This window comes from Rattus norvegicus, chromosome 7 (genome assembly GCF_036323735.1).
Source record: "Rattus norvegicus strain BN/NHsdMcwi chromosome 7, GRCr8, whole genome shotgun sequence".
Lineage (NCBI taxonomy): Eukaryota > Metazoa > Chordata > Mammalia > Rodentia > Muridae > Rattus > Rattus norvegicus.
The window spans coordinates 63,184,756-63,473,113 of NC_086025.1; the positions used below are offsets into that span (position 1 = coordinate 63,184,756).

General features: G+C 40.4%; 2 long non-coding RNA genes across 7 annotated transcripts; one reads left to right on the plus strand and one right to left on the minus strand.

Moving 5' to 3' along the window:
• Nucleotides 1–109,352: 109,352 nt before the first annotated feature.
• On the minus strand, nucleotides 109,353–197,448 carry LOC102552637 (uncharacterized). 2 transcript variants are annotated; one of them, XR_593472.4, is made up of 7 exons: nucleotides 196,639–197,448; nucleotides 196,171–196,321; nucleotides 186,394–186,520; nucleotides 145,173–145,307; nucleotides 142,806–143,026; nucleotides 138,111–138,230; nucleotides 109,353–109,456 (listed from the first exon to the last, which is right to left on the minus strand). It is a non-coding gene; the product is annotated as an uncharacterized LOC102552637 (long non-coding RNA). The 2 variants fall into 2 exon arrangements; XR_005487023.2 differs by lacking the exons at nucleotides 109,353–109,456; nucleotides 138,111–138,230; nucleotides 142,806–143,026; nucleotides 145,173–145,307; nucleotides 186,394–186,520 and adding an exon at nucleotides 192,616–193,290 and having other exon boundaries at nucleotides 196,639–197,305.
• On the plus strand, nucleotides 197,448–233,307 carry LOC102552423 (uncharacterized). 5 transcript variants are annotated; one of them, XR_593473.4, is made up of 4 exons: nucleotides 198,785–198,937; nucleotides 200,055–200,235; nucleotides 201,381–201,450; nucleotides 232,949–233,307. It is a non-coding gene; the product is annotated as an uncharacterized LOC102552423 (long non-coding RNA). The 5 variants fall into 5 exon arrangements; XR_005487019.2 differs by lacking the exon at nucleotides 201,381–201,450 and having other exon boundaries at nucleotides 197,448–199,852; XR_001838878.3 differs by lacking the exon at nucleotides 201,381–201,450 and having other exon boundaries at nucleotides 198,779–198,937.
• Nucleotides 233,308–288,358: the final 55,051 nt, after the last annotated feature.

Below are 288,358 nucleotides of genomic sequence, written 5' to 3' on the forward strand. Positions count from 1 at the left end.
TTCTTTAGTTTAAATTAAACTAGTTTGCAAACAAATAAGGGATTGCTCTTTTAAATTCCTGGGTTTCTTCTGTTTCTGGTGTTACACTCTGACTTAATGTGTTGCGATTCTATGCTGTTAAATCCATCCCAGCTAGCAATCAAGGATCCACCATGCCTTCCACCATAGAAACATGAGAGGAGACCCTGCCAACTACTTACCTTTGGCCCCTTGGGGTAAGGGTATAATTATAGCCCTCCCAGGGTTGTGCTTCACAGGCAGAGCACACCAGACTGTAGGCACCAGAACCAAATAGATTCAGAGTCAGATGTACCTTGTTTATGCCTTCATTCAAAGACCCAGAAATAACCTGGGACCCTGAGGATAACTCAGGGAATCAGGTAGGACTGCCATCCTCTCTACCTTGTTTTGATTTGAATGTTCTAGATGGAGGTCACAGTAACAAAAAAGGAGAAAGTAAATAACCTTAATGTTCCTGCAGACACAGCCTGCTGTGAAGCAGAAAGGCCTTTCCAGGCAGTCCGAGGTTAATTCACTAGCTCTGTTAGCTGGCGAAAATGGTCTAATGTCCCCAAGCCATTTTAAAGTTAGATAGGTAATAATATTACCACTTTCTAGGAGAACGTGCCAAACACCGAGAAGGAACACAAAAGTCAAAGCCATTGCTCTCACTACGAATTAAATTTGTTAATTAACCTTGATGTTCATTTTCTTTGTCTATGACTACTTACATTTATCCCTCAGATTAAAGCACTATTTATTACTTTCGAAACTAAAGCGCTGTTTCACTGTGGCTGCACATGTAACAGAAAACAAAGATTAAACAACTCCCTGACCGCAGGGAGTTAGGTCTCAGTCAGTGTATGTGCTTTTATTAGTGATACATCCAAGAAAAGCTGCATTTACTTGTAAAAACAGTTAACTGAGGAAGTTACTCAATGTAATTTCTCACAGCTCTGAGGGTGTAGGGATGACTCCCAATTCTCATTCATATAGGATGAACTAGTTACAGAGAAGGAGATATGAGGGTGAGCTACATAATCCTAACTATGCCCTGGTCAGAGCCAATGCTTATCATGATGATTCAGGATGTGTAGCTCAATGGGACTTGAGGAGGATATTTCTGGGCTGCCATTGCTCTCTGTATAAAGATGGGTAGAAAGCCCTCCCCGGAGAAGGTCACATGGGTAGAAACTGCCTCTTCAGAGACAGTCACATGGGTAGAAACTGCCTTCTCAGTAAAAGTCATGTGCAGCACTCATTACCAAGTCAAATAACCTGTTTGAGACTCAGTTTGCACATCTCTGAGACATGGACCATTACGTACTTAGTCACACATGACATGGAGACCTTGCGCTGGAACTGTTAATTTGGATGTTAAAACAGGAGGCAACCTTGAGTTTGTCTTGCTTAACATACGTGCTATTGTTCTCAAAGTGCCTGCAAAGTGGGCATCTGAGAATTGTAATGTGGTCCTGAACTGATAAACATTCAAAATCGGAGGGGCTTGTTCTGCATGTACCATCAACTGTCCCTGCCTTCTGGTTGCAAATTCAGAGAAAGAATTAGATTTCTACTGAAGACACTGTAATTCCCTAAACAATTCAGCATCTATTTCCATAACATTTACTTTATTTTAAGACCAAAAAAAGTAATTTCAATATGATTTGAAGTCCACTGGAGGAAATGTACCAGTTATATGCAAATATTACACCAATATATGTAAAAAAGAAAAGACATGAGAGAACATAGGTTTTAGAATCTACAGGGTGTTGGAGCCAATCTCCTATAGATAATTACTATGTGGTACTAACAATTGAGATTAGAGTGTTTGTACTGTGGTAAAGAGTCCTGTGGGCTAACACTGGCACAGTAGGCTTTCTGTCATTCATACAAATTTAGGTATCTTTAAGAAACACAAAAAGGTCACTTTCCTTTCCCAAGTTAAGATTACCAGCAACACTAGTAATTACAATAAAAAGCTATGATACCAATAGCCAACATTTACAGAGGTCTTTTTATGCTTCAAGTCCTGATCCTAGCAATTTATATTATTTTACTTAAGTAGACTTGAGTTATGAGTCAAAAGGCGTGGCCTGCCACTGCCTGGGTTGATACCACATTTGGACATTTGTTGTGAGCCCAGTGTCTGTCACATTTCTTTTGGAAAGTGGACTCTCCCACTCTCCTTACACCTCAGTCATCGTGGCTCTTCAGAACCAAGCTGCCTATACTTTGTGTAATGTGTATGGACTACATCCTTACCATCCATTTGTTAGTTGGAGGCATTTATGTTGTTTCCATGTCCTAACTATAGTGAATATGACAGCACACATAGCAATGTGTCTGTGAGGCAAGATATTGAGTCCTCTAGACGAAGCAAAAGAATGTTGTATCTAGGTCATTCCCATGTGTATTTATTTTTAACTTTTTGAGGGTTCTTTACACTGATTTACAGAATAAATGGGCCAGTTTGCAAGCCACAAATAGTGAATGCAGGTCCCCATTCCCTCACAACCTCTCCAGAATTTTCCTGATTTGCTCAGTATTTTAGCAGCAGACTAGGGTAAGATGAAATCTCAAAGTTATTTTGATTTCCATTTTCCCAATTGCTAGGAATAATAAACATTTTTAAATATATTTCTCAGCCAATTTCACCTTTTTTTTTTTGAGAACTCTCTCTTCATATCCCTGGCACAATTTTTTATTGTGTTATTTGGGTTTTGAGGAGTCTTTGTCTTTTTCTTGTTGTTGTTCTTCCTCTTCCTCTTCCTCTTCCTCTTCCTCTTCCTCTTCTTCTTCTTCTCTTCCTCCTCCTCTTCATCCTCTTCCTCCTCTTCCTCCTCCTCCTTCTTATTCTTCCCTTTCCCCTTCCCCTTCTCCTCCTTCTCCTTCTCCTTTGAGTTCTTTATATATTTTGGATATTAATCTTCAGTCAAATGTATAGCTGACAAAGATCCTCTCCCATTCTGTAGATTTCGCTTCACCAGGCTGATGTTTGCTTATCTGTGGAGAAGCAATTTTAATGGTAGGAAGTCCTACTTGTCAATTATTAGTCTCAGTTTCTGGGCAAGTGGAATCTTATTCTGAAAGTCTTCTCATATGTCTACCCTCTGTGGGATACTCTTCCTCCCCCTTTTTTCTTCTAACCATGTCAGTGTTTTGGGTCTTTGATCCATTTGTTGTTTATTTTCTGTGAGAGATTAGAGGTAAGAGTCTAATTTTATTTTTCCATGTGTGTTTTTCAGTGTTCCCAGCACTGTTTTCTGAAGATGCTTTCTCCAGTGTATCCTTTGGCAGACAGCTATAAAGAAAACTGGAATGAAGTCTTCTGGTGGGTGGCCACACATACTTTGGAGGTGACCAGAACTCTCTAATTGCTCTGGAGAGGGAAAGCATGCCTGGGGCTGGAAAAACATAACCAACCATAGCTCATGAAGTTGCAGATGTTGGAGGGGAACTCACAACTTCTGCATTGCTAGTCAGCAAAATTCCTAACTACATTCTTGATATTTATCTTTATATGCCAAAGATAAGTGCAGTTCTCATACCTCATCAACAAAACTTCACTTTGCAACAGAAGTCATTACAGAAAAGCACAACTGACCTAAATGTAGAGAACAGGAGATTGTGTGGTTCCAGTCAACACACACACACACACACACACACACACACACACACACACACACACAAAACCTTCACTTAAGACTCAGGGTCATGCAGAAGAGAGAGCAGAAATTGTGTAAACAGGAACAGGAAGCCAGAGGAACAGGAAGTTAACTGTGAGATAGTGTCCCCTAGAGATATCAAAAAGGCTGCACCCATGAAGCCTCACTCCTATGGAAAGCCAAACAAGACTTGAAAAACTTGGCATTTGGCAATACCAATGGTCGTGCTGACATAGAAAAGGGGATGGGGAAAAGGTAAAGAATTTGTAAGAAAGCAAGAGGCTGCATGAGAGGGTCTCTGGGGGCAGGAAAGGGAAGGAGGGAATAATCTAATTATATCATTTGATTAAATAAAACTTCAATAAACAAATTAACAATTATAGAAAAAATAAACCTCTTTATGAAGCTTAGTCAGTACCAAAATCTCACCTATAGGTCATTCCTCTTCTTGGTTTCCCCTTTGCCCTTGTTTGTAACCTAAACACAAGGAGTCTGGAGAGAGTGTGCTTTTATTCCAGGTTTAACTGAACTTGACTCTGGGTCAAGCTCACTCTTACACTGTAGATACCGTGGACATAGTAGTTCACACTGAACTCAACCATACATGAAAGAGTGAGCCAGGGGACTTGAAAGTCCAATTTTTTCTTAGCTTTTTCCTATTGGATTAAAAAATACCATCTTAATTTCAGGTTTGTACCATTTGATCACATTTGATCAAAAATAAATTATATTTTGTTAATAAACTAACTTTGACATAAAATATACCAGCTTACTTAAATGTATTCATTTATATTTAGATATCTAATATATGATAGTCATTTAAATCATTTTGCTGCATATATATCAGAATATATATATATATACATATATATATATATATATAATTAAGCAATTAGAACACTGTCAATAAACTCATTCCAAAGAGAAAATAAGCCACGTAGCTCATAGGTAAAATCCACTTCATGAAAGTTCTTTTTTCTTAACCAAAATGAATTTTCTTCAGAAGGAAGTCAATAAACATTTAAAGATTAATAGAGTGAGTCAAATCAGGGGATTGCTGGATGAATAAATGATTGGTAGATGCATCCTGGCTTTCAGACCAAGCAGCAAAAGGAGTGAGACAAATTTTTCTCTATAGCAGCTTAATTCCCCTACTCAGGCCCACCTGGGTTTGACCTTCCCTTCCCCAAGCCCAGTGAGCACGTAGCTCTGCACACTGACAGGAGGCAGAGCGAGCTGCTGCAGAGCAGGTGACCAGGCCTTGTGGGGGGCTTTTTTGCCACAACTGTTTCTGAGCATCAGGAGATTTAAAAAGGAAGAGGAAGACAGAGAGGAGGGGAAGGAAGAAGAAGGGGAGGAAAGACAAAGAATGGGTAACCAGGAACAGCAGAAAAGTCATTCAGAAACTTTTATTTCAGCCAATTTAATTTTCAAATGAAATACCCGTCTCACCTCTGGCTTTGACTTTTATCATTCCGCTGGGAACCTGTTAGGAAGGTTGTGGTTTGCAAGGCATGACACGTGTTGTAGGGCATGCTACCACAGAGGAGAAAACATACGACAATCTGTATGACTTGAAGGTTGTGTAAACAGCTTCCTTTTTATAAATCTATAGGGAAAGTCTAATGAACTTGAAAGTCTAATGAACTGAGATGCCTAATATCCACGGGGGGTGGTGGGGGCTAAGTAAATGAATGAAAGAGGAGAGAGTGTCAAAAGGGATTGAGAAATTTGGCAAACTCAGGTCAAGTTCAAGGACTGAGTCACATGCAAGTCACCAAACTGGCATCAGGCTAAAAGTCCTGATAAATAAGTAACCAAATGCAATTGTGCGTTTAAAGAACTCCAACGTGCCCTTGCCAGTGAATGGAGGTCACGGGGCTGTTAGTCTCAGAACTGTGGACACCTGAGGGAGCAGGACATTGATAGTTCCTTTATTCAGGATCTGGAAACGGCCCTACTCTGTACCATAAAAGTGGTTGCCACTTGCTTCAGCAGTCCTAGCCTGGCTCTACTCAGAAAAGAAAATCCAGCCTAATTTGCATGTTTCATAATACATTTTTTTTACCAGCAATTTTGTCATGCCTACAACCTCCTGGTGAATTTAATCCCAAAATATTTCCATTAAATTCCACAAATTGGCTCCCGACCTAACAATGTTCAAAGCAGTTATTTCCCTTTGGAGGAATTGGGTGTTGCGACTTCTTACATGTTCTGAGGCACACAGCTCCCATATACCATAGGCAGAAATGAGCAGTTTTAAAGCTAGTAGCCCACACCCAGCTCCCTACTCGTATCTTTTCTGAGTAGATCCCAACTGTTATTTTCCGTCTTTGGATTTTTTTCTGGTCTCTTATTTGTGCAACTGCAACTTAGAAAGCCCGCCTTCCTGTGAAACTCTTAAGTCATTTTGCCAATAGTTTCTCAGCAAGGGGTGGGGCTTTATGGCTACCTCCCTGTTCTGATGCTGGACTTTTGTCTGGCTTGATGGTTCCCAGGTCTTATATATGCTGTTAGAACTTCTGTGGGGGCAACTTCCCTGTTATGTCTAGAAAACATGGTTGCCTGTAGTCGTCTACCACCTGTGTTGGCAACACTATGGTCTCTGTAGACATTGGTACTCCCCTTCTGCAATGGCTCCTGAGCCACAGAGGAGTTCATATGACACAGATGTGCCACTTAGGGCTGAGCGTTCCATGGTAACTTGTTTTCTAGGTTTCAGTTTATGCTCAACAGCTTCAAATGGAAGCTTCTGTGACAAAGGTTAAGAGATGAATCACTATATGGGCATGAGTTATTAGGGCTCAGGTTACCACTGTCTCTCATTAGCACAATTACAGTAGTAAGTTCTCCCCTCAGACCTAGGACCTGTCCTGTCACAAGTTCTTGCTCCCAATAACTATTCTATGTTTGGGTTCTATCTTGTGAACTGGGACTTGAATGCAGTCAAAGAGTGCTTGATTACTCTCATGATGTTTTTGCTACTATTATACCAATGGGTATCTGATAAGATACGTTGATTTTCACTGGGCTCCCAGCTAGATGTGATTGGTGATTACTATTTCCCTGTGGTACCGTGCAACCCTGTGAAATTCCCAGATCAATCCCAACTTGATCTCTCCATGTGCTATGACTCAAACATGGGGTGTCTTCAACAATAGTGCCTTACCATCAAGTTCTGGAGGGGAATAAAGACCAAGATCAATAGCTTGTAATTTGGGGGGAGTGGTCTATAGGACCTCACTGACTAACAATTCCAATAGAGGTAATACAATTATGGGCTAATTTCATTTGTGTGTGTGTGTGTGTGTGTGTGTGTGTGTGTCTCCCATTATATCTAGCTATGAGCCCAGTGAAAAGCAACATATATATAAAATGTATTTTATAGTATATACATTATTCTACACTCTAGATTATATTCTCTATTATATAGAAGTGGGTGTGTGTGTGTGTGTGTGTGTGTGTGTGTATGTGTGTGTGTGTGTGTGTGTGTTCCCCATCTCATAGGACTTTTCCAGAGCTCTTCGGTGTTCATGCTCTACCAGCTGTTCTCTCTCCACCTGTCCCCTCCCACCCTTGCCCCATCTTTTCCTTGCTGTTCTATGATTCACTTTATATCTTAGCATTCCATTTTCCCTCCCTTGAAAGCACCTTTCCCTGCGGCTCCTCACTAGTTTCCTGACCTCCACAGGGATTCTGAATATGACATGTTTATGTAAAGATTCAAAGCTAATTTCCACAAACGAAATACAATATGGTATATTTGTCTTTGTTGCTTGGAGTCCCCTCTCTCACAATGCTTGTTTCCATCCCAGACATTTACTTAAGAACTTTTTAATTTCATTTTTAACAGATGAAATCTACCACAGCTTTATTATCCATTCATATATTAACTGAAATCTAGGCTCTTTTCTATTCGCTGGCTGTTTTGAGTATAGGTGGACCATGTGGCAAATACATTTCTGCCATCTGAGGGATCTCCACTCTGACCTCTATACTAAGAGCACTACTTTTTCTCTCCAACCAGCAGTGAATAAGTGTTCCCCTTTCACCTATGTGCAGCCTCTATGTGTGTTGCAATTTTGAAGAAGGCTATAAATAACATCATCCCCTCACACACATAATCTAGCATAGCACAGTATACTCATAAAATTGACACAATTATGGCACTCTATAAGATCAATAATCATATAATTAATATAAAAAGGACACATGAAGTATACTTATTGACTGTCTTGGGCTTTAACCTTAATATCATTCTATAATTTTGGTAACCCAGAACTCCATTCTTTGGCTTGAATTTGTGTTTGTCTTCTTTGTTTGTTTCCTGGTTGTGTGTTCATGGGGAGGGGCATACACATTTCACTGTGTTGGTCAGAAGACAACCGTGGTTATCAGTCTTTGTCTTCTACCTTGTTTGAGAAAGGGTTACTTGCTCTTCCTTGAAGAATGTGAATACCAAGCTGTCAGAAGCCATCTAGGAAAGATTGTGGCAAAAAGTGACTTTTCCAGAGATGGCTCACCATTTTGCATGGCTGCAATGAGTGAGCTCTGAGAATGCAGGGTCCTTGGAGACTTTGTCCCAGGATTGATTCCAGCTGCTGATATTCCTTTCCTGCCATTATTACATAGCCCAATGATTCCTTGGCATCAGTCTACCCTATGGAGCAAATTTCCTGAGATGAACATGAAGATGAACATTCATGAATTGATGCTGTTAGATGAGTTCATTAGTTTATAGCATTCCTGATTTGCTATATTTTTAAGAAGAATGTTTAAAAAGACAGTTTTAGCTGTTTTGCCAGAAAGACATAATAAAGTTAGATTCAAGAATATAGTAGTGTGCCCCCTCCTCATAGGATGGTAACTAAAGACAGCATAATTAGGAGTACAATGAGCTTTCATAAATTACACTGAGAAGAAAAATAGCCTTGGACACTTGTGATCAAAATATAAAAGTTCACTCTAGGTGAGGTCCAAAGATGAGGCCACAGGTTGCACTATGATGAAACCAAGTTATATGAAACTTTTGCTTTGAACTTCCAATGATCTTATAGAGTAAAATACTACTTTGAACTTAGTATCTTTCTGTAACTCCCCCTTTGTGTAACATTTTATCTATGAGGTAATTTAATAAAGAACTTTTGTCTTAGAAGGTATAAGAAGGCCAAAGAGAAGAAATGAAGTGTGGCTTCTGGAGTTCAGCCCCATTTGTCAAGTGTATACATGGTATATGTCTGTTCATCTATATGTATATACATCCATATATGTGTGTATGCATGTATTAAGTATGCACGAACACTTGTGGAATTGTCGAGAACAGTAGTTGGAGCCAGCCAAAGCCTCTGTGTCTGCATGTGTCTATGTGTATGCTTGAACTCTCCCTTCCTCCCTCTTCTTTTCGCTCTGGCTCATGAAGAGGGAATGAACTCCAAGCCTCTTGCCTGTCCTGGCCAGCGAAGGGTCCGTGAACCAGAGAAAAAGGAGCGTCCAGTTACAAAGTCTCCTTTCTTAGAAGAATTGCCAAAAAGCAAACAGCTTTTGGCCACTCAATCACTGACAGAAGAATCGTCATGGGTAAAGCAGCTCTGGCTCTGATCACTGACTCCACAGCCCTGTGCTGCCTTTCTCTCTACTGCACACACGTGTTCTGCCTTTCTGTGACTCAGTACCCCTTCACTGCCTTCCTGGGGAAATTGGATGCAGGGATATAAGCACCAGCACAAACTAGCTGGCCCAGAGTCCTCTAGGGATTCTCCTGCTTCTGACAGCCACCTCCACGTCAGGCAGAGGTTCTCAACCTGTGGGTCACAGCCTATTGGGGTTATCAATTGAGCTTTTCACAGGGGTCATCTAAGACCGTCAGGAGACACAAATGTCTACATTATGATTCATATAAGTGAACTTCAAAAACTACCATTATGAAGTAGTAATAAAAGTAATTTTATGGTGTGGGGGTCACCACAACATGAGGAACTGTATTAAAGGGTCTCAGTATTAGGAAGGTTGTGAACAACTTCCATAAAGGGTGTGGGGATTTCAGCGGCAAGAGCTTCTACTGCATGTAGAATTTGGTGGGCATTTTTAACTTGAAGTCATTACAGATGAGGCCGTATGAAAGATTTCCTTTATGAAAACTAGAACTTTTGTACACTAAAATAGGTCAGTGGGTTCAGGAATATTTGATTGATATAAACAGGCATTTTAATCTTTGACCCAGCGTTTCTGTAGGCCCGAATTGTGACTGTATTAAAAAATGGTCACCTTCACTTAAAACAGAAACACATTTATCTCCCAATCAGAAAGAAAAATGAATTATTTATAAACTTTTATTGGTAAACATTTATATTTTAAGTCAAATGACTTTGAGAAGAGATTGCTATTGTTATCTTCTAAAATAATAGGAGTAAGCCCCCAAATTATCCTGCCATGAAAGTCAAGATGTGTTTCACCTAGTCTCCACCAGGGTAAATGAAAATATCAAGATACTACCAGAAGCACCATGTCCAATTATGTTGTTATCTAGTTCTAAAACAGTCTCATGACCACAAGTGGAAGCTTCACGACCATTAATCAATCATCCCCCCACTTATTTCCTAGCCCATGCCAACTACTAACTTGATTTCATCATTCATAATTTGATAATAAGTTATATTAATTGATCATAATAATATGGACGTTTCCTGTAGTGTCAGAATATGTAGATACTCTATATGGCTTCAATCACTTAGCCTGCTTTCTGAATCACCCACATGATAGCAGGTATCACTATTTTATCCTTTTGGTGGAATTCTTCATTGCATATGTATACTGCATTTTATTTCCTCCTAGCTCTCATTATTTCTCTTATTTTAATAGGACAACTATGCATATATAACCACATATAGGTTTTTATTTGAATATCTATTTTTAAATTACTTTTAATAAATAGCCAGAAGTGCAAGTTGGGAGGTCTCAGATAATTCTATGTTTAATTTGTTGAGATACTGCCAAATGGTTGTCAACACGTTCTTTCATATGAAACAAGTTTTAAAGATAGTTCTCAACACTTTTCTATGAGGTAAATAAAAGGAAATGCTACATCAATGACATGCCCAAGTGTTTGAAGAGTTTCTAACTTATTTCAAGGTCAGTACATGTAATTTGTTTCTCTCCTGATTGTGGAGCTCTCTACCCAGAAGACTATATCAAACCAAGAAAAGACAAAATAACATTGACAGGAAACCATCTCTGATGTATCTATTTCTTACAATCTACAGACTCTCTGTGCTGTGGTGATGTTTATTTTGTTGTCGACTGAATTAAACATTCTCGACCAACTTTCTTATTTCCTCTTATGATGAATTACTTCTAACAAATCAAACCTAACAACATGTAACTGTGCTCATATGACACAGAATCCATCAGTTTACGCTGTAATCATTTTATTCTAAGATGCAAAGCAGGAGGATGGTTGTATGTGTTTTCTCCTTTGCTTTAAAAGATTATCTAATGACTGGAGGAAGAAGAAAATATCATTGAAACTATGATGTAGATGTCAAGTGAATGCTGTCAGTTCTAGAAACTCCATGCATCAAAGTCACAGCTTGTAAAAGTGTGTGCATGTTACGCTATGCTCTATTCTATATGGAGTTCTTCTTATGACATTCTAGAAGTATCTGAGTATGACGTGTGAACAATTCTTTTATGCGTATCCATTAAATAGTAAGGTCGAACATCCTTAGCTACATTAATAAACTGCTTTAGTTTGATTCCAGGTACCAAAGAGCTCATGAAAAAAAAATCCAGTCATATTGAGGGGGATCTCAGAGATCACCCCATTCCTTGTGTATATGGATATTGGCTAGAGGATGATGGGGGAACGTGATCACACTAATACAGTAGCGGCGAGCGCTCTGGGTGTTTCTAAGAGGATCAGAGAGTGCAGAGAGTTCCTTGAAGCCATATATTAAAGAATGGTCTCAGTAACAGAAATAGAGGGGATTGTGTAGTGTTATCACTGGAAGCATATAATTAATCTTTGAACATGATTTCATGGTTTTTTCCAAGCAAGTTATAAGTAGGTACTTAAAAATACAACTGGGAACTGTGTTCCACGCTGCACCCACCTTGTCTCTTTTCATATGCATGTACATGAGAAGCACAATCATGAAATATTCATGAGTATAAATTTATATGAATGTGTGGGCATCTATCCCAATGTGATCGTTTAAAATAAAATAACAAGATATTTATAACTTAAAGGCTTTTATTTTTTATGTCAAAGTGAATAGATTGATATGTGGTCCTTCACTAGCTGAAGCTCACTTGGCATAGAATATTCATGAAATAAAGATTTAAACCCGTTAGACGGAGGTGGTGCATTAGGACAGGGCTTTGAAAAGGTAGTGGCATCTAGTCTGTAGTTTGAGTGGCTAAAGGGTTTGGTGCTGCCGCATGCTGGGAACAACTTTCTGAAAATACTGCTTGGAGTCACGGAATGCTTGATACAACTGCAAAAATATTTACACGTTATTTAAAAAAACCAAAGGCAAAGGTTGAATCAGTCATTTGATCTTCCTTAATAATGCATATTTGGTACTAGCTAGGCTGCCTATGTATGGAGTATCTGCCATTAAATTCCACCTACATCTTTTAAAAAAGGAAAATAAACACGTCTACAGAATCATATCCATTATTAGTGAAATTTAGAGAAAAGGGCTGGAGACATAGCTTACAGGTTAACAGCACTTGCTACTCTCCTTCAGGTCCCAAGTTCTACTCCCAGTATCCACAGGGCAGCTCACAAGCTCCTGTACTTAAGGCCCAAAGGACCTGATATTTGTTTCCGGTTTATTGATGTATGCATGGTTTTGCAAATATTCTCATCTCATGAGTGTGTGTCACACATAGGCATAAAAATAAACAAGAAAGTAACTACTAAACTCAGGGAGGTTAATCCTGCACTGTACACAGATCACTTTACCTGCTGTAGTCTGTTGTTAACAGGCTACCACGCACTTTCTCTTGGATTGTCTGTGATTCATTGAACATTTTTATGAAGTTGTTCATTATGGACAAGGAAAAGATCACTTGCTAAGTTGGGTTTTGGAAAAACCCAAGTGAGGGCCAGCAAAAATAAAGCTTCATTAACATTCTTCCCAACTCTCCTCCCACCAGGATCCTACGAACAGGCAAAACATACCAAACTTGAAATCTTTGCAGATACCCAACACATAAGTGAGCTTACAGATGTACCAGAAACCTTAGCAAGCAGTAGGCCTCCATCTCTCAATGACACACGGAGGTTCAATGTAGAAGAGAAGAAAGGCCTTTCATATCATTAGGATGGTGAAAACATTTGAAACACATACAGCAACCAATCATTTGAATTTCTTCGACATGGGCATTCTAAGTGCACCTTTGTTTTCTATTTAACTATATAAATTGTCATTTGGTATTGGAAATAATCGTACTGAGTGGAAACCAAAAGCAATAAAGAAAACGTTTGCAATACTTACAGTGCCATCTATTGGTTGTGGGATTTGTTATTTCAACACGAAGCCAAACTGCCCCAATTATTACTAGGTAGAAAAGGAATTACCACATTCAAGCCAGGAAAACCCACGTCCAGTTGGCTGCTGGGGTGTTTAAAGATAACACTACGTACCTGAGAGTCTTACAATTGGCTAATATGACTGAGCTGTAAGGAAACAGACACGTGAGAACGTTTTAAACTTAAACTGTAGCCCAACAAGTGTAGTGTAGGCTATATTACGTATCTACCATGTAATGTTTACTCATGCCACAAACAAAATAAAGCTGATTGTCCTTTGCATAGTGGATAATTCTCTGAAAGCTTTGCAGCCTTGACGAACGCAGTGCTGATCTTCCTTTGTCATTGAAAGCATAAGGGAAGCTGTTTTGTGTCACGAAATTGATTCAATTAATAATACTTCTCCCTTCGTGCAAAGATCAGAAATGAACAGGCAAGACAACAAAGTACATTTTTAAAAGATGTCTTTTCTAAAAGCCCCCTTTTCACACGTGCATTATAACTGCCATTGAGTTGGATAATTTGAACATTCAAATGAAAGGACATGAAATTAATTAATTCCAGGTAAAATTATTTTCTTGCTCAATTTTGCAAGTACAACTAATTGAATAATGAACAGTTCAGCCTAGAAAAAAAAGGGATGCAAGCCTTTTAAAGTTTGGCTCCCTCTGCTTCATATAATGGTTAGCTTAGTAGCCATTATCATCTATAAATGATGCTGTCAATGATGGGGAGAGAGGAGGGAGAAAGAGAGAGAGGAAGAGGGAGAGAGAGAGACAGACAGAGAGAGAGAGAGAGAGAGAGAGAGAGAGAGAGAGAGAGAGAGGAGGGGAGAAGAGAATAATATTCCAGAGGCAGAGAACGAGACAGCAATGATGGGACATACTTGGTAATTATGGTTGACTAGAAAACAATATAATTTTTGTTGTATAATGATTTATTGAAAATTTCCCCTTTCTTAATTTCAACCCACCTCATTTTTGCTTTATTTATCTGTATAGTTTTTGAACATTTTGCTTTTGTACCTTTCCTATAGGATATTTTATTTAATATTTCCATTCCCCTAGTACATTAAAGAATATATGAATTTACAAGGAGGTAGATTTTCATGATGTTTTATAGTGAGCGAGAAATATATTTTAAAAATAAAATGCAAAAGAACAGTTTGACGTTTCGTCTTCCAAAATATGAGCTCTTTTCATTTTTCTAGGCCATTTTTGTTTGTGTGCTTTTCTGTGCTGATATCCAGTTTTACCAAAGAGAAAAGGATGTCCACAGCAGCTCTGAAGGATTGCTTGCAGGATACAATTCTGTGGAGCTAAATCTGCTCAGAAATGGAGTCCCATTTTCCAATATTTCCTCTATTCAAATAGATTGTCTGCACATGTGAAAGTTATATAAAACAGTGCATTCCATTGTCAATGCTACCACTCTCCTCAGGAGGGTTGGGTGGGCAATGAAACGTTCAAAATGACTATAAAAGCACGCAGGTACTTGCCTCCTGTCGATCATTCAGAATTGCTGTACCTGCCCCTCATTCTTTGTTTCCTCCAGTGTCTCCATGTGAGATGTTTCTGATTTCACAATTTATTCGATATTCAGAGAACACGCGAAGGAAACTGCTATTTTGTGCTTAAACGTTTAAAGAAATCAACACTGAGAACTCCCAGACAAATACACAGGTTTTTTTTCATTAGATTGGAAACCGAAGAGGCTTTTGCAGTTTTAAAGTATGCTTTCTTCCTCTCCATTCACTTTACTAGCCTCAGAAAGGTCATTCTTGAGAGCACCGGGCTTAATGACTGTAGGCACGGAGCATCAGTCACGATGGACCTCAGACTCCCATACAGCAAATGACTGCATTTAAATCATCAATAATTAATAAAGCTCAAAGGGCTCATCAGTACGTGGCTACTTGAGTACAAGCTGTTATTGGAAAACCTATCCTGCCAAGAAAATATGTGTTCTAAAATCAATTTACATAGGAAAACTGAGAAAGAAGACTCTTGCACGATGGAACAAAGTAGGCCATTTCCGTAGTCAATGACATAGACCTATTCTGTGCTTCACATCCATATCCGTATGCTGGCCTATTATTACTTTCCCTGTTTCTGCTTAAAGACACTCTTATAGAAACAACCTAAGGAAGGATGGTTTATTTTAGCACACCTCTGAGAGGACAGCTCATCGTGAGCAGTGCCTAGAGCCTGAAGCAGCTGTTGACATTGAGTGTGTGGTCAGCAAGAAAAGAACGATGAATGTTGCTGTTCAATTAGCTTTCCTCTTCCACCTGTCTAGGATTCAAGCCCAAGGAAAGCTGGCCACTCCTTCCCACCTCAACCAACCTAATCAAGGCAATCCCTCACAGAATGTGCAGAGCCCAACTTACCCTAAATAATCCCTGGTTGGCATGCCTGATAGCTTACTCTAGGTGATTCCAGATCCTACCAAGAAGACAAGCCGCACCAACCAGTAAATTATGCAAGTACTACTTCCTAGAGAGAACTATGCAGGTCACATCAATTTTCATTTCCTCTCTCAGTCTAGAATCATTAAGAATTTGAACTGAAGAATAGATGGTGTACCTGACCATCTACACCCATCCCCTGTGTAAACATGGGCAACTTACGTAAATCTGTAGAGCCTTGGTTTCTTTATATATAAAATAAAAATGTAAAAATCCTGCTGAGCACAGAGGAAAGTACTATTTATTGCAATCTTGCTCGGAAAGTCTGGTGTATAATACATATTTAACAAGCTTTAGTCATTACTATTTTGTAAGCTCCAAAGTTGTGTTTTTCAACGATGTGTTTTATTCTACAGAGAAACAGTAAGGGTAAATGAACAGTCAGCCTCCAGGCTGCCTAAATTTACATGTAGTTTGATGACTCTTATTTGAAAAAAAGAAAGATTCATTTCTATAGCTGTCCCTTGCAGATGGTTGAGGTCTGTGGGACAAACTGTAGTTGGTATCAACCCTCTAACCATGCAGAGAGAACCGGATACTGGTTGAACGACAAAGGTTCTGTATCAAAAGAGTCTGAAGAGTTTGTGCTTTTCCTCTCAGGATGGTTCAGGAGACTGTTGGAGATTCCTGTACAGCATTAAGAACACCTTGGAGATTAACTCTTGGAGAATTTCATGCAAGATGTTTTGATCACATTACCTTCTCCTTTAACTCCTCTCGGATGCACCTTTCTTCATTACCCACACAATTCCGTCTTCTTTTCTATTTTTTTTTATATTTACAAAATACAGTGTGTGCGTGTTCTTCCACTAGAACATGGAGCAAGTATAGTTTGTGTTCCACTGGAACATTTAACAGAAGTAAAGCCCTTAAAGAAAATGAACTCTCCCTCTTGCAGAAGCAATTCATTGCAAATAGCTAGGAGTGAGACCTCATAGCCACTTCTCTCCTCCATATTGGGGTTTGGTCTACCTTGAGCTTGCACAGGATGTGTGCAGACTATCTCCACCATTGAATGTAGTGGGTGGGTCTGATGCTGCTTGAATTCTAATGCTAAATACTGGTTTCTCAAGATGTGGTTGTCCCAGACTGAGCAGACGCTCTTGTACTCAAGGGATGCCTTCTCCCCAATGTCACAGATAAATAAAAGGCTAGAACCTGTAATTGGGCAGGTGGAGAGAGAAAGTTGGTACTGGAGGTTCGAGAGGGGTTTGCAGGGAGAGAGAGAGAGGGAGGGAGAGAGAGGGGGGGGAGGGGGAGAGAGAGAGAGAGAGAGAGAGAGAGAGAGAGAGAGAAATTAGTCATGGACGTGGCCAGGAGTAACAGGAAGTAACATGGTACTTTTTAGTTTGAATGAGTTAGTTCAGCCCTAATCTGGGCATATGGATTGTAAATAAAATACCTGGGCCATGTGTGTGTGTGTGTTTTTTTTTTTTTTTTGGTTCTTTTTTTTCCGGAGCTGGGGACCGAACCCAGGGCCTTGCGCTTCCTAGGCAAGCGCTCTACCACTGAGCTAAATCCCCAACCCCGTGCCATGTGTTTTTTATACTGGCTTATTAGCATTATAAATTCCAACTACAATTGTGAGTCATTTGTGCAGCTTCTTTGTCATTCACCTCCTCTGGCTATTATATGTCTTTCTGTCTTCGCTGCCACAATGATATCTGAGCCTTAGGAAGAGGAAGTGTGATATAAACATCCCATTTACAGATTCCACGGTCCCTTATTCTCTGCACTTTGCCCTAAGGGAATTCTGGGTTAATCACCATCTATGGTTAAAAGAAGCAACTGGACATTCCGAAATCACCCTCCAATACATTTCATAGTCCAGTTTCTTACATCACAGATCTGAAGAATATGCTTTTTGAGAAAGTTTTAAGCCAAAATGGGGGTAGGAGAACTGAGTGGAAAGTATAAGTAGGTGATGCATGGTGGGCAAATTATTTGTGCCCCGTTGAGGGACCCCCGTGGTGTGAGAGGAATGAAGAGTCTAAGAGAAAGAGTTGGGATTAAACAAGTCATGAAGGCCAAGAAGCTTCTGAAAACAATGGGGAGCTGGGTGGAGCCTTCCGTCCACCATCTTGTTCTTCCAGGCTTACTTAGGTACATGCTATGACTAACATACTCCTCACAGCGACTGTGCGAGAGAGGTAGTTGCTATCACCATGACCATTTTCACAAAGAAAGACACTCAGGTACAAAAGCACCAGTAGCTTGAGGAGACACACATGCTTCTTTTTGCCTTACAGGAAATGAGGTAACCACCCTTCACGCTCAGGGCATATTATTCGATTGAAGAAGATGCCATCTGCTTTCAGTCTCTCCTCGGTGGTTCTAGTCTAAGCATCAAGACACCGCACGAAAACAAATTTCTGTGTTAGCATTCTGCATCATGAGTGATGGTGATCAGAGTTTATCTTGCATATTCTGAGGTAGACCATCACAAATTCAAGTGTTTCCAAATGCTGAGGAGAGGACATGGAGTATTTAAGGGGGACTGGGCTGCAAGCACTCTGCCATTTGGAATGGTACTTTAGTTGCCTTCAAAAATGTCTCCAACACCGTGGGACTGTTCCCTTTGAAAGAGTCCTCTCATAATATAAGAATCCAGCAAGAAGTGCTGTCAGGATCCAATGGACAAACTTTGACCTTAGATTTCCCAGACTCAGGCTTTGGAACCCCTAATCTAAATTTATATGTGTTTATATATCTATGTATATTTTATATTTTATATTTTATATATTAAATTAAAATTTACAAAATATAAATATGTACATATTATATATATGATATATACATTTGTAAATAATTTGGTGTGTGGTATTTTGCTACAATAGCAAAAGAAAAGTCTAGAAAAACTTTTTTGTAAAATGATGGGCTGGGGACATAGTGCTGTTGATACAGCACTCACCCAGCATGCTCAACACCTTGGCTCTCCATCACAGCATCCTGCAGACTCAATCAAGGTGAAGCATGTCCATAACCCCAGCACGTGGAAGCTGCAGACAAAGCCATCCTTGTTTACATAGCAAGCTCAAGCGCAGACTGGGGCACGTGTGTGAAACTCTGACTCACAAAGTGAAATGAGAGGGTATGACTGCTGGATATTTAAAATTCTTTTTAAAATAATAAAATTAACTTTATTCTGTTTCAACAAGGAGGTATGAAGTGGTATGCAAATGATATAAAGCTTCTCAAGAAAGCTTACTTCTTTAAGGGATTTAAAAGAATGAGCCTTTTCCTCACTTTTGGTCTGGATAATACTTTCTCCCTTCTGTGAGGACTCACTGTCTGTGACTAAGCTGAGTGTTATCCTTGCCATTAGCATTTCCTGCCAACAGAATCATAAACCAAGTAAGTTCAGAAACACCAATAAATTACCAAACTACCATGAATGAAAGTTTCTTGGCCATCCCATGTTTTCTTGATCAATGGTATTTCAGAAACATTTAGAATCAACCATGAGTCTTAGAATTTCTTTCTAGTAAATCTTACGCTTTTAAATATAAATATATACGTCTTTTGTTTATTCTTTTATTTTCTTTTTATACTTTCCCCTTCCCCAGCTCCCCTCAGTTCCTCCCAACCTTCCCTTCCCTCGGGATACACTACGTTTCTGTCTCTCATTACAGAAGAGCAGGCCTCTAAGTGGTAACAACCAAACACAGCCGAATAAAATATGAAGCAAAAACTATCGTATCAATAACCCAACAAGAGAAGAGTCCCAAGAGCAGTCATAAGTATCAAAGTCCCATTCATTGTCATATTCAGTAATCCCATAAAAATACTAAGCTAATAACTATAATAAATATGCAGAGAACCTGGTGTAGACCCATGAAAGCCCTGTGGTTGCTGGACTAGACTCTGTAAGGTCGTATGTGCCCCGTTAAGTGGATTCAGAGGACCTGTTCTCTTGGTGTCCTCTACCCCTCTGACTCTCACAGTCTGCCTTCTTCTTCCACAGGAATGCCTGAGCTCTGAGGAGAGGGATTAGAAGGAGACCTTCAATTTAGAATCTTTCCAAATAATGTCTGGCCATGCGTCTCTCCATCTGTTCCCAACTTCTTCCAGAGGAAGCCTCTCTGATGGTGGCTAGATATGTCACCAATCTATGAGTGTAGCAGATTATCATTAGGAATCATGTTACTGATCTTTCTGTTTGGGTTTGGTTTGATTTGAATTTATGCAAGTTGTGTTTGGTTTTACCCAGGTCTTTGGGCCATGGAGTCTCTGGGTCCTGATTCCTCAAGCAGTATCAGGCATGGGTTCCTTCTTGTGGAGTGGGCCTTGGTCAAATCCGACAATGGTTGGCTGTTCCCCCTAGTTCTGTGTGACCATGGCCATTTCCCCAGCACATCTTGTAGGCAGGACAGATTATAGGTCAAAGGTTTTGTGGCTGGGTTGGTGTCCAGATTTCTTTCAGTAGCTTGCAGAGTTGCCTCACTCAGGATATTTCTTTTCAAGTTCCATCCATTTTTCCATCAAATTTCAAAAATGCCATTTTTAAAAAAACAGATGAGTAATACTCCACTGTGTAAATGTATCACACTTTCTTTATCCATTCTTCTGTTGAGAGATATGTAGGCTGTTTCCAGTTTCTGGATATTTTGAATAAGGCCACAAAGAACATGGTTGAACAGGCGTCCTTAGCTTATGGTAGGATGGAATATCCTTTGTGTATAGATGCCCAAGAGTGGTACAGCTAGATCTTGAGGTAGATTGATTCTCAGTTTTCTAAGAACCAAGTATATTGATTTCCATAGTGACTGTACAAGTTTGCACTCCCACCAGTAACGGAGGAGTGCTGCCCTTGCTTCATGTACTTGCCAGCACGAGCTGTCACTTGTGATATTGATCTTAGCATGCTGACAGGTATAAAATGGAATCTCATAGTAGTTTTGACTTCCATTTCCCTGGTGGCTAAGGATGTTGAGCATTGCTACAAGTGTTTCTCGGACATTTGACTTTCCTTGGTTCAGAATTCTCTGTTTAGAGATACACCCTATTTATAATTGGATTATTTGATTTTTTTGATATCTTGTTTCTTGATTTCTTTATATGTTTTGGATATTAGACTTCTATAGGATGTCGAGTTGTTAAAAACTTTAACTTCTTGGCAGATTGCTGCTTTGTTCAAATGACGGTGTCCTCTGTCTTACAGAAGTGTTTCAGTTTCATGAGATCCTGCTTTTGAATTGGTGATCTTGGTGCCTGTGCCATCAGAGTTCTGTTCAGAAAGCCATCTCCTGTGCCAATATTTCAAGGTTGTTTCCAAATTCCTCTACTATTAGGTTCAGTGTACCTGGCTTTCTGTTGAGGTCTTTGATTCACTTGGATTGAGTTTTCTGCAAAATGATAAATCTGAATTTATTTGGATTCATCTACATGTAGACATCCAGTTGACCAGTGCCATTTGTTGAAGATTCTATCTTTTTAAAAATCCACTCTGTATTTCTGGCTTCTTTATCAAAAATCAGGTGTCCATCGGCTCTTATATTTATGTCTGGGTTTCCAAATACATTCCATTAATCAGTGTGCCTCTTAAAATAAGGGAATGGTAAGACCTCCAGCTGTTCCTTTATTATTCAAGATTATCTTAACTATCCTGGGTTCCTTTATCCATATGAAGTTGAGAATTGTCCTTTCAATGTCTGTAAAGAATTGTGCTGATGAGTTCTGATGAGGACTCCAATAAATCTGTAGATTGTTTTTGGTAGAACAGCCATTTTGTACTATCTTAATTCAACCAATCTATGAGCATAGGACATCTTTCTATCGTCTGATATCTTCTCCAATTTCTTTCTTTTAAAGATTTGAAGTTTTTATCATACAAGTCTTTCACACGCTTGGCTAGAGTTACCCCCAAGAAAATTTATATTACTTGTGACTATTGTAAAAATTATTATTTCCCTGATTTCTTTCTCAGTCCATTTCTTATTTGTATATAGGAGAACAACTGATCTTCATTTTTGTATCAATCTTGTATCTAGTCAGTTCAGCTATAGGAGTTCTCTAGTGGAATTTTTAGGGCCACTTATATATACTATCATATCATCTGTAAATAATGATTCTTTGACTCAAATCACTGCTGTGAAGAAAGTAGGTGTGGAAGATTCTGTGATTATAATTAGATGACAATTGGATGTCTTAAACTATAATTTATGCACAATAGCTTAAAATAGGTTATATCAAAATATAAGGAAATTAAAGTTCATGCATGAAGCTCTTAACTATATATTATACTGCCAATTTGAAAATACATTGCTTTTGAATGGGATGTAGAGTTTTAGGAAAATCAGTCTTGTGGCATGAGAATGAAATAAATAAACTGGAATGAAAAACTTCGCTGTAATAATATTTTTTGAATTTAGCTCTCAGTCTGCAAGAATGAAGCAACATAGTGTATTAATCTTAGAGGTGCACGTGGTAGATGCTTACCCTGATTAGGTTGTGACTAACAATAAAAAAGTAGAGCAAGACACAAAACAGGGGAGAAATAAAAAGGAGTAAGCAGAGAGTAAGGACATACGTTAAAGCTGTGTTTATAGGACCCTGGCCTTAGAGCAGATAGTATCCTGCGCCATCAGACTACCCAGATTTTACATCCTAAAGGACTACAGTTCCCTCGTGATCCCACTTCAAAGGAAGCACATGCGAAAACCCTGGTGCTAGCCTGTCTCTCAGGAAGATATTTCACAGAGGCCACGTGGATTAACATTTGCTCATGTTTTGGCTGTGGTTCATCTTTTCCAACACAGTTACAGCGCTGCCCCAGGATCACAGAGAACCTAGGAGGCTTCCTTTCGTTTGCCCTGACAACAAATAAATCCATTCAACTGTGTCAATCCGTCTCCTACTTTTTCCTCAGCAGTGGCAGGTTTAGAAATGTCAAGTGTTTCCTGTAGCATTACCTCATAAACTTCAGGCCGGGGAAGATGGTTCTGCAGGTCACATGCTTGCCGCACAAGCATGAGGACCCGAATTCAGATCCCCAGCACACATAGGAAAGCTGAGTCAGAGAAGTGTGTCTATGGCCCTAAAGGTAGGTGTGGTTGAGGTAGAAACAAACAGATCCCAGGGGCTCAATGTCTCAAATGGCAAGTTCCAGGTTCAATGAGAGACAATGTTTTTTTTTAAAAAGAGAAAGAAACCCCAGTAAATATTCATGACTATAGAGTAAGAGGCACTGAGAAGCCTGACAGAGATAAGGGTAGATGGATATAACCAGTACATATTCAACAAATGCATAATATATTCAAATAATCAAAAATATTTTTCCAAAAACTTGGACCCAGTGTTTATATTAATTACCTAAGGTATTTAAATTATAATATATACATTATATACATGTATATGTATAAAATATTATATACATTATATACATGTATATATATTATATACATATATGTATGTCATCAGTATCAAAGCAGAGCAGATCCTGAACATCTCTTCAGATATTCCTTGCGTGTGTTTATTCACTAAATCAATTCAGCATCAATGAATAATCATTTTACCATATGGTCTCCCAAATTGAAATAAAAATAATGCCTATTTCTAACAACTCATGCTTTATAACCATTTTGTAACATTTAGAAAGTTTAACTGGAAATCTTCCTCTTGGGCTGTATTCAAATGATTTATGATAATGTCCTTAGCAAAAAGACTCATCATTATTGTGATGAATCTCTCCTGGTGACAGCGTGATTGCAAAACTAAATCATTGTTCGAGAAAGAAACAAAAATCACTAACGGCATTTAGCAGATTTGGCAAGGGCGCTCATTCAAGTATTGGGGAAATTCATACCCAATCACATCCACATGACATTAAACACTGCCCGGCCTGTTGAAGACCTCAGTCTAATGAACGGAGCTTTGTTCTTCCTGATGCATGTGTTTGGATTTATCATCTGTTGAGATCAAACTGCTTGTGAAAGGTGACGTCACACTTCATGAAGCCATCCTTTCCTGTGACTTTTAAGTGAGCAATTAATGTCTTATTGGAATGCATGTTTTTCGGTATTCATGGCCTCATAATATTCTCCAGAACTCTTCACCCTTGGCCAAGAATGGATGGCATTGCCAAACTTAATGCTTCTTTCCAGTCCTAACATATTAGGTTCTAGCATGCTGGGCTTTAGAGCACCATTGCGCTTTCTTTGATGTTCAAGCCCAGTTGGAGTCTGATGGAGTACTGAATCTGCAAGTTTACCAAAGCTACTTCATTGCAAAGGAAACTGTAATGCGTTTTTTTTATCTTCATCTGTTTTCTGGTCTGTGTACATTAGTCCCTCCTCTCCCCCACAACATCGGCATGTATTTCTCATAATCCATTTCATGCAACTTACAGCTGTATACATTCACTGTCCTTATGGGGAGACAAGGTCAGTAAGGACAGGCTTTTGCTATGTTTATAACTGATAGCTCAGAATCTAGCTGCCCCCCTACATCCACACAATAACTGGGAAACAAATAGGGGACTAGAATGATTTCAAAAGCCTAAGGGCTACGACGACCAAAGAAGACAATGGATTACAATAATAGTCCTTGTGATTTCTGTTTTTTTTTTATACTCTTTAAAAATGCAGGAATTCAAACTCAAATGATTCGATCACAACTCACTGCACTGAAACACCGAGTGAACTCAGTACCCACGAGCGAGCGTGGTCCCTTAAATTCCTCACTGGGGAGGGCTTCGAGTTCAAAGAATAAGTGCCTTTAATTGCCAAAATCTTAAGACTTTCATCAGTTACATCTACATGAGGTCATGCTGCTTATCTATCATGGTTTGTATATTTGTTTCTTTTCAGAAAGAAAGACCCTAAACTACTGATAACCCAGAATAATTTGATATTTGCCTATATAACTCTTTTGGGGGGAGATGTGAACAGAGATCGAAGGTTCAAAACTGAAGTTATATCAAAGCAGCAACTCCATCTGATCCTAGCTTGATAAACCAGGGAGATTTCTGTTGTCATCAAAGCATAGGTGATTTAAGGGTAGCTATGTTACCACAAAGGTCGCCCCAGCATGGGTGCTGATCATGGAAGGCTCGTCTCTGGAGTGACCTGTCCCAGTTACCAGGAGTTCTAATGGAGTCTTCTCCTCCCCAGCAGTTGGCTGCTACTTTGCTGCTTACATAACCTCATGGAGAGGCCTTGTGAACCCTGCCATTTTCCTAAGCTTCCACATCCAGCAAGTGTCATGAGCTCCCTAAGCTTGCAATTCTGCTAGTCTTCTGCATCTAATGAGCCTTCCTCCCCTTTCAAGTAGTCTACATGTCAACCCAAAGGAACCAGCTTACACAAAACCATGGCCTACACATCCCTGGAGTGCTATTAACTGTAGCTGAGCTGTGAAGCCAACTTAATGATGGGTGGACAAAAAAAATAACATATTCAAACTTTGAAAGGCACAGATCCTGTCATCTTTACCAACAGAGGCCAACATAGAGAACATCATCATACATGGATTAAGAAGGTATCACAGAAAGGCAAACACCTCATGGCCTCACCTATATTCAGGATCTGTACAAATCAAATTCAGAGAGGGACATTATAGTGGTGGTAACCAGGGCTGTGGGTGAGGGAGGAGGGACAGATGCTAGTCGAAGAACATAACATCTCAGTTGGAAAGGATTAAGTCAGGAAACTCTATTACACATCACTGTGACAGTTAACAGCACTTGAAATTTCTTAAGAAATTAATTATTTAAGAGTTTTGATAAAGTAATACACATCCAGAATACTGGATATTTTAGTTTCCAGAGTGTAGATACTACAAATATTTCAAAATTTAATGTTTAAGCTATAAATTCATATGATTTTATTTTTTCAAGTGCATAGAAGTAACAAATAACAGAATAATAAATGAATAATAGAAATAATAAGTTGTTTTAAGATATTATCTCTAGAATAAGGCTTGCTTACACATAATGCAGCTCTCCAAGATCTAAGAATTCAGAAAACATGAGTTTGTGACTTACCACTCATGTTGATATTAGATCATTTTTTCTCCACAAACAATTCAATGTGACTAGTTTAGAAGACAAATGATTTGCAACAATGACAACTCCAATCAGTCAATTAACCAATCAATCAGTCTGCAATTACTGATAGCCTCTGAAAGCTATGAATCAAGAGTTCTGTCTCATGTTCTCAAGTCCAAGCAGATTTTAAATAGTTATGTGCTGGCGTTGCCTAGGAAACAGCTAGGCTATGTCATGAACTGAGACTATAGAAAGAAAAATGGGAAATTAGACAATGACCTGAAGTTTAATTTGGCCTCTCACAGGAGTCGAAGATTACTATCCAAAAATTATACTTAGTCCTATGTTTTAGTAATTGTCTCTTTAATTAATCCAGATCTTTAAAATCAGTATAACAATTATTATCTGGTCAATGTATATTGATCTCAGTTACTGACTAGAGTGGGGTTTATTCTGGAAGTCACTGTTTCTCCCTGATCTTGAAGCTATCTTCTCCACTGCAAAGACTGATCTCAGATCTACATATCACAGTAAAACCAGGTAGGAAATAAGCACTAAATTCTTGACAAGACGTAAAATACAATGTTTCGGAATATTGCCCGATCTACTTTTTGTATTGCTATTTTCTAACTTCAAAGTGGTTTTTAAAATATGAAGAAACTCTCCAGCTTTCAAGAAAAGAAATCAGGAACTGTGGAGATGGGTACCCTGGCAGCCCACAAACTGACCGTGGCCAAACTCACTTACTTACCCAGAGCAATGTTCATATTTCTACTTCTGAACCAATGCCAACTCAGAACGCCATCTGTCTTTTATTATGACTCCAGAAAGTTTCCTAGCCACTGTTATCTACACAGCTCTTCCTTATAGCCAATTGGAACTACCTTTCACAATGAGCAAAAGCAATTCCTGCAGCAATCTCCACAACAGTTGTCCACTTTGTCACATTTTCTAGTCTTCATAAACCTGCACAAGCAAGGCTGATAACTGCATGTTCATCATCTGAGAGGCACTTGGGTCAGGTTAGCCACTCACTCGAAACATGGTCGTGGACCAGGCGTGTGTCTTGGTTATAAAGCGCTTGCTTAGCATGAATGAGAGGCTGAGTTCAGTCTTGGTATCATAAAGAAACAAACAAATGCCCAGACTCTCACAGCATCATTAACTCTAGTGCCCGCCAGCCAAGCAAGCCTGACTGTGGTTTTATATCTTGGAAGTCAGAATTTTTTGCAGTTCAGTCTAAATATGTATACTTACAAAATAATGTCTGATTTTAGAAGCCAATAAATGAATAAAGAGTGGTGTTAAAAGCCCTTGCCCTATAGAGATCAAATATGAACATCACACAGGAGACAGAAAAAAAAAAAAACAATCCTCTTCTAAAGCCCTTAACAAGTACTAAAGAGTTAATTTTAGAATAACTGAAAAAACATTTATGAAATAGTTTCTGAGTAAATAAAGTTGTATTTGCAAAAGAAGATAGGCTACAGGGTAAATTTATATGATGTGAAAATGTCAATTTTATCTGAAATGATTTCTTCCCTCTTGCCCGAAGTTATTTCCAAATATGCAGGTCCTCTCTATTCCAGTCGGCCTTGATTACAGAGGGCCCATTATTTTGTTGTTGAGATGTCAGGTTGTTCTTTTGATGAGTATATATTTTGAAGATGCTTTGCTGACACTTTATTTCATAGACTGTCTACTTTTTCTCTGAGGAAAGGTAACAAAACTGGATCCTGGGCTGAGCTTTAAGAACTCAGGACACTCTTGTTTCCTCTGACACTTGAGCAGTGGTAAGTGATCCTCCTCCCATATAAACGTGGCTGTGTCAAGCCTGGTTGAATTTTACATTTGCCTAGCTGGAAAATGGGCAAGAAGGACATTGTGAGCAATGTCTCAGGCTTAGAGTTTCCCTTCCCACTCCCTGTGTGATCTCAGACACATTCTTTAAATTCTGTAAGCTTCAGTAGCTCTGTATGCAAAGCAGGTGCAACAGACATGCCCGTCTGAAGAAAGCCTTTTTGAGATTCCACATGGTTGTTTTTGGAGCAGATAACAACATTTTAGGTACATCTTAATTACTTCTTAGCTATAGGCATTGCTCCAGTTTGATCTCAAATGCCCTGCAAAGGCTCATTGCCAAGTCCTTCCATGGCTTGAGTCCCAGAACCCTAATAAGGGAGTGAGAATAGAGAAAGGACAAACCCAGGACACTTGGACACAGGAACTCTGGGATTGGGTAGGCTGCCATCTTAGATGGAGAATTCTAATCATGTTTATTATATACAGTTGAGTCAGGAGACAGGGTTACTAGACTCAGCTGAACAAGGAGGTAGGTTGAACTAACCTTCAGAGTAGCAGTCTCTGTAGCTAAGCCATCTTCAGACTGCAAACATTTGTTGGGAGAAAGCTCTGGCAGGATTTTCTGCACACACTATAGGTAGCAACATGTGGACCAAAAGAAGGCTTGGCAAGCCTTTGAACCACTTCCCTGTGGCTGAGGTATTTGGACTTGCCCTAGAGTTCATGTATTGAAGCTGATGGCAGTGTTGGGAGCCAGTAGAAATTTAGTAAGCAGATCATAGTGTATACTGATTGGATCATAGGGGTAAAAAGCCCAGGAAGAGGATATTGGAACCCTGGTTCCTACTGCCTTTGTTTCTCTTTCCATCCTTCCCTCTCTGTCACCCTTGCTCTCTCCTTCCTTCTCAACATTCAAGAGGCAAACTGTTGCTCAACCACCTGCCCCTTGCCCTGATGTTCTGCTTCATCATGGACCCCAAACCAGTGGGGCCAGCTGACCTGGAATGAAAACATAAGCCCTGGGTGGCAGAGGTATTTGAAAATGTTTTCTTTATAAGGAACCTATAATTAAAGGGAATTTGAAAGATATTTTTTTTCTCGGAGCTGGGGACCGAACCCAGGGCCTTGTGCTTGCTAGGCAAGCGCTCTACCACTGAGCCAAATCCCCAACCCCAAGATATTTTATTTTTAAGACGTTTTTTCCTGATTTAAGCACAGTGAAGGAAATTACGTGATTATATAAGCTTCTCTCTGTTCGACAAATTTATGAATTGTTGACATTGGCCTGGAGCATGCCATTGTGTTTGCTGAATGAAAAGGAAACAAGGGAAGAAAGGAAAAAATCTGCAAATCAGAAATGAGCAGCATTTGATTCGTGTGGAAAATGGGGACCTGGGAGTCCATTTTCTCTTCAGCATATGTGACGTACAAAAATTTGCTTCCAAGAGTCTAAGCCCATACAAAAAGGAAGGAGTCAGATAGTGGATAACAAGGAAATACTTAGTGGTTCCTTCCAGAATGAAGATGAGGCCAGGTTAGCAGTTAGAGAGAAGCTCATGGCATGACACAGACTGACCTTGACATTCTGAGCTGAAAATGCTGTGCTCACAGAACACAGTTTATCCTAAAGTCAACAACAAACATCTTTTAAATTTTCACAGAAATGACAAGATCTATGAGGGAAAAAGAAACCAGAGTGATTCTAAAATTGGAAATACAGGCAAAACTTAAAGATAAATGTACAAACACTTACCAATTAGCAATATTGTGGAATGAGTCTCTCACTTGTTTGCTCATATGGGGTCGAACACATTTGCTGTATTCACTGTCACACCATGAATGAACTGCTAAAGTTTAGAGCTGAAAAGAAATACTGGGCCCCTTCAATCGACAGACAGTGCTTGAGTCCCGTTTCACAGAGACATGTTAAATAAAGAGAACATAATTTTTAGAGACATAGTGAAGTTAGTGACTTGAAAATTCAAGGATTCTTCAAATACTAAATGACCCAGGCTTTTCCAACAAGTGACTGTTATCTATCTGAAACCCAGAATTGGAGAATTAGGGGGTTTCAGCAGCATAAGTCTTGCTGCCTCTCACTAAAAGAGTATTTAAAGTTCAACGATGTTAGGATTTCTACACTAAGCCTCTTCCTTTTCTCAAATTCATGCATTAAATTGAGAAAGAAGAAAACAACATAGTGTCTCCTTTTTCTGATCATAGGCTATATAGTCACTGGTTGCAAACATTATTTTCCAAAGCTCAACACTTAATTGTGTGCCAGAGAGAGAAAAATTGGCAAATATTCTAATAAATAACCAAGGAGATGGAAGAAAATCTTGGTGTTTGAACTCTGTCCATAAAAGCATGTGTTCAGTAGAGTTTCACTACCACAAATGTTTTAGAGGAGCAAATATAAAGCCCATAATGTCAATAAATATAGTAAGTTGCACAGTTGAGATATGGTCAAAGGTTCGCCATAAGACAGAGGAGTAAAAACTAAATCATCTTTAGAGGGCTTCTGTTGGCTAGTTTTATGCCACCTTGACACAGGCTAGAGTCATTTTGAAAGACACAACCTGAGAATGACTCCACAAGATTAGCCGGTGGGAAAGACTTTGGTACAGCGTCTTAGTTGACAGTAGAGATAGAAGTCTCAGCTCCCTGTAGGCAGTTACCATTCCTGCAAGGGGGTCCTGGGTGCTATAACAAAGCAAACTCAGTATGCATTGGAACCAGAACCTCCCTCCAGGCCTCTGTCTTAAGGTCCTCCCCCCAACTTCCCCAGAGGATGAACTGTAAAATATAAGATGAAATAAGCTTTGTCCTCCCAAAGTTGCTCTCTCTCATTGTTTTATTTAATCATAACTAAGACAGAGATAAAGAAGTCTCCCCTTAAGGCACAATGCTTACATTAAAAGTGGAATGCTATCCAATGATTCCAGGTGAATAGCTGAAAGGAAGAAGAAAACCCATGGAAGATGCAGTCGTACCAACTGGAAAGACTTCGGTATTGAGGGAGATATAACATTTATAGTCTTAATAAAACCCATTTGGAGATTTTCATAAGATAGTTGGAATTAAATCTGAACAGGGAAAGACTTAAGATTTGGGAGAATCCCAACTGTGGTGATCAGGAGTTCAGTAGATTTTACTTGTTAAGAAATGTAATCAAGCAGAGAATGACATAGTCAGACAGCAAAGAAGCTCCTGAAAGCCAGGAGAATTGTATGAAGAGTGTGGTGTCTCAGTAAGCAAAGAACACTTTGGGGGTGAGAGGGTAAGGGAACCAAATTAGGCAAGTGGAATGGGTAGCAGAAAAAGTAAAGGAACTAAGAGTAAAAGCAACAATATGTCCACTCCTTCTTTAAAACACCACAGAACTCTATGATGGGTACTAGACACCGAATGGTTCCAGGTTAACTTGACACAACCTAGAATTTACCGAGAATATAGTATTAGATGAGGGATTGCCTAGGACACATTGGTCTGTGGCAGATTTGGGAGAGATTCTTTAAACTATTAATTGGCACTGGAGGGTCCAGGCCACTAAGGATGTGAACCATTCCCTAGCCACGTAGCCCTGGCTTCCTAAGAAAGTGGTATGAGTATAGGCGTGTCACACTTGTTTGACAGTGAAGTGAGTTCTTTTGCTGTGTGGAATAGTAGGTGGGTCAGCTTACAAGTTGCTTCCTTTGATCCATATTTTGGTTTAATGAAATGAAAGATGCTGACCTGGAGTTGTAAGCCAATGAGCTCTTGGCTCCCTTAAGTTGATTTTAGTCAGAGATTATTTCAGAGCCCCAGAAACGGAACTGGAACACAAACTGTGTCGTGGTCAGTCAATTAAAGAAAGCTATAAAGGTATGTCCATAGGGAGGGCCCTTGTAATAATTGACAAAGAAAAGAACCCACTGTATATTCTACTGTACCTTATGAGATAAAGTCCTATTTCTCCAGTTCCATGAGAAGAGAGAAAGGAATAGTGGATAGCCCACCTATAAAAAGAAGAGAAAAGGACACACACACTCACACACACACACACACACACACACAGAGAGAGAGAGAGAGAGAGAGAGAGAGAGAGACAGAGACAGAGACAGAGAGAGAGAGAGAGAGAATTAAATTGCTATTTTTAAGAGTATATACTTGAAAGTGAAGGGGAAAATGACATAGTATATTAATCTCTAAATTTTTAAATAATAAAAATATATGTAGATATAAAAATAAAGAAACCCCAAAGAATAGCAGTGGAGTAATCACTGCATATAAAATTACCATAATAACAAATCAGTTCATATCAGGAGTGTTGAGTCATGTCAACATACAGTCTGACTCTAAGGGAGGAGGTCAGGAGATCAGACAATCATCTACAGCGATACGACAAGTTCAAGGTCAGTCTCAAAAAATAAATAGGAAAAGGAAAAAAAGAAAGAAAGAAAAGAAGATTCTGACATTTATAATCCAAGTCACTCTGAGGCAGAGGCAGGAGGATTGCATGTTCAAGGCCAAGTCTAGGTTATATGATCTCCTTGGGCTGTCCCAGACTACATAGTGAAACCTATATATCAGTAGAAAGAGAAGTTAAGTCAGGGGAGGTGAGAATAATCCCAAAATCTGGCCTTGGGAGCCATCAGCTTCTATACAAGTTTGCTGATTCTTTCTATAGGCAGCCCTCTATACCAGACACCCTTCTCAGCTGCTTTAAATGTGTGGACCAGCTCTCATAATGCAGTCCAGAATGGCCTGGAACTCACAATGCAGCATTTCTATGCTGCTAAGATTTGGAAACTTCCTAGGCAAAAATACCTGTACCTAGATAAGATGTAGTTTTCAAAAGTTTCTAGAGTTGATGACCACATCACAGGGCCACTTGGGAAGGGCGTGTCAACCTTGTGATTAGCTCTGACTATAGATTTTTATTTTGCTAATACTTGGTGCTTGGTATCAAAATACTGACAGGAAATAATCTATAACCATTTGCTTATAAATAAAACATTCAATCTGGAGATAAGTAGCTATTAATTAAATCACACACACACACACACACACATACACACACATACACACGTATATAAAACATTGATGTATTTTCTCTTCAAATAGATTCCATACTGTCAAATACTCTCTTTTGTCAGCTCACATGGGTTATGCAACAGAACCCTGGCTAAGGACAACCGAGGGATTGTAAAAAGGACATACACACAGATACAGTGAGGCCAAGACATGTGGGATTCTCTAAAACTACCATTGCAACCTGGACCCTCAGTGTGTTTATTATGTGTGTACAGCCCAGTGGAAGGGGTTGGCTAGTCCCTGTATAAGGTATATTATACAAAGATGAGCAATCTCTGTAATGTTTTATAAGAAAGAAAGAGGGATGGAGGGAGGGAGGGAGGGATGGAGGGAGGGAGGGAGGGAGGGAGGGAGGGAGGGAGGGAGGGAGGGAGGGAGGGATGGAGGACCAGGAATATGTTTGGTAGAGGCGCAGGTATGGTAATGTGGAAGAGGGTGCTTCTGCTGATCAGCGTCCACAGAGATGCTGAGACATCCCTTTCCCCTGAGGGATCAGCCACATGACAGATATATTATGGAATAAAGTTTATTTAGGGCATAGGGAGGAGATTTGAGAGGGTAGAGACAGAGAAAGGCAGAGAAAGAGAGAGGGTGGGAGAGAGGGGGAGGAAAGGAGGAAGGGAGGAGGAAGGGAGGGAAGGAGGAAGGAAAAGGAGAGGGAGAAGGAGGGAGGAAGGGGGGTAGGCTGGCCAGGAACACATGGAGAGAGAGAGAGGGTTGAGAAATGGGGAGAGAAAGGACAGAGAGGGAAGAGAAGGGGTAAGAAAGTGAGGAGGGGGCAAGCAGCCCCTTTTATAGTGAGTCTGGTACACCTGGCTGTTGCCAGGTAACCGTGAGGTGGAGCCTAGAAGGAATGCTAACAGACTCCTGTCTGTGAACATCCGGGAATAGCATGGTATGGATTTGGGAGACCAGCTGTGGTTCCTTGTCCCCTGCCTCCTCCTTCTCAGGGCGTCCATGCACTCCTGCTGCACAGCTGACTGGAAGGATGAAGCTGAGGGCCTTCTCTGTCTTCTTCACCTTCAATGAAGCAGCTCTCTGAGATGATCTTAGCTTGTGCACATACCTTTATTTGGGATGGACTTATATTCGTACACTTTACTCAGGGTGAGACATACGGACCTTCAGGAGTCAGGAGTTTTCAGGATAAATGAAAATCATTGGCTAGAGTTCAAAGTTCTGTGAATGCCTCGTTTTTATGGAGAGGCATTCCAGGAACCCCAGGTAGTTTCTGGACAGGCTCTTATTTGGGGGGCGAGGGGTGGAAGGGGGTTTTGGGAGGGAGGAAGTTTTTAGGTCTGCCAAGGATTACTTAACATTCTCCAGGTAGAGGGTGATGGGAGATAAGGTTCCCCAGAGAAGGTCAGAGAAGAGGAAGCCCTGCTGGTACAGGGAGTCCTCCATTTTGCAAGAAGCTTGGAGGCACTATCCAGTCATTGTAGACTGTGATCCTAAAGGGATTCCCCCCAGAAGAGAAAGCTATGGTTCCTAGCATTTGCATGCACTGGTTAATTGTTAAACACTCCTAGAAAATAACATAGGCAGGAAATAGCGTTGCCATTCCTCCTGAGTCTGAGCTTTATGAGTGATGGGCTTTGTCAATTTCTCCATGTGTCAAAGGTCTTGGGAATCCTTGGCAGGGACATTTCCATGTCACAATATACATTCATTTGGACTTCAGTTGCTCCTTCCTACACTTCCTGTGGGTTTATAAAATGAGATAGCAGATTACTTAGTTTGTCAAAGCTGAATCCTCATAAGTTGGCTTAGCAAATGTCTGATGGACTACATGTCCATCCAAAAAGAACTATGCCAGAGAAATGCTTTTATGAAGAATGATTTGGGAGAATGTGTTTAGAAATAAATCAGCCTTAACTGCCCCCTTTAAAATTTCAATCTAACTCACCATGCCTTGTAAAAAAAATTTAGAGCATAGAGGTATGAAAATCTGAACAGCCCAATGCTGGCTCACATAATAAATATTTCTTTCATTAATCCAGTAGAGTGTTGACTTGTAGCTAGTCAAGACTTGGTTACTCAAGCTAGAATAGGGGTTCTTTTCAGTGTCGAAAATTATAGACATAGATGGAAGGAAATACTGATTCTAAAGGAGTCAGAATCAATGAATGATCAATGATAGAATTATCTAGCTCTCATTTTAAAGGTTGTTAATCTCGAAAGTTCTCCATCTAAAAACAGTGAGAGCACATGAATCTCTGCCTATGTTGGTTTCCTTTGCTTGTGAATGAAGTACAGCTTCAACCCTCGAAAGCGTTTGCTTCCTTAGTTGAGAGCTCCAGTGTAAGCAACAGGAATTACTCCCTACCACAGATCTAGATCCACACCAACAAGTCTGAAGAGAACTGTCACGGAAGCCCTTCAAACATCTTCATCATGTTAAAGCAAGAGAGATTCACTGTCCTGCCAACTCCCAGGAAATTCACCCTCAGACAAATTTTTACTAGCTAATGGGAGTTTCGCTTATTTAAATAGACCTGGAAACCGAACCTTATGGCATTTGAGAAACTAGGGCTTCATACCAAAATCAGCACACTGTGCTGTCTGGGAAGTGGGGTGACAACAGCCAGGCAACCGACAAGAAGTACCAGATGAAAGGGAATAGGTAAGGATTAAGCTCAGAGTTCAGTGAAAGCCCAGAACTAGCCACAAAAACTCTCAAGGATGCCATGGGCATTACCTTCATGACAGCACTTGAGCAGCTGCATGTTACAAAGCACTTCCTGTGACTTATACCAGTCACAGTCCTCTCCTCTCCCAAAGCCCTACATCAGGAAACCAAAGAAACAGTGAAAGCATTCTGAGAAGGTATTTTGAAATTTCTGTCACTTTTTTTTTTGTATGAAGGTGACTAAAGTTTCTCCAGGTTCCCTGTAGTCTTCAGTTGTAAATGACCTTGTTTCCTGGTTTTCGATACCCATCATGCTTCCTCTGGCACTATTGACCACTCATTGTTGTGTGCTTAGCAACACTCTTGCTTTCTACTCTTGATGCCAGATGCCAGCAGCCTTTCCCATCTCCAACTGCAAACCCTGATGATTTTGCAAATGTTGTCAGATGCCCCACAGGGAGAAAAGCTGCCTGACTTGGGAACTATGCTTCCTGGGGAATAAGAAGCATGAAGCATGGGGTTAATAAAGCAAGAGAATGCAGCAGCTGTTTCTATTCTAATGAATTCATACATACATACATACATACATACATACATACATACATACGTATATATGTGTGTCTGTGTGTGTTTGTGTATGTGTTTATGTATAATGTGTATAGATAGATTCTATATACAAACAATTTGAAATCATTGTTCAACATTTTCATCTAAACAGAATGCTGTCAACTTTTTTGACTCTAAAAATGCAAGTATATTCTGAAACTCAATGTGCTCAAGAAGCGAACGACCTTGCCTGGCATATTTTGGAATAATTTTACCAATCCTTTTGTATGTTGGCATCCCTCTGCACTGTGGAGTTCATATTGACACAGGTTCTTTCCCAAAGGTCAGATTGGAGTCTCTCCTTTGGATTGGATTAATTCTTGTAGGTATGAAGGCCGGCTAATTCAAGACATCACATCGGACTGTGGTGACATTGAACAAGACTCATGCTGAATATCACGAGTTGGATACTTTTCTTCCACGTCCTGAAATCAGAACTGGTATTGGCTCAGTGTCTTCCAAGTTAATCATAAAAGGCAGATGTCCTCCAGTCGCAGTACCTTGGGAAATAGCTGGAAGTTTGTAAAAATTATGACAATTGAAGTAGAAACTCAGAGAAGGCAACTGAGCGTGAGTTTCTAAATCATAAAATTTAGATACTTGATAGAACTTCTGAAAAAAATAATAATTTAGTAGAAACATGCTAATTGGGCAGGATTCGGACAAAAAGAGGCTTTGTTAAAAATATCTTAACTGCAAGGAAAAACAGAATCTCAACCCAACCCCAATAGAAACTCAGAAATTCAGAAAGATCATCAGGACAGAGGATTCCAGACTTTGGAAGTCACCTGCATTGAAAGAAACAGAAATGTGATAAGAAATTGTTCCAATTGAAGTGGGAACATGCACAGTATTTTGAAGCTACCTTCTTTCAAACAGCTTCCGTCACAGGTAAACTCCAAGCACATGCACGACAAAATCGTCAAGTTAAGAAGTCAAGTTAACACCTCTGAACTACTTACCTTGTTCTTTTTACAATGGATCTACAGCCTTTCACCCTTGCTTTCAGTTACACTTGAGGAAAACGTCCCCATGAGGTATATATCTTCTACTTCTCCATAAATTTTATGTGCCCTTAAATGCAATGTCCTCATAGCTTTTGAGCACCTTTTAAGTTAGTTAGAGCCCTAAATTGCAAATTTTTAGCTTATTATCATCCAGGACTAAGATTGGAACATTCTGAGTGTATGAGAAAGACAGATGAGATACAACTGTAACAGATTTGGGATTGAAATATTATAAACTCCAAAGAGAAAATTATTTAGCTTTGAGTGTCAGGCGGGACAGATATTCGGCTTGCTTCCTGATCCAGGGAAGCCGGATTGAGTTTGTGGATTATTTTATTCTATTTGTCCATGTGTGGCAGTTGCCATATGTATCAGCCACTGATGTTCTCGATGTCTTATGTCTCATCCTACTTTCCCCTCAGATCCATCCTATGATATTTGCATTATTATAATCCCTTAGGACATACAGGAAAACCAGGAAGGTAAAGTCAGGATCCGAAACCCACCAATAGGAAGTCAGATTCCAAACCCCCACATTGCCTTTGTCATCCAGACCTTTATGAAAGTCTCCTGCCCTCTGAATCAGAAGGAAGCATTCAACTTACGTGGCACAAATCTTGTACCACGATCCAGGGAATGAAAAAGTCCAAAGATAGACAGAGGGAGCCAACTTTGGGAAATCTGTTTTATTTTATTGTGAGATGCAGGTCTAAATGGCCAGAACCTAAAAAGAAAAGGGAAAGAGAAAAGAAAACTCAGTTTTGAAAATTCGAGATTCTGCTGTATCGTGGTTGTAGTGTCGTCAGCTTGCCACAAATAAAACCGGCTGAGTAAGGAGCTTTTCCTGAGGAAGTGTCCTGATCTCCTAAACTGATAGTGAAGACCTGCCCCAAATGTGAGCAGTGCTTCCTAGCTTCCTATCAGCAGTCCTGATGGAAAGGGCGGGGCAAGAGGAGGCTTACCTTCCCTCCATTGGCAAGTTAATTTACCTTGTGGCCTCCTCTGCCAATTTCTTCTTTGATGTCAGAACCAAGCCAGGTTCTCAATCTGCATCAACTGCGAAGGACCAGGAGCTCTACCGGAACCCTCCAGGTCTTCTGGTACCAGACTGGACAGCTAAGGTATCTGACTACGAGGACCCAACAACCACCAGGCTGTTGGCTTCTCGTTTATGGAACACTGTTGTCAGTATTTCGACCTGTATAAGTGCTTTTTGTTTGGTTTGTTTTCTCCTTCGTCCTGTTCCTCTTAGAACACTATTAAATGCCCTAAGGCTTACTGGCCTTGGCGTGTGTTTTTCTTCCTAAGAGTAGCCTCAGGAAGGCCTGATTGGTCACCTTTACCTGAAAGTCTGGCCAGAGGGAAGCTAGGGGGTTCAAACAGTGTTTCCACTTCAGGGCCTAGATCCTCAGGGCAAGGATGTCTGCGGAGGCCCATCCCCTCTCTGTGTGCACACTCCCTGAGGAGAGCAGGGGAGCGGAGGAACTACAATGAAGTCTGCTGATGCTCACAGCCTCTGGCTACACTGTGAATATCAATGCCTTAGCACATGACCTTGGAGTCTCCTGTCTTCTACCACTACTCAAGCTAATATTTTGGCTTAAAAAAAAAAAAGACAAACACGGTTTCTAGAGTGGAACAAACATAAACCCTCCTCTACCTGTCGGATGCTAAAAATGCAGAATCCGAGAACAAAAGATGACATTGGTCCCCACCTCCTTGCCCATCAGACTCCAATAGATGCCTGAAACCACAGACAGCAACAAGCCCTGTGTCTGTGATTATTTCTTTAAAACAAAAGAAAACAAAATGAACAAACAAGCAAACAAAAAAACAATGCATACCTACTTATAAATTAGGGATGGTAATTTAACATAACTACTAATAAAACAACATTTATAAGGACATACTATACAAGTTAAGTGAATGAAATCACCCCTACAGTTGATGCTTGCAGAGTGAACGCACCCTCTTTTGATGATGTAGGAAGATGCAGAGCAGAGCACGTGAAATGGAGGCTCTCCCCATAGGCATTTCAATGCAGAGTTGCGCCCTTAAGTCAAGGACTGTGGTAGACATTTCCCAAAAACACAAACCGTAGCGCTCCCTCCCTTGGCTCATTCATGCACCCTGTGGCTTCCTCTACTTCAGCACAGGAACCACACAGGAACTGCCACGCATCATAGTCAACCCGACAGCCAGTATAGTTTCTAAGTAACTAGCAGTCAGGTAGTTTCCATGGGTGTAGTCATGAATAATTTCAAAATAATTGTTTATTTGCGGAAGATCACATTTAGTGTTGTCAGACTGTCACCTTAAATAACACAAACATTCTCCAAAGATTAACAAGTGTAGCCATGAAAAACTGAGCGGTACAGCAGAAATAACTGTTCTGTGGTGAGCATTAAGTAAAGACACGACACAAATGGTTATACCAGACTTCTGGAGACAGTCCTCTTTGTCTTCAAGGACCAATGGCAGAGTGGCACAACCTTAAGATTCGAGAGCAGCCGTTTGGCCAACATCTTTGCAATATCATTTGCCCTGTGAGGCTAAAGTGGACTTCATACCACACAGTGGGTCTATCATAATCTTTGCAAATAGTTCTTATGAGGCACCCAATGGGAACTACCTTTTTCATAAATCTTTTCATAAGCATCCCTGGCTTTTATAATGTGTTTGTTTATTCAGTGCGTTAGGACATGACCAGAGAGACTTCATATTGATTAAGATGATGCTCAGTGTTAGCTGCAGTTAAGCAGGGTGACAGAAACTTCAGAAAGCAAAGCACCAGGGGATCCTGGCTGCAGACAACCCTTGAAAACACACACCAAGCTCTTTTTGTTCCTGAATCACTTAGAGGGTGTGGCGGCTTCTTCAAAGCCTGGCTACCTAAATGTCAGTTAAATGATTCATACAAATGAGCCATTATCTTAAGAGAGTACCAGCATGTTGGTGATAAGATCTCAGGTTCAGATATAATTATGAGTTACTCAAAATAAAAAGGAACGTATCTATGAAATGACTCCTTTTTTAAGCCATTATAATATCTGTAATTGGAATAATTTTAGGTTTAATTTTAATTGCAAAGAAATTGCTAATTATAGTTAATAACATCATTTTCTTTGGCTCAAGAAAACATTATTCTAAGAATTTTATAAATTAGCCTTTAAATAGTGCATATTTTTATATTATGTATCTGTTTTATGAAAATGAGTTCTAGTGAAATATTTCTACTAAAATTAAAAGTAATAATGAATTCTCTCAACCAATTCAAAGACAGCGAAGATGAAACTGTACTATTTCACCCTTTATATTTGACTTCCCCCCTCTTAGATATATGTAAGTCTAGTGAGATTCAAAAAATGTCAACTTACTGCTTATTTCCAAGAGTAAATATTACCTCTTAATACTGCAATGAATTTTCTTACCCTCAATGGCATTTCATCACCGTACTGAGAAACAAAGACAAAGAAAGTACAGTAGAAACTGTCTCCCTTTTGTGTATACAAAGTAGCTTTTGAGAATCTCCATAAATCTGCTCTTGACTGATAAGTTATTAGCTTCATGTGCGTCTACCTAGTTGAATATTCACTAACTAGTTACATCCTGTGCATGTGTGCATGTGTGCCTGTGTGCTCTCACATATGCAGATGAAGGAAACCTCTAGTCTGGAAAATGCTAATCAGATTAAACCAATGAATTTCCTTCAATATCTACCTTTACTCTTCAAACAAAGATGGGTTTTGTCCCCATATTTTGACACCATAGTCACTGCAGTGCTTAAATAGAGGATGTCATGCATTAAACACGTGTGTATTTCTACATATTTTAATTAAAATGTTATTATATTACTTTCCCCTTCCCTTTTCTCCCTCCTACCTTTCCCAAATCTCTTCCTTCCTACTCTTTCCATACCTCCTCTCACTCTGACATTTATAGCCCCTTTTTCCTGATTAATGTTACATATATAGGCATGTATATATATGAACAGACATGAAAATATAAACAATTCTGTCAGTTTTGTGTTATTTATGTGTTTCAGGGCTGTCATTTTATATTGGACAAAAAAAGTATGGAGTAATTCACAGGAGAGGCTCGTGCCCCACACCCAGCAGGCATCAGTTGCCAAAAGTGTAACCCTAGGAGAGATTTTTCTTCTTCCTTGTTAGCTTCTCTCTTAATATTGCCACTGTTTGGGTCTTGTTTATGCAACTCTGTTTTTATGAGACTATTTCACAGCAGGCTTCCGTTTATCTGGTATTCTGGCTCTTATAAATTTCTGGTCCATTCTCCCATGCTTCCTAAACCATAGAAATAGGACTGTTTACCACCATCTTTTGTTCTCTCCTTCTGTCCAATTGTGAGTATATGTGTGTGCATGTTCATGTGTGTGTGTGTGTGTGTGTGTGTGTATGTGTGTGTGTGTGTGTAATTATGATATGAGGTGAGGTAAATATAAACTAAGAAGATTCCTTGAGGCTTTATCAAACAACCTTGGTGTCATTGATCCCTGCTCCATTCTTCTCCTCCTGTATTGATCCGACAGAGTTGAACCCTCCTCCTGTTCTTTTTCATTCCCAGATTCATACTCCCATATCCTGCTACTCCCCTCTCAAGCCACCACTCACCAGGCCCTTTTTATATTTTCCCGGTTTCTGTGTCCACATCTGCAGAAGTGAAGCTAAGAGGAGCAGAGGAGAAAGAGAACACACACTGTTTGTCTTTGGTGTCCAGGTTACTTCACTCAGTGCAAAACTTTCTAGGTCTGTCCATCCACCTGCAATTTTTATTTTATTTTTCTTTTCAAATAATTGTGTTTCACAGCATACCACAGTTTCACTACATGCTCCTTTGTTGAAGGACATTTAGGTTGTTTCCAGTTCCCAGAAGTTGTGAATAGAGCAGCAATGAGCGTAGATGGATAAGTGTGGGGAGGAGGATGTCAAATTCTTAGGGCATATGCCAAGGAATGATATAGCTGGCTCCTATGGTGGATGGAATTTTAGAGGTGTGTGTGTGTGAGAGAGAGGGGGGGGAGGGGAGGGGAAGAGGGATGGAGAGAAGGGGAGAAAGGGAGAGAGAGAAAGAGGGAGGGAAGAAGGGAGGGAGAAAGAGAGAGAGAGAGAGAGAGAGAGAGAGAGAGAGAGAGAGCAATCTGTATTCCCACTACCAGTGAATAGTGTTTCTCTTCCCGACAACCTCACCAGCATCTGTTATCTTTTGATTTGTTGATCTTACCCATTTTTACTGGGTGAAATCTTGATGTTGTTTTAATTGGCAATTTTCTAACAACCAAGTCTGATGAATACCTTTTAGTTATTCCTTAGTTATTTTCATGTCTTCTATTGAGAAATTTCTGCTTAGATCTTTCCAATCACTCTCTTTAAATGGGTTATTTCCTAGACTTCTTTTTATATTCTGGATCTTTTTTTTTTTTTTTGGTTCTTTTTTTCGGAGCTGGGGACCGAACCCAGGGCCTTGTGCTTCCTAGGCCAGAGCTCTACCACTGAGCTAAATCCCCAACCCCCTATATTCTGGATCTTAATACATTATTCAGATGTATAGCTGGTAGATTCTCTCCCATCCTCTGGGTTTTTCTTCACTTCACTGATTATTTCTTTAGCCGTTTAAAAGCTTTTTAATTTTATGAGGCTCCACTTGTTAATTGTTGGCCTTAATTCCTGGGCAAATGGAGTCCTATTCAGAAAGTCTTTTCCTACACTTATATCCTGTAGGTTACTTCTCATGTTTTCTTCTAGTCGTTTTAGTGTTTAAAGTTTCACATATATGTCTTTGATCCACTTTGTGCTAATTTTTGTGTGGGATAATAGATACAGGTGGAATTTCATTCTTCTTTATGTGGACCAGCACCACTTACTTAAGATGCTGCCTTTTCTCCAGTGTAGGATTTCTTTCTGGTCAAGTGGCTACTGCTAGGTTTGAATACTTACATTGGGGTCATCTATTTTATTCCATTGGTCTATATGCCTGTTTTTGTGCCAGTACAATATTATTTTCATAGAACTCTATAATGTATAAATATACTTGTATCTTAACTTCTAAATTAACTTTTAAGTGACTGTAATTCCTGTAGTTTATGGAAGACGTCTTCATAAACCCAACACAGAGTTGGAATGTTGAGTTCATAGGGAGATTCTTTGCATTTATGTAGCGGGCTACAGCACAATGCTGTAAATTCAACTCTTTCTGAGAGCAATCTTAGATTTGAGCCCTGGTCAAAGGAGTCAGGATAGTCACTTTTAAAAACATTACTGAGATCTATAAATTAATCTCTTTGCTGATGTGATGAAAGAGCTGACCAAGGAGACTTGAGGGAAAGGCCATTTTTCATGGCTTACTGTGCTAGGGTACACTTGACAAGTCCCACGCAGCAAACTTCTGTAATTCAAGCCACACTTTCCCTATTTGTAATCAGCCCATTGTAGGCTTGGTGTTTTTCTTTCTTTCTTTGGTCTTACTATGAAAGCACTAAGGAAGGCGAAACCTCACCCCTCAATTTCATACCCTTTGTAGTAACTGGAATCCTATATTGAATCTCTTACATACAAAAAAAAAAGGTCAATTTCACTGTAAATACCATGTCTGTCATCGAAACAAGACATTGTTTAGCTCCTGGCGTATGTAGTTACTCAACTATCAGCTTCCCCGGGGTCATTTGTAGTTTTAAATTCTAGCTGTCTTCGAGAACCATGATCCAGTAACTATAGTTCTATGTGCATAAGAAATCACCTTCTGCTGTCAAGAAGCTATGTGGCTTTCAGCAAATAATTCAGTGTCTCTGGACTCCCATTTCCCATCTACAGAAGGAGGATTCAAAGTTACTGTAGAAATTACATATGACAATGCATATACAAACTATACACACACTGTAATGACTTTTTATGATCTGCCATTTCTGTATTAGTTCCTTTAAGTCTTTTTTGTATCATAACCTCAAAAATTCTTAACCTCTTATTCAACTTTCCCTTTGAATGTTTCAAGTGTTTTAAGACCGGATTGGCTTATCCATGTTTTAAGACCGGATTGGCTTATCCATGTTTTAAGACCGGATTGGCTTATCCATGTTTTAAGACCGGATTGGCTTATCCATGTTTTAAGACCGGATTGGCTTATCCATGTTTTAAGACCGGATTGGCTTATCCATGTTTTAAGACCGGATTGGCTTATCCATGTTTTAAGACCGGATTGGCTTATCCATGTTTTAAGACCGGATTGGCTTATCCATGTTTTAAGACCGGATTGGCTTATCCATGTTTTAAGACCGGATTGGCTTATCCATGTTTTAAGACCGGATTGGCTTATCCATGTTTTAAGACCGGATTGGCTTATCCATGTTTTAAGACCGGATTGGCTTATCCATGTTTTAAGACCGGATTGGCTTATCCATTCTCTGAAGTGCTTCAGAACTTCCTGGAAGTAGACGTAATAAAATAAGGCCATCCCTCGATTTAATGTATATGCATGCATTATTTAGTTCAGTGTGTGTTTGGTTGATAAACCTTAACTCATCTCTTCAGAGGGAGAGAAGGCAGAACAGAGAAGGCAGTGCCAGAACTCAGGGTGCAGTTCACACAGGATTTATTTAGTTAATGTGCGTTTTGGAAACAGCAGTAGAATGTAATGGGCTGATTACATGAATGTGCATGTAAATGGGAGACCTCCCATCCGGGAGCCTCGCCAAGTTCTGGGTTTATGGAAATTCTTCCCACTTGGATCAGCATTTAGCGTCATGCTATGGGTTGGCCAGACCTTGGTCACTCTGATCCAGCAGGGAGAAGATGACCTGATGGGCAAAGGTCTCTGTTTCCAATCCCATTAATATGATTTGTTCTCCAGTGCGATATAATTGTGTATTTCCCACATGCAGAATAATTTAATTAAAGGGAAGAAGTAAGCCTAAAAACGTATATGAATCGAGCAGGAAATAAAACAAAAGAAGGATCTTGTTTTGCTATATTAGTATTGACATTATCTAATCTTCAAAACCCCAACTCTAAAATTTCATGAGGAAAACACAGTAAATAGCTCTTTAAAGCATCAGGTATCTTTGTGCAGCTCTTGGGAACATAAAAATGGGCTCCCATTTGGGCAATTTCCACATAGTACATATTAAGAATTATTTTTTGACAGATGCTTTTTACTGGAAAATAAGAAAACAGTGATTTCTTGGTGCCTACTCCCTTTTCTCACAGACCCATGGATAGAATTTCTCAACCTTTTAACAGCATGTTTGCCATTCGAGCAATTACCCCATGACTTTCACCCTCACATTTAGTCTGTCTAGACATCCACAGGCTTTCAGAAGTCATGCTTGCTCTGCTCAAATAATGATCTAAACAATTGCCTCATTCTTTGAAGTAAATCCAAATTTTGTGCAACAACCTGATTTATTAAACAAACTTTTAGATCCACTGCACTAAACAAATAGTTAAGAGTCTATGGGATACTACTCCGTGTAGGAGCCATTGTTCAAGGAAGTCCTGGGGTCTGGAGAGAGCACAAGCTACTTCTATTGCTCTTGATTGTCCACAGTGACTAAAGGGCAGAAACCTTTGGCGGAAGACACCACACAGGTTTGTTGTCGGACATACAGAAACTGAACTGAACAGGCTAGGTAATTCTCCCTTGCTGCCTGGCTTCCATGGTCCTGGAAGGTGCTCTGTAGGCTGTTTGGAAGGAAAAGATATAAATGGACTGACCCAGCATTGGATCCTGAGCACTCTAGTACCAATCTGCCCAACAAGATGAACCACTGGTGCAGTCGGAGCTGTTACGGGCTAAACTACTGCCTCGTTGTTAGATGCGGGCTAATCTGCTTTGTTACTAGACGTGAGGCCTGTTCCTCAACAGAGAATTCATGCTGCAACTCTAGGCCTGATCAAAAGCACATGACTGAGGAGGTCATAATCCTCAGGGTGGGGGAAACTGGCTAGTGTTATTTTCCTAAATGGCTATATCGTCAAGCTGCCTTAATGTGGTTTACATTTCTAGCCATAGATATGAGCTGCTCTGGTCAGAGAAGCTTCTTTTTCTGTTGTGTGGTAGTTACTGCAGACCCACAGTTGGTCACCGTGTACAGAATAAGAGACTACAGAGTGCCGAGCTCTAAATAGGAGAGCTGTATCACATCTCCTTCCCCGAAGAGCTGATTAATCATCCAGAGATAGGGGGCAGAAAAAAAATTAAGCGCCAGAGGTGATGTACGTCTGCCGCTAAGCAGGACTGTTGTACAAATGAGCTCACAGCTGCTATTACTATGTGCTTAAGAGTTGCACAAGATCAAATCAACTAAAACCCCAGCATGGCTGGAGACGAACGCGTGAGGCCACACCCCTAACTGATGAGCTGCTTGGGATTGGTGGGTGCTGGAGGATCACCTGCTCCAGTCTTATCCCCTACAGAGGACTTCATTTGCTTAGGAACTAGTCCGATGCTTTTTGCCCCAAAGGAAACAGGGCACACATGTTTTAAATCTTAGTCTCGGGTACTCTTGTGTAGCACTTCCGAATTTGTTTCCTACAGTGTGTAATACTGTTATAAAGACATGTTTAAAACGCCTTAGAGCACAGGAACTTTTTCCCACTTCCATGAATTTCGTTTTTTAAGGAAAACCTGTTCACTGTTTGAGGGGAGTGGAGTATGAGGGGAGTTCAGGCGAGAAGGTATCACTGTCAAAACGTGAAGAAGTGAGATGGATACACATGAGTTATCTACACAGAGGAGGAGGGTCTGGGATGCTGTAAAGGACGGGTGAGCCTCTGGAACACAGACCTCTGAGGATCTTGGAGTTTGAAGACATCTAGTAGAGACATCTTAACCTTAGTTTTTTTGTCCATATTTGAAAAGGTTTATCTTTGCAAATAACTTTTGCAAAGAAAAATACACATTCCGAATATGAAATTATTACCATTTTCAAGAAACTCTGGAAGAACGCCCATAACTACACCAGTGACAGGTAGTCATCCAGACTTAAGCAATACTGCCCTCTAGCGGAACTGAAGGCTATGTGGGTGTTCGGTGGTCTATAGCATACCGTGCTCTGTATACATAGGCTCTACCATATCTCTCTTAAATCTGCCCTAAAAGTAGTGTGAGAAGCTATACCACAACCATAGCATTGCTCTCCCTTGAGTACCTGTCTATTTATGGTACTATGTGTTGAAGAGAATTCAAACAAATGTTAAAAAAAAATCAATTGCTCCCTAGAGATCTAGGTTCTAGAGGGCCAGCTGACATTTCTGCCTTTTAAGTGCCACCTTAACCCAGGGGGCAATTGGTTTGTCACCTGAAGCCTGAAAAGTAAGGTGTTAACAAAAACAGAAATGACAGGCAATGGTCTGGAAACCCAGACAGAACTGCATAATTCTCCAGTGGGAGTCTTTTCTTAGCTATCAATTCTATAAAACCAAAGGAAAGAGAGAGATGGGTCAAGCGATGCCTTCACAAGAGCTGAGTGGTGTGGTGGGAGCTGCTATCCATGATCCTAGGTCAGAAGTCATGAAAAGCAATGCCAACAGTGACCCAGATAGCTGTTGTCTACTGGAGTACTGTAGTATTACTACATAGGACAGTACTGTCATGTTAGTACTACATGTTAGTACTACATAGGACAGTATTGTCTTGTTATTACTGCATAGGACAGTACTGTCATACTTACAGTGCACAAGACCATGACAGAAGAAAATAGACAAAACTAGAGAAAGATGGGTGTCCAAGCATCCCCACTGTAATGGCCTTTACTGTAACATCCTTAGGGACTTCTCAAGGTTGCACTTAGATATTAGACTTAATTCTCACGTTTCTTTGTTCATCTCCATAAGCCCTTGATGCGGATTCCTTCTTCCATTGCTTGAAAAGCACATGAGAAGGCTTGATATTCCTAATAGAATTTACCAAGAGAGGAACTCTCTCAGTGCTCTGTTGCTGTAAAGAGACACCACAGCCACAGCTACATTTGTAAGGCAAACATTTCACTGGGGCTGCCTTTCAGTTTCAGAGGTTGAAATTATCATCATGGTGGGAAACATGGCAGCACACAGGCCAACAGGATGATAGAGAAGGAGCTAAGAGTTCTACATCCAGAACTGCAGACAGCAGGAAGAGAGAGAAGCCACTGGAACTGCCTTGGCCATCTGAAAACCTCAAAGCCCACCTTACTGATATCCTTCCTCCACACCTACTCCACAAAGGTCCTAATCCTTCTACACAGTGGAATGACTCCTTGTGAACTTACAGGAGCCATTTTTATTCAAACCACCACAGGTACCTATGCTTAAATTGTCACTGTGTGAATATTTTAAATAACTAATTCAATGTGGTTTCGGTAGTGGATCTCTTTATATTTGATTCTGCTTCCTTGATTCAATTTTGATAATCATATCCCCCTAAAAAAATTTGCCCTTTGCTTCAAAGTTGTCTCCTGACACCGCATTTTTATATTTCCTTCTAATTCCTTTTCTTTATGTGGGATCAGTGCCAGTGCCCTCTATTTTATTTCAGACTGGCCGCTTTATTTCCTCTTTTATTTGCTTTTGTGAGAAATATTTTTTTTTAGTTACATTTTTCTACAAGTCCAGAAGCACTGCCTGTGTGTTCCATTATCAGTTTCAGACAACATGACCTATTTTATCTGGGTAAGAAAAACTCAAATATACAATATAAGATTGTCACTGAGATAACTCTGGATATTATGGTGAAAACGGGATCAACAGAGAAATGGAAATGTTTTGCTGTGCTATATAGGGTTGGGTGGCCATAGATGGCTGATTAAAACACTGAAACAATCAAAAGCAGAACAAAACCCTATAACAGTTGCCATAGCAAACAACTTTTATGGACTTGCCCTGTGGTTTGCCTGTAGACTCTTAGAAGCAGTGTTTACCTTCATCCCAAGCTGCTCATTCTTTAGTATGTAAATCATATGTAGAAATCATGCATAGAAACATGATCAAAACTTAGAAACAAAAGAAAGGCTAGAAAGGGACTAGAAGGTTTATTTTCCCAACTATCTTGTACCAAAGATAAAAACGGAGAGACTTTGGATGGCACCGAGTGAGCCTGCTTTTGTTTTATGCCCATGACTTTAATCCCTGGCCAAGTTCAATCCCTTGGATTGAATTGAATCCTTTGGATTGGATTAATTCTTGTAGGTATGAAGGCCAGCTAATTCAAAACATCACATCAGACTGTGGTGACATTGAATATCATGAGTCAGATGTTTTTCTTCCACGTCCTGAAACCAGAACTGGTATTGGCTCAGTGTCTTCCAAGCTACTCATAAAAGGCAGATGTCCTCCAGTCAAAGTAACTTGGGAAAACATTCTCCTCAGTGACCACAGAACCCTGTCACCCTCTCATCAGCCCTAACATTTTAGTTTTTTTTTTTAATTTATGTCTACTTTGGATGATCTTCCCTTGGCCCTTAGCACAGTTGATGTCTGCGTAGGGAACTCTACATTCCCCAGGATGTAGCCATGTCTCAACCCTGACCTCAACATTGATATTTTATTCATTTGGCCCAATTTTATGTTACTCTTAATGTGAGGTGATTTTATTAAGAATTTATTCCTTGAACAGCGACATCATCTTTTGGGTGATGTCAGTGACACCTTTGTATGAAGACCAAGTCCCAGCATAAAAGGAAGTAAGGACGGTTTAGGTCAGGCCTGATTGGTGAGACTTTCCACAGCAACGGATGTTTTTTATGTTCAGAGCACCTGGTGGGATTGTACACAGGTGCCTCATGAGCACATCCATGGTCGCCCATTGGAAACAATGAACTTCATGACTGGAAAGTATGGTTTTGGCTTTCAGAGACGTATGCTTATTGACTTAGCAACTAACCGAGTATTCTGCAGCTCATTCCTAGGCACCTTGACCTTTGCCGTTATTACTTTTCAATGACCGCTGTTGACTTACATTTTAAAATTTGAACACCTACCTTGTCTTCAGGGGAAAAAAGACAAGGATTCGGGAGAAGTCAGTTTCCCCTCTGCATTTTCTTCAAATCCCAGACTCAATAAATCGACTCAATGTGGCTAATTTTTGAACATGGATTGTCCTACTTGCATAATTTTCATACCGGGGCACGGGGGTAATGATTTCAGTCACCTCTCTCTCCAGCACGTGGCACGCTATGGAAGTGATGCATGGAGTGGCTGTGTCAAGACATTGGTTTTTGACCTGGGAAAAATGGTGACACATTGGAAATCTGAATTCTCAAATTTCCATGGTTCTGTATCCACAAGGCCAGGCCGACTTGGCGATAGACGGTGGGGTACAAAGATGACAGAGAATCAAGAAACTCCACGACAGTACAAACGGAAGTACCTGAGATGCACAGAGGGAAGAAAAACTAACAGTCAGAAAGGAGGGGCTCAGGGCCAACATCTAGCTGCTCTAGCTACGTGGAGCACAGGAGGTTTAAACAACAGAACAAATGAAAGGAAAAAAATCCAAATTTTATGAAAACTTGATTCCCAGATTCAGGAAGACAAACAAAATGCAGGCACGAACAAAAGTGGCGCCGTGTAGCAGAGCAGCTAAAAAAACCCAAAGAGGAAACCTGGTGCGGGCAGGAGGCGGTGGGTGTTATAAAACAAAGGAAAGTCAGACTTCTTACACAAAAGCACACAAGACAAAAAGGACACAACAAAACCTTCTTTATCCAGAAAAATATACAAAAGTTCTTTAAAATGGAAGTGGACTTTCAGCTTCTGGTTGAGGATCTAAAGTTGGTGAGAGCTTAATCTTAAATCAACTACAAGAAAAAGCCAGCTAATCTAACAAACAGTAACTTTGAAGAAGCCACTGAAAAACAAAGATCACAGGCCAGTGAATAAGCCTGAAACCTAAGGACAGACAGACACCATCTCCAATTGCTAGCTTTCCGAAGGAAATGGCTAACTACATAACCTTGGCCTTGAAGCACCCGTTAAGGACTAAGTATGGATTAGTGTTTGATTTTGCAGCTATTCAAATGATTTTCTGTAAGGATTTCATCAGATGTTCATGAAATACATCCAGAATTGGAAAATCATCTTCAGATGTTGATTTGAGGAAAGAGTGGTTGCTGTCATCATGGGAGAGGTACAAAAACCTGGACATCAACGGTTAGAAAGAAAAAACCAAACCTCATCACAGTGGTGTGTGTGTGTGTGTGTGTGTGTGTGTGTGTGTGTGTGTGTGTGTGTGTGTGGTGTATGTGTGTGTACACCACATCTAGGAGCATGAGAAAATACACATTTTTCTAGAAACATAAAGAAAAAAATCTGTCCACTTTGGCTAAAAAGACAATATATTCTTCTTGAACAACTAATACTTTATTCCCATGTAAAAGGTAAGATCATTGAAAGAAATGCCACCCCTTCATTGAGAGATGTGGAGCTTGGCTTAGCTTAGCTTAGCTTAGCTTAGCTTAGCTAAAGAGTCTAAACTGCCACAATAAACATATACTATTCTGCACCTACTCAGCACCCAGTAACAGCCAACCATGGTGTACTAGGGGGGCACAGGCCTCTACAGCACATTTCAAACTGAGGGTAGAACAGGAGCTTGGGAAAAGTAGCCTCCATGTATCCCTAACTAAGCCTAGATGCCACTGGAAGACTTCTGAGCATGTGACTCACTGGGGACAGCAGTGATGATAACCTTCAGATGAATTGAAACAATAAAATCTGAAGAACTGCACCAGAGACAAAGTAAGCACCCATCAGGCTCCATAGACAGAAAAGGAGGCGGGGGACTGTCAGACACCTTAGTTCTAAACATCAAGAAACATACAAAAGATGGAAGAAAGAACTGACCAAACGAGATGTTGTCCGGGAAACAACAACCAACAGAACCAAGCAGGGGATTTAAAATGATATGATGAGCAAGATAACAGTCCCAGTAGGAAATGCAGCATGCATGAGCCCAGGGGACTTTGACAAAGAGGAACATGGAAACGCCACATAAAATAATGATACACCTGATCACTTATAAGTCGGAGATAGGAATTTGTGGCTGAGCCAGAGCAATTAATAGAGAAGAAATGGGGCATGGCACAGAAAAATGTGTGTGTGTGTGTGTGTGTGTGTGTGTGTGTGTGTGTGAGAGAGAGAGAGAGAGAGAGAGAGAGAGACAGAGAGACAGAGAGAGACAGAGAGACAGAGAGACAGAGAGACAGAGAGACAGAGAGAAGGGGACAGGGAGAAGAAAAGATCTCTATATGGATCATTATAAAATACAACAACAAACATAAAATTAGAATCCCATGTAGCCAGCCAAGACACATCAAAGAAGAAGTATGTGAAGAGTTAATGCTGGGAATTTAAAAAATCATGGAGCTATATATCCAAGGAAAATGAAGAAGCCTGAAGATAAATAAAACAATAAATAAATTAACCATGCACAAGGCAGGAAGGGTGTGCAGGACCCACCAAATTGCAACTGAATGAAATAAGGAAGAAGAGAAGGAGGAGAGGAAAAACAAGAGGGAGAAGGAGAGGGAAAAGGAGAAGAAAACAAACAAACAAAAGGATGAAGTCCATTATCCATTGGCCAACTCCTGCTGAACATGAGGCCTGTCATGGAGCAGGTGAAACACAGAATGTCATTCTATTGGAGGAAACTGGTTTTCCTCTCCCAGCAGGTGTGAATGACAGTTTAGTTATTTCCCTTTACCCTTTTGTTTCCTTAGTTTGGGGAATTTTGTTGTTGTATTGGGTTTTTGTTAGTTTACTGAGAAAGAAAGTTGGGAGGGTAAGGAGTGGGAAAGGGTCTGGGAGGACTTGGAGAAGGGGAAGAATATTAACAAAATCATGCTTTAGGTATATTATGAAAAATTAAAATGTAATATTATAAAAAAGGAAAAACAAAAATGTAAAATGCACGTCTAAGTCATTGTGTTTAAGCTCATGTGTGTTGGTGATAGAAAAGATAGATACCGAAACCACACAGAAGAGTAAGAAGAAAACAATTGTGTCCAGACAACAAAAGTAGGACCTATGGAAGATGTCTCCTCAGACTTACTAAGCAAGGATTTGCACAATCATCTCAATAGATGTCAAATTCAGTCTTTGATAAGGTCTGAAATATCTTCATGCTCAAAGTCTGGAAGAAACTTAGGAACGGGAAGAATATAGCATAAATTAATCACACCTAGTGGTATCATTGAGAGGAAACAGGATGGTGAGACCTTTGCCTTCATAAAATGTATGCATCTCCCTGATGGAGCCCCGATATGATGGCGCTATTAGAATGTAGCAGAAAGCAGGGCATAGAACCTACCTGGAGGAGGTGGGTCATACTGGGAGTGTGTTCCCAAAAGAGACACCGCATCTCTGGGCTCCTTCTTACTCTTCTGCTTCCTGGCTGCCCTGAGATGAGCAGCTTCCCCTCAATAGGCTCCTTCTCTGTGATGTTTTCCTCAGCCACACATGGTCCAGAATCAGTAGAGCCACAGCCGTGGATTAGAGCCCCTGAAAATACAAAGTCCTTGAAGTTGTTTCTCCGCCAGTGTGTATCTGCCATAGCAACACAAGTCTAACAGAATCATAGCTGTCTGTTGGAAACAACAGTCAAAATTACTTTGCTTGCAGCCCACCTTTAAACAAAATGTGCAGCGACACGGGCGTGTGCAATATTTGAGAATTGGGAGTATATGTAGTTGAAGGGAGAATTCAAGAATCTTACTGAAGTTATCAATAGAAAATAATAATAAATAAAAAAGGAAGATAAAGCACTTGTGTGAGGAACTGTTCTAGTAGCAGATACTTGGGAAGCCTCTGTATTTTTATGGCATACATAGATCTACCACTGTCTCGTGGTTCTCCAACTACATGTTTATTGGCTATCACAATGTATCAATAGTGCTTAATTTAATAAAAAAGAATAAGTAGTATACTGCCTATGAAAACAGCCATTTGTATCTTGTGTTTTAAACATTAAAGTTTAAATTTTTAAAAAATATTTGATTGTTTAAAGTATTTTATTGGATTTCGTGTATTCCTCTGAGTCCAGCGACTATAATTAGCACAAAAATATTTTTTTATTTTATCCTTCTCTCCCACAGTGTACCCCTCCCTCAACTCCTCATAGTCCTCCACCCCTAACTCCCATTTCCCTTCCAAAAAGAGCAGGCTTTCCGGGATATCGGCTGAACACTGAGTAACACATTACTATACAACTGTGTATAAACACTCATATCAAGGCTGGTTGAAGCAACCCAGTAAGAGGAAAGAATCCCAAGAGTAGGCAAAAGGGCCAGAGATACCCCACTCACAGATTAGGAGTCCCACAAGAGCACCGAGGTACACAACCAGGACATTTATGCAGAGGACCTAGGGCAGATCCCTGTAGGCACCATAATTATGTCATCGGTCTCTGCAAACCCCTGGAGCCCAGCTTATTAGATTCTGTGGTCTTTGACCCTATTGGCTCTTACAATCCTTCCTCCCCTCTTCTGTGGGGTTCCCTGAGTTTCATCTAATGTTTGGCTGAGGGTCTTTGCATCAGCTCCTAGCACGAGAATATATAAAAGAAAAAATATTTACAGTCTGAAGATATTAGAATAAGTCTAACATTCTATTTTTCCTTTGCCCAAAGTATAGTACAAGAAAATAAGTTATTTCCCCACTGTATTTTACTTAAAGTTTGTGTCTATTTTCCCTCAGTAAGAAGTGAAGTCAAGGGGTTGGGGATTTAGCTCAGTGGTAGAGCGCTTGCCTAGCAAACGCAAGGCCCTGGGTTCAGTCCCCAGCTCCGAAAAAAAGAAAAAGGAAAAAAAAAAAGAAGAAGTGAAGTCAAAGAGTATCTAGGTAAAAGAAAATACGTTCCTATCCTGTTGCCACTTCTTGGCAAAATCATTGAAGAAATGATTTTTGGCATGATAACTGACAAAAACAATACGTTGTAGCAATAGATAATGGAGCCCTTTTCTGGTGCAGACTTTGGATGAACAGCTACAGAATCAGTGAGCTAGAAGAACAGAATTCAGTCCTTCCCAAAGGCATGGGGATGTCCAACCAACTACCTCCATGGGGGGAAAAAAGAGAACTTGGTGTAAAAAAGAAAAAGCACCCATACCTTTTTTTCCATTAATATTTTCCTTAGTAAAATATAAAATTTTAACTATTTCAAAAATACGAACTTATTGTGCCCATGATTTGATCAAGTGACTTGCCTTAAGGAAATAGAATAAGCAAGTGGCAATTATTCCATAATTACCTCAAAATAGTAAAGAGAATGTCAAGGAAATTGGGAACAGGCTGACACCAGCGCTGTCTCAGTGTTTACCACCTTTCAAGTCAACTCAACTAATTCTACAGAGCAAAATTCTTGGGTTTTGTGGTCCATGGAGGTTTGCTTTGAGATTTAAGAGGGAAGCAGGAATCCCGAAGCATGCTTCGGGATCAACCCACAACTTGATGCCAATCACTGAGAAATAAAGGATTTCTCTTACAAAAGGCCCTCGCTGAACAATGTATTTTGAGGATTGAAAAAAACACTACTACATCTGTACCGGGTAGATTTACACAAGGAAAAGTGAAATCCGAATAAGCAATACAGTCAGTTAAGTCCGGGGAAGGGTTTAAATGAGTAAAGTTCAAGAGGCCATCAAAGGCCATCTTGCTATGTGAAACTATACTGAGTGTGGTACTGAGGACCGGAAGTACTTCCACGAGCCTTGGTGTGTGCGCTGAAATGTTGTAGCTGCCCTGTACTCACAGGACCAGGGTTTCCTGGAGAGTGAAAAGTCAGCCCTTCTCTCTGCTTTCCAAGACTCCCAGGAGTTCATGTCTCCGGACCAAGTTAGATGGTGACAGGTGCCCAGTCCAATAAGCAGTAAGAGGTCCAAGTGTCATTTCTTGAGCTTTGCTTACTCTGTGCAAGGAACGTACCACATCTGATAATGACATCAACACAAGGAGGGGAAGCATTCGCTACTGCCTCTATATCTCTTCCCCATCTAAGCTTGCTCTAAAATAAATGTGTACAAATCAAATATTTTTCCTCTCGGTCTTTGATTGTAGATGATCTAAATGTTAAAACAGAGGGAACATAATCGTGTGTTTTTTAAGCTACACTCCTTTTGAAGTGACAGGTCTACTTTGTAACCTTAATGTGCTTTTAACTCAGCCATTTTCAAAGAACTGATGGAATGAAACATTTCTGTTTATTTGGGTGGTGAATGAGAACAAGATAGGCTCCCATTCTCTCCTAAAATCGGGCGTTAAGAGTGCATGCTTCCAATGAAAGGCAGCTGTGGATGGACGGCAGCTACTTAAGAACAGCGAATAATACAATCAAACTGAGGACAGGGAAAAGAGGAGCAATTCAGAAAAAATATTAGCCCTAAGGTCGCGAACAGGCTTTCTGCACAAGTCTAATGTTTCTGCCACTTGAAAGTACAGGGAGAGAATCAGGCTAGGATTTGTTTGAATAAACCTTTCTGCTTAATGATTTACCTTATTTCAGCCCGATGACCCATCAAAAGCACATAGACTGTCTGGGTTCCACTCCCACGTGACCCAGGCAAACCACACTGAAAAACCTCGCAGCAGGACTCCTTCTCCTGAGTTGTCTCCACAGTAGTAAATGTTGGGGGTTAGCACATCCGAAGGAAACACACTTCGTTCCTTTCTGTAAATTCCTGTGCAGACCACTGTAGCTTCAAGCTGTTGACAAACAGCTATGCCATTTAGCTGCCACCTCCGTGTTTCCATTAGAAAGAATATTTCTGATCCCACTTAGGCTCCCTACCCCCTGCCTTCTTCATGCTGAAGGAAATAACAGAATAAATTCTTAAGTGATCAGTAATCATTAATGAGTGAAACCTGAGAGAGAGAAAAACTCAAGAAAAGCTGAGAATCTCGCATAAGGAGTAAACCAGATCTTTCTCCGAGAAGGTGACATTTTGTGTAGCAACAAGAATGGAAGAAGAATGTAAACATAAAACCAAAGGAAAGTAAAGATATAAAAGTACAAATGAAAGGGCCTGAGGTTATCATGGGCTGGTCCACCTGTGGGAGCCGCAGAGAGCAAATGGCTGGAGGACACTATGTGTGGGGACAGAGGCAGAAAAATGGTAGCCAAAAAGATAGAAGGAAGACCGGAATTGAAATGAGGTTAGACCACTAGAGGATTCTGAGCAATGGAGTGCTGCAGACCAATTTATATTAAACAAACATATACATAACACCTCATTCTTACCAGAGGAAAACTCTGGGGCCTCAGTAGGAACAGCAAAATCATCTATCAAGGAGTATTCCCCAAACAGAGCCAACGCCTGGAGCACGGAAAAGGAAGTTCTGATGAATTCAGCCTTTGTGGACAGAGAAGTTATTAAAAGAAGGAGCGGTCAGCAGAGACGCTGAGATGAAATAGAAAAGGCACAAATGAGTGGGGGCCTGAGAGAAATGTGGATGAGGGCATCGCGCAGCAGAGCCACACAGCGGAACTGAACTGGACGGAAAGGTGAAGGCGTGCAGGCAGCTGTACCTACGGGTTCCGAGTTCACGTGAAGCTGTCAGCCCGGTAGGAGTCAGGATATAGCATCTGGGTATGCCGCTTTCTACAGTTCCTGGTTTATATCTTTACCAATAGAGTTTTAAACAATGGGTTACATTTTATTTTATATATTAAAATGGGCTACATTTTATTATATATATATATGATATTATATATAGTTTGTTTCCTTATGTATTTAGCAACATTTTTTTAAGGTTCCCTGGGATACATGGTAACCCACATACAGAAGTAAATAAGACAGGATTAAAAACATCTTTTCCTTTTGCAAAAATCTTTTCCTGTTAAAACTCCTCAAACTTTTTGTGCCTATCTCTAGGGACCTGATTAGTAGTTAATATTTTTGACTGATCTTTGAATCCCTGTAATGATAATCATATTTTTGTTACTAGGCACACGAATTCAATCATCAGTCACCTACCTAGTGACAATGAATGCAATCTGGATAGAAGAAGAAAGGAACCCTTGGTATCAGCATCATGGAAAGATGCGGGAGGGTGTGATCACCAGTCCTAATGTAATGATCCTGGAACTCTTTCTACCATCAGTGATCTCTGTTTTGTTTTTGTTTTTAATCCAGTAAGACTCATTGGTCCATACCTGTCTTTGGCTGGTTGACCTCTGTTTCTGGTCACTTCAACTGCAGCCCCCATGACTTCTTAGTTAACACAGCTCAGGTAAAGCCTGTGCATTGGTATTTACTACAACTCTGTTCATAACAGCCTGGTTTTGGAGCAGTCCCCATGTCTGACAATGGAGGGATGGATTTAAAGTGTGTATAAACCACACGAGACATTTTAAGCCAAATGAATGAAGTTATTTCAGTTGAAGAAAAGTGGGTATGACTGCAGATCACCACGATAGGCAAACTGTCAGTCTTGCGTAGACAGACGTGAGGCTTCTCTCACTGGTGGGTGGTTGGTGGTACATAGACATAATTGAAAGCATGTTTTGATGTTAAAAAAAATGTACAAGTGAATCTGCCCAGGATCAAAGGGAACCGGCAGGAGGGGAGAAGAATATGTGGCCTCTACTTAAAATACATTGTATACCTGCATGAAAATGCCCTTGTATAGCCCTGTACAGGAAGAAAGGAAGGAAAAGAGGGAGGGAAGGAAGGAGGGAGAGAGGGAGAGGGGGGAGAAAGAGAGGGACAGAAAGAAAGAGCCCAACTAAAAGGCTTATTTAAAAACTTCTAAATGCTGTACCCCATTTATAAGGCCAGGAAGTAAGAGTGCATGTAGGCTATGGACTACAGAGTATGAGAGCTTTGGCTCACCGCTTATTCCTGGAACTGAACTTGCTCGGTAACCAAGTGAGTGTGACACTTCAGTCATGAGAAAGAACATGCTGTCCTTCTGTTGAATACCTGACTACAAAACTGAGTGATTTTGCTAATAATATGTATTTTTGGGGTCATTTTGCACCTGCTTCTTAGATAAGGGAATCTGGCAATAGCATGGTGTGTAAGACTCTCCCTAGAGAGAGAAGGGAGGAGGTCAAGGCAAATACTCAACTTCTGGAAAAGACTTAGTCTCAATTGAGCTTAGCTTGAGTCTTGATATAATTTCCAAAGGGAAATGCAATAAAAGAGATTCATTCATTCATTCATTCATTCATTCAGAGAGAGAGAGAGAGAAGAGATTTACCAGACCTCAGCATGTCACACTTTTCATATATAACTTGATGTTATTATGCATTATTTATATAATAGGCACTATTTGGATTTCAGATATCTGACTAATATTTATATTTTGCTCTAATTTCACTTGCACACTGGATATGACACAGCTATGGTATTTTAAACACACCTTCTTTCTGTCCACGTCTCCTTTCCTTGTCTAGTTTTCCACCATTATTGGTGGTGAGATTAAAAACCTTGGGTTTACCTTTTGAAATGTTATCTGTACGATTGTTTAGGAGGTCAGCACACAGGGGCAGCTCTGCAATGGATTCTGAAGGAGCAATGTTCCTGGGGGAGATGTCATAAGCCCCACAGTTACAGGCTAGAATTGAGTGATGCCAAGTGACTCACAACCAGATAGACAGCTTTAGGATTTAGGACGGTTTCCCTGTCTTTAACACAGTGGAAAGCAATCTCCAGTAGAAGGGGGAAACATATATATGTTTCATCTATGAACTCCATGAGATATGGAGAATGTAAATGTTAACTCTGCCACTGTGATAACAAGAAAACTTCTGTTCCCCCGAATTGTGTATTTCTTGCACAAAAACAAGCAGATTCTCTTTCTTAATTTACACCGGTTTTAAAGTGTGTTCGCCTCCAGTAGCTCGTAAATTAATGGGCTTTTATTGTATCCTGGCATCTTCACTAACTCAATGTGTCTCTGGTTTGAGTATTTAAATTTTAGTAAGACTTTACATATTCTCGGTTACATTCAGGGTACTAGGTTTGCAATAATACCGGTTTGAGAAAAAAAAAAAGAAGAAGCTATGAAATGCTTAGCCATATGGTTCCTCCATGCACAGCATTTAACACAAAACACAAAGTAAACATCTCAAAAGTATTTTTAGCATCATCACCAAATGCTGATGCTTCATTAGAAAGGCCCAACTGTTAAGCCTCCTTGAGCTGAGAAGCACTTTCATAATGAAGGGGGAAAAGAGTTGTCACCAAAAGGGAAAACTCCAGGCCCCTCTGCAGTGAAATTATGTGTGGCTACTTGAAGCTGAGAAAGCCATTGCTTTAGGCCTCTGGATCAGGTGGAAAGGATTCCTCCAAGGGAAACAGCATAGAGATATTTAATTTTAAACCTTCTAAAAGTGACTGTGGTTGGGACATAAAGATCAATCTCTAACTTCAAGCTTTTACCGAATTACTGACTATACCAAGGCTTTCGGGCTTATCTAAACTTCTCCCCTAGGTTTAAATGGTCACTGAATGTCCTACCTCAGCAGCTGTAGTGTGTTAAATAGCTAATAGCCATACTTAGGAAATCCAGCATCAGGGATGACACGGTTTTATTTGTCAGAGCAGACACTCAACCTTCTCAACATTTAATATTTGGAGACCCAGTCATTATGCCTTCTGTGCTACCTACTTTTGTTAGGTTCATTTTTTTCATATAATACATAGACGCACAAAAATCTAAGTGTCCAGTTACAGGTACTTTAACAAATACACACATCCATGTAGCTGTGTCCACAAGCAGGACAGAGAAAATACCCATCACCCTACAAAACAAACAACAAACAAACAAACAACCCCACTTTCTAATATACACCTTCATAGGATCTTGCTCTTGTGGTCAACTCCTGAAAACCACTCATTGTTTTTCATTGTATGTTTGCTATTCCTAAACTCTCTTATGAAGAGAATTTTAAAATATATAGTCATTTGTCTTTGTTGATTTCACCTAGATGATAGTTCTTGGGACTTATATATATATATATTGTTGAATGTGTTGATTTTTTTTTAAATGACTGATAGTATCTCTCTCTGTGAATGTGTTGTCTGCACACGGCAGTTGACTGGCATGTGGATACGTTTTCAGTTTATGTCTTTACTTTGTGTTCTCAAAAGTATTCCACAATATGTCTATAAATTCTGTATGATCTTACCAATATTAAGCTTTTCTAGAAGAACTGAAGAGCTAAGTCTACAATATATGTGAAATAGAAAGGATCCAGAGGGACCAATCCAGCTTTGAACATATGAGATGAGGGTGGGCATTTCACCTGAATTTAAGTGTTGTAAAGTTTCAGTTAATAAAAGACCAGAGTAGTGATGTAAAGGAAGTCTTATAGATAAGTAGAGCTAGGCAACATCCCAAAATAAATCCACAAAAACACGCCAACCTTAATTTGACAGACGTGAAAAGGAAACTCAAATAAGAATAATTTAACCATACAACAGTAAGCTAAGTCTATTTTCATTCTTATGCAAAAACTAAAATTATTATCTATTCTGATTGTACTGCATCCAAATAAAAACCTCACCATGAATCATGGCTGTGATAGAAGGATCTAAATTCCTAAAACTTCTTAAATAGAACAGCACTTTGATATGGCAAACACTTCTTACATTACATACCAAAAGCAAAACCACTTCAGCATACCAGTAGCCCTTGCCAAATTTCAGATTTTCTTAATTTAAATTACTGTACCGAAAATTAGATTCAAGCCATCAGCTGGGAGGTGGGGTGAGATATTTATTCTATAGCGAATGTGCACATTAAACTTAGAAGCTTGATTTAAAACTCGGCAATAAGAAAATAAACAACTAAATTAACAACGGGCAAAAAATATTTAGGAAATACACAGAAAAGAAGATGTGTTGGAAAAGGAAGCTCATGAGGAGATATTCAAAAATCATTGGTTATTTGGAAACTGTACATAAAGGTTATGAAATACTACATAGCAGAGCCACTGTAGAATGGCAATGGTTCAGTGGCTGGATCACATGTTATTGTCCAACTATAAATAAATACCATTCAAGGAATCTACCCAAGAGGTGTGCAAGCAGAAATATGTGAGTGTATACAAGGTATAATCAGACAGCAAACTAGTATTCAACTATAAAAGGACAAACTATTGTCACTATTAAAACATGGCAAGACCCTAGTGAAAAGGGAAGGAAGGAGGTTCAGACAGAAGAAGCCCTGCTGTAGGAATTAGTTTGATAAGACTCTAGGGAAGTATGGCATCTGGCTGCAGACAGGAGTAGGAAGGAGCATCCAAGACTGTGAGTGAGCGCTTCAGGGCTGATAGACGTGTTTACTATCCTGGGTGTATGACTGTCCAAAGTCATTAAAATACTCTTCAAATATGTGAAGTTCAAGGCCTGTCAACTTTATTTCAATAACAATTTTAAAAAGCCTAAAATTCTTTGTTTGCATTTTTACGATTATGGTGGAGTACATTACAATAGTACTAAATTCCACAAAGATTCTGAAATTTTCTCTTGGTTCACAAGTGTTTTTTATTTACTTGTGTTTTGTTTTGAGGAACAAAGAGTATCATTAGATTAAATGCCTTCTTTCTGTAAATATTTTTAAATTTTTTTGACTGAGGTTGACAGTCTCGGTGATGATATTAAAGCACTTTAAATGCTGATGGATGTGTATAGGAATTTATGTCTGATTGGTAACTAAGGGCATTGGTACCCTCTCTGTGCTCTTGATACTGTGATCCTTGAATATATACCTTCCCTAGAACAGTTGTCGCCTTGTTCTTCTGAAATGGGGGAGGTCAAGGAGATAGAATAAGAGGCAGGGAAGACAGCTCAGCACATAAGACTGCTTTGCCAGAGGACTTGAGTTCAATTCCCAGCATCCACTTGGTGGCTCACAGCATCTATAACCTCCGTTGCGGACCATTTGACACCTGCTGACCACTACTGATGCTGCACCCATGCACAGACACACACAGTAGAACTCTCATATACATAAAATAAAAAGAAAAGAAGGAAGAAAAAGAAAGGACACACAACCCTCAGACCAGGTGGTTAGGCACCAAGATGGCTGAAAGATGATGAAATACATCAGAACCTACAGTAATACACACTCGCTCTGGCATACCCTCCCTCCTCCTCTATGGTATGTCCAACTTGTGACCATGCTGTGAACCCACTCCACTGAACAGACTTTATTCACTTGCCATCTTTAAAATAAACAATTCACTGACCTTAAACCTAATTATGGCATATGAGTAAGCCGATTATCAGTGAAAACTCTACATGTGAACTTTTCCTGCCGACTTCCATTTTATTCGGGAAGTCAGGTATTTGGAGATATTCAGCTTTACTGAGAGGTTCTGGTGGAATTGATAAGTCTCCCATATCCCCTGCAGCAGCTGCTCTCCTTTGAATAATGAGCATATGGTTTCCATCATATTTTATTGATTTGATCCCCTTCAGCAAAAAAAAATATTCCAGTGAAATGCAAACAATGTTCACAATTTCTACAGATTTCTCAAGCCCTATAACAAGAAGCCGATGGGCACACAAAGGAAAAACCTAAGGCACTACTTGGATTTCCTAATCCAAGAACAGGACAGAAGGGGGAGATGGGGAACACACAAACGCATTTTAATATCTGAATATTAACCGCATTTTAAATGTGAAGTGTGGTAGACTAATTGATGGTACAATTAGTCTCCACAATTTGCACAGGTTCAAGAATGTTGGGGTTTGTGCCAAAGATTCACGTGCGAGGAAAAATGAAAGTCACTAGAATTTTCTACCCATGTATGGCCAGGTTTGATTCAAGTACGTGGTTGGAACAATCTAAGGACCCCTGGAAGGCTGTGCTGAGGAGATGCACAGGTGCCTATAACAAAAAGATGTTATATGTAATTAAAAAATAGAAAGAGGGCACACAGCACGAATGAGCTGATCAGCTCAAGATCAAGTAAAGAGCAAGCGTGGGGAAATTAGGCCCACAGGACCAACACTAGGCAGATTTCCTAAGAAGGTGGTCTCCGGGCTGCTCGAGATTCACTGTGAAGGTTGTCTGTGAAGCAGACATCACCTGTCCAAGACCAGCTTTTAGGATGGGCTGCCTTCTGCGTTTGGGTGACTTCATAGAATGGGGTCATCTTTTGTTGGAATTTGTTGTTATATCTTTTCCCCTTGGACACATGAGCAAATGTCTAACTCCTCCTTATTAGGCACTGACAACAAAGAAGGTAAAACCCTATCTACAAAGCCCAACTCGGGGAGCCAAAGAGTTTATTGGTCTCACTTAAAGAGCACAGATGGGAAGTTACAGGAATACAGGAGACCCCAAAGCAGCTACAGCCACAGGGAGCTCTCACTCTACCTAGATGATGACTTCCCCGTAGCTACATGGATGGGGACCCCAATTAATCTAACCTTCCACACTCCTTGCACGCCACCACCTTCCAAAATGAACAAGGTACTTGCAAGTTAGGAAAGAATCACATACAGTAGACTGAAGGGTACAAGTAAAAGAGCTGGAATGACACTCCCCTCTCTTGTTTCTGGGGGGGGGGATATTGATCATCAATGGGCCTGATCTTAAAGGTTTCCTGCAAGGAGTTCTATTGTCTGATGAAAATGACTGCCATTATTGTCAAAGAAAAGTGCTCTGTAGAAGAATTCATTCAGAGGAGGCTCTCCTGTATTTTAGCCATTTGATTGTTGATTTGAAATGTAAATTCTTAGATCTAGCATCAAAGAATAAATTGAACTAGATAAGGGGCTGAGTTAAGTTCTGCATATCATTTCAATTATTGTAGATTAATGGTGCAAGCAATGGGATCAACTATGGCACTTTCATGCATACACACAATGAACTTAAATCATGTTTACCAAAGCATCCCTGTCTTCCTCCCTCCCCTGCCTTTTCTCTTCCCATATCCCCGGTTATCCCCCTTTACATTCCTATTCCTTCCGCATATGGAAGAAAATACAAGACTTCTGTTTGTCAGCCTAACCTACTTCACAGACAGGCTGGTTCTGGTTTCCAGTTGATCTCTATGTTAAGGAGCAGTCCAAAGCAGTCTCAATGAGAGTCCTTTCTTCCTCTCCCTGCCGTGCATGCCTCTGGAAAACCCAAGTTTACCAGGAGGCATGTTGTGACTGTGACAGGATAATTAACCAAACACATATCGAAATCACCATGGAAATTAATTACCTCCCTGTGCTCAGTGTCAGAAGAAGCAGGGGCTCTGGCTAAATCTGTTATTATTGTGAAGTATGACAATGAAAAAGAGAGTGTAAAAATATTTTAAAATAGGACTACAAGAGACTGCTGTTAAATGTTGGGTTCTTCAGCCACCGATTTCCGCTACTCAGGGTTACACAAGTGTCATTTTCCACAGGATTTTCTATGTTTGCAGGCTGATATTTCTAAAAAAACAAGCTGATCATGGTAGTCCCCATATGAGGAACCCATTAATATCCTTTCAATGCTGATCACCAGAAAACACCTTCAATTGCCGTTTTACTGACTAAAACCTGTGTACATCTTTGCAAAATGTCTCTGAGAACTAAAGATATCCCTGCCAACCCAACAGAGCAGCTGAAATGAAACCATGGTCAAGCCCTCTTGAGAATGATTGACAGGAGGCTCATGCAGGGTTTCTAATCCACAGTGTTGGAGTCATGGGTTCCTAACCCCTGTGTTAGGCTACAGAAAGACCAGTGTTTGCAGCACATTCACAGCTGAGCAAATCTGATCACCATGAAGTTCGAGCTTCTCCGAAGGGACATGTAAGTGGGGCTGGAGCGGAAGTGGCAATAATTACCGAGAAACATAAAAGAGTTCTGTGGGAGCTAGAACAAACCACTTAGATCTGTGAAAGAAGAGGGCTCCAGATCAGAAACTCAAGTCCACAGCACGTATGGCCTGTTAAGTGACGTCACAGGTTATCGCTTCGCCAATATTAAGAGAAACACAGCCTCTAAATATGCTAATATTTAATCAGTGCGTGTTTCTCTATAAACCAATTGTGTCTGCTCAAAAAGTATCCATGTACCCCAAAAAACCACCAAGGACCCGATTCCAGTGCAATCACGCTAGCGTCTTTATTCAAGCTCAGACTTGGGCTAACCACTATTCCTGATGCAGCAGGATGAGAGGGTGGACCGGAGCCTTCAGCAGGACAAGGTTTTAATAGGAAACGGGGCGTGTGAGGGGGTTTCCAGGCTGGCAAACAATTCATTGAATTACTACTCTGATATATATAAGCTAATGGGTGGATGCTCTGAGGTAAAATCAAGAACAATCACAAAGGGTCTGAAAGTGGGTCTGAACTATCAAACTAATCCTGATTGGCTGTGGCTAGGGATTATCTAGGGAGGAACTCTGGGGTGTGGGCCAGGTTCAAGCTGGTGGTTCTTCCTGGTACTTGGGTACAACTTGGGTTCAGCTGCAGGTCAAGTTCTCATGCTCTTTCTCTTTTAAAATGGAGACCCGCCCCAAGATAGAAGAGATAGGTTTGATCCCTCAAACCCACACTAACAATAGGGAAGACAGAACCCTGTACTATAAAATGTCACTGACTCCAAACTACACTAACTCTTCTTGCAACACAGTGCACTAGTGCCCTGGCTCACAGGGCAGTCAGCGGAGGTTGGGGACTACCTAGTAGAGAATGGAGGACAAGAGACGTGAGGAAGTACTCCAAGACAAGAATCTGATTAAGGCGACAATTTCTATTTTTTCCCAAAGCTGAATTTATACCATAGTAGGGGTAACAGAGAGGGGGGAGTGGGAAACATTTCCGCAGACCAAGGACACTGCTCTTGTGGTCAGCCCATCAGCTAACATCAACAGGATGTCAGAAAGGTCACAAGTTTGTCATATCATTAGGCAACCTGACCACCAGATGTTGGTTTCTCAGAAAGGTCACAAGTTTGTCATATCATTAGGCATCCTGACCACCAGATTAGCCTTTTGCAGCTGGCTGGGGATATTCCACGAACCCAGTCATACTTAACTCTAACTATTAACATCAATAGCGGAGGGTTTTAAGGTCATTGCTCCCAACACACTAGATGATCAATTGTTGAATGCAGTTCTTACAAGCTTGTACAATGAAGGCAAGACTACTTGTCCATTAACATGGTCTCCTGATCCAGGAAAGTGGAGGAGACTTAGGACAATCTACTTACAGTTATTTACTTAGTCATTTTTATTTTTGGATTTAATCATGATTTGCATAAATGTGATTATCATTTCTACATACCTTTAGCTCATCTTTTAAATGAATGCTAATGCACTGATGCTAACAGGGAATCGTTACCATTTTTTTTTTTTAGCCAACGGAGATCTCAGTGTACATTCATTCATTCCTTTCTTTTTATTTTCAATACATCAAAAAATTAAATGATAGTCATATGACATAAATTGATTCCATTGTTGCCTTGAAGAGAAAGAAATGTTCCCAAATAACACTTCTCTTCTTCCCCTTCTTCATTATAATAAGAAGGGGCCAGAATGGATCACTGGGACACAAATCAATAACTATAACTTAATAAATCAGAAATGTAGTCAATGCTTGCTCTATCTCTCACCTCTTTATCTCTTGTATTTGCACAGGTCACAGCTCCTCTATGGTGGATGGAAGAATTCTGTTTCTATCCTGGTATAAGGCATCTTCGGTTATCTCTCTCAATTGTTTGACATTAACCCAGCATCTGGACCATGACCCTCATGTTCTGATCTTAAACACAGTGACTCTAAGGCTTTCCTTGCTACCATGATTGCAAATAGCTGCCACTTTCATCGACTCTCCACGAGGTCAATTCTCTTCCTGCTTTTCAAATGAGGAGATTGGCAGAAGGATACATGTTCCCAGTGTCATGATCAAAGCAAGTCACTTGAAAAATTAGACTTCAAACCTAAAGCACCTTCAATATAGATTTTGCATGAAGGAAGGAAATGAACCCTTTTCCTGATCTCTAAAACCTTTTATTTTCAAATCAGAGTACTGTTAATCATTTGTCTGTCAAGAAACAGATATTGTCTCCAGATTGCCCTACAATTGTCATAAATAAACAAAAATGTAAACATTGCTAATTTAGATGAATAAAGCTAGCGTGTAGTAGAATATCATGAAATGGTATTTATATTCATTATTCAATAAATTGAAATAGGCTCCAATATTATTTCACATAGGCCCCTTTGCTTTTCTAAACACCAAAAAAATTATTCACATTAAAGAAAAGAGAGAATTAAGACAGAAATATACCATTTATGCTGTTAATACTAAGAATCTGTTACTTTTAAATTCTTTACTTAATAGGAAACAGACACAAAACTCATCACAAGGGAGGGTGGCCTCTACAATAGGTCCAAAGGGAGTGTCAGCATATGTAGTTCTAGGGAAATCAAGGTTTCTTGAAATATTTTGAGGGGTGATTGGAATCAGACCTTTCTTTCTTCCTTTTACTTCTTTGTATTATGTAAAATGGTGATTTTTTTCAACTGTGCCTTGCCCCAAGAGACAACACTTTATTAGCAGGCTTTTACTCGGAAAATGGAGGATGACTCCTGCGTGGATTTGTGAATGGCATCCACTGTCCTGGACCACCCATGCAGTACAGATTGGTAAATTAGGTATTCTCGGGATTGGCAAAGTTGCCACCTTATAAATTTATCACGGTAAATCATGACTGCACATGGGCACAATGTCTTAAAGTCATAGCAGGGAATCCAGGCCAAAGAATGTATCAGATATATCACAGTGAGCAAAGCATGGAACTCCCTTACCTAGATCCACAGAGAGGCATCCAGCACTGAGACAGATGGCAATGGTTTCCATCTACTTGCCACATGGTCCCAAGGTATGTGCACCAACCATCTAGATTCTCAAGGAACCTTCAAATGTCCTAGAGGACCTCAGCTCAGCTCATTCCCCACTGTTGATGTGATGTGATGTGTTGTGATGTGTTGTGATGTGATGTGATGTGATGTGATGTGATGTGATGTGATGTGTTGACGTTGGCCTGCTCAACTGCCACCTCCTCAGCCTCCTGTTTGTTTTTCTGGGTCTGCTGTCTGTCTGTCTTCCAATCCTTTGCTAAACTTGGTCCTGTCATTTAGCTTCTGCATCTGGATTCAACTCCACAGCTTCTCTCAACAACACAGGGACCCTGACATTCCTATTCATCCTCTAGTTGTGACTTCTCGGGGCTCTGAAAATCCTTCCATCTTTAAACATTTGTAGTTAATTTGCAAATTATACAAGCATACATGCACATTCACCCCCATAAAGGGGGTCATTTGTTTACTGCATGGTGTATAATACATTATCTAAAAATTTGTATTAATCAATATTCAAAGAGAAATACCCGTGTTCGACTTGACAAGAATTATCAAGAGAAGCAGACATATCTGACAAATGGCTACCAGTGAAAGCACCCTACCTTGTAAATTAATGTTACTCAAAACATTCTGATACTATTTAGTGGCACAGGGGTATTTGCTTATGTTTCTGAAGTAGCACACTCATGACGGGTGTGGGACACATGCGTTAGATTTTCCTGAAGTGGTTCTGGGATAATAACCAAAGATTAGTTCTCTCAGCGTTGTCCCGACAGCAATAAATGAAATGCAGTCAGGGACTCGATGGAAGAATATGTACACACGGCATGCAGAATCCAAGTCCAATTTCCGTACTATGTTACTTTTCCCTAGGGAGACATGAATGAACATCGAATGACTCAGATAAGATGCCAAAGACAAACTGAAGCAACTGTCCTACCGAAGTCCACAGGGGCAAACCTGAGATAGCCACCAGGTGGTTGCTGGGAATTGAACTCGGGACCTTTGGAAGACCACTCAGTGCACTTAACCTCTGAACCATCTCTCCAGCCCTAGGAGTTTGAACTTTTTTTTAAAGAAAAGATATATTTGTTTATTTTATATAATTGGGCTTACTTACAAGAACATGGGTGTGGGTCTATGACAGGAGCATGGTGGCACCAGTCACACCAACAGCATCCACACCAAGTCTGACCTTGATATGATGAGGACCTCAGAAGAGTTGTATTATGGACTGTCATTAATGTCCCACTTCTTGTCTGCTATTGCATTGCCTTGGTCAGTTGCCATTGGAGTGCCACAGGAAAGACTTATCCAGAAATCCTCAGTTATGGTAGTGTGCCCTCCCTTTGACCATGAGGGCCAATAGCTTCATGTGATTGCCATAAGTAGTTCTCCCCTTTTTTTCCTCTCTGTTAGTTGCCATGGCTCTCAGTTCAATGCAGTCTCTAATCCAAGGGGCTATAGGATAACTATGTCATACATAGAAATACACACACACACACACACACACACACACACACACAAACACACACACACACACACACACACAGAGTACCCCAGCACCAAAACTGACAAATCAAACAGATAAAAAGATAGATCATACATGATGCATGTTCTTTGTCATATGACTGTGTGTGTGTGTGTGTGTGTGTGTACCCCATCACGGATATTATATATAACTAGGGTAATTTTACAAGTTGTCAAGCTCATAAATATATAATAATCTAATAAGTAACAACCCTACACAGCTCAAATACAAAAACGTACTTGTGAAATCATTCCTTTCACTTTGATTCACAACTGAGTAGACCCTATTTAGCTCTGTCGGTACCTAGGCTTGCAGAAGTTTATATTAAGCAGACAGCTCAGTCCCCAGAGAATATGCCCACGCTGAGTAGTAATGAAGTTATAAAAGTAAATGGACTCCCTCTTGTTCTAAAGTTGGCTCTTGTTATTTTCTCTCAGAATCAATGGGTGAGGGCTAGAGTGTAGCTCAAGACCTGGTGTTGTGTCTTTTTTCCCCCCACTGTCAGAAGTATTTAGTAATAAAATCATAGTGTACATTTCATTAACAGCACTCTGTCTGATAGATCTATATCACTGAGTCAATGTAGGCAGAGGTATAAGGTTTCTACTCAAATCAAGAGCTCAGAGATAGGAGTCCTAAGAGTACTGAGAAGCAGAAACTGGGAGGCTCAGCTAATGCCCCCTGCTGGCAGCCTGTTGGAGACGTAACTGTCAGGATCAGAATGCTGTCGCAGAGTCTGTAGTCCATTGCTAGGTTACCAGGTTGAGCCACCTGGGCCTTGGCATTGAGTTGAGCTGGAATAGCCAGCTTGTGAACGAAAGCACACGATTTGGGTAAGACAGTCACTGAGTGGAGTGAAAGCCTGGAGTCAGTCAGAGTTCTCAGCCTGCTGGATGCCCACAGTAGGGGCAGGCGACATGTCCAGGATGCACACATCAAGACCAGAGGGTACATCTGTCGGGTTTCTGCCATTGCAGTTTTAGGGACTCTCGGTGGTAAGAGCTGGCCACTCCTCCTGTCTCATGTGTCTGATAAGCTTTCAGGTTTGTTTTCGTGGTATAATTTAATATTCCCATGTGTTCTTATTGTCTCGGTTCTGTGATCAATTTGCAAAGTGGCACCCTGTCTTGTCTGTCTGTGACTGGTGGCTGATGCCAGGTTCTCCCTAAGATGCAGTCATCCTGCTACCGCTTACCCTTAGGGTATAGTCCATTGAGGCAAAATATAGGCTGGGGGTGGGGAGAGGACCTACCATTTTACACAATATGGAGGGAATAGCGTAGGTTAGGGCTAAGCCTGAACTCAACACCTGGATTCAACTATGAACACAGCAGTTTTTAAAAATAAATTATTTAAAATACATCTATCATGAATGAAATTACTCAAAGATAAAGAGATATATCCATTGAAAAAGGAAAATGGAAGATTCAGTTTTTTATCTTTCATATCAAGTATAATTTTTATTTAACTACCTTTTATTGATAGAAAAGAAAACTGATGCCTGGCTGTGTGTGTTATTTCAGGCCCATAGGTGACATAAACAAAACAGTGGGAAGAAATTAGGAAGAAAGTATTTTGCCCATAAAAATGTTTCTACAGTGACCTTCCCCTTCTCCACGCTATCATTTGTGTGTCTTAAGTCCTGTTGCTTCTGGTAGAAAAGTGCCTGCTTAGATTCAGGATTCTTCTGAAGTTCCTCGTACCTCCCACATGCTAAACTGTCCTCAAGAATGGCTGTTCCACTCCAGTTGCCTCCTGGGGATTTGAATTACCTTAAATGGTCATTTTCTTGTCTCTTCTGCTGTGATTACAAGCACACATTGGGTCCTGTCCCTACATCTGACAGTGATAGCGTAAGGTCAAAAAAAGGGTAAATCCATCAGATGGCACTTACCTTCATAAAAAACTTTCCAGCATACCAACCACTTTGGGATATACTGTTCCTTTCCATCTATGGAAATAACAAATACTTTTAAATCATCTTGTTTGATTATAAACCTTTTTCTTTCAACATATTATTCCTACTTGTTAAAAGGCTTAATTTTTATAGTAAAGGAAAAGGAATTTCAAAGAACTCTCCTTGCTCCTCTCCCTTGTCAGAAATCACCATATAATAGCCCTCTAAGGGAATTTCCAGAAGCCAGGCACAATGGCAAAGGTTATAATTTAAGCTGCTCCAGAGTCTGGGTCAGAAGGGCCACCATGTACCAGACGTAGTTCAAAGTGAGCCTGGGAAAATCTGTGAGACCTGAGGTTCAATACTAAGCGCTCGCCCCACGCTCACATATACACATTGCTGTCTGTCTGTCTGTCTGTCTGTCTGTCTGTCTATCTATCTATCATCTATCTCCCTCTCATCTAGCTATTGGTATCTACAATCCTTTCATCTATCTATCTATCTATCTATCTATCTATCTATCTATCTCTCATCTAGCTATCTGTATCTATGTATCTATCATCATCTATCTCTTTTTTTTCCTTTGGAGCTGAGGACCAAACCCAGGGCCTTTCGCTTGCTAGGCAAGCGCTCTACCACTGAGCTAAATCACCAACCCCAGTATCATCATCTATCTCTATCTACCTATCTTATCTATCTATCCATCTTTCTATCTATCTATCTCTCATCTAGCTATCATTATCTATCATCAATCTATATCTATCTCTTATCTATCTCACCTAGCTATATCATCAATCTATATCTATCTCTTATCTATCTATCTATCTATATCTATCTATCTATCTATCTCTTATCTATCTACCTATCTATGTATCATCTATGTATCTATATCTTTCTTCGTCCTTTCTTTCTCTCTCTCTTTCTTTCTTTCTTTCTTTCTTTCTTTCTTTTTCTTTCTATCAGCACAAGCCTGTATGTCATTCCCCCTCTCCTCATGTTCCTGCAGCCACTCCTGCCGTTTCAGTTACTGTCTTCCTCAATGGATTAGTGTCCCTGCCACTGACAGTCTTCAGGTTCTACTTTGGTACTAGTAATGCATTTTTCTTGAAATGCTTTCCTTTCAATTTCTTAGACACAATGTTCTTTTAGATTTTCTCCCTAAGCGCGGGTGCACCAAGCTCTGTGATCCTATGTCTCCCTTATACCTAGGAAATGCATTTCTCAGGTCTTGGCCTAAACTCACGTCCTCTCCTCACACTGCAGTTGAATTTCCAGTTACATCTTTATTTGGGGAACTTTACTGGTTCTCTGATACGTGTTACAAATTTTACTATGCATGTGATAAAATCCGCTTGACATCTCTTCTTAAACATCTCAGTGCTTCCACAGACGTGCAGAGGCTAGACGCTTCTTTGGATGTTTTGTTGATCTGCCCGTGATCTTCATGTGTCCTTAGCTCATTTATTCTTGATCATTTTCAGGTTTTAATTCAAACACACCGCCCTCCCTTCCCCCACCTTTCTGAGCAGCTCCATTTCCTGTTGTTGGTTCTTATCATGCAATGGACAAACATTGCCTCCTCTCAGTTCCACTATTACAATGCATGCTAGCTTATGGCATAATTCCTGTATCTGCCATGAAAAAAGATACTTCAGAGACGAAGGAATCGAATCTCCCTATTTCACGTTTAATGCCTGGAAAGACGCACAGTTTATAATAGGCACCTGGTGAGCATTTGTTAAACACATTTTAATAATTACACATTGGATTCCCTGATTTTATCATATTCTATCAGGCCAGCACTTACTGTTTTCTCGTCTGATCTTGTTTCCCATCTTGGGCAAATCCATTTGTTCTCAGTCTATAGATGTCCCAGGCACTCTACATAATCTTGGCAACTTCCACCTTGTCTTTGTGTGTCTGGTCAGCCTTTCTAACCATTTCTTCTTCATATTCCCTGTGAGCTCAGCTGCAAAAAGCAGGATACATTTTTTTTAGAAACATTAATGACATATTACCACAGTGGTAAACAGCAGTAATGAAGTACAGAGGGATTGTGATAAAAAGAAATCGCAGGGTCAAACCTTGGTGTTTTCCTTTATTTAATGCTGCTGTGGAAGGGCTCCTTATAAAGAGGGTTGTTTGGCATATAAGGGTGGAGGAAAGAATGACAGGACTGACATATGAAGAGGTCCAATCCCGCTGGGTCACAATCCCGGACATGCAATAAATAAATACCCCTCGGTGAGGCAAGAAGCAACACGATAGTGATATCAAGGCCCACTCTACCGGGAGTAGCCCACAGCTGTGAGGAGCATCACATTGAAAGGTCTGCTTTAATTCTTTCATAAAGTTGCAGCCGGGGATCCACATCAAAGACCATGCTACCAGGACAAGAAGGGCATCTAATCCACAGCATTTTAGAAGGTTTGAAAGGGAGAGCCGAGAGAGAAGACAGTAGGGAGAGAATCACAGAGTCAGAGAAATAGGACAGACAGACAGACAGACACAGAGAGACAGAGACACAGAGACGGAGAGACAGAGAAAAACAGAGGAGGGATAAAGAAAGTAATACACACAGAGAGTCAGAAAAATATTCAGCTGCATTTATTATAACATAACCAAAGATTTTTAAATGATGTTATTGCATTTAGACACATGGCATGGCTTTTTGACCATTTTCGTTCTTGCTACCTCTTCAACTTTCTAATCTCCCATAGGGAAAAGTTCAGCAGGGTTCACTTGGTCAGTCATTTTCCAAATAGCCCCTCACTCTGGTCCACGTGACTGTACCTTGGCAGGCTCCAGGTCGTTCCACCAGACTTCACTAATGAATACAATTCCAGTTATTCAGAAAAGAAAAATAAGCTGTGGGTTAATATTTTGTATTAAATCAAGGCCACAGAACTTGGATGTGTGGAGAAAGTTTTCAGTCCAATCCTTGTGGTGGCAAGTATCATGATCCCTTGTTCTCTGATGCTATTATGGTTGATCATGTCCAATAATGTGCTAAGTGAGTTGCTGAGGTCAAGAGGGAGGAGTAGAGCTAAGTCTATTAGAGCAGTTCCCAGCAAATTAATGGAATGTGTTCCTTTAGGAAAAGAAAGCAGAGCTCAAAGTAACTAATGCCATAACCCAAAAACGCTAAGGTTCTCTGGAGAGCGCCAACACGTTTTCAGTGGAGTCTGCAGAAAATTGAGAGGCTCTCCTCCATGAAGGATACAGAGCACTACTTCACTAACAGGAGAAAAAGGAAACTCCTGATCCTGTTAAATAAATCGACAGATATGTTTTAATACATGTTGGTTGGTCACAGTGGTAGTTATTCAAGGTGAAAAGTACCCTTTGACAAGAGGAAAACAGATGTATTGGGGAAGGGAGTAAAGACCATGGCATGTCGCTAGTTACAGTGGGTCAAAAATTGCAGGTATAGAAAAACAAAATATGTAAGTTTAGTAATTACTTTATCATATTATTACATAATCAGAAACTAATTGACATGGGCAAATTATCAGAATTCTTGCCTATCTGTGTGTGTATTTATATGTGTATGTATGTACACACACAGACACAGACACACACACACACACACACACATTCAATAAATACCTTAATACCAATATGTGGTGCACTGTATAAACTTTACATATTTCATTTTTTTAATCAGCTCTGGTTTCTCCAAAGGCATCAGCACCTACTAAATCAACTCACTGAGACTTTTTCTTATTTTCCTTGGTTATGTTCTACATAATGTTTCAGGTTGCGTTAACTGAAACATCGCCCGTCTCCCAAACACATACAGGAGACAAAAGAAGAAATGTGAGAAGTAATTCGTGTTGCCCACTCTTTTATGTGCATCACAGGCCATGTGGATACAAAGCCTCAGGAAAGGCCCCATTCTAGAGCACATGTCCCTGCTGTCAGGAGTGAAGAACTGCAATTTAAATCCAATCAATACCTTCGGAAGAGAAACGATGAAACACCATCCTTTAAATACTCTCCAGAGGTTTGAGCTTCAAGAAAATCGTTCTACTTGAAGACCCAGCTATACTGCTCCTGGGAAAATACCCAAAATATGCTCCACTATATCACAAGGACACATGCCCCACTACGCTCATAGTGGCCTTATTTGTAATAGTCAAAAACTGGAAGCAATTCAGATGTCCCTCAACTGAAGAATGCTTACAGAGAATGTGATTCATTTACACAGTAGAATACTATTCAGCTATTAAAAACAAAGACTTCATGGACTTTGCAGGCAATGAATGGAACTAGAAAATATCATCCTGAGTGAGCTAAGCTAGACACAAATGGACATGCATGGTACGTACTCTGTTATAAGTGGATATTAGCCAAAAAGTACAGAACACCCATGGCACAACCCACAGACCCAAAGAAGATAAACAAGTAGGAAAGCCCAAGCAAGGATGCTTCAATCATACCAAGAAGAGGGAACAAAACAGTCATGGGAGCCAGAAGAAGGGACCTGGGAAGGAGAGGGGAAGGGAAAGGGAATAAGGAGGCAGGATATGATATGGGGAGAGACATGAGAGAGGCCCAGAGGGTCAGGAGACTGAATGGAAATGTGCAGCTGGAGGGGTGGGGGTTGGGAGGCCTCTTGAAAGTCCCAGAGACCTGGGATGCAGAAGGCTCCCAAGACTCAACGTGGATGACCTTAGCCAAAATACTCAACTGTGGGAATATAGAACCTGAAGAGACGACTTCCAATAGTCAGGCAGGTATTGGACACCGACACCCATGGAAAACTTTTGACCCAAAACTGTTCCTCTCTAAAAGGAATGCAGGGACAACAATGGAGCAGGGACTGAAGGAATGACCAACCAGTGACCAATCCAACTTGAGGCCTTTCCCACAGACCGGGATCAATCCCTGATACTACTAGTGGAGGGATATGGGGAGCACTCTCTTAGAGGCAAGGGGGATGGAGAGAGGAATTCTGTGAGGGGTGACCTGTAAGGGAGCAGCATTTCAGATATACTTACTTAATTAATTAATTAATTAATCAATTAATTAATTAAAAAGAAAATATAAAATTCTCATGAATGGGTATTTTCCAACTCAAAGAGTTAATCAAGAAAGTAATATACTCAGCAACTCTTACATAACATAGAGTTTCCGACTCTCTTGCCAGTTCACTTCAAAATTCATTAGCCACCCTTCACAGAAACTGCAGGCAATAAGTAAATACACAAAAGGTGACATAGGACCACTTTAATTTTTATTTTATTTTCTGCTTCAATTAATGCTGTAGTTAGAATCTCTTCGTCAGCAGCCTTTATTTGAACATAAAGGCTGATCAGCCACCTACCCATAGGTGGGGCATTTGAAAGCAAACCTGTTAATCAGACACAGTGTCTCTCTCCTCATCTTGTTTCAGTGGAAACTGTAGGGAGATTATCACGAATCGATAAATAATCACATAGTCTGTGGCAAAATGTTACCAGTTCGCAACTTTCTGTTAGAGATTTTATTTTCCAAAGTCCTAAACTTAATCAGTAAAAAGCGTTTCATTTTGGAGAGTCAGAATATTTAATAACTGAAGTGATGGATTTCTTTTGGATAGAGGAATGCAGTTAACACAGCAGCAGTGGCCTTGCTCCTTCTTTGCTTTCTTTTTTCCTCCAGAGATGTAACCTCCATACTTCTCAGCATGGTTTAAGTAGTCGTGGAAGGAAATACAGGGACAAAGAGAGGAACAGGGACTGAAGGAAAAGCCATCCAGAGACTGCCCCACCTGGGGATCTATCCCATATGCAGCCACTAAACCCAGACATTATTGTTGATGCCAAGAAGTGCTTGCTGACAGGAACCTGGTGTGGATGTCTCCTGAGAGGCTCTGCCAGAGCCTTACGGATACGGATGAGGATGCTTGTAGTCAACCATTAAACTGAGCACAGAGACCCCAGTGGAAGAGTGAGAAAAAGGACTGAGGAGTTGAAGGGGTTTGCAACCCCATAAGAAGAACAATAATACCAATCAACCAGACCCCACAGAGCTCCCAGGAACTAAACCACCAACCAAAGAGTAAACATGGAGGGACCCATGGCTCCATCTGCATATGTAGCAGAGGATGGCATTGTCTGACATCAATAGGAGGAGAAGTCCTTGGTCCTATGAAGGCTCCTTTCCCCAATGTAGGGGAATGCCAGGGTGTTGGGGTAGGAGTGGGTGGGTGGGAGTGGGAGCATCCTCATAGAAGCAGGGAGGGAGGAAAGGGGATAACATTTGAAATGTAAATGCACAAAATATTCAATAAAAATTGAAAAGTAAAGAAGTGGTAAATGGGGTTGGGGATTTAGCTCAGTGGTAGAGCACTTGCCTATCAAGCGCAAGGCCCTGGGTTCGGTCCCCAGCTCCAAAAAAAAAAAAAAAAAAGAAAAAAGAAAAAGAAAGAAAAAAAAGAAGTGGTAAATGAAGGTACAATGTTTATATCTAGAAAATCCAGGCACAGGGCAAAGAAAAGGAAGAGTGAAGTATTGTGGTGGTTCATAAAATCCTGTCAAAAAACGTCTCAGATACCTCAAGCTAAAAACCGAGTACTTCCAATATGTGCAAAATGGTGAATTCTTTTAAGTGTGACTGAAGTAGGAAACTAGAGAATTCAGTATTTTAAATAAATACCCTGGAAAGCAAAATCTTTACCTCAGAAAATTAGTAAGAATCCACGCTTTGATAAAGCAGCTCTGTACTTACGCTGGAACTTCATGCTTAACCATTTTTATGCTTAAAATCGAAATGTTTCTATGAGTATAATTCAAAGTAAGATTAGGGCATTGTAATTGGAAAGTGAACATGAAGGAAATCAGGGAAATTGGAGCGAATGAACTGTAAATGCATTATGTATTTACATACATGCATGCATATATGTAAACATTATATCAAAAATTAAATTCAGCTGTTATTATTCCATGTAGCTTGGGATTCTAATATCTGCATTCAGGCAAAACAAACAAAGGAACGAAAAAAAAGGGGGGATCCCACGGCCAACAAATTTAAAGTTGGAAAAACAAAAACAACCAGCCAATCCAACAACAACAACCCCTACCAGATTTTGTGATTAAATATTTTTGAGTAAGCGTGAGGGGGGACAGCAGTGGGAGCACTCTCCGTTCAGACAAAGGAATCACAACTTAAGTCACCTCAGCTAGGTCTTATTCGGGAATTTACTAATTCACTTAGAAGGACTGTCAGATAGAGTTAAGCTCAGGCAGCAGGAAAAGACAATAGCCTAGCGGTTAATTCAGGGCCATAATAAGTAAACAAAGCATTTGGTTTATTCCAATGTCCCTAGTCCCCAAGACCTACACCCAGTGCGTTTCTTTGACCAACCTGAAGCCACCAAATAACGCAGCCATGACTAGAAGCTCACTACCCTAAGAGCCGATCTTCAGGGCTAAGAGAACCCTCTGTGGGCACAGCCCCACCTACTGCTATACCTCAAAGGGAGAAGCCACAGGCCACTTCCGGTCTGCAATGGGTGGTCCTTGGTGTGAGGGTCGGAGAGTAGGGGTGTGTGCTCACATGTGGCAGTATTCCTAACCAAGAGATTCCCAAAACACTACAGACCACTGCTGTTACCCTTGACTGTGCCTCAAAGGTGCCCTTTTGCCGAAAGACACCATGCACTTCAAACATCGGACCCAGAGGCCCCTGAACTGGAGCCCAACTGAAAGCCTCCATCTTGACTTCTTATTAGACATGTTGCTTATGAACCACAACCACAACCAGCATGGCGTGGTAACCCCATGCCTCAGATACGCTGGTGGCTTTGTTTTCAACATGACGCTTTTATTAATTCTTCGAGAATTTTCATGTGTTTTGATTTTATTTCACCCTCGATTTTCCCTCTAGATGCTTCCAGATCCATCCCAACACCCTTTGCCCCTACGACTCTATTCTGTTTTGTTTTAATATAACCCAGATACTTCTGAATATGGAGCCATCAATTGGATCATACCAAGGTCTACAGATGTAAAGAAATCTGACTCTCCTTTCCCAGAAGTGACCAACTGTTCACAGCTCCTCAGCTAATGGTGGGAGCCCACGAACCCCTTCTCCCTCCGCCAGGCAGGGCTTTAAATGGGTTGCAGGGCTTTGAATTCAAATTTCTCCTGTTTGTGCAGCAAACACTGCCACTCGCTAAGCCATCTCCCCAGTCTTTACCTTTAAACGATGTTATTTCCTAGAAATGTTTGTATTTTAATTATAAAAATGGCTATTTTGGATGAAGTCAATATAGTTAATAACTGTACTCTCACTAGAAGGGTGATTTTTTTTTCATAGTATTTCTATGGGCTCTGCCGGAGGCTAGGTATAAAATGTTATTTCATTCTGGGTGATATAAATATTGACAGTATCATTAAAATGGCTTAGTTATGCAGACGCCAAATTATTTTGTTAATAGTTTATAACCCGTGAAAATTAAATTAAAAAATCAAATCATCTCATAAAAGGAGATTCTCTTCCCTTGGGCCTGGGTTATAGGAATGATTTACAAGCAGGACTTTTGGCCAGAAGGTGCACTATTCAGACAACAGGGGATCAGATCCACATGTCAGTCATTCATTCGAAAACCAACCAGGGCTGTGTTGGAAGAACCTATAAAATGATAATACCAACAGCTAAAAGAGACAGAGCATGTGAGGGGCCGTGGCCACAAAGTGAACTTTAATATCTAAAGCAGGAAGTCCAAATAATCATTTAATAAATGCGCTGAACATTGATGAAATAGTGAGAACTCGCACAGGCATAGATATCTGTACACCCGATTCTGTAAAGCGGGAAACATGTGCAGGTAGGAATGAGACCTAGCAAAGGAAAAGACTTCCTTCCAAGACGAACTTTAAGGGACCATAAGACCCAGTCAGATCAGGAAACGCGGAGCTGAAATTACACAAAGAATTAATTCAGTCACATTCTGTGGCTTCGAATACGTTCATGTGAGGTCATGGGAGCTTTTGGTATGAATGGGAGCTTGTGGAATGTCACATTTTCAAATGAGCAAACTAGCTTAGGGGGGTAAATACTAACTGTTTTTACGTGGTAAGAACCATGGTTCCCACCCCCTACCGTTACCCTCTAGCCCCTCCCCTCAACCACCACCCTGACCAAAGCTGAGCTGGAGCAACGGCCAGACAGGAAACAAGTGGACTTTCCTGTCCCCGTTTAAGAGCCTGCTCCAGTTTCAGCAACCTTTCTAGAGCCAATCAGAAAGCCTTTTTGCAATGTAACTGATGTTTGCCTCGGAAGCAGTTCTGGATCTGTTCTTTCATATGCAGCGTGTCCAAGACAATTTGTCAACTAGAACGTGGTATGCAGATTGTTTCATTTTATTTTTAATTAAAGATAGAGTTTATACAAAATATTCTGATTTTATTTTCCCCTCCGTTCCTCCGTCCACTCCTCCTAGATCCTCCCAAACTCCCCACTCCCGCAAATGCACACCCTCTCTTGCTCTCCTGTTAGAAGATAAACAAGTGCCTTTAAAAAGAATAGTAGTAAAACAAGATGAAACGAAACCAAACCTGAGTAGGACAAAACAAATGGACAGGAAAACAGCAAAAGAAACGTCGAAAGAACAGACACAGAAATCCCGTAAAGATGCAAAATCGGAGCCATCATATCTAATCAAAAGACCTGCCAGGGTTAGCCATCCTCAGAAGTTTTCTCCTGCAGTCAGTGGGAACAAACACAGAGCCCCACAGCGGGACAACATGCAGAAAGCAAGAGAGACCTTGAGAAGTCAGTCCTAGATGGAATCCAGGTGCTTCCACCAAACGTTTCCCCTTTGTGCTCAGGGAACTATGTGGAGGCTGGGTCGGGGCTTGGGAGGTGGGGAACATTAATATCATAAGAGCCAGAAGGATGGAGGATACCAAGGAGAGAAGACTTTCCAGACACAATAAGGCCAATGCACTCATGAATTCACAGTGACTGTGGCAGCATTCACAGGCTCTGAGCCAGATGGGGTCTCAGTGCCCGAGAGGGAAAGGGAACACAACCCTTCATCCCTAACCCTGAAGCTCTCTCCAACTGATAACTTCTCGCAAAAGAAAAATTAGTTTTCTCCAACGCAGTCTCACTGGGTATACAAGCCATACTTAAGGGCAAGCCCCATCCCCTGCAGCAGATCGCCAACACAGCACAAAGGCTGTTGGGGAACGATGTGCGGGTTTAGTTTTGTTTCCCTGTTTGACTGCTATTTTTGTTTTGTTTTGTTTTGCTTTGCTTTTAGTCTCATCATGCTTTGGCTGATCATCGCCCCCCCCCCCCCAAATTGCTCCATTTTAAAACAAAGGTGTGCCACTTTGCGAGATGATGCCTTTTAAAAACCAGGTCCTATAGATACCCTTAAGTTATGAACTGGGCATTTAGCTATACCCCCATTAAACGCTAAGGCTCTAAAGAACTGCTTATAATTCTGCAAAGCAGCTTGATTTGTGAGAGTTGAGCTTTTTTATTTTTAGCATAAGTATATGCAATAGATGTTTATGTCACCCTGGGCAGACGAAGCAAAAGTAAGGTACAGAAAAAAAAAAAGAGATGAATTGCAACTTTGTTAAAATATAAGCAGAATCAACGGGCATCAGTTGTCATTTGGTGAAAGTGTAAGGAAATACAAGACTACTGTTTTATAGGATAGTTTATCAAAAAGAAATTCTTGCTACCAACAAGAAGACACTTGAGGAACCATGTGCCCACATTCCAAGTGCGGTATTTCCGCTGTTAAGAGAGAAAAGGGAGAATTAAAGTTATATGAATGGCATCTTGCAATTGAATGGGAATTGGTTTTCATAAAAGCTTTTTGAAAAAAAACAGAAGCCAATTAAAACATAAAGACATAGTTGTACAAAGAATAGGAAAAATTATACACTAATAATTACTGTATACAAAATGGTTCCCTGCTTTGTAAAAAGTTTCTAATATGCTACTTCATCGAGTTAAAACTGAGATACAGCCACTGAGCCTGTAAGCATTTCTAGGTTAATAATTCACTATTGAATTACAAAGAAGGAGCACGGGCTGCCTTTATGTAACTTAGTGATACTCACGTTATCAATTAATGGAATGGAGATGGATTTAAAGCAGGTTTTGTGTTTTTAGTCGCAGCCTTCAAAACATCTATGAACTGTGCGTGCCTCAGAGCATTTGGCAATATTGAATGTGTGAGGCTAGGGCCAAGGATAAATCTTTGTACAGCTGGAAAGGCAACATATGCTCTACAAGAGATAAGTGCAAATACGTGCGCTCCATAGTATTTCATGTTTAATCTCGGGCGTGTAGCGTCTTAAAATTTTAAGCGTTTTGTTCAGCTTACTGCAGTAAATCCTTACGCTTTCATAATTACTTCTTCTTATGGGCATTCTTGTAGGCAGAAAAAAGAGCAGTTCTTGTTATCACATTAAATTGCGTTACGAGGACTTCTCAACTTTTATTGCTTCCTTCCTTTCCACATCAGCTTCTTTTAAGAGGTGTACTTGTTCCCTCCAAGTCTGGCACTTTGCAGGCTATCATGTAACGGTTCTGGGTCTATAAATTAGAATGCGGCATCGTCTTCAGTGACTAGGCTATTTTGTCCTGTGCGCTTTCGTGACACCACACTCAGAATCCGGTGCTGCCGATTCAATTTGTAAAAAGGAAATTTGTGTCTCTGCAAATAACTCCTAGCAGAATTCCTGGAGATATTTTAAAATTATGATTTAGATGATTATCTACATCAAATATTTAACTGTATTGCACTGGGAAACTTTATGCCTTATATGCCTTTTTGGTTTCTTACAGAGTCAAAGGGCAGCTATTCACATGACTGAAACTTGGTCATCAGTAGTAACCTGTATTTTGCCAAAATACCTAGTCAAAGGGCATCCTGTGAATCTTCTACTGTGTGAGCACTGCTGATAGTTTCAAATCTCAGTGTTTTCTTCCTGGGTATAACTAGTAAATAAACAAACATTTTATAGGAAAATATACACTTCTATTACCTTTGTGCATGCCTAGGTATATAAACAGCTTGACACAGGTGTGCTTTAAGTACAGCACACTGAAGGACAATTCTGTTGATGTTTCCAGCTACACGTGAACATCAACTTTCTTAGCATCATACAAATAAGTTTATTTCAGCTTACATTGACATCAACATCTAACCTGTACTTAACTATAATAAACTACAGCACAATATCACCTTGAGATTTATGCTCAGTAAAAAAAAAAAAAATTCACGATGCTCCCAAGGAAATGTAAAACAGAGACGAAGTTTGAGTGGTTGCCTGACATGTCTGACACCTCACCTCCTGCCTCCAGTATTTCGGCAGCCTCGTTTCCCCCATCAAAGTCCAGTGCACAGATGGCATAGAAAGCAAATTATACAATAACTTGGTTAGGTTTGTGAAAAGGAATCAAAGAAGCTTCCATGGTATAGGAAGTTTCAATTATTCTTCATGATGGAAAAAAAATACATCTTTCTGATCTTGTCTCCTAGTACTCTGGAGACTGGAGTGAGAGAGTAGCCAGGAGATCAAGGCTAACTAGGGCTGCTAGTGAATCAGAACAGCCCGGGTGACAGAGTGAGATTATCTTTCTCCCTACACTCTTAGCTTTCTTCACGCCTCTAATTCTTTATGTTTGAAACTGGTGCTTCCTCTAAGTGTGCTTGTTTCATTTGACCTTCAATAATTATATTCTTGTGATAAAAGACACATAAACTCACATAGCAATGCATCTATATATTCCTAAGTAACAGAGCATTTCGTGCTTTTTCTTACTTTCGTAAGCTGTTATTATATTTTATATACTATCATTATATATTATATTTTGCTATTATATTTTAACAGATGCACCAACTATTCTAGCTCTTTTACATTTGTTCAAAAGTTAAAAAAAAAAGAACCCTCTCACAGTGGGCAAATTGCAGAGAACACAAGTTTAGCTCAGCTCTCCCTCCTACAGCGAGGATCAGCTGTATCTAGTGGTGGCCTTCCTTCTGCTGAGTCCTGAGGAGGACATGACAAAAGACAGGGATCGTGCTGTGTCATCTCTAGTCTCTCCCTTCCAATAAAGTCTCACAGATTCAGTTATGGCCTCAGAATTACTGGCCTTATCCCAGCTTAATCATCACCTTTAAAAGACACAGTGGATTAAATTTCTACACCTTAACACTTCACAAGGGTGGGGGGATGAAATTTGAACACAGGAAGCCCCAGAGGCACCTTCACGCCATATTCAGAACACAGCACCCAAATGACTGATGTGGCTCTGGACATGAACGGCTCTGTGTACAGGGGATATTATTTTAGGTTAAAAAATTCCATGAATACTTAACCAACTCAAATTTATTCTTCTGCATTTCTTCTCTTTATATATGGCCAAGATTTTCACTGGGTTTCCTCATTACCAGTGTTGTTTGGCTTGTAAGAAGGAATCAATGGTGTTGCACACTTCAACATTGACCTCCATAGGGTTTTACCCCTTGATCCTTGAGTGCTAAGTAGTCCTGTCAAAATTCAGTATTCCCAGGTTCAAGAGGTTGACTCACAAATGGATGGCAAATTGCAGCTTACCTGTGGTTTCTCCCCTTCGTCCCTTCATCACAAACGTGAGTGAGCTGCACACACTGTTTTATACTGTGTATTACTAATGTACGCCTTTTCCCATACTCCCCCCCTACTGTCTAATAAGAGAATGCATTCCCTTCGGATTCTAGATCACCAAGTGTGTACCTAAATTGCTTAGAATAGCTTCTCTCAGTTTGCAATTGGTCATACTCTCTGTTTCAGGGTGTGTTTTAATGGAGATAAGTTTGACATTAGGGTTTCAGAAAAAAATCATACCCACCCTTTATTTAACATATTTTGAGCTTTGCGTCTTGTTACAAGTATCTACTTCCTTCTCAGATTATCATAATATTTTCTATAGTCCCCATGTACCTTCTAACATGATTGAAACTTTACATAAATGGTCTGGTTTCTATTTCAGTAGGAGGAGCATTATAGATTGCACTTAAACATATCCCACTATATTTTTGGATAATGTTGCAAACATGTTCCGCTGAACCTGGTTCAGGCTACTGTGTATGAGCCTAGTTCTTGCTCTGAGGTCTCACTGTTATAGCAATCTAGTAATTTATTTCTGAACTCAGTTCACACTCATTGAAGAACCCAGTTTTAAATTCCGATGGCCTCTTTCAAAAGTCACGAATTATCACATATTTGTTTTTGACAGTTTTTTCCAGCAAAAAAAAAAATAAAAATAAAAAATCATCTACTGCATGCCAACAAATGCTGCTTGCTACAGAAAATTTTTGATCAAGGCAACTTGCTCTTCAGAAGCTTATATTGATGTAATAATCAGGTAAATGAGAAACAGTTCTACAACTCCATGCTAGTATTATAGGTAGCATATAGGAACATAAACTAAATAAGTGTCTTTACATTGCTATGAAGAGACACAATCACCAAGGCAACTTTTATAAAAGATGGTGTTTAATTGGGGCTGGCTTACAGTTTCAGAGGTTCAGTCCATTATCATCATGGTGGGAAGCATGGTATCATATAAGCAGGCATGGTTCTGGAAAAGCCAAGAGTTCTACATCTTTATCAAAGGACAGCAGAAGGATACTGTCTTCCACAGGCAGTCAGTAAGAGGGTCTCTTCTGCACTGGGCAGGACTTGAGCACTAGGAACCCTCAAAGACACTAGGCCACACCCATTCAAACACACCTCGTAATAGTGCCACTTTCCATGGGTCAATCTTAGCCAGACAAACACAATAAGACAGCAATGTGTACTTAATGTGTGTGCTAAACAGATTCAACAAAATAATTCTTTCTTTACAAGAACTCTTGCTGTAGATGTTTGGTAGGTGTTTGATTCTCCCAATAGAGGGGAAAAAAGCAAATGGTGAGCAACTGTAGAAATAGTATTTGGGAAGGAGGTTAAATCCAAAGGCCCTGAGTTGAGAGTTGATGACCTTGAGAAGCTGAAGAGGGTTAGTTTTGTTTAGCTGGAGCAACCAAGTAGGAAAAGGAAAAGGAGATCACAGGGAGAGCCAGGGCTGAGGTTGGAGGAACTACTGAGCAGTTAAGAGCACTGGTTGCTCATTCACAGGGCTTGGGTTTCACCCACATAACCACATGCCATTCTAGTTCCAGGAGATCCAAGCCCTCATCTGGCTTCCATGGGCACTAGGTATGAAAGTAGTATACATACATACATACATACATACATACATACATACATACATCAAAACATTAATTCATTTTTAAAAATTTTAAGGTGCCATGGAACCCTATTTTTGCAGAAATTTTAAAGTCATGTAAGGAATTTCTATCATCTGAGTGTGCTAGGGATATTTTAGAACAGTTTGGATACATTGTGCTATGTATGTTACCTGTGTTGCCTGTGAATTGCTAGTGAAAAACCAAGTGCAGAAATAGCAGGAGACGTGGAAGGCATTTAAGCAATCTAGGAAAAGTTGCTTGACTTATTCTTGTATGAAAGAAATGGAAATACAGAAAGTGATTATGTAATTGGTAAGTGTTATATATTGTATAATTGAGATTATATGAGATTATATATGCACATATATAATCTCAATGTATATCACATACACACATATATATATACAACACACACAATGTATATCACACATACACACACACACATATATATATATATACATGTATGTACACACACACACACACACAGATTGTTACATGCCTGAAAATTTTCATGTGTGGACTAATCATTTCACACACACCCTCTGAGTTACACTATCTACTGGAAATTCAGTTGCACACACTTGGGAGTCAGGAGGCTAAAGTTGGAGGTATCAAGTAAGGACAGAAGGAAAATCCATTGGAGTTCTTAAGACCCCAGTGATCCCAGCCAGGGAGGATGCACGAGGCAGAAGCAGTCAGTTAAGAGAAAACTAGGTATGTAATTTTGTGGAAATCACCAGAAAATCACTTCGCGTGCTGGAGGCAGTAAATCCCTTACACCAGATGTACTTCCTTTGGCCACTAATTGCTTAGATGGAGATGAAATTTACTCATCGTTGAGCAGGATTGAGCAGGATCAAGTAAAGATGGAGACGTTACATTAGGCAGGACATCCAGGAGGCATTTTCTAGGAAAGTATTCATTTAGGAAATGACCTGTAATATAGGGCACTCGATGCACTTCTGTCATTTTGTCTGAGTTACGTCAGGATTTGGAAGAATCAATCTCGTGAGTGAAAGGATGTTTACACAGAGGCACTCAGTCAAAGAATATGGCATATTTTTGAGAATGCCCACAAAAGCCTTAGCATTTCCTGGGTGTTCCATCAAGTTGATAATGTTTCTTTCAACTTCTAGAACATGTTGCAGCATCTTAAAACAGGGCTTTCTTTTACCCAGCAGTAGGTTCTGCAATGTGGTGCCCCATGGCATCTGTGGGATATTTTCATCTCCGTTACCAAAGCAGCTCACCCGCTCTTCTCTCTTATATCCTCCTCTCCCTCCGGTCTCCTCCCCCTCTCTCAAACTTCTCTCCCCCCATCCTTCCTTCTCATCCAATGACAGGCCTCATTCTAACCTATACCTGCCTTCATGTGTATGACATCATCCTACAAAAACATAATCTAAAAGTATGTTTTGTTTCTGTCTTATAGTCTACACTCCCTCTCTGAAGATTTTTAGATACCACCATCTCATAGAGGCAGTACATTTCTTTTATTTTATTTCATGCTCATATTCTTTTCAGACTTTGTTTCTTCATTGGATGAGGACAGGTGTGTTTACAGGCTATGCAAGTGCCCAGTCATTGAGCAATGTATCTAGGCCTCTGTTCAAAATTTACCTCATAATTCAGTTTTCGTTTCTTTTTTTTTATTAGTTACTGTTGTAGGGTTTTGTTGTTGTTGTCTTTTGATTATCTTTAATCTTTCTTTTACTGTCCAGTCATTATCCCCCTCCTGGCCCACCTTCTCATAGTTTCTCATCCCATTCCTCCTCCCCTGTCTCCAAGAGGATTTTCAAATGCTATGATGTCCCCCAATTCCTCATGACATAAGGCTGCCCATACTCAGCTATTTGGTTATGTTTCCTCTTGCCCTCCAGTACATCTCAATACAAATTTAATTAGAATAATAAAATCCACAAAGCTCCCTAGATGAAAGAAATCACAGAGGTCTGTTTGAATCCGAATGTCTTTTCTTCTGCAGCATGGGATATGAGTTTATCCTGCTGACTTGTGGTCACACTTTGCAGTCTCTGTGTGGTTCTCTAAGGCTCTTCCTAGAGAAAAACAAGCGTTGTCATTCAGAAAGATAGATCGCAGTGATTCTTCCCCAGCCTTCTCTCAAGAGAGCAAAGGCCAAAGGCATGAAAATTCTGAAGGTTACACATTTTGACAATTCACTCTCTCAAGAAAAAGAACAATTTCACATTGGTAGGGAGATCACACTGACTAGCTGAGGTCTCCCTAGAAGTTTAGCAACTTCCTATTTTCTACTTGACACTACCTAGAGTTACCTGAGAAGATCTGCTTAGGTCAGCTTGGCCATATCTGTGAGAGATGCTCTTGATTGATGGTTGATTTAGGATGGCCCTGCCCACTGTGAGCAGCACATCCCCTAGGCAGTGGGGTCTGGTCTGTATGAGAAAGCTAAGCTGAGAGGACGCCCGTGAGTAAGGCAGTAAACAGCGTTTCTTCATGGTCCCTGGCTCCAATTTCCTGCCCTGCCCTCCCTCCACGATGGACTCTGAGCAGTGAGCAGAAAGTACATCTGAAATAACCCCTTCTGTCCTCTACATTGATTTTGGTCCTGGAATTTATGACAGCAACAAAAAGCACACCAGGACACTAGCTTTTATCTGAATGCAAGAAGAGAAACAGATAGGCTTCCCTAGTCCAGATTACCAAAACAGCTTCAGAGAAAAGCAGCTTCAGAATGATTTGTACAAAATTTTACAAAACAAAACAAAAAATTGAAGACACAATGCAATCCAATCAGGTTTATATATGGGTCCCAGGGAGAGGAGCTACGAGAGATGGGAGGCTTAGCTTGTTTTAATCAACAGGTTTACATCACTTTGACCGGATGTCCACTCTCTACTCCTTCTGCATGCTGATTAGTACATACCATTATAACTCATGTTAATACTTTAAAATTCTCTTACATAAACAGCTGAGGACAGAATTTTGCAGTATGTCAACTTACTGTTGTTTAGAGATTGATTTTTTGGGGGGAGGGGCAGTGCTGTTTTGTTTTGTTTTGTTTTTGAGAAGTTTTTTTGACATTTAGATATACTGTAATGTATTGACAGTTTCATGATGTTTAAAACTTGGAAATTTAGTTTAAGTACTGTCATCTGTGGAATAAAAGTCAGGACTGATTTTCTGCTGTGCTTCAAAGCCTGTAGCATGTAGCACAGATCCACAAAAACAGGAAACAGCAGCATATTCTTGGTTTGTTTCTAGCTTTCCCCCATCAATCAGTGTTAATCCTTCCCACCCCCTTTCTATTAGCGCTGATAATTCACATCCCTGTGACCCATATGATCACCTTTGACGTTTAATTCGAGATCTCCTTTCTCCCAGGCTAGCTTTGAATTTGCCTAACCAAATTATACTTTGTGTGTGGGATCCAGGGAACTGAAACCAGAACATCATGAATGTTTTGCAACATTTCTGTTTAGACATTTTAAAGGTTTTTGAGATTATAATAGAATCATAATGTCTCCCCTCCTTCACTCTCCTCCTTCCCCACTCTCCATCAAACACATGACCTCTTGTTTTTATTAGTTGTTGTTACATGTGCACATGCATATGTATTCTACATATAACCTCTTGAGTCCATATAATGTCATCTGTATGTTTATTTTCAGGGCTCACCATTTGGCACTGAATAACTGATTTGTATGTGCTCCCCCAAGGAAAATCCCCTATTCATTTACCAACTGAGCTACAACTCTGCCCATAATAACCCAAATATATTTAAATACATTTGATTTATTTATATCTTCAATCAATCTGGTGTTTGTGTGCATGTGTATGTATGTGTGTGCTCAGGTAGGTACTTGGAATAGAAATCTGTTCACTTTGGCTATACATAAAAGCCAACATACTAATTTTGATTATATACTGCCACTTAAGAAACTGATCAAGTTATTCACTGTTACGACTATGAGGTATCTGTATATTGCAGTTCACCTAATGTCTTTTAGCTGCTCTTAATGTAACAGTAAATGTGCAAAATAAACAATCCAAGTTATTGTACTAGCCAGTAAAGATAACTTAAGGATCATACTAGGTGAAAAGTAGAGTAGTTTTCAGGTAAATCAAAAATCACATTTTGTTCTCACAGTGAGAGAAGTTTAATATTGTATTTAGTTGGTCCTTGGAATCTGGGAGTGGGGAGGGAGAATGGGAGGGGGAAAGGAAGAGAGGAAGAGTGAGAGGAAGAGGGAGAAGGAGAGGGAGCACACACTAGGAACATTTGAAACCTTAAAACACACCCCTAGTGACACAACTTTTCCAACAAGACTGGACATCTTAACCCTTCCCAAACACTTCCTCCAACTTGGACCACACCCTGTGAGGCCATTTTCATCCAAACCACTGCAGGCAATACCTGAAAGAAAGCAGAAATATTAGAAACGAATGAGTCAATGAAGGAAGTATGTATAAAAATTTTATAGAAAGAAAAGCACAGAAATAAATTATAATTTAATGGATGCATAAGTAACAGAGGGCATTAAACTCACCAAATAAAACTGATGCCTGACTGGCAAAACAATCCAACAATATGATGCTATCCTCTTCTATGATGGCGAGGATTAATGGGTGTGATTAACGCGTCATCGCACCCTTTCAGAAATGATAGTTTAAGTTTGTGAAGCACAGACTACCCAGTGTGTCTTTGGTCTGTCCATTTCAAGGGTAAATGACAAAAAGTCATCAGACTGAATCACTTGCAGAGTGACTACCTACTTTCTAGATTAAGGTTATAAGGGCAGAAGAGAGAGATGTAGTTCACAGGTCAAGGGAGTTTAACTTGGAAATAGATGCTAGTAATGTTATAAAGTTCCCATAAAAGTTGAAAACAGTAATATTTTGGCAAATTGAACAACAGTGGCACTGGGGTGGGGTGGATTAACAAAGAAAGCAGCCACTACCAGCAGCTGGCGACAGTTCTGTTGGCTCTGCTGTTCTCGAGGAGTGTAAGAAGTTCTGAGTGGCAGCTGTTTACAGACAGAGGGAGGGTTTAGAGCAGGTTATATTTAGGAATACCTATGTATTACCTACACATACATGCATGTAACATTACTAAAAAAGAGGCTGTGAATTTGAAAGAACAAAGAGAGGTAAACGAAAGGATTTGGAAGGATGAAAGGAAGTGGAGAAATGATTTAATCATATTATAATTTCAAAAACAAAAAAAAATGTAAAGAAAAAGAAACAGGGCATTCTTAAGGTCTTTGTCGTTCACAAATAACTACAGATAAGGTTTAGACGACACAGGAAGCCAATACATGCAGGCAGGACTGAAGGACTGGAGAGTGGTTTAGTACTAGAAAGTGAATGATGACAGACAGCTTCAAAAGCCACAATCAGGTAAGGGGGTAAAGAACAGGAATGAGAAGACAGAAAGCACATGGAAACTCTTCCAGTGTGTGAACACTCCTGCAGCTGAGTGAACAGGATGCAGAGAGAGCAACTGGAAGAGACACATTCAAAATCAGAAGTCAGACATTCAGTCTCTCACGTCACCAAAAGGGAATATGAAGATGACCTTCAGAGGAACACTCCTCCATTGTTGGTGGGACTGCAAGCTGGTACAACCACTGTGGAATTCAGTCTGGAGGTTCCTCAGAAAATCGGACATTGCACTACCTGAGGACCCAACTATTCCACTCCTGGGCATATACCCAAAACATGCTCCAACATATAACAAGGACACATGCTCTACTATGTTCATTGCAGCCTTATTTATAATAGCCAGAAGCTGGAAAGAACCCAGATGCCCTTCAACGAAGGAATGGATACAGAAAATGTGGTACATTTACACAGTAAAATACTACTCAGCTATTAAAAACAATGACCATGAAATTCTTAGGCAAATGGATGGAACTAGAAAATATCATCCTGAGTAAGGTAACCCAATCACAGAAAAACACACATGGTATGCATTCATGATAAGTGGATATTAGCTAAAAATCTTGGAATACCCAAGATACAATTCACAGACCACATGAAACTCAAGAAGAATAATGACCAAAGTGTGGATGCTTTAGTTCTTCTTAGGAGGGGGAACAAAAATATTCACAGGAGGAAATATGGAGACAAAGTTTGGAGAAGAGATTGAAGGAAAGGCCATCCAGAGACTGTCCCACCTGCCCCACCCAGACAATATTGTGGTTACCAAGAAGTGCATGCCAGCAGGAGCCTGAGAGGTTCTGCCAGAGACTGAAAATTACAGAGGAAGATGCTCACAGCCAACCATTGAATTGAGAACAGGATCCCCAATGGAGGAGTTAAATAAAGGACTGAAGGAGCTGAAGGGATTTGCAACTACATAGGAATGACAATATCAACCAACCAGACTCCCCAGAGCTCCCAGGGACTAAACCACCATCCCCAGAGTACATAGGGATGGACCTATGGCTCCCATTGCAAATGTGCAGAGGACGGCCTTGTCGGGCATCAATAGGCGAAGAGGCCCTTGGTCCTGTGAAGGCTCAATACTCCAGTATAGGGGAATGTCAGGGCGAGGAGGTAGGAGGGAGTGGGTGGGTGGGGGACACCTTCATAGAAGCAGGGGGAGATAATGGGTTTCTGGAAGATAAACAGGGAAAGGGGATAACATTTGAAATGTAAATAAAAAATTCAATAAAAGAAAAAGATTTGGAATAAAAAAATCTCATCGTGGGTCTCTTCCATTTATCGAGTATCTTTCCACCAAGCTACTTGTTAAATGCGAGGTGCCTTGCTCCCACTTCAAAGTCTGGTTTGTTCATGGAGATAGCGTGTTTGAGTCTGCTTAACATGCTTTATTTACATTCCCCAGAGCTAAAATGAAGACGTTGTTTTAAGAAGGTGGCATTTTAAAGCAGCCTAAAGTGTGAAGATTTGAGCATTCAGCAAAGGAGTGGGTCCACTTGTCTTTTATCTAGATGGTAATTAGAACTCCCTGAAGACAGAAAATCAATGCCTTGTAAAGGAGAATAATCTAGCTGTTACTTCATCGAGTAAGCATCAAGCCACCCACTGACTTTCTCTAAGAGTATGTGTGCTCATCACCTAGTTTCAAACGATGTTCATAGCGCCGTCTAAATCGCGAATATGAAGTTATGACATTAACAAGACTGATGGGGACACATAGTCAATAGGAGCAGAGTTTGGTGACACCTTAATGTTCCACTCACTCATTACTCTGGAGAAGCAACTCTATTTAAAATAGCATCTTACTTAATACTTTACACATAATCATTGTTCTAAATAACAACTCTATTTAAGCCAAGTTAGCGAGGATCTTTTAGATGGAGGCCCTTCTTTTCACCCCATTTACCATCCCCTACAGGAACAGGATAATTTTAATGTGAGGTATTAAACATTGGTGATGGCTTGCCCCCAGCAGAGACTGATGGAAAGGACTGTTGGCGGTCGGGAATTAGAGCTGCAGGGAACATCCAGAACTACACAGGAACAATCTAGGATGAAGGAAGAGAGAACTTTAGCTGGAATGCTAGTCTTCCAGCAGCAGGCCAGTGTGTCATCTCCTACATCTTCTGTTTAAACACTGACATCAAGCCTCTCTTGACAGGAACAATGTATTTCTTAAGAACAGAACAATGGAGAAGCTATTACAACTGCACCACAGGTCCAGGTTTCTTTCTCTTTTGAGTTCATTTGCTCAACAAATATTTCCACAGACAAGTGCTAGGACCAGGGCAGCAACGGTGAGTGGAGACCCTGCTTCACGACGCTCAGCACCTGAGGTGCGAGAGAGAGGAAAGACGCAAGGATGCAGAAATGTAGCACACAGTATGAAAGTGTAGGAAGCATTGTGAAAAGAACAAATGTGTCTTCCCACAAATGAAAAAGAAATGGGAGGAGTAATTAAAATGGAAAGCAATTTTATTTCTGCCAACTCTCCACCAAACAGATAATTAATGTAGAAACAACCTTGGCACTGTATGATCATAATTCCCGCACTACGAAGGCCAGGGCAGAAAGATGAAGAATTTAAGCCCGATGTGATGCTACATACAGAGTTCTTGTTTTCAAACACTATAACCAAAATTAATTAATAGAAATGTGGACTGAGAGCAGAAGGGGGGTGGTGGTTGAGGGGATAAATGTGCATGGTTCAGGGAGAAAAAAGAGCAGATGCAAAGGAGGAAACATGGCTGCCAGTCATAGTTGACTTAGATATTGTAAATATGTCAAGAAAGCATGATAGCACCCATTGGTAATTGTCATGGCAAACTGCAAGTGATAAACATATTTGAAGAGTAAAGGCCCTTTGAACTCTTCCATGTGCATGAATGCATGAGTGTGTTGCACGTGTGTGAACATGAATATGTGTGTGTATGTGAGTGTGCATGTGTGTGAGTATGTGTGCATATGAGTGTGTATATGGGACTGTGTATATGTGTGTGAGTATATATATATATATATATGTGAATGTGGGTGAGTGTGTGTACTTGTGTGTGTATGTAAGTGTGCTGCATATATATGAACATGTGTGTGAGAGTATGTGTGTGTAAGAGTGTATTGTGTGAGTGTGTGCATGTGTATGTGTATGTTTGTGTGCATGCATTTGTGTGTATGAGTGTGTGAGTGTGCATGCACGTGTGAGAGTGTGTGTGTATAAACATGCACGTGTATTGTGTATGAGTGTGTATGTACATGTATGTGTGTCTGAGTGTGCATGTGTGTGGTTGTTTCAAGCAAGAGAATTACAATTCTCAAAGTAAGAATTTTAAGACCACCTGACATGCTAGAGTCCCATGATTGCTTGATTATTCCCCTGCTTTATTTTGTCAAACACTTTTAAAAATAAATTTCACCCGGGTAAAGCTTGTAAGTGTTGATCAAAACCCTTCGCTCGGAACTTTGGAAAGCAGGTATCTAAATTCTGAGGGTGTCCTCGATATTTAGATAACAAAGCACTATTTTTAAAATCTGTTTCATTAGTGCCACTTAATCCTTGTGAAGGGATAATACATTTTTAATTAAGGGCAGATAAATCTTTCTGCCACTCCCTCTTACTGAGAGACTGACAAATGGAAGAATAAAAATGCAGAATGTCACCTTACTGCCACATTTCCCTTTGAAAAGGAAGAATGGGCAGAAATAGCCCATTGTTTTAGTCAAGGCTTTGAGTCTTTGCATATTCAAAATTATGCCTGGAGCCTTGCCAAGCATGTTACAGAACTAAATTGTTCAGCATAATAAGGTGATTTGAGCATGGTGAGGGTGGCTGATGATGGAGGCCAGGGGAAAAAGGAAGTTGGTGATTACAGATTAGAGAGGAGGATGGGTAAGACCCTGGTGTGTAAATCTCTCTTGTTTCTCTCCAACCTTCAGTGGCTTCTTACCTACTGTGCTGTGATGTGCACGATGTTTTTATGTGTCTGTGTATTGGTAAAGAAACTCATAAATGGAGAAAGATGTTTTTAGAAGTATAAATATTGGTAGAGTTTCATAAACACATGAATCTATTAACATGCAAGAACATGGTACAGAAGACTGTGTTATAAAAAACTGGAAAGAAGAAGAAACAAAACCCTGAAAGACATGGACTGCAACCTGCATTAGCCTAGAATAGCTATGGGACACGGGTTACGTTTTCTAAGTGCCTTTTCTTTTTAAATTATTTTCAAAGCCAGAGTGGTACTGGAATTTTACTACTAAACAATGAAAATTCAAAATCTAGAATAAAGTTACTTCTCTAGCCAAAGGAAGCCCTATTAAACGGATAAACCACATCAAACCGTGGGAATACTGGGCCCCTCCCCTGTGTTGCACATCTCTAGTTTAAACATCTGAAATGCCTTATGGTTCCTGTAATCGGAGTGTGCTTCACACTGTTCTCCTCATGCTGGCCCACAAGGCTAAGGCTTAGATGGCAACTGCACTGGCTGGCTATGTTTGCGTCTTTGGCTTTCCTCATGATAAATGCATGGATCCGTGAATGAGTCCACACATTTATTCCCTCTTTGGTGTCTAGGAAAACGTAGTTACCCTTCATCCAACTTGCACAAAGCTATGTAAGTGTGCTCTGACGTTTTATTTTCTGAGAAAGGGCTTCATGTTTTAGAGACTACTCTTCTTCATCCTAAGAACAATCCTATGCTAAGGAGATGCAGTTTTTACTAGGTGAAACCAAGCAGCCAGAATTATGTGTTTATGAGAAGTGGGCACTTTTATAGTGAAGGGCACATGTGTGCATGAGCGTGTGTGCATGTATGTCTGTGTGTGCACATGTATATGTGTATGTATGCATGTGTGTGCACATATATGTGTATGCAGATGTGTGGATATGAGTGTACATGTATGTGTGCATGTGTATGTGTGCTTATGTGTGTGTATATTTGTGTGTCCCAACATGCATGTGGAGTCTCCCCAGGAAACTCACATGCATGCAAGCATACACACACACACACACACACATATACATATATATATATATATATATATATATATATATATATATAGTTCATGCTTAAGCAATGGTTTCTCATGCATATTTTAAATAAATGGAAAGAAAATGTGTTGTATCTTACATCTGGCTTCTTTCAGTTCACATGTGCTCATGGTTCATATTGTATTATGCATAATGATAGAGTGCCTTGGGTGTAAAACAGGGTTTCTATAACATTATAGATGACGTTCCTCATCTATTTTCTGTCACCACAGAAGGGAATGTCTATTGAGACTGTCAATCCTCCAAGATACTCTGTCTTCCTTGTGCAAACAAATCCAGGAAGAAGAGGCTGCAGGAGAGAACCACGGGCTACAGATGCAAAATGTCCCTCCTTCCCAAGCTCCTCATATGAGCCTACATGTGGTCACAGGCAGTTTCCCCCAAAGGACCCAACAATCTCCCTTAGGAGAGAGGCTGCCCCTCATTATGTACTCTAATAAAGTCTCATTTCTTGAAGGCAGACTCTGGTCTCTTTCTGCCTCTGTCTCTTTACACCGTCTCAGAAGTCTAACACATAATATACTTTTAGCAGCTTAATAATACTCTTCTGTATTGATATACCACGTTTGTTCACATGCCCCTCCGTCGTTTGGTGACAGTTCCAGTTGTTTATAATCAGGATTAGGAATAACTAATGCTGCTGGAAATGTGGTGCCCCATTTTGGGCATCAGGCATTACTTGGGAAACAGATCCATTTCTTAGGTTGTTAGTCTTCTTAATAAAAAGAATTTTAAAACATATTCAAAGGGGGATTGGGAGTAATTTTATTAAATTTTGAGAGAAAAAACAGCATGGTGGGCAAGTTGCACTTCTTAGTACTTGTGAAGAAGAGTAGAATAGAGAAGAAGGAGACAACCACAGTTGTTTGTGACCAACCACATGGCAGGTAAGACAGAGGAAGTAGCTTCAAATAGAAAGTGAGAAAGCTGAGGGTGGTGAAAGGTATGCCCAGGCTCTTAGAAGATATGTAAAGAATAAAATAAATAAATAAATAAAATAACCAAGCAGGCAAAGCTTCATAGAGGTAGCTCTCAAACCATGTCACTGCCTTCTTTACGTCTATAGTTGATTAACTAATTAATTAATTTTATGGAGTGTGTCTTAGTCGGGGCTGTCTAGAGTCACAGAACTATGGGTAGTCTCTATATAGTAAGGGAATTGGTTGATGACTTACAGTCTGTAGTCCAACTCCCCAACCATGGTCAGCAGCAGCTGTGAATGGAAGTCCAAGGATCTAGTGGTGGCTCAGTCCCACAAGGCAAGCAGGCAAAAAGAGAGAGATTCTTCCTTCTTCCAATGTCCTTATGTAGATCTTCAGCAGAATATATGTCCCAGATTAAAGGCGTGTACCACCATGCCTGAATCTGGGACTTGCTTTGTCCTGATGACCTTGAACTCAGAGATCTCCTTGCCTTAGACTCCTGAGATTTCATAGCCACTTTGCCTCAAGATCTCCACACTAAGATCCAGGTCAGAAACTTGTATCTCCCAGCCTCAAGATCAGGATCACAGGTGAACCTTCCAATTCTCGATTGTAGTTCATTCCAGATAGAGTCAAGCTGACAACAAGAAACAGCCACTACAGAGCATGAAAAAGACTTTATCAGATTTTAAAAGAAAAACCACATGGCAACAAGCTGTATGTCTCAGCTGCTGTCTGGAGGAGGTAGATGGAGAAGAAGCCTCATCATTTGAGTTAAAGCCAGTATGGTGGTCAATCACCCAATAGACGCACAGCCATGCGTGGGCAGGCTGCTAGAGATAAGTGTAAAAGTGCTAAGGTGATAGAGAAAGCATCTAGGCTCTGGTCAGTGTCCAAACAGAAGGACACAAGAGAAGTAACACAAATTATACCTGCTTGAACTGGAACTCAGAAAACTCGTCAGAACCAGCAGACTCTGTGGAAACTCTGGAAAGAGACTGCACAAATTGTGGGGAATCTGGGATGAAGAACTAGAACATCTTACTAAAGAAACAATTCTTCTTTCTCTCTCTTTAGTGTGACTTAAGGTGGTCCCACCTTCCTGGAGGGTGGCTGACCTGTCCAATTGGAGTGTTAGGTCACCACCCAGGTCAGAGACTCTATTCTCTTTACCTAAAGGAAAGTTTTCTCTTAATGGGCCTGTACCGAGAGGGTGGCATCCCTCCTTCTGAAAGGGTGACCCTACAGTCATTTAGGAAATGTATTGAAGTCGCACGATAGATGTAAACCATTTCCCTGTGAATATCTTGAGACTCAGTTACAAAGCTGTTGCAGAGGGAATTAATGTCTGGATCTGAGTCTCAGTTCCCACATCACACACAGCCTCCAGGGTGTTCATTTAGGAGATAAGAAAGAATGTTCTCTCCTGGCCAGAGAACAGAAGACATTATTGGAGCTGCTGTTTCCTGGGGTTCTGTCTCTAAGTCTGCCTAACTAGTTTCTATCTCCTCTTCTTACTGTTACCCACTCTGAAGAAGTCATCCTAACTGCCATTTAGGGAACTAGGGTATTGATGTGTATGGTTTTTTTTTTTTTTTGAGGTGAGTGGAGTCTTTAGGTGTGACAATTGAGATATACCTCTCCAGGGGAAGTACCTAGGGGACCCTGGAAGTGCGCTGGTGGCTCCACTTGTATAATAGCAAGAAGAATAAATGAGATCCTGGACAGAGGGCAAATGTCAAACCTTTGGCCACTGAGATGTTGTTTCTTCTACTTTTTATACTATGTAAATGGCTAAGGTGTGAATTACTGTAGATTACTTTTAATTGTGTATTTTTTCTCCCTTTCTACTAAGAATAGTCACAGAAGAAAGGATATAGCAATATGATTCAGTGAAGGTGGGATAAGATTCTGTAACAATGGCCTCACCTAACCCCATCCCTGATGGAAGAGAATATCAATCTATTCGTTGTCTGCATACCCCAATCAGCTGGAACACAGACCTGGAAGTCCTGGATGGATTGGAGGTCCAAGACCAGGCCACGTCTCTGATTATTTAGTGCAAGTTTTGATGAAGGAAGAAAGCAAAGAAGAAGACAAAATTGCATGGACACTGGATTTTGTGCGCTGGGAAACAAAGAATACACAGTCCCTAATTATCTTTCCGGTATTGGTTGGTCTACATTGATATTAGGAGTATCCAATTTTCATCACAAAAGCATGCCTTGTCTGACTGGGGTTTTAGTGCAGTGGTAGATATCTTAGCCCAAGCCATAGGTTCAATCCCTTGCCCCACATTTTTTAAAAAGTTCTCCTTGATTGGATCAGCAGGTGTTTTGTCATAATATATGAAAATGTGGTACCCACCTCATCTACACTTTAAGACTGTTACTCCATACTCACTTGTAAAAGAAAACGGATTGAAAGCTCTCCTCATGTAAATCCATGCTGCTTTACTATGCACATGATACACTCCAACTTTTGCTCCTTGAGCTTTTTGGACATTTTAAAGGGATCAGTGTAGCAATTGGGCCACTTTGAACCACACACACATTTGCTCTAGTGAATGGAGATATCCATTTAAGTAGAGGGAATACTGTCCCCCTGTGTGCAGGTGGACTAAGATCTAGGTAAACACCCATTCCAAACTTACCACTCTGTCTATTACTTATAAAGATACCCAGCAACTAGTCCTTTAAACAATTGTTCACAAGGGCGGACATGTTATTTCCAATGTATTGAGTAACCTGAATAAACACAAGAGCCCTCCACCTCTCTCCTACAGCACCAGTTAGCCATATCATCATATACTGCTGTGCACAGCACCAAATCTACCCCATAACTCCAGGTATTGTTCTCGGCTTATAAGATAGTTCATGAAACTATTAAGATTTTGTAATTACCATAAGGAAGAAGACATTAACATGCAGCAATCTATAATGTTTTCCTATTGGTCAAAATTAGACCAGCATTCAGGCCCTGACAAAAATGTGTATAGCAATGAAACAGCAGATAAAATGAAAATATTGACTAAAATATCATTAGCAATGATGGCTACTGTTGGTGTTCACTTGACAGTTGGTAAGGCGCATTTCTGGTTGGCTGTGAATGTGCTTTATAAATGGGAGACATGTGGGTCAATGACCTGAGTGTAGAAGAGTATCCCAAAGCTGGTGACACACACCACCAGGCATGGTGCCAGCCGTGAGGAAGAACACTAAAGAGTAAAGCAGTCACCTAGGCCCTCAGTTCTTCTCAGGCATGCATGACGTCATTGCTTTCCTGGACCCTGGGGAACTGATTCCTGATTCTTCTTCAACAATGATTCCGTATCTTGGTACCAGTTTTTCTGTATTATTCACATTTCAGTCTTTTGCTATGAAAAAATATCCCAAGTCACTCAACTTAAAGAAATAGAAATTTCATTTTGGGTTGTGACTTTTTTGAGATTTGAATTCACAGTTGCTTATATTTGTCGTTTTGAGCCTAGGGTGGTACAGACATCATGGAGGAGACCATATGGCTAATTCCATGATAGCTGAGAAGGAGAGACAGAGAGAATAATGGGACTGGGTTCCAGTAATCCTTTCAAAATACATCTCCAAGGACCTAACTTCTTTCCACTGGGCCCCATCTTCTATATATTTCATTGTCTCTTAATAGCCATACAGATTGACTACCAAACCTTTAGCAGATGGCCCTTCAAGGGACACTTGACCTCCCCGTTGTAGCTGGGTTTGGCGGTGTGTCTATAATCAATCCCAGATTAGGGAAATTGAAGCAGAGGCACCCCAAGATGGAGGGCATCCTGTGTGACACAGCACTGCCAGCTTGTGCTACATAGCAAGAGCCTTTCTGAAGAGAAAAACTTTTTGGGGAAAAAAAAAGGCATCTGAATCATATGAAGTGCTGATTGCCATTTTGTACAACAGAAGTTCCGTAGGAATGACAGGTCACGTGAATTGCAGCTGTGGATCGCGTTTTTCAGACGCCAGGTCAATCGCTTCGTTCCGTTTCTCCATGATGAACACATTGTTATAGATCTGCAACATTAGAACACTTCCGTCTTATCCCATTGTAGTTTTAAGTTTTTTTAAACATAAATTGAGTGTCGTGATTCTTTCGATAACAATGTGGTTTTGAGTTACGAGTTCTGAGTAAGCCCCGTATGTGGAATTCTAATTAAAGCAGTACTTACTAATCACGCTGTTTTATTGACTCTGGAAGACCAATATTTTCTTACATAGCCCGCGGTTGTAAAATATGGTCTCATTTATTTTCCAAAACTGTCATAATTACTAATTTAATAACTGAACAAAAGAAGCTTTCATATACATACTGATCTCATTTCTGTGTGTCTCGCTGCATTCTTTCAGGTGACTACATAGTCAGGGAATTGTTTATTGTAAAAACATTAGTTATAGATTTGTAAAGTACCACTAAAAGAAAGAAGGGGAAAAATACTAAGTGCTTGTTTTTCTCCATTAATTAATTTATTAACTTTACATTCCAATCACTGCCTCCCTCCCTACCCTACCCCCAGCTCCTCCTGGTCCTCTCCTCACACCATCACTCCCTCTATTACCCTTCCCTTTCTCCTCTGAGAGGATGGAGGGCTGCCCTGGGTATCCCCCGACCCTGGCACATTAAGTCTCTTCATGGCTAGGTGCATCATCCTCGCTTACTGAGGCCAGACAAGGCAGCCCTGTTAGAGGAACAGGATGCACAGACAGGCAACGGCTCTAGGGACCACCCCTGCTCCAGTTGTTGGGAGGCCCGCGTGAAGACTAAGCTGCACATCTGCTAGATACTTGCAGGGGCTGGGGCTAGGTCCAGCTTGTGTGTGCTCTTTGGTTGGTGGTTCAGTACCGGAGAGCCCCCAAGGGTCCAGGTTAGTTGATGCTGTTGGTGTTCCTGTGGAGTTTCTATCCCTTCAAGGTCTTTAATTCTTCCCCGAGGCTTCCGTAAGACTTCCGGAGCTCTGTCTAATGTTTGGCTGTGAGTGTCTGCAATCTGCTTTAGTAGTCAGCTGCTGAGTGGAGTCTCTCAGAGGACAGAAATACCAGTTCCTGTCTGCAGGCATAGCACACTATTAATAATAGTATCAGGGATTGGTGCTTGCCCACGGGATGGGTTTCAAGTTGGGCCAATTATTGCTTGGCCATTCCTTCAGTCTCCGCTCCATTTTTGTTCCTGATTTGGGATCAAAGGTTTTAGAGGTGGGTTGGTGCCCTTATCCTTATACTGGGTTTCCTGCCTGGGTACAGGAGGTGGATATTTCAGGTTCCCCTACTGCTTGGAGTCTCAGCTAGAGTTGCCCCCATAGACTCCAGGGAGCCTCCCCATCTCAGGTCTTTGCCACATTCTAGAGATGTCCCCACTCTGCCAACCCTGCCGCCTTCTGATTTCTGATGTCAGACAAGCCATCCTCTGATACATTTGATACATTCTCCTGGTCCCCTGGCCATTTCTCTTATGTCTCTCCACATCGGCTTCTGGCCCTCCCATTCCTGTCTTCCTCCCCTCTCCCAACACGTTCCTTCCCTCTATCTGCCTCCTGTGGCTATTTTACTCCTCTTTCGGAGTGAGATTCAAGCATTGTCACTTGGACCTTCCTTTTTGTTTAACTTCTTAAGGTCTGTGGAGTAGCATCGTTGTCTTGTACTTTATGGCTAATATTCACTTAGCAGTAAGTGCATACCGTGCATGTTGTTTTGCATCTGGGTAACTTCACTCAGAATGATATTTTCTAGTTCCATCCATTTGCCTGCAAAATTCACGATGTCCTTGTTCTTAGTAGCCGAATAGTATTCCATTGTGTAAATGAACCACACTTTCTATATCCATTCTTCCATCGAGGGACATCAACGTTGTTTCCAGCTCCTGGCTATTAAGAATAAAGCTGCTATGAACATAGTGGAGCACGTGTCCTTGTGGGATGGTGGAGCATCTTTTGGGTATAAGCCCAAGAACACAATAGCTGAGTTTCCAGGTAGAACTATTCCTATTTTTATGAGAAACCATCAAATTGATTTCCAGAGTGGTTGTACCAGTTTACACTCCCACAAGCAATGGAGGAGTGTTCCCCTTGCTCCACATCCTTAACAGCCTGTGCTGTCACTTGAGTTTTTTTTTTTATCTTAGCCATTCTGATGGGTATAAGATGGGATCTCAGGGTTGTTTTGATTTGAATTTCCATGTTGACCAAAAAATTGTTTTTATTTTAAAAAAACAAATAAAATATAATAGCCACATATAAAGCAGGCCATCAAATAATCTTTGGATTTAAATGACCTTCTAACAACCTGTGTTTTCTGTAGCATAATATATGAAAAAAATGACATTTACATCTCTTTATAACCCTAGAAACTTACCTTGATGTACTTGCTCTAGGGAGTTCCTGCATATCCCAATTACTAAGAGTTACGGATGCCTGCAGGATGGCCCTGACACCAACAATCAGCACCCTCCGTGTCTCCTATCACCTTTCCAGAGCATCTCTGCTGCTCTCCATCTCCCAAATTTACAAAGAATTTCTTCCTGTGTTTCCTTTCTCAGAAACTATTGATAACAGCAATTGTTCACAAAATGGTTTATTTCCTTTATAAAGTCTCTATTGAAGGTGCCCATCACATTTTGACAAGCACTGCCAGAATACATGCTAGGGACACATCAAGATCATTATACCAGCAGTGCACAGACATCGGCAGGCAGCTGTGCAGAGGACAGGCTCCTATGGAATCTACTTAGTTACCAACTATCATTTTAAAGGCCAATTCCGTCTGAAAATAAAGAAGATAAATTATTCCAGTCCATCATTGATTCTGTAATAATGTTTTTTAAGTAACATTGACAACTCAAGAAGAAAAATGTGGTAACTTTTTTTTTCATTTTAAATAATTTGGGGCTGGGGTGAAGCTCAGAGGCAGAGTTCTGGTCTACCACCCTCAAGGCCCTGTGTTTCATTCTGAGTGCTACAGAGAAGCATTTTTGACAAGTTTAAGCTCTTACTTAAACTTGAGACCAATGATGAGTGAAAGGCATATCCTATCAAATTGCATACATGATATGCAAAATTAAGTCTACATTTTAACATGCCTCGCCTATTGTGGACATATTCTTTTATGAATTGTGTTTAACTACTTACTAAAGGTAGCTCTTTTCCTTTGTGTGTGCATGCACGTGTGAGTGTCTCTGTGTGTGTGTGTGTGTGTGTGTGTGTGTGTGTGTGTGTGTGTAAAAGAACAGTTTTTTAAAAGGCCATGAATTTGAAAATGGGCCAGGAGGATATATAGGAAGGTTTTGATTGAATAAATGGAAAATTATGTAATTATATTATAATATCAAAAATTAAAAAGGAAACAAAGAGACTGTAGAGTTTCTGTGTGGGGCATCAGTATAGAGACATACCATGGAGACTGTAACAATGTCCCAAAAAATCAGAATGAGGAAGATTCCTTGGCAAACACAGGAGGTTCTGCTGTCTATATCAGAAATAAATATTTTATATTAATGAAGACAGCTGCCTTGGGCTGGGGAGATGGCTCAGCTGGTGAAGTATCTGCCATGCAAGTACGAGAGCATGAGCTTGACCCCCATAACACATGAAACACAGAGGTCGGTCAGTCTCCAGAACCCCAGTGGTGGAAGTGTGGAGTCAGGAAGACCACTGGGACTCACTCCTCAGTTACTCTTGCCTATTTGGTGAGATCAGAATTGGAAAGACCCTGTCTCAAAGAAAGTAGACAGCATTCCTTAAGTCAATCCCTGAGATTATTCTCCAGACTTCATGTACATGAACACATACATCTACTCCCACATAAGTATGCACACACACACACACACACACACACACACACACACACACACACACACACACACACACAAACATAAAGAACACATGCACACAGAAAGAAGGAAGAGAGACTATCTATTATTGATATTATTAATGATTTTATTCACTTACATCAAATGATATCCCCCTTTCTAGTTACCCCTCCACAGACCCCTATCTCATCCCTCCCTTCTCCCTCCCCTTTGCTTCTCCACCTACTCACCCAATCCTGCCTTACCACTCTAGCATCCCCCTACCCTGGGGCATTAAACCTCCACAGGACCAAGGGCCTCCCATCCCACTGATGCCAGACAATGCCATCCTCTAATACATATGTATCTGTAGCCACGGGTCCCTCCTGTGTGCTCTTTGGTTGGTGGTTTAGTTCCTGGGAGCTCTGGGTGGTCTGGTTAGTTGACATTGTTCAGACCATCATTAGTAAGTTCATGAATACAACCCATAAAATGATGTATCTAAAATCAGGAAGACTATATGATATCTACAACAGGGTTTTTTAAAGGTAGAGTTTTAATTTTACACTTGATAATTTATGTGATTTGATAGATTATTTATGCCTATCCCTCATCATTAGTCATGAAATTTTGTAAGAAAATTGTGTGTGTGTGTGTGTGTGTGTGTGTGTGTGTGTTTGAGGTGTTTACATGCACACATGTGTATTCATGAATCCATATTAGGGAGGGAAAGGGGAGATAAACACAGAAGACTGAGAGAGGGGTGTAGAATAGCAGAAAGGATGTTGGAGAGGGCCATAAAGATCACATATTAGATATCTACCTAAAAGGCAATCATACAATAAGTTAGTACATACATAGTTTAAATAAAATTTTCCCATCTAGGCTGGCAATGGTCCCCACAGAGCTGTAGATGGTCTAATAAAAACCTGGACACCAGGCATGAGAAGTTCTCTCTTGCGTCACTGGTCCAAGTTGTCCAAGAGACTCCCAAAACATTATAGGAGATTGTCATTGTCCTTGGTTGCTCCCCAGAGGTGGAAATTAAGTCTATTGCTGAAGACACCATGCACATCAGATATAGTACCCAGAAGACCTGAGCTGGATCTGACCTGTAATCTTTCCCCAAAAGACTGGCTCTTGTAGTAACAGAGAGCACTGTGCAAGCTTCTCTCCATTTATTGATTCAAATTTTCCCCATTGTAATTAGCTAAATGAGCAATATGAAAAGTCACCATCATGCCAGAGAGCCACTAAAGCAGTGTTGTGTAGTCCCGTGTCATAAAAAATATCCCTGATGCCTAGCAGAAGGCTCTGTGATTAGAGCTGCTTTCTCCAGAGGGTTTTGGGCAGAGCAACAAGAATCTTTGCTACTGCATCTCTTTGCAGGGACTGTCTGCCATGGAGTGAGCACACTATAGCAGCCCTGTGTTTAATCGCCAGGGCTCAGGAGCTTCTCTGACTACATAGGAAAGAGCAGTCTCATCACAGGATCTAGTTTAAGAAGCCTAAGAATGCCTCTCACGAGAGTCTTGCCCCAGATCGCATTACTCTAAAGCAACCAAGAGTGCTTAGATGTTCTAAATTCTGCTTTAGTCCTGTCTATTTTTTTAAGTGAGCTCTCATGGGAAAGAGAGGACTGTCTGGTGCATTTGTCAAGTCTCCTTTACCATACACAAACTATTTACTTGATATTGAAGTGAACATTTTGGCTTTAACTGTTTTTAAGTGCATGGATGTTTTCCTGCATTTTTCTGTTGTTCTATTATTATTCTACTAATATTTCTGTTATTCTTCCTCCAGCAAAGGTAAATGCCTGGTGCCCACAAAAGCCAGAGAAGGGCATCAGCTATTTTGGAAGTGGCGTTACAGTTGGTTGTGAGCAGCCATCTGGGTTCTGGGACTAAAACCCAGGTCCTTAGAGGAGCAGAAAGTGTTCAGATGATTAGGCCATCTCTACCCACCCCCCAACTTAGCATATCGCAATGCAGCAGTTTGGTTTGAGTTATGTAAAGCTTTGGTGTTGTTATTAATGTGTTGATTCACCAAGCTCAATATAAACATCCACATGTGCCCATATACACTTATATGTACAGTCAAAATGCTTGTGTGGTGCGTGTTGTTGTTGTATGCTTGTGTGCATGCGTTCACATGGCACTCAGAAACAGGGCTGCTCTTTTGCTCTTTGTGTACACCAACAGTGATGGAGACATTCTTTTCCCCCAGGAAACACTTGTAAGTTTGGACTAACCTGGCTAGATTTAGACTTCATAGAGACAGTGGTGGGCACAGTGTTCGCATTCAGCAAACAATGAGCAAAAGTGTGACCACTAGGTATGCATCATGGTCCCTTCAAAGTGAGAATAAAGGCTGAGAATTCATTTTAGTTTACAGAGGCTGTTAACAAGCTCTACAGGGAGTGACACAGGTGGGAACCCCTCACCTGGATGTGTCAAGAGAAGTTCAATTTGAACTTTAAGTCAAAACTCTTTTACCCATCGATTTTTTCTGCTTCAGAGCTGTTTTGTGTGCATTTTGATCTTCAGTAGACAGGAGATGCTAATGCTGACTGTAAGACACAGGGAAGGGTTTGCAGAAAGGAGGGAAGAAACCCACCATTTTGCTCAACTGCCGTGATGAAAATTGAAAATGATAAATCCTGTTGACAATGTAAGTTTCCAAATGCAACCTGCTTCATTTGAAACGTGTCACTGACTTCATTTAAATGCTTTTCTGCCCCAAGGTGGTAAACATTTAAAATGCCTGGGGGATTCATTCTAGGAACGTATCTTTTATCTCAAGTCACCACATCCTCTTCCTCTTTCCCCTTTGTTTTGTGGAGATGCACATGCCCACTTCTGGAACCACATTCCCCGATGCACACTGCTTTGAAAAGTGCACAAAATAGTTATTTGGGTTTCGAAGCATAAAATAAAAATGCCATTTTATTGTTATGTCTTTGGGGTATAAGACTCAAGCCACAGTTTCAGACAACTCTGCATTTATTTAGCCATTTAGCAGCATCTGCAGAAAAAAAGAATTAGGACTGGTTACCGAGAAGCCATGTTAAAAAAATAGTCTAAAGCCACCCCAAAAGCTGTAATTCAAAAAGCAATGACCATTTCTTTTCTCTTCAAATTATACATGTCCCAAATGGAATTTTCTACCATCCCTTTTCTCTTAAGATCCCTTGGAAAACAAAACATTTAGGTAGTATAATACCCCTTAAGAAAATGTGCTCTTCTTTTCTGGGCCATGGAAGCTTACAGAGGAACTAGAAAGGTGGGGGGGGGGGGGCTGTGCAAAACACATTATTTTTTTCCTACCTTCACCTAATAAAACCATATTTCTTCTAACGCTGCCACATGGTTGAGATTTCCCAAAGGGCCTCCAATGAACTCGCCATAAACCAAGTGCACAGGCCAGGCATTTCACCCCCTCCTCTTATAAGCTGATTTTGATGGTGTCTTTGTCATTCTTCAGCCTAGGAGTGTAGTTTAAGCAATGAAGCCTAAGTGTCCCCAAGGCTTTGCTGCCTCTCTGGTGATTTCTATCATATGTCTGTCCCTTATGTCTTGCCTCCTGAATGCGATGTGTGGGCACCACCCAATGACAGTGCCCCCACAGGTGCTGCTGGGGCTGATCACTTCTGTGCAGCAGCAGACCCCAGCAAACATCAACATCCTCTTCCCTGGACAGACAGATGTCTGTCCTTCCTGGGGCTTCTACACATCCTTATTCCTGTGATGTCACCACAGTAACCTCCACAACTGCTAACCATGACATTTCCAATGTCCCATGTGCTTACTGTTTCTCCTCTCCCTCCTTACCTATCTACTTTTAGCTATCTATCATCTATTTCCATTTACATATATAGCTTGCATATATACATGTGCGTATATTATTTGGGAGGAATATATATATATATATATGTATATATATATATATATATATATATATATATATATATATATTCTCCTGCTTCAGTCTCCCAGTTGCTGGGATTTACAACCACCATGCCTAGGCCTCATGCAGGCTTAAAGAGGGAATGATTTTCAGTACTCACCTGGTCTTTATATTTCAAACCTTTGTGCAGGAATCAGGATATGATTTTGAAAAGGCCAACTAAGGACCTGTGTGACTTCTACCAGGAATCTGACACCTTTAGTCTTTCTAGGGGCTTAGGGTCTTTCATACAAACCCCAAAAGCATGCCTGTGCTGAATGTATCCATGCATCCCTCAATACTAGGCTCAACACAGAGGACGGAAACTGGGAAATTTGATCAGCCATGCTCGGATGTATTCTATAGGGACACACACGTCACACAGTGGATGTTGGGAGCAAGGGTTACAATGATGAATTCTGTTTGAAAGTTAGATATTATAAAGACTGAAAAATGCTTATAAGGGTATAGTTGGAAAGTTTTACTTGCTGTAGTAGTAGCCGAAAGTTCAGGTATGATATCCCAAGCTCGGAGGACCAAAAGGAAAGTGGTGAGTTGTGTTCGTGAACAGTAAACAGAGCCGGTGCTGGAGATCCCACAGAATGTTTATTTTAAGATGGGCCATGGACAGAAGATGGAGCTGTACTGGCTAACACAATTTAAGCGAAAGCATAATTCAACGAAGGCGGTTGGTGATACATCCATATAAATCAGATTTTTTTTCCAATCCTGACTCACAGGAAAACCAACCAAGCAAACGACAAACAAATCTGAAAACCACAGGCTTTTCAGAAGTGAAATGAATAAGTATCCGGTGGTAAAATGCTGGGTCATGGGTATGTGAAAATTGCCAAATCTGCTCTGGTTGATAGAGACCTGGGGGAAATCGGGTCCTAGTAGACCTGGGCAGAGCAGACTGCTGTATTTGGTCACAGCGGTATCTTGTGTAGACAACCCTTTCCAGCTTCACCTCCAGGACGCTCTGCCTCAAAGGAAAAGGCCAGGGCCAACTCAGTCAGTCATTCAGTGAGCATGTGCAAACACAATGCAGTGCAAAGTGGCAGGATTCCTGATAACAGGACTACCTGACTGAAAAGCCCTATTCCCCATACAAGGTCAGAGCGTGGGCGGAAAGGAAAGCAGCTTCCACATCCTGCCTTTCTTCAGACCCAATTATGCATGTTAACTTTGTTGTTTTGTAGGGCATCAGATTGGGTATGGATTACAAGAAGTAATAATAATTAAAACACTTTCCTATAGAAGACCAACCTAGTCTAGAATAAATACCACAAACTTTCTTGTTATAACTTTATGTCTATGGATGTTTTATACACACACACACACACACACACACACACCTGATACCCTCAAAGGCCAGAACAGGGCATTAGGCCCCCTGGAACTGGAATTACTGACTGTTGTAAGGCACCATGTGGATGCTGGGAATTAAACCCAGATCCTCTGGAGGAGCAGCCAATGATCTTAGCTGGGGCCATTCCCCTAATACCCCACTGTGAAGTTTCTTAATTACTTCCAAAGTCCTCAGGATGCCTTCAGATATTCCACAGTCAGCATCATATTTATGGGACGGAAAATTCAGAAACTGGGATTAAGGAACTTGCTACCAAGACTGAAAGTCTAATTCCTGAGACCCACAACATGGAGGGAAGGACAGAACTGACTTCTGCAAGTTGTACATTGACCTAGACCTACACACACACACACACACACACACACACACACACACACACACGCACCAGCACTTGGGAGGCAGAGGCAGGCAGATCTGTAAGTTCACAGACACCTGGTCCAGAAGTGAGTTCCAGACAGCCAGGGCTGTTACACAGAGAAACGTTGTCTTAAAAAAACAAACAACAGGGAAGTCCCACACCCGCGGATCCCGGCCCGCAGCAGCTCTCTGCTCCCAAACCCCGTGGGAGAGAGACCTCACCGCCTGATCAGGTGGGCACTCCTGAGGCTGCAGAGCGGAGGAGACCACCAACACTGCCCACCCCTGCCCACATCCCTGGCCCAAGAGGCAACTGTATAAGGCCTCTGGGTTCCCGTAGGGGAGGGCCCAGGAGCGGCAGGACCCCTGCGCCTGAGACACCGCCGGAACCTGAAGGAAACAGACCGGATAAACAGTTCTCTGCACCCAAATCCTGTGGGAGGGAGAGCTAAACCTTCAGAGAGGCAGACACACCTGGGAAACCAGAAGAGACTGCACTCTGTGCACATCCAGACGCCAGAGGAAAACACCAAACGTCATCTGGAACCCTGTGCATGGAGGCTCCCGGAAAGAGCGGCGCAGATCTTCCCGGTTGCTGCTGCCTCGGAGAGGACTTAGGCAGCACCCCACGAGCAAACTTGAGCCTTGGAACCACAGGTAGGACCAACTTTTCCCCTGCAAGAAACCTGCCTGGTGAACTCAAGACACAGGCCCACAGGAACAGCTGAAGACCTGTAGAGAGGAAAAACTACACGCCCGAAAGCAGAACACTCTGTCCCCATAACTGACTGAAAGAGAGGAAAACAGGTCTACAGCACTCCTGACACACAGGCTTATAGGACAGTCTAGCCACGGTCAGAAATAGCAGAACAAAGTAACACTAAAGATAATCTGATGGCGAGAGGCAAGCACAGGAACCCAAGCAACAGAAACCAAGACTACTTGGCATCATCGGAGCCCAATTCTCCCACCAAAGCAAACACGGAATATCCAAACACACCAGAAAAGCAAGATCTAGTTTCAAAATCATATTTGATCATGATGCTGGAGGACTTCAAGAAAGACATAAAGAACTCCCTTAGAGAACAAGTAGAAGCCTACAGAGAGGAATCGCAAAAATCCCTGAAAGAATTCCAGGAAAACACAATCAAACAGTTGAAGGAATTAAAAATGGAAATAGAAGCAATCAAGAAAGAACACATGGAAACAACCCTGGACATAGAAAATCAAAAGAAAAGACAAGGAGCTGTAGATACAAGCTTCACCAACAGAATACAAGAGATGGAAGAGAGAATCTCGGGAGCAGAAGATTCCATAGAAATCATTGACTCAACTGTCAAAGATAATGTAAAGCAGAAAAAGCTACTGGTCCAAAACATACAGGAAATCCAGGACTCAATGAGAAGATCAAACCTAAGGATAATAGGTATAGAAGAGAGTGAAAACTCCCAGCTCAAAGGACCAGTAAATATCTTCAACAAAATCATAGAAGAAAACTTCCCTAACCTAAAAAAAGAGATACCCATAGGCATACAAGAAGCCTACAGAACTCCAAATAGATTGGACCAGAAAAGAAACACCTCCCGTCACATAATTGTCAAAACACCAAACGCACAAAATAAAGAAAGAATATTAAAAGCAGTAAGGGAAAAAGGTCAAGTAACATATAAAGGCAGACCTATCAGAATCACACCAGACTTTTCGCCAGAAACTATGAAGGCCAGAAGATCCTGGACAGATGTCATACAGACCCTAAGAGAACACAAATGCCAGCCCAGGTTACTGTATCCTGCAAAACTCTCAATTAACATAGACGGAGAAACCAAGATATTCCATGACAAAACCAAATTTACACAATATCTTTCTACAAATCCAGCACTACAAAGGATAATAAAGGGTAAAGCCCAACATAAAGAGGCAAGCTATACCCTAGAAGAAGCAAGAAACTAATCATCTTGGGAACAAAACAAAGAGAAGAAAAGCACACAAACATAACCTCACATCCAAATATGAATATAACAGGAAGCAATAATCACTATTCCTTAATATCTCTCAACATCAATGGCCTCAACTCCCCAATAAAAAGACATAGATTAACAAACTGGGTACGCAATGAGGACCCTGCATTCTGCTGCCTACAGGAAACACACCTCAGAGACAAAGACAGACACTACCTCAGAGTGAAAGGCTGGAAAACAACTTTCCAAGCAAATGGTCAGAAGAAGCAAGCTGGAGTAGCCATTCTAATATCAAATAAAATCAATTTTCAATTAAAAGTCATCAAAAAAGATAAGGAAGGACACTTCATATTCATCAAAGGAAAAATCCACCAAGATGAACTCTCAATCCTCATCTTCGGTTGGTTTATATACAAGTGTGCAATTTCTAGGCTTGAAAGTAAAATGATGCTATCTGGTGCTGGATAGAGGAGCCTTATTTTTTATTATGGCAGCTTGCTATTTTTGTAACATGGTGATTTGGTTGAACACAATAAAGTACAGTAGTAACTGAAAAAAAAACAAACAAACAACAAACAAGTAAATAAAAGACCAAAATAAAGCAGAACCATGATCTGTAAAGAAGCCTTAAATGGAATAATTCACAATGCCTCTGCTGTGAGAATATATGTATGTCTACATACATGAAACGTTCTGATGCAATCTCTGTGTTACTGATGTTTTATCCCCAGAAGTTCCTGTGTTCCAAAGCAGAGCCGTGTTCCGTATTGAATGCTGAATGTTGGTCATGGCTAACATTTTAGCTATTAGTATCTTTCTGTGACACATTAATATTGTAGCGTATACACCCCGTGCACATTTTATAATGTCGGGACCACTCATAAAGGTCAAGAACCATGATAGATTCGATTCTAGAGAGCCTCGTGTGAGCTGCACGGGTAGCAGTTTGCAGATGAGGGAAGCAGAGTTCTGACCCCGCTTTGCCTCTGGACATGTGGAATGAGTAGGCAAACCCTCAGACACCTACGGCTGCTGCAAATGTCTGAAGAGGGAGAAGTGGGGTGAAAAGGCCTCTTTTGATCTAGCTCCGGCATGGAACATAAATTTAACTTTAAATGCTAAATGTTAAGTTTCTCATCCCTAGCCACACTTCTCTCCTCTTTCTGTAGGTTTTGGAGAACTGCCTTGGTAGATGTGGCACCAAGGTGTGTCTCCATCATTCTGGTGGCATTAAGTAGACCTCACTGTCCTTCTGTGGGGATGTGTATCTCTCAAAGAAGCCAAAGTGGACTCCCTGGGGAGTTGGTAGTAAATAACTTCTTGAAATATATAGGGCACCTATTTACAGGTAAGTCAGTTTGAAAGCTGAGCTACACAGGTAAACCTTCATTTCTTTGATGAACATGGAATACTCTTATTAATTAGATCGGTGATCCCCAAATGCTACCCTCAGTTGTAGTCACCTCTGACCAAAGCCACTAAAGCTTCAGAACCATGTGAAGCACATCTCCAGACTACAAACAGGCAAGTGCTTTTCCACAGCTAACGTCCTGGGTGACCTGTGAGCGGAAGTGCATTCTGAAAGCTCAAGCTGTATCTGGCACTCAAGCTCATATGTCTCCACGTCTCCCTGACAGTCATGCTGAGAAGTACTAACACTAATTCATGTGTATGTTCTCTTCTGTAAATTTTTGACCCCCCTCAAGCAGTAAGAATCGTCCAACGTCAAGGAGAAATATGCATGACAAAAGTTTGAAATATTAATCAACATGTACTCTCTCTTTCTCCCATGAAGGTTCAGAACCTCTTTGAAGCAGTCAAAGGCATTTACATAGCCAGAAGAAGGGAGACTGTCAGGCAAAGAGAGAAAACCGCTCACCAGTTAGCTGAGCTCCTTTTGTCCTATTTTGAGAAGGTCATTAGTACACAAACTAATTCTCTTAGTGTCTGCATCTCTGAACCTAGGGTGTTGTCTCCTCTGTTCTAAGGAGGTGCTTTAAGGTCCAGCAACCCAGGAGCTGAACAAGATGGTCAGTGGTTAGCATGACAACTGCTTGGATGCTCGAACCAGTCAGAGAGGGCAATCTTTTAGAACCCTCCCAGTGGCTGGGAGCCACAACACTTCCATGACTCTCCATTCTTGTATTCTTAGCACTTCACGGTGACGTACCTTCTTGTCCTCACCCTCTGCCTCCCACAGTCCATTGCAGCCTTGGTCCAGCTATCCGTTGGAACTCTCAGTTACCCTCTACCTACTGCTAGGGTATCCTGTGACTGACAGCACGGCAGACAACTATCTGTACTTTGTGCTCCCAAATCAGCCCACTCTACCCATTGTAAGAGCCATAAGTAAGTAGTAAAAACTGAGATGAGGCTGTGTTGGGATAGAGGGTGCAGTGCAGAGAGCAGAGTGCACAGAGGGAGGGTATGGTAGAGCTTGGATGTGCAAGAATGACTGGTGCACACAAGTAGTCACAAGTGCATTGGCTACCATGAGTTGTGAGGGAGGAGGCATTGCTTCCTGAAGTGATTGAGGGAGCCTGCAGAGTAGGGGGTAGGGGTGTATAGGCAGGAGTCATTTGAAGCTTCCATGAGCTTGGGGATGTCTCTAGAACAATGGCAAGCATCTGAGCCAGCTATGATAGAGGCAAAGGCTTGTCCTAGGGAACCTCAGAGTTTTCAAATCAACCCTGGGAAACAAAAAGGCGTGACTGTTTGATTGGCACTCTGCTGGGGCCGGGAAAATAGTCATGGGTAGCAATACCCGTGTAGTCTCACCTCCCTTGAGATTCTTAAAAAAAAACAAACAAACAAAAAAAAAAAACAAAAGACAAACAAAAAACAAAAATAAACAAAAACAAACAGAAGCCCATTTATTAAAAGTTTAAATTTGGCCTTTGCCCTTTCCTGGCCTTGAGTAGACACCACCTTTGCTCTAGATCAGCCAAAGCTGGGCACCAGAAAAGGGTCTGCCAGCTGTCAATCATGCAACCAAACTGCTCATACCCAACAGCTTCAGATACTTGAATGGACAAGCATTTGGGACATTAAGGGACACATGTCACAGAAACCTGACATGGAAATTAAGCTTTCATTTTAGGAAATTGCATCTAACATTAACCCTCAGTCAAATACCACTAGGGAAGGCATATTCTCCTGGTGTGTCTTAAAACAATAGCTATTCAGTGTTTTGACATATAAATTGAGCTGTTTGGTTCAACAAGGAAAGCTCTTTAGACATAAAAGGTAAGACATGAGGCAGAACCCTGCTGTGGGCCCCCTCATCACCCTGAAGAAAGCACGTGAATGCAGAAACTTGGTACCCCTTTCTCTTACAGCTGTAGTACTAGGGGGCTTCCAGAAAGGATTGGGCTGAGGGAAGGAACCTTTCAAGATTGCACTTGAAATTCAAGGCCTACCCCCAAGACGTTCATGCATAAACCAACAAAACTCAAAGCAGGGTTTGGAAGAGTCTGTGGTGTGGGACACCACCAAGGTCTCAGATTTGTCTAATAGGACGTGAGCAAGGCAGACCAGAGCAGCATATGAAGGTTCTGGAATCAAAGCTCACATCTGACCTCAGCCCCCAAGAAGTATCAGAAGCATGGTGTTCTGAAAATAGCCTCTAGTAATTCAAATAAAAGATTTAACAAGAGCAAGATGCACAGAGCGTATGATTCAAATATGTGAGATACACTCTAAAAGTCCTCGGGATCCTAAAAAAGCCATCAAGTGAAGGAAAGCAGGATAAAAACACCCATAAAGCATAGATACTAGAATTATCTGTCAAAGCATGTAATGTAGGGATTGGAGAGATGGCTCAGGAATTAAGAACATGGGATACTCCTCTGGCGGAAACCAATTCACTTCCCAGTACCCACAGGGCGGCCCACAACCAGCTATATCTGTTCCAGGGTGATCTTAAGCCTTCTTCTGGCCTCTGTAGGAACCAGGTGCTGATGTAGGAAATACACATACATAAAGGCAAAATACCTGTACACATAAAATAACATTTAAAAAACATGTTTAAGGCAGATAACATAATAGTGTCATGGGAACCAATCACTGATTGTCCTAAAATAATCTATAGGAAAAAAATGAAAAGTATTGATCGAAGCGGCCTCCTGTCATTTGTCACCCATCTGGAACACTGATTCCAGAGGAGGAGGCTGCAGAACAATGGTGGCCTAGGAGAGAAGGCAGCAAGGACCAGGAAATGCTTCAGTGAAGGGATGTGCCATGGGAACCTCAGAGTCAACGCACTTCTAAGGAATTCAGAGCATGAAACATGGGCTTTGCCCTGTTTGTCTGATAATTGTGTGGTGTCTAAATCCTCATCAGGAATTTCATCCTGGAAAACCGTTTCCTGGACGCTTCCTGTGCAGGTTCTAGCATCCTGACACCAAAGCAAGAATCTGGTTATTGTGTGATTAACTGTGGAGCAGCATTGGTCTGGAACAGATGACGCCAACGGCTTGCGGAGCAGCACCAGCATTTGGCTCAAACGTCTTTGTCTATTCCCACAACTCTTACCCCGGGACGAGAACTGCCTTGGGAGAGTATTTCAAGCGGAGGCACGTGTAATAATTATTCAGTTAATTCCCTTGTCATCCCGAGACACACTGTTACTAAGCAATGGTAATTACAACGGCAGCCTGTGTACTGCTGTTGTAGTGATTTAAATTAATGAATATTGTATTGTCAACGTGCAGACTCGGAAATACCCGTGTTTGTTGTGCAGGCGGCTCTTCGGTGTTTCCTCAACAGAGGCGAATGAAATTTACTCCTATGCAAATTTAATTACGATTCGATGCGTGAGAAAGTGAGTGACATTTCATATGTGTTAGGAAGAGAATTGGAAATTTTAAAATGCTAATTTTTTAATAAAGCCAATTAACACACACTAGAATTAAATGCAATCTTTGACTCCATCAAGTGATCCTCCCCACTATTCTTTACTGTGTCATTAAAATTCAAATGTGAAAGAAAGAAAACACTCAGGAAATACTAATTATGAGAAGGAAATGAATTCCGAGTGCCCTGCGTGGGGTTAGTTCTGTGCGGGGATGAGGCGGAAAAGGACGCCTTTCATCCGCACTTTAGGTGCCTTCCCTGCCATCCAGGTTAAAGCCCTAGAGGCAGGGAATCTCCTGCCTCTGTCCTTTGATTCTCTGTATCATACAGCCCATTTAATCATGGCAAGGACGGAGATCTGTCAAAGAGAAAATTCCTAATATAAGACCATTTATAAAGGAAGGTCCTTATTGCTATCTAGGAAAGGAGATTTTTTTAAAAAAAAATTCTTTAAAAAGAGATACTGTTACTTACCATGTTCATTTTCAGTGACTAATTCTCTTTGTGCAAAATTTGAAGTGAGGTCTTCTGCTCCCCTCTAGGGGGAAGGGGAAATGTTTTTCTCTGTTCTTTTGAGTGAAGAGGAATATAGTTAGGAAATCTGTTAAATCTAGGATTGTGTAGAGTCTATTTCAATCAGATGCCTATAGCTCACAGAGTCTATTCCAAAGGCATAATGACACACGCTGTCTTGACACTAGTGGAAAGCTTCACTGCCTTTTACTGTTATTACATCGGTTAGGTAAAATATGAATCATATTTTTCTAAGCCATCAACACTGGAAACAAATGCTATCAACTATCGGATATTTATCACTTTCATATATATATATATATATATATATATATATATATATATATATATGTGTGTGTGTTCTCAGTTGTGAATTAACTTTTCAACTTTATTACATTAATCATTAGTGAGTTGTTTTTACCTCTTTCATATTTCTACCACTAAGTGGAAATTCAACCGGACGCCTAGGAAGGCTCACATCTGAGCACCTGTTCTGTTCATCCAGACGAAATGTAGAAAGATATGGTCTTTTCTGCTTGTATACAAAGGAACATACAGTTCTTTGATTACACAGACATCGCCTCTGGTGCTGTATCTCTATGATGACTGCAATAATGAGTGTTCCAATTTTTAAAATTACTATTATTTTTTCTTCTTTTTATTTTATACTTCAGATTTTACTCCCCTCCCAGTCCACCCTCTAACTGTTCCATATCCCATATCTATGGTTAGTTTCTTGAGTTCTTTATATATTTTGGATATTAGCCCTCTATCCAATGTTGGGTTAGTGAAAATTTTTTTCCCAATCTGTAGGTTGCTGATTTGTCTTATGGACTATGTCCTTTGCCTTACAGAAGCTTTCCAGTTTCATGAGTTCCATTTATTAAATTCTTGATCTTAGAGCATGAGCTCTGTTTAGGAAATCTCCCCCTGTGCCAATGAATTCAAGGTTCTTTCCCACTTTCTCTTCTATTAGATTTAATGTATCTGGTCTTATGTTGAGGTCCTTGATTCACTTAGACTTGAGCTTTATGCAAGGTGACAAATATGGATCTAGTTTTATTTTTCTAAATACAGACTGCTAGTTAGAGCAGCACCATTTGTTGAAGCTGCTTTTTTTTTCCATTGAATATTTTTGGGTTCTTTGTCAAAGATCAAGTGTGCATAAGTGTGTGGTTTTATTCCTGGGTCTTCAATTCTATTCCATTTATCAACCTGTCTCTGTACCAATACTATGCAGATTTTATGACTATTGTTCTGTACTAGATCTTGAGGTCAGGAATGGTGATTTCCCCCAGCCCTGTTCTTTTATTGTTAAGAATTGTTTTCGCTATTCTGAGTTTTTGCATTTCCAGATGAATTTGAGAATTGCTTTTTCCATGACTTTGAAGAATTGTGCTGGAATTTTGATGGGGATTGCAATGAATCTGTAGATTGCCTTTGGTAGAATAGCCATTTTTACTATGTTACTATATTAATTCTGCCAATCCATGAGCATGAGAGATGTCTCCATTTTCTAAGATCTTCTTCGATTTCTTTCTTGAGAGACTTGAAATTATTATCACACAGATCTTTCACTTATTTGGTTAGAGTTACCCCAAGATATTTTATATTATTTTTGGCTATTGTGATGGGAGTTGTTTCCCTAACTTCTTTCTCAGCCTGTTTATCATTTGTGTAAGTGAAGGCTACTGATTTATTTGACTTAATTTTATATCTGGCCACTTTGTTGAAGTTGTTTATCATCTGGAGAAGTTCTCTGGTAGAATTTTTGGGATTACTTATGTATACTATCATATCATGTTCAAATAGCGATACCTGTATTTCTTCTTTGCCAATTTGTATCCCCTTGATCTCTTTTTGTTGTCCTATTGTTCTAGCTAGCATTTCAAGTACTATATTGAATAGATATGGTGGGACTGGAAATCCTTGTCTTATCCCCAATTTTAATGGGATTGTTTCAAGTATCTCTCCATTTAATTTGCTATTGGCTGTTGGTTTGCAGTAAATTGCTTTTATTATGTTTAGGTATGGGCTTTGAATTCCTGATCTCTCTGATACTTTTAACATGAAGGGGTGTTGTATTTTATCAAATACTTTTTCTGCATCTAAAAGTTGATCATGTGATTTTTTTCTTTGAGTTTGTTTATATAGTGGATTATGTTAATGGATATGTTAATGTTGAACCAACCTTTCAAAGCCTACTTGGTCATGGTAAATGATAGTTTTGATGTGTTCTTGGATTCAGTTTGCAAGAATTTTATTGAGTATTTTTGCATCAATATTCATAAATGAGATTGGTCTAAAGTTCTCTTTTTTGTTTGGGCTCTTGTATGGTTTAGGTAGGAGAATAATGGTAGCTTCATAGAATGAATTAGATCATGTTCCTTCTGTTTCTATTTTATAGAATAGTTTGAGGAATATTAGTATCAGGTCTTCTTTGAAGGTCTGGTAGAATTCTGCATCAAATTCATCTGGCCCTGGGCTTTTTTTTTTTTGGTGGGAGGTTTTTAATGACTTCTATTTTCTTATAGGACATGGGCCTGTTTAGATAGTTTACTTGTTTTTGATTTAACTTGGGTATGTGACATCTGTCTAGAAAATCATCCATTTCATCTAGATATTCTAATTTTGTTGAGTATAGGCTTTTGTAGTAGGATCTGATGACTTTTTGAATGCCCTCTGTTTCTGTTGTTATGTCTATCTTTTTATTTCTGATTTGTTAATTTGGATACTGCTTCTAGGCCTTTAGTTAGTTTGGCTAGGGGTTTATCTATCTTGTTGATTCTCTCTAAGAACCAGCTTTGGGTTTTGTTGATTCTTTGTATTGTTTTCTTTGTTTCTATTTGGTTGGTTTTAGCCCTGAGTTTGACTATTTCCTGCCAGGTTCTACTCCTCTTGCATGAGTTTGCTTCTTTTTGTTCTAGAGCTCTTAGGTGTGCTGTTAAGTTGCTAGTATAGGATCTCTCCAGTTTTTTTACTAGGGCACTTAGTGCTATGAATTTTTCTCCTAGCACTGCTTTCATTGGGTCCCATATGTTTGGGTATGATGTGTCAACATTTTCATTAAATTCCAGGAAGTCTTTAATTTCTTTCTTTATTTCTTCCTTGACCAAGTTATCATTGAGTAGAGTCTTGTTCAGCTTCCATGTGTATGTGAGCTTTTTGTTGTTTTTGTTGTTATTGAAGACCAAACTTAGTCCATGGTGATCTGAGAGGATGCAAGGATTATTCCAATCTTCTTGTATCTGTCGCGGCTGTCTTATGACTAATTATATGGTAAATTTTGGAGATGGTACCATGAGGTGCTGAGAAGGTATATTCTTTTGTTTTAGGATGAAATGTTCTATAGATATCTGTTAAATCCATTTGTTTCATAACCTCTGTTAGTTTCACTGTGTCTCTGTTTAGTTTCTGTTTTCATGATCTGCCCATTGATGAGAGTGGGGTGTTGAAGTCTCCCACTATTATAAGGTGCAGTGTGTGCATTGAGCTTTAGTAAATTTTCTTTTAGGAATGTGGTTGTGCTTCCATTTGAAGCATAGATGTTCAGAGTTGAGAGTTCATCTTGGTAGTTTTTTCTTTTGATGAGTATGAAGTATCCTTTCTTATCTTTTTGATAACTTTGGTTGGAAGTCTATTTTATTACTAAGATGGCAACTCCAATTTGTTTCTTCAGACCATTTATTTGGAAGAACTTTTTCCATCCTTTTACTCTGAGATAGTGTCTGTCTTTGTTACTGAGGTGTGTTTCTTGTAAGCAGCAAAAAGTTGGATCTTGTCTTTTTTATAGGTGAGTTCAGTCCATTGATATTGAGAGATATTAAAGAGAGATGAATGTTGGTTCCTGTTATATTTGTTTTCATAGGTGGATTTATGTGCTTGTGGTTCTCTCCTTTTGGCTTTGTTGTGAGATTCTTAATATCTTATCTTTTCTTTAGTGTAGGTACCTTCCTTGTGTTGGGGATTTTTTTTCTAGGAGTCTCTGTAGGGCTGGATTGGTAGATAGATACTGTTTGAATTTGTGTCCTGGAATATTTTGATTTCTCCATCTATGTTGATTGAGAGTTTTGTTACATATAGTAGCCTGGGCTTGCATTTGTGTTCTCTTAGAGTCTGCATGACCTCTGACCAGGCTCTTCTGGCTTTCATAGTCTCTGTTGAGAAGTCTTGTGCAATTTTGATAGGTCTACCTTTGTATGTTACTTGGCCCTTTTCCCTTGCAGCTTTTAATACTCTCTTTGTTCTTTATGTTTAGTGTTTTGATTATTATATGACAAGAGGATTTTTTTCTTGTCCCATTTGTTTGGTGTTCTATAGGCTTCTTGTACCTTTATGGCAATCTCTTTCTTTTGGTTGGGGAAGTTTTCTTCGATCATATTGTTGAAGACATTTTCAGGTCCTTTGAGCTGGGAATCTTCATTCTCCTATATTCCAGTTATTCTTAGATTTGGTCTTTTCATTGTAGCCTGAATTTCTTGGATGTTTTGGGTTGGGAGTTTTTATGTTTTGAATTTTCTTTGACCGTTGTGTCAATCTCTACTATTGTATCTTCTACACATGAGATTCTCTCTTCTATCTCTTATATTCTGATGGTGATACTTACATCTATAATTCCTGGCCTATTTCCTAGGTTTTCCATTTTCTGGTTTGCCTCCATTTGTGTTTTCTTCATTGTTTCTACTTCCACTTTTAGGTCTCGGACTGCTTTATGCAATTCCTTCACTTGTTTGATTGTGTTTTCCTGTATTTCTTTAAGGGATGTATTTGTTTCCTCTTTAAGGGCTTCTACCTGTTTACCTATGTTTTCTTGTGTTTCTTTCAGTGAGTTATTTGTACCCTCACTAAAGGAATCTATTATCTATATGAGATAGGATTTTAGGTCAGCTTCCTGATTATCTGATGTATTCAGGTGCATTCAGAGCTTGCTGTGGTGGGAGAACTGGGTTTTGATGATGCCCATGTATATTGGTTTTTGTTGCTTATAGTCTTGGGCTTGCTTTTCATCATCTGGTTATCCCCAATGTTTGCTGGTCTGAGTTATTCTGTCTCTTTTGTCCCTGGGTTGCTTCAGGTCTCCTCATAAGCCTGTGGCTCTGGCTGTAGGAGAATACCTGTGGGGTCTTCAGAAGGGAGGTTTTCAGACTGTGGTATTGGTTGCTCAGTTGCCCTGTGTAGAGAGGAATTCCAGGGATGCCTTTAAGCTGCAATGTCCTGAGTACAGGGGATCTCCTGGGATGTCTCTGGCTGTGGTCTCAGATGCCCTGGGTGCAGCAGATCTCCTGGGATTCCTCAGGGTATGGTATCAAATGCTCTGCATGCAGTGGATCTTCTGGGATGCCTCAGGATATGGTGTATTCTGGGGAGCAGACTAGTTAGCAGTCTGTCCCAGCAGAAAGGACTGGGCAAAGGGGACAATGTTTCAATTTTCTATTCAATTGATTCTTTGTTCTCTTGAAATCATACTTTGTTTCATTGTTTTTAAAGACTACACTATTCCTTCCTGGGTCTCTGTAGTAGTTTTTTTTTTTTCATTTCTCATTGTTTTGATATTGTTTTCAGCTACTTTTTGAATTTCTTTAACATTTTCTATAATGTTTCTTTAGCTGAACCTTGAGTTTTTTTTTCTTTCAGATGTTTTTCTTCTCTTATGAAATTACACAATTTTAGCTGATAGAAAGAATATTAATAGTAATTAAAATTGTTCTGGGTCTCTCCAGCCACTTATGTTTGGGAAAATTTTACAAACATATTTCAAATCACTTTAATCTACTTATTTATTTCTAATATAAACACACTGCATAAACAGAGATGATTATATCTGACACCAACCCTCTAAAACTAGTTGAGATTTACTTTATGCCTTGGAATGCAAATCATTTGAAAAAATACCTCTATGTTCTTGAGAAAAGTATGCTTGCCAATTGTTTTGTAAGAGGTTCTACATTTGTTTATTATAAATTTCTAATTAATTGTATTGTTTAAATTTTATTTTCCTGCCTGGCATATCAAATGTAAGAGAAATGTAGATGAATGCATCTATCCTTACAATTCTGACCTTTTGGTTTGATGTATACTTGAGGCTCTGTTCTGATTTGCACATCTATTGACTAGTGGTTACCAGAGCTTCCTGGGAGGCAATCCCATAGTCAGGCCTCTTGTGCTCCTTCACTGACCACTGCCCCTTCTCATAGCAGCACTTCTGTTGTAATTCTGGCTTCTCCTCGGATATCTTCATCACGAGCCACACCATTCTTGCTCTCAGCTTCTCCTGCTGGTTCCGTCCCTCTCTGCCCCTCAACAACTTTACATCCCTCCTGCTTCACTCTCCAGCATCACTTGTCTGGATCTTGCAGGCTCTTGTGAACTATAACATACTCAATCACCTCTGAATTTCTAGTGGCCTTGGGGCTCACCAAGACATCCATGAGCATCCTCTGCCCTGACCAGCAGTACAGATATAGGTGGACATATGTGCATGTATAGAAACAAAAACATAATTTTGATGATCTCAACAATTTTATGTTCACTTTATTTCTAAAGATTCTTTACATTATTTAAAGTATACATTATTTTCCTTTCCTAAACTGAAAATAAATTGTTTTCGTATAATATATTTTGACAATGATTTCTTCTCCATGTTTTCCCCTCTCTCCTTCTTTAGAAAGCAAATAGGCAAAAAAGAAAGAAAGAAAGAAAGAAAGAAAGAAAGAAAGGAAGAAAGAATTTTAAAAACAAAGAGAAACACAAAAAAGAAAAAGCACAAGGTTTTCTCTCTCTCTTTCTCTCTCTCATACACACACACACATACACACACACATACACACATACACACACACACATACACACACACACACACACACACACACACACACACACACACACACACAATCCTAAACATATAAAACCAGAAACCATAATGTAGAAACAAAAGATGCCCAAGTAAAGCAATAAGAGACAAGATAAATTTTACAAAAATGCCAAAGGGTTCATTTTGTGTTGGCCAACTACTGCTGGGCAGGGGCCTGTCCTTACATGTGGCTTGTGTTCTTGGTGAGACACTAGCAGAGAAAACTGTTTTTCCTTTCCAAGCAGGTATCAAGGGGAAACAGCTTCTGGGTGAGCTAGGAGGCCAGCTCTGATTACCTTTTATGTGAAAAGCAATAGACACAAGTCTACTTTTCACATGATCCTGAGACATGTGGGAATTAACTTGCCCAGATCTTACTGCTGAGTGTCCAAGAGTTAGAGAAGATATGGTTTTGTTAGTAAAGTAGAGTTCAAGACCAGAACTGACCTGAAAAGTGTGAGTATGAACATGGATGCACTTATAATCCCAGCACTGGGAAGTGGTGATAGACAGACCTGCTAGATGGACAAATGCCCTCATTGTCCTGGTTGGTGAGTTACAGGCCATTGAGAGACTCTCATGCTCTCTCTACTTTTTCAGAGTACATTTCTCCCCACTGGTCTCTACATATACACGCATTCATATTCGAGAACACATGAGCACATATATTCCTGCACACACACAAAATAAAAATATAAAGACATTTAAGTTTTAAATATAAAGACATTTAAGTTTTAAGTACATAGACATACAACAGTCAATACTAACAGGCCATGTAGTATGATAAAATTCGTATGAATAGCTCTTGAGTAAATAGGGGTATTGTATGAAGAAGAACCACAGAAGGCAGACACAGTAAATGCCACATGAACATCATGTGAAAGTGTCTTGCACAGGAAACCAAAATCCACTGCAGTGGGCTAGCTTGTTGGTACCTGGGTAGAATTGTTTCTGTCAACATTTCATTCAACTGTCACACATGTGACAGTTAAGCTACAAAGATTACTTGTAAAATTTATATCATTCTACATAATTTCTATTGTTTTTACTATCCTTGGAAGTAATGCTATTGTGAAACTAAATGCTTAGGGACTAAAAACACACAGTTCTCTATAGAGTGAAGCAGCTGCTATAGTGACAATTTGGAAATTTTGGTTTCTTTGAAGGCACAAAGATATGCTAAGCATGTTTCTTCATTTTAATTCCAGGTGTACAGATGTGGGGCTGCTTCAGGTTTTCTGCAGCAGGTGACTATGATTTGCTTATGCTCTAGCAGAGGCATGGTTTTGCCACCTACAAATAGTTTCTGTGATTCTGTGTCATTTGGAATTCTGAGAACTTTTCAGAGGGTATGTAAATGCTAGGGCCCTGATAGTCAGGGTGAGTGGTTGTTGGTCATTCAAGAGGGTGGGTTGTGGTTTGTTAGTAGTCAATGCTCAAAGAAGAAACAAAAGGAAAGAAATTAGATTCAGATCTCTAGCTCTCTCTTTCCCTCCATCCTTCTTTCTCTCTCATCTAGTGACAGGTGTGAAACTGGGGGGACAAAGGGTCAGAAAAAAAGAAGAATCCATGAAGTAGCAAACACTGACTACAGGTTACTATGAACCAATATGGATAAAAACAGAAACTAGTATTTTTGCAACAGGACTTTTAGAACGGGGATCATCAAAAGGCAAAACCAATGGGGAAAATTACTGTACATTAGGTTCTTTTTCCCACTGAAAGAATTTTCAAAGAACCAACAAATGCTATATGGACAGTACAGGTAACTAGGGGAATTTGCAAAGATTTCACCAGTCTCTGTGAAGGGGGTGGAGGGAACCCAGTCACTTTGAATGAGAGAGAGATTTTTCAACATTCACATATACTACAAATGGATAAAAATACAAAGCAAACAAAACAACCAAATGAAAATCTTAATCAACAGCCAAGAAAAAAAAGTTCACACAGGATAAGAAAAGCATTAAAAAGTAGAAAATTTTATCTACTGTTGGTCGGAGTATAACTTATCACAACTCCACTTATAAACTTATTGTTATGATATTAAAGTGTGCATTTAATTAAACTAATAAATTAATAAATTAAAAGCATCTCATCGGATGTTCTGAGTAAACTGATACATATAAAAATCAATACAACTTAAAGATACATAGGCAAAATGCCACCTCGACCGCTCTGAGAAGTTTCTGGCCAATGCCCTCTCTCATTTGTATGAAGGTCCACTCTGCTCTTGTAGCCAGACTGACTTCTACAGCAACCCAAACAAAGAACAAAACATCAAAATCCAGGTCAATCTACACAGATCCAAGATGACTCTGAGGTGTGCAAGGGTGCTAAGTAATAAACAAAAGATGTTGTGCCAGCTTCCCCTTGACCCCTCATAAAAGATGCCGCCTTTCTTCTGTCTTGGGGAGAGGATGTTTCCAGACATGAGTTCTCCATAAGACGGCTTTGTTCTATCTGTGCAGCAGGACCTAAAATTCTGTATTGTTCATGTCAGGCAGGAGTCTCTGAGAAGTGAGTTGCAGAAGGCTTCAGCAAGGAAGCATGGCTGCCCGGCATCTTAACTGAGAACAGTACTCTAACAATACATAGGTAAGTTATATACATGCCATACATCCGTCCATCTGGGCAGGCCAGTCTCTGTTCCAGTCACCCCAAAAGTTTAGCTACTCAGATTAACTTACACCTACCACTCGCTCTTGGAAAGGCTACAAGGAACCTGGGTGACTCTCCCGCACACAGAAACTCTGTGCCCTAGCTTGGTATTCGGAGTTTAGTACCACAAAACCAGGTCCAGAAGGTAAAACTGAGTTACTGCAGAGTCACCAAATGTCTGCTGCCTCTACCAACATGGTAGTACACCGTGTGGTGCCTGAAAAATGCTGCTTTTCCAGTGCTGATGCCAGTGCTGCCTACTGTACACAGACCAGTAAATTACCCATGTATTCTCCATTGGCCCACCTTCCTGTCTATCCACATATAAACAAGTCTTGGTGAATAAATAAATATGCATACGTTCTGTTGACATTTGGGGAGATACCCCTGGTAATCAGAACAGTAAAAGTATTTCTTTTGTGACTTGCTCGTGAACACCAATTAAGTTTAATTGTAATATGCCTACAGACTCAAGAACTCATTAAACCAATCCAATAAATTAGGAAGGGCATGAGAATGTTAACACGCTATGATTGCCAGCCCGCTGCGCCCAGCTGTGTCATGGCAGGTGGCACTAGCTCTGTGTGTGTCAGATATCTATTTTGGTTGGGTTGCCTCTGCAGGTGCGCGAATGCTATTATACGCCAATATCTATTCTAGGTGGATGCCTTTGTTGTAGAAACCCTGTAAACAGCGCTTGGCTTTCTTCAACTTAAGTAGGGACGCAGTGGACTCTCAAAGCCTTTTCAGCGCCAACCGTTCATGTCTGAGTCAGGTTGCTTATTCAGGCAAACGACATCGGTACAGTCTGCAAATTTCAACCCTCACAGTGCATTACCTCATTTAAACTTCCCAAGAGCTCTGGGAAGTAAGGGTTATAATCTATTACTTATGGATATGAAATTTAATTCATTTTAGAAAGGGCACTTGGTTCCTCAGGCTGGGTCATTTGTCCAATGCCACAGGAAGGAGGAGACATTGTCAGAATTTAAAGTAGTTCCTATTAGTAACAGGCCCTTTCCCACCGTGCTTTGATCCTGGTCAGAATTCTCTGAGAAGGGTATCGCAGGGACATCTTTATTCTTCGGAATGGACTTTGTTAGGATTCCGAGGCATACAAACGGGTCATGAAAAAGATAAATAGAGCAGACAACTCCTGGCAAAATCAAAGCTGTTTTCTCTCTCTGCCTGGCCAACACACCAGAGTAGTTGCCACCAGAGTCCTGTTGAAAGCCACTCGAGAAGCCATTAGCTCTCGCTGTCCCTCCCTCACTCCAAACCGTTCTTAAAACTTGTGACTAAGCAAAGTCCTTAGCATGAAGGCAAAGCCCACGCCCCAATGACGTCACCACTGCTGCTTTAACAAATAGCTCTTTCTTACAAATACATTTCTTATAAATAGCAAATATGGAAAAGGTCAGTGTGGACTTCTGTACCTAACCAGATAGCGAAGAAATAATGTTCAACCCAAGAAAAAGTGGGAGAGCATTTCTTCTCTTCTTGCAGTAGTTAATTTGAAGTGATCCTGTAAAAAGTGCACTGCTTTTTAAAATTCCCATTTATTTTCAAACAAATGAAACATATTTGGAGTTTTTCCAAATACGAAAGGAGGAGAAAACATAAACTGAGGTTGAAAGCTCACTGGCAGGCTTGTATGGCTGGCTAGAGAGTATGATACTCTGCAGTACATGCACCGAAAATTTGGCCTCAACTTTTAATTGAAAAGTTTGTTATTAATATTTATTTCTCTTGATCCTACATTCTATCGTTTTCTACTAAGTAAAAGAAAATCACATTCTAGAGATTTAAAAAAAAATACTTTCATCATTAGATGCTGAGAAAGCATTTGACAAAATTCAACACCCCTTCATGATAAAAGTCCTGGAAAGAATAGGAATTCAAGACCCATACCTAAACATAGTAAAAGCCATATACAGCAAACCAGTTGCTAACATTAAACTAAATGGAGAGAAACTTGAAGCAATCCCACTAAAATCAGGGACTAGACAAGGCTGCCCACTCTCTCCCTACTTATTCAATATAGTTCTTGAAGTTCTAGCCAGAGCAATCAGACAACAAAAGGAGTTCAAGGGGATACAGATCGGAAAAGAAGAGGTCAAAATATCACTATTTGCAGATGACATGATAGTATATTTAAGTGATCCCAAAAGTTCCACCAGAGAACTACTAAAGCTGATAAACAACTTCAGCAAAGTGGCTGGGTATAAAATTAACTCAAATAAATCAGTTGCCTTCCTCTATACAAAAGAGAAACAAGCCGAGAAAGAAATTAGGGAAACGACACCCTTCATAATAGACCCAAATAATATAAAGTACCTCGGTGTGACTTTAACCAAGCAAATAAAAGATCTGTACAATAAGAACTTCAAGACACTGAGGAAAGAAATTGAAGAAGACCTCAGAAGATGGAAAGATCTCCCATGCTCATGGATTGGCAGGATTAATATAGTAAAAATGGCCATTTTACCAAAAGCGATCTACAGATTCAATGCAATCCCCATCAAAATACCAATCCAATTCTTCAAAGAGTTAGACAGAACAATTTGCAAATTCATCTGGAATAACAAAAAACCCAGGATAGCTAAAGCTATCCTCAACAATAAAAGGACTTCAGGGGGAATCACTATCCCTGAACTCAAGCAGTATTACAGAGCAATAGTGATAAAAACTGCATGGTATTGGTACAGAGACAGACAGATAGACCAATGGAATAGAATCGAAGACCCAGAAATGAACCCACACACCTATGGTCACTTGATTTTTGACAAAGGAGCCAAAACCATCCAATGGAAAAAAGATAGCATTTTCAGCAAATGGTGCTGGTTCAACTGGAGGGCAACATGTAGAAGAATGCAGATCGATCCATGCTTATCACCCTGTACAAAGCTTAAGTCCAAGTGGATCAAGGACCTCCACATCAAACCAGACACACTCAAACTAATAGAAGAAAAACTAGGGAAGCATCTGGAACACATGGGCACTGGAAAAAATTTCCTAAACAAAACACCAATGGCTTACGCTCTAAGATCAAGAATCGACAAATGGGATCTCATAAAACTGCAAAGCTTCTGTAAGGCAAAGGACACGGTGGTTAGGACAAAACGGCAACCAACAGATTGGGAAAAGATCTTTACCAATCCTACAACAGATAGAGGCCTTATATCCAAAATATACAAAGAACTCAAGAAGTTAGACCGCAGGGAAACAAATAACCCTATTAAAAAATGGGGTTCAGAGCTAAACAAAGAATTCACAGCTGAGGAATGCCGAATGGCTGAGAAACACCTAAAGAAATGTTCAACATCTTTAGTCATAAGGGAAATGCAAATCAAAACAACCCTGAGATTTCACCTCACACCAGTGAGAATGGCTAAGATCAAAAACTCAGGTGACAGCAGATGCTGGCGAGGATGTGGAGAAAGAGGAACACTCCTCCATTGTTGGTGGGATTGCAGACTGGTAAAACCATTCTGGAAATCAGTCTGGAGGTTCCTCAGAAAATTGGACATTGAACTGTCTGAGGATCCAGCTATACCTCTCTTGGGCATATACCCAAAAGATTCTTCAACATACAAAAGAGACACGTGCTCCACTATGTTCATCGCAGCCTTATTTATAATAGCCAGAAAATGGAAAGAACCCAGATGCCCTTCAACAGAGGAATGGATACAGAAAATGTGGTACATCTACACAATGGAATATTACTCAGCTATCAAAAACAACGAGTTTATGAAATTCGTAGGCAAATGGTTGGAACTGGAAAATATCATCCTGAGTGAGCTAACCCAATCACAGAAAGACATACATGGTATGCACTCATTGATAAGTGTCTATTAGCCCAAATGCTTGAATTACCCTAGATCCCTAGAACAAACAAAACTCAAGACGGATGATCAAAATGTGAATGCTTCACTCCTTCTTTAAATGAGGAAAAAGAATACCCTTGGCAGGGAAGGGAGAGGCAAAGATTAAAACAGAGACTGAAGGAACACCCATTCAGAGCCTGCCCCACATGTGGCCCATACATATACAGCCACCCAATTAGACAAGATGGATGAAGCAAAGAAGTGCAGACCGACAGGAGCCGGATGTAGATCGCTCCTGAGAGACACAGCCAGAATACAGCAAATACAGAGGCGAATGCCAGCAGCAAACCACTGAACTGAGAATAGGTCCCCCGTTGAAGGAATCAGAGAAAGAACTGGAAGAGCTTGAAGGGGCTCGAGACCCCAAAAGTACAACAATGTCAAGCAACCAGATCTTCCAGGGACTAAGCTACTACCTAAAGACTATACATGGACTGACCCTGGACTCTGACCCCATAGGTAGCAATGAATATCCTAGTAAGAGCATCAGTGGAAGGGGAAGCCCTGGGTCCTGCTAAGACTGAACCCCCAGTGAACTAGACTATGGGGGGAGGGCGGCAATGGGGGGAGGGTTGGGAGGGGGACACCCATAAGGAAGGGGAGGGGGGAGGGGGATGTTTGCCCAGAAACCGGGAAAGGGAATAACACTTGAAATGTATATAAGAAATACTCAAGTTAATAAAAAAAATTAACACCTGAAAAAAAAAGGGAAATGCAAATCAAAACAACCCTGAGATTTCACCTCACACCAGTGAGAATGGCTAAGATCAAAAACTCAGGTGACAGCAGATGCTGGCGAGGATGTGGAGAAAGAGGAACACTCCTCCATTGTTGGTGGGATTGCAGACTGGTAAAACCATTCTGGAAATCAGTCTGGAGGTTCCTCAGAAAATTGGACATTGAACTGTCTGAGGATCCAGCTATACCTCTCTTGGGCATATACCCAAAAGATTCTTCAACATACAAAAGAGACACGTGCTCCACTATGTTCATCGCAGCCTTATTTATAATAGCCAGAAAATGGAAAGAACCCAGATGCCCTTCAACAGAGGAATGGATACAGAAAATGTGGTACATCTACACAATGGAATATTACTCAGCTATCAAAAACAACGAGTTTATGAAATTCGTAGGCAAATGGTTGGAACTGGAAAATATCATCCTGAGTGAGCTAACCCAATCACAGAAAGACATACATGGTATGCACTCATTGATAAGTGTTTATTAGCCCAAATGCTTGAATTACCCTAGATCCCTAGAACAAACAAAACTCAAGACGGATGATCAAAATGTGAATGCTTCACTCCTTCTTTAAATGAGGAAAAAGAATACCCTTGGCAGGGAAGGGAGAGGCAAAGATTAAAACAGAGACTGAAGGAACACCCATTCAGAGCCTGCCCCACATGTGGCCCATACATATACAGCCACCCAATTAGACAAGATGGATGAAGCAAAGAAGTGCAGACCGACAGGAGCCGGATGTAGATCGCTCCTGAGAGACACAGCCAGAATACAGCAAATACAGAGGCGAATGCCAGCAGCAAACCACTGAACTGAGAATAGGTCCCCTATTGAAGGAATCAGAGAAAGAACTGGAAGAGCTTGAAGGGGCTCGAGACCCCAAAAGTACAACAATGTCAAGCAACCAGATCTTCCAGGGACTAAGCTACTACCTAAAGACTATACATGGACTGACCCTGGACTCTGACCCCATAGGTAGCAATGAATATCCTAGTAAGAGCACCAGTGGAAGGGCAAGCCCTGGGTCCTGCTAAGACTGAACCCCCAGTGAACTAGACTATGGGGGGAGGGCGGCAATGGGGGGAGGGTTGGGAGGGGAACACCCATAAGGAAGGGGAGGGGGAGGGGGATGTTTGCCTGGAAACCGGGAAAGGGAATAACACTTGAAATGTATATAAGAAATACTCAAGTTAATAAAAAAAAAATACTTTCAGCAGGAGAACGCATTTTTATAGGATACATTACTTTAATTGTTGTAACAAAGCATTGAAAGTAGGCTAACTTTACAAACAACAAATAGAAAAATGTATTTATTTTTATTTCTGGAAGTTCAAGAGTGTTGTGTCAGAATCATCTAAGTTTTGACAAGAAGCTCATGGTGAATGGTGTCCCAAAACCAGGAGCTTGTGGTGAATGGTGTCCCAACACCAGGAGCATGTGCGGGAGAAGGAAACAGGAAGTTGGGAGCAATTCAGAGACTGGACTTGCTCTCTTTATATGAAATCTTGGGATTCTTCGAATCCCAAGGGCAACTACCACAATGAACTAAAGACTTTCCATTATGCCCCGCCTTTTAAAGAGCCCACCCACATTTCAGCATCAGCATGCTAGTGATCACGACTCCTTCACATGAGACACAGGGAGACAAACTCCATCTGAACGACACGAGTAGATTGCTAGGCACATCGCTTGTTCCTCTCAACTTAGAATTGTAAAGTATGGTGCCGAGGACAGAAAGGCTGAGAAAGTTAAAGAACACCCTTGCTCTTAGCCACATACAAATATCCACTTATGAATCATCTAGATATTTTTTAAAATGTAAAAATAAGTAAAGATATTGAAGACTTGGGTCATGCAAACACTAATGACATCCTACTTCTGTGGGTGAGATATGGGCTCCCAGAATGCAGCATTAATAAACTCCTTTATTAATCCCCTGGGAGTGCCCATTGTACCCTCCACTGGGTCCCATTGGTCCCAAGCAACCAAGTGGCAGTTCCTGATTGGCTGACATTGTCTGTCACCAGTCTTTAGGCTCTCAGGCAGGCTGCAGTTTGACCCTCCTATGGAAGTCACCTCTGTGGCTGCGTGACCCTACTCACTGTTTACTGACATTTATGAGGAAGCGGCACCAGCATGTCAGTGAGACCTGCCATCCTGCTACACACTAAGCCTATCATTAACAGTGCAAAGCATCAATTCTCTGTATCAAAGTCTTTACTCCCTCGAGTACCCACTAGCGTGTGTTTGAACATCCTATAGAGTATCCAGAGGCACGGGTTCATATACTCTGACGATCTTAACAATGTGTTTATCCAAACAACTTTAGCTGCTAGATCAGAGAAAGTCAGATAGGCTGCTGGCCCGTGCACATGAAATGAAACAAGCCAGTTCCTGGGGAACATCTTTTCTCATTGTCAGAGAGACTTCCAGCAACAACTTCCTTCAGAGAGGATTATAGTAAACTGTGAAATGTGAGGGAAGGAGGGGCCATCCAAATCTATGTGGTAATCAGTCTTCGCTGATCTGGCAGATTCTATAATACCTTTAAAATATCTGGCTGAGCGCATGCCCTACTTTTCCAGACATCCTTCATGGAGATCAATATTAGCGAAAATGATGTTGAAGAGTGTATTAATCCAGATTCATCCATTGCAATGAACAGTTCCTACATTAGAGACAGGTGCTGCACTCTATCTGAGGGGAAAACAGATGCACCTGGCAAGGTAAGAATCTGGATGGCAGAGTCTCTTCTCTGACGCTTACAGTCTCACTACCCTACCGTATTGTTAGAGAGCAGCAGCAGCTCAGCCATACCTAGGAAGCCTGGTCACCTTCACAGCATTTCCTAAAATGAAGACTTTAGTGCATTGATTTATGTAGATAAACTGAAAATGTGAGCGTTCTTAAGTGTGGGTCCTATTTCCGATTCTATGTAAAATTGACTTAATTATTTATTATCTGAATCACAAACATAGGCAGTCTCTGTTGATCGACTCTATAAATCACTTCAAAAAGAACTTAGCTATTTCTCTGTATTAACCAGAGTTCGTGTGAGGGGATTTAGATTGTGCCAATTAAAGCTTCCAAAGACAACTGAGTCATAGGTGAACTTGGGGAACCAACGGGAAAACTTTATTGGTGAATCTGTATTTAGTGGAGACCTCTGATCTGTCAGACATGACACTAGGGTGCTTCCTAGCAATTGTAGAGAAAATAACCCACTCTCTTGTCCCAGTTGTGAAGCTGACAAACAATCTAAATAAGCACACAGAGCGAGTAGACTGTTAAAAGAGCAGTGTGTGGCGCAGGAGTGGGGGGGGGCACTGGAATGAGGAGTGGTCAGTAGGAAGTCCAATTTCTAGGAGATGGTTGTGGGACGGGAAGCCTCAGCATCATTATAAAGTAAGAGCGGGAGCTATGCAGAAAAAAATAAAGGACCCGGGGCTGGAGAGATGGCTTAGCGGTTAAGAGCACTGACTGCTCTTCCAGAGGTCCTGAGTTCAATTCCCAGCAACCACATGGTGGCTCACAAACATCTGTCATGAGATCTGATGCCCTCTTCTGGTGTGTCTGAAAACAGCTACAGTGTACTCATTTAAAATAAAATAAATCTTTAAAAAAAAATAAAGAACCCAAGGAAAGAGCTGGTACACAGTTCTAGCAACTCAAAGATGTGTTTCTTTGCCTACAGGTAAGGTCCGTGAACATGGTTTACCACCCGTGCAGAGAGGCATTGTGGGAAGGAATCGGAAGCCCAGTCCTGGAGACAGTTATAGGGGCAAAGGTGTGACTGAACACCTCTGTTTTATCTTGTTCTAAACAAAGAGAAATCACAGCGGAGTGAGGATAGGCAGCTTTAGTATTCTTCAGCATTTGGAAGGAGTGATGCGCCGCCGCTGCAGAGGCTGGGCAGAGGCTGGGCGGAGGCTGGGCAGAGGCAGCAGGTTGGAGTAGATAGCATTGCGAGCAGGTACTGAGACCCTCAGCCCTTCTGTTACAAAAACGGTACGGCACCAGTGAAGGTTTGAGAGTTTGGCTCTCTGGTCCCTGAAGGCCGCCATTGTTAAGGTACCAGGCTTAGGTACTGAGTAAGTGAAGACACAGAATCCTAAGCAGATGTTCCTTTCAGTGACTCTCAAATGTCTTCACTGAACACATAAAGGACATGATCCCAGAAATGCCGCGAAAGTAAGTTTTGTTAAATATCAGAATGTTTTAATTCACATGAAGAAAAAATATGGTGAAGGTAAGTCACCCTCTATATTTACGCTACTTTCTGCTAAACTCTCTAATCTAACAGTAGGTACCAAAACATTTGGAGTGAGATGCTGTCCAAAGACCATTATTTCTTAAAGGAAAAAGATGGGAGAGGCAACACTGGATAGAAGATAAGCTGTTATAAGTCCATCAGTATCAGGAAATTGGATTAACTAAGTATGTATGTATGTATGTATGTATGTATGTATGTATGTATGTATGTGTATGTATGTATATGTATGTATCCTGAAAGAGTAGAATGCAACAGGCTTTATGGTCTCACCTCGGTCAGGAGCTGAAATGGTTTGATGTACATATTCACTCCCATAGCTTCCAAGTGCAGTTACTATGGATATTTGGAGGCTTAATAATTTACATCATACTTTGGTGAAGTCCACAGTCACTATTGAAAATAAAATCATAATTTACAGAGTTCAGATCAATTGGCTATCTTATTATCAGAATTTTCTGTCATTCAAAAACAAGGAAAGGGGGGATTAAGAGCACTGGCTGTTCTTCTAGAGGACAGAGGTTCAATTCCTAGCGCCCAAATGGCTGCTCACAATACTGTAACTCCAGCTCTGGGGGATCTGACATCCCCTTCTGGCCCCTGAGGACACCTGTATGTGTGTGTGAGCATGGACACTGAAACACGAAAGTAGGGAAGATGGCTCGGTGAGCTTCTGGGTGTCCATTACCCAGTCTCAATAAGCAATTATACCTCATTATTTGTTCTATTCTGGATCATTTTTATTCTCTTGAATGTTTTAAAAGAAATCTCAGACATCATAAGACTTAATTCATAAGCATTTCCAGACAGTTTCTTCAGTTTCTCTATAACCGCATGCTTATATTGGTGAGGACTCTTCCTCTTATCCATACATGATGAAGTGTACTGGGTCAGTTGAACAGTGCATGACGGGCTTTTAGTTTTACTATAAACAGAAATAGGGAAAGCCAATGTAGAAACTTCAGTGTGCTTTGTTACAACTTCAGAAGTCACACAAAGTCATTTCTAGGGCACTGATCATAACTAACTCCGGTCAGGGTTACATTGGAATGTTACAGATAGGGTTACTCGGGAAGATGACTACTTAGAAGTAAAGATCATTGAAGGAAATATTTGTAAATATTGTTGAGATTGTAATTACATCATTTTTTCATTCCCTTGCCTCCACCCACACTCCTTTGTGCATCTCCTACTTTTGATCTGTTTAAAATTCATGGTCTCTTTTTTTCTTCAGTAGCTCATATGTGCATGTATGTGTACATACTACATGCTATATAGCTAATGTCCCAGTATACAGTGCTGCAAGCCTGCTATCTCAGCACTGCGGAGAGGAGACAGGAGGACACACACATACATCATACATATACAGAAAGCTAGCACATATACATGAGCACACATACAAAGAAGATAAAATGTTAAAATTGTTACTGATCTCTGTAATCACACATGAAATAATTAATAGAGCTTTCACATAACCGAGTGTGTTCATGGGACCCACATTTCTCGGGGACTCGTCATTGTTTGCCATTGACTACATTCTGAATTACGCAAAGCCAGCACGCTAGAGTGAGCTGAAAGGCTTCTGAAATCTCTGCTCATCTCTGGTTTTTGTTTGTTTGTTTGGTTGGTTGGTTTTTGTTTTTGTTTTTGTTTTTGTTTCTGTTTTTCATGAAAGGTGCCAGTTGTGTAAAAGTGAGGTACGCTTTCTGAAGTTTTCCTCTTCAAGATCATGTGCCCCTTGAGTCTGCCTAGTGTATTTCTCTGCATTTGCATTTTTCTCACCCTAGGGTTAGAGCTCCAAAGTTACAATTTGGATTCTGTTTCAGGTTCAGATTCTCAGCAACTGATTTCATCCACGTGTCCCATCCCTGCAGAAATTCAGTTTCTGGTTGCCTTGGATGCTAATCGGCAACAATTGGCAGGAATCGCCTCTCACTTCACCGGACTCCAAAATATGCATATTGCGATTTTTGTAAGTCTTAATTTGATACTTGAAATTGGTCAATTAACTCAAACTTCATCTTATCAATTATTTACTCTCAGATAGAGTACATTCATTAGAATCTGAGAAAATATTAAATTCATCCTTCACCAGAACTGGGACATTCTTCCTATATGAAGACTGAGTATAAGAGATGGTTTTTATTTTTGCTGTAAGATGACTCATATATTTTGACTGTCTTTGCTGTGTTTCTAAATTACTTTCTTTTTCTAATGTTATTAATTTTGTCTTTAAGAATTTTGCTCATGTGTTTAGTGTGTTTTGGTGATATCCAGCTCCATTCTTTGCCAGTTTCCCTGAAACCTTTAACATGTCATGCCTTCCCAACCCCCTGTCATGTCATGTCATGCCCTCCCAATCCCCCTAACATGTCATGTCATTCCTTCCCAACCCCCAACATGTCATGTCATGCCCTCCCAATCCCCCTAACATGTCATGCCTTCCCAACCCCCTAACATATCATGCCTTCCCAATCCCTTAATATATTACTCCCTCCCAGTTTTTTGTCCTTTTCTTTATAACCCACTGAAACCACTTATTGTTGAGTGTGTGCTCATGGGTACAGAGACATCCACTGGAACATGAGCCATCTACTAATGGCCACTCAATAAAGAAAACAAGTTTCTCCACCAGTTGTCATTTGCTAGTATCATCTCAGCATCTCGTTTATGGGTGCGCCTTTGTGAATCCTACTCCCATCACTATTGGGATATTCACTGACTTGAACTTGTGCAGAAAACCACAGCTACTGTGAGTCCACTAGTGCAGTAGCCATGTTGTATGCAGAAGACGACATTTTATCGCCTTAATCTCCATCCTCCAGATCTTAAATTCTTTCCAAACCCTTTCCATGATATTCCCTAGGCTTTTGGAATGGAAGGTTGACATAGATATCCCATTGAAGACTGAGCACTTGTAATCACTTGTTCTCAGCATTTTGTCTAGTTGTGAGTCTCAATAATAACCACCAACCATTGCCAGAAGACCAATAAAGGCAGCATTAGTCTGTTGATACAAAATAAAATATTTAAAAGGAAGTTTGACATAGCCATTTATCAAAAGAACAGTAAATTACTCCCAAATCAGGATTTCCCTAGAGACTTCTCTCTTGCCATGGCCTTTTCACCTGTTTAACAGCACAAGGCTATTGAGAAACATGTCTTAAGGCCAATCAGAATATGGTTGGTTCCTCCTACAATAGTCATGCCACTACTACATGAGTGGGCACATCTTGCTTGGCATGTCAGTACTGTAGCATGCAGGGGTCAGAGCTAGGTAAGACCATTGATGTCTTCTCTCCTCCAAGAGCATGCATGGCAGAGGCCTGTCCATGCCTTCTGGGGTTCAGAGCTGAGTTGGAACACAGAGTTAGACAGAGGCCAAAAGACTGATTAATCTAGACTTATAACTGTCACTAACTATACTGGGGGTCAGACGCTGATGGCTTTTGGAAACCTAACCCTCTCTTGCTTATTCTGTGGCTGAAAACCACTAGTTTCTTTTTCCCACTTCTCTGTGTTTTAATAAGTGCTGTATATTTTATAACTGTCTGTATTTGATTACTTTATAACTCTCTGTGCTTTAGTAAGAACTGTATATTTAACTCTTTCTTACTGTTTTGTGTTTTAGTAATTGCTAAAAACTTTATTATTATTCTGTGCTTTAATAAGTGCTAGGAACTTAACTCTTTAACTGTCTTATTATTTGTACTTAAATAAGTGTTAATTTCTGGTGAATTACCACATGCTGTTTAGTAACTGATAATTAAATAAAAGGATTTATTGGTAGAGCTACTTTCTCTGGAGAGTCAGCCAGGTGACTACTCCCTTCCCCTCTCCCCTCACTGACCAGAGAGGATGGAGTTTGTTAACTCTTTTTGAACCAGAAAGAAAAGAAAGGAACAAGATCATTTACACAGACAAAACACACACACACACACACACACACACACACACACACACACACACGCACACACAAATGGTGAAGCAGAAAATGGCTGCCCTGCCTTTCTTTTATTGCTTTCAGCCTCTTTATAGCTTTTAGATGAAAAAAAAACCCTCTATGTAAGAATTACCTCATAGATAAAATGTTATATAAAAGGGGAGTAATGAAAGGTTACTAATAAAGAGTTAAAAGTAGTGTTTCACTCTGTAAGCTCATTATAAGTTCAAAGCAACAGTTTCACATGACCTTGCTTCACATGACATAGTGGACACCAGTGTAGCTTCATCCTTGGATTGACCTAGAATGAATGTTTTTCCTTGATCACAAATTTGCCCCAAGCCTATTTCTCTTTTTAGTGTAATTGTGAAAGCTCATTGTATTCCTTATTATGCAGCCATTACTAAATGGGTACATTCTATACTTGATTTTAACTTTATCATATCTTTCTGGAAAAACAACTAAAACCATATCTTAAAACTTTTTCCTAAAATTATTTGAATCAAATTAGGAATTATATAAAGTCATTAATTCATCTAAACAGCATTAACTGTTTAGAAAGTTCATCTTCATCTTGATCTGCAGGAAATCTGATTCTAGTGTAGGTCAATGCCCAGGAATCCTTACACTAAGAAATAGTGACATAAAAGTCATATCAGCTTCAGAGGCAGTTCTGGGATGAAGTCTCTTGAGACCTTGACTCTTACAGCTCTCTCATCATAAGCCATACAAAGATGGTGGGCCACATCCAGGGAGGCCCCTGTTAGCCATAGCAAGATTTGCAGATAGGATTTGCATTTAGTAGAGAATTGGTGTCTAGAACACAAAAAGAAAAAAAGAAAGAGAGAGAGAGAGAAAGGAAGGAAGGAAGGAAGGAAGGAAAGAGGGAAGGAAGGAGGGAAGGAAGGCGGGAAGGAAGGAAAGAAGGAAGGAAGGAAGGAAGGGGGAGGGAAAAAAGAAAGAGAAAGGAAAAGAAAAGAAAACCGATTTCAGATATTTTCCTTTGGATGTTCAGATTATCCCACCTGTGGTAAATCGAAGCCTTTTAACTTTGTCCCTTGCTTTGTGAAGTAACTCCAGTAGTCCCAATCACTTGCTTCCCTTCTAGTGTAACAGTATTCCTATGTTGATGTCATGTATTAGCCAGTCCATGCACATCTCTCCAGTCTCTGGTTTACCTTGTGGATGATGCTATTAGCATCCTATAAGATGCTGCTGCTCATTGCTAGAGAGTTGACCATTCTTTCTGGGGAAGGGAAGGATATAGTGAGAGATCTAAGTATTGTCTCGAAAAACTAGATCAAGAGCTTATGTGGTTATCTAAATTTTGACTTAATATTCTAAGGATTTTACTTAATCTCTTTAAGTCTATTTTTAAACACATGTACTTGAAGATCTTGATTCTAAGTACAGTAGCTGCATATAAATTCCATTGACAAGATTATTTTGCTATATTATGTATACATAAATGTATTTTCAGGACTGTAGCTTCAAGAATTATAGCAATCGTATTATCAATACCAGTGTCAAGAAGAATCAAGTGAGTGGATCTCACTGCAGGTTGTTTTTTTATTCTCAGGGTACATATTCTAGATTACACAGTCAAACAGTTCCATACAAAATGACAAATATGAAATAGATAATCAAATTAATTAATTAAATTTTGATTTAATCCTAAATATAAATTAATTAGTTTTATAATTATACATTTAAGGGGTTCAAGTGTAAATCCAGAGAAATTCTTTTGTCACCTCATTTCCACCTAATAGATTTTATACATATATATTTGTGTGTATGTATAAATAAATGTATAAAAATTTTTAATAATATATTTTGAGGATACTCTTTCCCTTCCTCCAACAACTCCCAGTTCCTACCCCCATTATTTTTATCGTTTCTGGTTTCCATGTTTGTCTTAAATAGACTATCTTGCAGGTGAGAGAGCTCAGTAATACAGCACTTGTCTCATATGTACAAGTCCCTGGGTTCAGTGCCCAGTCCTCCAAAATGAAACCGACTATCCTCAAACAGACTCCTTGTGTTCCTTGTTACTTTTAAAAAGTAACTTAGTCACAACTAGCAATTACTATTTTCTTTAAATATCTAATATTTACCTCCCTTATGTGAGTCCACTCAGGATAGTGTCAGCTTCCTTCACTGAAGTAGCCACAGTTATCACTAGAAATCTCAGCCCTTGGTAAAGCCTCGGGGAATAAAAAGTCAGAGTTCTTATACTGCCTAAGCATTAAGAAGTAATTAGTAATTGCAATCCTTTTACCCTAGGAATGTAAAAGGAAAAATATGAAAATTGGCTCACACTTTAAAATGCAAAAGGCTTGAAGAATCTGTTTAGTCTAAGTCATGGCACCCTTGTATCTTCTGAAGCATCCTGACTTCCACCCTATCCCTGGTAAAATCCATTCTACATGGAGTAACCAAATCTGGGTCCCTAGGATTGTTTAAATTTAGTCTCTTTCTGTGTGTCAACAGACAAGCGAAGGTCAGTGCACGAATAAAATACCAACTACAGATGAAGCTTCCAGACACTAAAATGCAGCCCTAACTTTTCCATCCAGACCGCTTGAATTTCTTAAAGTCATTCTGAAAAAGATCACTAGGAGCAGAGTGGAAAAATGCATCAGCGGCTTCCCTGTAAATGTCTGAGTCAGTGCTTAAGTGACAGCAAGGAGCCTGGTGAATACTGTCTCCAAGAGGACTTGCCAGTGTATTCCGGGTAATGTCAAAGACCACAGATAAATTCGACTGCCTTTAATTAAGATCTCCCTAGGCTTAACAACAGGAGAAGCTTCCCAGCCTTTTCTGCCCACGGATAAGTAATTTGCTAAGCAGGGTAAGTGTGAAAGATAGCAGAGCCCCAGGGTATCTGTATAATCCCTGGAAGTAATTAGTGAGAGATTATAACCTAGGATTCTGCTCACAACAAAAGGCCTTGTTATCACAGTCATGACCTTGAGATATAGTTATGTGACACCACTGAAAAGTTATTTAACAAAATGCACACACACACACACACACACACACACACACACACACACACACACACACACGGAAACAGCCTTGATTTAAAATCACCGTGATAGTGCCTCTGGTGGTGATATTTAGATGCAGTGCTATTTAACACTCTTGTTTGGTTACTATGATTAATAATCAGAAAAGTTGTTTTGTAAAGTAACACTTTTATAAAAGAAAAGAACTAAAGTGTCCTTTTTGTTCTGTTTTCAATACAAAATCACATGGGCCTCAATGACCATGAGAAAAGCTACTTTGTAAAGGAAGTTGGAATTTTTAATTTACTTTGAAGTCCAGGGTAAGGAAGAGCTTTCAGTAATTTTTAGTCCAATCTTATTCCTGGAAGAAAACTCCATACTTACTTCTCTAAGTTGACCAGAATAAAGAGTTCATTTGATCTCATGATTCCAGAGGGAACCTCTATCAGGGCAGGAGCAATAACAGTAAGTAGCAGATATGGCTGCAAGAGGCTGGAGGTTGATATCTCACATCCTGAACTGTAAACATGAAGCAGAGAAAGAGAACAGTGAGGTGGGTGATGTACTCTCAAAGTCCTCCCATACTGACATATGCCTTATTATAGCAAGGCTATACCTAAATCTGTTCTATCAGAGCCACCAAAAATGGGTGAAGTGTTCAAATGCCCAAGCCTGTGGAAGACAGTTCTCATCTATACAACATCAACCAGCTTCTTATACCTTCCTTCTCAACTACCCTAGTCCCCTTCCCTAATATGTCTCCCTCCAGCATTGAGTCTTTTATGTTTTTCAACCATTAAGACCAATTCATGCTTCTCATATGTGCCTTTCTGTGAGATCATCCATTAGGACAATCAGTGGCCATTCCCCCAAAACAAAGAGAATGTTTCTTTTCTAGCAGTCACCTGTCAATAGTTCCTCATCTAGGAGTGGCGCCTTGGAACCATTCCTCCTGTGTGTTCCAGCTTTTAATTGGTTTAGCCTTGTATTGGTTTAGTCTTGTGTGGGTAACCACAGTTGCCGAGTTCATGTGTACGATAGTTATATCATGTCACTCTATGCTCGCTAAAGGAACAATTACATGGAAGATATTACAATTCTAAACATGTATAACAAACAAAATTGCATCCAATTTCATAAAAAAAATTTTACTAGACCTAAAAACCATAGATTGAGTCCAACACAGTGATAGTGAATGACTTCAATACACCACTCTCAAGCAGTCTGAGTAGATACTTAACTTCGTAGTTAGTTATTTTAGAAATATTTTTAGAATCTGAGCATTGAATAGCCTTAAGCATGTGCCTTACACAACTCATGGCCCTTGAGTTACTTTGAAGTATGAATGCTAAGAAGGTGCCGGATTTGGGGACAAGTTGTCTAGGTAAAAGCCATAAACATATAGTAACTATTCATTCTTGAGTAGATTCCTTAATAAGCTTGTACCTCAAATAGAAGTTGATAATAGTACTTACCACATATGCTTGCTGTGAGAACTGAGCGGGTGGCTAAGAAAAGCTGCTTACGGCACTGTTTTGACATTGTAGTCACTGATAAGCCTTAATATTACTATGTGTTGATGTCAATCAAGAAGTTCAACATTGCACTCATGGCTTTATTGAGTCAAGCATCCATGTTCTTTATCAAAAATAGAAGATTTTACATTCAAACACTAGACAATGCACGTCTTTCTGAAGGTAGAATGATTTATATCCTATAAAAATACCACTTAGGAATATTTCATTATTTATATTTCTCCTTATCCCCTCTTTAAGAGTGAATCTGTTGGGGGTATTTCTCTTCTCATAAATAGCTTTATAGTATTTCATTTTTATAGGTAATTTTATGTACGTCTCTAAGAAGAGGGATAATTTATTACATTTTTTTGTTCTTAAATGGCTGAATTAACTCAAAACAGAGCCATCTCAAATTAGAGTGGCTAATTCATTTTCCTCTCTCTCAAAACTCTAGCTCAATTCCACCTGCATGCACTTGGTTTTTGTTCCCTTGATAAGCTTATCCCCAACCATGCAGTGTTTCCTTGGAGCTTGATTGCAGTGTGTCAAAACCACTGGGCTCTAATCATGAGCCACTTTTCAAAGATTCAATTGCTTCCCCATAGCTGAATACCTCCATCCATCTACAGACTGTTACTGTCAGAATCCCACTGCCTCCTCCTGTGAGGAGTTCCCCAGTTCTTTCTCCTTTAGCAGCTTAATGAGCACTTTGAGTTGTGACTACTGTTTACCCTAGGAGGCCAGGGCCACAAATCCCTCCAAGTCACCATCTCCTTCCCCCAAATTAGAGAAAGGAGGAGAAAGTTTCCCCTTCTCATCCCACCATTCTTTCTCCTGGCAGATCAAACAAATTCTCTCAGCCCTTGGAAACTAGCTATTATGAATCCTGTATCTCTGCTTCCTGTACAGAGCCAAATGTAATTTTTGTGGAGGCCTGTTGTGACAGCAGATCTGTCACCCGCCAAAGTGGCTAGAATGTGGAAAGCCTCTGAGGACTGTAGAGTAGGAAGAATGCATTGAGAGTACAAAACCATTTATGCGCACACTTCCATCTCCAAGATTTCATATTTCCTAGTTAGTTTGCCTTTATTCACAGAGACTAACAGGGATATTAAGTCATATTTTCTCTGTTATAATTCACAACATTCTGGCCATCTATATAGGAACTCACTTTCTCTCTTCCTCAACACCACTTCTATAAGCTTCCCAGGGGAGGTCCAATCAGTGTTCCTAGCACACATTAATTACATTGTTGCTTTTTAGAATCTATATGTAACATCACAACTCTCCAACTAGCAGGAGCAGAGGGGCTAACTCTCATGGGGCCTGTCTTTGTACTATTTGGATTTCTGCAACATCTCCATTATACACTGTGGGAGACTGGGCAAATCTTAACCTTGTTAGCCACGGCCAATAACATGTAGAAAATGATAAAAGTGATAGAATTAGTTCCTGGAAATAACAGTGATAGAAAAACAAGAAGCACAATATCCAACAACTGATGAGCAACTCGTGTATTTAAGTCATTAACATACTGGCTGTTATGTCCCTAATATTTAACAGCCTTATTCTTTGTATTATTCCTTTCATTTTTACAGCCCAGTCATTCCCTCCCTCGTGGTCTGCCCTGTCATAGCTCCTCAACACATTCCTCCTCCTCCTCCTGTCTCCAAGAGAATGGTCCCCTTCCCCACCCCTCCACCAGAGCTCCCTCCTCCCTGAGGCCTCAAGTTGCTCAAGGGTTAGGCATGTCTTCTCCCACTGAGGCCAGACCAGGCAGTCTTCTGTTGTATATGTGTTGGGAGCCTCAGACCAGCTAATGTATGCTGCCTGTTTGGTGACTCAATGTATGAGAGATCCCAGGGGTCCAGGTTAGTTGAGACTACTGACTGGTCTTATTTTTAAAATGAAAAATGATATTCTATTTTAACCATTTAAATCTCAAAGCACTCAGCCAATAGTTTGTTACTGGTTCTTTTAGAAGGGTGTCTCAATGGTGAAGAGCACTGGTTGTTCTTACAGAGGCCCTAAATTTAAATCCCAATACCCAAAGGGTGACTCACAACTATAACTCTAGTACTATGGGATCCGATGGCCTCTTCTGGTGTACAAATGTACATGCAGACAAAACACCCATATACATAAAGTGTATAAATGAATGGCTCTTTCAATTGTTTATAAATTTAGATATTATAAAATATTATGAGGTAGATAACCTGGTACAAGTATCTGTATGCGTTCATATTTGAAACTGTGGAGGTTTGAATGAGAATGAGCCCAATATACACACGTATTTGCAAGGTTAGTCCTCAGTTGGAGAATTTTCTAGGAAGCACTAGAAGGTGTGGCCTTATTGCAGGAAGTGTAGCTCTGTTGGAGGAAATGTGTCACTGGAGATAGTTTTTGAGGTTGCAAAAACCCTACACTAGGACCAATCATATCTCTCTCTCTCTCTCTCTCTCTCTCTCTCTCTCTCTCTCTCTCTCTCTCTCTCTCTCTCTCTCTCCTGTCTCTAGATCAGGATGCAAAGCTCTCAGCTTCTGTTCCAGCATCATATTTGACTTCTTCCTGCCTTTATGATTTTAAACCAACCTTATAAAACTCCCCATGCCACTTGCCATTAAATGCTGTCTTTTGAGAGCTGTCTCATTCATGGTGTGTCTTCACAGTAGTAGAAAAGTAAATAAGACAGAAATGTTCTCAGAAGTGTCAGTAATCATAGAAAGATTGGGAAATTTCTCCTGTTCTGTGCTACCTGTTTTCACTCTGAAATTTCAATAGACAAATGTCTTGTTGGGGCTTCTATTACTGCAATAAAACACTATGATCAAAAAGCAAGTTGGGTCTGAAAGGGTCCACATCCTTGTTCATCATCAAAGGAAGTCAGGACAGGAACCCAAACTGGGCAAGAACATGTAGGCAGGAGCTGATGTCATGGAGGGGTGCCGCTCAACCTGATTTCTTATAGAACCCAGGATCACCAGCCCAGGCTTGAAACCACCCACGACGAGATGGGCTCTTCTCCATCAATAACTAATTAAGAAAATGCCCTACAGCTGGATCTTATGGAGGCATTTTTCTCAATTAAGGTTCCCTCCTTTCAGATAACTCTAGCTTGTGTCAAGTTGACATAAGACTAGCCAGCACAGCAGAGCATTTTTTATGGCCTTTCCTTCCTTCCACGCAAAGCCAAAGGGCTTGTAATGTGGCTCAAATTATGTGCCCCCTCAAGTAACACGGAAGATGCATCAAAGTATAATGTTATATAACTCAGAAATAGGGTGCTTCCTGCTGATGAAAGCACCACATATTGTAATAATAAGCTCTAGGGAAATTAAACTGGATCTAAGATGGAACTATCCTCCCTTTGGTTTCATAGTGGTGGAAGGTGCTATTTGGGTTGCTGGGGAAGAAAAGAAGTAGTAATTAATATTAAAATTCCTGGTGCAGGGTGTCTACCTGCCTTTGACCACTCATGGTTCCAAAAGAAAGACATACACAGCCTTTGTCAGAAGCTGACATAAGAGAAGCAAACAACAGTTGATTATTCCGAGATGGTCCACCTTGGATTAAAAAAAAATCTACAACAGATTTGCTCTGGTAGGCAAGGCCCAGGAAAAATTATTTCAGGAAAGATTGTTGCTATTAATATGATTTCCTGTTATTACTAAACATGTATAAGAATCACTAGATATTAGCCCATTCTTTTGAGCAGATCTCTTCAAAACAATGAAAATGTACTGTACTGTCATGATGCTATATAGACAAATAGATGATTTCTCAATCTTTAATGATGGTCCCATAAGAATTCCAAAATTTATAGTAATTGTTAAGCTCTGCCTCAAGAAGAACCAAAAACAAAAAAGAAGACCCACCAGGGCTGGCCCTGAGCAAGTCTTCATATTTTTAATTATGCCTTAGGCAGCACAACAGCTGAGCAACTGTCTACCCTCCATGCTGTTAGACTCTAACTTCTTATCCATAACCCAAGTTATTACTTACTATGTTTATCTGGGCTTCTCTTAACTCCAATTAGCTCCAATTGGTTCCCACATGGTCACATTTTTTATGATTCAGCTAACCCATAATGGCTATCCTTTCTCCCTCCTAGTAGTTTCAAGCCCAAGAAACCTAAACCCCACCCATGTCTCTTCTCCCTAGCTATTGACTGTTGGCACCTTTATTCATCAATCAAAATTAACTTGGGGTCAGAGTCCCAGAGTCTACATGCAGACTCCAGGATTTGGGGGGTGGGGGTGGGGGTTTCGCACCTAGCATTACAATAGACAGTAAAAGACAAAACCTTAACACTCTAAATCACCTGTGGACTTCATGACCTACAATACAGAGGCTGCCTGAAAAGGATGGCCTGTTTCAATAGTAGCAGAACTCATATGGTGGTAATGGTTGGCTCTCTGATTAGATTTGAGGCTGGTTTCAAGATGGGAAATCCATGCCTAGTACTATAACCCACTCAAAAGCCCACATGTGGGGAGGCCTTCAGTCCTAAGACTTTACTTTTGTTCAGGTTAATTGGTTTGGTACAAAACTGACTCATCAACATTTATTTTTTTATACCCATCAAAACTGCTATTTTCAGTCTTAATCAGAGAGGCTTCTCTCTGCAATCAATGGTGGCAAGCAAGCACAAGATCAGGCTACTCGAAGGGATGAGGACAGGTGAGATTTGAAAAGATTACTTAGACTTTAATGAGATGTCTATTCCATTCCTCATAAGAAGGAAAAGAAAGAATTAAAGAGCAATAACAGGGAGAAGTCTGGGACATGCCATCATCTAGGCAAAACATACTGTATATATAGGTTTTTTAAAAGGAAAACAAGGTCTTTGGGGACGTAGTTGAGATAAGATCATAAAGACGGACTCCAGTATGACAGATAGAAGAAGAAGAGGAAATGAATTCAGACACAGCTGAACTCTTGGGTAGAACAATGAAGAAACAGACAAGAAAGCAGCCAAGTGACCACAAAGGCAGATATTGGTTGACTGATGTACCTATAAGCCATGAGTACCAAGCATGGTTGTTAATTTGAAAAGCCAGATAAGAGTAGGAAAGATTCTGCTTGTAGATTTCAGCCAGAGTGCAGTCTTGCTGATGCCTTGTTTCAGCATCCAGAACTGTCACAGACAATACATTTTCTATTATTTAACTGCCTACCCCATAATCTATTTTTTAATGTCAGCCCTAAGAAATCAATAGAGTTTATTTCTGCATCAGTTTGGCTTAGTGGCCAGATGCTTATCCAACGACTAGTGTCTTAATAAGAAGAGGGAAACTGACTTGTGCATAGACATACAAGGGGGAAAGTCAAGCAAAGCTGAAGACAAAGGTTGGAGACAGACATTTGTATCAGTATGTTTAGGGAGGATCTAGGCAACTACAGGACACAAGAATGAAGAAAGGCAGGATTTTCTGTCTAAAGAAGACAGAGGAAGGAAAGAGAAAGGAAAAAGGAAGAAAGGAAGAGGGAATGATAACACCAGCAAGTTTACTTAGGACTTAAAACTGTCACATTTATAATAAAACTTCTTTGCAGTGATTCTCAAACTACTTAATACTCTGACCCTTTAATGTAGTGACTCATGCTGTGGTGACCCCAAACCGTAAAACTATTTTGTTGCTACTTCATAACTGTAATTTTGCTTCTCATGGATTACAATATAAATATCTGATATGAAGTATATATGATATATGACCCCTGTGAAAGCGCTGTTCAACCCCCAAAGGAGTTGTGACCTAAAGATTGAGAACTGTGACTCCATTGCTATGTGTGTTAGGGGTAAAGCACTTCACAGGAGGCTGGGGTCTCTGCCCCCTCCATTGAAAATACACAAATAAGAAATTGTCTTTGTTTTTTTCTTTTTAAATAACCTAGTTTGAAGAACTTTGTTTTTCAAGACTAACAATCTCAACTCTCCCTATGCACTACAACTTTACCATATACACTACTATAAGGATTCAATGTTTCCCCTCTTGGAGGCTGAGGAAAGATTAGCACTGATGTTTACTTTTAGACATGCCATCCTAGATTCCTAGAAGAGAAAGGGTAAAGACACATCCAAGTAAGAGGGAAAGTTGAAAAGCAATGTAGTGTGACAGATTAGCATTCTGATTATTCTAATTCCATCTGCTCCAAAATAGAATTGGTGCTCACTACTAAAAATAGCTCTACATACAGAAAGATATATGCAACGAATCTGTGTCAAGCCATAGTGTATAGTCTGTGGAAAAGAGGGAGCAGAGGATATTTGTTCCATCCTTTCCTCCTATCACCTGCCTGCTAATGTTAACATGACCTCATAAAATTTGGAATAATAATACTTGATCCCTTTGACCTGAACTTGAAAAGCTAGATTCCCACATTCTGTTAAAATTCATGGGAATCCATCCTTAGTCAAGAAAGCCAGAAACTATAATATATAGTGAGTTGCTATAGTCAAGCCTCACAATTAAATTACTAATTACCATAGAGACTAGACCTATATAGATGGGCCTGAAGTCACTGAGGCTGGACTGGGGCAAGTAACTGAAGACCATGAGAGAGGACGGCCCAGAGAGAAGTGAACAAGAACTGTCAGATTCAAAACCTTCCTGCTTTCTATTTGGCAGATCTAGTCTTCCCATTGTATACACTGCGGCTTGTAATAACGTCTCCAAAATAGAATCTGAATTTCTAAGATTTATTTGTAGACTCTTAGGACAGAGACCAACATTCTTTAACATGATCCCTATGTTTCACATTGTGTTTCCTCAAGCCCCTTTCACAGTGAACCCCCATGCAGACCATCCCTTGCAGAAGATCCCATTGCAGAGCGTCCTTGTAGAAAACCCCTTTGCAGACCATCCCTTGCAGAAGGCCCCATTGCAGACTATCTCTTGCAGAAGGCCCCTTTGCAGACCATCCCTTGCAGAAGACCAGTTATAGGCTAGCCCTTGCAAATGACCCCTCCCTCTCCACCACAACCCCAGTGCTCAGTTCTCAGTCATTGACATTCTTCATTCCACCATGCTTTGTCTGGAATGTTCTTTCCTGTGGTCTAACTTGTTTCACAAAGATAACTCCTAATGTTTCTTCAGATCCGAGATTATTTGGTGTTGCTTTAGGAAAAATAACTTCCCTCTTTAGTCTAGCTAACATAATTTTAGAGGAAGGATCAGAATCTTCTCGATTAAAATTATGTTAGTGTTGGAAGGCTTTTTTCTTTCTCTTTTAACTCACTTAGGTCATGAACCATAAACCTGTGGTTTTTTTCTGTGAATGATGCTATCTTAATGCGATATTTCATCCTGGTAATTCTCAACCTACCACTGTGCTATGACTTATTTACATGGGTAATGTGTGGAAATGGGGCATTGTAATGAATTCACCATAAACCCAGTGTAAATAAAAACTTTATGTGGCAATACAACCTCATATCTCATGCAATCCACTTGCATAATAGTCTTTAATTATAGTCAGAATACTGTAGAAATGCTAGACAGTGAGGGTATGACTCTGGCTGAAAGAATCATGCTTGGTACATGTTATTTGAAGCTATGAATTATTTAGTCCCATCTGTATGTTTTTTTTTTACACGAGTTGGTGCTTTGTTTAGGAAGTGTGCTGTTCAAATATAATTTGAGATCTATCATTTTAAAATGTTAAGTTATATTTTTCTGTTTCAAATTATAGTATAGCAGAAAATTTAAATGTGGGGCATGGTATCTAGAAGGACTTATTAAATTTTGAGCCTTGAGGTCTTGTTAAGATTAGTTAAAATTAATTCTTTCATCAATAACTCTAATCAGATGCTGAGGTACACGAACCTACCTCCCAAGCTACTGTTTTCATGAGTATTACACAAGCCTCTGCAGAAACAACACAGCTCATTTTGGGATTGGATAGAAGGCACAGGCTGCCCAAAATATAAAGAAAATATAATTAAAAAGTAACTTAGGTTTTAAAATGTTAATGACAAGGAAATAAGTGAAGAAATTTATTTTGAGGAAACTGGATTTGGAAGAAACGGTAGCCATGCTTATAAAAGCAATTAGACAAATTGTTATTTATTAAACTTATATATGCATATCTCTGTATACATTATATATTATATATTACATGTTACACATTGCAAGTTGCACATTACAGGTTATATATTATATATTATACAATATATAATATACCACATATCACTTATCATCATATATCCTATATCCTATATCATATATCACATTAATTGATTATATTTTATTTATTAATTATCATTAATTATTAAATATTAAGTGTTAAATATTATGTATTGTATATTATATATTATGTTATATATTATATGTGAATTATATATCATATATGCCATATATAAATATGTTACAGAGCTACTAAGGTTTCTAAATTAATACTCAAAATGTCAATCATCTTACAACAAATGATAGATTTGAAATATAAATCACCTTCTTATAATGGCAAATGTTAGAGCACAGGGTGAGGAGACGAGTATTAAAGAAAAAACTACATTTTCAAGTAAATTGGGGAGGAATATTGAGAAGCTGGAATTGACAGGCCTGAGTATGAGATACTTCATGTCTTTGGATTCACTTGAAAGGAAAGCATTATCAGAGTGGGAAGCAGTTCCCTACTAAATATTCCATCAAAAATGTTAAGATGTTTTATTAGAGTTTATGAAATAGTAAAGGAAGATCCTTTTCTACACTCTCACCTTGAGAGAAGACCTCAAATATTTTAACCTATTGTTCTATAAAAAAATCCAATTCCAAAATAATTTTAGGACACCTAGCAGATCTGTTAAAATAAGAAAGAAATTATAAATATGTCTTTTATCTATTGGGGTGAACTGTGGTCTAAATGTATATATTAAAACTTTCGACATACTTAAAATGTGAACTAAAGTCTTGAATGTTTATTTAGTTGGATCAGAGACAACTCAAAAGCAAAGAGGACTCCAGAACCCAGATTTCTAAAGGCAAGAAGGAAGATGAGAAAACCACCAACAACTTTTTTTATTACCTTATTTACTTAATACCCTAACAGTTTCCCCTCCTCTCTCCTCTCCTCCCAATCCTACTCCCCCTCCCCAACCACTCCCCCATTTCCCTTCAGAAAAGCAGACAGAGGCCCCCCTTGGGTGTCAACCAGCCCTGGCATATAGCAAGTTGCAGTAAGACTAGGTGCATCCTTTCCTACTGAGGCTAGAAGAGGCAACCCAGTAAGAGGAAAGTATCCAAAAGACAGGCAACTGAGTCAGAGACAGCTCCTGCTGTTAGGAGTCCCACTTGAAGACTGAGCTACAAAACTGCACCATATGTGCAAAGGGGACAGATCAGTCCCATGCAGGCTCCATGGTTGGTGGGTGGCTCACCACCGATTTTTATGAGCAAGTAAAGATTTTTTTTCCAGTTTTGAGAGCTATAAGGTACAACAAACTAGAATATCTTCTCTGAACAAAAAAAAAGAATGGGCTCAGGAAGCAGAACTGGGCCTCAATGAAGGAATGTTCTGAGATTCTAGGACAATGTTCCTTGTCCTGACAAAGTTTGAAACTAGACCATAGAATTGCAGAGAGTAGTGAAGGTCCTATACCTCATATTCTTTACATATTTTTGTTCTATGGCCTCACCACTGTGAACTGTATGTTGAAAGGTGAAGAGGAGAATTCGCTTTATTCTTGCTAGTGGGTAGGGCAAATGAAAACCACTAGGATTGGAGCGCATCTGTGCTGCTGTATTACTGGCCCTCAAGGACCCAAGTCCTGTGCAGCACTCTCTGAAGTGCATTCTGACCATGGCTATCCAACTTACGTTTCCACAGGCAGCAAGAGCAGAAATGATGCCGTAGAGAGTGGAAACTGCCTAAGAATTACAATGTACTGTCTTTGAACATTCTTACCTGCTGTGTGGAAAGGTCTAACCTAAGACAGGACATGTAGAGGAGCAATCTTCTAAGATGTAGAGAATCTAGGTAGGACTCTCAAGGAAGAAGAAACAAGATGAAATTAATCATTGAAATTACCTCTAACTGTGTGGTCTCCAGATGGCTAAAAAAAAAGTCAACAGAGTGAGCAGACTGCCTATGGAATGAGAGAAAAAGTCAATGATATTTATTTATTTATTTATTTATTTATTTATTTATTTATTTATTTGGATGTAATAAGCAAAGGTGAGGTTTATTACGGAGATCTATTATGGGGATCTCCAGGCCGACACGTAGCCCACACAGGAGACAGAGGTGTCGACCCCGAAGCTCAAAAGTCAGGGATTTATATAGGGAATGCTAGGGGGTTTGGCGCGGTTAAACACAATTGGCTAATTTCTGGCGTGGCTATAAGTGATTGGCTCATTTAAACATGGCAGTGAGATTACAGCACAGCAGGAGAGTACATATTGACTGGAGCATACAGGATTTTAGAAGCTAGGGGCATATCAGGGTTTGAAGGACATCTGGTTAAGGTGTGACTCTGAGTAAGCTGGGGGAGGTGCCCTTCTGCCAGATGGTTTGAGTCAGTCCTGATAACTCGTGCTGGTTCCTGCATTCCTTTTCTTTATCTTTATGGTCTGTTAGTCCTAGCAGCAGGGCGGGGCTGCCTGGACTTGCTTTTCACAGTGTTTAGCCCTGAGTCTGTGAATTTTGAAACTTACTCTTTTAACTTCTTATTTTTAAACCTTAAATCTGTATAATTTTCCTTTCATTCCCCTCTTCTTCTACTAAGTAATTCTAATCTTAGAATTTTGATATCAAGTCTCGTATTTGGTCTCACCAGTTGTCCTAACTGACTGGTGCTGTTGTCTCAGAACCATCAACCGCACAGCACCCACTCGATTTTTAACAAAAGCAATTAACCTGTTTGTCATACAGGGTCCAAAAACTAAAACCAAGAAAATTATTAGTAATGGCCCAGCCATATAGCAGAGAGTAGGATAGTCATCCAGGGAGACCGAGTGAACCAAGACTCAAACCAACCCTGTTGAGCGTCTCTATCTCTTTGTAGGAGTCAAACCTATTAACTAGTTTCTTTAACACACATGGACCTATAATCAGAAGCAGAAGCAAAACTAAGAATGGTCCCATAAGGGAAGATATCAGAGTAGTCATCCAAGGAGATCTACTAAACCAGCTCTCGAACCATCCCTGATGCGCTTCTCTGTCTCTCTTTTGTCTAACCTTTCTCTAAGTTTATTCATGGAGTCTTTAATTACTCCTGAATGGTCTGCATAGAAGCAACATTCTTCTTTCAGTGTAGCACACAGACTCCTTCTTTAAGGAATATCAGGTCTAATCTTCTCCTACTCTGAAGGACTACCTCTGAGAGGGAGGTTAGGTATTCTTGGAGGTCAGCTAAAAAGTCCTTCACTCTTTTTATATCTGAGTCAACGGCAGTTCTGAATTCTCTATAAGCTTTGCATTGCAGGGGAACAGCAGATGTCCTTGTGCTGCCCTTGCAGCACCTAGATAGCCTTAAGTAATTCTCAACTCTTTTTTGGCTTACTAAGTCTTTAGCATCAGGATTCCAATCTGGACACTATCTAAACCTCCACACCAAGGTCATGACTAGCTTTTAGAACTTCTAAACTTATACAGATTGTGATCCCTGAGGCACAGTCCCAAGAAGTGTTAGGAGTACTAACATATGCAATGCTACATCATTTGTAGTAGAAAGCAAGCCTATCCCCACACCTATCTTGATAGAATCCAGGGCAAACATGAAATTAAGTCTAGGGAGCTTTTTGAAGATCTGAGTTTCCCTCTAGGTCCCAGCTCTCAGCCTCAACAGCTAGTACACGGCTGGTGAGGGCTGAGAATTGATGGCTGTCAGGGTGGTCAGCAGCACCAGGTACGGTCCTTTCCAGTGAGGCTCGAGTATCTGGGTTCGGTGCCATCATATGTAGCCGAGTCTCTGACCTGGAACTGATGAGATGTCTCGGGGGTCTTAGGGTATAGGCTGCTGCTAGCTCTAAGCAGATTTCTTTCTGTATCACCTGTAGGCCTTTTAGCCTGGCATACAAATCATTATTACCTTGACATGTTGGTTCAGTAACATCATCTAATACAGTCAGAGGAGCTGAGGCCCCATACAAGATCTCAAAGGGGGTAAGGCTGAATCTGGAAGGGGTATTTCTTGCTGTGAAGAGAGCAAGAGGGAAGGAATGCCACCCAGTCTGCACCAGTCTCCATCGTCAACTTGGTCAGGGTCTCTTTTAGAGTTTTATTTATTTACTCTACCTGTCCTGAACTTTGAGGTCTATAAATACAACGTAATCGACCTCTAAATACTTGGCCACATCCTGGCTTACCTTGGCAACAAAAGTAGGGCCAATGTCTGAACAGATTACCTTGGGCACTCCAAACCTGGGGAAGATTTCTTCTAGTATCTTCTTGATGACTACCGAGGCTGTCTCTTGCTTGGTGAGGAAAGCTTCTATCTATTCCTGGAAAGGTATCTACAAGCACTAGGAGATACTTGTGACCATATTTTCTCAGTGAAGTTCACTTCGACTTCTTGCTAAACTCTCTAGGTCTCTTTGCCCTGTTTGCTTGCTAAGCATTCTCTTACTGACATACCTTATATTTTTTACTGCCTCTTTGGCTAGAATCTTAAAGTCTATTACATACACCTTAACTATTTGGACAAGCTTCTTATCTAAGTGAGTCTATTTCTGTATTTGGCAAAGTGAGTCTTTTGTTTGTTCTCTGAAGAATATAGTTTTCCCTCAAGTGTGCCATTGTCTTTTTTTTTTTTTTCGTTTAAGCCTTTTCTTCTGTTGTACATTCTAAGTGAAGCCATCCCTTAGTCCAATCCCAGTTCCCAGTGGTTGTCTCTTGCAGGTCTGTAACCAGGATAGGCTCCTGCATAGCCGTTTCCCGAGCCACTTTATCTGCTTTGTTACTGCCCCATGCCACTGAATCTCTTCCTTCCTGATGTCCTGGGCAATGAATAATACTCACAGTTGCTGGCTTCATCAGGGCATCCAAGAAATGGCAAAGACATCTGCGGCGCTGATGTGCTGGGGGGTTGGGGTTCAGCCATTCCAGATGACATTGTGTTGTCCACCACGGCAGCACCCACTTATCTCTGACTTTATGAAGAGAACTGTTCATGAAGAGACCTGTCTGTGGACAAGGTAGCCTCGACTTTCAGCAGGGGTCAATCAGCCAGTCGCAGAGGTCTTTCCTCCATCCATGGGCTTCTGCCAGTACTTGACACTCGTGCTATGGTGGTTCCAGGTCAGGATTGGGCAGCAAGGTGACCAGATTTCCCCCAACCAGTGGAGAATCTAGTCCATGGCAGCTGACCAGTGGTCCCATCCTCTGGGACATTTTACTCAAAGGCAAAACATCAGCCACTCTATCACAGTTTAAGTCCTGGGTTGGGTAATAATTGTTAGTGCCTGGCTGGCAGGAATGGTGTGTTCCAGGCAGAACAGCACTAAGCCACACATCTCCCAGCATCAGGTACTGACACATGTCATGGTTCACTGACACAGGTCTTAAGCTCCACATACACAGTCTGCAGATGTGCATACACATGGCCTCACCCAGCCATTTCAGCCCACGCAAGCCATTCTGGAGAGCAAATTTCTCATGAGCAAGGGATAGGGGCAGTCAGGGATGACCATGAACTAGTGGGTTACCCGGCCCACACCAAAGTCCACTGTTCTTCGGGCAGTCCATAAGTATTGTTTGTTGTCAGTAGCCCCTTGTACTCAAGGTATTTTGCTGGACACTAGTCCATTTGGGCGTAGGAACACAGAGTGTTTGCCCCCCCCCCCCGTATTCACAAAACAACTGGGCGGGCTTCCCTTCTATCTCTGCACATAGCCAGCACTCTAGGACCGAGAGGCTCTCCAGTGGCCCCTCTTGTTCTTTCTGGGGCAGTCCCTGACCCAGTGTCCTTTTTCTTTGCATTAGGCACACTGACCTTTAGCCAGGAATTCTCTTCTCATGCCAGGTACTGTCTTCCTAGGTTCCCTAACTACTGTGGCCAGTATATGTTCCTCTCTTGTCTTTTATCTCTCTTTAGCTCTCTAGCTTCCTCTTCTTTTTGTCTCTTTTAGTTTCCTGCTCTTTTTTACCTTCTTTTCTCTTTCTCTTTCTCTTTCTCAGTCTCTCTGTTTAACCTTACTTTCTCTGTAACTTAAACTAACTCTCAGCAACTTAGCTTAACCCTTCAAATTTCTGTAACTTTCTCTTCATATCTTTTCCTTATCTTAGCCAGATTGGTGGGGCATTTTCCAGCCCCTCGGAGGCCCACCCTTGGAGCCTGGGGGCAGACCCGGAGTACTCCCTACCTTCAGGGTTATTGAAGTCAACAGTCAGGAGTGAGGGGCTTCCATCCATGTCTACAACATTCTTTCTGGCCTCTAGTAGGATTCTGTCTTTCCTCAGTGGTAAAGAAGACCTGTAACAGTTACTAACAAGCATCTCAAGTGGGATGGTGAGAAAACAAGAAGGGAATCTAGAGAATAGAGGTCCACTAAAGAGGACAAATAGTATTTAGTCACACAGCTAAACCAGGAGGCCTTTTTTGGACCAAAAGGTCATTGTAAAAATAAGCACAAGCTTTGTCTATGAAACAGAAAGGTGAGCAGAGGGGCAGCCTATCTGTTACCGGCTATCTCTCTGGACTTAGATTTTCCCTTAAGGAGTACCTCTCTTCAGTGTCAGCTTGGTGGCTTTGCCTCTCAAGAGAACCAGCCTCCAAATGACACTAGGCTTCTAGTAACAACTAATAACAAAAGGATGGAGAGATGGTTAGAACCTGGGTGCTAGATACTAAGCAGCTGACAAAAGAATTGTAACCAGTTCACCTGGGGCTTCCTGTCTCTTACCTCTAATAAAGAGATTGTTAATACTATAGTACCAACCTTTAATAAAAAAAAAAAAACTATAGCTCTCTCCGTGTCTCTGAATACCAGGACTGCAGTAGTAGTCCTTCACCAAGCTGTCTCACTGGGTTAAAGGTCCATGGAAAAGAAAACATTAATCCTGACCTTGGCCACAGCCGAAGCCTGAATTCTAAATTTTGACTTGCAAAACAAAGTTTTTCACAGTTTGTTGTAGATTCTTTTTGAAACTATTTTAGGGGCTTCTCTGCCCCCCAACCTGGGGCATCTCTCCTTGGGGAGGAGGCTCAAGAGAGAAAGATAAAACTCCTGGCAGAAAACAATTTCTCTCAAGCAAATTATTTTCAACTTTTAACTTAAGCACCAAGAGGACCAAGTAAAACTCTTTGACGAACAAAGCAAACAGTTTCATGATTTTAAACACAGTCATCAGTCCAAGATTTTAAACACAGTCGTCAGTCCAAATTCAAAAATGAAACAAAAGCCAAAAAGACACTCGACAATACCACAGAAAACAAACCAGACAAACAAGACCAAGACAAAGCATCCTATAACCAATTTCCACAGATGCCTGGTACCTTCAGTACCTGGCCCAAACTGTAGCTTAACCTTAGCTGCTTCTGGGATGAGACAGACCATCTGATTCTACCTCCCAACAAGATTCCAGAGTGTCCTCTTGCCCTAACGTCTGTCCAATGGTCCACCAAAAAAAGGGGTTCTCACATTCTGCCCCATGGCAAAGAAAAAGAACACCAAACACAGAAACAGAATACAGACAACAGACACTAACACATCCAAGCACACTTGTCCGAGCCTATACTTACATAGGCAGCCGAACGTGACCTCCGACGGAGTGGGATTCCTCGTCCACTCCCACCTAGGTAAAAGGAGCACTCCGTCTCCTTTGTTCCAGAAAACCACAGTCAGGTCCTCCTGACTGCCCACAGTCAGGCTCTCCTGACTGCTCTCCCCCCGTGGAACGTCTTCCAGGGGCTGCAGCTTGCGGGCTCTGGGCGTCCCCCCTTCCACAGCCAGAGGATCCTTATGGATCGCAAAGGCAGCTGCACAGAGTGGGATTCCACATCCACTCTCCTCTCCTACAGAGTGGGATTCCACATCCACTTTCTTAGGAGGCAACATTGAGTGGGATTCCACATCCACTGTTTTAACACTGACCGGTACTAAGACACAGACACACATATATACACACACAGCGGAACCAAAACAGAGACAGACACAGACTGACAAATGCGGCGCCACTCACACAGAAACACTCAGACAAACATCCAACTCACCTCCAAGGGGTCTTCGGAGTCTGAGGTGGTCGCGAAGATCCCGGACGAGCCCCCAAATGAAAGATCCTAGCTCAAGTCTCAAGATGGCGCGCCCCAGGAAACACCGATCCCGGACGAGCCCCCAAATGAAAGATCCTTACTCAAGTCTTGGGAAATCGTGGACCCCAGACACAGAGAGACCATTTTGGATGTAATAAGCAAAGGTGAGGTTTATTACGGAGATCTATTATGGGGATCTCCGGGCCGACACATATTCCACACAGGAGACAGAGTTGTTGACCAATGATAGATATTTAAAAAAGCAAGTAGTAAGACTGTGTTCCTGAGGCTTCAGATAGAAATGGAGACTGTTGGAAATTGAACTAGAGGCCATTCATGTCATGCACTAGCATAGACAACATCTTTGATTGGCAATGCCACGAAACTCTTGAGGCAGAGGAGTTGAAAGGAGATGGATTAGTTAATCTACTGTAGGAAATTCCTAGGCATCATCTCAGCATTCAGCCCACCCCATAGATAGTGGTGCCTACATCAAAAGTTGAGGGAAATCCAGAATGTAAGATGTGAACAACCTGTAGCCATCACAAAGTTGGTGATAAAGAAGCTATGGTTTATACGATTGTCACTAATAAAAAGCAGTGTTGCACTAGGACAACAAAAAAATTATTGCTCAAAGGAATCTGAGAAATCCCCACACTCCATGTTAGAAAAATGCACCTGATTTAAAAGAAAACAGAAAGGGTATACATTCTATGTCCACACAGCAGCACACCAGTGTTTTCCCCTTTTCTGCCATTCAAATGCACCAAGACCACAGCATCCATGATTTAAGTACTCCCACCTATTGCTAAGCCAGTGACAGGCAACCACCTCACTCCTGGGTTTTGTTTTTGCATGTCTACAGATCATAGCAGATACAAGGTCATGGAGGCTTTCACCCAGACAATATAGAGCAGGGTCAAGTTTCCTGCATATGTCTTCTGACCAAGTGATGTATGAAGCTTTGAGAGTAGACCTGAAGTTGCAATAAACACCACAAAATGTAGAGATGTCAAGGGTAGGAGTATGAACTGCCAGCAAGGGAAGGCTACAGCCATTGAGTGAAACCAAATCCAGAGACAATCTGTGTGAGCCACAGCTAAGTGAGCCACAGAGAATGGGTGCTAAAACCCACTGAAGTTCGCATTACGCTATCACATATTCCAGATGCTAGACGCGAAACTACAAGATTTAATGATTATCCTGTAAGGGACAGTCTTGTTCGGGCACACCCTCCATTTCATGCCCCATCCCTGCTTTAAAATTAAAATACTGACTCTTTACTACTATAATTTTGGAAATATGAAATCTGGGTGGTGTTTGTGGGAGTCCATAGCTGAGAGCTGGTTTTCAGTCTCAGAGGGAACTTGGAACACAAACATTTTAGGAATGTTGGAATTGTTAAAGTTTCAGGGACTCCAGAAATGGATATACACATTTGGGTACTGGGGGCAGTGTTGAAGTTTGGTTCCCCAGGTGATAAGACATAACCATTAAGAGAAGATTGGATCACAAAGCCACTGACATAATCAAGGGTCTACTGATGGAGTCACACCTTGTTGGCACTTTGGGAAACGGGTCTTGGTTGAGAGAAGTAGGCCACAGGGAAAACAGCTTGTTCTTGAATGGTATGGTGTTTCTGGCATATTCCTAGATTTTGTTTGGTTCCCTTTCTACCACGGAGGTTGAAGTTCCTCTACCACATGTGTGTGCCACCATGATATTCTCTCTCACTGAAGACCAAAGGCAGTGGAGTCATACACAATGGAATATTATGTTTTAGGAAAAAATTATGAAATACTGTCATTTTTACCAACCCATTTTGAACAGTGCATTGGCTGATTTTGTGTGTCAACTTGACACAAGCTGGAGTTATCACAGAGAATGGAGCCTCCCTTGAGAAAATGTCTCCATGAGATCCAGTTGTAAGGCATTTTCTCAATTATTAATCAAGGAGTGAGGGCCCATTGTGGGTGGTGCCATCCCTGGGCCTGTAGTCCTGGGTTCTATAGGAAAGCAGGTTGAACAAGCCAGGGGAAGCAATCAAATAAGCAGCACCCTCCATGACCTCTGCATCAGCTCCTGCCTTCACATTCCTGCCCCGTGTGAGTTCCTATCATGACTTCCTTTGGATTAATGAACACCAATATGGAAGTGTCAGTTGAATAAACCCCATCTTCCCCAACTTGCTTCTTGATCATGATGTTTTGTGCAGGAATACAAACCCTAAGACAAACAGAAAATCATCATGTTAAGTGAAATAACCTAGTCACAGAAACTCTAGTCACATAGTTAGAGTTATATTTTGTGTATCATATTTCACTCATTTATGGAATCTAAAATTTTAATCTCAGAGTGTTGGAGAGTGAAATGATTGTTACATCAGGCTGGGAAGAGTAGGAGTAATGAAAAATGGAAAAGGGAAGAAAGGAGATGAGTTCTGACATGCAGGTAGACATTAATAAGAAATTCTGAATCACTGTTTCATGGTGAGGTGACCGAAGATCAGATCAATACATCAAAAATCTAATAAAGCAAGAGAAAGGAGTTGAATGTTTCCACCACGAGAAATTGTTAGAGACAATAGATATGTCTATCTGATTGAAAAATTATACAATACAAGTTTATATAAAATGTAACATGGTAAACCATTAGAGCATATGAATTATTTTATGTATTGTTTAAATATAAATGTTAAATATACATATATAAAATTGGTAAATGTATTAAAATAAATCCACATGAAAAGTTGAATTAATGCTATCTACTGGAGATTTTAGGAAAATCTATTTCTATATTGTAGAATGTCATTATCTACTACCAAAGTGTAAATTCTATTGAACTAAAAAAAAAAATAGTTCCTCATCACTCCTATTTGTCAAACCATATATTCAAACTCAGTTTCTAAAAGAGTGCTAAACCTCCTTAAACAGAGACATAATCAACTTCACCTAGAAATGTTATATTTTAATCTAAAGGACTCTTTTACCTTAATAGACATTATTGAGTATCTTATTTTAACACAAATCAACAACTAGTAACATTGTAACCTTGTGGGTTACTGTGTATCTGTTCAATTGTATTAAAATATTTAAAAAATTGGTGTTGATGAGTATTTTCTCAATATGATAAAGAACTTAATAGGATTTTAATTACTTGAATATTAGCATTTCCTCATCCCATTTTACCATAAACTGAGTCACTGAATAATATCTGGAAGTGTCAATCCTGAGCTACCATCCATTCTGGGACACGATGACAAGTCTATTGCTGACATGATGATGATGAGTGAAATCAGCTACCATTAGGAGCCTGCTCATCTTGAATTCCACATAAGTGAAAATATAGAAGATAAAATTTTATGTTTATGTGAAAGAAAGGATGGAAAGTAAAAAATAAATAAATAAAACAAGGAAAGTGGAGAAAAGAGACTATGCAGAGCAGGCATCAAAGAAACTGGATAGAAGGGAAAGAGAAGGAAAAACAGAGAGAAAGAAGTAGAATTTATATTAAAAATTCTGCATTGGATATAAGGAAACTAACTAGATTGATATCAATACTGACTGCACGCAGCTGAATTCCTTTCTCCAAACCTGTATCCCAAATGATCTAAATTTTTGTACTCCTGATCCTAAAATCTACCTCCTCTTAGCTTCACCAGGCTGAGCTATCTTCTCGTACCTCAGATCCTTGAGTGCTTGAAATACAATGTGTTAGATACTTTTACTGCACCTTGATGGGGGATGTACACGTTTCACCAGGTGGCCTTCCTACTCTGAGTGTCAGTTTGTTGCTATTTTTATTATTCTTTAATCCTTTATTTTCCTAGTAATTCGGATCTCACATTTACACCTGTCCAATTTCAAATCTGTGATTGATAAACTACAATCTGTCGAATATTATTAAACCTGCACCCTAATTCCTAAATGATTCACAGCTCACTCAAGTTTTACATCCTTAAGCTTTTTAGCCGTCCATTTATACTTTCTCTGTAGTTGTTAATGAAAACCCTGTGCTGGCTAGTTTAATGTCAACTTGACCTGAGCTAGAGTTGCCGGGAAAGAGGGGACCTCTATTTAAAAGTATGCCCTAACCAAATTGGCCTATTGCAAAGCCTGTGGTGCACTCTCTTGGTTGATGATAGATGTAGACAGGTCTCCCTCACTATGGACAGTGCCCCCTCCCCAGCAAGCAACTGGTAGACACAGAATGCCTTGAGAAAGCCCTGAGAAGCAAGCCAGTAAACAGCATACCTCCATGGCCTCTGCAGCAGTTTCTTCCTCTGGGTTCCTTCCCTGCTAGAGTTGTTCCCCTGACTTTCCTGGGTGATGAAGCTGTAAGATGAAATAAGCCCTTTCAGCCCTGTGGTGGTTTGAATAACTGCCTCCTTAGGCTCACGTATTTAAAGGCTTAGGTAGAGTTAGGAGGTATGGCCTTGGTGGAGTGGGTGTGGCCTTAGTGGAGTAGGTGTGGCCTTGGTGGAGGAAGTTACTGCAGTTGACTTTGAAGATTCTCTCTCCAGGTTGCCTGCAGATCCAAATGTAGAACTCTCAGCTCTTTCTCCAGCACCATGTCTGCCTATGTGCCTTCATGCTTCCCCCTGTGCAAAACTGTAAGCAAGCACCAACTAAATGCTTTCCTTTGTAACTTTCGCCACACGAATGGTGTCTCTTTATAGCAAATAGAACCCTGACTAAGAGAGAAGTTGATACTGCTGTGACAGGTCTGACCATGATCTTGTTAGCAGACTACGGTCTTTGGCACTTTGAATTTGGAAAGCAGTTGAATACATTAAGTAGAGTTCAAGGGAGCCTAGAAGACAGGGACTTTGAGAGCAATGAAAATTATGACCACCAGACTCAAGGTTTTTCAGAGCAGAAGAATGTTAGTAATTGACTTAGAGACCCTTCTTGTGTATTTGCAGCTGCCTTCTACTCTTGTCACAAAAATAAATAAATACATACATAAACAAACAAACAAATAAATAAATAAATAAATTTATTTATTTGCCTGAGGCTAAACTGAAAAGTTTTGGATTAAGAGCATTGGCAGAGGATATTTCAAGACAACCTAGTGTTGACTGTGTTGTGTGGTTATTAGTGATCACTCTATTGCAGATCTACAATAAAAAGGAACATCTGAGTTAAAAAAAATCAAAACGTACATTTTGTAGAGAAAGTGAGAACAGGTAGTGGGAAGCTAAATCTAGAGCTTAAGGAAATAAAACATTTACAGAAAAGCCCAAAATTAATGGAACAAAGAGAGTGTCAGCCTCAGGGAAAGACCCCACCCACCGAAGTTTCCAACATGTGAAAAGGACTTAAAGAAAAGCTTATACATCCTCAACTTGTGGATCATGACCTCTTTGGCAAGTCAGACGACCTCTTCACAGGGGTCAAGACTATCAGAAAACACAGATATTTATATTACAATGCATAATGGTAACAAAATTACAGTTATAAAGTAGCAGCAAAAATAATTTATGGTTGAGGGGTCACTACAACATGAGCAACTGTATTAAAGCCTCACGGTATTAGGAATGTTGGAAACCACTAGCTTAAGCCATGAAGAAAACCATTGAAAACACAAAGCTTGTGAAAATGTATTTGAGTGGGAAGAGCCAAGTTCCAGCTCCAAAAACCAGAAGAACATAGCAGCTTCAGCCACGTGGTTCTGGCTTTAGAATTAAAGATATAGGAAAAGGTTATGGAATCTCCTTGTATGGCTAAGAAAAGCCATCGAAGTCAGGCAAGGGTCAGTGGTGTCCTTGAGTGGAGATCCAGAGAAGCCTTTGTGTGAAGCTATGAAGTTGAAGCATGGGTTGCCTTGGAGACCCAAAGATGTCAGAGATACCGGAGCTGTGTGATACCTGTTAAGACAAACTGCAGAATGGGTGTGGAACCAGCCCAAGAGAAAAGATGTATGTTGCAGTCAACAAAGATGAAAAGATTTGGAGAGCTGAAGAGCCCTTTGACATCAGATGTGGAGATGTAGACATTGGAGTTTGGCCTGCTGGTGTTAGGACTTGCACTGTCCAGTATTTTTTCACAACGCTCCCTTTCCTCCCTTTTGGAATAATATATATATATATATATATTTATATATATATTATATATTATATATATATCCACTGTATGTTGGAAGTATGGGGTTCTGTCTGCTTAGATTCTACAAGAGATTACAGGTAAGAGATTTCCATGAATCTTAGATCAGACTTTTATAGGTTTTGTTGGTGGTGTTTTATCAATATTTTGATTATAATGAAGCTAACATTTAGAAAAACATATAGTTGTACATATACTTTAGTTGTAGAACTGGATTAATAAATAAGTGTCAACTAAAATGCATGTAGGCATTTACCTACTCTGTGTCTGTCTCTCTTTGTAGCTGTCTCTCTCTCTCTCTAGATATAGAACTCTCCTCCTCCAGCACCATGTCTACTGTGTTCCTCCATGCCTCTTGCCATGCTGATAATGGACTCAACCTGTGAAATTGTAAGAAAGCCCCAATTAAATATTTTCCTTTATAAGGGTTGCTGTGGTTGTGGTGTCTCTTCAAAGCTATAGAACACTGACTAAGATAATTCCTGAGTTGAATTTAGTTATGGTTTTTTTATCATACCAGTAGAAACCCTAACTAAGACAGCTGTGGATGGGGCAAGATCAAGAAGAGTATTTGAAAGTTTTCTCTGTACTTTCTAAATCCATCAATCAATAAAGTATGTTAGTTACTCATCCTATGAGTTATAAAATAAATCTTAACAGGGTTTAGTATTTAGATATCAGATTCATTTTTTATAAGTAAAATAAAATCCTTGCCAAATATTTTATTGAAATACATCCTCACTATCACTGTATAAAACTATATGACTTTCAATTTGGAACTACCAAACAGAATATAGCCCAAGTCTCATGTGGTATTGCTGGTAGATTATTTTAATATCCTTCTTAAATGCCAATAAAAATGTTTTTCACTGGTATATTTTAAAGTTATAAAAAGTGATATTAAACCTAAGCTTAGTTAATTCTTAGCATTAACTGAGCCATCTGTTTCATATACAGTATATTAGTAATTGAGGGACTCCACAGATGGTTATGTGCATACCTCTCTGTCTTCTTCTCAGAGAAGATGAGCCTTGTGGTCACAATTGGGAGGGAAAAGCTAAACTTTAATCCACATTGTACTCATAACTGTCTGAGTGGAGGCATTATGCTGTTGCTAAGTTCAGTTTCACCTGATGTGCCTGTAAAATGTAAAGAGATTAATAGATCATCATTCCCCAAAGTGCTTGTACAGTTTTAGCTCTATTGTTCCAGAGAAGCAGCAGAAAATAGAAGTCTATGGCAAAATCTCTGTATGGTGTCAATGGATGCCTTTACTTTGGTGTTGTAGGAACATTAAGATTAACATTAAAACTTTTTCTCCAGAAAAAAAGGCCTACAGTACTAATTCTCAAACTTCTTAAGGCATGGGGTACTTCCACCGTTTGTCTTGTTGGTTGATATTCCCTGCAGCACATGTTGGAAAATGTAGCAAGACACTGGTGACCATCTATCACTTTTGTTCTGTGGGGCTCCATTATTTTTCTTAAGATACAGAATTTTCATAGGACAGGAGAAATCTAAGGAAACTGAACACAAGGGTTAGCAACAGCATATTTGGACCATCTAAATTAGAACTTTGATGTCTTTAACTGTAAAGACATTCTGAGTGAACTCATGACCTATGGGGTCTTTAAAGCGTACTTCTGGGAACTCTTTTTAGTACCTTCTAGGGTGAGAACTCAGTGAGTCCATATTGTTAAAGCTGGGCTAGAAGAGGGGCTAGGTGCTAGGGACAAGAAGACACATGAGACATCATTCCTTCCCTCCAGGCCTTTGTGTGCTGGTCATAAAGCTCAGCTTTCCAGCATAGAATGTGCTATGTAGAGTTTAATCAGCTCAAACAGTACTTAAGCCTAGTACCAGCCAGAAGAGCTCTAATGAATTTTCCAGGATGGAATGAAATAGAGAGTTCAGGAAAACACTCCCAACAGAAACAAAGGGTACAGTAATGAGAAGTGAGAGCATGACAGTGAGAAGAACCATTTTAGGAAACAGAGGAAAGATGAGCATTTGGAGGATAAAGGCTAGATCCCAGCTGTCCATCACCTTTTAGCTCCCGGGTGCTCTACTCTTCTTTGTCACTATGCCCAGCACACACAGGGTTTAGTCTGTCACGTGTTTTATCTTTTATCTCACTTAGGTGGGAGCTCATGTTACTCACAGGTTGAAATCATTCTTCCATACTCTACATAACTACAACTCATAGTCAGTCCTGAAATCCAAACAATTATCATCTACCTGGGGAAGTGTTTCCAACCTTCCAGAATCTTCTATTCTCCTGTCATCCTGTCTCTTTCCTTTCTGCCACTCATTACTGTTGCATTATATAATTTGTATGGTTTCTTAATTTATTTTCACATATAGTGTATTTTAATTACATTCTCCCATTATCCTGTTATCCTCTCCCTCCCATCAAAACCCTGTTCTCCTCAACAAGTCACCCTCTTGATTCCCTCTACCTGTATATCCATCTATCTATCTATCTATCTATCTATCTATCTATCTATCTATCTATCTATAATCTATCTATCTCATTCATGTGTGTGTGCACAAAGATGTGTGTGTGTCTGTGTCTGTGAGTCTGCATTTTCTGTGGTTATTCACAACTATGAGCAGAGTTATTTTCTTGAGCAAGGGAAACTCACAAATGTCTACTGTCCTGAGGAATATGACAGCAGTAACTTGAGAGATGAGCAGCCGTCAACTGCCTGCAGTCCCTTAGTGATTCCCTCTCCCATCCATGATGGAATGTTGGGTCCATTCTTGAGTGAGTCATGAGTGTGAGTCCAATAGCCATGTAGTTTCCATAAGGCCACATTTCCAGGCACTTCTCCTATCTTCTGGCTCTAATGATTTCTCCTATCCCCTTCACACCATCTTCTCTGAACTTTGAAAGGAGTAACATACATATCCCACTTAGACCCATGTTCTCAACAGTCGGTTTTTCTCAGTTCTTTGTCCCCTTACGAGGAGATCCCACCTTCTCTGCCCATGCCCAAAAGAATCTTCTCTGACAAGGGCTGAGAGCAGTGCTCATGTGTGATGATAAACAGGACTATTTTGGGGGCAGTTAAAAATGTCACCGTCTCATGCTAGATGCATTCTCTGTGAAGTCAGACTCTGCCTCTCCCACACAACGTCTACCTCACCACCTAGCAATGTATTTTCATATAGAAATATTGTTGATCGAATGCACATGTGACAAATGTGGAGAAATGAGACATGAGAAAGTAGATATAGCATGTAAAGTTAGGGTTTCGTCTTTTACCTTTTAGTTATATCAGTTCTACTGAAGCCCCATGGGAGGAATTAAATCTTTAGAAAGAAAGGATATATTATAAAGACTGTCATGACTGCATGTTAAAAATCTATCAGAGTGAAATGAGACTAAACAGTCCAGTTACAGGATACCACAAAAATTCAAGACTAAAAGGCTGGTCACCTGAACTGGGATAAAGGACAAAAAAAAAAGTCAGTTTGTTTAAAATTAATGCCTTTTACTTATCATGGAGAACACAGAGTTTTCAAGATGTTTTCCAATCTCTTTTCTATTGCCGTATTACTATTTTGTGTTGTACGGGGACACTGCTTGACTCATACTTCTATCAAAAAATCTAATTGCATCTATATCAAGTAATATTTTTCATTATTATTTTTCTTGATACTTACATAAGTATTTTTTACAACAGTAACCTTTCTAATAAAAAAAGGAGCAGAAATTTATTAGGTTTCAACAGCTTGTAAACCAAACCAATGATTGAATGTTTTATTTAAAGGTCTAATTTTATTAATAATGATATTTTATTTCTTTCAATAATGTAGCTATCATTGAGAGAACTTCAATCTGATATTTTTATCCTTTGTTATATAAACAAAAATATATATGGGGGAGTATATGCATCTTGGGTAAAGAAATACTTGAATTTTAACTATTTATAATTAAACTTTAGGAATCACTTAAAATACGAACAATGATTTAAATTGGATATACTTTTTGTCCATAATAGAATTTATGTAAATGACTTTGGATTTTTGGGGTATAATATAGTTCTGCATGAAAGGGAATTTTCGATGTGTTTGTCCAGTTAATAAACATGATCTCTACGTCTGTACTGTGCCAGAGCAATGCAGCCCATGTCTTCATAGGCGTCATTTCTAGAAAATACCAGAGGTAGATATACAGACAACACAGATTCAGATGAAGAACCCAGGTTTACAAATTATAGAACTAAATCAAATCAGGTGTGACAGAGACAGACTGACAGCGAGTATGGTGTGCTTTTGGGAAGAAAGACTTTAGGGCTGACTGACAGAATGCCTAAGTGCAGAGAGAAGACATGGCGGGATGCAAGGCAGAGTCAGCCATCACTCATCCAGGAGAAGTCTCCAGTGGACTGAAGCCTCTCTGGTAGGGAAAGTGTTAGCAGAAGAGCTGAGGCTGGTGACACCTACTGAGTAAGAGGGGCTAGAAAAGATGAAGCAGAACACTGACAAAAACAACTGTAAATGTCTTCTGAACACGGACAAAAATACAGCTGTGATACCTTCTAAGAGAACATTTTTAACATGGGAAGGGTATACAGAGTTGGTACTTCTGCGAGATTTTTATTTGTTTTGGTTTGTTTATTTGTTTTGAGGGAATCACTCTGCACCCCAGTGTTGGCCTGCAATTTGCCATGTAGCAAAGGCTCACAATGAACTTCACCACACCAGCACACCTAGTTGGATCTGCGCGGTTTTATCAACTAGCTGTGGTCTTCAGGCTGGGTACTGCTTTGGATAAAATGGAGAGGTGATTATGCAGAGTTATCATCTTAAACCCTAATATGCTACAGACACTGGGAGAGTTACAGAGCACTGCAGACTACAAAGTAATTAGAAACCATACTATAATAATAAGCTGAAGTTAGGTAATCCCTGTGGAAGTCCTAGGCAGTGAAGGGTGGGTAATAAACACATTAAAACTTTTTGTTAAGGTAAGTATCACATAAGATAAAAGTAAAAGTAAATAAAGCACATAATTCAGGGGTATTACAGGATGCATATGATGTACAACCATCATCTTTCTAGATCCAAAGCACTTTTGTCCCCTCAAAATTCTTGGCATCTACTGACTGATTTCTCTTACATCCCTGTTGACTTAGCTCTTGGTGGCCACTGTCTTGCTTTTTGTCTCTGTGGAATATTTAATACAAAATGTACAATATTTCACTTTCACATATATTTTCAAGTTTGCTCTCAGTGGTGCTGTGTAAGGGAACCTCAGTGAGTTTTATAAATAATATTTCATTATATGTGAGCAGCATAGTTTGACTTCAATTTAGGTTCAGAAGTCTTATAGGCCTACTCTCAAAAGGTGATGGATGGACTCCAGGGGTTTGTTGATCACAGTGTATGGAAATATGCATGACTATAACTGGTTGGTATTAAAAACAAAAGGCCAGGGTGATGCCCTCAGAAATACCAGTACTTAAAGAACAGATGAGGAGTTGGGAAGATGGCTCAACATCAGAGTGGACTTGTGTCAATCCTAAGGATTGGCATTTGGATTTCAATACCCACATCTGGTAACTCACAAATGCCTGATACTCTGAATCCTTGGGATGTCATGCCCTCTTCTGCAACCAGGAAGTACCTACAAACACAAACACACAAGCCTACACACAAATACACCTCCACACAGAAATTTATACACACAAGAATAAGACAGAAATGAATATCTTTAAATAACAAATAAGGACAACCTGGATCATTACCCCCAAAGGACAGGAAAGAGAGAGGGGAAGAGAGATAGAGGAAAAACAAAAGAATGAAGTGAAATGCTGTCACATGCTAAGTAGCAAGGAAGGGAGGAACACAAAATGGTCCAGTGAAGTTACAGAAAAAATCAGCATTGTTATTCAAAATGATCTGATGTGTGGAAGATGAATAGAGACAAGGAGAAGACAGGATGTGGGCCTACAACCCTTTCAAGAGAACCAAAGTTGATGAGGACGAGAGTTAGTGTGGTCTTGTTTTAGGGAAACATTTACTATCTAAGAACATGCAAGAAGGTGTGGAGTAATGAACTGTTTTTAGGTTCTGGGAAAAATAGGTATAAAGAGATCAATGGTAATGAAGAGACAGGTGGTAAATAAATATCACAAGAAAATATAAAGACTGAAGCCCTAGGACTCAGTGGGGAGGGAATGGTAATAGACAAAATGAGGCAATCCTCTTCCTCTGGGTAGGGAGGGCAGATCAAACACTGAGCAGGTGGTATTGCAGAGGCAGATGGAAGGCATTACAAGATATACTTCTATGTAAGTGACTCAAAAACATATATTTAAAATAGAAAAATTGGTCGTAAGCCTAGCCATTACTGGTTGAGGCATATCTCCAGGCCTAAAAGAGGCTAAGTAATAAAGAGGCTCAAGCAGGGATGCATAGATCTCCCTGGAAGAGAAAATCGAATAGATATTATTGGTGGACTGGAGTTGGGTGGAGTTGGGAACAGGAGGGATCAGGTGGGGAGAGGATGGAGGGAGAGAGTACTGGGAGAGACAACTGGAATTGGAGAGCAGCTTAGGGGCAAAGTAGAATCCCAGAGCAATGGAAACTCCCAGGAATCTACAAGGGTGACCCTAGTTAAGACTCCTAGTAATGGGGGGTTCGGAGTAACTGGTCATCTTCTATAACCAGGTGGGACTTCCAGTGGAAGGTTTGGCACATCAATCCAGCCATAAAACCTTCTACCTACAATTTGTCCTGCCAGCATTATGTGCTGGGGTAATAGTGGCACAGGAATTGTGGGAGTGGCTAACCAGTGACTAACTAGTTCACTTGAAACACATGCCACAGGAAGGAGCCCTCACCTGGCACTGCCTGTAGGTCTAGGAACCAGAGGCCAGACGGCCCAGAAATCTAGGATTCAACCAAACAAGACTTTAGTGGGTGGGGGTAGAAACCGTGCAGTGAAGACTGGTACAGAGACCCTCAGACAAACATTAGAGTTCAAAGAGTCCTGCTGAAGAGAGGATGGAAGAGCTGTAAGAGCCAGAGAAGTCAAAGCACCACATAAAAACCCCAGAGAATCAACAAACCAACCATAGGGCTCACTGAGACTGAACAGACAATAAGGGAATCTGCATGGGTTTGACCTAGATTCTCTGTATATATGTTTTTGTTGTGTAGCTTGATGCTTTCAGTGGGACTCCTAACAGAAGAAGCAGGGACTGTCTCTGACTCTTTTGCCTGCTCTTGAGACCCTTTTTCTCCTACTGGATTGCCTCATATTCCAGCCTTAATATGAGTTTGTGCCTAGTCTTATTGTAACTTGTTATGCTGTTTTTTAGTTGATATCCCTGGCAGGCCAGTTTTTTTCTGAAGGGAAATGGAGGAGGAGTGGATGGGAGGGAAGAGGTGGGTGATATGGAGGAGTGGAGAGCAAAGGGGGGTGAGAGAGTGCATTCGGGATGTAATATATGAAAGAATAAATTAATAAAAAGTAAGATACAATAGAACTAGAAATACATGAAGAAATTAGACAAGCAGGAAAGGCAGAGACCAGGAATCTTCACAGGAAGTGACAAAAGATTCTTTGAAGATGGTCAGGAGTGCAGAGATGACAGCAGATGACAGAAGACACAGATGGTAGCCGGCCAACTATCCAAGGACGGTGATTTTCACCCAGTAGGTGGTGAAACCTGGATGGCAATAGTTTGTAATGGAAGTGACAGAAAGATATGTTGATCCACGGTTGTGGTCTTACTAAGTCTGTATAATCACCAAGGCAGAAAACAAACATCTGGAAGCAATGACGAAATAAGAATTAAAAGGGGGAATGTTGACAGGAGCCGGATGTAGATCGCTCCCGAGAGACACAGCCAGAATACAGCAAATACAGAGGCGAATGCCAGCAGCAAACCACTGAACTGAGAACAGGACCCCCGTTGAAGGAATCAGAGAAAGAACTCAAAGAGCTTGAAGGAGCTCGAGACCCCTTATGAACAACAATGCCAAGCAACCAGAGCTTCCAGGGACTAAGCCACTACCTAAAGACTATACATGGACTGACCCTAGACTCTGACCTCATAGGTAGCAATGAATATTCTAGTAAGATCACCAGTGTAAGTGAAAGCCCTTGGTCCTGCTAAGACTGAACCCCCAGTGAAGTAGACTGTTGGGGGAGGGCGGCAATGGGGGGAGGATGAGGAGGGGAACACCCATAAAGAAGGGGAGGGGGAGGGATTAGGGGGATGTTTGCCCGGAAACTGGGAAAGGGAATAACACTCGAAATGTAAATAAGAAACACTCAAGTTAATAAAAAAAGGGGGGGAGTTGGGGGGGGGATGTTTGACTCTGTATGAAAAAAGGAACAAAATGAATCCAGCAAAGAGCAATGATCTGAGAAGAAGTAAAGACCTTAAGGAAGTGGACCACTGAAGTGATAGATTGTTGCCAGGGACCTAGAGTCTTTAATTAGAGTCTTGTAACACATAATCACAGCACAAGGGTTGGGTGTGGACAGCTTGCTAACGTCAATGAAGTGAAGGCCAACAGCACTGAAAAAGCCCAGGACTTCAATGGAGAGATGTTGACCATGTAACTATTGATAATCAAAGAAGACAATGTAATAGGGATTAAAGGAGCCTGGTTCTAACTTTTTGTTTCAAGGATAAATGTTAACAGGCCAGAAGGCCAGAGTTACAAGGAAAACAAGAGAGTGATGTGGATTAAATAATCCTAGTGTGCCAGTGATTTCTACAGGTTTCTAAAGAAACTTGGAGAAAAGTTGACACTGAAGGCCCAGGGGAGGAAATCAGCTGATCAAGTGCTGCAAACTAAGGTTATTGAGTCTTCAGCTAGGGACTTTGAGACTCCAAAACCAAGGTGATGTAATGGGAGCCAGGTGACTGCAAGGGCAGGAGCAGCTGGGGAGATGATGCAGAATAAATGCTTAGAAAGGGACCCTGCACTCTTAATGTAAAATAGATAATTGAGACATTGATCCACACAAGGAAGTCCAAACTAGTAACAGATACCTCAAGGTAGGAGTGTAGATGCTAAATCATAGAACATACAAAGTCAATTAATGACAGCGTGAACTACTCTAAGTATGTCGTCATTGCCTTAGACAGTTACACACACACACACACACACACACACACACACACACATGCAGAGAGAGAGAGAGACAGAGAGAGACAGAGAGAGACAGAGAGAGAGAGAGAGAATATTGACTTCCCCATAGCTCAAGCTTGTGTTGTTCTGTTTGAAAGGAGGTAGGCACACATGAAATGAACAGCGTTCTGGTTCTTTTTCTACACAATGCAGAGCAGAAGTTACAGTTTGTCTGAAGGATTCTGGAAAACATGGAGGTAAAGAGCTCTTCCTCCTTCCTTATTCCTCCTTCCTCCTTCCTCCTTCCTCCTTCCTCCTTCCTTCTTCCTCCCTATCTTCTTCTTCCCTCCTCTCCCCTTTCTCCTCCATCTTGTGCCTCACAGAAGCTCAGAGGAGGACTCTCTGGACCCCAAGAATGTGATTGCTATACTCTTCCAACAGAAGCCACACCCAGACAGCAGCATTTGAAAGACCTGACACATCCAACCCGCTCAGCTGCTTCTTTAAAAATTGTATGGCAACCACAAATGAACAAGGACATGACACCGACAAAATTTCAGATGACGTCAGAGCAGGAGCTCCTGGCTTACTCATGGCTGACACCAACAGAAGCTTTGTATTTTTCCAAAGAGCACAGCTTGTCTCAGAACCACCAGCTGTCTGTTTTGATCTTTCTGATGAAGACTTAATTAGAAACATGATACTGTGGAATATTTTACTACCTGAGTCTCCTTCAAAATGGATGTGTAAGGTAAATATCTAAAATTGTGCTGACCTCCAGCAGTGACTTTTACATTTGAGAATTACTTTTTTCTTTTATTTTTAGCTTTCTTCACACTCATTCCTCTCTTCTGTGTTCACTGCTATTTTAACTTGTATTCTTGGTACCTCCTTCCCAAGTAACAGTTTGTTAATGGTTCTAAGGTCCCAGTACTTTTTTCTTCCTTTACTCTAAGACAAAATGAACTGGAGTTAACTCTATACCTGGAAGCTGACCATCAGGGAAACCCTTGGAGATTTTTTTTCCTTCCCCTAAGACACTCTCATTATTGAGCATTGAGATCTTGCAGAACTGATTGCAGGGCTGACTTGCAACCTAGTGGCTCCTTCTGCCATGAGTGGTCTTTTAAGGGCCTAAGACTATACTTTGTGCTTTCCTTCTTTCACATTTTGGTTCTTTTTGACTCTTTTTAAAATTCAGTTCAGTCTATCTCTTGCACCTTTGCTTATCTCATGACTATTCTGAAATTATTCAGAATTCTTCTGAAATCATGTCATTTATTATTTGTTCTCTCCCAAAGACTTTTATTTTGCAAAAGAAATGTTCCTCCTTTGAACTACTGTTAGTGAATGTGGCTCATGGAGACTAATGAAGGGGCAAACACGTTGATGGACAGTGGCATTTCCTGTTGTAGAGAGCAGAGGAAAAGGTGGCTCAGTAGGCTAGGTGTAATCCAATTTTGACATGAGGCACAATAGAGAGTTTCCAAGACAGCTCCTTGCAAGCTTGGAGTGCATGACTTTTATATCAATTTGGCTAAATGTCACCATGTCATCTCTCAACTCTCCTTTCTCCAGTGATGCCACCAGCTCATGTTATTCTTTTCTTGGAGGCCCCTCCCTCCTGACCCAAATCTTGATAGCATGGTTGCTAAAGTGGTGATAAGTCTGACTCTTCATAAATCATCATCAGGAAACATTGAGCCCATCAAAACAACATGTAAGCCATTAAAACACAAATCTAAGTTATTACTGTGTGTGCTGATAAATTATAGATGGTGGTCATATCTGGAATCGCTATGGGAGGTCAAAAATATGTTAAGAATTCACTCTATTCACTTAACTTATCAGACATGATAGCTTACCCTTATGACTGATATGGAGCTGAGAGTTATAGCCAATACCCAGCATCGTGGGCCAGTGCTGCTAGTGATTGCTACTGGGAAATCACTGTGCATCATAACTGGGAACATGATTTCTATGGAAAGCACATAACTTTTGCACCATTGTAAAGTCAAAATCAAAATCGCAAAGGAAGAAGCCTAAGTTCCATCATGCACAGATCCCATTGCTCCTATGGGAAAACTTTAACCATCTACTGAACAGTAGTTGCCTCTAAGTGGTATTAGCAATAGTAAGTGATACAGGATCAAAGCACAGAAATCAATTACACTTCCCTGAAGCAAAAATAAAAATGGTTTTGTAAAAAGTAGTTGTCATTTGCCTTAGCATAAAAAATATAAAATACACAATAATTTGCTCTTGCCACAGAGAGTACTGAGCACTACCATGTTCAGTGATCACATAACAAATAGCTGTAGACTGGTTGGTTTAAGCAAATAAAAACTTGCTTCAAATAGATCTAGAGGCTACAGAGATCAAGATTCTGATGAGGTAGGTTTGGTTTTGAGATCTCTTCCCATGTTCTTCACAAGGCTCTCTTCCTGCTCCAAGTCACTATTAAACTCATCCATCTTGATCGCCTGGCTGTCTTGACAATGCTGGTCTCTCCGTGTGGCATCTTGACTACCTCACAACAAGAAGGAGGTATCTATTCTTCCCTATGGCCGCACATTCCACCATCCTCTCCCTACTCACTGACGACGGCCACTCATTTATACTCCTCCAGAGCTGGTGCTAAGAGAAAAGGCAGGGATGGACCAGATGTGTCTTTCTCAAGAGGGCTGGGGCCATCAGGCCTTCCTGGCCAGCTTGTTGGAGTCTTCAGCCAGTTTCCTCCTTTGAAGTTGAGTCTTTATTATACTGTTTTCTGTTTAATGTGTGTGTGTGCATATTCACTAGAGAGGGTATTTAGGCATGTGGGTGTGTGGAAATGTGAAAACAAATCAGAAGTCTCTCTTCATCACCATGCTGAGACAGTCTCTCACTGAACCTGGAGCTGTTTACCTGGTGGGCCATCTGCCCAGCCTCAGTGATCTCTAAGTGAGAATAACTGATTCTATTGCCTGAATGAAGTGATATGTTGATCCTGACTGGATAATAAACTTTCTCTCCCTCTTTCTCTGTTAAAACACACACACATGAGAAGTGTGGATAATCGTGAGACTGCAGGGCAGATTGCCACATCTGCCCACATCCCTGTCCAAGATGAAACAATATAGTGCCTCTGGATACAGAAATATAGGAAAAGTCAACAGCAGGAACCTACTGGTTTCTGCCTGCTCCCTGAACTGAACTTAACTGATCACATAGCTTCTTGCACCCAAACACTGTGGGAGAGACACTCCTGAGAACCCAGAGGAGACAACTACTTTCTCCCACATTCCTGACCCAAGAGAAAATTGCCTAGTGACATCTGTGCCCCCTGGGCATAGGGACCTAGGAGCAGTCATGGGCAGGACCCTTCAGGTTTCTGCCTGCACAGAGAGCTGAAAGTCAGTCACCAGGAATGCCTGTACAGAGCTCTCTGTTCCCAGACCCTGCTGAAAGAAAATAGGTCTACAGGAATGCTGACACACAGGCCTATAAGAAGGTCAAGTCACTGCCAGAGACAGCAAGACAAGGTAACACCGGAGACAACCTGATGGCGAGAGGCAAGCACAGGAAACTAAGCAACAGAAACCAAGACTACTTGGCATCATCAGAGCCCAATTCTCCCACCAAAGCAAACTAGCAATACTAGATATCCAAACACACTGGAAAGGCAAGATTTAGCTTTAAAATCACATTTTATCATGATGCTGGAGGACTTTAAGAAGGACACAAATAACAACACAATACAGAACAACACAAGTAAACAAGTAGAAGCCCTTAAAGAGGAAACACAAAAATCCCTTAAAGAATTAGAGAAAAACACAACCAAACAGGTGAAGGAATTGAACAAAATCATCCAGGATTTAAAAATGGAAATAGAAAGAATAAAGAAAGCACAAAGGGAGACAACTCTGGAGAACTCTTAGGCCCTTACAACCCTTCCAAAGAATTCTCCCTCAGTCTCTGCCAGCTTAACCCCTTTTGACTTAGTAGCTGCTGTAGTGTTTCACCCAACAAACCCTCCTCCCACCAGTTTTCACCTTTACCTTGGCTTGGGTTCGTCTCACCTTCTGATTTGATTCTATGTTGTATTCTTAGCAGGGAGTGAATCACATGCTGAAGAGTTTTGGGGGATTATTTTCTACCAGGTCATTCCAGGCCTCCACAAGCACACAGTCCTTTCACTACACTTCCTCCAGGCTCTGCCTGCTGGTTTTTATTGGGTAACCTTTGGCAGAGGAGGGTAACAGAAAACTGAGGGTGTTTGCCTCAAGTCTCTCCTATTTCCAATCTTCCATTTGTTGGTCTGCATTTCTTACCCACCGTGTATTTCTCTCCAAAGATCACCTTTATGAAACTACGTCTTCATTATTCATTTGCTTCATTGTTTCAGGTGGTAAGAGATAAAAATTAGCCTTATAAATAATACAATCAGAAGGAGAAGAGCTAATTCTTATCCTCCTTTGTAGCACCTAGTAAAAAGGCTTTGTTCAAATTTATTTGACAAATAAGATAATAAATACAAGGAAAAATGTTCTAACACTTAAAAACAAAACGTGTTTCCTGAATAATATATTGTAACTACCGAGCTTGTGTACTCTGCCAAATATTTATGTGACAGCTAAGAAATTATCTACACAATGAGAGGAAAACTCAATAGTTTTTCTCACTTAGGCTTTATGGTTATTCGTGAATATGTTTGTATGTGTATTTGATGGGGCCTTGTATTATCAGAAATTTTCAATTATTGTAAATCTAAAGCTGGTATATCTTACTGAAACAATTTCTTTCTGTGTGAAACTCTGTCTGAGCAATGAGCTTAGCCATCTTGAGGTTTGCTTTGTTTCTATTTAATGTGATTATTTTGCCTTGGCAATTGTGCACATCCTACTGTAATTAGTGTCAGCGCTAAAGCATGAGTACTTCTCAATTAGTTTACCAATTATACATTAAATTACTACCCTGAATTAGCCTAGTGGAAAAGAAACATTTTAAAATCCTGAGATTGTCATTTGTTTCCTCAAAAATGAACAATAACAAGGGACCATGAGAGAGCTGAGTGCATAAAGGCAGTTTCAGCTGTGTCTGAGTTCCTGCGTTTCAGCTTCCAGGTCCCTTCATGCAAAGAGAAGGCAGGTTGTCCTTGAACCTCCATGTGTGCACCATGGCACATGCACTTCCTTCCCCCACACACATTCATAAACTCTCACACACAAGGTAAATATATTTAGTTTAAATTAAAGAGAACAAAAAAAATGGTCACCACGCACTGACGTGGATGCCTTATATGCTGGAGAACAACCAACTGCTCTTTTAGATGCATTTATAACTTAGCACACTAAATTTTTATATCCAAGTGTGGGGTGCTTTTATATACCAGATAGAATATAAAACTAAAATAACCTTTGTAAAGTACAATGCATGAGAAGATATTAAGGATGTTTACAGGTTGTACACAAACGATAGATGTTTTTCCCATGGAGAACCTCCTCTTTAACTCAGTCCCCTCTACTTAATGAAAAGGTGCATTCTGTGGTTCCCAGAATTTTATAAAATGTTATAGTAAGGGTTTCTTATTAGAGCTGGTTTGGTGATAACCTAGTGACTATTAATTGTTTTACGGTGCAGAGAGGGTTAAGATCCAGTGACTGATAATTGACAAAGATGAACGGACAGAACAGAAAGCATACTTTCTAAACCAATTATGTTAGGGCTAACTCCCTGCCCCAGGATTGCTCTAGGCATGCATTTTTACTAAGAAGCATGAAACCTGCTGAGGGATCTGGGGAGAAAATGTCTTCATTCTCAATAGAGAAATGTGAGAAAGGATAATTTATCATCCTTCTCTGATCTGATACATGCAAAGAGATCATCTGACCGTAGATCTAAACACACCACCACCAGGATGACAGAACAGAAAAGGGGAGCAAAAATATTGCGATTTTCTATGCTGTCCTTGAGTAATTAAACTGGCCAGCACTAAATTCCATCCTGATCCTTGCTGTTGGTAAAAGAATAATTTTCACCTTAAGATAATTTGTGGAAAAGTTACTAAGTGTTACAAAATACCTCTATTTGAAAATATGAGGACATATTGGATGGAAGTGGAAATTTCTAGTTTCTTTAACAACTCAGTTGTGTCATGTGACATTTTTTTCTGGAAGCTGTCTTATGAGAGGTTATGTGATGTTTTACTGAAAACAGACACTTGAGAGGGCACATGGTGTTTAGGAAGAATATAAATGGAATCCCAACCATCAAAGGATGTTCTTGCATTGCTACAACCTGCAATGCTTTGCTGGTCTTCTCTGGTCTTCACTTTGTGGAGAGAAATCCAGCAAGGAACTTTTCGGGGTGTTCAGAATAGGGAAAGGTTTGCTTTCTCAGTACCCACTCTGAAAACCAGTGGTCTAATAAAAAATACCATTGGAAGATACTTCTACAAGGACTATTAATAGACCAACTGTATGTCAATATTTTGTGAAACAAACATTAGAAATAATTCGAAGGCAATTGCCTCAATCTATCATTTATCATTGCGTGGATGGCATTTTGTCAACTAATCATGATGAAGATGCTTTAGAGAAAATGTTTAAAGAAAACACAAAGAATTCTACCATGCTGAGAGTTAGAGATGGCTCCAGAAAAAAAAATACAAAGAAGAGATTCACTTAGCTATTGCGATTATAAAATCAATCAATAAAACATCCAACAACAAAAGGTATAAATCCATTGGGACCAATCATGAACTCTTAATGATTTTCAAAATTACTGGATAATATTAACTGGCTGAGGCCTATAACTGGATTGAGTAATTTTTTCAACAAGGGGATTCCATTTTAAACAGTCCAAGATGTCTAACACCTGAAACAGAAAAAGAGTTAACTCCTGTACAACAAAGACTGCAATATCCACATGTGGAGTGGATTGAATTGATCCTAAACTTAATTGCGTTCTGGTCATTTTACCCTCAACTCATTCTCCTACTGTGATCACCATGCAAAGGGAAGATAGTATTATGGAATGTATTTCCTTAGCTCACAAACAAAGGAAAAATTAAAGTTTTCTGTAAAAAGATTTCTGAATTAATTATAAAAGGTAGATGAGGAAGGACTACCAGCAATTGTCAGGGACAGAGCCACACAAAACTGTTATACTTCTTACTCATGCTGAGAGTGTGTCATTATGAGTGATCAAAGGAGATTGGCAGGGAGCTTAGAGTAACTACTTAGGAGAAATTAATAACAAATACCTGAAAGGCAAATGTATACAGATCATAAAAACAACTAATTGGATTTACCCACCTATTGTAAAGAGAACACCAATCCCAGAGGCACCAACATTCTATACGAATACAAACAAGTTGGGGATGGCAGGTTATAAGTCAGACAAAATGAGCAAGGTGATCAAAGGTCCATATACCTCAGTTCAAAAATCAGAATTGTATGCTCTCCCTGTGGACTTATTAGATTATCTTGAAATTCTTAATATAATTATTGATTCTTTATATGCTGATGGAGTGTTTTTTTTTCATGTAGAGACTGCTGAATTTGTTCCCGATACCACAGAATTAGCTTTGTTATTTGTGTAATTGCATCAGGCCCTCAGAAGTGGAAACTATCCATTTTATATATTACTCATATTCAGCCCCATGTATTTTCCAGGTCAAGTAAAACATGGGGAAATGAGGAAATTGACCAATTACTAATAGGAAAGGTGTTAGAAGCCTCAAAATTTAAAAGCATTGCATGTTAACAGGAAAGGTTTAAAGAAAAAAATTTCTATCACTTGGCAATAAGCCAAAACAATGATTTAAAAAATATCCTATGTATTCTCTATACAACCAAACTATTGCCTGCTGGTGGTAACCCTAGGGTTACCAAAAGAAATGACATCTGGCAGGCGGATGTTTCACATTTTGCAGAACTTGGAAAACAAAGGTATATGCACCATTCACACATTAGGGTTTCAATGGGCAACTGCTTTAAGTTCTGAAAATGTTGATTGTGTAATTATACATTTATTGGAAATAATGGCAATTATGGGGATACATGCCCAAATTAAGATTGATAATGCCCCCACATATGTATCTAATACAATGAAACAATTCTTGATATAAAACATATTACTAATATACCACACAATCCCACAGGACAAGCAGTTATAGAAAGAGTCAATCATACCTCAAAACAGATACTTATTAAACAAAAAGGAACAGGGACAGTCTAAATAATTCTTTGTTAATTCTTTTTTTTTATTGTTGGTGGCAAAGGAACAACAGCAGAAGAGAGAAAATGGGTTATTGGAAAAAACTGAGAAACTAGGCCAACCAATATGCTATAAGGATGTGTTGACATTAGAATGGAAACCTGCAATTTTTAAGATGGTGATATGGTTATGCTTATGTATCTACAGGGACTGAAAAAAATAGGGTTACCAAGAAAACTTATAAAGATCATATCTTACCAGGGAAGACATCTTGTCAGCTGAGACATGAATATCTTCACAAAGAGCCCAGGTGATTCATTCTCACAGACTGTCTCAGTTACTGATCACTCCAAAATAAGCATGTAAATAAAAAGGCTAGCCCCAGTGATCAATCTCACAGAGAAGATAGACAATACAGACACTCGACAGAAAAAGATACAGCTAACTTTCCTGGGACTTGGCAAATATCCCAATTTTCAGCCAAAAGGTACCTTTGTCTCCAGACAAGTAATTTTCAGAACACAACTCCCCTGTTCCCCCAAATTATGGGATAGATGTTTTCAGTCATCTGATGTGCTGTGGTTGTCATCATCTAGAGTGGTCGACTCTTGTTGGTTACTGTCAGGGAGGAAACGATGCAAAGTTTAAATCAGGGATCGCTCTCCTCTTTCTAATAATGGGGAAAAAGAGAGAAAAGGGGGGGTGATAATAACAAAAATAATAATTCAAATTAATTAATTAAATAAAAATGGTAGTCGTAAATATTTTATGTTGGTATCAATTATATATTTTGAGAGAAATTAAAGGTTGTTTTGTTTGACTATTGTTTGACTTCATAGAAGAAGGGGGAGGGAGGGTGGGATGGGGGTTTATAGATGGGAAACCAGGAAAGGGGATAACATTCAAAATATAAATAAGAAAAAAATCCAATAAAAAAATGATGATAGTGTGGGACATACAGTATGCTGACCTTTGACCAAAATTTACATTTTTTATAAAAATAAATAAATAACACTAAGTTGGTTAAATAGAAACAACCTTGTTAATTTTCTATAATGCACAAATGAACCAAGATAAACACATTCTACCTTATATGTATATGGTGATCATTACTTCTCAATTTAAAGATAAACAATTTTTTTAAAAAGTTTAATTAAACTGTGATATAAAGTTCTAGTTTTATTGTTCTCATAATTATGGCTATTGTGTGTAGATTGTTAAGGTTAGAGAAAAAGACAACTTTCTTAAAACAGCAAGGGGGATATGAGGTGGGAATTTGTGGTTTAACAACTCAGTGGTGCCACATGATGTTTCTCTGGAAGCTGTCTTGTGAGAAGTCATGTGATATTTTCCTGAAAACATACATTTGAGAGGGCACATGATATTTAGAAAGAATGTAAGTAGAACCCCACAAACAGGGAGAGGACACTCTTGTTTTGGAATGTCACTGGGACACTACACTTCTTCACTGGGCTTCACTGGGCTTCACTTCATAGAGACAAATGCACCAAAGAACCTCTCATGGTATTCCAGATTATTCTGGCTGCTTCTGCTAAAGTCATCCTATATCAGCGATCCCGTATCTCCTGCAACCAAACGGTAATTATTTTTTTCCAAAATGGACTACTTTATTTTCCACCACAGACATGTTAGAAAAATCTGAAGGATGAAAACACCTAACTGTTGTTTAAATTCATTTAAAATCTTAGTTAATATGACACCAAGCATCTGGATCTCCAGACTTGCAGATAACTAGTAGACACTGGTGTTTTATACTGACTAACTACCCTCTCAGCTTACCTGTTTGCGCCTTTTCTGGAGAAATATTAAACCCTTTTTTTTCAGTCTTCATTCTACCCTTAAATAGAATAGCGTAAGAGAATTTGACATCCCAGTGTGCATGGATTCACTATGGTGAATGAGTGTAGTTTGGCAAGGTGGTAACCCAGCTTGAATCCTACTCCCTAAGTGAAATTTCTCTGCCTCCTTCAAAGCATTCTGAGAGGTAGACAGCTTATCCAGTCCAGCGCTCCTTCTCAGAAGTACATTTCTGCGGACAGCCTACCTCTCAGGGGTTTTCTGTGAGACAGTATGAACTGAGCCAAACCAGAATATTTGCAGGTTTTTGTTCTGCAGATCTCAATTTCATGAATCTACTAAATGTCTCTATGAGTTGTTATACCTGAGCGTCAGAACCTGTCCATTCTGTCTGGTTTTGATACGGAGATGCATTTATTTGTGCATTTTCAAAATCATAATTTTTCTTCTCTCTTACACCACAGAGAAAAGAAAAAGCCCAACTGATCATCACACTGTGTTTATACAGTATGAAGTCTAGAAAGAGAGCCTTTAGTAATGGCTAAGAATGAAGAGATGAGAAGGTCTTTACTGCCAGATTCCTTTAGGTACATTCAAATACTGAGGGTCAGACATGTGAATTGAAATCCAGTTTTAGATTTCTCCTGTTTCCCTTGATACAGAGAACTAATCTCCCAGGAAATAATGAAGGTGGAAATTTCCAGAAAATCCACATAAATTCAATTTCTACTTGGGGCCTTCTTAATCTGTATAGAATTATACCTAGAAAGTACTTTAGACCTGAACACCATGAAGAATAAAATGAATGATAAAGTAAATTTGAATCTGGCATTTTGTTTTAGTTCCTCTGTATGGAAATAGTAATGATGTGGGGTTTTTTTCATATAAGAAGTATTAAAAATATCGAGAAAGCAGAAGGTTTGTCTTTTGTTGTCTTGCTGAGATTTCTTTTTTTTTTTTTTATTAACTTGAGTATTTCTTATATACATTTCAAGTGTTATTCCCTTTCCCGGTTTCCGGGCAAACATCCCCCTCCCCCCTCCCTTTCCTTATGGGTGTTCCCCTCCCAACCCTCCCCCCATTGCCGCCCTCCCCCCATAGTCTAGTTCACTGGGGGTTCAGTCTTAGCAGGACCCAGGGCTTCCCCTTCCACTGGTGCTCTTACTAGGATATTCATTGCTACCTATGGGGTCAGAGTCCAGGGTCAGTCCATGTATAGTCTTTAGGTAGTGGCTTAGTCCCTGGAAGCTCTGGTTGCTTGACATTGTTGTACTTTTGGGGTCTCGAGCCCCTTCAAGCTCTTCCAGTTCTTTCTCTGATTCCTTCAACGGGGGCCTATTCTCAGTTCAGTGGTTTGCTGCTGGCATTCGCCTCTGTATTTGCTGTATTCTGGCTGTGTCTCTCAGGAGCTATCTACATCCGGTTCCTGTAGGCCTGCATTTCTTTGCTTCGTCCATCTTCTCTAATTGGGTGGCTGTATATGTATGGGTCATATGTGGGGCAGGCTCTGAATGGGTGTTCCTTCAGTCTCTGTTTTAATCTTTGCCTCTCCCTTCCCTGCCAAGGGTATTCTTTTTCCTCATTTAAAGAAGGAGTGAAGCATTCACATTTTGATCATCCGTCTTGAGTTTCGTTTGTTCTAGGGATCTAGGGTAATTCAAGCATTTGGGCTAATAGCCACTTATCAATGAGTGCATACCATGTATGTCTTTCTGTGAATGGGTTAGCTCACTCAGGATGATATTTTCCAGTTCCAACCATTTGCCTACGAATTTCATAAACTCGTTGTTTTTGATAGCTGAGTAATATTCCATTGTGTAGATGTACCACATTTTCTGAATCCATTCCTCTGTTGAAGGGCATCTGGGTTCTTTCCAGTTTCTGGCTATTATAAATAAGGCTGCGATGAACATAGTGGAGCACGTGTCTCTTTTGTATGTTGAGGAATCTTTTGGGTATATGCCCAAGAGAGGTATAGCTGGATCCTCAGGCAGTTCAATGTCCAATTTTCTGAGGAACCTCCAGACTGATTTCCAGAATGGTTGTACCAGTCTGCAATCCCACCAACAATGGAGGAGTGTTCCTCTTTCTCCACATCCTCGCCAGCATCTGCTGTCACCTGAGTTTTTGATCTTAGCCATTCTCACTGGTGTGAGGTGAAATCTCAGGGTTGTTTTGATTTTTGGGAAGATGTTGAACATTTCTTTAGGTGTTTCTCAGCCATTCGGCATTCCTCAGCTGTGAATTCTTTGTTTAGCTCTGAACCCCATTTTTTAATAGGGTTATTTGTTTCCCTGCGGTCTAACTTCTTGAGTTCTTTGTATATTTTGGATATAAGGCCTCTATCTGTTGTAGGATTGGTAAAGATCTTTTCCCAATCTGTTGGTTGCCGTTTTGTCCTAACCACAGTGTCCTTTGCCTTACAGAAGCTTTGCAGTTTTATGAGATCCCATTTGTCGATTCTTGATCTTAGAGCGTAAGCCATTGGTGTTTTGTTCAGGAAATTTTTCCCAGTGCCCATGTGTTCCAGATGCTTCCCTAGTTTTTCTTCTATTAGTTTGAGTGTGTCTGGTTTGATGTGGAGGTCCTTGATCCACTTGGACTTAAGCTTTGTACAGGGTGATAAGCATGGATCGATCTGCATTCTTCTACATGTTGCCCTCCAGTTGAACCAGCACCATTTGCTGAAAATGCTATCTTTTTTCCATTGGATGGTTTTGGCTCCTTTGTCAAAAATCAAGTGACCATAGGTGTGTGCGTTCATTTCTGGGTCTTCAATTCTATTCCATTGGTCTATCTGTCTGTCTCTGTACCAATACCATGCAGTTTTTATCACTATTGCTCTGTAATACTGCTTGAGTTCAGGGATAGTGATTCCCCCTGACGTCCTTTTATTGTTGAGGATAGCTTTAGCTATCCTGGGTTTTTTGTTATTCCAGATGAATTTGCAAATTGTTCTTGCTGAGATTTCTAATAGAAGATTGTTTGGGATGTGCACAGAGTACTTTAAAAGGATCGAATAGTGATTCCCTGTGGAATATTGAGCTAGCTTTTGTGTTCTGACCCTGGCCTTCCATGCTGCCTTGTCCTTGAAGCCCAATATGTCAGCTCCCCTTTCTTGCCCAAGCTGTCCTTTATCACTTCAGTCAACACAGTGTTCTTTGACAAATATCTGTTTCTGAGGTTACACAACAGAAGTGCCTTCTCTATACAGAGTTTGCCTTAAATGTTAATTGTGTTTTGAATTTTATACAATCAGAACATTCCTTGTCTATCACAGAAGTTAGAAAACTCTGGTATTTTCTGTTAGAATTTTTACTATCACACTAAATTTCCCAAATTTACTACCTTTAAAAATTGGAGAAAGTTCTAATTTCTTTCAGCAATAGCTAACATTATTTCAAGGGAGAACATTTTAAAAGTTATTTTTATTCCCCTCCTTGCTCACTTGCAGATTAATGGCTATTTGCTTATTTTTAGTATGTAGTCTTCCTTCTTTATTGAGAAAACTTCTCTTTGCAACAGATGGAGGCTGTTACAGAAAATGACAACCAATCAAAACAAAGAGTTCTAGAGCCTAGTGGATCCATCCAGTACCTAAGGCTCAGAGAACACTGTGGAAGAGAGGCTGGAAAGACTGTAAGACCCAGAAGACCAGGGAGTGTGAGTTTCCTACCAGTCTGAGGAGCTATACCTGTAATATCTCACTGACACTATTGTCCAAACCTGAGATGAACAAGAATGACACCAATGAACAGGCAAAAATTGGACAGGAAAAGCCTTAATCCTAAACAAAGAACTACAGGCAACCAAGGAATGCTGGGAGAAGATGCAGCCTTCCCTGAGAAGAGCACAAGTTGTTGCCCAGTGCCAAATAGTCCTACAAACATACATATAAGTAATATTATTGTACTGGTCAGGTTGTACTTAAGAACACACACGCACACATGCACACATCTATTTTCTTATGCACACATCTATTTTCTTATGCACACATCTATTTCCTTATGTGATGTAACAACAATTAAAAAAAATAGGTCATGAATTTGAAGGAGAGAAAGGACACATACATGGTTGTGTTTGGAAGAAGAAAGAGAAGGGATAAATGATACAATTATATTATAATCTTAAAAAGAAAAATATATTAAATGATTCTTTACATAAATAAAGCTTAAAATGAAATTAAACAACTCTGCAACCGTTAACCATTTTTGGGGGTGTGGAAAATGAGCAAATATTCTTCTGCTTTTCCAAAGTTTTGCTTTGTTATTTTTTGTGTTGTTGGTGGTGATGGTGGTGGTGGTGATGCTGGTTTGTGTGTGTGTGTGCATGCACATGTGTGGGACAGGGTCACTCCTGTAAACCAGGTTGACCTAGAATCTTTGACCATCTTTCTACCCATTTCCCAAGTGCTGGGATACAGGTGTAAAGCGGCATACATACTTCAAAGTTACTTTAATGTTCTTTAGTCTTTACGGGATGTTACCCTTACTTTCTATCCTGGAAGGACATTTGTTTTTCATTTCATAACTTGCAGCTCCTATTGATCATTGACTGAGATCATGCCTGGATCAATACGTTTGAGGATCTTTACAGATAGGTTGAAATAAAATCACCTAGGGAAATGTGTGACCGGACATAAGCTGAGGACTCTGACTTTGAGGGAAAAGAAAGGACATGCAAGATAATTTGATTTTCAATTAGTTTTAAACCAGAATTTGAAATAAATGATGATCTTATTAATAATTGCAATCACCAATCTGCAATAATTAAGAATTTCATAATGAGTTGATGGAGGAAAAGCTAAAAGTCTTCACAAAGAACAAGGAAAGTTGAATTTTATCTTATTTATACTTTATAGCAAGTAAGGAGATAGTTTTAAGGGGAAACATCAATCAGTTTAAGTACTTCAGGAAATCAGCTGAAGTTCATACTTCATATGAATGAGTGTGTGTGTGTGGATTCATTTTCATTGGGTTTGACAACATTGAGGTCACCAAGGGGTCAAGGTGGAAATCACATTGAACAAGTTGAAAAGGGACTATGATATTCTGAGAATTATATATTTAAAAAAATAAATTTGCTATGAGGGGGAAAGTTAGGATAAGGTAATTGGTCTGTGGGCATGCGGGTTGTGTAGTTCAGGATTCACAGGACTGAACCTGAGTCAGCTTAACTACAGTGTCCAACATGATGCCCATGAAAGAGACTGTGTCACCAGCACTCTCAGAATTAATACACATCATCTGTCATAAAGGTGTTCAGGTCCAGGGATACTTTTGATGAGTTTACGATTTTCTTGAAAGGCAAGTCAACATCACCAGGGGATAAATCTTTGTTCAGCAAAACTTCACAAAAAGGAGAATTAATAACCATTGTGTTGTCTTATTTCAGATAAGCAATACATGCTCAAGCTTTAAAGCAAATGCACATGGCTGTTCTTTATTCTGTCTCCACTGGCCCAGTCAGCCGAAGCACGTTGGGGAAGAAGGAAGCCTTTGTCTTTAGTTCATTCAATCTCACAGGGTGATTCTTATGTTAAAGACTGGGATGGTTTAAAATCAATTTTACTGTGTCGGAGAGAAAAAGGACAAAATATTAAGAACATATTTTGCTAATGCTTGCTTTCCTCAAAGATAAAGAACTCTAACTTAAAATGCCTTCCCCTTCTTCTTTGTAAGAAGAAAAAAAGAAAGAAAAGAAAATTTGAATGAGGCCCACATTTCTGCTGGTAAGAGCTGGTGGTCACGCTGGGTCAGATCCTTTTTGGAATTGTTAGTAAACTTTCATGTTCATGGGTGGCCTCACCTTCTTTCTTTCTTTCTACCATTCCCACTAGCTCCCTTCTACTTGTTTCCTATGAAGACAACACCTAGAAGTAAACTAATCTACCTCCTTCCAGGAAGCCCTCTGTCCTCACCCTGATTTCCTCTCGGTAGCAATTCCATCTCTGTTGTTCTTGGTGGCCTTGGATGCTGAGAATCTAACCTGTGCTCTTAGGAATGCTGTACTGGACCCTTAACTTCACCTTGCAGATACGATAAAACCAAACTGGTCTTCCCTGTGGTGAGCTGGTGGGGTCTAGCCGCCATGTACCTGGTGTGCAAATGGCAAAGTCATATAGAAAACTGTGACAGAGACAAAAGTAACTCCAGCAAAGAACCAAATTTCCGCTCTATACAAATAAATCACTACAGATTTTGTTCCTTCCATGTGATACCAAGAGCTAACATTTTCTTTGAAATAACTTTTAACCGTATCTAGTTTCATTAAATGGATAATGGTGCTACCTCTAACCCTACTGTGAAAAATATATCTTCCTCAAAAATGGCAGACACAATGTTAAATTTTATCTTACTCTTAAGGCCCTCTTGGCTGTAGAATTTTCTTTAATGCCACCGTATAGTGTGATCTATTATTACATACTACTAACTCAAAATGAACTCCTGTCGATTACATTCAGCACTATGTAGCAATTATGCCTGTTTTCAAGATCAGCACTTGGTAATTTTTCATCTATTCTAGAAGACAAGTTCAAGGTCAGCTATTTCAGTTTGTATTGATCTCCCTACTGCTTGTGCAAACCTGTTTCTGGTGGTTTCACCAATTTTTACTAAATGCATCCTAGAACTTCCTATTATTAGTTGAAAACATGTCCTGATGAGGATTGGATCCCCCCTATACAGTAATTTTGTCCTCACAAGTAATGACAGAGTCAAGGCACTGACTGAAGTTTCAATTAATGCTAATGGATAGAAATATAAAGGGGTGACCCTAAAATAGGAGATTACTTTATTGTGAGGTGCTAAGTGGGGTGTTGTAACTTTTTCAGAAATCCTTTGACAGAAGCAAGGCCCCATGTTGATACACACACACACACACACATAATATGTATGTATTATTCTGAATTCTCCTGTTTGTGGCCTGACTAAAAAATGGTTGGCCAGTATCTGGGGAGAAGGTCTGCCTTTCTCAACTCAGGAACCTTTCTAATCACTGTTGATAAAAAGGTTCATATTATATTACACTGAGAACCCCTTTTTGTGGTTCCTACTAACAACATCATCACTAAGCATCCTCTTGAAACAGAGACACCCCCCTCCTGGTGGCTCCTAATGATGATGTCATCGCTAAGCAATCTCTTGAGGTAGAGGCCCCCTCCTTGTGGCTCCTACTGATGACATCATCCTTAAGCACCCTCTTGAAACATACTTTCCCATTGATCTTCCCTAGTCTTTACAATGTAGGCTTAGGTTTTTTTTTTTTTTTTCAAAACCTACTTGATTTAGGTTTCTTAAATGCTTCAACCTTCCTTCTAGCCCACTGACCAGATGTAGGGGAATTTCCCCTAATTATTTGATTGGCTAATAAAGATGACAAGATGCCAATCTCTGAGCAAAGAGGAGAAAGGTAGGCTTTCCCTGTCTGAGAAAGGGACACAGGAGGAAGGAATGGATTTTTTTTTCTGGCAAGGTAGAGAGTGGGAAGGGTGCAGGATATAGGCCAGGGAATTGTCGGACATCCACCGAAAAAATTGCCTACATAAAATAGATGATCAGTTTAGGACGCTAGATTCCATGTCCAGCGGTTGTGTCATTCTGGTTAATTTTAATATTAAGATGGGCTGGTGTTTTCCATTGGCGATGATTCAGATGGGCAGTCTGGCAGAGCTGAGCCAGACTGGAGCTCTGGTCTGGCAAAGCTCAGATAAAGAGATAACTGGGGGGGTGGGGTTGGGTGGCGAGAGAGCAAACTCCGAGCTCTGGAGAGGCAGAGCCAGCATTTGTGAGAGAGCCATTGCCTGGAGAAACGTCAATGTTCACAGTCTCAGGCCGGAAGAGACAGAGACAGCCAGACCTTGGCGGACAGAGTGACATGGCACCAAGCTAGTTGTGGGGAATGGGCCAGACCGCACCTAGCCGGATCCAATGTGGATTTTTAAAATTACATGCTATGTACAACCAGAGGTAGGGGAGAAAGAAGGTTAATAGGAAAAGGGGGTTGTGGGTCTGTTTAAAAGTAATTCCTTGGGGAGATTCCACTCTTCTTTGACAGGATACCCACAGGCCAGTTCTAGCAATCTCCAAACATGAGTCAGTAGAATCCAGTAAAAATAACACGGCTCCACTGCTTCTGAATTACTCCCTAATGATGGATTCTCCATAAAATATTAACTTTATTCCGTAGGTAAAACAACTTTCATGTTTGTAATATGATTGTCGAGGTTACCGTAAACTATTAACTTGGCAGCCTAGAATCACCTGAGAAGGGAGCCTCCATTAAGGAAATGAGATCAGATTGACCCTTGAGCATGCCTGGAAGTACTTGTTTGTTCATTAATGTAAGAATGTACCCACAGCGGGGGTTGCCATTCACTGAGCCTATGGTCCTGGTCTGTCTTAATTACTTTCCTATTGCTGTGAGGAGACGCCATGACCAAGACAACTTACAAAATGTTTGTTGGAGTCATGGTTCTGAAAGGTTAGAGTCCACGATCATCATGGCGAGAAGCATGGCAGCAGGCATGCAGTCATGGTGCTGGAGTGGTGGCTAAAAGATCACACGCTGATCTGCAAGTTGGATCACATGTTTATCTGCAAGCTAGAGATAAAAGGCATAGACTTTGGAAACTTCAAACCCCACCTCCAGCAACTCACCTCCAATGATAGCACACCGCCCTTAATCCTTCCCAAAGAGTTCTACCAAACGGGGACTAAGTTTACAAACACATGAGCCTAAGGTAGCCATTCTGATTCAAACCATGAACTTTCCTAACTGGTCTCTGCGTTCCAAGAATGACAACTCTGAGGCTTATTTATGAATGAATGCCTAGGCCAAAAGCTTTGACTCAATCCCAGACTAACCCGTGACTTTTATAACCCATTTATTCAATCCATGCCTGCTACTTGCTCGGTTACCTCTCCTTAGCTTCATGCACCCAACTTCCTCAAACTTCAGGGTTGACTCTTTCCCAGAATTCCAACTTTCTGCCGGATGTTCTGCCTTCTACTTCTTGTCTCAGCTAATGGGCCAATCAGCTTTTAATTGACAGGTGACGCTTCCACACGGTACGCAAGTGTGATGTACTTCCTGGCTATGAAGTGGGTTCCTTGGGTGGTAGCACTGCTCTGTGGAATAACAAGCAGAGCTTCCTTGAATTCCCATCTTGATGGATCTCAATGATGAACTCTGACCTGGAAGTGAAAGACAAAACCTTTCTTCACTTAAGTTGCTCATAGTCAGGGTTTTGGTCACAGCAACATCGGGAACCTAAAACAATGATAAATTTAAAACAGGGGTAGGATGTATTTTTTTCAGCTGACACCTCCCAAAAGGAACTAACCACAGGGCAGTTCTTTTTGGCATATTTAGAACTTTGTGTTTCTTAAGGCCTCTGGGGTCCCCTCCCCCTATTATGATGTAAACAGGAACTCTAAGGCTAATTAGTGAATAAAACCCTTCACTAATTGACAAAGGAAGCCATAGTCATAATCAAATGTAAGTTTCAGTCATGAACATCAGCAATGAACACTGTTAGAGAATGAAATTCTAATGTAAGCAAGGCATGTCAAGCACAGCTCCTAAAATGCCAGCACCTTATGTGAGTCTGATGTGAAGAGTGCTGAGACAACTGGCTAAACTAGATTTTTTTTCACATTTCATATGTTGTTCTTGTCTTTGTTTCATTATTCCTTTTCACTTGAGTGTTCTTAGGAGGGAGAAAAAGAATGTCAAAGGGGAAGGTTGTGTGATGTGAGGTCATATACACAGACCTCATCAGACAGAAAGCCAACTAGCCATGAATGGAAGGAAATATACTCCACAGAAACTTTATAGAAGGTAAAGTTTATTTTGAGAGAGAGACAGACAGACAGACAGACAGACAGAAAAATTGTAAGATCCATTATTTTAAACAAGAACTATGTTATCTGTATAAATTTTCATAGAAGCAAGGGATGTTAGGAACACCCGCATGGCAAAAAAACAGAAATCTGTCGACATTAAGAAAAAGAGGCCCTGAATGGGTGTTCCTTCTGCCTCTGTTCTAAACTTTGCCTCCCTATTCCCTCCCAAGGTGACTTTGTTCTTTCAGGCTGGAACAATAGATATATATTCATAGAGACACCCATCTACCACATTTGTTTATGTAGCCCTCTGTGCTTGGGTTTGTGGGGAATGAAAGGGACCCTGGGTGAATGGATGCCATTGACATGAGCCTCAGACCCACAGGAAATGGCAAACCCTTCCCCAGGTTAGGCTCCAGAAGTGGCCTAGCTTTCTGGTCCATGTGAGAATGTTAACAAGATGAGCAGGAAATGACCACCATGACTTCCTCCAGACACTCACAGCTTGAAGATGGCCTGCTATGGAGTCCATTCCTACTAAGACTGGCTAAACCTGTTTCCTTGATTCTGCCATGCACCTGATACCCCGACTCCTGTCCAGCTGTGTGTGATAACACCGCCTCCCTGTTCAACTCTATATAATCAACATGCTGAGCATCTAGGATGTGTCAGCTTCTCCACTTGAGAGCATAGGCCACCCCATTATGTGTCCATTTATCTGCCTGTTGCTCATTCCCTTACCAGTTGGGTCCATCTCTGGACTATGCAAAGAGGAGGCACAGGCTGGTTCTATAATCCACTATCATGGATTGTGTCACAATAAATATTGACTATTGTATAATTACCATCGATTACTGGAACTAGTTGAGTGCTGTGATACACACTGATGTACAAATATCTCTGTGCTACATAGAGATATACCCACAAATATATAAACGTCGCATGGGAGATATATTTTTTGCTGCATATTTTTCCTTCAGAAATGGGTTATTTTATATTCCCACCCTTGGTGTTTAGGGTTGTTTGGGGGTTTTTGCTTGCTTGATTGATTTTGTCCTTATAGCATTTGTTATTTCTTTTAAAATTATTATTGATCATCTTCTTCATCATCATCACAATCACCATCACCACCACCACCATCATCATCACTACTATCATCATCATCATCATCATCATCATCATCATCATCCCTGTGTGACGTATGTGTATGAGACACACATGGACCCCAAAGGGCGTGGGAGTAGCTGCCATGCGAGGAAGGGTCTCTCTTGTTGCTGCTGCAGTGTGTGCTCCAGGCTAACCGACTTTGTTCTCATTTTTCCGTCTCCACCTGCAATATCACCTCAGTGGTTCTGGGATCACACACACCCGGGTAGGCCTGCATTTATTTTCTTAATTACTTCGATTCCGAATGTGGCAGAGCGGGATCTCAGTGCAGCTCTGGTTTGCGTAAAGATGCTTCTTTTAAAACGTCAGAGTTTACTTTCAAATGAAGAAAGGTTACTGCAGAGTTCAGTACAGCACTTTTATCTTAAGTAAACGGGAATCTTCACACGCCAGTGTAACAATGCGACATCGCAGGTATGAAGTGAAAATCATCTTTCTGAGATCTTCCCGAAACACTAGGAAATCTCCCGAAACACTAGGAAATCTGTAATGAACCGCGCCTCTACGGAGGGGTTCTTTTATTTGACCAGGATCAGCTTTCAATTGCAAAATTAGGATTTAAAAATTGGGTCCGAAAGTCTTCATCTCTCTGAAAAGTCTGTGGACACATCACGAAACAAGTTCACACATTAATATTGTTATTATGACGCAGACGTTTCAGCAGTCCTGCAAGGATGTATCCCGTTCCTCCAAATATTCAGAAGATGGGGATTTCAGCACCATATCCATCCCTGGCTTAACAAACATCAGAAACTGCAGTATGAAATATTATTTAAATCCCATCGCGGGGTTTCTTCCCACCTTTCAGCATTTACATTCCTGAACGAAAGGCACATGCCTCCTTTAGATTTTAATTAAGCAGCACAACAGCTGGGCAACTAACCGCCTGACCTCCATTCCCTTAGAATCTACCTTCTGTCTCTCCCTCTCAATCCTAAAGCCTAGGAAACCTAAACCCCGCCTCCTTCTCACATCTCCACAGCTATTGGCTGCTGGCATTTTTATTTACCAATCAGAATTAACTGAGTCCAACGTCTGACTGTGTGCACCACCAGCTGGAGGCATCGTTTGTGAAAGAATGCTTAGGATATGGGGAGATGCAGGAGGAAACGCATGTCAGGTGTGTCATCACAGCAACAAGAACAGAAACTAACAGAGGGGGTTAAACAGAGTCAGGGCTTAGCACAGGACAGCCTATCTCTGTTCCCCACTCTGGCCCTCCAAGATCGCACCTCCATCCCATGTGTGCATCCCTTTCGATTAAAGCTGTTGGTGTCTCTCTTCCCCGGCCCACCGGTAATTTCTGTCGTTTCTCTTTGCAGCATCTTAGCCTGTTTTCTAGAAAGCCATAAGAATCTTATTAGCTAACCCTAAACCACCAACCAAAGAGTACACATGGAGGGACCCATGGCTCCAGCCGCATGTGTGGCAGAGGATACCGTTATCGTGCATCAATGGGAAAGGAGGCCCTTGGTCCTGTGAAGGTTCAATGCCCCATTGTAGGTAAGAGGAATGGTACGCTCAGGCAGGAGTGGGAGGGCGGGTAGAGGAGCGCCCTCATAGAGGTAAGGGGGTGGGAGGATGGGATAGGGGGCTTGCGGAGGGGAAACTGGGAAAGGGGGGTGGATGACATTTGAAATGTAAATAAATAAAATAACCAATTTTAAAAAGGAAGAAATTATGCCAACCGCCTTGTTCACGAAGTAGCAAAGACCCCAAGAGCTAAAAACCAAGCCTGTTACATTGTAGAAATGGAAAGAGAGGAGGGAAGTCATGTTTAAGATAAACAGTTTCAAAGATTTCCTGACAAAAAGTCAAAAAAAAAAGAATCTTTTTATTAGCTGATGCTGGGTAGCCGTGGTCTACAACCCCATGGGCCTATCTGTTGCACATTTCCTTACCATGTGACTGACCACGGGGATAAAAATCCAAGCATGTTTGACAGCTGCTCTTTGGGGGAAGTCCTGAGAGGGTTGAGACTTTGGGCAGCCTTACTGAGGTGTTTTCTGCATACTGTAGACAAGACCGAGGTATGCCTGGCTTGAGGCCAAATCCTTGGGGGTGATGGGGTTGTAAGTCTAGTCCTCACTCCCTGCCGACTGTGAGACAAGCCTCCAGCTTGGGGCCTGATGCCTCCTGATCATCAGGGGCGGGTGAGCAGAATGCTCACCTGCTGTAAATCTCCGACTTCCCTTTAAGTCATAGCCAGAGAGAACCGCTTCTTCTAAACGGCTTCCGGAATCAGATTGGGCCCACCAGATAATCTGTTTTAATTAATCTCACAAGAGCTGATTAGAAACCCTAATTAAATATACAGAAATCCATTTCCCTGTAACATAAGCACTAGAGAAACGCTGCCTTAGCACACGTGTCCGCTCCTAATGCGGGAAATTACACAAGGCTTGTGTAGGTTCCTAGGCATCTGGAGACGTCCACGACAAATCCCAGCATCCCTTTTTACTCTTAGCTAACCATAGTTGCCTGTGGCTTTCTTTTGAAACCCTACACTGTGTCTGTACAAAGCTTTATCCTATGTTGGGGGCAGGGGGTGTCAACTATTTCCCTGCCCATTTTTGAAATAAGGAAAATAGACAGCTTGCAGAGGTTCGACAATCTATCAGCATTAGATGGCTCTTTCCTTCCGACAGACACCTGACAAAAGCAAATTCGGGAAGAAAGGGTGGATGCTGACTTATGGATGCTGGCTAACGTTCACAGGTACAGACCAGTGTGGTGGAGGAATCATGGTAGATGTCAAAAATGAATCAGTTTTCCCTCCCAGTCTCTGCTCCAGGAACAATGACTCTGAGACTACTTATTTATTTATTAATAAATGCCTAGACTATAGCTCTAGCTCATTCTCCGACTAGCTCTAGTAATGTATTTACCCCATTCAAACTATTCTGTGTCTTCCACGTGGTTAGTTACCTTGCTTCAGAATGTATCCAAGTTCCGGGCTAATCCTCTTTATTCTGTCCTGAGTTCATCTGCCGTCAGGTTTACTGCTCCTCGATGCTCCGGCCTAAATCTCCCATGGTTCTATTTCCCAGAATCTTCTCTTCCCACCACTGTCCCACCTCCTATTTTCAGCTCATTGGCCATTGGCTTTTTTATTGACAGGTGTTATGAGAGGATTTCTCTATTGACAGGAACTTGAACTATCCTACAGACATAAGCTCACAGAATGATGCTTTCCACAGCAAAGACGGGCCTCTCACCTCAGTTAACTTAGGTCAGACTGTCCCTCACAGGCGTGCCTGTGGAATTAAGCAGCACACAGTCACACAAAACTGAGACAGGAGTAGTTTTGAAGGTAAGCGGACTGGTCCAGGACTCTGTGCTGGGGACTTAACACTAACTTACCTGCACAGCTGTGGTATCGCTTTCCGAGCTCATTTCTCTCCCGCTCACCGGACATCTGTGCAAGTTTTGTGGTGCTTCAGTATCTGAAATGTAAGTCAATACCGAGTAAAACTTCTCTAAGCATTTCTTTTCAAGAGCTGTTGTGAATCCATGCCTCATTTCTGTGGTGCGGAATGGCTATGGTTCCATTTTGTTTATCCCTACGTACAAGCTGCAATTCTACACGCTTCAGAAAACAACATCGTGACATGGAGCCCTTCGGGAATCTGTGTGCATGGCCAAATGTATAAGCAAGACTTGGGATGTAATATGATGTCTTAAGTGATAAAATATAGTGAAATTTCATTATCCGATGCAGGAAGAGATTATGAGTAGAAAGCGTAGGTCAGCTCGGTCCTCCATAGGAGTGTTGTTGATCATATCACACCAAATAGTAGTTTGGGAAATGCTTAGAATGTCCTTTGGAAGCAGGTAGGCTAACCTAACATCTTTACCTCCACTTCATCTTCTCCTCAAACTCTAACCCCCAGTCTCATCTCCAGCTCTGTATCAGAAGAGAACTTGTTGTGGCCCCTCCTCAATCTCTGCCCCCATTCCCAAAGATCAAATGGAAATAAGGGCAGAGACAGCTAACATTAAGAGCCATTTGATGGGTAGTGTGGAAACCTACTACAGTAGAATATATACATATATATCATATACACATACACATAGGAAGGTGGTCATATGAAATCACCAAACAGGAGGAAAAGACTCAGCTAAAAGACTCTCTCATCGAAAGGAAGTTTCCAGAACTGGGAACTAGCTACATCCAATAGAGCTATTGGCTAAAGGGGTCCACTAAGAGCCCCAAACATCCCAAGCTGTTGCCAAGGCTGAGGATTGTTCTCCACAAGCTGACAGAAAGGCCCGTTTGCTGAGGACACTCAATGCACAAGTCATTGAATACAGAAGCTCCAGCTGGTCCATACCATGAGATTTCATCCCTTATTCTCAGTATCAGAAGGTACCCTGCATGCCATTAAAGGGAAAACACAAACCCAGCTGCAAAACCTTCTGTCTACAATGGTATACACCACGCTATTGCACAAATCTTGTGGGAGTAACCAATCAACATCTGATTTGACTTAAGGTCCACTCCATGAAATGAAACCCATAGCCAAGACTGCTGCTTGGGTGACCAAAAACCTAAGACTACATAGCTCAGGGACCTAGGGGAAAACCAAATACTACTATTCTACTAAAGGAACAAGCAATAAAATGACCCCTAACAACATTCTGCTATACTCATAAATTAGTGTATTGCTCAGCCAATCATCAGAGAAGCTTCCTTCTGCAACAGACAGGAACAAATACAGAGACCCACAGCCAGACAATGTGCAGAGAGTGAGAGACCCTGAAACACTTAGTTCTATTCAGAGTGTCTTTTTAAAATTCCTCCCCTCAGAGTTCAGGGGACCCTCTGCAAAAATGGAGGCAGAAAGATAGTAAGAGCCTGAAGGGACAGAGGACACCACAGAAAGAAGGCCTTCTCAACACATCAGGACCAACAAACTCACAAGAGACTGAGGAAGGACAGGCCTGAGCCAAAGGGAGTTGTAGAGATTGAAGAAATGGACACATGACCCCATTCCTAACTCAGAAACATTCTTTTATGAACAACCACAGTGCAAATGAAAATTTAGTTTTCTCGCTGAAGAAACAAACTACTCCTAAGGTTAGGATACTTGCCCAGGCGTGGACGCCCAACAGAAACAAAACCAACATCATCTTTGGAAAGTCTTGTAACGTGGCGTCAGGGCTTTTTCATTTTCCATTTTTCATTTACTTTATCTTGATTTTTATTTTGATGTTTTCGGGGGGGGGCAGGAAGGTGGTTGTTTAATCGCTACAGGTCCTCTGTGTATGTATTATGGCTTCCAGCATTGTGTTTTTATGGGACTAATGAGTGTTCAAACCAGCTGTGTCTGTGTCTGTCTCCTGTGCCTTCTCTTGGGCTCTTTTACTTCCACTTGCTTCTTTTGTCCTACTCTGATGTGGTTGGTTTTGTTTTATCTTGTTACATTTTATTATTATCCCTTAGATATCTGTTTGTTTTCTAATGAGACAGGAAGAGGGTGGATCCAGGGAAGTGGGAAGGAACTAGGAAGAGTAGAAGGAGGGCAAAGTATAATCAGGATGTATTGGTGTGTGTGTGTGTGTGTGTGTGTGTGTGTGTGTGTGTGTGTGTGTGTGTGTGTAATAAAAGAAAAAACAAATGAGCCAATGAAATGAACAAAAAAAGAAAAGAAAGCAATGTGTAATGTCCTAAGAACCAAAATGTTGTCTAATCACAAAATTAAATTTTCAGTTCTCTCTGCATCCTGTTTTCTCTGTTAGACTTTGAAATTAATCACACTCCCATGGGTGGGAAAGCTAATATAGGTAAGATTAGCAACAGGGATTTGCCCCCCGGCTGCCATTTATGAACATATTACTGTCCCCTGGTGGAATTTGAGTGGAAACACTTTAAACCACATCAGCACCAAAATTAGTCTTCTTGATTAATGTCATATTTTATAAGGAGCAATTGCAGAGCAGTCAGCCTTTGCCACTATAAATGGGGCATCTGTTAATGGGTGTTTACATCGGCTCATTGATTAAACTTAATTGTCTCTCCCTGTGGTTTTCAACCCAGGAAGACTTACATAGAAACGTACGGCTTCTTCCGAGATTAGCACATATTCCGCATGAGAGATTAAAGGGGAAGATGAAGACTAAATTAGTTATTTATTAAACAGCTACTATGTGCCAGGAACTTCTGCTTCATCCCACTGGAGTCACTCAATAAGTACACAGTGTTCTTAATACAATAAAAGAACCAAGGCTTGGAGATATCGAGAAAATTATTTAAGATGGCACGGTTCATACTTATATTCCATGTTCAAAGTCACAAGAGGTGGGGAAGGGTTTGGAGTGCTCTATACTCTCCATGTTTCCACTGCTGGGGAATGTTTGAATTTTTTGTTTTTTTTTTTTTGTATTTCTAACTTCAGTGACTCACATTGTCCATGACTATAGCTCTCTGGCCAGTACACCAGCTCGAGGAGAGCAAGTACTCTACTTAAGAAGTCTCCTCTGCATCCTGGGGACACTCTGATGTCCTCTGTAATCCGTGTGCGTGTGTGTGCGCGCGCGCGCGCGCGCGCGCGCGCGCGTGCGTGTGTGTGTGTGTGTGTGTGTATGTGCAAATAGATGACTTGGGTCAAGGATGACTTGATGGGGGAGGGACCGTGGCATAACGTGTCATCGTAGATCTGTTTTTAAAGGCAGTCTCCCCATGGTCTAACCAGATACATGCTTCGACAAATTATCACTAAGAGCAACATGCACTGTAAATAAAACATAGCTTGAAAATCAGGAAACCTCCCTTTTGTTTCTCACAGGGATGACACTTGATTACAAGAGTGTTTAAGGGTGGCACTTTTTCTTCCAGCTTCCCTTATCACATGAAATCCTCTCCTCAAATTATCAGGAAAAAGAAAAATCGCCCTCAAGGTTAGAGTGAATAGGCGTGTTTAAAACAACCATGAAAAATTTCTAGAGCATTAGCAGTTCTATTTCTACTTCTTAGCACATTGAACTTGTTAAAATATTTTTCTTATTCAGTGTGCATGTGTGTGTGCTTGTGTGCACATGTGTGTGCATGTGTGTGCACATGCACACACATGTGCGCTCATGTGTGTGCCACACGTGCCACTGTAGGCACATGGAACTCAACAGTTTGTAGGAATCATTTCTCCTCTTCTACCATGCCAAGTATTAAAGTCTGGCAGTGAGAGAACAATTAAAAGAATAATTGTAGGGAATTGGACTGTCTTTAATTTTTAATCTGCTGTGTAATTTAAGCAGTGTCCTGAGGATCTTTGTTGAGTGGGAAAGTAACTATATCTTTACCTATTGAGGCATCTCTTCAGCATATATGATACACGTTAAGTGCATCAATGTTCACACAGACATTCAGTTTGCTAATGTGTAGTTAAAGATATATTTTATCTTGGGAAATATTGGTCTCTAATTTTCTTGCAGTGTGTTATCCTATTTTAGTGTCAATATGTCCCAGACATATTCTGTCTTCTTCTAACTTGTCAAGTAATTTACAGAAAGTGAAATTTGCTACCAAGGGTGCTGTTTCAATCCTTGTGTGGTGGTAACGTGACTTCACACACCATATGGGATTGTAGAATTACCAGTGAGACTGTGTACTTTCATTCCACTGTGGGTTCACTCTGGTATCTTATTACCAGTGATCGGTCTTCCTTTCAGTTTAAAACACTCAAGAAGAGTGTAGTCTGTCAAGCCACATGATGGTAGAGTCCTTAAGCTGTCACTAGTCTGGAGAAGTTTGCATTTCTTTCTCATTTCTAAACGACAGCCTTGCTGGGTAACATGTCCTGGGTTAGCAGGGGAATTTCCCATCAGTACCTTGAACTTATAAGTTATCTAATTTAGTGGCTGAAGACCAAACCTTTACATGACCACACTGGTAGCCATAAGGTGTGGGTTCCATTGAGAAGAAACCTTGGATGAAACAACCTCCTTCACTAGAGACAATCACCTTAAGAGTTGGTGCTACTAGCTGAAGTTTAGCATGATTTGTGAAACTGTGCAAATCAGCCCTTCATTTCTCAAAGAGAGTTCCAGGCAATTCATCCTAGTGTCTACCACTGTTCTCCCATATTCTTAAATAAATTGACAGACAATTTCAATTTGTTTCCCAGAAGCATCGAACTATTTTTGTTCATTGACAAATTGAACCATCTGAAAGTGTGGAAAAAATAATTCACTGCTAAAAGTTGCTAATATCATGAAAACCAGGCTCTCTGCTCCCCTGACAAAAGTATAGTTGTAGGGAATTGGCCTACCATTAATTTTTAATGTGCTGTCTAATTTAGGCTATATACCAAGGCTCTTTGTATAGTCACAAAATAACACTTCCCCCTGAAACTTGTTAGAGGTTGCTAAATAGTGTGCTGTTGTGACTCATAAAGTGAGCCCCAAAGAATAGTTCTAGTAAATGGTATATGATTTATCCCATTAGAATTATTTGCTCTCCATCTCCCCAGTGCTATTAATTATAGCATGTTCAGTTTCTTTTGCAAATAACAGATCTAAAGCAATGTGGATGTCTGTGGCCCAAATCAGAACCAACAGGCGTAGTGAAACAAAGATCGCTTGACTTATTCTGGAAAATGTGTCATGAATTCCTCCTCAGATAAAAAATAGAGGAGAAGGAAGGTTGAAGGGGGCTTGTTCCTACAACTTTGACTACTATGCTCCGTTAAGTGTTGTCAAGCATTTAAATAAAGAAGACCATTTCAACAGGAATGAAACAGGAATAAAATTCTCTTCATTGGCTCTCCTCTGCCTCTTCACTGACCTGTGGGTTGGTTCCTTTCATAATACTGCTTCACACCGACTTTGCTCTCCATGCTAATTAGTGGGGAGAACATGAGGTGCCACTACTGCAATGGGCTGCGTTAAGCCTCTGAGCATTCTGGGCTTTAGCTAACTGTACTTTGCTGAGTCTAGTTCTGCTCTATTTGTCCAGACCTGTACATTGTTTTATAGAAGTATAACCCAGGACCCAGGAATCTCAAATACTAAGTAGGTTAGTAAAGGTGGGCATCTGTCTATGAGATGTGCATCTGTCAGCAAGTGCAAGAGGGAAAGAGTTGTTACCGGTTGGAAATGGCTGTAGGGATGAAAGGAAGATTTCTTTCCTTGAGAGTACACATGTGCATACATATGTTCATGAACATTACACTCTCTGTCTCTTCCTCTGCCTTCTCTAAGGAGATATCTTGTAGATTTTGTAAAGGATAAATTGGATCTCATCAGCATCTCTGAGCCCTTCTACTGCTTGGGAGCAGGAATGAAGACCGCACTTTCAACCTTTCTCTGTTGTATGTAGCCATCTTAGAAATCTGCTGCTAAGGAAGTGTGTATGTATGTGCATGTCTGCATGTGCATTCATGTATGCCTATGTGTGCATGCATCTATGTGTGTATGTATATGTATGTGTGCATGTGTAGGAGTGTATATGTTTGTGTATGTATATGTATATATGCATGCATGAATGTGCTATGTGTATGTATATTTTTATAAATTTATGCACGTATGCATGTATGTGCATGTGTAGGTATGTGTATGTTTGTGTATTTGTATGCATTTATGCATATGTGTGTATGTTTGTATGTGTGTATATGTATTCATATGTGTGCGTGAGTGTATGTTTGTTTATATGCATGTATGTATATGTGTGCATGTATGTATGTGTGTGTTTGCATATGTTTATACATTAATACATATGTGTGCTTTATGTATTCTGTCTGTGCATGTGTGTATTGGGTGGAAGTACACCCAGAAACACAGCCATTAAAAGATCAAGTCCAGGAAGGCGTCCAGAATCTCTGGGAGGGGCTAACTTACAGAGTGACGAAGAGAGTTAAGTCTTAATTACAACTTACAAGTTTCAAACTTCAAACATTTAATTCCACAGAGGAAATAATTTGATATCAGACTTTAATATATTTTGACTTTCACTTGAAAGGAGATTTAATCTTTGAACTTCAGCTTTGCCCTGAGACTTTTATAGCATTAGGGGCCTTTATAATAAAAGTTTGAGGTATTTTCTCTGGTATTGGCATCTTACAACCAGAAAAATTTTATACTTTTTTCTTTTTGTTATCATTAATTCTCCTTGAAGAATTTGTGACACACTGTTGGAAAAATGAAGTTAGACATGATTTAGAGATGGAACGAGAACAGAATGGATTTTAAGCTTTGTCTTGCAACTGGCATTAAAATTGACTTGCTTAATGAAGTACACATACATATTTTAGGACATTCTAGAAGCAAATTCTAGACAGCAGTCTGGGGCACCAAGAGAATAAAAAGGGATGGAGGGCTAAGGATGTTAGCCATCCTGAAACGTATGCATCTCTCCTTCTTACGTCCTTAGGATACAATATGTGTTATGATTTCATTTTTCATGGACTGAGAGAAAAGTGAATCTTGAGAGTTTGATATGAACACTTCCTCTCCACACCTGGTGATTCCTTCACACTGTACCCTCAGTATAACTCTGCACTCCATCTCAGAAGAAGTTGAGTAATATGTCACTGCCAAACTGAGAGCACCAATTCAGGCAGGCTTATCCCGCCTCTCTCTTCAGAGTGAGAGAATAAGCCACTAGCAGGAATAAGGCTTCCCAGTCTCTGAAATCTGCATCAAAACTCATCAGGCCAGATCTTCCCTGGGGGCTTCAGGACAGAGGGATACGAAGAGGTTAAGAAGTGTAACTGTTTAGCAGTCTGACCCATACCTATGGAGGCAACCCTGAATAATTCTGAGATTTGGTATTAGCAAGGCACATGCTCCATGTTAACTCCTAATAAAAGTACAGTTGATCCCTGTCCTCCATCTGCACCTGCAAGATTCATTACCCAGTGTGCTCCAGGAAAAGGCTGAAGCCATACCTCTCGTGGTCTTTCATAGACTCCCCCATGGAATCAGAGCTCACCTGTAAAGCTTGCTGGTATCATGAATCAGTCATGTCTTTGAGATCTAGTCTTCTCATCTGTGACCCAAAAGTGAAGCTTAACTCACTTTGGGAGCAATGGCAGTGAAATCCTATTACTAAGTGTGGCATCAGTTTAGATCTGTGAACAAATGTGCTAACTCAAATTTCATTGCAAGAGGGAGACAGAGCCCAGCAGGGCTGGCAAGCAGAAGCACCCCAAGCAGAGGATGAAGAGACTCTGAGAGCAGGCCTACAGAACCATAGGGGCCTGAGCATGTGCATTTCTTTCTGGCAAATTCATCAGCTGGAAAACAGTGGAGCAAATGGGGACCACGAGGAGTACAAAATGCAAGGAGTATTACCGTAGAGGGATTTTAATCCAGTGATTTATTTTCTCTGGCAGGAGATCACATCAAAGACGTAGGTATGTGTGATCCACCTGGAAACCAGACATGCCACACACCATAATCCATCTGGCTGGAGTGCAAACACACCTTTAGCGCCAAACAATGAAGGCAAAGTTCATTGTAGAAGGAGGCATCCATGTTGAAAGTGATGTCTCTAATTGAGAGGCAGACAAAGTGACAAATCAGAGAAAGATTTGACAGAATGGGTCAGAGACAGGATACGTTCAACTCTCCAAGAACAGAGGAGAGGCTACTTAAGAGCAGTGCAGGGAGAGAGCAGAGAAGGTAAGTTAAGTTTAGATAAGGTCAGTTGAGTAAAACAGTTCTGTACAGTGCAGTTGAGTGCCACTGGGTTCCTTAGTGGAGTTCAGAAGCTGTGTTTCCAAGCAGAGCAATTCAGTCTGAAGCTCAGAGAAGTCCTTCAAATCATCAGCTTGCAGAGGACTTTGACCCCGAACACCAGTAAGCCTCAGAGACAATTATGTCAGGCAAATAAAAGATACTTTTACATATTACTTTAATGATACTCATGGGAGTGTCAAGAGGAAGTTTAATATCACCCTCAGTGATAGAGATTCTGTGTGCCCATATTAGATGAAGAAAGGTGCCCAAAGCTACAGAAACATTTGTAGTGCTCACAAGAGGAAACTGAGACTTATTATCACCCTGTGCAAATTCTCTGTCACATGAATTAATTAGAACTTTTCAATCACACTGAAGAAAAGGAAGCACAATGTCAGTGCTAAAGTATTTGGAATTTGGAATTCCCTCACTAAAAGGGACTGAAATATTGATGTGTGTATCACTTTATGTCTAGCCTAGTTACTAGAGTGGATACATAAAAATAATTAATTATCTCTCCTAGCCCTAATTGCTGACATGGTCAATAAGATTCTTCTTTCATTGTTAGAGAATGTCTCCCACAAACCCTGCCCACAAATACCATCTCTAGACAATGTATACTAATGTTTACATTGCATTCATATTTTAAACAAATCATATGGGAAGGAAAACAGAATAGATCCAAACCAAACACAATGGAATGGAATGGCATAGAGTGGAGAAGGTAGAAGGTTACAGGAAAGGGCTGAGAGAGGCTGTCAGGGGAGGGAAGGGGGAGGGAGCGGGGAGAGGGGGGGATTAACAGGGGAGAGGGAAGAACAATGAGTTGATGAAGATCCTGTGGTTTCTAGATTATAGAGAAACAGCAGCACAAAAGGGCTATTCTACAGATAAGAAAAAGTAAGCCACAGAATTATATAATTTGCCTGAGGTCACTCCCTTATTAGTGGAATTGCTAGAAAAAGGAATCTAGTTTCACTGAGCTCAGCAATACATTGTTCCAATATACTGCCTCCGGTAATTTGCTCAGTTCTGAAGCAATGTTTTCATTTGTTTGCTACTTTTATTTTGTCTTTATGCCTAGACTTTTCACCTTACTTAGTTTTATAATTGGGTAGAAATCACTGGAGGAAGGAAAAACATAAGACTTAAGAGACTTTTCTTTCTGGGCCCTTGTAAGAATTCCCTTTAGGAGTCTTTATGGTCACGTTCAGCTGCTCTGGTTCATCGACTGGGGACACCATAATGTGGGAATGGATTTTTCTCAAGAGATAAGATGTCCAAATGCATTTAAAAAAAAACTTTACATGATAGAAAGTTTCGAACTTGTGCAACAGCTGAATAATAGGAAGCTCTCTCCTTCTGCCTCACTGTTCTCAACCCTGACCCATGACCTAACATTCTTCATCTATGTGGATGCCCTACATTATTTCCAAGCAATCATTACACAGCAATATACTTTGGAACACATTTCTAAAATATTGGAATTTCCCTTTAAAATCACCCACGTCAACTTCGTGTTTCAATTATTGTTCTTTATCTGGAAATACTGAATAGCAATATAAATTTTAACTAGTTTGTCAGACTGAATAAGGATACAATGATTGCAGCTGGTTGCTTATTTTCTAAATTGCTGGTTTTCATCTCTTCTCTATATTTCCTACCCTTGTTTAAAGATCAGGTCATCTCTTCTATAGCATTTCCCACAGCTAGAGTTTGACGATCGTATTGACATGGTCCCTGTGTGTCTGGGGCTAGGGATGTATCTCTGGTGGTTGAGCACCTTCCTCTGAGGGGGCTTCATGTCACCGAGTACTTGCCTCCTGTGTCTGATGCCCTAAACTCAATCTCAGGTCCTGAAAACATTATGGTACTGTGTATTTCGTGTAAAATTATAATTACAAGCATAGATAATTAGATTCAGGTTTCTTTTTTTTTTTTAAACAAGAGTGTCTTGTGGGTGTCAGAGATGGATCAGTAATTAAGGGCCCTTGACACCAAACCAGAAGACATAATTTGGTTCCCAGGATCACAAGGGGAGAGATGAACTGATTCTGTGAAGTCATCTCCTGATCGCCACGTTCTCTCCTGAGCACATAAATGCCCCCACCTCACAGATAAATAAACGTAAAAGCAATGAATGGTTCATAAGAGGCAGGTAGAACTGTGTAATGTTCACTTTGTGTGGTGCTATCTTAGTTATGCTTTTACTGTTGTGAACAGATAGCACGACCAAGTCAGCTCTTGTAAGGACAACATTTAATTGGGGCTGACTTACAGGCTCAGAGGTTCAGTCCATTATCATCAAGGTGGGAGCATGGCAGCATCTAGGCAGGCATGGTGCAGGAGGAGCTGAGAGTTCTACATCTTCATCTGAAGGTTGCTAGTGGAAGACTGACTTCCGGGTAGCTAGAATTGGGTCACAGTGACACATTTACTACAAGGCCACACCCTGGGCAGAGCATATCATAGGTGGCATTGCCTAAATCCATATAGATTATATGTTTTATTCACACTATATTATATTCTGCACTTATTAGCTAAAATAATTATTTCTAAAATCTTCTTACCATCTCCTTGCTACCTGAGGTGTACATCACTGTTTGGAAAATGGAGATTCTCCCATGATGCAGTTATCTATAGCTACATAGTATATCCCTGAATCTAGTGAGCTCAAACAATCACGGTTACTTTGTTATCACCTCTCATGATTCTGGGGTCAGCTGCTCTCAGCTACTTGGCTCAAGACAGAGAAAGTCATATTCTCATACATAGGGAGCAGGATTGCAGTCTTTTGGGAGCTTTATCTCCAATTATCATCTGGAATACTTCATCTTTCTTTGACTTTGTCCATCATGGCTATTGATATCTAGAAGTGACCATTCTGCTATAATTTATGACCTTGCATTGGATTTCACAGACAATAGTCACAGGCCCAACAGAGTGAGGGGACAGAATGTGGAACTTAGAGGTCAATGAATGTCAATTTGCATTATAAAAAGTTCAGGTGGCCTGTGCCTGGAGCTGACCCTGGGACACAGCTCTCTGTACCCAGACCCTGTGGGTAGAGAGCTGGATTCTCAGAAATGCAGACAGTCCTGAGAGCACAGTAGAGACCACCACGTCTGTTCACATTCCTGGCCCAAAAGGAACCCACCTGGAGCCCTCCGGACACAGAAACCGAGGAGCAGTCTGGAACAGTATCCTTCCAGTTTCCACCTGCGCCTGGAGATGACCTGGTCCTACAGCTCTCTGTACTCAGATCCTGCTGGAAGAAAGCCTGTCTCCAGGAGTGTTGACACACAGGCTTACAGGAGGGTCAAGATAGTGTCAGAGACAGCAAGACTAGCTAACACCAGAGATAACCAAATGGCTAGAGGCAAGGGCAAAAACTTAAGCAACAGAAACCAAGGCCACTTGGCATCATCAGAATCCAGTTCCCACACCACAACAAGCCATAGATACCCCAACACACCAGAAAAGCAAGATTTTGATTTAAAATCACAACTCATGATGATGTTACAGGATTTTAAGAGGTACACAAACAACTCCCTTAAAAAAATACAGGACAACACAGATAAACAGATAGAAGTCCATAAAGAGGAAAGACAAAAATCCCTTAAAGAATTACAGGAAAACACAAACAAGTGAAGTAATTGAACAAAACCATCCAGGATCTAAAAATTGGAAGAGAAACAATAAAGAAATCACAAAGGGAGACAATCCTGGAGATAGAAAAACTAGGAAAGAGATTAGGAGTAATAGACATAAACATTACCAACCGACTACAGAAGATAGAAGAGAGAATCTCAGAGGCAGAAAATACCATAGAAAACATTTACATAACAGTCAACAAAAATGTAAAACTCAAAAATCTCCTAACCCAAAACATTAAGGAAATACAGGACACAATGAGAAGACCAAACCTAAGGATAATAGGTATAGAAAAGAACAAAGATTTGCTGCCTAAAGGGTCAGTAAATATCTTCAACAAAATCATAGAAGAAAAGTTCCATAACCTAAAGAAAGAGATGCCCATAAACATACAAGAAGCCTAGAGAACTCAAAATAGATTGGACCAGAAAAGAAATTCCTCCAGTCAAAGCACCATATGCACAAAACAAAGAATATTAAAAAAAAACAGTAAAAGAAAAATGTCAAGTAACATATAAAAGCAGACCTATCAGAATTACATGAGACTTCTCACCAGAGACTATGAAAGCCAGAAGATCCTTGGCAGATGTCATACAGACACTAAGAGAACACAAATGCCAGCCCAGACTATTATATCCAGCAAAACTCTCAATTAACATAGATGGGGAAACCAAGATATTCCATGACAAAACCAAATTTATACAATATCTTTCCACATATCCAGCCCTACATAGGATAATAGATGGAACACTCCAACACCAGGAGGGAAACTACACCCTGGAAAAAGCAAGAAAGTAATTTCAACTAATCCAAAAGAAGATAGCCACACAAACATAATTTCACCTCTAACAACAAAAATAACAGGAAACAAAAATCATTGGTCCCTAATCTCTCCCAACATCAATGGACTCAATTCCTCAATTAAAAGTCATAGATTAACAGACTGCATATATAAAGAGGACCCAGCATTTAGCTGCATACAGGAAACACAGCTCAGTGACAAAGACAGATGCTACCACAGAGTAAAAGGCTGGAAAACAATTTTCCAAGCAAATGATCTCAAGAAACAAGCAAGAGTAGCCATTCTAATATTAAGTAAAATTGACTTTCAACCAAAAGTAATCAAAGAAGATAAGGAAGGACACTTCATATTCATCAAAGGAGAACTCTCAGCCCTAAATATCTATGCTCCAAATGCAAGGGCACCCACATTCATAAAAGAAACCTTACTAAATCTCAATGCACACACTGTAGCTCACACAATAATAGTGGCAGATTTCAACACCCTACTCTCATCAATGGACAGATCATGGAAACAAAAAACAAACAAAAACACAGAGAAACTTACATAAGTTATGAACCAAATGGATTTAACAGATATCTGTAGAACATTTCATCCTAAAACAAAAGAATGCACCTTCTCAGCATCTCATGGCACCTTCTTCAAAATTGACCATATAACAAAACAGGCCTCAACAGATACAAAAAGATTGAAATAATCCCATGCATCCTAGCAGATCACCACAGACTAAGTCTGGTCTTCAATAACAACAAAAACTACATAAAGCCCACATACACATGGAACTCTACTCAATGATAACCTGGTCAAGGAAGAAATTTTAAAAAAAAAGAAATTAAAGACTTTTTAGAATTTAATGAAAATGAAGCCACAACGTACTCAAACTTATGGGACACAATGAAAGCAATGCTCATAGCTCTGAGAGTCTCCAAAAAGAAACTGGAGAGAGCATACACTACCAGCTTGACAGCACACCTAAAAGCACTAGATCAAAAAGAAGCAAATACACCCAAGAGGAGCACACAGCAGGAAATAATCAAACTCAGGGCTGAAATCTACCAAGTAGAAACAAAAAGAACTACACAAAGAATCACAAAACCAGGAGCTGGTTCATTGAGAAAACCAACAAGATAGATAAACCCTCACCCAGACTAACCAGAGGGCACAGAGAAAGTATCCAAATTAACAAAATCAGAAACGAAAATGGAGACATAACAACAGACATGGAGGAAATTCAAAAATTATCAGATTCTACTACAAAAGCCTATACTCAACAAAACTGGAAAATCCGGAGGAAATGGACAATTTTCTAGAAAGATAACAGGTACCAAAGTTAAATCCGGAACAGATAAACCATCTAAACAGTCCCATAACTCCTAAAGAAATAGGAGCTGTCATTAAAAGTCTCCCAATCAAAAAAGCCCCAAGACCAGATGGGTCTAGTGCAGAATTCAATCAAACTTGTATAGAAGACCTATTACCAATACTGTCCAACTATTCCACAAAATAGAAACAGAAGAAGCACTTTCCAATTCCTTCTATGAAGCCATAATTACATTTATATCTGAACTGCACAAAGACCCAACAAAGAAAGACAACTTCAGATCAATTTCCATTATGAATATCTATGCAAAAATACTCAATAAAATTCTTGCAAACCGAATCCAAGAACTCATTAAAATGATCATCCATCATGATCAAGTAGCAGAGATGCTTCAATATATGGAAATCCATCAACATAATCAACAAACCCAAAGGAAAATAACACATGAACATTAGATGCTGAGACAACATTTGAAAAAATTCAATACCCCTTCATAATAAAAGTCTTGGAAAGATCAGGAATTCAAGGCCCATACCTAAACATAGTAAAAACAATATACAGCAAAACAGTAGTCAATATCAAACTAAATGGAGAGAAATTGAAGCACTCCCACTAAAATCAGGGACTAGACAAAGCTGCCCACTCTCTCCCTACTTATTCAATATAGTACTGGAAATCCTATCCAGAGCAATCAGACAACAAAAGGAGGTCAAAGGGATACAGATCGGAAAGGAAGAAGTCAAAATATCACTATTTGCAGATGACATGATAGTATATTTAAGTGATCCCAAAAGTTCCACCAGAGAACACTAAGCCTGATAAACAACCTCAGCAAAGTGGGTGGATATAAAATTAACTCAAACAAATCATTCGTTTTCCTCTAGTCAAAGGATAAACAGGCTGAGAAAGAAATTAGGGAAAGAACACCCTTCACAGTAGTCACATATAATATAAAATTATAAAATACCTTGGTGTGACTCTAATCAAAAAGGAAAAGATCTATACAACAAGAACTTCAAGTCTCTAAAAAAAAAAAAAGAAGATAAAGAAGATCTCAGAAGATTGAAGGACCTCACAAGCTCATGGATTGGCAGGATTAATATTGTAAAAATGGCCATCTTACAAAAAGCAATCTACAGATCCAATGCAATCCCCATCAAAATTTCAATTCAATTCTTCATAGAGTTAAAGAGACAAATTTGCAAATTCACTTGGAATAACAAAAACCCAGGATAACAAAAACTATCCTGAACAATAAGAGAACTTCTGGGGGAATCACCATACCTGACCTCAAGCTCTATTACAAAGCAATAGTGATAAAAAAAAAAACTTTATGGTATTTGTTCAGAGACAGACAGATAGATCAATGGAGTAGAATCAAAGATCTAGAAATGAACCCACACACCTATGGTCATTTGATCTTTGCAAAGGAGCTAAAACCATCCACTGGAAAAAAGATAGCATTTTCAACAAATGGTTCTGGTTCAACTGGAGGTCAGCATGTAGAAAATGCAAATCTACCCATTCTTATTGCCCTGAACAAAGCTCAAGTCCAAGTGGATCAAGGACCTCCACATAGAACCAGATACACTCAAACTAATAGACGAAAAAGTGGGAAAGAGCCTAGAACACATGGGGACTGGAGAAAATTTCCTGAACAGAACACTAATCGCTTATGCTCTAAAATCAAGAATCAAAAAATAGGACCTCATAAAATTGCAAAGCTTCTGTAAAGCAAAGGACACTGTCATTAGGACAAAATGGCAACCAACAGATTGGGAAAAGATCTTTGCCAACCCTACATCTGATAGAGGGCTAATATACAAAATACACAAAGAACTCAAGAAGTTAGACTTAGAAGAATCAAATAGCCTTATTAAATATGGGGAATAGAGCTAAACAAAGAATTCTCAACAAAGAATCACCTAAAGAAATGATCAACATCTTTAGTCGTCAAGGAAATGAAAATCAAAACAACCCTGAGATTCCACCTCACACCAGTCAGAATAGCTAAGATAAAAAATTCAAGTGACAACAGATGCTGGTGAGGATGTGGAGAAAGAGGAACACTCCTCCATTGTTGGTGGGATTGCAAGCTGGTAAAACCACTCTGAAAATCAATCTGGAGGTTCCTCAGAAAATTGGACATAGTACTACCTGAGGACCCAGCTATACCACTCCTGGGCATACACCCAAAAGGTGCTCCAACATATAACAAGGACACATGCTCCACTATGTTCATAGCAGCCTTATTTATAATAGCCAGAAGCTGTAAAGAACCCAGATGTCCTTCTACAAAGGAATGGATACAGAAAATGTGATACAACTCAGCTATCAAAAACAATGACTGCATGAAATTCTTAGGCAAATAGATGTACCTAGAAAATATCATCCCAAGTGAGGTAACCCAATCACAAGGAAAGAAAGAAGAGAGAGAGAGAGAGAGAGAGAGAGAGAGAGAGAGAGAGAGAGAGAGAGAGAGAACATGGTATGCACTCACTGATAAGTGGATATTAGCCCAAAAGCTCAGATTACCCAAGATACAATCCACAGACCACATGAAGCTCAAGAAGACAGACCAAAGTGAGGATATTTCAGTCCTTCTTAGAAAGAGGAACAGAAATATTCATAGAAGGAGATACAGAGACAAAGTTTTGAGCATAGACTGAAGGAATGGCCATTCAGAGCCTGCCCCTACCTGGGGATCCAGCCCATATATATACAGCCACCAAACCCAGTCACTATTGAGGATGCCAACAGGTGCATGTTGACAAGAGCCTGATATAACTGTCTCCTGAGAGACTCTGCCAGAGCATGACAAATACAGAGGTGTACTCTCCTTGTCAACCATTAACTGAGAATGGGGTCCCCATTGGAGGAGCTAGAGAAAGGATTGAAGGAGCTGATGGGGTTTGCAACCCCATAAGAACAACAATATCAACCAACCAGAGGTCCCAGGGACTAAACCACCATCAAAAGAGTACACATGGGCAGACCCATGGCTCCAGTTGCATATGTAGTAGAAGATGTCCTTGTTGGGCACCAATGGGAGAACCCCTTGGTCCTGCCAAGGCCTAACCTCCAGTGTAGGGGAATGTCAGGGCTGGGAGGTGGGAAGGGTTAGATGGTTGGGTGGGGGAACATCCTCGTAGAAGAAGGGGAAGGAGGAATGGGATAGGGGGTTTCTGGATGGGAAACCAGGAAAGGGGGATAACATTTGAATTGTAAATAAATTTTAAAAAATCCAATAAAAAATTCAAGTGACAGGATAGGGCTCAGTGCTCTCCTCCTGATATTAATTTGCCTCATTTTACTTAACAGCTTTTGCTGTAATTATTAATTATAGGATCTGCTGGCATTTATCCAACCCATTTTACTCTCACCGTGATCTGTGGAAGCAAATACTTCTGAGGTGTTTTTAGTTGCTCGCACTTATTGCTCTGACCCACATGTAGGCTCCTTCCTGTTTGTCAAGCCAGAATCACTAGAAATCAGCATATTCCCTCTTCAGACCCAACTCCACCACTGGGTCTGGAGAACTTCTTCCCTTCCTCCTCAGGCATGACATCCCAGAACCTTCTTGAACATTTCTCATTCCAAAATGGAAATCAACTACTTCTCCAAATACTCTATATCCTTCTAAGATAAAATACGAAATTCTTCTGATATTTCGAATTCAAACTGTAGAGTTCTCCTACCTTTGGTCATGTTTTTCTCTTCTCTTCTCTTCTCTTCTCTTCTCTTCTCTTCTCTTCTCTTCTCTTCTCTTCTCTTCTCTTCTCTTCTCTCTCTCTCTCTCTCTCTCTCTCTCTCTCTCTCTCTCTCCCCACTCCCTCACTCCCTATCAAACATCAGCCTGATTATGAATATGCCTTAATATAAAAAGTAAAAGATACTCAAATGTATGTGAATGACAAAGTTAATGAGAACTATTTTTCTACCTAAACTTCTTATAGCCTAGAGCTCCAGGTTTTGGGTGTATCTCATAGTTACGTGGTGAAGCAAGAGTGCTTTAATGTTATTTGAAACTAGTGTGTGTAATTAGAGCTCATCCTCAACACAGTTAGGCTCATCTGGCTCTGCTTTTCTTTTATAAGGATGGCATTTTGAAAGTTTAATTTAATTGCGTTATAAAATATTTACATAGTGTCAAAACCCAGTCTGCAAAAGCTGATTTATTCAGAGAAAGGTGACTTCTATTCATACCTCTTCTAAATCTTCCCTGTCAGTAACTTTCTGCTCAATATTGGATTATTGGTTTTGTCAGGAGAAAATACGTATATATTTTAATCTCACAACTCTTTCATGAGCAAATGGATTTGTACAATACATACCTGTTCCACTGTGCTCTTCCCTACCCTAAAATTGAAAACCACTGCATATCAGAACATAAAATATCCCTTCTATCCTTTAGAGATCTGTTCCCAGAGCCACGCGTCATTCAGCAAGAATCCCACTAAGGATGTTTAGTCTTTTCCAGTCCTTCACTCTCACAGGTAGATCTGTGGTGAATGGTTTCAAGACAGTATGCACTTGTGTGTGCGTGTGTGCGTGTGTGCGTGTGTGTGTGTGTGTGTGTGTGTGTGTGTATTTTAAGGTATTTTAGAGAATGATTCCTAGAAAATGGGAGGTTACTTAACATGAATGTTAAGGAACAGTGCTGAGCTACCATTCATAGGTGGTGTAAATTATAGTTTCTGACCAGCAGTAATGTGTGTAACCACCCATCTTCCCAGTCTTAACCCATTAGATTACATTGTCAGATTTATGCATTTTTGCAAATCTGTTAGGCCGTAAGATTATTTATGTATATATACATACACAAACCACAATTTTGTCATTACTAATAGGATATTAAACATGGAATGTGAAAATAAAACCCCATTGTAACAGAATGAATTCAACAGCCTGCATTATAAAACACGAAAATAAATACTTTTCTCTCTGTGACTTGATAGTCACTCAGCAGTGGGCTTCTTCTGCACTCTGTTTAGTTAAACTTGTCTTTCTTTCACCTTCACATTCAACAGCAAGCCATTCCTGGGGTGCACCGGACTGGAATTTATCCTCATAAACACACCCTGTCAGAGTACACCCTGTCTGAGAGATTACTTAGTAAAACCATGCTGACCCTGGGCTGGTGGCTAAATCGGGTGATTGTCATGCACTCTAGGGGGTTGTGACCTCCTTCCAGCTAGGTGCACCTCTCAGTCAGTGTGCCGCACCCACACAGGGACCTAGCAACCATCGCCCGCCAGCCTCACAGCCTTATACTGACAAGTTAATTTTCTCCCATTTTACTACTTAACCTCCCTATAACCTCAATCTGTGCAAGGTCTGATGATCAGGACTTTGGTGACGCCGCAGAGATGCAGTTTCTCTACCTGGTTTGTCTCCAGTTTTAATGAATGGGGAAGAGCAAAGAGAGGTGTTTAGACAAACTACATTAACGTATGTATTCAAGTACTCAGCCACTAGTGCACTTTTACCTATTTACATTGTTTGAATTATAGCTGTCTATTCTTTAACTACACTGACAATGAAATGTTTGCCACCCCTGGTTCTGGTCAGCCAAGTGTGTTAATCACTCTTTCCTCATGATCCTAGTTTCATCTAAACTCAAACAAGAACCCTTATGTGATACTTTGTAGCTGCTCGCTATAAAAAAGCAGATGAACACAAGCAAGCCGAGTCCTGCCTTCCTTAAGTATTGTTAAATTAAATTCTGTTAGAGCAATAAGGGCATTTTCTCAACCGTGAGTGATTTTCTGATTATTCTTAAAATAGAGACTCGCTTTAAATTAAGTTTTCAGGAAGGATAGGTGTATATCATAATGAGGAGCTGAAATTGTGACTGGAAAATGCATTTGTTTTCTTGCAACTGACTCGCAGACTGGATTCTACCTAAAGAACTGAATGTCTATGTTTCAAAGACAAAAATAACTAAGATTTATTAAATTAAATAATAAAGGTACTGTGGCACTATTCTAACTGTATGCTCCTAGAGAGAAAAATTAAAGCAAAAATACCTCTCCTTAGTTGCTTTTCTAATTTCAGTGACAGCATATCTGGCTTACACAGTTTAATGCATGAAGATCCATCTCGGCTCATGGTGAAAGGGGATGTAGGTAGCTGGGGCATGGAACACGTGGGGACCAGAGGAGACAGCGGCTGTAGGAATGGGAATTCGATGTCACCTAAGTGGATTAGGAAGCCGAGTGGAGACAGGAAGAGGGGTCGGTCTCATGATCACAAAGTTCCACTTACCCAGCCTGATCCAAAGCTCCACAACCTCTCCAAACATGAACATGTGCTGGGGATGAAGGATTCAAATACATAGGCCTGTGGGAGACAAGGTACATCCAAAGCACAACACTTCCAAGATTTATTTTCTATGCAAGTTCATTAGTATGAAAAAAAATTTGTGAAGTGTCTCAAATTTTGCATGTATATGTATGTTCAAAACACACATACATGTTTGTACGCAGGTACTTGTGTATGGGTCCACATGTGTGTGCATGGTATATGTGTGCATGTGCATGCAGGTATGCAACTGTGTGTGGGGGGGAAGAGGTCAGGGATCAACACTGGCTATATCTCTCAATGCCTCTCCACCTTAGTTCATGAGGAGCATTCCTTACTGGATCTGGAGCTCACCAACTGGCTAGCAAAGAGGATCCAGCGTCCTCCTGTCTGCCGTCCAGCTCTCGGGTTACAAGGCATGTTGCCTTGTCTAGAACTCTTACATGAGTTCTGGGGAGTAAACTTATGCTTGCACATGAAAACCTTACCAACTGAGCCAGCGCCTCAGCTCCTGTTCTGAAGCATTTTTAATGGAACACAACTGCTCTGAACTCCTCGAATAGATCAACCTAGGAAGCAAGAGCATTCATACCTCCATCAAGTTTTATGGTCAAATACCCTTGCATTGATCATTTTTCAAAAGCCACCACCTACTATATTATTTTGTCTGTGTTTCTTTGGGAATGGCATAGAGTTGGGGAATATTATTCGCTTTACTAAGATTTGAAAAAAGAGAAAACATCGACAGCCAGACTGTGGCCATTCAGCTTTATTTGGTGAGATAAAGGTCATGAGGCTCAGGGTTTCTCAGGGTCTTGAATGTCATTGGCGTCTTGTTCTGGTTTGCTTCTCTTGTGTACAGATGAAGGGATCTGGAGTATACCAAACAGGCCATTGCCTTGGGAAATTATGTATAGGCACATCAGATCATGCTTATCACCATTTATCAGAATTGACTATGTATTCTGCTCCTTTTCTTCCTCACCTCCATACTGGTAAATGAATGCACATAGACAAAGTCTCTTCACTGAGGCAGAACAACAGACTTGAGGCAGATTGCTAGCTGAAGCTTTTTCTATAATGAAGGGGAGGAAAGAAAGTAGGGGACCTTAATGTAGTTTCAAGACAGAATGTAAGGAGAGAACTAGACCCTCAGAAATGCAGACACGCCTGAGAACTCAGAGGAGACTACTCTCTGCCCACATTCCCAACCCAAGATGAAATCACCTACTACCATCTGTGGCCCCTGAGCACAGAGACCTAGGAGCAGTCAAGAGCAGGACCCTTTGGGCTTCTGCCTGCACCTAGAGCTGAAAGCCAGTCACTAGGAGCACCTACACACCTAAGAGCAGAGGTAAGGCCAACTTTTTTTGCTTCAAGCGACCTAACTTATGGACTCAGGACACACAAAGGCAGAAGTCCTCTTGGACAGGGCACTCCCAGTTTCTGACTGTGCCCGTAACTAATCTGAATGAGCCAACAGCTCCCTGCACACAAATCCCACGGGGAAGAGAGCTGAACACCCAGAAGGGCAGAGCACACTGAGACTTCAGCACAGACTACCACTACTGCCAACATTTCCAATATCCCTGGTCCAAGAGCTGAAAGCCAGTTGCCAGGAGCGCCTACATGCCCGAGAGCAGAGCTCTCTGTTCCCAGAGCTAGATGAAAGAAAACAGGTCTACAGAAGTGCTGACACACAGTGCAATAGGAGAGTCAAGCTACTGTCAGAGACAGCAAGACAAGGTAACACCAGAGACAACCTGATGGTGAGAGGCAAGGGCAGGAACCTAAGCATCAGAAGCTAAAACTATTTTGTATCATCAGAGCCCAGTTCTCCCACCAAAGCAAATACTGGACATCCAAACACACCAGACAAGCAAGATTTAGATATAAAATGACATTTTATGATGAAGATGGAGGATTTTAAGAAGGACATAAATAAATGTCCTTAAAGAAATGCAAGTCAATACAAGTAAACCAGTAGAAACAATTAAAAAAGAAACACAAAAATCCCTTAAAGAAATACAGGAAAATACAACCAAACAGCCGAAGGAATTGAACAAAACCAGCCAGGATTTAAAACTAGAAATAGAAATAATAAAGAAAGCACAATCTGGAGATAGAAAACCTAGGGAAGAGATCAGGAGTCATAGATGCAAACATTACCAACAGAATACAAGAGATAGAAGAGAGAATCTCAGGGGGAGAAGATACCATAGAAAACATCGACACAGCCATCAAAGATAATGTAAAATGCAAAAAGCTACTAACTAAAAACATTCAGGAAATCCAGGACACAATGGGAAAATCTAACCTAAGGATAATAGGTATAGAGGAGAGTGAAAACTCCCAACTTAAAGGGCCAGTAAATATCTTCAACAAAATTATAGAAGAAAACTTCCCTAACCTGAAGAAAGAGATGCCCATAAACATACAAGACACATACAGAATTCCAAATAGATTGGACCAGAAAAGAAATTCCTCCTGTCACATAATAGTCAAAACGCCAAATGCACAAAACAAAGAAAGAATATTAAAAGAAGTAAGGGGGAAAAGTCAAGTGACATATAAATGCAGACCTATAAGAGTTACACCAGACTTCTCACCAGAGACTATGAAAACCAGAAGATCCTGGGCAGATGTTATACAGACCCTAAGAGAACACAAATACCAGACCAGGCTACTATATCCACCAAAACTCTCAACATAGATAGAAAAAACAAGATATTCCATGACAAAAACAAATTTACACAGTATCTTTCTACAAATCCAACCTTACAAAGGATAGTAGATGGAAAACTCCAACACAAGGAGGGAAACTACACCCTAGAAAAAGCAAGAATGTAATCTCCTTGCAACTAAACCAAAAGAAGAGACACAGAAACATAATTCCACCCCTAACAACGACAATAACAAGAAGCAACAATCACTATTACTTAATATCTATTACCATCAATGGTCTCAATTCCACAATAAAAAGACAAAGACTAACAGACTGGATACGTAAAGAGGACCCAGCATTTTGGTACATACAGGAAACACAACTCAGAGGCAAAAACAGACACTTCCTCAGAGTAAAAGGCTGGAAAATGTAGAGAGCTGCGATGTGCCACGCCTCAAAGATGGTGCTTGTTTCCACCTTCCACCCTCCCAACGGTGAGCACTCCTTGCAGTAAACAAGTCCTTATTTGGCTATGTCTGCCTGGCCCACTAGCTTCCGCATAGTGACAGCCTATCTACATGACCCACGTGGTTTGCTAGGACTGGCCAGTGCTAGCTATTTAAGTGTGGTGCAGGGCGTTCCCCAGGAGGAGAGAGAGGGAGAGAGAGAGAGAGAGAGAGAGAGAGAGAGAGAGAGAGAGAGAGCGAGAGAGAGAGAGAGCGAGAGCGAGAGAGCGCCAGAGCCAGAGCCAGAGCCAGAAGAGAGAGAGAGAGTCAGAAGGATGTATCATGATTCCTGAGTAAAACTCCTTGAAGAAGATCTCCTGTGGTTGTGTCTACCTTGCTGGTCGAGGTTGGGCGCGGCAAGTGGTGGCCCGTACAGGGAATCCTCGAATCCACTGTAAAGGGACTCAACTCTCTCCAAGATCAGAACTTCTTGTAGTCAGGGCAGCGCTGGAAAGCTCCCAAGGTAAGGTGGGACAATAAAGACCGCGGAAAATAAGCGGCTATAAAGTCTCAGGGTAGTGAGCAAGTAAAGTTCACGGTAACAGCGAACCAAAAGGAGACAATAAAGTTCCCAGGTTTTGGGACGAGGGTTAAGTTCTCGGATTGAGACAATAAGGTTCCCAGGTTTTGGGACAAGTCGCAAAGCTCTCGGATTGAGACTATAAGGTTCCCAGTTCTGGGACAAGTTAAGAGGGACATAGCTTACACCTGGAAATCTGGAGAGTTTTCTGCATTACTACAGCCATTGTTACTGTTGATAGCAGTTTCTGCCGCCTCAGCCATTGCTGCGGCCATATCCCATACCTCCGTAGTACAGACTGCGGCAGCTGTAAATTATTTTTCTGCAGCTATAAGTAATCTATCCGCAGGTGTTGCAGAAGCTTTAGATGTTCAGGGTAATATTAATAGTTAAAAGCGGGAATTTTGCTGCTGTATCAAAGGGTCGATTTGCTCCAGGAACAAGCAGATATTATGATGGGTGTGACTTTGAGTTTTATGGTTATATTATTACTCTGGGAGAGAGTACAAGATACAAGCTTTTCCGGTTTCAGACTAAGGGACACAGTATTTTGGGATAAAGATTTTGTCTTTGTGCTTTTAAAAGGAGTGATTAGGCTCTGGAAACCTCACAGAGTCATACTGATCAGATTTGATAGAGGTAGACCACCTGAAAAATTTATTCAGGAGCAGCGAACTGAAAGCAAAGTTCGCAGTAACAGCGTACCGAAAGTAAAGTTCGCGGTAGCAGAGAACTGAAAGTAAAGTTCACGGTAGCAGCGAACTGAAAGTAGCAAGACGCGTGGTGAATTTAGCCGTAGCAGCATAGAAAGTTTTTGTCATGGGGAACCTCACAGTCTCGTCCAATTTTTCTGGCTCTTCAAGAGCTGTTTGAGCGAAAGAAACTAAAAATAAAAAGAAGCACCATAGAGAGATTTTTGAGCGAATGCGATGCCATTGCACCCTGGTTTGCAGCCTCTGGTAATCTCACGGTGGCGAGAGCTGGGACAAGTTAGGGAAAGACCTTGATTTTGCCCGGGAACAGGGGATTCTAAGACCTGGGGTCCGTCCAGCGTGGCGCTTAGTGCCTAGTTGCCTTGAGGATCAGAAATGTTGTCAGGCAGCTATAAAGAAGGGGCAAGCTGCCCTAGAAATACTTCAAGAGGAGAGGTCAGAAAAGCAGGGAAGCACAAAGGAGACAGACTCAGAAAAGACAGATACAGAGCAGGAAACAAACGAAACAGATTCAGAAGAAGAGTTACAAGAGTTGATAGAACAAATGCGGAAACAGTCTCTAAGGAATAGACAGAAGAAGAAAAGGAAAAAGCCTAAAATGGTGGAGGAACCTCCTGGGCGGTTCCCCTCGGTTCTTCCTCCCTGCAATGTAGTAGAGGGAGGAAGTAGAGTTTCAGGTAGTACATTCTGCCCAGAAGTGTGGAAGGCAGTCCACACAGAACTACATCTGGCCTATCCTGTTTATGTGGATGCTAATCAACAAAGGTATCATGAGCCTTTAGACTTTAAGGTGATCAAGTCCCTGGCAGAATCAGTCAGGACATATGGTATCACTGCCTCCTTTACTATTGCTCAGATAGAGGCTCTACACAGATTTTGCATGACTTCTAATGATTGGACCACCCTGGTGCGAGCGTGCCTTAGTCCAGGACAGTATCTAGATTGGAGAGCTTTTCTAATTGAATATGCCAATGAACAGGCTGCTGCCAATTTTCGGTGTTCCCAAGACCCATGACGATACGTCATGACCTTTAAGCCCACTCCTCTAATTTATCTAAATAGTTGTCAAGTTATTTTTTAGGTAAGTGGACTGGAGAATTCGATTTCTTAATGGATCAGATACGTGTAGCCATCGTGACCATGAACTCCACACATGCAGATGCTAGACTGGTCATCTTGGATTGCTGCTGCTATGAATCATCTTAGAGACTGGGTGGGTATGGGAGCCCTAGCTAGATTCTTGCTGCTGGTCTCCCTAGTGAGCCTGTGGTGTCTCTGTAGAATGAGGTTTGTTCAGAGGCGGCACGCGGCTATGGTGGTACAGACATTTACAGCCATTGAAGCAGGACAGTCCCCTCAAGCCTGGCTTACGGTCATTCAGAAGACCTAGTTGCACCTCGCCTCTAAGTATATGTGAATGACCTTGCCCAGCGACGGGCAACTTCACTTCTACCTAAGGCATGGAACCTTGTGGGCGATGAGGTGTCCTACGACGGGTTTAATGAAGGGACAATTTTCTAACAAATGCCAGGTACCAAAGTTGAACCAGGAACAGATAAACCATCTCAACAACCACATAACTCCTAAAGAAATAGAAATAACTATTAAACGTCTCCCAACCAACAAGAGCCCAGGACCAGATCGGTTTAGTGCAGAATTCTATCAGACCTTCATAGAAGACTTCCAATACTGCCAAAACTATTCTACAAAATAAAAACAGGTGGAGCACCACCAAATTCCTTCTATGAAGCCACAATTATGCCTATACCTAAACCTCACAAAGACCCAACAAAGAAAGAGAACTTCAAACCAATTTCCCTTATGAATATCTATGCAAAAATATTCAATGAAATTCTCGAAAACTGAATCAAAGAACACATCAAAATGATCATCCATCATGATCAAGTAGGCTTCATCACAGGGATGCAGAGATGGTTCAATATTCAGAAATCCATCAATGTAATCCACTATATAAAACAAACTCAAAGAAAAAAAACACATTATCATTTCATTAGATGTTGAGAAATCATTTGACAAAATTGAATACCCCTTCATGATAAAAGTCCTGGAAAGATCAGGAATTCAAGGCCCATACCTAGACATAGCAAATGCAATATACAGCAAACCAGTAGCCAACATCAAACTAAATGGAGAGCAACTTGAAGCAATCCCACTAAAATCAGGGACTAGACAAGGCTGCCCACTCTCTCCCTACTTATTCTGTATAGTACTCAAAAGTCCAAGCCAGAGCAATCAGACAAGAAAAGGTCAAAGGATACAAATTGGAAAGGAAGAAATCAAGATATCACTATTTGTAGAAGTTATTATAGTATACTTAATTGACCCCAAAAGTTCCACCAGAGAACTCCTAAGCCTGATAAACAACTTCAGTGAAGTGGATGGATATAAAGTTAATGCAAACAAATCAGTAACTTTCTTCTACTTAATGGATAAACAGACTGAAAAACAAATTAGGGAAATGACACCCTTCACAATAGTCACAAATAACATAAAATACCTCCATGTGACTCTAACTAAGCAAGTGAAAGATCTGTATGACAAGAACTAGAAGTCTCTGCAGAAAGAAATTGAGGAAGATCTCAGAAATTGGAAATACCTTTTATGCTCATGAATTGGCAGGATTAATATATTAAAAAAATTCTTTTCCAAAAGCAATCTACAGATTCAATGTAGTCCCCATCAAAATTCCAACTCAATTCTTCATAGAGTTAGAAAGAACAATTTGCAAATTCATTTGGAATAACAAAAAACTCAGTATAGCAAAAACTATCTTCAACAATAAAAGAACTTCTGGGGGAATCACCATCCCTGACCTCAAACTCTATTACAAAGCAATAGTGATTTAAAAAAAAATGTATGGTATTGGCACAGAGACAGGCAGTTAGATCAGTGGATTAGAATTGAAGACTAAGAAATGAACCCACACACCTATGGTCACTTGATCTTTGACAAAGGAGCTAAAACCATCCAATGGAAAAAAGATAGCATTTTCAACAAACGGTTCTGGTTCAACTGGAGATCAGCATGTAGAAGAATGCAGATCAATCCATTTTTATGGCCCTGTACAAAGCTTAGGTCCAAGTGTATCAAGGACCTCCATATCAAACCAGATACACTCAAACTAATAGAAGAAAAAGTGGGGAAGCATCTCGAACACATGGGCACTGGAGAAAGTTTCCTGAACAAAACACCAATGGCTTATGCTCTAAGATCAAGAATCAACAAATGGGACTTCATAAAACTGCAAAACTTCTATAGGCAAAGGATACTGTCATTAGGACAAAATGGCAACCAACAGATTGGGAAAAGATCTTTACCAATCCTACAACCAATAGAGGGCTAATATCCAAAATACACAAAGAAATCAAGAAGTTAGACTCCAGAGAGCCAAACCCCTATTATAAAATGGGGTGCAGAGCTAAACAAATAATTCTCAGCTGAGGATTATCCAATGGCTGAGAAGTACGTAAAGAAATGCTCTACATCCTTAGTCATCAGGGAAATGCAAATCAAAACAACCCTGAGATTCTACCTCACACCAGTCAGAATGGCTAAAATCAAAAACTCAGATGACAACAGACACTGGGGAGGATGTGGAGAAAGAGGAACACTCCTCCATTATTGGTGGGATTGCAAACTGGTACAACCATTCTGGAAATCAGTCTAGAGGTTCCTCAGAAAATTGGACATTCCACTATCTGAGGACCAAGCTTTATCTCTCCTGGGTATATACCCAAAAGATGCTCCAACATACAACAAAGACACATGCTCCACTATGTTGATAGCAACCTCATTTATAATAGCCAAAAGTTGGAAAGAACCCAGATGCCCTTCAACAGAGGAATGGATACAGAAAATGTGGTACATCTACACAATGGAATATTACTCAGCTATCCAAAACAATGACTTCATGAAATTCATAGGCAAATGGATTGAACTAGAAAATATCATCCCGAGTGAGTTAACCCTATCACAGAAAAACACACATAGTTTGCACTCACTGATAAGTGGATATTAACCCAAAAGCTTGGATTACCCAAGATACAACTCACAGACCACATGAAGCTGAAGAGGAAGGATGACCAAAGTGCGGATGTTTCACTCCTTAAAAAGGGGGGGTGGTAAAAATATTCATAGGAAGGCAAAGTTTGGAGTGGAGACTGAAGGAATGGCCATTCAGATCCTGCCCCACAGGTGCCATATATATAAAGCCACCAAGACTAGATAAGATCGATTAAGCTTAGAAGTGCTTGCTAACAGGAACCGGATATAGATTTCTCCTGAGAGACACAGTCAGAGCATGCCAAATACAGAGGTGAATGCTAGCAGCAAAACACTAAACTGAGAATGGGACCCCCATTGGAGAAATTAGAGAAAGGATTGAAAGAGCTGAAGGGGCTTGCAACCCCATGGGAGCAACAATGCCAACCAGCCAGAGCTCCCAGTAAAGCAGTACCCAAAGACTATACATGGACTGACCCATGGCTCCAACTGCATATGTAGCAGAGGAAGGTCTTGTTGGGCACCAGTGGAAGGAGAAGCCCTTGGTCCTGCCAAGGTTAGACCCCCAGTGTAGGAAAATGTCAGGGGAGCAGGAAGGGGGATGGATGGGGAGGGGAACACCCTTATAGAAGAAAGGGAGGGGGATGGGATAGGGAGTTTATGTCCTGCAAACCAAGAAAGGGAATAACTTTTGAAATGTAAATTTTAAAATCCAATTAAAAAATTGAAAATAAATAAATGAATAAAGCAGAATGTTTCCCCGAAGAGAAGAAGCAATGAAGAATAGGAACAGTTATGAGGTTGATCTGGTCTTAGCTCAGCTCATTACTTGGTGGATTTGCCTAACAGATCCTAGCGGATGTTGAACTGTGTCCATCTATCACACCGGTTATGACAAACGGAAACAGGATAAACAGTATTCCTAAGAGTAGACGTCCCAGGCATCGACAGACTAAACCTGAGTTTGTGGCACTGAGTAAAGGTGGCAGAAGACTCTCTCAGGGAATTTGTATCTCAAAGGCATTCGCCTTTTTTCCTCTCAGTGTCTCTACATGCTAAAATGAAGAGACATTTGGAGTCATTTTATGATTTAAGGTCTTAACGCTATTTTGAAAGGTTGAAGGTAAAGTTCTCTTAAAATTAATGTCATGTACAAATCTATGGTGGAGTGAAATTTAAACAGTATTATTTTATCAAGTCAGTCTACGCAGACTATTCAATGATGGTGGTGCTTGTGTATCTGCTTTGTGTGCTATGTCCCTTCTATATTGTCACAATAATTGCAATTGTACTCCTCCTTATAAAACGTCTTTCTCATTCTATATGCCAAAACACAGTTCATATGCATGTATACATACACATATATTATATTATATTATATTATATTGTATTATATTATATTATATTATATATATAAAAGTTTACATATAATTTTTATTATTGTTGCCACTTGGTTTCTTAGTAATTTTTTTCTCTGTCACACTCATAAGCATTGACTATACTATGCATACATTTATTAATCAGAGCGAATTGCATTCCTGTATTTTGGCATCTCTTATACTAATTATCAAATTAAAAATTATGCAAACAGTATAGCCTGATCCTTTCATTGTTCCTAAAACATGAGACAATAAGGAGATAGATCATCCAGACATGCAGTATCTGGAGTCAAACTTTCACAGAGAACTCTCAGTTGATGGTGTAAAAATAAAAGTGATTTACTGAAATCACTTTAACTCAAGCATGTGTATTCAAATGTACAGACTCGTCTAATAAATATTCATGAAGTTTAATTTAATATTATTTCGATGTTTTTCAAATGGCCTCTTAGAACACAAGTTAATGAAGCTCCTAAGGATGGATTCATTTCATCTAATCATGAATAGCGCTCACATCTTTTGAACATTCCAGTGTGCTGTGAGAAGTGCTAATTTTTCCGTGTGCCTTATCATGGTCAATCTTATCCATCTGCCATTTGTTCTTTCTGTCTCCCCCTTCCCCTCCTGAACTCATAATTTATGTTTTCTCTGCAGGAGAAAGATTGCTCCCTGGTCAGGCCAGAACAAAGATGGCAGATTTGCAGCTCATTGAGAAGATTAAATCACATAACATCAAAGATTATTTAAAGCTGGTACAGTTCAAGGCACTGAAATGACAGAAGTCACTGGAAGAGTGGAGAGGGTACCAATGCCTAAGTCAGCAACCTAAGGAATCATCTTAATGTGCCATGCCTAAGTCAACAACCTAAAGAACTGTCTTAATGCCCAAAGTCTTCACCATGACTCTTATCTGGATTAATTCACCTCGTTATTTTATATTCCAAGTTCTTGTCATGGAGCAAAAGTCTATTCATGTAGAGTTCAATATCATATGTCATATCTGTTCTTTCAAATAGCGATACTTTGTTGCATTTGATCTTTAAAGATTCCCCAACATTCAAATGTGTGCTAAATGGCACAGAAGATACATAAGCACTCTGCTATGCCACCATTGAGGGGTGTCCCCAGCCACCATTCTTCTGGTATGGATATGTTTCTTGAGTTATTATTACTATGATGTTCTTTCCTTAAGTCTACATACTTTCAGATTATCTTACAGATCGCTATGATAGGTCATTCTTTTATAAAGGAGAATAGTTAAATTGGTGATGCTTATGAATTCCAGCTTATATTTTAAAATTACCAACAAAGTTGACCTTAGAGCATGCATTTTCATTGGCTCAGGGTTTTCTGTACTGCAGAGGTAGAGGCTTCTCTTGCGGAAATAGACACCAGTTGTTCAAGGCATATCTTGTCTTCAGTCTCACCTCACATTAATGTGTGGGGGAAAAGCCTATCCCTTTACCTCATAGCTTGTACTTGTACTTTCCTGAGCCTGGAGTTTAGTGGAGCATACATTAGACTGAGAAGTTTTGTTACACGATGGATTCTTTTAATCGTCTTTTGCTGAAAAGGATCATGTTGTTGCATACAGGGAACAACTTCATATTCACCATATCATTAAACATGTCTGAAGCGTTACTGTTCCTGACTGCTCCCAACATGTCCAGTGTGGAATACCACAGTGCTCCATCTACTTTCACTTAGGCTGGACACAGCACTTAAATACAGCCTTTGCTCTGAAGTCGGCAGCCTGAGAACATCACCCGCGTTGCTTATGCTGCTCGATAATGAATACATTTGGAGTGATTAAGCTGGACTCTCATTTATACATCTTAGCCCGATATTTTAAGGATGAATTACCATACCAAGAGAGCTATGTCTCTCAGTTGGCCCCCGAGTGACTGGTTTGTTGACTTTCCAGCAATGACCAGCTAACCTTTCTTTTTCTCTTTGTCTTGGCATGTAAGGTAATGCTTCTTCACATCCTTCAGAGGGAGCCTATGTGCCAGTGCTTTCCTACTGTAAAAGCCCACTTATAACGCATATGTTTCTATTTAATTAAGCTCCCCATGTGACACACGTTTTCCAGGCAGAATTCACACAAGCAATGCATCGCCTCATATATTTCTTAGGTCGACTCAGCTACATAGAGTTTTATATAAACAAAAAAAACCAAACTTCAAAATTCCAATAACATAAAAAAAAACTCTCTCTCTAAATATGTTTCCTATTTAGGAAAGTGTTACCAAGCTTACTCCAGTTTAATTCCAAATTTAATCCTTAACCAGTTCAAATGCACCCAAACATAATGATCTACTTACCAATCCATCACTTGGAGCGTCTGCTAGGACGGGCAGGTGGTCTCTTTCAGAAATACCATTAGATAATGATAATGATTGTAATTAGGTGGTAATGATCTTGGTCATTTACAACATGCAGAGTCATTTGTATAAATGATTTTTTTTTTACAAGTATGGCAAGTAGCTGGAAGGAACCAAAAGATATTTCATTCCTAGATTACAATTTCTCTAAATAGACACAATTAGTTAGGCATATGGGTCTGGGAAAGTTTCTTCCTTGTTCCTATTTAATAAGGCAAATTATATCATTATTTTCAGGGATATGAACTGGCAAAGAGTCATGGCAAATGTGGTCTCCTGCTTACATGTTCAGCTCCCATCAGGCCTCAGATGTTTTGTGACTGAGTCTTGTTAGGTAGCTAAGCTAGGTCTAGAACCTGTGGCCACTCCACCTCTGCATCCTGAGTCCTGGGATCACATCCTCAACCACCAAACAGGTAAAACAAACTAGAAGTGGCTGGAGTTTTTTAATCTCAAAGCCCACCCCCTAGTGCTGAATTTCCTCTACCATGGACCCTTTCACCTAAACCTCCCCAAACAACATTACCAACTTGGGAACAAGTGTCAAATGCCAGATTGTGGGAGCCATTTCCTATTCAAACCAGCTCAATAGCATCCCCCAACCCCCAGATTTAGCACGGAAGTCCTGCTTCTACCTCTGCTTGTAAGGTCAGTCTGAGATGGAGCCCTGTGTTGTTCTTCCATGGTTCCCCTTCTCTTATTAAAGAAACTGTGGATGATTTACCATTTTTCTGACGTGATCAACTCCAATCTCCAACACTACCAGAGATAAAACTATCTTAGTTAGGGTGCTGTGACCAGACATCATGACCAAGGCAACTCTTATAAGGACAGCATTTAATTGGGGCTGGCTCACAGGTTCAGAGGTAAAGTCCATTATCATCAAGGCAGAAGAATGACAGTGTCCAGGCAGGCCTGGTGCAGGAGGAGCTGAGAGTTCTACTTCTTGTTCTGAAAGCAAACAGAAGACTGGCTTCCAGGAAGCTAGGAGGAGGATCTCAAAGCCCACACCCACAGTGACACATTTCCTCCAACAAGGTCACACCTACTCTCAAGGTCCACACTTCCTAATAATGCAGCTCCATGGGCCAAGCCTATACAAACCATCACAAGGACGTAGTCTCCTCATGGGATTTTGTTCCTCTCTAATGAACCACTGAAAACACAATTCTAGATGAAGATAGTCATTTTTTTAATTTCTCTTGTGGTTTAAAATATAGTATTTCCTAGTTTACATATAATTTTTTTAAATATGATATGAATTGTTAAGCAAACCATATTGTTTGCATATGAACTCTGCACAACACAATGCATTCTGACCAAATAGGCATATTTCTTTGCCTTTCATAAATAAATTCCACAGTGTGTTCTACAGAAATACATTAGCTTCTTTAGTGCACAAACATCTTGTAGCAACAACATTTGTTGAATGCCATTCAACAAGACCTATGTAATTAACACATAATTCATGTGAGTGTTGCAAGCCTTCCCATTAACACAAGGCTAAACTGGGTCTCAGAGGTCAAGTGAACGTTCATACCAAGTATCAGAAATGGGATATAAATTGATTTTTCTTTTAGACCACTTATTATCCCTATCAGATTATGCTGCTTCACCTCACTGGATAAGGAAAAGAGAGAAAGATTGTTGAGAGTCTTATGGGTGTACCAAGTTTCTTGAATAATGACAGATTCTACCTAAGCAAAAATGATTCTCTCAGAAACCAAGCAATAGATAACTTTACTTTAATTCAGACGCGTGGTTGCGAGTTTCTGTTTTATAATCATTTTGCCTAAGATACAGGAAACAGAACCAAAGGGAATTTGTCTTGAACTCTTCTGGATCACAGGTGTCATCAAAAGAGAATGAATACAGGCAAGGGGTGGACAGCCTTGCCAGAAAGAAGGTTTGGAAACTGAACTGCACACTGAAATAATTTCTTCTTAGATTTTTTTTTTTTACAATCTCCTTATTCTTGGATTTCCATATGTCTAGATAATGTGTTCAGATCAAATCAACTCCTCCCATCCCCTCCCTCCAACTCCTTCCCTGCCTCTACTTACCTTTCCTGACCCTACTTGGTGCTGCCTGCAGGTACACAGATCTCTTTGGGGCTGCATCTCTGAAGAAAACTGACTGTCTCACCACCAGCAGTTATCAATTGCTCTACAGTTAGGGGTAGGATTTCATGAGTCCCTCCCTATCTATACTAGATGTAGGTTGGCTTGATCTTGAGCAGATCTTGTGCCAGTCATCCAGTAGAATCAAAGACCAATTGAAAAGTACTGGTTAGTCCCATGACATCCATCCCTCCATTACACCAGTGATAGCATGCCATATATATCTGTGTGGGGATGTATTCATATAAGTTCATATGTGTTCATATATAAGTTCAGTGCCCATGGTTGGGGATTTAGCTCAGCGGTAGAGCGCTTGCCTAGCGAGCGCAAGGCCCTGGGTTCGGTCCCCAGCTCTGGAAAAAAAAAAAAAAAAAGAAAGAAAAAAAAATAAGTTCAGTGCCCAAGGAGGCCAGAAGAAGCCATATCCTCTGGAGTTGGTTATAGGATATTGTAAACTTCTGCTATGGATACAGGGAACTATACTTAGATTCTCTGGAAGGTCATTAGGGATCTTAACTCCTTAGCCATCACTCCAGCTCCATAATCAGCAATCTCTAAGGTCCAAACGCCATTGATTCTATTTAGGGAAAGTGTTCTCTTATAAACATTGTTTTACAGGTGAAATTATGCCCCAAATTGGACAACTGGGAATTTTACTGAACATAGAAAAGTTAATGATGAAAATCCATAACAAATAAACTTCCTAAGCAATTTTTTGGGACGTGATCCAAAAAGGAATTTGATAAATCTGTGTTTTGAGAGTCATAGGCAGTACTTTGAAGGAATGAATTGTGGGTAGTAAGGGCAAAGTCAGTTGTTACAAACCCACTGTAAACTGACTTTAGTTAGCACTCAATCACACTACTGTTTGACGTATTAGAAGGACTGGTTTTATATTGCAAGATACACTTAATAATGCAAACACAGTGCAAACTGTTCTCTGACAATAAGAGACTATTGTGACACTGAATTCAAGAGTAACAGCCCAACAATAGACCCTACAGAAGAAAGGAATTTCAGACCCTTAGAGGGAGAGGCCCTGCCCGGGACTGGAGCTACTTCCTGAAGTTCCCCTCTCTCTCCTAGCACAACAGCTGTGAATTGCAGAGGGCATTCCTTTGAGAAAGACAGACAGGGGTTGGGGATTTAGCTCAGTGGTAGAGCGCTTGCCTAGGAAGCACAAGGCCCTGGGTTCGGTTCCCAGCTCCAAAAAAAAAAAAAAGAAAGAGAAAGACAGACAGTGGTATCAACATGCGGGTGTGTGTGTGTGTGTGTGTTTGTGTGTGTGGGGGTGTGGTGTGTGATAAATTGTTTTGTCTATATAGGCTGCCCTATGGTGGGTCACACTTGTGATCCCAGTGTTTTAGACGCTGGGGCAGGAAGATTGACACTAACTAGTTCAAGGTCTGCCTGGACTGCACAGGGAGCCCCAGGATACTCTGGGCTACATAGTAAGAACCTGTCACAAACAAACAAAAGTGTCATAATGAAGAACTTCAAAAATATGCAAGACATACACAGGCCATCCCTTGGCTCTGGGCTTTGTCACAGCAGTCACACATGATATCTTTAGAGGATGCCTCCTGTCTAGAAACAACCTTCCCTTTGTCAATGTTTAATGACAAATCTCATAAACACAAATGTGGAAAAAAATAAAACAGATAGCCATGAAACTGAAATCACTTCAATGAAACAGTATTGTATTTGCAAAACATGTTTCAAATCATAATAAAATGATTATTGCAGATAAATTAGAATAAACAATTCAATATTTTATTTGTGTAACATTTATATTTTTTCTCAAATATATTTTCAAAAGAAAATATAAACTGGGAAAGGTTAGAATTAGATGGCATTTTTCTGTACTTGGAAATTAAAGAGATTAACTAATTAGGCCCATTCTAGAAATAAATACTCAGGTTTTAATGGGTTACATGATGTTTATTTCAGACTTAGGTGAGAGTTTTATATAATGGGTCAGGTGGTATTCCTGTTTCACTTTGACCCAGTCTGATAGAGACAGTGAGGTCATCTTCTGGTTTCTGACATCTCCTGGCACTAATCATCACCATGAGTAGGAGAAAGGAAAGCGTTTCTACAGCTTTAATCACAACACCCCACTTCCACACAAAACCCATAAGCTGACTCTCACGTACGTGGCTGCATACAGCTGCCAGAATTAGCTATAAATGCTTGTATACTAGAAGGGGAAGTAAGATTTTTTTTCCCCTAAGAGTAAGACAACTAAATTGACATTTATCTACATTGTCAACCCCAGATTTTATATATCTCTAGATAGTAAGCTGTATTTCTTTTTTCTAGCATGGTATTAACTCCTAGCAGAGTTAATCAAAATTGGATTTTAGTGTAAGTATCTTAAACCCATGATACCCTTTTAGTTAGGACTCATTGCCAGTTGGAAGCAACAGAGAGGATTCAAATCACCTGAATCCAAAGCACAACAGAGCAGCTTCCTAGGGCCATGTGGGAGTTGGCAGAAGCAGGAGTTAGGAAAGCCTTAGCAACGAGCTAAGGACTCTTCCTTTTCCTGGCGTCTGATTTCTTTCCTTCATTGAATTACCATCTCCCATGAAATAATTGCTGCTTTCACTCTACTTTCGTAGATTGTTCGGTCACAATTCCCCCACCTCATAACAAAGGCTCCCTCTAAATTCAGTCTCCATGGTCTTAAGTCTTACGACATCATGACATTGTATCAGATTCCTGAGAGAAAAAGAAAGATAGATGCCAGCTCATCTAAAGTCCAACCCTAGAAGACAAAGATCTAGCCGGTCTATTGATTTGTTTGGTCATGGATCACTGTCTGCTTCAGGTCTAATCAATTGTAAACAGGTATTGAGCGTATGTAATTTCCAGACAAGGAATTACAGTGGTAATGAGTTGGCTCATTGATTAAGATATTTATCATAGGCTTTGAAAATAATACAAACATATCTAAAGAAAAATAAACAAAAACTCAAATAATCCATATTTGGAGCCAACAGGGGGTAGCACAGGCTTCTAATCCCAGCATTTAGAGTGTTGGAGGAGGGTGGAGAAATCAAGGTCTACCTCAGTAACTCAGTAACATAGAGCGTTCAAGAGCAGGCTGGGCCACAAGAGCTCCTGTCTCTGGATAGTCCAGTGGTAGGGGATTATCCTCCAAGAGGCCCTGTCTCACAAAACCAAAAACAAACAAAGAAACAAACAAAGAGAACAGATGCCCAGTTTTTGTACCCATTGCCCCAAACTGAGACATCGCTCACCCACTAATTTACAATTTCCTACTTTGGTTCTCAAGGTAATTTGTGTAGTGAAATAAAGTCCCCACAATTTCTCTTTAAAGCGTTCAGACAGCAATTCCAATGAAGATCAAAACTATTCTCCAACCAAATGTATGATTTCACACCTTTAATCATATATTTCTCAAATTTAGAGACTGTCCAAGTGTCATAAGATACAAGCCCCCAATGGATCTTTCCAAGTACAGAGTTGTGAAGCATTAGTACACAGTGTCCAGTGTCAATGCACTCCATAGATCATATAAACACTACAAATGCCCTCTTATTGGGTCAGATGGAGTCAAGTTTTATGGCTCACATAATATTTTACTTCCTTATGAGATTTTTTTAAGTTTTTGAAAGATCTGGTGAGACTATTCAGAGAGCAGGGATTCTATATTTCAATTGCAATGTCTTAAGGCCCACACTCATCTTTAAAAAAATCTCACCTGCTTTAATTGGAATTCACAAAGCATGTAAGTCATTTGTGTCCATGCATATGTGTGTGTGCAGATACATATGCACATACATGTGTATGAATATGCAGACCAGAAATGATGTCATTCCTCAGTTGATGCCCATCTTTTAGTTTGTTTATTAGTTGTTTGTGAAGACAAGGTCTCTCACTGATCTGGGGCTTGCCAAGTAGATTAGGCTGCCTGGCCAACAAACTCCAGGGACCCATCTATCTCTTCCTTCCCAGCACTGAAATTACAAGTGTGCCCCATGTTCAGTGTTTAAGTTGGGCTCTGGAGAGCAAAACCTCATTCTCACACCTATGAAACAAGCACTTTACCACCTGTCCTGTCCTTCTCAACTACCTCCCTCCAATCCTTTATTTTTCACCTAGGCTCCTTGGTTGAAGGATATCTGATTACACTGTGAACCTTGAGATTGTGTTGTTTACTGGGAAAACTTATTTCTAGTTGCAGTGTAGCTCGCCTTTAATCACTTTGGTTGGAATGCAGACATGCCCTTTAGTGTACACACACACACACACACACACACACACACACACACACACACACACACCTTTAATCTCAAGCAAGGAATGTAAAGTTAGCTTATTTTGCTTTTTTTTTTTCCGGAGCTGAGGACCGAACCCAGGGCCTTGTGCTTACTAGGCAAGCACTCTACCACTGAGCTAAATCCTCAGCCCCTTGTAAAGTTAGCTTATAAAAGGAATCAGTGGTGTTTGAAAGTCGTGTGTAATTGAGTGACAGACAAAATGACAAATCAGAGAAGGATTTGACAGAATAGGACATACCTGACTCTTCATGAGAAGAGAGAGGAAATAGAAGTGACATAAAGAGAGCAGTGCAGAGAAAGAAAGAAGGCGGTTAATGGGACAGTGGCACAGAGACAGGTTGAAGATAGAATGATCCAGAGAATAAGGAGCCAGAAGATTAGAACACATTGCCAAAGTTAGTATCAGGCCAGATAAAGCAATTCAGAGGCTGAGAAAAGCCAGGTTGAATAAATCAGCTGGGAGAGGAGTTTGAGCCAGAAGAGTTGAGTTGAACCAGCCACCCAGAGTTCAGAAAGAATAAGAAAGAACACACACACACACACACACACACACACACAGAGAGAGAGAGAGAGAGAGAGAGAGAGAGAGAGAAATATTTTAAAGACATTTTCTCACTTACTTATAATGTTGTACAGAATAAATGAGTGTGTGTCCCCTCCAAACCTCTTATGTTAACTGAGGTTTGGGGAGGTAATTAAGGATAAAAGTGGAGCTGCCATTGATATCTTTGGTGCCCTTTTAGAAGTTTCTAGAGAGCTGCCATTCCCATTATGTCTTACAAGAATACAGGGATACAATGTTCTTTATCAACCAGGGAGTGGGCACCAATACTTTGGCTCTGGACTCCTCAGCTTTGAGCACTGAGAGAAATAATTGTTGCTTGAAAGACTTAATTCATGGAATTTTGATATTGAAACATGAAGAGACTGAGGCACATGACAACCTGGAGTGGACGTCGTTATCAGAAAGTTATGAGCTTGATTCTGAGTTAAATAAAACTGCCCACCACCACTGTTAAAGATGGAGTCAGAATTCAAGTGACATTTGTCTTAATGGGCACATTCACTGTGGGCCTGTTCTTCAGCATGCTCTTTTAAGAGAGGTTTAAACGAATATATATTTTAAAAAGTTGAAAGTCCCAATCATGTCTGTATGTGTTGACAGATGCCAGAGTTCCCTGTATCTTCCTCTATGGGGTCAGATGCTGTAGCTTTGGATCCTCCCTGTAGGGAGCAGCTGGGTCAACTAAGGCTGGTTCCCACACTAGTCCAAGGTTAAAACACAATTTGACAGCGATTGATCCTAGGAAGCCAGCTCACGGCTGGGAAAATTCTCTTCTTCCTCAGGTCAGATAAATATCTGTACAAGCCCATCCTCAGGTTATTCACACATAGTCTGAAATATCTGATGGCATTCCCTATAAGGAAGGAAATCATTTCCCTAAAATGTAAGTACATTTAACAAAATAACTACTACTCCCTAGAAGTGCTCCATTTGACAAAATAACTTTTGCAACAGAATTGCAAGCACAGGAGGAGAAATGCCGGATCTCAAGATCATTTGAATGTAAATGCCAATTTGGACACATTGTTAAACCTCAACACTTTGAGAACTATTTGAAGCAACAACAGAGGTAACATGGTTGACTCCAGAATCCGTATCTGCACAGTTTTTTATGTATTTGTCATTGTAAGGCTGTGATGTAATTTTATTTCACTGTTTCAATATCGAACTGAGACAATAAAAACTAAAGTAAATTTGAAGAGCTCAAGACAAAGATCATGCTAAGACTGTTACTAGAGAAAAAAGGGGGAGGAGTGCAGCTAGCAAACATCTACCCTGTTTCAACATTTGTCACCACCTTACTTTAAGTTGTTCCCAAACTCCAACTTTGAAATACTGTACTTTAATGGCAAATCAACAGGAAGAAAACTTAACAGAATGCATCTGGTGTTAGTGTATCTTTCTGTCCTCTTATGAGTCACCCTGGTGTGAGACATGCATACTTGAATCCTCAAAACCTTACATGGAGACACAACCCACATATTTCTATGAGATGAATGTTGAAGACAGAGCTCATTCTTTTTTTTTTCTTATTTACATTTCAAATGTTATTCCCTTTCCCAGTTTCCAGGCCAACGTCCCCCTAGCCCCTCCCCCTCCCCTTCTCTATAGGTATTCCTCTCCCCATCCTCTCCCCATTACTGCCCTCCCACCAAGAATCCAGTTCACTGGGGGTCCAGCCTTGGCAGGATCAAGGGCTTCCCCTTCCACTGGTGCTCTTACTAGGCTATTCATTGCTACCTATGCAGTTGGAGCCCAGGGTCAGTCCATGTGTAGTCTTTGGGTAGTGGCTTAGTCCCTGGAAGCTCTGGTTGCTTGGCATTGTTGTTCATATGGGGTCTCAAGCCCCTTCAGCTCTTTCAGTTCTTTCTCTGATTCCTTCAACAGGGGTCCCATTCTCAGTTCAGGGGTTTGCTTCTGGCATTCGCCTATGTATTTTTCCATATTCTGACTGTATCTCTCAGAAGAGATCTACATCCGGTTTCTGTCAGCCTGCACTTCTTTGATTCCTCTATCTTATCTAGTTGCGTGGGCCACATATGGGGCAGGCTCTGAATGAGCGTTCCTTCAGCCTCTGTTCTAAACTTTGCCTCCCTATCCCCTCCTAAGGGTATTCTTGTTCCCCTTTTAAAGAAGGAGTGAAGCATCTGCATTTTGATCATCCTTGAGTTTCATGTGTTCTGTGCATCTAGGATAATTTGAACATTTGGGCTAATAACCACTTATCAGTGAGTGCATACCAAGTGTGTTTTTCCGTGATTGGGTTACCTCACTCAGGATGATATTTTCCAGTTCCATCCATTTGCCTATGAATTTCATAAAGTCATTGTTTTTGATAGCTGAATAGAATTCCATTGTGTAGATGACCCACATTTTCTGTATCCATTAATCTGTTGAAGGGCATCTGGGTTCTTTCCAGTTTCTGGCTATTATAAATAAGGCTGCTATGAACATAGTGGAGCATGTGTCTTTGTTATATGTTGGGGCATCTTTTGGGTATATGCCCAAGAGAGGTACAGCTGTGTCCTCAGGTAGTTCAATGTCCAATTTCTGAGGAACCTCCAGACTGATCTCCAGAATGGTTGTACCACTCTACAATCCCACCAAAAATGGAGGAGTGTTCCTCTTTCTCCACATCCTCGACAGCATCTGCTGTCGCAGGAGCTTTTTATTTTAATCATTCTGACTGGTGTGAGGTGGAATCTCAGGGTTGTTTTGACTTGCATTTCCCTTAAGACTAAAGATGTTAAACATTTCTTTAGGTGCTTCTCAGCCATTCGGCATTCCTCAGCTGTGAATTCTTTGTTTTGCTCTGAACCCCTTTTTTTTCATCTTTATTAACTTGAGTATTTCTCATTTACATTCCTATTGTTATTCCCCTTCCCAATTTCCTGGCCAACATCACCCTAGCCCCTCCCCCTCCCCTTCTTTATGGGTGTTCCCTTCCCCACCCTCCCCCCATTACCACTCACCCCCCCAACAATCAGTGGGGGTTCAGTCTTGGCAGGACCAAGGGCTTCCCCTTCCACTGGTGTTCTTACTAGGCTATTCATTGCTACCTATGCAGTTGTCTTTGGGTAGTGGCTTAGTCCCTGGAAACTCTGGTTGGTTGGCATTGTTGTTCATATGGGGTCTCAAGCTCCTTCAAGCTCTTTCAGTCCTTTCTAAGATTCCTTCAACGGGGGTCCCGTTTTCAGTTCAGTGGTTTAATGATGGCATTCGCCTATGTATTTGCTGTATTCTGGCTGTGTGTCTCAGGAGAGATCTACATCCGGTTCCTGTCGGCCTACAGTTCTTTGCTTCATCCATCTTCTCTAGTTTGGTGGCTGTATATGTTCCGGCCACATGTGGGGCAGGCTCTGAATGGGTGTTCCTTCTGCCTCTGTTCTAAACTTTGCCTCCCTATTCCCTCCCAAAGGGTATTCTTCTTCCCCTTTAAAAGAAGGAGTGAAGCATTCGCATTTTGTGAATCCCATTTTCTAATAGGGTTATTTTTCTCCCTGCAGTCTAACTTCTTGAATTCTTTGTATATTTTGGATATAAGCCTCTATCAGTTGTAGGATTGGTAAAGATCTTTTCCCAATCTGTTGGTTGCCGTTTTGTACTAACAACAGTGACCATTGCCTTACAGAAGCTTTGCAGTTTTATGAGATCCCATTTGTCGATTCTTGATCTTAGAGCATAAGCCATTGGTGTTTTATTCAGGAAATTTTCTCCAGTGCCCATGTGTTTGAGATTCTTCCCCACTTTTTCTTCTATTAGTTTGAGTGTATCTGGTTTGATGTGGAGGTCCTTGATCCACTTGGACTTAAGCTTTGTACAGGGTGATAAGCATGGATCGATCTGCATTCTTCTACATGCTGACCTCCAGTTGAACCAGCACCATTTGCTGAAAATGCTATCTTTTTTTCCATTGGATGGTTTTGGCTCCTTTGTCAAAAATCAAGTGACCATAGGTGTGTGGGTTCATTTCTGGGTCTACAATTCTGTTCCACTGTTCTATCTGCCAGTCTCTATACTAATACCGTACAGTTTTTATCACTATTGCTCTGTAGTACTGCTGGAGTTCAAGGATAGTGATTACCCTGGAAGTCCTTTTATTGTTGAGGATAGTTTTAGCTATCCTGAGTTTTTTGTTATTCCAGAGGAATTTGCAAATTGTTCTGTCTAACTCTATGAAGAATTGGATTGGAATTTTGATGGGGATTGCATTGAATCTGTAGATCATTTTTGGCAAAAATGGCCATTTTTACCATATTAATCCTGCCAATCAATGAGCATGGGAGATCTTTCCATCTTCTGACATCTTCTTCAATTTCTTTCTTCAGAGGCTTAAAGTTCTTAACGTACAGATCTTTCACTTGCTTGGTTAAAGTCACACTGAGGTATTTTATATTATTTGGGACTATTATGAAGGGAGTCATTTCACTAATTTCTTTCTCAGCTTGTTTCTCTTTTGTGTAGAGGAAGACTACTGATTTATTTGAATTTCTTTTATTCCCAGCAACTTTGCTGAAGGTGTTTATCAGCTTTAGTAGTTCTCTGGTAGAACTTTTGAGATCACTTAAATATACTATCATATCATCTACAAATAGAGATATTTTGACTTCTTCCTTTCCAGTCTGTATCCCTTTGATCTCCTTTGTTGTCTGATTGCTCTGGCTAGGACTTCGAGAAATATATTGAATAAGTAGGGAGAGAGTGGGCAACCTTGTCTAGTCCCTGATTTTAGTGGGATTGCTTCAAGTTTCTCTCCATTTAGTTTAATATTAGCTACTGGTTTGCTGTATATGGCTTTTACTATGTTTAGGTATGGGCCTTGAATTCCTGTTCTTTCCAGAACTTTTATCATGAAGGGGTGTTGAATTTTGTCAAATGCTTTCTCAGCATCTAATGAAATGATAATGTGGTTTTTATCTCACAGTTTGTATATATAGTGGATTAAGTTGATGGTTTTCCGTATATTAAACCATCCCTGCATACCTGGGATGAAGCCTACTTGATCATGATGGATGATTGTTTTGATATGTTCTTGGATTCGGTTTGCAAGAATTTTATTGAGTATTTTTGCTTCAATATTCATAAGAGAAATTGGTCTGAAGTTCTCTATATTTGTTGGGTCTTTGTGTGGTTTAGATATGAGTATTTGTGGCTTCATAGAAGGAATTTGGTAGCACTCCATCTGTTTCAATTTTGTGAAATAATTTGGATAGTATTGGTATGAGATCTTCTATGAAGGTCTGATAGAATTCTGCACTGAACCCATCTGGACCTGGGCTCTTTTGGTTGGGAGACTTTTAATGACTGCTACTATTTCTTTAGGAGTTATGGGGTTGTTTAAATGGTTTATCTGTTCCTGATTTAACTTCGGTACCTGGTATCTGTCTAGAAAATTGCCATTTCCTCCAGATTTTCAAGTTTTGTTGAATATAGGCTTTTGTAGTAGGATCTGATGATTTTTTGAATTTCCTGATTCTGTCATTACGTCTCCCTTTTCATTTCTGATTTTGTTAATTTGGACACACTCTCTGTGTCCTCTGGTTAGTCTGGCTAAGGGTTTATCTACCTTGTTGATTTTCTCAAAGAACCAGCTTTTGGTTATGTTGATTTTTTGTACAGTTCTTTTTGTTTCTACTTGGTTGATTTCACCTCTGAGTTATGTCCTGCCCTCTACTCCTCCTGAGTGTATTTGCTTCTTTTTGTTCTAGTGCTTTTAGGTGTGCTGTCAAGCTGCTGATATATGCTCTCTCCTGTTTTTTTCTGCAGGCACTCAGAGCTATGAGTTTTTCTCTTAGCACCTTTCATTGTGTCCCATAAGTTTGGGTATGTTGTACCTTCATTTTCATTAAATTCTAAGAAGTCGTTAATTTCTTTCCTTATTTCTTCCTTGACCAGGTTATCATTGAGTAGAGCATTGTTCAACTTCCATGTATATGTGGGCGTTCTTCCCTTATTGTTATTGAAGACCAGCTTTAGGCCGTAGTGGTCTGATAGGAAGCGTGGGATTATTTCTATCTTTCTGTATCTGTTGAGGCCTGTTCTGTGCCCGATTATATGGTCAGTTTTGGAGAAAGTACCATGAGGTGGTGAGAAGAAGGTATATCCTTTTGTTTTAGGATAGAATGTTCTATAAATATCTGTTAAGTCCATTGGGTTCATAAATTCTGTTACTCTGTCTATGTCTCTGTTTAATTTCTGATTCCATGATCTGTCCATTGATGAGAGTGGGATGTTGAAATCTCCTACTTTTATTGTGTGAGGTGCAATGTATGCTTTGAGCTTTAGTAAGGTTTCTTTTATGTATGTAGGTGCCCTTGTATTTGGAGCATAGATATTTAGGATTGAGAGTTCATCTTGGTGGATTTTTCCTTTGATGAATATGAAGTGTCCTTCCTTATCTTTTTGATGACTTTTGGTTGAAAATCAATTTTATTCAATATTAGAATGGCTACTCCAGCTTGCTTCTTCAGACCATTTGCTTGGAACGTTGTTTTCCAGCCTTTTTCCTCTGAGGTAGTGTCTGTCTTTGTCTCTTAGGTGTGTTTCCTGTATGCAGCAAAATGTTGGGTCCTCATTACGTATCCAGATTTTTAATCTGTGTCTTTTTATTGGGGAATTGATTCCATTGATATTGAGAGATATTAAGGAATAATGATTGTTGCTTCCTGTTATCTTCGTATTTGGAGGTGAGATTATGCTTGTGTGCCTGTTTTCTCTTTGTTTTGTTGCAAAATGATTAGTTTTTGCTTTTTCTAGGGTGTAGTTTGCCTCCTTGTGTTGTTCTTTACCACTTGTAGGGCTGGATTTGTAGAAAGATATTGTGTAAATTTGTTTTTGTCATGGAATATCTTGGTTTCTCCATCTATGTTAATTGAGAGTTTTGCTGGATACAGTAACCTGGGCTGGCACATGTGTTCTCTTAGGGTCTGTATGACATCTGTCCAGGATCTTCTGGCTTTCACAGTCTGGTGAGAAGTCTGATGTAATTCTGATAGGTCTGCCTTTATATGTTATTTGGCCTTTTTCCCTTACTGCTTTTAATATTCTTTCTTTGTTTTGTGCATTTGGTGTTTTTACTATTATGTGATGGGAGGAGTTTCTTTTCTGGTCCAATCTATTTGTAGTTCTGTAGGCTTCTTGTATGTTTATGGGCATCTCTTTCTTTAGGTTAGGGAAGTTTTCTTCTATGATTTTGTTGAAGATATTTACTGGTCCTTTGAGTTGGGAGTCTTCACTCTCTATATCTATTATCCTTAGGTTTGATATTCTCATTGTGTCCTGGATTTCCTGTATGTTTTGGGCCAGTAGCTTTTTCCATTTTACATTATCTTTGACAGTTGTGTCGATAATTTCTATGGAATCTTCTGCTCCTGAGATTCATATATTCTGTTGGTGATGCTTGTATCTATGGCTCCTTGTCTCTTCCTTTGGTTTTCTATATCCAGGGTTGTCTCCCTTTGTGCTTTTTTTTATTGTTTCTATTTTCATTTTCAATTCCTTCACCTGTTTGATTGTGTTTTCCTGTAATTCTTTCAGGGATTTTTGTGTTTCCTCTCTGAGGGCTTCTACTTGTTTATATGTGTTTTCCTGCATTTCTTTAAGGGTGTTCTTTATATCTTTCTTAAAGTCCTCCATCATCATGATCAAATGTGGTTTTAAATCTAGATTTTGCTTTCTGGTGAGTTTGGATATTCAGTGTTTGCTTTGTTCGGAGAATTGGGCTCTAATGATGCCATGTAGTCTTGGTTTCTACTCCTTGGGTTCCTGTACTTGCCTCTCGCCATTAGGTTGTCTCTGGTGTTACCTTGTTCTGCTATTTCTGACAGTGGCTTTACTGTCCTATAGGCCTGTGTGTCAAGAGTGCTGTAGACCTGTTTTCCTGTTTTCTTTCAGCCAGTTATGGTAACAGAGTGTTCTGCTTTCAGTCGTGTAGTCATTCCTATCCACTGGCTTTCAGTTGTTCCTGTGGGCGTGTGTCCTGAGTCTATGAGGCAGGTCATTTGGGGCAGAAAAGTTGGTCTTAGCTCTGGTCTCAGGCCTGAAGTCGCTCCTCGGGCTAGGTTTCAGCTCTCCATGAGGGCAGTAACCAGAAGGGCCTGCCCCTACTTCTGGGTCCCTGTGCTCAGGGGGCCCTGATGGTGCTAGGTGTTTTCCTCAAGAGTCAGAAATGTGGACAGAGAGTAGTCTCCTCTGGTTTCCCAGGCATGTCTGCCTCTCTGAAGGTCTAGCTCTCCCTCCAACGGGAGCTGTTTGACTGGGTCCCTTCAGATCCAGGCACAGTCTGTCCCGCAGGGCTCCTGCAGCTTCACTGCCCCTATTTTCCTGTTCCCAGAGCCCCTATACAGTTTCCTCTTGGGCCATGGATGTGGGCAAAGGTGATAGATGTGGCGGTCTCTCCTGCCCTGCACTGTCAGGACTGCCCACACGTCTGGGTGATGAGCTCTCTCTCCCACAGGGTTTGGGAGCAGGGAGCTCAGAGCTCATTCTTTTAACTCAATTCCACACCATCCCTAATTTTGGAGCATTTTATTCAATAACTCATCCTACTCCCTGGAAAATAGTGATGTCACTTTGCCATTTATTCTTAAAAAGTGAAAACAAACAATTATAAATAAAAATAACTTGCAGTTATTAAAAAAACATGGCCATATAAAGCCAGGCAAATGATTTATATATACATGTATGTAAATTTTTATGTGTAATGCAATTAAAAGTATTCATGATACATATTTCAAATATTATTAAGTACATCCTTAGTAATTCTATCAATAAAGCAATGTGTAAGTGTATCATTTATTTTATGTCTTAAGGGACATATGCCTAAAATAGTTTCAAGAGAAATTTTAAAACTACCAGTTAGGAGCCATTGTCAGTCTGTGACCAAGCAGAGATTTCACCATGTGCCATATTTTGTCTATTTTCCATTTCTGCATCAGGTATGGCACATTGGACTATAGATGGAACACTGTGTTTACACTAGTTACACCAGAGCAAACAGCATACCCATCCTAAACAATGTCTTGAGTATCTTTATATAACATCCCATAAATTCCATCCCTCTTCCAATCGCTGTGGTGTAAATGTGCCATGATTTATATAGCAACTAAACTTTACATCTCAGTATTCATTCATTCATTCATTCATTCATTAGGAAGAATGGATTTTCATTCATGCTTCCATTTAATTTTGCTTCCATTTAAAGCAATACAAAGAACGTTTTAGGTCAAACTACCTTGTAAATGTGAGAACATTTCTCCAGAGAAACCACTGGCAGTCTAAGTTCTGTAATGAAATGCTCAGTGTTTTATACATTTGCACAGAAGCTGTCCAATCGCCCTGCTGAATCCCTAACACTCTGTATACTAACCAACAATACAGGAGAACTCATTCCCCAAATAACCCTGAGTGCTTAGTACTTCACAACCTTCAATCTCTGCTAGTCCAGTAGAGGAAAATGGTGTCTCCTTCACTTGATTAACCTTTTCTGTATCAAATGAATGCTCATAGTGTTGTTAATTGTATAAGCAATAGGTTCCTTTTTTGATGTTTCATAGATGTTTGATGTTTTGAAGATATATTTTGATTACACCCACATCTTTTCTACCCTTTCTTTCCCAGCCCATCTCCCACTAGCCCATTTTCTTCTCCAGTAGACCCCCTCCTTTAACACTTAAAAAAAAACTACATCATTCCATTTTCATTTTCCTAATCATAAAAAATTGAGTTTTCTTTTTATGGGTATGTGGTCCTTTTCCCATTGCGATGGTAAATACAGATTGCCAACTTGACAGAATCTAGAGAGATCAACCTCTGTGCTGGAGCATATTTTGTGCACTCTGTGCTCACATGCTGATTTCTGTACCCAGAGATCTGGTTGCGATATGGACCTTGAAATGACTCAGTATTTGGTAAAACATCATTCTCCATCATCCTCTGGTTGGTTAATAAAGAGCTGCTCAGACTATAGCTGGCAAAGAGTTAAGATGAGACTTCAGGACTTCCCATCCAGTGAGGAGACACAAGTGGAGAGAGGAGAGAGTCGCCATGAGGGAGTCCGGGTGAGGACATGAATGGAGCAGGAGCAGTCAGGGCAAGACTAAGATACAGGTAACTGGTTATGTAGCTGGGTAGTAGGCACCGTAGTCAGGGTAGAATAGATCAGAACCCTGCCCAGCTGTAGTGCAAGAACCTTATTAATAAATGTACCAGGTCTCCGTGTCACTATTTCAAAGCAAGGACAGGCACGGAAAAGCCTGCGCTTTTACACCTCTGTGTGAGGGGCTATGTAGATTGGGTTAACTGAAGGGGGAGGCCCCATCCTAAATGTGAGCAGTACTACCACTGTGTGGGCTGTGGTCCCAGGATGAATGAGTGAAAAAAGCAAGCAGAGGAATAGCATTCATCTTTCTCAGCTGCTTAGCTGAGGATATGATGCGTTCACCTGGCCCACACTGCCGCACCTGTCTTCCCTGCAAAGCTGGGCTGTGCCTCCAACTGTGAGCCAAGATAAACAAACCTCCCTTCTTTGAGTTGCTTTATCAGGTATTTTGCCAGAGCGATGAGAAAAACACGGTTAATACATGTAACTGTTAACATCTTCTGTGCTTTGTGTTTTAATAGTTATCTCTTTTCCCATGTGTTGCACATTGTGATGCTTCCTGTTTGTGAGATACCTATTCAGTAAAGGTTTGGTATCTTGATTTTGGAACGATTTCATTATTAATGAATGTATCAGTAGTATTTATGTATTTTCTCATTACACATTTTAAAAGAGTATCTTCAGTGCTTTAAAATTCAGGTTTCCTGTTTTCCTTAAAATACCTGTATATGTTTTTCTTTATTTAAAGATAGATAATAGGTCAATCAATAGATAGATAGATAGACAGGCAGATAATAGGTAGATAGATAATAAATATATAAATGATAGATAAATACATGATAGACAGACAGGTAGATAGATATATAGATACATAGATAGATATACAATAAACAGAAAGATAATAGAGAAATAGATGACAGACATATATAGATAATAGACAGACAGGCTGACAGATAGATAATAAGTAGATAGATAATAGATATATAGATGATAGACAGATAAATACGTGATAGACAAATAGATAGATAGATAGATAGATAGATAGATAGATAGATAGATAAAGAGATACTTGTTCATGCCAATTTTTTGATATTGAATAAAATTGGGGGTATGATATGCTTTTATATACTTACAAATAAAGTCTTCGTTACAGTTGACCACCATAAACCATTGAGACTGATATTTTTAGCTGCTACAACAGGACACAGGAAGGAACTGAAGCTAAGGGTAGTAAAATAATTTTTGCAAGGTCACTAAGCAGGTTAAAGACAATTATAATTCAAACCTGGAGGGACTTTTTCAGAATCTTCATTTTAACACCACCCCTACTGTGATACCTCAGGCTCATAGCACAAAGATCTTCAGAGCGTTGGCTTCCTGGATGTGCGTCCGAGGCACACCCGAAGGTTTTCCTCACACCATGCTAACGATTCTTCATCTGCTCCCATACGTTTGTCTAAAATTTCAGAAGAGAACAATGTTCCACTTTTGCTGTACACAACAGCAGCCTTACCATGGACATGTCAGCATATTAAATTTATCTTTGAGAGCTTCCAACCAAGCCTCAACTTTCACCACCATCAGTTTGTTAAAAAAAAAGAAAAAGAAAAAAGTGAATAACTTATTTATGCACTTTTCAGTAAATGGTGGGATCCTGCGTTATGTGCTCTGAGTAGCAAAGTTTCTTCAAAGCATGAGTGTGCTGCTGGATTTCGCATAGAGAAAATTGAATCTGTTCTTGGAATGAGCAATCTCTTGGCAGCGCAAGTTGCTTTAATGGACGTCTCTTTCTGTTCAGCCTTTGCCATCTGCTTCACCCGCTAATTACAAATGCGGGAAGAGCGCAATTCACAGTTGCGTCTATAAAGAAAAGTACAAGGGACTTAAACGTAGGTTTGTATCACTGCATCTGCTGAGGATTTTTAAGCCTGGAAGGAACAAAGGGGCAAGAAATCTTCCTCTGCCTTCTCCATCCAATCAGCGGGAACAATAGAATTCGAAGCACTAAGTTACCAAGATCGGCTCATCTGGAGAAAACTGGCAAATTACACTATTACTCTTGGCCTGTGCTTCGCCTCATATTCCACTGAGGTTGGCCGGCTGGCTAGCTGGTTGATTTCTGTGATTCCAATAGTGATGGAAACACGGGGAATTTTTAGAGGGTAGGCAAAAAAAAAAAAAAAAAAAAAAAAAAAAAAAAAAAAAAAAAAAAAACCTTAGAATTTAGCCAGAACAGTTCTATAAGGAGTGGAGCTCTCAGGCAAGCCCTTGGTTAGATACAATGTGTTAAAAGAAAAGACAGAATTGTTTCTTTCCCTGTTCACAACCTTCTGTTTGATAAAGCTCATGTATTTGCAGGTTGTGGGAATCCTAAATCTAGACCATTTGCCCAGTGAGTGCTGAGGCTTCCTCAGCTAGGTGCCTGAGGCTAGACCTACACCCTAACTAAGAAAATTGGTGAAACTGATTATGCTGGTTATGCATACCTGGACCCCTCCCCATTTGTAGGTTCGCTTTCTTACAGGTGTTTTAAATGTGGTGGCTTTACTGTCTTTTCTCCCTAATTATGATAGCTATAGTTTGTTTCTTAGTTCCTGGGATACAGAAGCTGTTCTGTTAAGCTGTGAACCAGTTGGGTTATTTTAAAGGTGGAATCCACCCAAATATCCTTAGCTATGCAGAAATAGTTACTCGTATGGGGGGAGGTAGGGGTTGGCATCGGGTGTCTTCCCAATCATACTTCATCCTTTTTTTCTTTGAACTTGGAGCTCATACATTGGGCAAACTGGCTGGCCTGGGAGGATCACGCTTACCTGCCTGTTGTTACCTCCTGTCTCCCAGCATTGGGATTACATATGCTCACCATCATGCCTGCTCCCTACATGCGTGCTAGGGATCTATGTCTCATTCCTGAGTAGCAAACACTGCAACTAAGCCATCTCCCCATTCCCTGTAGACTGAGCATATAGACATTACCTGAGCATATAGATAGGAATCCTCACAATCACTGGGCTATCTTGGTTCTAGACTATAAAATATGGCAACACAGAAGCCATCCCCTCCTTTACAAAATACATAGTAGCAAGAGGTTCCTGCCTGTAATTCCAGAACTCTTTAAGCTGAAGCAAACTCGTTTCATAGTGAGAGCCTGTTCCCAATGAGCAAGAGCTAAAGGGAAAGAGAGGAGAGTCCCCAGGGCACTAACTAAAGGTATGGCAATTGCACTGTCATTTCCAATATGACACTAAAATAAGAACCCATGAAATAACCAAAGACTAGGGTAGTCACCGGAATTGAATAATTTATGATTATAGACACAAGCCTTTTTTTACAATAGCAAAATAATTTTTATTGGTTATTTTATTTATTTACATTTCATATGTTGTCCCTCTTCCCAGTTTCCCCTCTGCAAACCCCCTATCCCTTCCTCCTGCCTCTAAAAGGGCACTTCCCCACCCACCCACCCACTCCTACCTCACCACCCAAGCATCCCCCTACACTGGGGCACCAAACCTCCACAAGACCAAGACCTCCTCTCCCATTAGTACCCAACAAGGCCATCCTTGGCTACATATGCAGGTGGACTCTTTGGTTGGTGGTTTAGTCTCTGGAAGGTCTGGGAGGTCTGGTAAGTTGATATTATTGTTCTTCTTAAGGAGTTACAAACCCCTTCAGCTCCTTCAGTCTTTCCCCTAACTCCTCCATTTGAGTCCCCATGCTCAGTTTAATGTTTGGTTGTGAGCATCTGCATCTGTATTAATCAGGCTCTTGCACAGCCTCTCAGGGGACAGATATACCAGGTCCTGTCAGCAAGTGTTTCTTGGCATCACCAATAGTGTCTAGGTTTGGCGTCTACAGATGGGATGGATCCCTAGGTGGGGCAGTCTCTGGATGGCCTTTCCTTCAGTCTCTGCTCCACCTTTTGTTCCTGCATTTCCTTTAGACAGGAACAATTCTGAGTTAAAATTTTTGAGATGAGTTAGTGGCCCCATCCCTCAACTGGGGGCTGTGCCTATCTACTGGATAAGGTCTCTACAGGTTCTGTCTCTTTTCCATTCTTTTCACGTCCTGACTAGAGAATAGATATAAGACATTTAGTTCAGGGTTTTATCTAAATGTTCATGATTATCATCTTTTTGATGCCTATAGATGTTTCTTTCAACTAAATCCCTCATGCAGAAGAGGGAGTCACTCTACTTACAACCCATCATGTGGGTTATTATTCCACATTCTCTGGCTATTTTCTGGGCACTAATGCTGTGGAGTGGGTGTGGAAGCAGGACTTGACCCTGTTAAACTTAATAACCCAATGAGTTATACCACATGACACATCTGAAGTCAACTGCTCTCACTGTCTCATTAAGCAGTGCAGACAAGGGTGGAAATATTATTTGCCAGTGCTCTGAACCTGAGTCTACAGGAGTGTGGCAGTAGTATGGTCACTTCAAAGCCATGTGCAGATTCTCAATTGTTATTCAAAGGAGAGAACGATATTTGGCTTTGAATTTTGTATTGGATGCAAAATCAACTTAGTTCATTTTGCTCGTGCCATTAGCATACAATCATTGTTATCCTCTTTCTGACTTGATTATTTCAGCATCTGTGGCTTCTCCCTACAAATCTCACATCTATTTTAACGATAAATGTGACCTACTCACAGCCCAAAGTCCCCCTTCCTTACTCCCTGGGTGTCTCAGTGAGGATTTTACTGCTGTGAACAGATACCATGACCAAGGCAACTCTTATAAAGGACAACATTTCATTGGGGCTGGTTTATAAGTTCAGAGGTTCAGTCCATTATCACCAAGGTGGGAGCATGGCAGCGTCCAGGCAGACATGGTGCTGGAGTACTTGAGATTTCCACCTTGTGTTCCAACGGCAGCTAGCAGAAGGCTCACTTCTAGTCAGCTAGGATGAGGATCTTAAAGTCAACCTCTACAGTGACACAACCACTCCAACAAGGCCACACATACTTCAACAAGGTCTCACCTCCTAATAGCACCATTCCTTGGGCCAAGCATCTTCAAACCATCACACTGGGCTACTGTCTTCACACTGTGTACTACACAGCCTGGAAGTCCCTATTGCTGAAGATTATAGGACTGCAAATGTTTGCATGTGTAAAAACTTTTTTATTGTGGCATAAAAGAAATACTTTCAAAGCTCAAATGAAGGTTCACCTATATTGTTTGCTCAAAGCAAGTGAATATATGAAAGCATTATGGGTAAGATTACTTGGGCTCCCTTTTTCCTTTTGGATTTATTTTGCATGAGTGTTTTGTCTACACTTCTGTAAGTACACTGCACAGTGCTGATGGCCATGGAGGTCAGACAAGGGCATCAGAATGCCTACAACTGGAATTACAGACAGTTGTGAATCACCTCATGCATGCTGGGAACAAATCCCAAGTCTTCAACAAAAGCAGCAACTGCTCTCCGGCCCCTGAAATATTCTTATTTATCTGGTAGATCATTTCACAGCCAGGTTCTAAATTCATCAGCAGTTTCTAGGAAGCTTCTCTGGCCTCATCACAGTCCAGGTTTATTTCACTAATCTCCAGTAACATTCATTTTTGTGTAGACCTCCATATGTCAAGACTTTTTTCTATCTTGAGTATATTTTCTTTTTCTGTCTCACTGCATAACTCTGGTTGGTCCGAACCTCACAGTGATCTGCCTAGATCAGCCTCCCGAGTGCGGGGATTACCACACCTGGATATGTTTATTTTGCTGTATTGTTACATAGTCTCTTCCCTAAGATTTTGAATTCAGTTACTAAGTGATGTGACTCCATGAGTATTTGGTACTTAATACCTACACAAAAGCCTTCTTATTTCATCTTTGCCATTGTTCACCAATACCTAAAATGAAGTCCTGGTATAAGGACTATGCTCTGATAATGTTAAAGATTCAGCCAAATTTGGCATGTTTCAGGTGATTGGGTGATCTGTATTTGCTTGCTAACAGAATTTACTTACCACAACCCTATAATAACCTATAATAATTGCCTTCATATAGTTCCATCATTGTATTCAAAATTATCTGAATGTGATTAAGATTACTATGTTTAAAGGACTTTATTTTTAATCACGTGTATCTGTGTATGGCATAGTGTCTTGGCCTATAAGTGCAAATGCCCTCTGAGGTTAGAAGAGGGTGTTGCGTTTCCTAGAGCTGTTGTTGTAAAAATATAAAAAATAAAAAAGTAGGGTTGTCTTTTACCTCGCTAAGTTCAGCACTGCAGTGCCCCAAGATACCTGCTGGATATCTTGGCAGAAACACATCCCAACTCTGCGGCGGCCCAGTGTCTCCAGGTGCCACACACTTTCTTACACTTAAATCGCTACATGAAAGACCACACAACACCTTTGGCCCAATTGATAAGATATAATTGCTCACCTAAACATACAAAGTCCAATACACATCCATCCCTTAAAAACATTTTTAACAACTTATAAAGTACAGTGTGGAATCTTAACGTCACCCGCCAAGGTTTCTTTCCCTCTCCCTCCTGTCTCTTCTTTCTGTTCCAGTCTCCTCTTCCTACAAACTTTTCTCCCGCCCATCCTTCCTTCCCATCCAATGACAGGCCTCCTTCTATCCTGTACCTGCCCCTCACCTGTATCTTATAAATTCAATGGGGAGAAGGTTCTGGTGAAGTCACCTGAGTCCTGAGTATGTGACTAGGCAGCTGTCCTTGGGGCAGTGGAGTTAGCATCAGAACACAGATAACTTCCGGGCAAACCACAACATAGAGATGGAGTTGTACGTAGTTTGGAACTGCCTAGTGTGGGTGCTGAGAACTAAATTCATGCCCTCTGTATTAGAAGTACTCTTAACTACTGAACCATCTCTCCAGCCCAAGATGACCATTAAATGTTAAATCGTACTGTACCATTGAGAGATATACAAGGCTCTGGCACTGGAGAAACATCCATGTAGTTTGCTAGCCAACCAATCTAGCGAAATAGGTAGGCTCCAGGTTCAGTGAAAGACACTGTTCTCCCCAAATTCAGGTGGAGAGAGCTAGAGAAAGAAATCTGACATCATCCTCTAGCTACGTACTTGCACGGTAACTTACATCCCCACATAGCACATACACAAACACACGCGTGCACACACAGACGCAGGAACGCACACGCATGAGTCAGACATGATAGACAGAGTGAGGAACACAGTGGCTACACTTCCTCCTTGAAGTTTGTGCCATGGTAGAAATTTTCTATTCAGTGAGATGACTAACACAGTCACCATTTAGCTCATGCCTCCTAAGCACCTGAAACACAAAACCGAGTTGAAATGGGGCTATTTGTCTACAAGTCCCATTTCTATAAATATCAGAGCATTGGAAAGCAAGGGAGCTAGTGAATATGTTCTCGGAATTTCTCTCTATTCTGTTGAGTAAATATGAGTAGAGACACAAAGGATGCAATTAAGCAAGTTAGAGAATCAAGAAGCAACCAAGTAAACCATAAGTGCTGGTGGGTGGTAGTTAAAAATCATTGATTACACTTGTGTTAGGGAAAATACCTTCTGCTTCTTTAGCTTTTCCTGTCTTTGCATGGATTTGTGTTTTAAAGGCAGTTAATATTTTAATAAATTGCAGTTTTACATTAAAAATTAGCCTGGGCCTTAAGGATCATTAGTATCTTCTTCATAGCAACATAAAGAATGCTTAATTGTTCTACATTATTGGTGAAAGGTAAGTGGAATGTTATGAATAAAAGAAGATGAAGAGGAGATCAGAGATCTCTAGTGCTAGATCTCTAGATAGAAACTGCAAAATAATTTCTATTCTGTACTTGTGGCTAATAAAAATCATGTAAGGGAGTATATGCAGATGCTATTTGTAAAAATGAAACACCCTTTTGGGCTTTTTCCTAAATATGTCTTGAATTAGTAGAACCCATTTTTTGCTAATTTTCCACATCCAGTAGAAGCACTCTTCCTCTCAGTTTAACAACCAAATGAAATAAAACAATGGATGGGTGGATGGTGGGTGGATGGATGGACAGATAGGTTGATGAATAGATGGATGGATGGATGGATGGATGGATGGATGGATGGATGGATGGATGGTAGATGGATAGGTGAATGGATTAATGGATGGGTGGGTGAGTGGATGGATGGGTGGATGGATGGGTGGATGGATGGATGGATGGATGGATGGATGGATGGATGGTATAAACAAACCTTATCAACCTAGAAAGCATTGCACATGTATTTCAGCTAAATGGTGAAGTGAATATTTGGGTCTTCTAATCAAGCAGCTAGTCCAAGACTTGAGGCTAATGCATGCTCTGTTGTCAGTAATAATACAAGTCACAGAGACCCCAGGGAAAGAGTGTGAGTTGTTTGATATGACAGGAAATGGTTGCAGAGCTCAGGGTGCTCTGGTTCTTCAGGCCACAGGCCACCAAGTGGCTGATCCTGGAGTAGCTTCAAGAGTCAAGATGATGCCAAACCTCTGGGGGAAGCTGTGAGAAAATGACAGTCATTTAAGCTTTTTTTTTATCTTCTTTCATTTTCCATTTTTAATGTCATAGCAATTTGACAATAAGTACAAAGAGATAAAATGTACGAAGAGATTAAGCAGCCAAGAGTAAGTGCTGTCGTCGCCTTTTGAAGAGTTTAAAGTACATTTGTGCGTACCATCCCACACTGAGAACGATATTGAATTCTTTGAAGCTTTAGAAAGTAAGCTTAACAATATTTAAAGGGTACACACGTGCTCTCTCTTCTTTGCCCAAAGGGAATCTGTGTTCTTCTCATTGTCTTGGTACTTTCTCTATCTTTAATAAAATAAAATTTAAAAAAAAACCTTGTTTATTGGGCTTTAGTTTGCTTTTTGTGCAAACAGGCTCATTCTTTTTCTACTTCTTCAATGAGCTATTTTTTTCCTCAATAAGCCCAGATTTTATATTTGTTTCATTGTGTCTTTCTCATTCCCGAAACCCTCTTGTTGGAATAGGATATGGTAGAAATCAATAATTCACCTTTGTGGATAGATGGCCTACCAGGCTTTAATTCCTAACAGATTGATCACATAAATCCCTCTCTTCATGTACTTAGTTCTATATTATTGTTCACTAGACCCTGACAGTGAGTGCCCCAGGCTAGAGACATGTTTTATTCATCTTTATTCTACCTACAGGGCCAGCATAAGATTTACATGTTGTAGGTATTCATGCAACATTTATTTAATGATTGAGGAAAATTAATGAATTAATTAAATCAGATGTTCCTTTCTTCTGCATTTATGAGAAGTACACATGCTAAAATCCATTCTCATGCTATGCATGGATTAATTTCCAAATTGCAATAACTAATATTCCTATTATATCTAGTTTATTTAACTCCAGTTTTTCCGATAACAGTAGAACCCATTTCTCAATTGCTTTTTATAGTCCAGACTTAAAAATATCAAATACAGAAAATAAGCATTAGCCTCACGGTTCACCACGCTCCACGTGCTGTCAGAGTAGAAAATCTGGGATAAACAAGGATCTGTTTTATCACGTCCACCCACAGCCATGTGCGGCAGGTCATACTGTGTGGTCCCTCGCATGTTTGGTAATTCCCGCCCAAGTTCCACAATTACACAGTAAATTAGAAGATTGTATTGACATCTTTATATAAATATAATGCTTCTTATTTACAGTTCCTCCAAAATGTCCAGATAGAATTTATGATTGAGTCTAAGTCCTGCTTATCTGGTGATGCCGTGCCTCCAGAAGCGAGGGAATAAGCAAGGTTGACTTCTCTGTTTCACTCCCCCAGACCTGTCTTTCTGAAAGTTTGGTTTTGAGGCTTTTTTTTTTTTCTTTTTTTTTTCTTTTCTTTTTTTTTTTTTTTTATTAACTTGAGTATTTCTTATATACATTTCGAGTGTTATTCCCTTTCCCGGTTTCCGGGCAAACATCCCCCTCCCCCCTCCCCTTCCTTATGGGTGTTCCCCTCCCAACCCTCCCACCATTGCCGCCCTCCCCCCATAGACTAGTTCACTGGGGGTTCAGTCTTAGCAGGACCCAGGGCTTCCCCTTCCACTGGTGCTCTTACTAGGATATTCATTGCTACCTATGGGGTCAGAGTCCAGGGTCAGTCCATGTATAGTCTTTAGGTAGTGGCTTAGTCCCTGGAAGCTCTGGTTGCTTGGCATTGTTGTACTTTTGGGGTCTCGAGCCCCTTCAAGCTCTTCCAGTTCTTTCTCTGATTCCTTCAATAGGGGACCTATTCTCAGGTCAGTGGTTTGCTGCTGGCATTCGCCTCTGTATTTGCTGTATTCTGGCTGTGTCTCTCAGGAGCGATCTACATCCGGCTCCTGTCGGTCTGCACTTCTTTGCTTCATCCATCTAGTCCAATTGGGTGGCTGTATATGTATGGGCCAAATGTGGGACAGGCTCTGAATGGGTGTTCCTTCAGTCTCTGTTTTAATCTTTGCCTCTCCCTTCCCTGCCAAGGGTATTCTTTTTCCTCATTTAAAGAAGGAGTGAAGCATTCACATTTTGATCATCCGTCTTGAGTTTCGTTTGTTCTAGGGATCTAGGGTAATTCAAGCATTTGGGCTAATAGCCACTTATCAATGAGTGCATACCATGTATGTCTTTCTGTGATTGGGTTAGTTCACTCAGGATGATATTTTCCAGTTCCAACCATTTGCCTACGAATTTCATAAACTCGTTGTTTTTGATAGCTGAGTAGTATTCCATTGTGTAGATGTACCACATTTTCTGTATCCATTCCTCTGTTGAAGGGCATCTGGGTTCTTTCCATTTTCTGGCTATTATAAATAAGGCTGCGATGAACATAGTGGAGCACGTGTCTCTTTTATATGTTGAGGCATCTTTTGGGTATATGCCCAAGAGAGGTATAGCTGGATCCTCAGGCAGTTCAATGTCCAATTTTCTGAGGAACCTCCAGACTGATTTCCAGAATGGTTTTACCAGTCTGCAATCCCACCAACAATGGAGGAGTGTTCCTCTTTCTCCACAACCTCGCCAGCATCTGCTGTCACCTGAGTTTTTGATCTTAGCCAATCGCACTGGTGTGAGGTGAAATCTCAGGGTTGTTTTGATTTGCATTTCCCTTATGACTAAAGATGTTGAACATTTCTTTAGGTGTTTCTCAGCCATTCGGCATTCCTCAGCTGTGAATTCTTTGTTTAGCTCTGAACCCCATTTTTTAATAGGGTTATTTGTTTCCCTGCGGTCTAACTTATTGAGTTCTTTGTATATTTTGGATATAAGGCCTCTATCTGTTGTAGGGTTGGTAAAGATCTTTTCCCAATCTGTTGGTTGCCGTTTTGTCCTAACCACAGTGTCCTTTGCCTTACAGAAGCTTTGCAGTTTTATGAGATCCCATTTGTCAATTCTTGATCTTAGAGCATAAGCCATTGGTGTTTTGTTCAGGAAATTTTTTCCAGTGCTTGAGGCTTTTTGCTGCTAGAAACACTCACATTTACCATCTTTAGAGAGAAGACTTGTCCATAATATCAGCATCTAAGGGTAGAAAAGTAAAGTCCTGGATGCCACCCCATAGATAGATAGATAGATAGATAGATAGATAGATAGATAGATAGATAGATAGAAGATGATAGATAGATAGATAGATAGATAGATAGATAGATAGATAGATAATAGAGATGAATAATAGATGATGGATATAGATGGATGATGGATTATACATAACTCTGTGTTCATATATTACTGATTGTGTATAAAATGATGCATCAGAAAATTGGTATTCATAAATTATTTGTTTTGTTTAGCAATGGATTAACAGTAACTACAATGTTGAGGCTACTTGTTTTGAGCTTTAATAGCTTTGTAATTGTTGATTTACAGACATCAAATGTATTTCAATGTAGCAAGAGTAACCAAAATCACTTTTCTAAGTGATTTGAGTAACTGTTACAGTGTGAGTTTTCCTCATGTTATAATTGGATGAATAGTATTAGAGAGAAATAGTCTTGTGTTTCTTAAAACAGTTTTATTTACAAACTGTTTACCTATTATCTTATGGCTTTAAGTATATTCTAAGTCACATTTTCATCACTGTTATCATAAACATATACTATAGTTTCACAGAAACTGTTATTTCACTGGTCTTAGATAGCTTAGAAAAAAATTATTCCTTCCCAAATATTAAAGAAGACTTTGAGTTCTTTCTGAAATCTATCATTGTTTTTAAATTAAATTGTTTAATCGCAACTCATTTACTTATTATTTGTGAAGTTCAATTGTAAAATAGAATTGAGAGTACAGACATCATTCTTTTTTTACTAATATAAAAATACTTTAAATTTACTTCCTCCCACCAAATCTGTTTATTATAGTATGTTTCTTTAAGTCTTGACTAAATGTGGAGTTTTAAAATGTGAAGATAATATAGTACTTGCCTCTTAGTAATACTTTAAAAGATATAAAAACCAGTCTTAAATAGTTACTAAGTTGAAGTTATCTGAATGTTGCGGAATGTGATCCTGTTACATTTATATAATAAGAATATGATAGACTAGGATTCCTAGAAAGAAAATGATTATGTTGAATAAAAACTGGGTAGATTTGATTTGTTTCAACAGAGCTCTGATCTACAACATCACGTGGATATAAAGAGGGAGAGCCATTTTAGTAATTTAAAATTATCACTATAGTTGATTGTCAAAGCCCATTTTAAAGTGGGCCAAGTAAGACATTTGGAGTGATCTCTCTGTATTTCAATCCATAAATTATTTCATCAAAATAATTCATTTCTCTGGAATTTTTTTCAACTCAATGATGCCACAGAGTCGTAGCTGATTATCGGTGAAGCCAGACTACCTGTGGAAGAGTTTGGACATTCTCTTTCTTTTCCTTCATTTAAGACAGTAAATGAAAAGGTACTTACTATTTTAGCCTAAAGTTATGTCTGCAGAACAGCCAACACTTTGATATATTTATATTTATCTTCATGTCAAGGAGACATATATTTCAAAGTCAGAGGTTTTGAATAAGCTTATTTTTAAATGTGATGTGATTAGATAGTTCACACTCAGTGAGACATTAGCTGTGAAGATAGGACTTCATTTTCTAGTATTTGTAATTTCCTCAAGAATATCCCAGTGTGATTTTAAAATATAGCCCACTCAAAATAGAGCTTAAATGTGGCTGATTTTGCAGCTTGATTATAATTAGAGGCAGTAGATAGCAAGATTTAAAAAAAAAAAAAAGCCAGCATGATCCAAATTGAGGCCAAAGCAGCCAATGCAGCCCTAGGTGTTTTGAACAGTCAGAAGATTTTAGATTGTGAAACCCAACTTCGAGATTCAGCCCTTCCGCAAAGAATGGTGCCTTCGAAGGAAACCAGAACATGGAATGTCTATTTTACATGGTTGGGACAAGCTGGCGTTCCACCGGAGGAGCTGCCTTCTGGGCTCTCTTCGCGAGACAAATGCTGTCCCCAGAAGCTGACCAATTACTTTCCCAAGCAGAGATAGTCTCTCCTATTTGTTTTTCTGCTCCTCTGTCCTTTTTGCCTTTTAAAGATTCTTTCACCGTGACTTAGTAAATAATCTTCTAATCAACTGTTTAAATTCCACAATGGTAACTATTTTGCAAGCATCCCTATTAATTATTTAGAAAACAATTGAAGGACTTATTATAATCTACTATTGTTTTATTTGTAATTCAATTTGTTGATACTGCTAAACCACCTATTAAATAACAGAAAAAAAATCTAAAATTGTGACCGTCAAACTAATTAGCTTCTTAATTTTCTCCAACTCATTGCTTTTGTTTATAGAGCATTTTTTTCTACATAAGGAGATGAAAGATGTTGAGAACTGTTAACTTGTGTGTGTGTGTGTGTGTGTGTGTGTGTGTGTGTGTGTGTGTGTTTAAAGGATTTTATAGAAAACATTGATAGGAAATGTATTTGTTTGCCCATATAACCTAAAGGAGTTAATTTTTTTTAAACGAATGTCTTTAAGTTTTGGAGAATAAGTTCCACAGTGTTAAGAGGTAGGGTTTAAATAATTTAAATTTGTCTGCCCCTCCTGCTACCCCACTATGGTAGAAGGCAGCACAGCGTTCTAATGAGCACAAATCTAGGACAAGGAAAGCGAGCTGACACACAGCACAGAACGGAGGTGTCAGCATTTTTTTCTTGTCAACAGAAAATGGATGTCTTGTTAGAAGAACAGAGAAAGCACGGAAAAGTTAGACCTATGCGTTGAAGTGCCTCAGGACACTTCTTGCTTGATGATGCAGCCTCCTCAGAAGATAAGTGTTACAGTATCACTGTACTTCATTTTTAAAACCTGAAGAGACGGAGAGATGAGATCCACAGTACTTAATCCACAGCCCAAGAGGCTAATACCATGTGTCAAGCTAACAACAGTCAGCTAGAACAATACAGGAAGTCCGATTGCGGTCAGACAGGTCATGGAGGAAGTCCCTACTCAAGGGGCCATGTGATTTCTTATTCATCTCCACTGTCCAATGTGTCTTAAGTAATATGTGTAACCTAGGAACAAGGTATCAAAACAATAGATAAATATAATATATAGATTCCCAACAATGAAATTAAAATTATTCGAGATGGCGTTGCTCAGAGAGTCTCTCTAACTTGCAGGAGTCAGCTTTAAAAAACTGTCTTGGGTACTGTTCTTTTGCTCTGAGGGGACACCATGCTTAAGATGACTTATGAAGGAAGCCATTAACAAGCTTTTAAGCTTGTTCATAGTTTCAGAGGGTTAGTCCGTGACCAGTATGGCCAGGAACATGATAGTAGGCAGGCAGGTATGGTGTTAGAGCAGCGCCTGAGAGCTCACATTTGATTCACAAGTTACAAGCAAAAAGAAAGAAAGAGACAGTGGATCTGGATGGGTTTTTGAAGGCTTAAAGCCCACCTCAAGAAAAACATATCCTCCAACAGAAACATTCCTAACATTCTCAGAAAGCTCTACTAACGGGGGCCAAGCATTCAAACATACAAGCCTATGGGGACCATTTGCACCCAAAGCAGCAGCACACGAACTAATCCTTCTGTCCTTATCTCTCTTACTGTGAAATCTAGAGGTTACACATTTTCTCTTAAATTTCAAATGCCTGGTTAATAAAAGCTCATCCTGAAATCTGTGTAAACCCGTGCCTACTGCTGAAACAAGTAACGAAATATTAAGAGCTAAAATTGCCTTTGCTCATCCAGAAAGACCTGGTTTCCTTGTGCTTGTAGGTGAGGCAAAATTTGGTTTGAAATTTCACTTTTGAAATCTGGTAATGAGAGAATGGCTAAGGTACCCGATAGCATTTGTCTCAAGATCTCATCGACGAACTCTTATTATCTGCCGAAAAGAACCAAAGATACATGTGCCATCAAACGGTAAGAGGTGAGTTCCCTGCAGGAGCTATTAAGTGTCAGAAGACCTATGAACAGAAATACACGGAACTTCCACCTCTGCTAATTCAATAATCTGTCCTGGGATATGACTGTCATAAAGGAAGAGCTGGGTTCTGTCATCATCATGAATGAGAGGGAAGGGGAGGAAAGAAGAGAAAGGGAGATAAAAGAAATAGAGAATATTTCCCATGCCATCCTTTTTTCACATTTATAAAAGAGAATGTTGTTGGGAGAAATTGAGCCACGAGGTTCCAGCGATTCCAGGGTACTGGCAAGTTGTGCGGCAACTTAATAAACTCTGTACAGTGATGATCAGAGCAACTTAATAAACTCCATACAGTGATGGTCAGAGCAAAAGGAACAGGTGGGAAGTAATTCTTACAGGCTAGTGAGAGTCAAGGAGCAGATTTTTATAGGAAACAGAATGGGGTGCTTTTTTACCAAAATAATTAGAATTATCAGTGCACTGTGTAAAGCATAACTGAAAATGTCACCAATCATTCAGAAAGTGGGGCAAAGGAAAATAAACATCTAAACTTTTTTAGTTCTAGGTCAAATAAAAGTTTTTGGACAGTGAATTATGGGTATCTAAGAAATGCAGAAAGCAGGAGAAGCAAAGCAGTCTTCCCTGAGGGAGAGCCCACAGTTGAGTATCCAATACCAGATGGAAAGTCCTGAGAACAGGTCTGTGCATACAAGTAACATTAGATGAACTGAGCAGGATGTATTTACGTGTTTAGGGGAATACATGCATGTACATAGATGCCTGTAATAAAAATTAATGAAGTGAGAAAGAGGAGGAGGAATAAAGGGGGACACAGGAAGGTAAGAGAGAATCACAAATAAAACAGTTAAAGTAACAATAATGTAAAATTCTTCAGAACTTGAGATCTGGGGCAGGCAACATAAAAGAAACATAAAGGGAGAAGAGATTATGGCAAAGCACACAGAACTTCAAGAGTAAGTACATAAAGAAAGGCCAAATATTTGTAAAGGGTTAGAAGTGCTCAGGGTGTAATGTATGCAATGCAGATATCAATGAAAGAATGTTGGATGTTTGGCCTTGACTCTCCCATGATACTATTTAGAATCATCTAGGAGACAGGCCTCCTCTGGGCGAGCCTGTAAGGATGATGGGGGTGGGGGTGAGGACCTCAAAGCACTTGGCCCCCATCAGGCAGCCCAGAGATCAAAGGAAAGAGAGTAAGCTTGTGCCTGCCTTCACTGCTTTCAACTCCTCACGGATGTCACCCTTCAAAATCTTTGGCTTTCACAACAGCAACTTTCCAGGGAGGTTCCAGGCTTTCAGCATCTCAGTGGACCCACTGAGGCACCCAGCTTCTTGGATAGAGCAGCTACTGGATTCTCTTCCTCTCCAGAGCTCAAAGGGCAAAGGGCATTGTTGGGCTAGCAAACTCCTATCATGGAAGACAAAAACAACACAAGGAGTCACCCACAGGTGAGTACGCACAAACATACACGCACATGCCCACGCACACTCACACACGCACGCGCACACACACATTCTGTTCCCACAGACAACCCTGCCTAATACATGGCTTCCGTAAACAAAGGGAATTAGGACATAGTGCATAACTGGAGCATACATCTTAAATAGAGAATGTAACTTTCATTTTTTTAAGCCTATTTTAAATAGCTGTTCATAAAAGCTTTAAACTCCCTTTTATCCCATCACCCACCAGAGGTAGTGAGAAAGGATACAGGAAAGTGGACCTGTTTAGAAAGGTTCGTTAGAGAAACTCTCAGCTGTGTCGTCTGGAAACCGGAAGCTTAGTTCACAGCTCAGCAGTAGCAGCTCGATCTGAACACTCACAAACACTTCACGGATACACCAGTAGTGCAGTTTGGGAGAGTCAGGATGGCAAACAGGAATCAGCAGCAGTAGCCTGACCTAGCATAGACAGCTGGGCCTCAACCTTGGCTCGAGCCAGCAGGAGGGACGCTGAGAAATGCCAGAAGTTCTCAGCTGTGCCTCTCTCAAGGAAGCAAAGATCATCGAAGACTCAAGACCCACAAGCATTGTATGACTAGTTCTATAAGCAAGCCTACCTCAGTCCCCTCCACATCCTTCTAGTCCTACTTACAGCCTCCAAACACCGCGTGTCTTCCAGAGGTCTCACCTCAGCACGTGCGTCTGTCTCAGCTGACATCACTCTGCCAATCAGCCCGAGTCCTCGGAAGAGGCAAGAAAGTGCAGCACTCCACCAGAAGATTTTTTTGTTGTTGTGTTTCTCTCTATGGTGTCTGGACAATGTAGCTCAACTACACAGTGTAAGGCAGACCACTAATATGTGTCATTAGTGAAAAATCCTTCATCACGTGACCTTTCACATGCTTTAGCAGAACATCCTCTCTCCTGTGTCTGCTTTAGCACAATGTTCCTTCACGAGTCTGCATTACTCTTTCACCTGTGTCCACTTTAACAAAATGGTCCTTCAAGGGTTCGCCCCAGCAGAACACCATCCAGCCAGCTTTCCTAGGAAGAAAAGACATCATCATCATCATCATCGTCATCATTATCATCACCATCATCAACATTGACAACAACAACAAACCCAAAACTGGAACCTTATTATTCTTCATACCAGGAAGATCCTCATGTGACAGGTGCCCTCCTTGTCTAGGCAGGATGCTGCTCACTCTCGCTGGGAAGATTCTGAAAGAACAGACTGGGGGCCCTGTAGTGATTTACCATTACACAACACCTGTCACAACACAGCTGTCCATTTCTCACCAAAACTAAACATCGAAAAGTTTTCCCAGGCTGTTTAGTCCCTAAATACATTAAAAGATGGTTATCAGATTTTAAATATAGTAAATACAGCTATTCTATCTATGTGTGTGAACTTATGTGTTATACGCTGTATGTTTTAAATAGAATAATTTACAAGTATTCTCTACATGTTTTCAAAGTTTAAAAACTATTATATACTGACTTCATTGGCTCCATTTTGAGTGTTTCGTTGTGAGAAAATATGCAGCAAAATGAAGCTCAAAGCAATCTGCCTGCCTCTGCCTTTTAGACACTGTGATTAAAGGCGTGAGCCACCATCACCTGACCATAAAAATATATTTTTATATTACTTAGTTTCATTTTTTTTAAACTTTTGCTTCAACTAATGGATAATTAGCATGTTAGAAATCCATATGTGTTAATGAGTTTTAAAAAAAAACTCTCTGAATCCAGTGGTATTTCTCTGCAATGTTTTTCTTGCCCACCCTTGTAAACCACAAACCAGGAATTTACTATAATGGGTATCAATGGTTTCTTCCAGCCTTAGGAAAGTATGAGGACAAAGTTGCTCTTTATTGAGATGTTTTAAATTCTTTCTGAAGCATCAAACAATCAAGCGAATGCTGTTTTAGAATTCTGAATACTCTTAACAATGCTCATGGGATGGCACAGTCTGGAGTCAGGAAGACCTGCACTGACCCTATGATTGCCTCAGGATAGACAGAGAGATCTTTCACAAAGGGACATCTTGGAAAGGAGAAAGTGTCACAAGAAGAAACAAAGGCTCCAATGTATCTAATTGATTAGTAAAAACTACAGTGGCCTTTGATTTCCTGCTTTAGCCTGGGGTGAAAAAGAAAAGATTCTAATTCACTGTGGTTAGAAATATACATTTACCTTTAGAGACAGTCAGAGCAAACTATGGTTCATACAAACTATGATATATAACTATTACATATCTATTTCACTACAGTAGGTATATACAAGGGTAGGACTACATTGTAGCTCATGGAAGAAACACATAAGATAATGGATACATTTAGGCCAGGTGTGTGAACTATAATACACACAGTGAGCACTATCTGGGAGTTTAAAATAAACTGCTTGTATACTTATTCTCATAAAATGACCTTCAAACCATAATGATAAGCAATCAGGTCAAACAATGCTTTTATTCTAAAAGTACACATACAAAAAAATCATAATTCTGAAACTATGAATGGCGATCCTTAATGTGAATTTAGGTCTAAGCAGTGTTTAAATTTAGGGGCAACGTTAGTGTTCATCATTGATAAAGATTAGCATGATTTTAATTTAGTGGATAAATGTAAATTTGAGGGATAGAATGAGAAAATAATTTAATTCTGTTTTAGAAGCAGTTTCTAACACAGGATAAGTTTTCAGAAGTGTTTTTTGCTCCCCCCATGAATTACTCAGTGAAGACAACCAAGCACATCATAGGCTGAGACTGACACAAAGGATGCCAGGCAGCCAACTGACACATGCCAAGGTGACCTCAGAGAGACTTAAATATCCTATTATTAAATATCAATAAAGATAATGTGTTTAATTCAATAAGAGGATCAGATAAAACATGTATTGTTGAGCAACCCAGTGTCACTGTCTACTCTCAGCTTCTTTTCTCTGGGTTAGGACATGTTTCAGAGTGGTGGAAGGCTACTCACATCAGTCTTTTTACATTCCTAAACAAACTCACTTGGTAGTAAAGAAAATGGAAGGTATAAAGTCCACAGCAGTGAAGAAAACCGTGAGGACACAACCATAAAATGTGTACATTCTAGCAGAAGATAAAAGAAGAAAAAATATGAACTAGAACTCACAATGAACTGCAGCTCAGGAGAAAAGAGAAAAAAAGCTCCCAGAGATAAGGTCAAAGAGACTTTGATGCCAGGTCAGCAGAGAGGGTTCCTGCCCATGAGGGCAAAGTGAGCTTCCTACCAGGCACTTAGTAACAGAGGAAAATTACAGAAGCTTCTCCTTTTAAATCTGTCATCCCAAGATAATCAGTGTTCAACTAGTCGGTACCACAAATCTCTACTCTTTACCCAGCTGAGTATCGTCCCTGTTGGCAGGAGAGCAAAGTGTGCAGGAGAGCAAAGTGTACACTCACTCTCCCTTGGTTTTTGAGACAGTGTTTCTCAGTGTAGCCCTGGCTGCCCTAGAACTCCATCTGTAGCCCCGCCTACCTCTGCCTACCTAGTATTGGGATTAAAGGACTGCCTCGGCATCACTTGGCCAAAGGGTTTAGCTCAGTTGAGAGGTTCGGGTGATTCCTGTCCAAGTTACAATTTTGGAAGCAACAAATATGACCTGTAAAAAAACAATAAAATAAATAAAATGCAACAGATAAGGTATCTTCACTATTACAAAGAAAAGGAAAAAAACATGTAAATTTCTTTCATTAGTCTAGAAATAACTGCCCCTTTTCCCTATAGAATCTATCCTTTATCCGTGTTTGTCTCTAGAAGTTTGGGATAATACGCTAAAGAAAACGTTCATTTTTAATTCAATGAAAGGGTGGGCAGTTTTGTACTTCCAGGCCAACACATGACAGACCTAATTTTAAGGCAATGGATGATAGTTTACCTTTCATCAGAGCTCATGATTCTAAGGCCTAGGGTATTCTCTGAAGGGAGCAAGAGGTTGAGAGGCACTCACGAGAGCAGCCTTGCACCTCAACTGGACAGCAAAATGGACCTAGCCCTTTTGGTGTGAATGGAGTGAGCTGACCCTGAGGGCATGAGAGCCTGAGCGCTGTCTCTGACCCTTGCCAGTTGTGGCATTGGGTAAGCTAGCCAGGGCAGTGCTGCAGAACTCACCCGGACAGTTTGTGTCCAGAGACCCTGAGTGGGCTGACAAACTCCCGCTACCACTGATGCCCCAATCCAGGGCTTTGAGTTGTCTCACCCCATCTATGAACTGCTGCATGAAGGGGCCTATCCTACAGATCCGAAACGGTAGGATCTCCACGGTGCAGGTCAACAACAGACTATCCCAGAAGAACCCAGTGAGGTTCCAGTATTGATAGTGTAGCTAGAGAGAGGCCTGAACCAGACCAATGACGCCATTGCAACAGACATTGGCAGGCAAAGAAGTGTGGACCAGAGTATACTGTGACACACTACAGCTTCTATGACGAGATTTTTTTCCGTTTTGGAGGTGAAGTTGCACGAGCAGAGGGTGGGTAGGAAGGAATGGGCAGATGAGTGGGATTGGGTGTGTGATATAAAATTCACAAAGAATTCTTGTGAATATTGATGAATTTTTATTCATCAATAAAAAGTTAAATTTTTATTTTGTTTAAATCACTGTGACTCAGCCCTTCTTACCTCCCTCTGTAGGTGGCACTGTGTGTGGGTGCTGGGGAAAGGGGGAAAAATAAAAGAATATTGCCTACTTCAGCTTTCCTTGGTAGAATCTTGCTCTTAGTGAACACATTCCATTCTACTTCAAAAAAATTGATTTTAAGAAGAAGAAGTAGTGAGAGGGGGTTGGGGGAGGAGATGGGGGGAAAGGAAGCAGTGAGTTGATTCAGATGTAAAATGCAGCCACAAATTTTTCGTTTTCTCTTAAAATAAGAAAAAGGATGCTTATCTTTTATAAATTGCATTCAACATAATACTGGAAACCCAGCCAGAACGACCAGGAAATAGAAAGAATCAAAAAGGCACATGCTTTGGAAAATAAGTCATTTTTCCCTGTTTGCACTGGGCATAGTGCTATACCTTGAAAACAAGAAAACTGGGCAGGATAGCCCAACAGTTAAATCACTTGCTGCTCTTACGGCAGAATTCAGTGCTCTGCACCCACATTTTGAAGAACTGATCCTTTGGTAGAGAGTGCACGGAATTCGTGGATCACTTACAGTAGAGTGGGTATTTTAATAATATTGATTGAATTAGAATAACCTGCAATCCATCCCCAAGGGGTCTAATGCATTCTTTTGTCTCCCCTGCTCCCCTTTCACATATGCCATACATTCAGACAGACACACACAAACAAAAATAAAATAAATGTTTAAAAACAAGATCCCAAAGGTTTCGCTAGAAACATGTTAGTTAGGACTAATAGATTTCACATAGTGTTGCAGTTTCACTGAGATGGCCCCTGTAAGCTTATGTATTTGAATATTTGGTCCCCAGTTGATGAAACTGATTGGGATGGAATATGGGTTGTGGCCTTGTTGGAGGAGTGTACCACTGAGGTGGGCTTTGAAGTTTCAGAGTCTCCCTACAGATCCCTCCCCTCGCTATGCTTCCAACTTGTAGATAAGACATAAATTCTCAGCTATTGCTCCAGTGTCATGCCTGCCAGCCCTGACATGATGATGATCAGGGACTAATATTTTTAAACTATAAGCAAGTCCCCAATTAAGTGCCTTTCTTTATAATTTGCTTTGGTTACCGTGTCTCTTTGTAGCAATAGAAAAGTAAGGTACAAAGTTCAGTGTGCAAAATCAACTTACAAAACAAAACAAAACAAAAAACAAAAAAATATAGTGTTTTTTATTACTAATTACATGAAATAGAAATGAGAAAAGCAATCTCACTTAAAACTGCTGTAAAAATAAAATGCTTAGAATGAATTCAATGAAAGAAGTCAAAGGATGCTTCATGTAAACTATGAACATTTAAAATATATTGAAGAGAACACACAAAACTTGGACAGACATATTTTCTGTTAATAGATCAGAATAACCAACATTACCACAGCACCCATACTATAATAAGTGATCTACAGATTTTATGCAATCTCTATCTAAGTATTAATTTTTCACAGAGCCTGCAAAAATTATATGGAACCACAAGAAGCCCTAAATCATCAAAACAAACTTGAGTAAGAAGAACAGAACTGAAGACATCATACCTTCTGGCTTATACAGACAGTACAAGTCTGTCACAATCATTGAATCACAGTATTGGTGTAAAAGAGGTATGTAGGGTTAGATTTTTCAATACCTACTTTCAGTAAGGGTTCTTAAATGCTGTAACCCCCATGCTAGCCCACCACCCACCAGAGGTAGTGGAAAGGAAAGGTTAATAGAGCAAAGGGGATATGGGTGTGTTTAGAAAGAGTTCTTTGGAGGAAATCCAATCTTCATTGTCAGGATGTCAGCAGTTCAGTTCACAGAAACCGGTAGCTGCAGCTCAATCCACTCACAGATACCATTCACAAATCAGCAACAGCAGCTCAATCCAGAAGAAACTGAGAGACTGCCAATCGGAAGGAGCAAAAACCTGTGGAAACAGCACCAGAAGTTCTTTGGTGCATTTCTGTCTATGAAGTCATGACAAATGATGACCAGCAAAGAGTGGCAAGGTGTACCAATGCCATATAGTGTTGTCAGTAAAGACCAGTGTCAGCAAAGCCCAAAGATAACCAGCAAAGAGTGGCAAGGTGTACCATTACCACCCAGGCTTGTCCATTGTCTGTTGGTCTATACGTCTACCCTTCCAAACATCACATGTTCTCTCAGGTGTCTGCTCTAGCAAAACATCACATGCCCTTTTCCTAGGATGCTTCCAGAAAAACACCACGTGTCTGCTTCAACAAAACCATTCTCTCAAAAGACAGTTTCCAGGAAAAAAAAAATCATATGACACAACTGATTCTCCAAAGAAAGCAGACATTTCCATTTCAGAGGCACACGGGTGAAAGGAACTGAACAGAAAGTGTAGCATAGACATAAGTCCTCTCATCTACAGTCAGCTGATTCCTACCAAGAACCAAAAGCACCCTTAGGAGACAGGATGGTCTTTCTGGGAAGTGGTGCCTGAAAACTGGGCAACCACTTTCAGAAGAAATAAACTATACTTTTATCTCTTAGTAGTTATAAAAAACAATTCAAGTAAATTAAGTATAGACCAGAAACTATAAAATAGCTAGGGGGAAATGTACAAGAGATGTTTAGGGCATAGGAATGGAAAAGAATATTTGAAAGAGTTCAAAAGAGAAATAGGAGGGGGAAATGGGCAAATATGACTATATCAAACTAAAATGCAAGAGAAACAGTGTGACGCCTTCAGAAGAAGAAAGAATAGTCACCAACTATACAAACGTGTAACATACTCCGAAAGTTCAGTAATAGCAATAGCAGTGAGTCGGAGCCCAGGAACCAAGCCCCTTGGAAGAGGAGTCAGAAGGAATACAAGGACCAGAGTGCATGGAGGACAGCAGGAGAACACACTCTGTAGGGGGTGCTTCTGATGTCTTGATTGGGAATCCCTGAAGTCCTGTTCCCCATCCAGTTCTTGATCGATCAATAAAGATCCCAGTGGCCAATGAACTAGGTGGAATAGGCGGGACTTCCAGTTTTCCCACAGGCAGGCTAGCAGATACAAGGGAAGAGAGAAAGTTTTAACCATGCTTTGGAGGAAGAAGGAGCCACCAGCCATGTGAGATTTAGAGTGGAGAGGCCATTGGCCACTTTCCTGACTGGGCTTGGGGTAGCAGGTGGGATATTAGAAGCATAGTTAAGCTGAGGGCAGATTCAGGGTGCTGAGCCGGGAGTGAAAAGAAGGGTGCATAGCCAAGGAAGGCTTGGAAGAGCCCAACCATTGAGCTAAAGCATCCCAAAGATAAACTAGTTAGTGTGTGTGTGTGTGTGTGTGTGTGTGTGTGTGTGTGTGTGTTTCATCCATGGATCTGAGAGAACCTAGGCAGGGCTGGTAGCATGGTCTACCCAGAGCTTAAATCAGGGTAACAAAAACTACATGCTACCACCCTCTATCAACTGGCCAAAGTTTATATGTATTCATGGACACTGGAGCAGCAAGCACAGGACCAGCAGCAAAGGTCTGCACCAGATATGAGAGTATTGTTCTCTTACTGTTTTTTATGTTCCACACTGCATTGCAGTGCTGAAGTAAAAAAATATACTACGGTATACTTTTATATAATATTTGTTTTTATTAAAGTTTCCATATATTTTCCTTTTAAAAAAATTAGCAACAGAGTGATAGGTTATTTCTCCAACAATGAAATGAGCCAATTCAAGCCAGATTAGAATATACTAACGGCAGGTTTATCAGAAAGCTGCTCTCAGACAGCCCCAAGGAAAGAGACCAGGGAGATCGCCACATGGAGGGGGTGAGGGTGAAAGGAGAGCATGAGGAGAGAAGAAGAGAGAGACCAAATTGTCTGGATTATAGAGGGGAGAGCCTCTGAGGGAAGGGCAGCCCAACCCCTAGGCTGGAAGGGTAGGGACTGAGGAATGCTGGGAGAATCTCAATGCCAGGTCTGCTTTGATATGTAAAAGATGTACCTTAGTCCCTTGTTCCAGGGTCTGAAACCAAACACATCATTTAATACATATCTCTCAAAAGAAAACATACAATGACAGGTAGATTGTGGGAAACGTCAGTTCCTAATCACCAGGGAGGTGCAAATTAGAGCTACCATGTATTTATTACTCCCGTAAGAATTATTGATATCAATGTAACAAGAGACCAAGAAATGCTGGTCAGGACAGGAAGGAAAGGGACCCTAGTGTACCCTTGTTGGAAATATAACCTAATACACCCATTATGGAAAATAGTATTGGGGCTCCTTAAAATAAAACTACTGTATGATACACCCATCTCACTACTGGGTATCCAAAGGGAATTTATTGGGCACATTGAAGAGCTATCTGTACCCTCGTGTTCATTGAAATGCTGATGGTTTTTATGTGTTTGGCTCAGGGAGTGGCAGTATTTGGAGATGTGGCCCTGTTGGAGTAGCTGTGTCACTGTGGGGATATGTATGTCACTATGGGTGTGATCATTAATATCCTCGTCCTAGCTGCCCGGAAGTCAGTATTCTGCTAGCAGCCTTCAGATAAAGGTGTAGAACTCTCAGCTCCTCCTGCACCATGCCTGCCTGGATGCTGCCATGTTTCTGGCTTGATGATAATGGACTGAACCTCTGAACCTGTAATCCAGCCCCAGTTAAATGCTGTCCTTCTAAAAGTTGCCTTGGTCATGGTGTCTGTTCACGGCACTAAAACCCTAACTAAGACAAATAGAATCCACCATAGCCAAGCTGAAGAAGCTCTCTAAGTTTCTCTTGATTGATCGATGGATACAGTGCATATTAAAATGGATTACAATTCGGTCACTCAAACTACAATATGTCACTCAAAAATTAAAAAACTAAACACAGATAGAACCAGAGATTAGAATGTTAAATAAGATAATCTAACAACAGAAAGCCAATGGCCTCAAGAGTTCATTCATAAATGAAATCTGTATGAGTTAGAGAAAACACGAGTAAGATGTTTGGAGCGAATGGGAAGGGTGGGTTAAGTATGTTCACTAAGAGGCACTAATGTACAGTTATGGAGGAGGATATGGGGTCACTGTGCATAACAACAGCATTGTGTGGTTCAAAAACCTACAAGGAACGATTCTACCTATTCTCATGATCAGAAAATTATAAATGTTTGAGGAAATAAATGTGTCTGGATTTTATATCATGTGATATGTGCACATACCACAATGTAAGTTGATGCTCCATCAAAATGTATGACTGTATGTGGCAATGTATCACCTAAGGAATTTTGAAAGTGGCCATTTAATTTTCAATAAAATATGATGCTTCTCTGTGACACGCAGTTCTGTGGCCAAGCACATACTTAGTTTGCAAAGAGCAACGGATCCATACTCCATACCCCCATAAAAACATACACAGAAGCCCGACCGACTACATTCGCTATTTGTTGCACGATAGCAGATTGATTTACTAAATAATAATTCGATTCACCTACCTATAAATGAACGTTGAGACACAATCATTGTAAGTTGCATCTTAAATTAGACTTAATATTTATGCCATCGTTTTCGCTTGAAATTTTTGTGTTTAACAAAATGACCCGATCCTTCAGTGTTTTTTTGTACTGACCACTAGAGGGCAAGACAATCTAGCAGATTAGAGTAAGCCTAATTTTACCCTACAGAGGGCAGTAACCACTGCGCTGGGCAAACGCTCCGGTGTGCTTCACCACATCCCAGCTACTCACATCTGCCATCTCCTTTGCGGGTGATTGAAGAGAGGAAGAAAAGGCTATGGTCCTCTCAAGTAAACAATTTGTTGGCCGACTCTTCTGAAGTTATTAGGGAAGTAAGTTTGGTTAAACAATTTTGCTTTTCTAGACTTAAGAAGTTTAAGTCTGAAGTGAGAAGGAAAGCCTCGAGTTAGAAGATAAATCTTCACAAAGAGGGGAAAGAGAAAACATGTGAAAATCATCTCCAATCAAAGGGACCAAGGGTTCCGGCTTGCCTGTGCTGTAAACACACCGCATGGGGGTTTATCCTACAAGTCTAAGTCTTGAATCAGCAACATAAATAACCCTCCAGGGAAACAAAGGAAGGCTATGGGGGAGGGAGAGAGCAGAGGGAAATCTCAGGAAATCTCAGGAGTCTCGGACCCAGCATCTGTGACAAGGTCCAGCGTCCCCGATGCTCAGCTTCAGTAGCCTGAACTGACAGTGTGGCTTTCAAGTGTGGTTGTCCAGCCTTTCTCCACACTAACTCCAAATGCGAAGCTCTTCTATTCCTGTACAGGAAAGAACTACCCAAAATTGGGGGTGGGAGGCGCGCATGCACACAGCTGCACAGGCGCCATTCTGTACAATTCTCCAACTTTAAAAATGAGTCAAGTGAGAAATGATATTTTGCTGTCACTTTAAAATCTGGACTTTTTTTTTTTTTTGGTTTATTTGTATGCATCTCTATAACTGGTATTTGAAGGTAAATGTTTGACCCTTTCTTCAAAGAAATCAACAAACAGGAAAAGAAAAACCAACCTTCTGTTAAATTTTTGTTTTTAAAAAAGAAAACCAGGGCACGACTGGCAGGAGTATGCTACGCTAATCCTTGGCGCCAAGGCACAGTGAGTAAATTAAGAATTTGAGACTAGACAAGCAGAAATGTCTCTGACTCTTCTCTCATCAGCTGAGAGATGCCCTGTCTGGATCCAGAGGAAGGACAGAAAGGACTCAGAGAAGTCTGAGTTGAGGTCCTGCGAGTTCCCCCAGCTTTGTAAACTGGTTGGTTTTATGGCACATTCTTCCTAGCAGATGTCTCCCCGATTCTATATACTCTTCAACAAGTCTGTTATCAAACACGCAGGCTGATCTCTTCCTTGGGGTTAACTAAAACCAATACGAAGTTAAGTTTATGTTTGATGTCTGCTTAAGCTGTCTGCTCACGGGTGCAGCCCCAGCTTCTGCACCTCATACAGATAAAGGGACAAGAAGTTCCTCTCCCTCAGAATCAAACAAGGTCGATTCGGAGACAGTTGACAGAAGTCCTTTTGACACTTTTTGATTTTGATTTTGTTCCCCTCAAAAGTTTCCTTCCTTAGTGATTATTTGTCTTTGGGATTAGGATTGTGTGGCCGCAGCTGATCAAGTATTTATGGCACGTGACCTTGCATGGTTTCACCTGGAATATACGAGTTAATTACCACAGGCGCTGTCCTGTTCATCGTCCCCTGCATATCATCCACAGAATTGGAATCAAGTTTTGAGATGGAGCGAGAAAAACGAGTCTGAACTCAGATGCAATATGAGAGAGAGAGAGAGAGAGAAAGAGAGAGAGAGAGAGAGAGAGAGAGAGAGAGAGAGAGAGAGAGAGAGAGAGATATTCTGGAAATGATTGCTAAATTACTTTCTGTATAAAACCTTATCTCTTTTCAATCTTCCTCCAAGTAAGAGGATTCACAAATTTAGCTCTACCCTAGAATATGTCAGAGACTTCTCTATAAATCACCACCTAAGGACCAAATTAACTTTGGGGTCAAGAAGACAGTAAAGGACTTCATTTATTTGTGAACATGTTTTTTTAATTTTATACTGCATTCTAATTTTATTTATTTTGTGTGAGTGTGCATGTGTGTGCTGAGGGTGGGGGGTGGAGACATGTTTGTGAGTGACATTAGAGGTGTTCCCCACTGCTGGTCACAGTTTCTACTTCCCCTGAGAGATGGCTCCGCGATGAGAGGACAGACTGCTCTTACGGAGAACCCAGGTTCAGTTCCCAGCACACACATGGTGGCTCACAGCCAACCGCCTAAAGTCCAGTTCCAGGGGTTCTGAGCTGCTCTTCTGACTTTTTCGGGGCAACTGCATGTATGAGGCAGTTAGGATAGAGAAACAGGCACCCACATAGACAGAAATAAAAGTAAGTTAAATTGTTAAAGGACCTTTTCGTGTGGGGTTAGGACTTTGACAACATCTTTCTGTTTCAAGATAAGTAGAAGTCATTCTCCTGTAATGACATCGAAATATAATCACAAAAATAAAGGGAAACCATCAGTATTTGAACAGCCGCAGGGCACTGTTTTACAGCAGGTCCTCCCCCAGCTGTTTGCGTTCGTTCTATAATATGCTGATATTTATTGGGAGAGCAAGTTGCATTTTTCTTAATTCCATCCACCTTTCTGAAACCGTTTTCAAAGTACATTTATTGATCAACAATGACATGTTTTTAGAAATAGGACATAAAGTGAAAGGTAGACATGTTTTTGAGTGTTTTCAAATGCCTGGCATGGTTACTCTTGAGTCTCACTCAATCCTGGATGCTCAGAATTTTCAGAATGATGATAATTTAAACATCCTTCCAGTGATCCTAACAGTCTTATTTGAATAGCCAAAATTCTTGTTCCTAAAGAAAACACACCAAGTTCAGCAGTTCTTACAAAGAACCACAACCTGTAATCAATAAAACCATAATTTCACATTCAGGTCTCTCAGTTAACGGCCCCTCGTGGACTCTCATGTGGGCACTGGTCACTTTAGTTCTTAGTTTGCACTGAAAGTGTTACACCTTGAGAGGACAGTCAGGACTGCCTGAAAGTATACTATATAAACTCCCCAGCATGAGCTCTGCCTCTTTCAAATTTCGCTTTCCTGTTCTCCTCTCTAAATGCTGCACTGCGCCCATCTGTTTCCTTACACAGACGTTTGCTAACAGGCTAACAGGCTATTATGGCGGAGAATATAAGACCTGTTTGTTTCTTTCAGCGATTGTGTGAGTCACTCGCTTAATGTAATACAGCCTAAGTCCTTCCATATCCCTAATTTTGTGATTTTCTTCTTTAGAGCTGAATGATATTCCACCCTTACAGGCACCATACTCTCCTTACCCACTCGTCCATTGATGGGCTACTAAGCTGACGACCACATTTCATTGCTATGGGAGCAGCAACAAACATGAATACGCAAATAGTTCTTGGTGTGGGGTGGAGCTCTCTGAAAGCCTTCTCTATGAGCCAATTAGCTCCAAAATCTTAAACTACCACACTCAACCTTCTGGTGCAGCGAAGAAAGCTGCAGGAAGCAGGACTATGACACTCCTGTGTAGCACCCACTTCACCACAGACCGTGCACCGGAAATTCAAACGAAACGTAGAGAATTGTGTAAGAAATTAAGTGTCTGAACACTTTCACCACCACCAGGGAAACCTTCAGAGACGTCCGTTTTACATAGTCGTCACAGGCCTCCAATAGCTCAGTAAAGCAGTGACAGTTAATGTCATTTTGCTAATACAAAATCAAGCCTGTAAGAATCAATGTCAGTATTCAAAACCTTAGATCCAACCCTGGAGATGCAGCTCAGTTGACAGATCATCTGTCTAGCATGGGGTTCGAAACCCCGGTACCGCATAAACCAGGGGTGTTGGAGAAATAAACTGCGCTATTGCCTAAGCATTGTTGTGGTAAACAGGGCTGCACAAAGAGTCAGCTTCCCCACACACAGGCGTTTTCCACACCGCTGTCTAAGTCATCTACCACACAGAACCAGCTGTGATGTTCCTCAGCTACGTCTCATTGACCATGGGGACCCTGCAAATATTTATATTCAAGACCCTTCCACCTCAAGACAATTTTTATGTAGCAGTAGGTCCCTAGGGATATAAAATATCTATACAAATCAAATATTTACTGATACCTATAAATCAATTTATTGCAATATAGTCATTTATGATGGGTATTATTTTACTGTCTATTTAAAATGAAGGAAGGTAAATGTGCTTACTAAGATAATATGGTTGCTCGCATACACATAAAAATTAAAGTTTGTCCAGATATTTAATACTATAAGACAGAGTATTTGCAACACTTTTCAGAGCTGATCGATTCCTGATTCCATACTGATGGATGCTGAAAATGTTGCTTTACAAAAATAGGATAATACATAGTTTGGGAGAAATGTTGGAAAATCTGAAAATCCTGCTCGAATCCCAAGGCAAGATTAATGTTATTTTTGTGAGCGTAAAAGTCAAGCCAGCAACTGAAACAGCAATTTTAAACTCAAACATTCCTAGCGCAATAGAATCCACGAGGTAGTGATTTGATTCTCACATGTTGAGCAGTAAGGGTAAAAACATTTTAAAGTCTTCATTTCCGTAATTAAACAATTATGTTTCCATAAGAGCAGAAAATCTTGGGTGTGCAGTAAGACGCCGCAGTTTAGAACATGCCAGATACTGGAGTCTGTACCGGTGTTTCAGGAGGCTTCTGTGGTATTATGTGGTCTGACTACACACACAGCACCTGGTGCGCATGCTTGGAGCAAAGGCTGAAGAGATGCTGTGTGAGGTAACACATCGGCCGTGTGCACAGCCAGCATCTGTCGTGTGTTTGATTTTCAATTAATTTTTAGTTGCCGTGTGTTCAGAATCTTCACCGCTGCGGTTTCCCCATGATCGTTCCTGCTGCCCCACATGGCGTCAGCAGCTCATGACTTAAGCCATAATCTACCACGTGATTGAACTCTGATTCCTTCTCACCCGGAATCTTGATTCCAAACGCGGCCGGACCATTAGTACTCCATCTCCTGAAATTGATGCTCTTTTATTTCTCGTCTTTCTAGTATTTCCTCCTATCCTAATTACTTGATGGGGAAAAACCCAGGGACCCCAGGAAGACAGAGAGATTCCTAGCAGATCCAAGTCTGCTGAAGATGAGGTGCCTCTCCTTCATCTCCATCTAGAGGGTGAGCTAGAACGGTCCGGCAGTGTGGTGCCACCTCCCTTTGAAAAGCACGACTCCTTCAGTGTGGCAGGAGGGACAGAACGTTAGACTTCCCTCTCTGTAACACGCGCTGTCTAGAAAAACCATAAAACAGGGCCATCATTAATATCCAAATGTACGGTGCATGTATCACATCACTTAGTGATTTTTAAAGAATTTTTCTATATATCTATGTGCATGGCTCTTTTCCCTGAATGTATAAATGTTTTTATACCATGTGTGCATGCCTGGTGCCCTGGATGTCAGAAGAAGTTGTCAGATACAATGGCATTGAAGTTGCAGACAGTTGTCAGTGCTGGGTTCTCTGGAAGAGCAGCCTGTGATGTTAATCACTGAGCCATCTCCCCAGCCCCCACTTAGCATTTTAAATATAAAGAAACGGATGTAACTTGGAATAATAGAAAGCCAAGGATCCAGCCAGTGTCCTGATTCCGCTCCTTTTTATCTTTCCTTCAAGTCTATACAGTAGAACACCCTTATCTTTTAGAGAGTCTAGAAATGGAGATAAATGGAGTTAAATGAAGATAAACTCGTTCTACAGAACCCACACACAGCAGGAGCACACACCTGTAAGCCCTCTGTTGGGAAGGCAGCTACAGGTGGGGTTTCTGGAGCTCCATGGCCAACCAATCTAGCCAAATCAGGGGGCGCTATGTTAAAGAAGATGTCTCAAAATGCAAGGTGGATGGTGGTTGGTCAGAGGGCACAGGGGGTAAACATGGACACTCGCTACAGAAGGTCGGCAATCAGAGTTTGACCCCTGGAACCCACATGAGGTTAGAAGATGAGAACCAACTCCACAAAGTTGCCCTCTGACTTCCACATATGTGCTGTGTCCTATTGGGGCCCACACGTATCATGCACACGTGTACAATATTAACGAATTTTTAAATTCATTATTTAAAAGGTGGAGAATAGAATAACACACACACACACACACACACACACACACACACACACACGGTATTCTAGAAAGCTTCTGTGGGGAGTTTGGATTATTTATTAATTACTGGGTTATTACAGAGTGGACTGAACATGTATCTTTTGAGATGTTTGGACACAGAGGTGAAGCTCCTAGGCTCTGAAGTCAGAGAGTCGGGTGGTAGCCAAGCCTTTTCACATACTTACAAGACTGAGCCAGGAATTCGCTTTGCTTTCCTACAGTACGGGAACAGAGAGGTTGTATCATAAAGCTATCTAATCGTCCTTAGAGTTTGAATGCCTGGTGAGGCCTCCCAACCCAGAATCTTGTACTTGAATACTTAGTCTCATTTAATGCTGCTGTTTGTGGAGGTTTGGGGATCACTGGAAGGTGGGTGGGGTTTGCTTAAAGCTCTAGAAAGCATGACTTAGAGTTGATAGCCACTTTTAGCCCGGGCTCCCTGCCCATTGCTCCTCTGAGATGTAGGAGAGCAGCCTCAGGCTCCCACTTCCACATCTATAGGTCACCAAGAATGTGAGACCACCGAGGTGGACCGTGCCCACTGAAACCGTGAGCCAAAATAGATAATTATTCTCTTGATTAAATACACTTGGGTATTTTAGCACAGCGATGCAAACAATAGAGCTACTGAGGTACTAAACCACAGTACCTGCATTGAACAAATGTCAGAAACACAGTCACCTGCATAGGTTTTGCTTGTTCCTGTCTCTAATTCTTGCAACCCAGAGGAGGTCTCAGCATCTGACTCACCCACATTAAACTGGGTAGTCAGTTGGGAACTGACATAGATCAACAGGACATGGTTGCAGGACCAAAACTGCGTCCACCAGGGATAGCACTGGGGGGGGGGGGGAGTACATGATAACCATTGCATTGATTATGGACTCTGGACCTTTAAGTGAGCCACTTCATACCTGAGGCTCAGCCTTCTCACACAGAGAGAGGAGTGCATGCCTGTCACACAGTTGTCATGGGAATTAAGAGATCATTATAAAAAACACACACACACGCGCACAACTATGAGCACAACTGGGAAAGGTAAATTTTCTTCACGTGGGACACAGTAAGAAGATACGCCTACTTGAATCTTCAGGCATTCACCCTGAGTCCCCTCATCTCTCCCCATCTCAGGCCTTCCCTGCTTCTAAGGAATCTCCTGGCCCCAGGGTCTCCTGATTCTCTGTTCTTCTTTGTTTCCTGGAGTAGTGGTTCTCAATCTTCCTAATGCTACAACCCTGTAATACAGTTCCTCATGTCTGGTGACCCCAACAGCCATGAAATCATTTTCATTGCTACTCCTTAACTGTAGTTTTGTTACTGTTATGAACCATGGTATAAATGTCTGTGTTATCCAACAGTCTTACACAACCCCTGTGAAGGGGCCCTTTGAGCCCCCAAAGAGGTTGTGACCCACAGTTGAGAACCTCTGCCCTAGAGTAATCCCCCTCCCCTTAGTTGCCTAGAAAGCAATTGTTTAGCAGTCCGTGGGTCTTAGAGATGGAAGGTGGTGCTCATCTTTTCTCATGCTCACTGTCCGTCTGAGAGACAAACACTGAATCATTCCTGCTCAGGCAATAATTTGTCAATTTTTAATCCTGACTTGCATACAAGTGTCATGGTTATGCACAAGTATCCCCACGTGTATGCACCATTTGATGTGTATGTGTCATTGAAACTAATATAAGACTCTTTTGTTAAATGTACATGACAAGCAACAGAAATGGTCGTTTCTTTGAAGCATGTGTGTTGATTCTTTAATAATATGATCCATACAAAAATATAGGGCCCTGGATCACAAGAAAATAAATGATTGGATGCTTGAATGAACACCTGTGTTCTCTTAGCACTAATATAGAAAACATCAACTCTTGGAATGAATGGTCAAAAAAACAAAAAAAAAAAAAGAGTCCAATACCCTTAATTCCTAAACAGTCTGAATTCATTATCGTCTCCACTTACACAGTGTTGGGTTATCCTAATCAAAAGTGCCTTGGCAACTTTCCAGAGGAAAGCGGACATCTCCTTTACTGGGTAGATAAGAACTCCAGATTGCTGGTTCAGCTGGATCTCCACGCCAATCCAGCAGGAAGACTAGGGAATGTGGAGAAGCCAAGGAGGGCACTAGGTTCAGGAGTGTGACGCTCACAGGCCACACTGGAAAGAAACTAGCTTTGACTAGTCAGACTGTGTTCTTCAGCTCATCCCTATGGAAGAGTTTATTGATTAAGTTGACGACAACAAGAGACATGGAAGGGCTTTACTGGATGAGCAGAAAAGATAGAACATCATTTAGAGTACACTTGCAGACACATTCTCAAGGGGAAGGAAATTCAGCCACTGGCACATGGATCCACACTGAGAATATTTCCACCCATGATCAGGTTGCTCTCACCACCTGACTAAGGTCTCATGTGAGCCACAGAAGCTTGTCCTGACTCAGAGGTCCTGATGCAGAGGACACTATTGTCAGAAACCCAGCCCTTACATCCAAGCAGAACAGATCTATATAAGAGATCCTGCTTAGTGCAGAATAAAAACAGCAAGCATTTAGAGACACCTGTCTCAAGTATCAAACCTTCACAGGTCATAACCAATGAAATATAGGCTCTCATGACTTCAGTAACCATGAATTAGGCTTCTCAAAAACAACTGGCTTTGTGGCTAGACACAATTTTAATATTTTAATCAGCTAAACGGAAAAAAATCAAAAAACTTAAATAACCTCAGTGTTGTGGTGTATAGATGAGATACATCATATACTTCCTGTAAAGTATTTTCTGTCTGAATTTTAAAAATTACTATAGTTGAGACAGGGATGGAGAGGTGACTCAGTGGTTAAAGAGTGAATACTTTTCCCCTAAAAGACCTGAGTTTGATTCTCAGCTGCCTTAGGGTTTCTCTTGCTGTGAAGAGAAACCATGACCACAGTAACTCTTATAAAGGAAACCATTTAATCGGGGCTGGCTTACAGGTTCAGAGGTTTGGTACATTATTGTCACAGCAAAGAGCATGGTAGCACGCAGGCAGACATGGGCTGGAGAAGGAGCTGAGAGTTCTACACCCAGATCAGCAGGCAGCAGGAAGAGAGAGTCACACTTGGTCTAACTTAAGCTCCTGAAACCTCGAAGTTGCTTCCAGTGACACACATCCTCCCATAGCGCCACACCTATACCAATAAGGCCATAGCTTCCAACAGAGTCACTCCCTGTGGGCCTATGGGGGTCATCTTCATTCAAACCATTGTACCAGCCCACATTGGGTAACGCTCAATTGTGAAGAATCCTGCTGTGGATAACACCTCTGGCCTCCGTAGGCACCCACATTCATGTACACCAACCACACATAGATACAGGCATGAGATCCTACAGACTGGGTCTTCATCACTACTGGACAACACAGGCCTCATCTGTACTTAGAATCTGAAAAGTAGTTATCAGAAGTGTAAAGACACACTGGTCCCTGGGCTCACTAA